Consider the following 284,452-nt stretch of genomic DNA (forward strand, 5'->3'; position numbering starts at 1 on the left):
GAGTGGGAATGGGGGAGTATAAGATCACCCAATATGCTGATGACGTCCTTTTCTTCTTGGCCAATCCAGAGGAGTTCGTTCCTCGATTGATTCAACAATTAATTTATTTGGCGGTTTTTTGAGCTACAGGATCAACTTGACAAAATCGAAAGCCATGCCGATGGGGCAATTAGTGGAGATGCCTGATCTGAAGGATGGAATGCAGTTCCCCTTTGGATGGTCATCAAAAGGTTTTATTTGTATTTGGGAATTTTTATTACCCCTGCCTTCCACCAGCTGTATAAAGGTAACTATGTACAACTGCTGGAGAGGATAAAACAGGATTTGCAGCGGTGGGAGGGATTACCGTTATCATGATTAGGCCAAATAGTCCTGATTAAAATGAATGCTGTTCCTTGCTTGTTGTAGCCCATGTGAGTGCTCCTTTTGTTGCTACCCAGATGAGTGTTATAGAGGCCCAATGGTTGGATAGGGTCCTTTATTTGGTGTTGCAGGCGCCCCTGAATTAAATTCACTAAATTGCAGCTTTCGCAGGGTGAGGGAGGGGTGGATCTTCTGCACTTGAAGAGATATCAGGTAAGTGCCCTGTTAGTATATGTTGGTGACTGGGTGCGGGGGAATTTGGAGTCGATTTGGCTTGATGTTGAAGCCTCGCAGTCGAGACGTCCCCTAGTTAATCTATTATTCATGGATAAGATGAAATCCGTGACCGAGCATTATAAGAGCCCAATCATTTTAAATACGGTGAGGCCTGGAGGATAATGAGGCAAGACGAGGGCAGTTGGTTTAAGACCTCGCCATTTACCCTGTTGGTGGGAGCCCAAGGATTTAAACCTGGGGCAATGGACTCCAGCTTTAAGTTGTGGGAGAATAAGGGAATCTCTTGAGTGGAAGATTTCTTCGAGGGGGATATCTTTATGTCATTTAGCCAACTAAGTCAGAAATATGGATTGTCTAATAGGGACCTTTTCCGGTACTTCCAGATAAGGGATTATATACAGAGGAGGAACACGCTCCTGGCCCAGTTTTACAAGTCAGATGTGGAGAAAAGGGTGCTCTAATGTATGGGTGTTCTTTCAGTTAGTACTTTTCAGTATGTAACAGAGTGCGAGCCATGCAATTGAAGATTTTACTCAGGGCTCATATGGCGTCAGAGAGGCTAGCTAAGTTCAAGAAAGGAGTGTCTCCAGGGTGTCCCAAGTGTAAAATTAATATAGCCACTCTCACACACTGCTACTGGTCATATTGGAAGAGCCAGAGATACTGGAGTGCTGTACCAAGGGAGTTGAAGGACATCCTGGAGATCGAAGTTAAAGTGGATCCGGTATTTCTTCTTCTGGGGTTGCCACATTTGCCCCCTCTGGGGGAACATGGGAAGAGATTGTGTAATATTCTTAACCCCTGTGCGAGGAAGAACATTTTAATGAATTGGACGTTGGAAAAACCCCCAGGTCTTATGGGATGGCGCAGGCTAGTGATGGAGCATCTCCCCCAAGACTACCTCACAAATATGGTGCACCACAAAATGGAGCAGTTTTACAAGATGTGGCAGCCCTTTCTAAATTATATTGACACAGACTTATTAGCAATATTAATTAGGGCCGTGGTATAGCCGTGGGAATCAGTCTGGGTGCCCATAGGGCCCTGGGAGGGGGAGGCTGGGGGAAAAGAATACGGGTACAATGACTCGTGCTCCCAGGGATGTGAAGGTGTGGTGAGTGAAACAGAATAAAGTAGTGAGATATAATTTAATTTAAGTTAATTTGAATTCAGTTTAATTTAACTTTGTTTGTAGTTTAGTTTAACTCAAGTAGATATGTTTGTTGTGATAGAATAGTAGGTAGTTCATTACTAATGGTATCGCGATATCACGTTGTTGTACTGCCTCTATCTATTTTTTGGTATTACTCTTTTTTGTAGATGTTTTGTAAAGTATTTTAAAAAGGTTTATAATAAAATATTTAAAGAAAGGAAGGGTATTCTGGGTGCAATGTCTTCTTGGATGAACCTTTTACTTTATTCAGAAGTGAATGAGTGCAGTAAATCACTCACCCTCTATTTTCCCTGTCTTTTCCTGTTATTATCTTGAAGACTTCAATCAGATCATTCTTTAACCTTCAAAATTCTAGAGACATCAGGCCTAATTTGTATATTCTCTTCTCATAACTTAGTCCCTGAAGTCTAAGTATCATTCTTGTAAACCCACATTGTACTCTGTCCAAGGCCAAGTGCCAGCAGCCTTTGTAGAGCCATTGGGAGAGATGATCATTGCAGGTGAGTGAAGGAGAACAGAGAGCTGGCCCAGGTAAGTTACAAAGAAAATAATTGAAGGGGCTGAGGGTTGGAGATAAAACTCTTCCACCATTTTGGGGTAGCATGGTGACTCAGTGTTTAGCATTGCTGCTGCACAGCACCAGGGTTCCATTCCAGCCTGTCTGGAGATTTTACATTCTCCCCGCGCCTGCGTGGGTTTCCTCCGGGTGCTCTGGTTTCCTCCCACAGCGCAAGGATGTGCAGGTTAGGTAGATTAGCCATGATAAATTGCCCATAGTGTTCAGGGATGTTCAGGGTAGGTGGGCTAGCCATGGGAAATGCAGGGTTACAGGGATTGGGTATGTGGGTCCATCTGGGTGGGATGCTTTTCAAATGGGCAGTACGGATTTGATGTGCTGAATGTCCTGCATCCACATTGTAGGGATTCTATGATTCTATCTTCCCTGTCCACAGCATGCTGTTTGGACCATCAAGCTTGCTAACAGAGAGATAGCTTTTCGTGTGATTCTTCACAGTTAGTATGCATTATATGTTTAAGAGACATGCTAGTGAAATCATTGTTGTATCCATACCAATTAAAGCCTTCAAGAAAGATCTTCCAGGCATGAAAAATGCCTATACCAACAATGTCTGACTGGAAGACAGATGCAAGTGTGAAGCCATTGTGGTAGTCTTTAGCTGCAGTCAGCAAAGTGCATCAGATCAAAAAGATGTGTAACAGATGCGGTTTGTCACTCCCAGCTAAACGCTGTCTGGCTTTTCTTCACACCAGGAGAAAGTGAGGACTGCAGATGCTGGAGTTCAGAGCTGAAAATGTGTTGCTGGAAAAGCGCAGCAGGTCAGGCAGCATCCAAGGAACAGGAGAATCGACGTTTCGGGCATGAGCCCTTCTTCAGGAATGAGGAAAGTGTGCCAAGCAGGCTAAGATAAAAGTTAGGGAGGAGGGACTTGGGGGAGGGGCGTTGGAAATGCGATAGGTGGAAGGAGGTTAAGGTGAGGGTGATAGGCAGGAGTGGGGGTGGGGGCGGAGAGGTCAGGAAGAAGATTGCAGGTTAAGAAGGTGGTGCTGAATTCGAGGGTTGGGACTGAGGCAAGGTGGGGAAATGAGGAAACTGGAGAAATCTGAGTTCATCCCTTGTGATTGGAGGGTTCCTAGGTGGAAGATGAGGCGCTCTTCCTCCAGCCGTCATGTTGCTATGGTCTGGCGATGGAGGAGTCCAAGGACCTGCATGTCCTTGGTGGAGTGGGAGGGGGAGTTGAAGTGTTGAGCCAGAGGGTGGTTGAGTTGGTTGGTCCGGGTGTCCCAGAGGTGTTCTCTGAAACATTCCGTAAGTAGGCAGCCTGTCTCCCCAATATAGAGGAGGCCACATCGGGTGCAGCGGATGCAGTAAATGATGTGTGTGGAGGTGCAGGTGAATTTGTGGCGGATATGGAAGGATCCCTTAGGGCCTTGGAGGGAAGTAAGGGGGGAGGTGTGAGTGCAAGTTTTGCATTTCTTGCGGTTGCAGGGGAAGGTGCTGGGAGTGGAGGTTGGGTTGGTGGGGGGTGTGGATCTGATGAGGGAGTCACGGAGGGAGTGGTCTTTTCGGAACGCTGATAGGGGAGGGGAGGGAAATATATCCCCAGTGGTGGGGTCCGTTTGGAAGTGGTGGAAATGACGACGGATGATACGATGTATATGGAGCTTGGTGGGGTGATAGGTGAGGACCAGTGGGGTTCTGTCCTGGTGGCGATTGGAGGGGCGGGGCTCAAGGGCGGAGGAGCAGGAAGTGGAGGAGATACAGTGGAGAGCATCGTCGACCACGCCTGGGGGGAATTGCGGTCTTTGAAGAAGGAGGCCATCTGAGTTGTTCAGTATTGGAACTGGTCCTCCTGGGAGCAGATGCGGCGGAGACGAAGGAATTGGGAATATGGGATGGCGTTTTTACAGGGAGCAGGGTGGGAGGAGGTGTAGTCTAGGTAGCTGTGGGAGTCAGTCGGTTTATAGTAAATGTCCGTGTTGATTCGGTCGCCCGAGATAGAAATGGAGAGGTCTCGAAAGGGGAGGGAGGAGTCTGAGACGGTCCAGGTAAATTTGAGGTCAGGGTGGAAGGTGTTAGTAAAGTGGATGAACTGTTCAACCTCCTCGTGGGATCACGAGGCGGCGCCGATACAGTCATCGATGTAGCAGAGGAAAAGGTGGGGGGTGGTGCCAGTGTAGCTGCGGAAGATGGACTGTTCCACATATCCTACGAACCAGCAAAGCATGTCACACCAAAGGATGTAAGGAATGCACGTGCAGGAAATTTGATTCCAAAACCAAGCCAGACCCAGAACTAAACACAGCTAACCAATAAGCTGATATAATTCCACAATGCTGACAGAAAGTGTCAAGAGTTTCATTTTTCTGAAACAAATGTTTCTCCTCCTTTATTCTTTCATATAAGATCTTTCTCTCTATGTTAATCCCAGGTATAGAGCGTGTATCTTAAGAGGAGAGATTGAGTAATTAGGGCCTGTACACATTGGAGTTTAGAAGAATTGAAACATAAGAATCTTGGCAGGGTTTGACAGCAACAGTGAGAGATTATTTCTACTTGTTGGAGGGCATAATCTCAGAATAAGGAGTCACCCAATTAGGACAGAGATAAGGAGGAATTTCTTCTCCCAGAGGGGAGTGAATCTTTAGTATTCTTTAGTGCTAGGTTTTTAGATAGTGTTAACATCACATCTCAATTTTTATATTCCATTCCTCTTGACCTAGGGACTAGTTAGCTTAGTTAGTTAGACAGCTAACAGGTGGATAAGATGAACACAAACAGCAAAGGGGTTGATCTTTTGCTTACTTTAGATTGCTTTGCAACTCAGCAAGGTGAATAAGGGTACCTCGAGGTTTTAGAGATTTTTGGAACTTGTATTTTTAAGCTAAAGGGTAAAACACGTAGTTAGTGAGGGAGACTTTTTAGGTTTCAGTTTCTGCTATGAGTGGGACAGTCCGATGAATTCCTTAGAATAGGATGCTTAGACCTTTGTCTGTGAGAAGGGAAAATATATAGTGAGCTAAATTACCTTAGAGAGTGAATTATTGGTGCCGACCACAGACCAGGAGTGTTGGGATCAAACCCTGAAGCAGTTATTTAAATGTGCATACAAAGAAAACTAAGTGTATCATTAGTTCCAGGAAGAAGCTATCTACAATTTCAGTCTAAACGTTGAAGCCACAAGTGACTTAAGCTTACCAAGGTGTTAAGTATGGTGACTCTGGTGTAAATATTATATAAGTGGTGTTTTGGGTACTATATAAAAGCTATTTTGTCCCTTCTCAATTTAGGATGGAGTACTTTGGGATTAAGAGGAACTTTGATTATCCAAAGGATGCGGGTGGGGAGAATTTTGTTCAGTTAATCAAATTCCAGATAATTGAATGCCAGATAACATAGTTTAGGTGAGCATCGGGACATAGCGATCTTGCCAGATAATCCAATATTTGGATAATCGAATGCTGGATAATCGAGGTTCCTTATACTTATGTGTATTTAAAAATCTTTGATTTCATATCATGAATAAATGGTTTGGTTTATTCTGTGTTATCTTCATTTCTTTTATTAATAAACCACTGTTTTATTGTTGAAACAATGCCTGTGGCATCACATGCTATATTTCAGCAAGGCACCTTTTTGTTAAAACTAAAACAAGTCAAAATATGATCCTGTCTGGGATCTGTGTTGTCCATTAATAACATCATCTGGGATCATAGCAGTACATGATGGCTTTTCTTTATGAGATGCTACTTTTAATGATTTTTGGACTTGAATTGTCAATCCTTCTGGTCTTGCGCATCCTCCTCCTTCCTCTATTAAAGCAATCAGAGAAGATTCTCAATCCTTATCACAAATCAGTAATGCAAAATCTATGGATGTGGGCATTGAGTACTTAGCTTTGCTGTAATGACCAATGACTGTGTTCACTCTTCCTTGGCAAGTATGACAAGTGATAATTGTTTATCTGTACAATTAGATGCATGTTTTATCTCAGCAACATAATAATACAACTGCCAAAATTCTTTGATAATTACAATATACATAGATGTTTCATAACAAAATAGTAAAGACTGGAAAAGAACTTAAGACTTTGAGCAGCTTCAGATTTAAGTTGCCCAAACCATCCTTTCAGTTGCACTATAATGCCCATGAAGTGCATCTTAATATGTTAAAGGTGCTGGATAAATGCAAGTTACTGGTAATCCCATCATATAGAATTCAAATAACTTACAGTCAGAAGAACACGTCCCAAATCTAATTTGGCTCATCACTTAACACTTTTAAAAATTTCATTAGACCGAACACAGAACACTCTTATATACATAGGGAATGATCCACAAATAAATGGATATATGGAATAAGTTAACAGATCAGTGAAACATATACAGTGAGTCTCTGAAATAAATGCTTGACAAAGGAATAGGCTACTTAAGCAAATGGAACATCAGTACAGGATTTGTTTTTATGCCTTCCAGTTTTCCAGAATGTTGAATGAACTGCTAATACCTGCTACTGCCTCCTACCTAATACTCCTCATCTCTACTTCCAGTGCAGCACATCATCTGAACCCTGCATGAGGACTACATTACATAACTGAGATCTAACTGTAGCAGTTAGATTTCAATATAACTAAACTGGTGAATACAAATAAAATGCTGGTGTCATTTGATGTTGACTGTATGGTCTATAGGTATGGACCATGAAAAAAAATGATAGGTAACAGTAATTTGCAAGACAATAGTAGGGGAGAAGGTTGGGAGAACTAGCAGGAAAATAGCAACATAATGAATAACCAAATAAGCATTTTTGACAAACAGACCATATAATGATTAAGTGTCACCAGACCCGAAATGTTAACTCTGCTTTCACTTCCCAGATGCTGCCAGACCTACTGAGTTTCTCCAGCAATTTCTGTCTTTGTTTCAGGTGGTATACTTAAGTAGACCACAATAGTTTAGATGGGAACAAAAGACAAATTGATGGGTTACTGAAGAAGGAGCGATTCCAGGGAAACGTTGCAAAGGTGAAATTAAGATTGATCAAAAAGGACAATCTCCTTCAATAAAGTATGATTTTTCCTTTCCTAACATTTTCTGTTTCAATGACTGGTTTGTAGTGAAAGCAAACAAGAGATATCAAAATAATCATACTGTATACACAATATTTAAGGTATTTACATTGATGCACATATATATACACACACATAAAATACTACAGTTGTAAAATAACTGAGTGCCTGAGATTGTTACCCAATCTCCTGAGTTAGAATGGAAAGGCCTGCTCACTCAGACTGGATTGTGTTTGGTATTGGATAAGTCCTTCCTGAAGTCTTTTCCAGCCATGCCTACTTTGCAGCTAAAGATCTGTGGAAGTTTATGGACTTTAATTATCCTTTGTGTTTAATGCATCCAATACCTAAAACAAGGCCAAACTGTCAATACATCTTGGTTTAAAGGCAAAAGCCCTTCATCAGGCTGGGCTTTTGCTCGAAACATCGATTTTCCTGCTGGATGCTGCCTGCCTGGTGTGCTTTTCTACCACCACACTCTTGAATACATCTTGGTTTGTTAAGAATACATTCACTTGTTTAATCCCTTCATTAAATCATTAATCATTTCATTAAAATTTTCATTACTGCAGCAAGTGATTTTTTTTTTCTTTAGTCCATTAGATTTGTCACAGCTTTTATCAGTTTTGAAATAAAGGAAAATTCCTAGAGTTGGAATCAGATGTTACCAAATAATTTAAAAGTACTTCAGTTGTTCCAAATGTACCAAAATTATCCATTTCACAAGGTCGTCAGTGGGATTAAGTTAATTCAGTCTTAATTTTTGGTTTGACATGCTATACAGTTTTCTTTCTAACAATTGTTCACAGTTGCATGGTGACCTTGACTTTAAGCAAAGTAGCAAAGGACAGTGACCAGTCTGTGCATTAAGGATTGTCATGATAGAATCTTCAGATCATTGAAAGCATCTCCATTTGAATCAATGGACAGTGTGTCATGGTATCATTTTCTTGCTGTCCTTCAGGTATCCATTCTAACTTGCAATGGTCCTGGGACCAGGGCATGTGAGTTTGTTCCCACAGTTGGCACTCCTTAATCACATTGTCCAGACTGTTCTTAATTGTTGACTGATAGCTGGTGGCTTTCCACCCAGATTTAACATTGGCCGGTACCCCAATCTCTTGAAGGAACTCAGGAAGTTGCGATGGTAAACTGTAGATTGGCATTATGTTAAATATATCTGGTATATCTTCCTTTTTCTGCAAATCTTCAAAATATGCAACAACGTACTTCCCAAACACATTTCCTTTTATGATATCAGGAAGAACACAGTTCAAGGAAGCCATAAATCCATCGTATGGATCATACATGGTTTTGGTGCCTTCAGAGGACTGGAACCATTCATTATATTTCATACTGGCACCATTGGAGAAGAGGATAAGAATCTTCCCACCTTCTTCTGTAACTTTATTTTTCTGGGAATGGAACCATGGCAGGGGACCTTGGTCAACCAGTTCTCTACGTTTCCATAGATCCACAGCGACTTGAAGTTTAAGTTCACACAGGACATATGCAAGAGTGCTGACCAACTTTTCAAACAGATTGTAATCCAGCGAATATAGAAGAAGAACCTTCCCATTTGTCGAACAATCTGAAGAAAAACCAAAAATATCATAATAAAAGCTGTAACATGAAAATAAAAGAACAGCGTTAAGCATAATGCATCAGCAAACCTTTGATCTCCCATAACAAATAAGGGATTATTATAGATAAAAGGTTTTACCAGAGTGTAAAATATTAGTTCTGAAGAAGAGTCACATCTGGTTCAAAATATTACGGCCAAAATTTCATTTGCCTTCTTAATTACTTGCTGCATCTGCATGCTAATGTTTTGTGTTTCATGCACAAGAACACCCAGATCTCTCTCAATTGCACTTTTTTGGAGTTTCTCTCCATTTAAACAATAGTCTGATCTTTGATTCTTCCTATCACAGTGCATGATCTTGACCATTACCCCTGTTGGCTCTGCTAGGATTACAGTTTATTGACAAAGCAATTGCTTAAGGCAGGATTTCCACATGAAAGGGCTGCCAAAGATCCACTCCAGGCCATTAACTCCGCATTACATGGTTTCGAAGCAGCTATCAGGATGGGCCATTCCCACCAGATCTTTGTAATCTGGGGCAGGCATTCAAGTGTCCATTAAATAAAATGTTATAATTCTACAAATTCAAAATGTAGGTTTTCTCTTGTTAAGGGAAGATACATATGGAACATTCTCCAAATGGAAGCAAAAGAGTGAAATTTTATCATAAAATTAACGGGGTGAATGCAATGGATTTCTGGAAAATAAATGGAGGAAAATGGGTGATACTTCTATATTGCTGCTGGGGATACTGCTAATCTCTGAACACTGCGATCAGATAGATGATCAATGGTCTTTTGAGTTCAATTTATCGCTGTATTCCTGATTATAAGCCATATTTGCAATGAGGCTCATTTACACTTCCTTAAAGTTACCCATGTAGGAACCACAAAGAAACATGTTCAAACCTTGTGCCTTTTCTAATTACCAGAGAGCTTTAGAACTAGAATGGTGGCATGGTGGCTCTGTGGTTAGCACTGCTGCTTTGTAGTGCCAGAGACCTGGGTTCGATTCCAGCCTTGGGTGACTGTGTGGAGTTTGCACATTCTCCCTGTGACTGTGTGAGTTTCCTTCAGGTGCTGTGGTTTCCTCCCAAAGGATATGCAGGTTAGGAGGATTGGCCATGGGAAATTGCTGTGTAGTGTCCAAGGATATGAGGGCTAGGTGGGTTAGCCTTGGTAAATGTGGGATTATGGATTAGGGTAGGGGGCTTGACCAGGGTAAGATGCTCTTCAGAGGGTCAGTGCAGACCTGTTGGGGGCAGAATGGCCTTTCTGTGCACAATAGGGATTCTATGATTCTGTAAGCCTATAGTTCCCCAATGCTTTCTCCATGGCAACACCTCTGTCAATCAGAGTCAACTTACTGACCATGCAGGATTCGCTTCTCCTGTAGTACATTGCGGCTTTTTTGAAATTTGGCATTATTGCATTTGCTCTGAGTAGCACAAGATGAGTAACTTTCACAACAAATCTCTCCTGTCAGCAGTATTCAAGATTTGTACAACAAGGGACTGTCACTAATACTTGCCCTCTACAAACACGAGGACATGTAGAATGTATTCAAATACCACATAACCTGTTTCAACTCCAGGCTAGGAAATAAAAATAGCTTTCTCTGTTACCCTTTCTAAATGTTTACCTGCAACTGTTGCAGTGGGTTTAAATTTGATCACCTTTACGCAACCTGGAGAAACAAAGCAAAATTTGGTTTAAGATACCACTCAAGAAATTAACAACAAATACTACAATTATTGTTAAAAATCACACAACACCAGGTTTTAAAAATCACATAACACCAGGTTATAGTCCAATAGGTTTAATTGGAAGCACACTAGCTTTCGGAGCGTCGCTCCTTCATCAGCTCTGAAAGTTAGTGCTTCCAATTAAACCTGTTGGACTATAACCTGGTGTTGTGTGATTTTTAACTTTGTACACCCCAGTCCAACACCAGCATCTCCAAATCATGACTACAATTATTGTAGCATCTTTTGTAAAATCAAAACATTCCAAAGTACTTTGCAGCTAATTCAGTACTTCACTGTTTCAATGTAAGAAATGTGATTGTCAATTTGAAGCAAGTTAGGTCATACAAAGCTGACAAAATTAAATAACCAAGTAATTCCAATTGCTTTGGTTGAGGGATCAATATTGATTGGGAGATCAAAGAGAACTTCCATGCTCATACTCAAAAGTATCCATGTCCATTAGAAAGTTCACAGGGGTTCTTCTTTTAACATCTAATCTGAAAGATGTTATGTATGACAATGTGGAGCACTCTCAGAGCTAGAGTATCAGTCGAGATTATTGTGCTCAATTTTCTTGGGTGGTGCTTGACCCTACAACCAACTGAGTCATGACTAGTATTTTCAATCACAGAAGTGCACAATGCAGGCATATCTGTGTGACCAATAATTTTCGAGTAGCAAAATCTGAACCAGAAACAGTAGAGTCATAGAGATGTACAGCATGGAAACAGACCCTTCAGTCCAACCCGTCCATGCCGACCAGATATCCCAACCCAATCTAGTCCCACCTGCCAGCACCCGGCCCATATCCCTCCAAACCCTTCCTATTCAAATACCCATCCAAATGCTTCTTAAATGTTGCAATTGTACCAGCCTCCACCACTTCCTCTAGCAGCTCATTCCATACATGTACCACCCTCTATGTGAAAACGTTGCCCCATAGGTCTCTATTATATCTTTCCCCTCTCACCCTAAACCTATGCCCTCTAGTTCTGGACTCCCAAACCCCAGGGAAAAGACTTTGCCTATTTACACTTTGCCCCTCATAATTTCGTAAACCTCTATAAAGTCACCCCTCAGCCTCCGACACTTTTACTTTTAAAAGGGAGAAAGACAGACAATAGGCAGCACATGGTCAGTGAAGGAGAGAGAAAGAGAGAGAAAGGAACCCACACTGCTAACTGACACACGGTGAATCTGCACAGTTACCACCTTTACTGTTTGAATTCATGTATCACTGGATATCAGAGTGCATCTAGGAAAACTTAACAAACACCGAAATTCACAACTGATCTTGGAGGAACCTGTTTGGGAGAGGTCACAGCACAGAAACAGCTAAGTGAATAGCTTTACGTGTAGCCTTGCTGTAAATCTACAATAGTGAGTAGAATGGGTTCTTTCGTGATTATAGGTTTTATTGAGATCTGTCTCTTGATTAAATTTCAAAAAATATAAGCCATAAGTATTAAGTTAGTCTGGAACAATAAGACAGTGCTATTTTCTGGGTCTGCAGGTTGGAAGGAGCAAAAATGGCCTTTAGTAGAGTGATATGCTCTTACAGTCATAGAGTCATAGAGATGTACAGCATGGAAACAGATCCTTCGGTCTGACCTGTCCATGCCGACCAGATATCCCAACCCAATCTAGTCCCACCTGCCAGCACCCGGCCCATATCCCTCCAAACCCTTCCTATTCATATACCCATCCAAATGCCTCTTAAATGTTGCAATTATACCAGCCTCCACCACATCCTCCGGCAGCTCATTCCATACACGTACCATCCACTGCGTGAAAATGTTGCCCCTTAGGTCTCTTTTATATCTTTCCCCTCTCACCCTAAACCTATGCCCTCTAGTTCTGGCCTCCCCGACCCCAGGGAAAAGACTTTGCCTATTTATCCTATCCATGCCCCTCATAATTTTGTAAACCTCTATAAGGTCACTCCTCAGCCTCCGATGCTCCAGGGAAAACAGCCCCAGCCTGTTCAGCCTCTCCCTGTAGCTCAGATCCTCCAATCCTGGCAACATCCTTGTAAATCTTTTCTGAACTCTTTCAAGTTTCACCAACATCTTTCTGATAGGAAGGAGACCAGAATTGCACACAATATTCCAACAGTGGCCTAACCAATGTCCTGTACAGCCGCAACATGACCTCCCGACTCCTGTACTCAATACTCTGACCAATAAAGGAAAGCATACCAAACGCCTTCTTCACTATTCTATCTACCTGCGACTCCACTTTCAAGGAGCTATAAACCTGCTCTCCAAGGTCTCTTTGTTCAGCAACACTCCCTAGGTCCTTACCATTAAGTGTATAAATCCTGCTAAGATTTGCTTTCCCAAAATGCAGCACCTCACATTTATCTGAATTAAACTCCATCTGCCACTTTTCAGCCCATTGGCCCATCTGGTCCAGATCCTGTTGTAATCTGAGGTAACCCTCTTTGCTGTCCACTACACCTCCAATTTTGGTGTTATCTGCAAACTTACTAACTGTACCTCTTATGTTCGCATCCAAATCATTTATGTAAATGACAAAAGGTGGAGGACCCAGCACCGATCCTTGTGGCACACCACTGGTCACAGGCCTCCAGTCTGTTCTTGTTGGATGTGGGAGTTTTGAGAGAGTTTACGTGCTACTGAGGATTATATCTGCAACAAATGCCAGTGGTTGCGAATCCTATCAGGTCTAATTTCCTAGGATGATGACGTCAGCTTATACGAGGGACGTAACTATAAGTTGAGTGGTGATAGATTTAAGACAAATGTCAGAGGCAGGTTCTTTACTCAAAGAGTGGTAACGGTGTGGAATGCCCTATCTGGCAATGTAGTTAACTCAGCCACATTAGGGAGATTTAAACAATCCTTGGATAAGCACATGGATGATGATGGGTTAGTGTAGGGGGGCGAGCTAGAAAAGTTCACGGGTCGGCGCAACATCAAGAGCCAAAGGGCCTGTTCTGCACTGTATTATTCTATGTTCTATGTTCTAATGAATCAATTGGAGCAACAGTTGGAGGCAATGAGGAGTTTACAAGAGTAAGGGGGTATGATGGATGGCAACTGTAGGAAGGGAGAAAAGCCGCAGATACAGTCACATAGATGGGTTAACTTCAGGAAAGGTAAAAGAAGTAGGCAGGAGACTTCTGTGGCTATCCCCATTTCAAACAAGTATGCTGTTTTGGAAAATGTAGGGCATGATGGATTCTCAGGGGAATGTAGCACAAACAGCTAACTTTCTGTATCAAGACAAGCTCTAATGCAATGAAGGATACATCGGGTTCCAAGCAATCGATTGAACTAGGGGACTCTCTAGTCAGAGGCACAGACAGACGTTTCTGCGCGCCAGCAGTGAAAAACCAGAATGGTGTGTTGCCTCCCTGGTGCTAGGATCAAGGATATCTCAGAGAGGGTGCAGAATGTTCTCAAAGAAGAGAGGGACCAACAGGAGGTCATTGTACACATTGGAACCAATGACATAGGAAGGGAAAAGGATGAGATTCTGAAGGGAGTATATAGAGAGTTAGGCAGGAATTTAAAAAGGAGGTCCTCGAGAGTAGTCGTATCTGGATTACTCCCAGTGCTACGAGCTAGTGAGGGTCGGAATAGGAGGATAGACCAGATGAATGTGTGACTGAGGAGCTGGTGTATGGGAGAAGAATTTACATTTTTGGATCATTGGAATCTCTACTGGGGTAGAAGTGACCTGTACAAGAAGATTGGATTGCACCTAAATTGGGAGGGGGCTAATATGCTGGCAGGGAAATTTGCTAGAGCTGCTCAAGAGGACTTAAACTAGTAAGTTGGGAGGGTGGGACCCAGGGAGATAGTGAGGAAAGAGATCAATTTGAGACTGGTACAGTTGAGAAAAGAAGTGAGTTAAACAGTCAGGGCAGGCAGGGACAAAGCAGCGAATAAGGTAGGACTGATGAATTAAACTGCATTTATTTCAATACAAGAGGCCTAACAGGGAGGGCAGATGAACTCAGGGCATGGTTAGGAACATGGGATTGGGATATCATAGCAATTACAGAAACATAGCTCAGGGATGGGCAGGACTGGCAACTTAATGTTCCAGGATACAAATGCTACAGGAAGGATAGAAAGGGAGGCAAGAGAGGAGGGGGAGTGGCGTTTTTGATAAGGGATAGCATTACACTGTACTGAGGGAGGGTATTCCCGGATATACTTGCGCAAAACTGAGAAATAGGAAAGGGATGATCACCTTATTGGAATTGTATTATAGAGTGGGAAAATTGAGAAACAAACTTGTAAGAAGATCACAGTTTTCCATGCTAATTTGCTCATAGTATTAAGTGCATTAGTCAGAGGGAAATGGGTCTGGGTGGGTTACTCTTTGGAGGGTTGGTGTGGACTTGTTGGTGATGATCTAACCTAATCTAATCTAATCTATTCTAATCTGTAAGAATAATAGGATGGTTATGGTAGGAGATTTTAACTTTCCAAACAGACTGGGACTGCTATAGTGTTAAGGATTTAGATTGAGAGGAATTTGTTAAGTGTGTACAAGAAAACTTTCTGAGTCAGTATGTGGATGTACCTACTTGAGAAAGTGCAAAACTTGACCTACTCTTGGGAAATAAGGCAGGGCAGGTGACTGAGGTGTCAGTGGGGGAGCATTTTGGGGGCCAGCGACCATAATTGTATTAGATTTAAAATAGTGATGGAAAAGGATAGACCAGATCTGAAAGTTGAAGTTCTAAATTGGAGGAAGGATAATTTTGACAGTATTACACAAGAACTTTCAAAAGCTGATTGGGGGCAGATGTTCGCAGGTAAAGGGACAACTGGAAAATGGGAAGCCTTCAGAAATGAGATAATGAGAGTCCAGAGAGTATATTCCTGTTAGGGTGAAAGGAAAGGCTGGTAGGTATAGGGAATGATGGATGACTAAAGAAATTGAGCGTTTGGTTAAGAAAATGAAGGATACATATGTCAGGTATAGACAGGATAGGTCAAGCGAATCCTTAGAAGAGTATCAAGGCAGTAAGGGTATACTTAAGAGGGAAATCAGCAGGACAAAAAGGGGATATGAGTTAGCCTTGGCAAATAGGGTTAAGGAGAATGCAAAGGATTTTTACAAATTACAATAAGGACAAAAGGAAGAGAACAGGGCCCCTCAAAGATCAGCAAGGCAGCCTTTGTGTGGAGCCACAGGAGATGGGGAGATACTAAATGAGTATTTTGCAACACTATTTATGATAGAAAAGGACATGGAAGATATAGAATGGAGGGAAATAGATGATGACATCTTGAAAAATATCCATATTACAGAGGAGGAAGTACTGGAAGTCTTGAAATGCATAAAGCTGTCTCAATCCCCAGGACTTGATCAGGTGTACCCTAGAACTCTGTGAGATGCTAGGGAAGTGATTGCTGCGCCCCTTGCTGAGATATTTGTATCATTGATAGTCACAGGTGAGGTGCCGGAAGACTGGAGGTTGGCTAATGTGGTGCCACTGTTTAAGAAGGGTGGTAAGGACAAGCCAGGGAACCATAAACCAGTCAGCCTGACGTCAGTGGTGGGCAAATTGTTGGAGGGAATCCTGAGGGACAGGATTTACACATATTTGGAAAGGCAAGGACTGATTAGGGATAGCCAACATGGCTTTGTGCGTGAGAAATCATGTCTTACGAAGTTGATTGATGAGGGCAAAGCAGTGGACGTGATCTACATGGATTTCAGTAAGGCGTTCGACAAGTTTCCCAGTGAGAGACTGGTTAGCAAGGTTAGATCTCATGGAATACAGGGAGAACTAGCCATTTGGATACAGAGCTGGCTCGAAGGTAGAAGACAGAGGTGGTGATGGACGGTTGTTTTTCAGACTGGAGGCCTGTGACCAGTGGAGTGCCACAAGGATCGGTACTGGGTCCACTACTTTCGGTCATTATATAAATGATTTAGGTGTGAACACAGGAGATGTAGTTAGCAAGTTTGCAGATTACATCAAAATTGGAGGTGTAGTGGACAGCAAAGAAGGTTACCTCAGATTACAATTGGATCTTGATCAGATGGGCCAATGGGCTGAGGAGTGGCAGATGGAGTTTAATTTCGATAAATGCAAGGTGCTGCACTTTGGGAAAGCAAATCTTAGCAGGACTTATGCACTTAATGGTAAGGTCCTGAGAGGTGTTGCTGAACAAAGAGACCTTGGAGTGCAGGCTCAAAGATCCTTGAAAGTGGAGTCGTAGGTAGATAGCATAGTGATGGCAGCATTTGATATGTTTTCCTTTAATGGTCAGAGTATTGAGTACAGGAGTTGGGAAATCATTGTGCAGCTGTACAGGACATTAGTTAGACTACATTTGCAATATTGTGTGCAATTCTAGTCTCCTTTCTATCAGAAGGATGTTATGAAACTTGAAACCGTTCAGAAAAGATTTACAAGAATGTTGCTAGGGTTGGAGGATTTGAGCTATAGGGGGAGGTTGAACAGGCTGGGGCTGTTTTCCCAGGAGTGTCGAAGGCTGAGGGGTGACCTCATAGAGGTTTATAAAATCATGAGAGGCAAGGATAGGGTAAATAGACAGAGTATTTTCTCCAGGGGTGTGGGAGTCCAAAACTAGAGGGCATAGGTTTAGGGTCAGAGGGGAAAGATGTAAAAGAGACTTAAGGAGCAACGTTTTCACGCAGAGGGTGGTACGTGTATGGAATGAGCTGCCAGAGGAAGTTGTGGAGTTTGGTACAATTGCAACATTTAACAGGCATCTGGATGTGAATATGAATAGGAAGGGTTAGAGCGATATGGGTGAAGTGCTGGCAAATGGGACTAGATTGGGTTGGGATATCTGGTCTGCATGGATTAGTTAGACTGAAGGGTCTGTTTCTATTCTGTACATCTCTATGACTCTATGGTGGAATATAAAAGTTCCAAATGTGATATATTTCATATGTAAGCAATCTTCCATAACATGTGGTGAGTCAAAACCATATGTAATTTTTAGGTGATCCAATATTAGAGGTTGGGAATGATTATTTACAGGCGCACTGATATAATTAAATCCTCATTTTAAAATCATACATTCTGTCCTTACTTTCCATTAGCATTTCTAATTCCTTTTATGTCCACACTTATAACAGAAACTAATTACACTGCAATAATCCTCCCTCCAATGGTGCCTCTGGAGTCCCACAGGCTGCTGTGTGTAATCAAGAGGGTGATATGTTTACATAAGCTATTTCCATAGAAATAACACAGGAAATTATTGCGAGAAAAGATGACTGGAAGTGTATACAGATGGAAAACTTCACATACAGATTTGACTTATCAGACCTTTGGAATGTCTCAAAACAATTCAGACAAGTATTTTAAGTAACAAAGAACTTCAGAATCTGGAAATCAGAAACAAAACAGAATTTGCTGGAGAAATTCAGCAGATCTGGCAGCATCTGTGGAGAGATTCTAAAGTATGAAGAAGAGTCACATTGCTTTCATTCAATATTAACTATGTCATTTGAACAAGTATAAAATGGCAAGTCAGTTTTTTTAAAGTGATCTTTGTTGTGGGATGAGGGTTAGTAAGGACACTTGCAAAACTCCCTTTTCAAATTAGCACAATGGCAATTTCGATGCCCATATGAACAGATAGAAAGGATTTCAACTTATAACCCATGCAAATATGCAGACCTCTTCAGTATCAGTCTCTATTAGGTGCTTACATCTTGGTCTGGGACTCAAACCTGGAGTTGAAAGTACTGCCAGGAAACAATGGAGTCTAGTTATGATTGACATTTATACTTTAAAACTATCAGCCCTCGTGTATAGATGCTAAGGATTATAGAAAGCCTGTTCCTTACCTTTCAGTATCTGAGTCTTGATGGTAATCGTAAAAATCACGATTGTAACAAGTATTAAAAATGGTACCAGTAATGGAGTCCATCGAGCTCTGGCGTCTGCAATATAAACATGGCATCAGCAAGTCTTCTAGAGATTGGTAGAGTCGAGAGTATGGTGCTGGAAACAGAACAGCAGGTCAGGCAGCATCCAAGGAGCAGGAGAATCAACATTTCAGGCATAAGCCCTTCATCAGGAATGAGGCTTATTCCAAAAACATTGATTCTCCTGCTCCTTGGATGCTGCCTGACCTGCTGTGCTTTTCCAGCACCACACTCTTGACTCTAATCTCCAGCATCTGCAGTCCTTACTTTCTTGTAGAGATTGGTAGAGATTGATACTGATAACAATACAGACTAGGTCATAGTGAGCTCTTTCAACACCCCCCCACCCCCCCATTATACAGGAAATGAGCAACACTTTCAATTTGATAAAGGCTAAATGCACTGATTATATATGCTGAAGCAACAAATTAATGAGGCATTAACTGTAAGGCAGAGAAATTTAGAAATACAAATACTGGTTTGGTATACAGATGCCTAATAGAGCAGCACTGAACATACATATCCTCACATTATGCTACATTAGAGATCAGTCAGGACAGCAATACATCAGGATTACCATCAGTGCCATTTTTAAAGTCCTATTCCTGAATTCTAGCTGATGAAATTTACTGAAAAGTATACACGTGTGAAGAGCAATTGGGAACAAGATCGCCCCTGACTGTAAATCTTTATGTTGGCATATTAATATTTGGTTTCAAAAGAAAGGTACTGAAAGACTGTTGGAATCCACGAAATTCTATTCTACAGCTCCAGCACAGCAGCAGAAGCAAAGAACCAAAATTGTGAGAGAATTAGGGCAAAATTAAGGGGAGGCGACCACCTAGTGGTATTATTACTGGACTATTAATCCAGACTCAGGTCTCTGGATTCTGAACACCCAAGTTCGAATTCTGCCATGGAATTAGAATTCAATAAAAATCTGGAATTAAGAATCTATCGATGGTCACAAATTCACCGTCGATTTTCAGGAAAAACTCATCTGGTTCACTAATGTCCTTTCAGGAAGGAAACTGCCATCCTTACCTGGTCTGGACCTACATCTCCAAATCCACAGCAATGTGTTGATTCTGAACTGCTCTTTGGGCAATAAATGCTGGCCTAGCCAGTGACACCCTCTTTTCATGAATGAATGAAAATAGGACTATCTCTGAAAAGTGACTTGGATTGAATTTGAAAGGGGAAGGAAAGCAGATCCTTAATTAATGCATCCAAATTTGATCACTTTTTCATTTAATACATCCTTGTCTGGCCCTGTTTGCATACCACAGAGACTTTTTTACCTGAAGCCTTATTCATGCTAGAATGTCTGCTATGATATTTTCATACACATTAATGCCCATTTAGTGTGAATGTTTCTAATGTAGACTAATTGTGTACGTACTCTATATCTCTGCAGGGCTGGCTTTCAAGATTTGGTCACTATGTATGAACAAACTGTTGCTGTTAGTAAAAATAGTTAAATTTGTTCACTGTAATAAAATCTTGTTGGGTTGTTAATAAATTATATAATACTTACATATATCAAAGGGACAAATGGTGATTCTGGGTGAGAACTGCACATCTGATCTCCAGACCTGAAAGATAGAAGGACTCTGTTAGACGAGGTGGCCATTTTCAGTTGATATCAATTGTCTTGACAAGCTATTCTCTACCACACATTTTGCCATGTCTTTTGTGAGGCATCCAGTTAACACTCTTCAGAAGAGAGCAGAAAGATCCCTGGTGGCATAAATTTTCCACCACCCAACACTGGCAAAAGACAGCAAACCATCTGGTTGTCTATTTGTGTTGTAGAGTCATACAACAGGGAAACAGACCCTTTGGTCCAACTAGCCTGTGCCAAACATATTCCTAAAGTAAATTTGTCCCACCTGCCTGCGCTTGGACCATATCCCTCCAAACATTTCTGATTCATGAACTTGTTCAAATGTCTTTTAAAAGTTGTAACTGTACCTGCATCCACCACTTTCTCTGGCAGTTCATTTCGCCCATGAACCATTCTGTGTAAAAAAAGTTGCCTCTTGCATCCTTTTTAAATCTTTCTCTACTCACCTTCAAAATATGCCCTCTTGTTTTTGAACTCCCTCATCCTAGGGAAAAGACCAGTGTCATTCACCTTATCTATGCTCCTCACAATTTTATGAACCTCCATATAGTCACTCTTCATCCTCCTATGTTGCAGCGAGAAAAGGTCCAGCCTATTTTTATATCTCAAAGCTTCCATTCTGGCAACATCCTGGTAAATATTTTCTGAACCCTATCCTGTTTAATAATAATCTTTCTGTGGCACGGTGACCAGAACTGCACAGAGTACTCCAGAAGAGGCTTCACCAATATCCTGTATAAACTTAACATGACTCCCAACTCCTATACTAAAAGATCTGAGCAATGAAGGCAAGCATGCTAAACACCTTCTTAACTACCCTGTCTACCTGTGATACAAATTTCAAGGAAATATATGCCTGAATCTCCAGGTCTCCCTGTTCTACAACATTACCTAGGGCTGTAGCATTAATTGTATAAGTCCTGTCTTTGTTTGTATTACCCTATCTGTGTCCAAAATTTGTGGTTCCCTTTGTCTAGTTAACACTTCAAAAGTAATCCATTGTTTGTCAGGTGCTTTTGGAACAACGTGATGGAATGATGAGGATCTGTATAAATGTAGGTTCTTTCTATGCTGGAATATTGACAGAATTAACCTTTCATAGTGAGCAGTTGATTTAATAATTTCAATGAAGAAACAATAATAGTTTATTCAAACTATTGTTGTTTGACATTTTTAAATGTCATCATTTAGATCTGTATTTGAACATTTAAAAGGGCAGTTTTTAAAAATATTTATTCTTGAAATGTGAGCATCACCAGCAAGGCCAATATTTATTGCTGAAAAATAATTGCCCTTGACAAGATGATAATGATTCAATTTCTTGAATGACTGTGATCCATCTGGTGCAGGTACATCCACAGCGCTGTTCAGGAGGAAGTTTCAGTTTGGACATAATGACAATGAAAGAATAGCAATACAGTTCCAATTCTAGATGTTGTGTTGGAGGGGAACCCTTGAGGTACTGGCACTTTGATATGTTTTGCTCCCTTTGTTTTTTTAAGTGGTAGAAGTTGCATATTTGGAAAGTGCTATCAAAGGAGCCTTACCAAGTTCCTGCAGTGCATCTTACAGCCAGTAAAATGGCAGCTCCACCTCATGTAAATATATTGCAAACTGTTTATCCTCAACTTTGACTCAATATTTGACTTATCTGAGTCAGACAATATTGGGTTCAAATGCAACTCCAGAAAACACTTAATCCAGACTTAAACATCAGTCCAGTACTGTGTTAGTTCAGTGGTTCTTTATCTCTTTCTCCCTCCATTACCTTCACTTTCCTCAATTTATGGCAGCTTACTCCCCTTATGCTCCATATGGCCAGATTTCCTGACAAGAAAGGTGATGTCTTGGAAAATATGGTTGCAATTAAGTACTGCTATTGAGTTTGTTACAAAACTGATATTTTCTAATGTTTGCCAAATTCATTCTTAGAGGAAAGCAGCATTGATGTGACACATCAGATTCTTCTTAACATAGTGGGACAAAGGTCTGACCAAGGGCAGGAATTTACCTAACAAGAAACAAAGAAGTGTGGATGCTGGAAATATGAAACAAAAACCAGGAATTGCTGGAGAAACTCAGCAGGTCTGGTAGCATCTATGGAGTGAAAGCAGAGTCAACATTTTGGGTCCAGTGACCCTTCTCCAGTTCTGACCCAAAATCTTGATTCTGCTTTCTGTCCACAGATGATACAGTTTCTCCTGCAATTTCTATTTTTGTTTCAGAAATTTCACCTATGGTTGAGATTTTATGCAAATATATCACTTTTTATTGTAACTTGCTTTCTCGATTGACTGGAATGATGCTGCAAACTTATAGAATCATAGGATCCCAAATGTGTGGAAGCAGGCCGTTCAGCCCATTGAGTTGGCACAGCCCCTTCAAACAGCATTCCACCCTGCTCCAACGCATCCCTGTAACCCTGCAATTCCCATGCCCAAGCTACACATCCCTGGACACTATGGGTAATTTAGCATGGCCAATCCACCTAACCTGCACATCTTGAACTTTGGAAGGAAACCATAATTCTCAGAGGAAGCTCACACAGACATGGGGGAGAACATGCAAACTCCATACAGACAGTCACCCAAGGTTGGAATCAAACCTGGGTCCTTGGCATTGAGACGCAGCAGTGCAAACCACTAAGCCAATTCCTGAATGAGCAGAATTGTATTAACATTAAATATTTCAGGCTCATTTCTGCAATGCACAAAGAACAGCCAGTTAACAGGTCAACCTTGTTTCTGTTGCCAATTAAGGAAGGTAGATGGGTTCCCGAAGTGGAAGATCCAATAGTATAGGACATCAGCAGCTCTGGACATTGTGTGTGTACGCTCAAAATAGAGACTATACCTGTTCTTTCAGTTTTAAAGATTACAAAGACCCAGGGGGTTTGGAGTGGCCAGTGTGAGAGGAAACCGCCCCCCCCCCCCCCCCCCCCCCCCCCCCACTTCAAAGGATTTGGCTGAGGTTGCGTGCTTTTTATTCTTGTTGCACAATGATTGAGTCATTCAGAGGAGACACCAGTGTCTCTCCCATCATGTTCAAGGTGCTGCAAGATTTTGGGCTTAGCATTCAGGTGGAGCTGCCTTTTTACTGTCTCCAAGATGGTTCGAAGAATGCTGCATTACCTGGAACATTCGAAGCTCCTGATCCAATAAAGAAACAGGAAATTATATTTTCCACAGTGCAGATCTTGTCTTGCAATGCGGAATAAACAGCATTTTTATTACTTTTTTACCTTCCCATGGTGCTGAGGTGTTGATGCTCAGACACCAGTAAAGCTCTGGCACATCATCAGTCTTCCTGTGTGAGCCTTTCAGTGGCTACTGGGAGGTGAAAAACATCACAGACAAGACCATTCCTGTCCTCAGCCAATTCACTTGGGATGGAAAACACCAAACACGGGCTCATTTTCTGAGATCCCTACTGCTTCTCAGATTCAAAATTGCTGAGGCCAAATGTGGTACTCCAATCATCAGATTCGTTACTGAGTGGGAATCAAATTAAGGGATCTTTCTAATCTGTAAGATACACTTCTGAACCAGGCAGCCCATTTATCCTCAAAGTCACTTTTAGAACCATTTAAGAAAACATTGAGTGAGTAATGTTACTAACCTGAAAGCAGTCCTGTGAAATAAGATTTAGTTGCTTCTTTTGCTCATTAATCTGTGTTAGTCATGAAAGAAAATTGAAATTAGTAACAGTCATAAACACAAGTTGTATTGAATGCAAGTATCTAATTTTTCATAATTAGTCGGTTCTGAATAAAGGAACGTCTTTCACTTACCACATACCAAATGTTCTGCAGCAACTAATACTACAACAGGTTAAGCCATTGTAATGGCTCATCAATCAATAGCTTTTGTAATAATGATTTTTCTTTTGGCTAAAGATAAGGCAAATTACAGCTGAGGAATGGAATCAGTTTTCCACTTTGGATATCTGTTCAGCATCATGAGCTCCCAACAGATAGTATGGTCACATAGGATACAGCTACCATCAATTAAACAGAATCCCTACAGTGTGGAAAGAGGTCATTTGGCCTTTCAAATCTGCACTGACACTCCAAACAGCATCCCACCCAGACTCAGCCCCTACCCTATCCCATAATCCTACATTTATAATTGCTCGGCATTCTGGCTCATAATTTGCCAAAATAGTTATCAATATGGGAGAAAGTGAACACTGCAGATGCTAGCTTATGCTTGACACGTCAACTCTCCTGCTCCTTTGATGCTGCCTGACCAGCTGTGCTTTTCCAGCACCACACTCTTCGACAGTTACCAATATGGTCACACTGAATGCAAGTAGAAATTTATCACCAAATTCCATGTACTTCTGTACTCTGCCTCACATTAAGAGGTAGCTCAGAGCTGATGAGCCCATTTCAACTGAAACCCTTTTGAGAGCTTAGAAATTGTGAGCCAGATTTAAACTCAGATCACACACTATTTGTAAATGAAGTGAAAATGCATTTCCCTTTCCCTATGACAAGGTAAAACAAATAAACCAGTCAGAATCAATTTCTGATATTTTCTAATGGAATCAGTAAGTGAGAGATTCTCTTTGGCTTTGTAGAATCCCATTGTGTTCTAGTTAAGCTCCTGAGCAGTCCTTACTGTTTGGCCAGTCTTTTTTTCTGATAAGTGTTCATGCAATGTCCCCAGGTTGCATGGGTATGCATCTCCACAGATGAAAAAATAAAGATATGTAACTGCACTAAGCAAAGGAACACAAAGCACAATCCACTAGTTTAAAGTAAGACACTGGAATGGACCGGCTCATATGTCCTCCCCACATAATGATTCTCTTTGTAGGAGTGGCTTTGTGGCCCAGCAAATCAAAGAACAAAGAACAAAGAAAATTTACAGCCCAGGGATAGGCCCTTCAGCCCTCCAAGCCTGAGCCGATCCAAATGTACTGTCTAAACCTGCCGGTCAATTCCTAAGCATCTGTATCCCTCTACTCCCCACCTACTCATGCATTTATCCAGACGCATCTTAAATGAATCTACCGTGCCTGCCTCTACCACCTCTGCTAGCAACGCGTTCCAAACACCCACCACCCTCTGTGTGAAGTACTTGCCGCGTGTATGCCCCTTAAACTTTCCACCTCTCACTTGAAAGCGTGACCTCTCGTTATTGAATCCTTCACCCTGGGAAAAAGCTTGGCTCTATCCACCCTGTCTATACCTTTCATGATTTTATAAACCTCAATCAAGTCCCCCCCTCAATCTCCTTTTTTCTAATGAAAATAAACCTAACTACTCATACTTTCTTCATAGCTAGCACCTTCCATACCAGAAAATATCCTCGTAAACCTTCTTTGCACACTCTCCATCACTTTTGAACGGCCTTGGATAGCAGGTTAGCTTACAACTGCCTTGGTTCATTTGCTCAAGGTGACATGAGCAGGCTTCTGACCAGTGGGTGCACTACATTTGATAACCAAAGGGGCTCTGAATTTCGAAGAATAAGAGATGATGTCACTCAAACATGCAAAATTCTGAGAGGGATTGATCAGGTAAATTCTGACAGGCTGGTTGGGAAATGAAGAAATCAAAGAACATTGTTTTATGATAAAGGGGCTTATCATTTAGACAAAAACAGGGTGAAATGTATTCAATCAATGGGTTCGGAATCTTTGGAATTCTCTTGCCCACAATGTTAGATGAGTGAATTGACGAGAATTTTTTTTTTATAAAAGCATTCATGGGATGAGGGAATTGCTGGCTAGGCCAGCATTTATTACCCATTCCAAAATGGAGGTAAGGGCAATGAATAGCCATGATCAAACTGAATGGCTACATTGAGAGATTGGGGTTGAGAGTGTGGTGCTGGAAAAGCACAGCATGTCAGGCAGCATCTGAGGAGCAGAAGAATCGACGTTTCGGGCAAAAGCCCGAATTCCTGATGAAGGGCTTTTGCCTGAAACGTCGATTCTACTGCTCCTCAGGTGCTGCCTGATCTGCTGTACTTTTCCAGCACCACACTCTCAACTCTAATCTCCAGCATCTGCAGTCCTCACTTTCGCATACTTTGAGAGACTGTATGGTCGGCTCTTGTCCCTTTTTTCTTATGTTCTCTGCTAACTATTTCAGGCCTAAACACTCTGTCTTAAGTTAGTCTGGTCTAATGCAACAAGCATTCTACTTTCATTGACACCACTAGTCTAATTGATGAACTACCATCACATTGAAGTATTTGTCTATTACAAATTTAACTTACGACTTCCATGTTCTGCAGGAAATGATCACACTTGTTTCCTTTCACGGTGCAGATCGAGAAGTTCATTTCATTTATTGCATGAAGTATAGTCAAGGTGACATTTCTGTGCTTCACTTCAGACTTCACCTTCCATAGGAGTGAATGACCTAAACAAACAAAGCAATCATAGAACACACACACGACCAAATGGCCTTAGGGATTGCCTAACAAGAAGAAAATCTATTTCTATTCCTTTCCCATAAGATGTAACAGCAGAAATTAGGCCATTCAGCCCATCGAGTCTGCTCCACCATTCAATCAAGGCTGTTAAGTTTCTCAACCTCACTCTCCCGCTTTCTCCCTGTAATCTTGAATCCCTTTATACTCAAGAACCTACCTACCTCGGTCAAAAATATACTCAATGACTTGGCCTCCACACCCTTCTGTGACAATGAGTTCCATAGATTCGCCATTCTCTGGCTGAAGAAGTTTCTCCATATCTCTGTTTTGAAAGGTCTTCCCTTTACTCTAAGGCTGAGTGCATGGGTCCTAGTCTCTCCTACCAATGGAAACACCTTCCCAATATTTACTCTGTCCACACCATTCAATATTCTGTATGTTTCAATTAGATTCCCACATCATTCTTCTCAACTCCATTGAGTATAGATCCAGAGTCCTCAAACATTCCTCATATGTTAAGCTTTTCATTCCAGGGATCTTTCTTGTGAAACTCTGAACACAGTCCAGGGCCAGTACATCCTTTTTGAGATTGTGGGGCCTATAACTGCACACAATACTCCAAATGTGGTCTGCCCAGAGCCTTATAGAGCCTCGGATGTTCTTATCTAGTTCCTCCTTTTAGTTTTGTAGTAGTTGTGTCCAAGTACAGCGTTTTGGGGGAGGGGGGGGGCGGGGGAGTTGAGGATGGTTGCTTAAGGACAATGTGTCCGGTGTTGGGTGCCCAGGTTAGAAACTCAACAAGGCACGTGTCCCACTCTCTAAATCAAGCCTTGTAATTGCATATTACCTTTAAATGTAGCAAAAGATCTCAAGACATTTTTACAAAAACATTATCAAGATACATTTAACACTAAAGCACACAAAGTGATATTAGGGCAGATAACGAAAAGCTTGGTCAAGAAGGTAGTTGTAAGGAGGGTTAAATTATTAGGATGGTTTAAGGGAGAAAGGGGTTTAGCGAAGTTTAGCAAGAGAATTTAAAACTCTTTGCCCATCTCACTGAAGGAGCAATTGTCAATGGTGGGTGACCATTGAGCAGAATTGAGAATGATCTGGAGTTCAGGATTGGACACACACACACACAGGTATCTCATGTAGAGCAAGAGATAGGGAGGGGTGTGACCATAGAAGAATTTTAAAGTTGAGGCGCTGTTCAATTTGTAGATAATATAGATCAGCAAACACAGAGGGTATTGGTATATGGGAACTGTAATGGGTCAGAATCAGCAGGCAGCAGTAAAGGTCAGCTCAAACTTATGGAGAGTGAAAGATGAGAGACTAGAGCAGGAGCACGCAGGAAGTCAAGTCGAGAGGTAACAAGAACACGAAGGAGGCTTTCAGCAGCAAATATGCTGAACCAGAGTAGGAGTCAATAAATGTATTGTCCTTTGTAAATTCAGACCTTGAGAAGTGCTATAAAAACAGTTAGAAGACATAATGGCACGGTGGCTCAGTGGTTAGCACTGCTGCCTCACAGTGCCAGGGATCCGGGTTTAATTCCAGCCTCAGGCAACTGTCTGTGTGGAGTTTGCACATTCTCCCTGTGTTTGTGTAGTTTCGTCCTGGTGCTCTGGTTTCTTCCCATAGTCCAACGATGTCAGTTTGGGTGAATTGGCCGTGCTAAATTGCCCATAGTGTCCAGGGATGTGTAGGTTACGTGCATTAGTCAGGGATAAATGTAGGGGAATGGGTCTGCATAGGTCACTCTTTGGAGTGTAGGTGTGGACTTACAGAGTCATAGAGATGTACAGAATGGAAACAGACTCTTCAGTCCAACTCGTCCATACTGGCCAGATATCCCACCCCAATCCAATCCCACCTACCAGCACCTGGCCCATATCCCTCCAAACCCTTCCTATTTATATACTCATCCAGATGCCTTTTAAATGTTGCAATTGTACTAGCCTCCACCACATCCTCTGGCAGCTCATTCCATACACATACCAGTTTCTGCATGAAAAAGTTGCCCCTTAGGTCTCTTTTATATCTTTCTCCTCTCACCCTGAACCTATGCCCTCTAGTTTAGATTAGATTTAGATTACTTAAGTGTGGAAACAGGCCCTTCGGCCCAACAAGTCCACACCAACCCACCAAAGCGCAACCCACCCAGACCCATTCCCCTACATTTACCCCTTCACCTAACACTACGGGTAATTTTAGCATGGCCAATTCACCTAACCGGCACATTTTTGGACAGTGGGAGGAAACCGGAGCACCCGGAGGAAACCCATGCAGACAATGTGCAAACTCCACACAGACAGTTGCCTGAGGCGGGAATTGAACCCGCATCTTCTTGGGCCAAATGGCCTGTTTCCCCACTGTAGCGATTCTATTCTATAAAAAGCCTGTCAATAAACCGAAAACTATCAGGTAAATTCTACTCACCAGAATCAAAAGGGCAACTAAAATTGACATGATCTCCGGAGATAATCTAAGTAAAGAAAAAACAGGTTTAGAAAAGAAAAACGGCATCATAACAGGCAATTTAGAAACATTAACCCACAAGCCAAAAGCAGCAAGTAAACGCATTGTTTTAGTTTCTGTGACTATCACTTATTTGGCTTAATGATAGTTAACAGTAGCCTTTGGGAGTTAAGAGAGTGAATATGTAACATTTGGTCCCTCTCACTATTAAGATTAACACTGGCTCAGAGTCCCACATTCCTGCAGAAACTCATTGTTTTAAACATTGTATCATATTTGCGTAAAAAGAATGTGAAATGCACAGCTGTGAGCATCAATTGAGGCATTCAAAAGAGCAGTGGACTGTTATTTAAATAGAAAAATGTGCAGGATTACAGGGAAAAGGCAGGAAATTGGGAAAAACACTCAAATGTTCAGGGAGCTGGCACATACTTGATAGACTGAATGGGCTCCTTCTGCACTGTAAGAATTCTGTGATTCCCTGAATATCTTGTTGAAGGGGTGATGTTCTGCCATTAAAATGCAACCAACAAAAACTTGCGTTTATATAATGGTTCCAACATGGTAAAACATTCCAAGATGCTTCACATCAGTGTTTTCAAACAAATGTTGACACTAAGGGACTATGAGGACCGATGACCAAACATTTTATCCATAACAATTATCTTAAAGGTAGAGAGGGAAGTAGACAGGTGAGGAGGCGCAGGAAGACAATTTAAGAATTTAAACATAGAAAGCTGAAGGCATGATGCAAATGGTGCAGCTACTAAAATGGGAATGCAAACGAGACCAGAATTGGAGGAACATAGGAATCTCAATATACTTCACGGAATTCGGGATAGATAAATACATAGAGTCATAGAGATATACAGTATGGAAACAGACCCCTCGGTCTAACTCGTCCAAGCTGACCAAATATCCTATATTATTGTAATCCCATTTGCCAGCAATTGACCTATATCCCTCCCAACCCTTCCTATTCATATATCCATCCACATGACTTTGTAATGTTCTAATTGTATCAACCTCCACCACTCCTGCTGGCAGTTCATTGCATACACACACCACCCTCTGCGTGAAAAAGTTGCCCCTGAGGTCCCTTTTATATCTTTCCCCTCTCACCCTAAACCTATGTTCTCTAGTTCTGGATTCCCCCAACCCAGGGAAAAGATCCTGTCGGTTTACCTTATCCGTGCCCCTCATGATTTTATAGACTTCTATAAGGTCATCCGTCAGCCTCCATGCTCCCGGGAAAATAGCCCCAGCCTACACAACCTCCCCTTATAGCTCAAACCCTCCAACCCTGGCAACATATTTGTAACTCTTTTCTGAACCCTCTCAAGTTTCACAATATCCTTCCGATGGGAAGGAGGCCAGAACTGCATGCAATATTCCAACAGTGGCCTAACCAATGTTCTGTACAGCCGCAACATGCTGTCCCACCCCCTATACTCAATGCTCTGACCAATAAAGGAAAGCACACTAAACATATTCTTCGCTATCCTATGTACCAGAGATTCCACTTTCAAGAAACTATGAACCTGCACTCCAAGGTCTCTTTTTTCAGCAACACTCCCTAGGGCCTTACCATTAACTGTATAAGTCCTGCCCTGATTTGCCTTTGCAGCACCTCACATTTATCTAAATTAAAATCCATCTGCCACTCCTCGACCAATTGGTCCATCTGATTGAGATCCCGTTGTGCTCTTGGAGGTAACCTTCTTCATTGTCCATTACACCTCCAATTTTGGTGTCATCTGCAAACTTACTAACCATACCGCCTATGTTACATCCAAATCACTTACATAATTTTATAACAAAAATGGGAATGTTGAAATGGAAACTTCAGTGAATAAGAATCAATGCAGCTCAGTGAACACAGAGATGGATGATGGAAATTTAACAGTGTGTAGTGTTTTACTTCTGACACAAAATCGAAACTTTATTGGTAGATTAGTTAGGTTCTAATAAGGAGAGAACAATGGAGGTGCAATTTCATGTGCAAAAATGTGAAAGGTAGGAAGGGAAAGAATATATTTAATCCATAAGGAGTGCTGAAGTACCAAAGGATAAAAAGATGCAGTAGATGAAGAAGCCACATAAATAAAAATGTCTGAAACGAAAACAGAAATTGCTAGAAAATCTCAGCAAGTCTGGCAGCACTAGTGGAGAGAAATCAGAGTTAATATTTCGGGTCCTGTGATCCATCTTCAGAACTAAAATTATCTAACTCATTGTAGCATCGATAAATACCTTGATGCAGAGAGAGGGGTGTGGATCCACACTTTGGAATTCACTCAGTTTCTGTTTGGAAGAGAAAATGAAAAAGCTGAGAATAATACTCTTTTGACAGAGAACAGCATTTAAAGATTCAAAGACTTGTATTCAGGTTTAGATTTGTGTGTGTTTACTTATACTCATTCCAGCAATAAATATTCTGAGAAATACCAATGTTAGCACAGACTATGACACAGCCACTACCAATACAGAAGCAGCGATATTGACACAGACATTAGCATCAAGATTATCAGCTATATTGATATTAGTTAGCAACAGATTGTCTCTATAATCCTCTGCACTGCAGTACTGCCTCAGTTTTGACATTATTATGAATAGATTTCAATCATAGAATCCCTATCATGCGGAAGCAGACCATTTGGCCTTCCAAAGAGCATCGCACCCAGACTTATTGCCCTTACCCTATCCCTGTAACCCTGCATGTCCCAAGGCTGATCCATCTAGCCTGCACACCAGTGGGCACTATGGGCAATTTACCATTGCCAATCCAGCTAACCTGCACATCTTTGGCTTGGGGGAGGAAACTAGAGCACCTGGTGGATGCCCACATAGACATGGGGCAGGGGTGATGTGTAAAAGGAATATACAAACTCCACACAGACAGTCTCCTGAGGCTGGAATCAAACCTGACTCCCTGATGCTGTGAGACAGCTGTGCTAACCGCAGAGCTACTGTGCCACCCTTCAGTTGATTCAGTGGGTGCTGCATGGCAGTGCATTCCCTCCCCATAAGAACATCATAACAAGGAGGAGTTGGCCCCTGGACCCCATTCAATAAAACTGTGGCTGATCTGATTGTGAGCTTAGCTTCACTTTCCAGCCTCCCCTGCCAGAAAAATCGTCATTGAAAAATCTAACTGAACCTTGAATATATTAATTGGCCTAGCCTCCATTGGTCTCTCTAGAAATGATGAACAAACCTCAGAGAAGAGAAGTTCTACTCATCTCTGTCAGATAATAAAACCCCTTATTTTTAAATTGCCTTCTAGGGCGCAACCACAAAATATCTGTCAGCATCTTGTAGCAGCTTGTTGGTCTAGGGGTATGATTCTCACTTTGGGTGCAAGAGGTCCCAGGTTCAAATCCTAGACAAGTTCTGATCTTGAGAGCAGCCCGGTGGCTCAGTGGTTAGCGCTGCTGCCTCACAACACCAGCGACCCAGGTTCGATTCCAGCCTTGGGTAATTGTCTGTGTGGAGTTTGCACATTCTCCCTGCATCTGCATGGGTTTCCTCCGCGTGCCCCAGTTTCCTCCCACAGTCAAAAGATGTGCAGGTCAGGTGAATTGACTATTCTAAATTGCCCATAGAGTTAGGTGCTTTAGTCAGAGGGTAAGGGGTCTGGGTGGGTTCCTCTTCAGAGGGTCAGTGTGGACTTGTTGCGCTGAAGGGCTTGTTCCCACACTGTAAGTAATCTAATCTATCCTCTTCAGCCTGCCTCAGGGTCTTACATTTTTCCAAACTCCAATGAGTTTGGAAAACCTGTCCAACCTTTCCTCAGAAAATTGAAGAATTAACCAGAAAATATATAACCTGTGATCAGATTGTTTCTATAATACGCTGGAATATAGGCCTTCAGAGCATGATTAGGGCTTTCAGCTCCTTCAGCCTGCCCTGCCAATCAATTAGGGGAGAAAGTGAGGACTGCAGATTCGGGAGATCAGAGCTGAAAATGTGTTGCTGGGAAAGCGCAGCAGGTCAAGCAGCATCCAAGGTGCAGGAGAATCGATGTTTCGGGCATGAGCCCTTCTCCTGCTCCTTGGATGCTGCCTGACCTGCTGCGCTTTTCCAGCAACACATTTTCAGCTGCCAATCAATTAGGCAATGGCTAATCTGGTTATGGTCTCAACTACACTTTCCTGTCTTCCCTCATAGTCCGAGACTCCCTCTTCTATCAAAATTCTGTCCAATTCTGCTGTGAATAAATTTAACAAGACAGCTTCCATTACTTTCTGGGCATGAGAATTCCAGTGATAAAATCCCTCAAAGAAAATAAAATCTTATTGCCTCTTACAGTTGAAGAAATGAGATATTACAACATGTTAGGGCTATCACAAACAAATGTATCATTTTTAAATATGACATTTTCCCCTGTATTTTTGTTTAGACTGTAACAGATGTCACAATCTGGTGAACCTTCCCAGCACAGAACACCCACTGTATCTATAGAATCTCAATGAGAAAGGAAATTCTTGTGAATGGTGAGTTGAAGTGCTGATGTGCGTCTGCTTATTAGTCCACAAATATTCTGTCTAAATTCAGAGAGTGGCTTCACGAAACTCTTAAAGGATTAAAATGCCTCTGCTCCTAGGTTGTCAGGTTTAGTCCATGAATAATGCATGGAAGAACCAGGAAAGGCTCCTGGCCCAGATTCCATGCTGAAAATCTGCAAGATAAGGCAATGTAGTACAAGCTCATAATCCATAGATCTCAATTAATAATCAAGAGGATATATCACTTGGAGAACTTGAAGTGTGGAATTCAAAACATCATTGTTGCTACCAGCAACATCATTGGATTGTCATAAAAAGACTCAAAAAGGTTCTGTCACATATTTAAGTTCGGAAAGTTGCTATTTTTACGCAATCAATTCTATTTGTTTACCAGTCCCACGCCCATGAAGTTGACCCCTAACTCCCTGATAAAGTGATAAGTCAAACCATTCACCTGCAACTTCAGCAAGGGAACATCTGGCAATGTATGCAGGTCACCAGTCCCTACTCAGGACAACTAAGGATAAACAAGACATCCTATCATTTCTGGCCTGACATTGAACTTAAAAAAATAAAGTGCAATATCTCAGTGTTGACTGTCATAGTCACAACTCTTCAGATGAGGTCCTTAACAGGAAAGGAAGGAAGAGCAGAAGACTATGAAATGAAGAGATTTAAAGCATTAGTGTACATAATAAAATGACAAACTAAAGAATGAAAATTGGAAATAAAGAGAAGTACTGGAAGTACACAACAGGATACAACAGGAGTTGACCTAGGCAATGACCTAGTGATATTATCGCTGGAATATTAATCCAAAGACCCAGCCAATGTTCTGGGGTCCCAGATTCAAACCCTTCAATGGCAGATAGTGTAATTGGAATTTAATAAAAATTAAGAGTCTAATAATGACTATGAATCCATTACTGATTCTGAGGAAAAAACCCACATGGTTCACTAATATCCTTTAGTGGTAGAAATAGCCATCCTTATCTGGTCTGGCCTACACGTGACTTCAGATCCACAGCAATGTGGTTGACTCTGAACTGCTCTTTGCGTAATTAGGGATGGGCAATAAATGCTAGCTAGCCAGTGACTCCTTCATCCAGGGAATGCATGTCTACATTTTGGAGGGGAATCTTTCATCTGGGCCTGGGATATTTGAGCATTACATTTGTTTTCCAACTCTACATTTTATTCAGCTGAAGTGAACTCAGATAAACATACCCCGTGAACAACCATCAGCATAATCCCATATGCTACTTCCCAGTGATATGAACTCCACCTTGAAATGCAATACTCCGAGACTGTTCTTAGAATTATGTTAATGATCTATGAAAAGACTTACATTAATTTGAATTGTCTGCCTGGAATGAGGGATCTCATGACACAGTGCAGCACTATCTCCAGTCTTTGAACACAGGGAAATCTCCCCCACAATACTGCATGGTGATGAGAATGTCCACTGAAGTGCTTTCCCTTTGTATTCCACTGCCAGGCCGCTCAGCTTCCAAATGTTTTCTTGAAATTGCTTATCTAAAATAAATTAATACATTTAACAGAAATCAAAATGTGCTCTGCACATGTTTGAAATGTTTGTTGAGAGGGAGCACTACACAAATGTAAACTAGATAAATCCTTTTCAATATGGACAGATTAAGGTAATACCAAATGAAAATATTCCTATTTATTAATAGGAACTGAATGGTTCAATGGATTAGACACAATCACAAGAATTAGGAGTGAGGGCAGGCCATTCAGCTGCAAAGAGGTACAGAACTGAACCTCAGCACTGACTAGACTGGGCGATACACAAAGGTGATATTAGGATTTTCTTGGATCAATCCATAACGAATACCAAATAATTTATTGGCTTGTCATTCACTTCCTGAATCTGCTTGGCTTTTACCCCATGATCCCATGAATCAGGAAAGTAGTGAAATATTAGCCATTGTCTTTTAAAAACATACACACTAAAAAATATCACTGATCGACAGGAAAACTGGACAGCAGGCTGCAATGTGGTTCAGTGGTCAGTATTGCTGCCCCCCAGCACCAGGGACCCAGGTTCGATTCCACCCTCAGGTGACTGCTTGTGTGCAGTATGCACATTCTCCCAGTGTCTGCCTGGGTTCCACTGGGTGCTCTGGTTCCCTCCCACACTCTAAAGATGTGCAGGTTAGGTGGATTGGCCATGCTAAATTGCCCATTGTGTCCAGGGATGTGCAGGCTAGGTGGAATAGCATTGGAAATGCAGGGATGGGGTGGGTTTGGGTAGGATCGCTGTGGACTCGATGGGCTAAATGGCCTGCTTCCGCACTGTAGGGATTCTATGATTGATCTAACAAGCAGCCAATCCACTGCAGCCTTCAACTAGTGATTTTTATCCCCAGATAATCTATGCGATTGAGATATTACAACTATATTCAGTCTGTATCAGTCACAGTGAAACACAGTAATTTGTGTTTATTGTAACAAATTATATTTGTGTTTCAGAAAAGTTACTAAAACCCTCTTCTTTCCATGTTAAATATCACATAGCTAATTGTTTATATAAACAAAACACAATGGAGACAGAATTGTTGAAGAAATAAAATAGGTCTTCACTTTAAATATACAATAACCTAAACAAAGCCACAAAAGTCAGAGCACTCAAACTCACACTGAGAAAAGGGACATTTTTCAGCACGTATGGCATCTTCGATTTTTGCTGACCACGCCTATTAAAACCAGAGGAATGTGTAAGCAGAGTCAGTCTGAACCATAGCAGTCATTTCTAACTAGCCTGCAGCCCACTGCAAGCAGGAAACTGAATTTTAATCCATTAGGATATAACAAGTTCCATCCCCCAGCCCCCCATCTCAAATAAATAAAACAAAACTTCAATGACAACATGTAATCAGAACAATCTTACAAAGAAAACACAGCCAGCTGAAACATATCTCAGCACATTATACTTGAAAAGTAGCAGTTAGATTACACATGGAGTCATACACACCCCATGAAAATACCAATCTCAATCACACAACAAACTTTTATAAATAAATGTTATTGATCAGTGGTATCAAGGTGCCTATTGAATGTAAATAGGATTTACACAAACGTGTTTTCTTTAACAAAAATATTATTGGATATTGATTTAAACTTTTCCTTATGGTATAAACCAACTGTGACTTCAGAAATAATACAGAGAGGGACTTCAGAGAGAAAATTGAATTTCCCTCTCGTTTACAAATTAACATCAGTGGAAACTCTGCCCTCTATACAGGACACTGCTCCTAAACTACTGAAATAGCCTTCCTCAGGTTCTTATCGACTATTGAGAGCAGCGCTCCTCAATGGGTTAACGTGAAAGGAGAAAGATGGCTGCTGCTTTTAAAAGAAACCAAAAAAAGGGAGATGTTACTGAATTTCAAGAACGCCTCAAGGAGAAGCATTCTGAAGGGGTTGGTGGGAGAGGGAGCATCAACAAGAGAGGCTCCTGAGTCTCAATTCAACTCCTTGAGAGGGTTGCCAGTTGCAACTTCAAGAGTGATCTGAACTCACTAGATGGCCCACCACATGGGAGTTCTGCTGGTCTTCAAGGACAATTTATTAAAGCTACTTAAGGGTAAGTCCCTTCAGATTTCTCAAGCTATACAGCAACCACCCAGACATAGAACAAATACAGGCCATATATAATATTCAGGAATAGAGCCCCTCACACATTTTAGTTTTCACATTTCAGATAGAATGATATGATAGACACGTACCTGCACGCACAAGCAAGGGACGATGTCTGAAAAGTTGAGGCGTACTTCAGTCATTTTCTGGATGAACAATAAAGAAGAACCATCACTCCATATATTTATAAACAAGTCACCTTTCACCATCATTGAAGCACAAATAACAGGCCAACCAATTCTATAGGCATGAAATTTGTCTTGGGCTCTAATATTAAGTCAGTGACAGCACATTGGCTGTCTATTTTACAACCTGCCTGAATATCTTTTCCACTGAAATAATCTGAAAATGGTGTAAAAGGGGTAACCAATTCATTATAATCTGTTGTTGTGAATCATCAAGTTTCACCCTCAGCCTCTCTTATTTCCTACTTACATTGTTACAACTTTAAGTCTCCAAATTGCTCTTCAGTCAAATCCATTTGTCAAAGGTGTAAAATTCCTTTGGTTCAAGGTTTCCAAATAGTGGACTGATGACCAAGGCTTGACCAAGCAAATGACCACATTTGAGCATCTGGTAAGAATATGAATTAAACTTTGGAGCGCTGCATTACAGTGCTAGTAGACTGGGAGATAACAATATTTAGGGCACCTTGTGTTTTTCAGTTGTTAAACTGAAACCTCAGATTGCTCGGGGAAAGAAACCAAAGCGAGTTTTTAATCAGACTGTTGCTATGTTCTTTAAACTCCAGCCAGACCTTCTGGATTGAACTTTTGAGAAAACCTTATAAATCCAGCCTGCGACGTTTTATAATATAAAAGTCAATGGATAGTGATTAAGCAAATCCTATCACTCCAATCTGCAAAGTGGAAAGAATAATATGTTTCTCATTTTTTTCAGGGGACACAGGGTGGGGAGAAAGAGTAATGGAGTCAGGCATTTTTAGATGCCTGTCATGGTAGTCACAAACCCACTCACTATGATTTGGAGTTAAGGTTAACTGGCTAGCAGGAGATACACTTTGAAATGAAATCAATCAGTCCAAATACCATACTGATAGCTATTTCAGCCCAAGCTGCAGCCAAGAACATAGTACCCATGACTGTGCTTGTTCTTCAAATATAGATTAAGTTTTTATCATGTTTTCTCTCTTCATCGTCTGACTTTTACCTTGGTTTACATTCCCCAGTCGTGGGCTAACAGTGACCTCTTGCTTAGTGCCATTCTATGATGTCTTGTAAGAGATATCCACTGTGTGTGGAATTACAGACAGTATTCACATGATAGTGAAATGTAATAAAATTGTTGAACTTCCAGGAGCTTACAGATTTACACAGCCATGTCAATAACAGAATTTCTAATACCACTTACCAAGTTGTCAATAACCAGGGGGTTGATGCTGTCGAAAGGTGGTACCACATTATACTTGAACAACATGTAGGAATTCTCTGGTATGTTAATAACAGCCACCTGTGTCTCATCTTCAAGTGTAGTATTTATATTTGGAACTGTAGTACAAGAGATTGACATGAGGAATCTTATCTAAGCTAAAACGTGTTAGATTGGCAATTACCCTTAGTCAAAGAAGCATTAGGATTAGTGAAAACTGAACCTGGCATCTGAAGGTTTGGTGTAAAGTCATGTCTCTCAGTTATATCACATCATTAATTGTAATTTCAATGTTCTTCTCTGTCATTATTTCAGGACATTTTAAGCAAGAATCTATTGAGGAACTATTGACAAGAAAAGCTCCAAGTATTCTGTCCACTCTTCTAATAGTACTTTAAGGCAAGATTGCAGATATCATGTGAAAGATTTTTACACTTGAATGCTTTGAAGCTCCTGTGGATTTAAAAATACTGAGAATCTCAAACTTCAGAAACAAACTTGCCAAAATTCACAATTGTAAGTTTTGAGTTTGATTAACCTGACACAGTTAAAAATCATGTAATTCCCTTCTCCAGATCTTTCTGAATCTTGCAACTTGGATATCCCAGATTTCCTTCACCTTCATCTTCAGGAACTGCATCTTCAACTGGCCCCAGTCCTCTGATTCTCTACCTCTCCTACCTCCTTCTAGGCTCTCCTCAAAGGCACCCCTTTGAGTAAGCTTTTGGTCATCTATTCTATTGGGTCCCAATACTTCTGAGCGAATGGTGCTATATAAATGGGAGATAGCACTGTTGCACGACCTTCTACAGTTACCAGAAATAATTTTGTTTGTTAGTAAGTTCATTATCATTCTACAGATTTGTTATGAGATTCATTATGAGCTGTGCAGATGTTTATGTAGTCTAACACAGGAAATCATAAAATCCCTACAGTGTAGAAGCAGGCCATTCAGCCATCGAGTCCACACTGACCCTCCAAAGAGCATCCCACCCCCACCCACCTCCCTACCCCATTACGCTACATTTTCCATTGCTAATTATCCCTTAGCTTGCACATTACTGGATACTATGTGCAATTTAGCATGGTTAATTCACCTAACCTGCACCTCTTCGATCATTTACAAATTTCTATTTGCTGTCCGTTTCATAGACAGCATGGAAATGGACTCTTCCACCCAACTTAGGAGCTTCCTTCGCCACTTCTACGTCATTGACGTGAAGAAATAATAAATTTTAAAAGTGCACGTAGTATATAAATAGTAAATGTCAAATTCTGTTTTCTCACCTTTGCACCACGTTATGTTCTCCAGAAAGTCTTCCAAGGTACAATCTGCAAAACAAAACCACAACAGACCCGTTAGGAATTCCATATCAACACATTCAATTTGTACAGTAGTGAAGCAACACAGGGATAACTATTTCCCAATACTGTGATGTTTTAGCTGGAGATTATAAGAATCGTACAATCACGGAACAGATACTATATGGAAAGCATGGACAGCCATTCAGCCTCCCTCCTTCTAAAGCAACTCAGCTAGTCCTTCGCCTGCAACCAGAAAAGATGCAAAACCTGCTGGTACACCACCCCGTTCACCTCCAACAAGGGCTCCAAACAGTCCTTCCATTTAAGACAGAAGGTCACCTGTCTCCCTTACAACTGTGTTTACTGCATCAGGTGCTCCCAGTGTGGTCTTCTCTACATTGGGGAGATCAAGCGTAAACGTAGGGAACAGTTCACCGAGCATCTCAGCTAGGCCCGCAGGGGCCAACCGAACCTCCCATTTCAACTCGTCTTCCCAATCCCTTTCCGACCATCCTTGGCCACCTCTATTGCCACAACAAACCAAACCAAAAATTGGAGGAACAACACCTCATCTTCCACAGCCTAGAGGGCTCACATTGAGTTCCACAATTTCAAATAACCTCCCTTCCCACCTACTGGATTCATTCCTCCCATTGACCAACCAGGTCGTACCCTCTGCCTGTCTTCACCTATCCCTACTCCACCACCCTGCCCCGTCATTCCCTTTATCTGCAGCTCCCCCATGACCCACCCCCAGTCCTGAAGAAGGGTTATACCTGAAACATCGACGTCTCCACTTCCTGATACTGCCTGGCTTGCTGTGCTCTTCCAGCCTCCTGACTGTCTACTTTGGATTCCAGAATCTGCAGTTTTTTTGTCTCTAATCAAATCCTTCACTCCAGCTTGTTCCTTGTAGCACACTGCAAAGTCTTTTTCTTCCGTTGTTAATCCAATTTTCTTCTGGAAGCCTTTCACCGCATTCTCAGCTATTTCAGATCCTAACCACTCATTACAAAAATAGGTTTCTTTGTGTCAACCTTGTCTCTTTTTGATGTGGAGGTGCCAGTGTTGAATGGGGTGGAGAAGGTCAGAAGTCACATGACATCAGATGATAGTGCAATAGGTTTATTGTAATCACAAGCTTTCGGAGCGCTACTCCTTTGCCAGGCGAAATGACTTCACCTGACGCAGGAGCAGCGCTCCGAAAACTTGTGATTTTAAATAAACCTGTTGGACTATAACCTGGCGTTGTGCGACTTCTGAATTTATTTCTTTTTGCCATTCACCATAAGATCATTGTCCTCTGGTTCTCAACCTTGCAGCCATTATGAACAACCTCTCCCTATCTGTCTGCACCTGTCATGATTTTGAATGTCTCAATCAATTCTCCTCTCAACCTTCTTTTCTCAGTTTCTCCAATCTCTTCACATGTCTGGAAATATTCATTCCTGGAACCATTCTCATAAACCTTTGCTGCATTCTCTCTAAAGCCGTCACGTCCTTCCTGAAGCATGCCTTGCCTTGCCCTTGGCATGGATGTTCACCCAAAAAACATTTTGCCACAGATTAGATTAGATTCCCTACAGTGTGGATACACGCCCTTCAGCCCAACAAGTCCACACCGACCCTCCAAAGAGTTACCCACCCAGACCCATTTCCCTCTGACTAATGCACCTATTACTATGGGCAATTTAGTGAGGCCAATTCACCTGACCTGCACATCTTTGGACTGTGGGAGGAAACCCACACAGACACAGAGAGAACATGCAAACTCCACACAGACAGTAACCTGAGGCAGGAATCGAACCCAGGTCCCTAGTGCTGTGAGGCAGCAGTGCTAACCACTGAGTCACCGTGCGACCCCAGGTAAGTGAGTAACTTTTATTCTGCTCTAGGTTAGAAATACGGATTTAGAGCTAGATCATAGGGATTCAGAACGGCAGATATCCTGCTCCTCCTGGTCAGTGCACTACTTTGATTGCATGAGTGAACCTCCTTCCCAAGTAAAGTGATCACCTCAAAGCTGACCCCACTCACTCATTACAGTATCCTGTAGCACGAGGAGAGGCTCTGAAAATTTGAGGATCAACCCACCTTCAACTTCATGAGTCTGCTGCAAATCCTTCTGGTTTGCACGTTTTGGGAAGGCTTTAATTAAAACGTTGCTGCTCACATATGCTCGAAAGCATCTCAACTCCACGGTACCCTATTAAGAAAAGTAAAGAAAAATGCTTTACATGTAGGCTTTTCTCTGTAGGCTATTGTGGCTACAATGCCACCTTTATTCAAATGTTGTGTTAGCTTACTCAGTTTTCTATAAGCCAGCAGATGGTGTAACTGAGGTACGTTTCTTTTGTGTCATATACATCACAGAGAGAAGTCTGTTCCCTCCCCCATAACCTGGAAACTTCCCATGTCTGTTAGTATATGAGGTAGACCAAATGTGTGCTTATGTTTTGGTCATAACTTGTTTTTCCTTAGAAATAAGTTGCCATTCTACATCAAGCAGAGTATTCAGTATTCCAGGAAGCCTGTACTTCCAGAATTCCTGAACGTAACATTTCCTCTGTGGTCCAAAGTCCCATTCCAGTAAATCTTGCTGCCCACGATGCCACCTTCAGCTGAAAGAGCTGACAGATTCGGGCAAAACCTGATCTACAACTGCGGCAGAGCCACTGCATGGTTGTAATAGAAACTGTTCAGTTTCAAAGTGTCCCTCACTTCTGATAGCAATGTTTTCTGTTATTCCATTCTTTTCCACCCTGTAGCACATATGCCATACAGCTGTCGTCTGTTCCTCCATTCGGTATAGTTGAGAAGACAAAACAGACCTAAGCGAATGTAAGAATTTAATATCTCAGTTCAGGCTGAGATTGGCAGCTCAAATTTTTCGCGGAGGAGGCTGTCTACACCACACAGAATCTGAGAACAGTAGAGCACAGGAGGAGGCTATTCAGCCCCACCAAGGTTATACTAGGTCAATTCAGGGCAGGAGCAAATTAATCCAAATGTGATAGCCAGATGAATCCATTTAGTCCTGGCTCCTGGTCTTTTCCTCTACCCATACAAATTATGACTCCTTTCGTATTTAAAAGCCACATTTAATCTTTAGCCACTGTCTTACCAGGCAGCACATTCTACATCCTAAATACTCCTTTCAAGAAACATTCCTCCTCATGTTTGTAAAACTTACAACAACACATTTCCAAAATAAAAACAAGTTGTTCACTTCTTAATGTGGACTTGTTTTATAACGAAATGAAGAAGTGTTGATTGGCTTCTTTGGAAATAAAAATGGGAAAATTTTGGGATTGTTCAGCATTTGTGAACAGAAGCAGAGATCATGTACCCGCTCTGTGACCCTTCATCAGAACCGGAACAATTAGAACTCATGGATTTGTGGTAAATATGGAGCAGAGGGAGGCAGGAGGAACAAAAGCAAAAGTCTGTGACAGATAGGGGAGACAGGGGAGATTGGTTACAAAAGGGACGATGGTGCAAGGCAGTAGGAAATGTTAGTGGAACAAGCAAGGAAACAAAATATAGATCTAGAACAGGAGTACATGACAGATTCAGCATTATCAGCAATATGTTAGTTTAAAACAATAAGGTTAGAAGTTGCAGGAAGAAATTATTGAACACAATTTTGATTTTGGAAGGCTCCAAAGCACCTAATTGGAAAGGTAAAGTGCTGTTCTTTGACCTTACATTAGACATCATTGGCAGAAGTGTCAGAGTAGGAGAGAAGCAGAAAATAGAAATAACAGGCAACTTGGTGGCCCAGGTCACAGAGGTGGTGCATAGATGCATGCCTGTTCTATGTGTTAATGTTAACTAACGGAGTCCCGTTCTTTCACATTTGGTCTAATATTATATTTGTTGGCATGTGAGCAAGATGTGCGGAGTTCCAACTCTTCTCTTCACACTTGCCTTTGGAGATGTGTTGAGTTCATGATCAGTGGGATGGAATCGAACCTTCAGCCGTGCGCATCTGTTTATCCCATTCGTTGAGTGATATGCAGAAAGATATATCAACTCAAAACCTGAAAGGAAAAGAAGGCTTTTTATTTCCAAAAGTCTGCCCACATTCACAAGGTCATCCTGGTCAATACTGCCATTTGGTCTCATTTGCCAGCATTTGGTCCATATCCCTCTAATCACTGCCTATTCATATACCCATCCAGATGCCTTTTAAATGCTGTAATTGTACCAGCCTCCACCACTTCCTCTGGCAACACATTCCATATATGCACCAACCTCTGCATGAAAAAGTTGCCCCTTAGGTCCCTCTTAAACCTTTCCCCTCTCACCTTAAACCTATGCCCTCTAGTTTTGGACTCCCCCAACCCAGGGAAACGACCTTGTCTATTTACCCTATCTATGCCCTTCATCATTTTATACCCCTCTAAAACATCACCCCTTAGCCTCCAATGCTCCAGGGAAAATAGCCCCAGTCTATTCAGCCTCTCCCTATAGTTCAAAACCTCCAAACCTGGCAACATCCTTGTAAATCTTTTCTGAACCTTTCAAGTTTCACAACATTCTTCTCAAAGCAGGGGGAATTGCATGCAGTATTCCAATAGTGAGCCAACCAATGTCCTATACAGCCACATCAATGACCTCCCAACTCCCATACTCAATGCTCTGACCAATACAAACAATCATCTAGGTGTTGGGTTTCCAATTTAAAAATCAAGCCCAGTTAGTCTGGATTTCTGGTCATTGACTAGCACATTGTGTAGGTGATAATTCTTGAATATTAATTACAGTTACCTTCATTATATTCTTCGTCCTCAATTTCTTCATCTGCATTGTTTTTACTGGACTTGCTTCCACTTCCACCCCGACTCCATTTACTCTCCCCTCCTGGTCCAAATTGGGAAAGTTACAATCATTAGCCTGCCCTACCTTTTTTTAAGATAATTTCATAGTACATTTGTGTGCAATCTATAGATGCCTCCAGCACAATTCAAAGCACTTTAATTAAGAGTTTTTTGGATTGCAGTCAATGTTGCTGCGTAGCAAAGTGGATCAGCTGTTTGCACACAGGAAAGTTTCAGGAACAACAGTCAGTTAAGCTGTTTTTTTCTCACTATTGCTTTTGAGAGAGGAAAGTTGGCCATGCCTGCCCTGTCTGTGGAAGAGGATCTTGCACAATCATTTGAGCAGTGCCTTCAATACTGCATTGAACTGAACTGCCAGCATAGATTATAGGAACGAATGAGTGTTAAACACTGAGGGAAGAGTTCTCTCTACCACACCAAGGTGATACTACATTCACTAGGTTGCAGGGTAATATTTGTTCCGTGAGAGAGAATCACAAATTGACCCCTTTCCAGCCATCTTTTGAATGTGGAACAGGAACTCTGGGAGGTCAATTTCTAGGAATGAGTGTGCGTACTCAGTCTCCTCCAGAACATTAATAATTAGTGCCAGATTCAACAGAACCTCTGCAGCACAATCTCCACGTTGTCTGAGCAAACGGTTTCTGCACCAGAAACTGCAGCAAAGTGGAGAGTATGCTTGCAGAAGTTAGCCGATTTACAATTCCCCTATGATAATGAATAATGATCCAGCTAAATGCATGGTCTGTCCAGTGGAAGGCCAGAAAAAGTGGCCTTCTTGGGCCATAGTGTTAGCTGTATTAGTCAGAGGGAAATGGGTCTGGGTGGGTTACTCTTCGGAGGGTCGGTGTGGACTGGTTGGGCCGAAGGGCCTGTTTCCACACTGTAGGGAATCTAGTCTAATGTAAAGTATAACACCTGGGTGTAAATAGGGTGCCACAGGGTGCACATTGATTTTATCTTCACTACCTCTTGAGTGATTAGAACAGATGCATTTCATGAAAATTACATTAACACGTGCAGGAGAAGGGAATGGAAAGGTTATGCTGATGGGGTCAGATGAAGAAGGACGGAAGAAGGTTTCTGCAGAGCATAAACAATGGCTCAGACCTGTTGGGCTGAATGGCCTGTTTCTGTCCTATCATTGCAATGTGGCACTGTCCCATTTCTTTCAGATAAACTAAGTTCAAATAATTTCCATTGCCTTTTCCCCACCTGCTTTCTAAAGAGTAATGGTTTATTTTCTTGTGAACTGACATCTGGCTGCAGAAGACTGAACAATTAGAGCAATCTATTAGTACAATGTTTTTTCTAAGGTGCTCCTTCATTGCTAAGTGTCGGCGATGATTACTAACAAGGTACAGCTCCTAGCAATGGAGACTTTTTATTGCACATGAGAAAAATAAACTTTTAACCAACTGGCCCTTCCCGATAGAGTACAATAAATATTTGTGTACAATCAATACCTAGTCTAATCAAACTGTATTTATTCATCTGATAAAGAAAAAAGGGATTGAAATGTAAACATAATGTATCTACTAAAAGTACTTCCTTAGACTTTCAATGTCAGTCAATAATTGCTCACATGTAGCTCTTTCACAGACATTAGTCATAACCTTGAATTTTCTGAATTTTTGAACAGTTTGAGATTATTAATATTCTTCAGCCTTACCTGCCAGTGACACAGTCAGCTGGACACGTATACATGGGCTACATTTCTCTTTGCAGTACAGTATAGTGGAGGTTGTTAAGTTATTTAGGAGGAGTCTGTTCACAGGCATAGCTTCATTAATTTCTTCACAGCCACAGTCTGTCAAAAAGAGTTATGAAACAGCAAGGAAGGCTAGTTACATCGCACATAAAGTCAGAAAGTACAAGGGTCACTGGGCAAAGACAAAATAATTGCCAACACAGATCAGGTGTTAACATTAAATCACAAACATTAAATTTTGCAACAGCGGGAATGATAGCATAATTGCCCCATAATCCTCAGTATGAACTTTGAAATCACAATGAATCCAAAGGTGTAGAGTCAGAGAGGTCTCAACACACTAAAAGGCCCTTTGGCCCATCAAATCTGCGCCTGTCAAAAATAAACATCTAACTCTTTTAATCTTATTGTCCACCACTTTAGCTCATAGCCTTGTATACCTTGGCATCACAAGTGCACATCTAAATACTTCTTAAATGTTAGGAGGGCTTCCACCTCTATCACCCTCACAGGGAGTGATAAATTCCACAGTATCTCATCATCTTAGGGCAGATTGATAGTCTGAAATTTCTTAATGCTAGTTTAAGAACTGCTGAAAATATGAAGCCATCAACTGGGTTGTGCTGAGCTTTCAAACTTATTTTACACTTAGGATAACTAGTCAAGCTGAGAAACTTAATTTTGTTTTGGATATATGATTTGGAGGTGCTGGTATTGGACTGGGGTGGACAAAGTTACAAATCACATAACACCAGGTTACAGTCAAACAGGTTTATTTGGAAACACTAGGTTTCAAGGCGCTGCCTCTTCATCAGGTGGTTGTGGAACAGGACTATAAGACACAGAATTTATAGCAAAAGGGTTACGCTGTCATGGAACTGTAACTATATATTAAACAAGTTTAGATTAAGATTTTCATTGTTTAGAATGGGATATGCTAGTTTCAGTTCTTTAATATGTAAATTGCAGAACTCCTTTTAAGTTACATTCTCAAGATAAAGTGGTCAACCACCTGATGAAGGAACAGTGCTTCCAATTAAACCTGTTGGACGATAACCTGGTGTTGTGTGATTTGTAGCTTTGTACACCCCAGTCCAACACTGGCATCTCCAAATCATTCTCAAGATAGCTTCAGCACTTCTAACAATAGGTGACATCTCAGCTCAGACAATGCATTAAAGATGTGAGGTTAAAGTCTGTCTGTGCCCCAATGTTGAGTCATATAAGTTTATGGGGTCAATTTGTATTTGCAGAATTACATTTTATTTTGCTCAAAAACTGCATAAATCCAGGTAAGATTCTATAAGTCCCACATTAGAAATAGAACCAGTCTGACTCAACATTGGGACACATTGAGAAACTTCACACCTTTAATGCTTTGTCTGAGCTAAGATGGCACGTATTGTTAGAAATGCTGAAGCTATCTTGAGAATGTGACTTAAAAGGAGTTCTGGGATTTACACATTTAAGAACCGAAACTAGCATATTCCATTCTAAAAGATGAAAGACTAAATCTCATTTTGTTTAAAATGCCATTACAGCTCCATGACACTGTAACCCTTTTGCTATAACTTCTGTGTCTTATAGTCCTGTTCCACAACCACCTGATGAAGAGGCAGTGCCTTGAAAGCTAGTGATTCCAAATAAACCTGTTGGACTATATCCTGGTGTTTTAGATATAGCTAAACATGTCTGTATCTGCTCAATATTATTGTATGATGCATTAGAATCTAAGACAATGGAAAGTAAATAGAAAGGCAACACAGAGTTGGGTGGAATTTTGTGCACTTCCCCAGGATGAGTTTGGAGGCAGCAGTGGCAATTAATCAGACTGTGGGGGTGCCAGGTGGGTCTCTGCTTTGCCACCAATTGAGGCCCTCGAGGGGGTAGTTAATGATATTCAATCACCAAGGGCAGTCACCACACGGGTACCCCTATCCATTCCCACCTCTCTCACTTCCCCACTATCGGAGTTCCTCAGTGATCCCAAGTCTCTCCTTGGTTGCACTGTCTACAGCTGCCAAATGATCCCACTAACACTGTAGAGAATGGACAGCTACTGGTTTCTGATTGCCCAACAGCTCTCAGGGTGCAGGGAGTTTCCATCATTGGGATCATTAGTCACAAAAAGAGAACTACAATTCCTTGAGCTTGCACTTAGGGGAAAGAAACTAGAAATCTGGTAGTGATTGGTAAAACAGAGGGTAACAGAGCAAGAGAGAGACCAAGAAGGAAATGCATAGACAGTTATAGAGTCATACAGAAGTTCCCCAAACTAAACTAGTCCGACTTGCCTACATTTGGCCCATATCCCTTATAACTTTCCTATTCATGTACCTGTCCAAATGTCTTTTAAATGTTGTAACTGTACCTGCACCTACTACTACCTCTTGAAGAAATAAAGTTCAATGCAAGCTGGAGGAATAACGTTTTGTAATGCTCAGGCAATTTAAAGCCTCTAGTACTCGACATTAAATTCGCAATTTCACAGCATGATCTGTCCTGCACTTTTCTTACATTCCCCCACTACTCTCCTAGCCATGTCTTTTTGTGTCTTGTTGACTATTTTTTTCCTTTTCATCCCATCATTGACCCCATTTCACATCTTTATTCCTCCTTTATCACCACTAGCACCACTTTTGCCTTTTTCTCTGGGCATTCTCACAATCTATTCTCTTCATTCTCCCTCTGTCAGCAGCATATACATCACCATTCCCAAAGTTTGAACTATGAAGAAGAGTCATACCGGACACGAAATGTTAAACTCTGTTCCTCTTGCCACAGATGTTGGCAAATCTACTGAGCTTCTGCAGCAATTTCTGCTCTTAGTTTATACTAGAAGACATTAGTTGCAATGAAATACCATGAATTAGATAGCCATGATTGCTAATGTTATAAAATGTGACATCTGAAGTCTTCTGTCCAGATTTTACTCTAAGTGTGCTCAATGTGCATCATCACCTCAGTCGCTTATGTGAATTAACAGGAGATTGCCATTGTTAAATTCAACATGAATTTCCCTTTGACCTGCCAGCATGGGAAAGTCTGTGAAGTGGGCAGATCTCATTGTTGTAATTGTTGGAAGAGTGGGGCTTTTGCTGATTATTAATCAAGTGTAACATAAAAAGGCAAGATGCAATTTACAGCTAAACAATTGGCATTTGATGCCAACAAACTTATAATTATACTTACACTTGGCTTCACATGAAAAGACCTGCAAAGAAATGAGAGAAAAAAAATGTCAAAATTGAAAATTATTAAAATCACTGTTTAATTCTATCTTCCCAGTTAGTTGAGAGATTTGCCAATAAAGAGTAAAGGGTAGCTGCTCCACCATTTAATGAGGAGTATCAGAAATGTCAATATATGGTTTGCACTTTTCCTGATGTAATTGGTGATAAAATGAAGTGCAAAGTTTGAAAATTACTCCTTTCCAACAGTGACAGTCTACAAAAGCTAATAACTTGCACCTACAGTAGTGCCTGAAATGTGGCCACGTGTCCAAACAACCATCTTGAGGATAAATTCTCAGTCTGAGAGAGAATGAAAACAGGGTCATAAAAAAGAAAAGAGGTTGCTTTTATATAGCTTCTTTTAACACCCAGGATGTCTCAAAGTACTTTACAGAAGGATGTATTTTTGTAGTGTCCTTACTTAATAACGGAGGAAATGCAGCAGCTCATTCACACTCAGCAAGCTCCCATAAACCAATATGCAATAATGACCTACTTTTGAGATGTTGTTTGAGGGATAAATATTGACCAGCCCACTGGCAATAACTCCTCTGCCATTTTTTTGTGATTATAGTACAATGGGGTTTTTTACCTACTACTTAAAACACAGTTAAAAATCACACAACACCAGGTTATAGTCCAACAGGTTTAATTGGAAGCACACTAGCTTTCGGAGCGACGCTCCTTCATCAGGTGATTGTCGCTCTGAAAGCTAGTGTGCTTCCAATTAAACCTGTTGGACTATAACCTGGTGTTGTGTGATTTTTAACTTTGTACACCCCAGTCCAACACCGGCATCTCCAAATCATAATTAAAACACAGTCAGGGCCTTAGTTCATCACGTTCTGGATACCAATGGTCTTAAAAGCAGCTGCAAACTGATGAGATTGATTGGAAATACAGAAAGGATCCAGGATCAGTCAAAACATTACAGCAACCATTGCATGATGATTGGTTCATGACTAGATTTCTAATAACTGCAGGAAGACTGTAGAGCAGGGGATTATCAGACACATTCTGGTTGAGCTAGATGCCATTCTTTACATTCCAAGCACTCTAGGCACCTCCCATTCCTGCAGTGAGAATCTGTCGAGTCACTCAGTTCCTTTCTCCAAACCTGCTGCATGTTCACTCTCCATCTGTTTTGTTGGATTGAAGCCATTAATATTTCTGTATCAGCAATGGCCTCTTACTGTCCTCAGTTACTTCCCCCTTTTACTAACTTTCATTTCAGTCACACGAGGTATAGCTCACAGGCCCAGTTTAAGACCGTAAGACACAGCAGCAGATGAAGATCATTCAGACCCAATGAGTCTGCTCCACCAGTTAATGACATCATGTTTGCTCGCTGAGCTGGAAGGTTCATTTTCAGACGTTTTGTCACATAATAGGTGACATCATCAGTGAGCCTCTGATGAAGCACTGGTATTAGTGACCCGCTTTCTCTTTATGTGTTTAGGTTTCCTTGGACTGGTGGCGTCATTTCCTGTGGTGATGTCATTTCCTGTTCTTTTTTCTCAGAGGGTGGTAAATGGGATCCAAGTCAATGTGTTTGTTGATATCAAACCTTCTCATAACTTGCTAATGAGACCATGGTATATTTGATAACTTTCAACAACTCAACTTTCCATGGTTCAGTGGTTAGCACTGCTGCTTCACAGCATCAGGGACCTGGGTTTGATTCCACCCTTGGGTGACTGTCTGTGTGGAGTTTTCACATTCTCTCTTTGTCTGCATGGGTTTCCTCTGGGTGCTTCGGTTTCCTCACACAGTCTGAATATGTGCAAGTTAGGTGAGTTGGCCATGTTATATTTCCCATAATGTTCAGGGGTGTGTAGGTTTAGGTGCAATTGTCAGGGGAAATGTAAAGTAACAGGGTAGGGGAATGGGTCTGAGTGGTGTAATCTTTGGAGGATTGGTGTGGATTTGTTGGGCCAAATGGCCTGTTTCCATACCAAAGGGATTCTATGATATCCCTCGATTCCCATACTTATCAAAAATCTGTCTATCTCAGTCTTGAACATACTTGAGGTCTCGGCACTATAAGACCATAAGACCTAGAGTGGAAGTAAGGACATTCGGCCTATCGAGTCCACTCCGCCGTTTAATCATGGCTGATGGGCATTTCAACTCCACTTACCCGCATTCTCCCCGTAGCCCTTAATTTCTTGTGACATCAAGAATTTATCAATCTCTGCCTTGAAGACATTTAGCCTCCACTGCATTCCGCGGCAATGAATTCCACAGGCGCACCACTCTCTGGCTGAAGAAATGTCTCCGCATATCTGTTCTGAATTGACCCCCTCTAATTCTAAGGCTGTGCCCACAGGTCCTAGTCTCCTCGCCTAACGGAAACAATTTCTTAGCGTCCACCCTTTCCAAGCCATCTTGTAAGTTTCTATTAGATCTCCCCTTAACCTTCTAAACTCCAATGAGTACAATCCCAGGATCCTCAGCCATTCCTCATAAGTTAGACCTACTATTCCAGGGATCATCCGTGTGAATCTCCGCCGGACACCCTCCAATGCCAGTATGTCCCTCCTGAGGTGTGGGGACCAAAAATGGACACAGTACTCCAAATGGGGCCTAACCAGAGCTTTATAAAGTCTCAGTAGCACATTGCTGCTTTTATATTTCAACCCTCTTGAGATAAATGACAACATTGCATTCGCTTTCTTAATCACGGATTCAACCTGCATGTTTACCTTTAGAGAATCCTCGACTAGCACGCCCAGATCCCTTTGTACTTTGGCTTTATGAATTTTCTCACCATTTAAAAGTAGTCCATGCTTGTATTATTTTTTCCAAAGTGCAAGACGTCACATTTGCTCACATTGAATTCCATCAGCCATTTCCTGGATCACTCTCCCAAACTGTCTAGATCCTTCTCCAGCCTCCCCACTTCCTGCGTGTCCACCTAACTTGGTATCATCGGCAAACTTCGCTAGAATGCCCCCAGTCCCTTCATCCAGATCATTAATATATAACGCGAACAGCTGCGGCCCCAACACTGAACCCTGTGGGACACTGCTTGTCACTGGCTGCCATTCCGAAAAAGAACCTCTTATCCCAACTCTCTGCCTTCTGTCAGACAGCCAATCCTCAATCCATGCCAGTAGTACACCTCGAACACCATGGGCCCTCACCTTGCTCAGCACTGGGTTTCCCTGGTCCAACCTACTTGTCACTTCTTCAAAGAATTCTAACAGGTTTTCAGGCACGACCTCCCCTTACTAAATCCATGTTGACTTGTTCTAATCCGACCCTGCTCTTCCAAGAATTTAGAAACCTCATCCTTAACGATGGATTCTAGAATTTTACCAACAACTTTTATAAAGTCTGGTTCATTACATAGCACTAGGTCCAAAATAGCCTGCTCCCTTGTGGGCTCCATGACAAGCTCTTCCTAAAAGCCATTCTGTAAGCATTCCAAGAATTCCCTTTCTTTGGATCCACTGGCAACATTATTTATCCAGTCCACCTGCATATTGAAGTCTCCCATGATCACCGTGACCTTGCCTTTCTGACATGCCTTTTCTATTTCCCAGTACATGTTGCGTCTCTGGTCCTGACCACTGTTAGGAGGTCTGTATATAACTCCCATTATGTTTTTTTTGCCTTTGTGGTTCCTCAATTCCACCCACACAGACTCCGCATCATCCGACTCTATGTCATTCAGTGCCATAGATTTAATTTTGTTCTTAACTAACAAGGCCACCCCACCCCCTCTGCCCACCTCCCTGTCTTTTCGATAAGTTGTAAATCCTTGGATGTTTAACTGCCAGTCCTGAACCCCCTGCAACCATGTCTCTGTGATACCTACCACATCATAATCATTCACGATGATCTGTGCCGTTAGTTCATCTGCTTTGTTACGAATGCTACGAGCATTCAGGTAAAGTGTCTTAATGCTAACATTCTTATCATTAGAGATATTGGAAGTCATAAGATGTCCTAAGTTATCCTTCCTTTTTGTTGCATTCCTAGTCTGCCTCAAGCTTAAATCCACCTGCATACATGCTATCCTCTTGCTTATCTTTCCATTTAACTCCATACTCCCTGTCGCTTTCACTTTCCCTTCCTCCCAACTCAGAAGTTTAAAGTCCTACTGACCACCCTATTTATCCTCTTTGCTAGAACATTGGTACCAGATCGGTTCAGGTGGAGACTGTCCCAATGGTACAGATTATCCCGGTTCCAAAACTGACGCCAATGCCCCATGAAATGGAATCCCTCTTTCCCACACCAATCCCTTAGCCACATGTTTACTTCCATAATTTTCTTATCCCTATGCCAATTGGCACGTGGCTCGGGCAGTAATCCGGAGAGTATGACACTTGAGGACCAGTACTTCAATTTCCTTCCTAGTGCTCGATAATCCCCAAACAGGTCCTCCACCCTAGCTTTGCTTATGTTGTTAGTCCCAACGTGGACTACAACAACTGGATCCTCTCCCTCTCGCTCCAATATCCTTTCAAGCCGGTCGGATATGTCCCGCACCCTGGCAGCGGGCAGGCAACACACTTTCCAAGACTCCCGATCCGGCTTGCATAGGATACTATCTGTCCCCCTAATTATAGAATCCCCTATAACAACTACTTGTCTTTTTGCTTCCCCCTCTTGAATGGCCTTCTGCATCATGGTGCCGTGGTCAGCTGGCTTATCCTGTCCAGAGCCCTTTTTCTCATCCATATAGGGAGCAAGAATCTCATACCTGTTGGACAAGGTCAAGGGCTGAGGCTCCTGCCCTCCTGAACTCCGGTTCCCCCTACCTGCCTCACTTACAGTCACACTCTGATGTCCCTGATCACTAACTGAATGTGAATTACTTAATCTCCCAGGTGTGACTGCCTCCTGAAACAAAATGTCCAGGTAACTCTCCCCCTCCCGGATGTGCCGCAGTGTTTGAAGCTCAGATTCCAGATCATCAATTCTGAGCCGGAGTTCTTCCAGCAACCAACACTTGCTGCAGATGTGGTCACTGCCATTCACAATGGGATCAGCCAGCTCCCACATCATACAGCTACAGCACATCACCTGCCCAGCCATCTCTGCTTAGTTAATTACTTTATTACTTTGTATAAGTTTGAGTTAAAATACTTTCTGATACCTCTCTGCTATAGTCTTTTTCTAAAAACCAATTAATAGATAAACCATAAAAAGTAAATTCTTAACCAATCACCGATAAAGAAATAGAAAATCCTTACCTTAACAAAGCAGAGTCCTATTTTTGGTTAGAGGAGGAGGGGGGAGAGGTGGGAGACACAACATGTGTAGTGTCTTGGGTTCAGCCACTGCCCAGATATATTACCGGCAGTCCCCTGGTTGTCGCTCCCACCTTTCCTACTTATTAACTAGGTTAGAGGAGGAGGGTGGGTGGGAGACACTACAGTAGTAGAGTCTCGGGTTTAGCTACCTTGCTGATATCTATGATCACTGCTTTCCTTCCCGGCTGCCCCTCCGGTCCACGTCACTTCCTCCGCTGCTCCCGCCCCTTCTGTGAAAGAGAAAAACACCGCTGCCCACTACCGGTAAGTAATTTTAATAAAAACTGCCTTACCTTATCTGCAGTTCATCCGAGTTCATCCTAACTCCGCTGCTGCTCGTACTATAAACTTTTGCAGTGAAAAATTTCACAGATTGGCTACCTTCCAAGAAAAGAAATCCTCCTCCTCATTGGTCTTTAGTGAGTGACCCCTTATTCTGAGATTTAGCCGTCTGGTCCTAGACTTACTCACAATGGCAAACAATTTCTCTTGTCTACCTCTCAAACCCCAAAGAATATTATATTTTCGATAAGCTCTCCTCTCATTCTTCAAAAAACCAAACCCACTTGATCTCTCTTTATAAGAAACCTCTTCCATTCCTGGTGTTAACCTTGTGAACCTTCTCCAGACTGCCTCCAATGCCAGGATATCTTTCCTTACTGTTCATGATATCTTACCAAAATTTTTCACAGTATCCCAGCTGTGGTCTGACTAGTTCCTTGTACAGTTTTTGCAAGATCTCCTTATTTTCATGCTCCATCCCCTTTGAAACTTAAATTCAATTTGTCTTCAATATTACTTCCTGAACTTGGCTGATGGATTTTTGTGATTCATACATGAGGACCCTAAAATATTCCTGTGCTGCACCTTTCTGCAGTCTTTCACCATTTAACTAATATTCAGCCCTTCTATTCTTCCTGCAAAAGTGCATCACTTCATATTTTCTCACATTATATTCCATCTGCTAAGTTTTTGCCCATTCACATAACCTAGATATATTCCCTCAGCAGACTGTTTTTCTCATCCTCATTATTTACCTTCCCACCTGGTTTTGTGTCATCTGCAAACCCAGAGTTAGTAAGTTCACTTCGCTCATTGAGTTGTGAATATATATTTTAAAATAACTGCGGATCCAAGCAATGATCCTTATGTACCTCCACTAGTTGCATGTTGCCATCCTGAAAAAGCCTCCTTTACTCCAACTCTGTTTTCTAATAGTTAGCCAATCATCTATCCATACTTATGTAGTACCCACAACATCACATGCTCTTATTGCATTCGGTAGCCGTATGTGTGGTAGCTTATTGAACCTCTTTTATGGAAATCCAAATTTATTACATGTACTTTAGTCACTAAACTTCAATCTCCCAACTTCTAATCAATATTTTGTAATCAGCCTTCCCAATCTGCAGCCAGTCATTTGCAATAGTCATTACAAACAATGTACAGTCCCTAAGTTGTCATGTACACACTCTTCAATCTCAATTCTGCAGTTACCTCATTCTAATACCCTGTATTTTGTAGTCAGCAGGTTTCAATCTTCAGGCACCACGCTCACCAAAATCCTCCATACTTCTATCTGACAGTTTCATGTCGAAGGCTGCACTCAGTGCACAACCACCTGTGTGAAAGCAGTCTATCAATGCCATTCTGCAGTCACTGCACAAATGGCAGTTGTCTGTCATTATGCATGGACAGTCTGCACTAAGCACACAAGTTTAATCCTTGTTTAGGGAGAAGCTTCTTTTACCTGCTCAACAAGAGGAAGGGAGGTATTTTCTCCTTACCACTGCCCAACATCCAAAATGTTAACAGCTAGAAAAGCACAACACAGACCATTGCAATAATCACACATTTCCCACCACCAATTTCACATATTCATTCGTAGGATGGAGGCACCGTTGGATAGGTGGTGGTGAGCTGTCTTCTTAAACAATTTCCTTCCTTGAGGTATAGAGACACCCACAGTGTTGTTAAGGAGGGAATTCAAGGAAATTAACCCAGTGACAGTGAAAGAACAACTACAGAGTTCCAAATTAGAATGGCATGTGACTTTAGGTGGGGGGATTGGTGTTTCCATGAATTTACTGCCCTTGTCCTTCTAGATGGCAGCAGCTGCAGATTTGGAAGCTGCCATTGAAGGACTCCTTGTTACTCCAGTGTAGATTTTAGATGGTACACACTACTGTCACCCTGCATTGTGGTTGAAGGAATGTGAAACATTCCACCACACTCCTGACTTGGGCCTTATAGATGATGGATTAGTGGTGCTGGAAGTGCGACAGGCTTTGGGGAGTTGTGGTACTATTCATAGCCTCTAATCTGCTCTTTCAGCCACAGTATTTATATGGTTAGTCTAGTTTAGTTACTGGTCAATGGTAACCCCAAAGATGTTGTTAGTGGGGCTTTTAGCAATGATGATGTAAGGGTCGGATTCTCTCTTATTGGAGACAGTCATTTGTGTGGCATGACTGCTACTTGTTAGTTATTAACCCTGGATATTGCCCAGGGCTTGCTACATATGGACATGGATTGCTTCGGTATCTGAAGAGATGCAAATTGTGCTAAACATTGGGCAATCATTGGTGTACATCCCTATTCTGACCTTAGCATGGAGAGAAGGTCATTGACGTTGAGCCTGGAACACTACCCTGAGGAACTACTGCTGTGATATCCTGAGATGTTTGATCTTCAACAACCACAGCTATCTTCCTCTGTACTCAGTATGAGTCCAACCAGTGGAGAGATTTCCTCTTGACTTCCAATAATCTCTGTTTTGCGAGAGCTCTTTGATGTCATACACAGATGATGTTAAGGACAGTCACTCTCTCCTCAGCTCTGGAGTTAAACTCCTTTGCCCATGTTTGGAACATGGCTGTAATGAGGTCAGGAGCTGAGTGGACATGGAGGAACCCAAACTGAGGATCAGTGAGCAGTTATTCCTTTGCAAGTGCCAGTATTCAGGGCTGAGTATTTCACAGCAGTAGGAGGAACTGCGGCCAACGGGGGGTGGGGAGCAGAACATAGCAAGAGATGTGAGAATCTTGATAGAGAAGCCATGGGGAGAATGACCACCTGGGGTTAGACCTTTGAAGATGGTAGAATAAAATGAGGACTGCTGGGGTCAGAGTCAAAAAGTGTGGTGCTCGAAAAGCACAGCCGGACAGGCAGCATCCAAGGGGCAGGAGAGTCAACGTTTCGAGCATAAGCTCTTCATCAGGAATGTGAGAGCATTCTCCCCCAACTTCATGTGAGGTTTGAGCAGGTTGACGTGAGAGAATGCTCCTCACCCCTCAATTCTTCCCATAAGCTTCAAAACTGAGGTTGGCTAAGGATAGGACATTGTGGCTAATAATTAGCCATGCAATTGAGGACCTCAATTGGGATGAGAATGGCTGGGCTGCCCTAGGTCTTGCCCGACCCAGTAACATTTCAAAAACATCCAGGTTAGGGGAGAGAGAGAGTGATGGCAGGAAGGCCATCAGGTATTTTACAGGATGTCCGGCCTACAAACCTAGGAGACATAAAATCTTCCACCAAGTGCTCCTTTGATACTGACGCTCCAGAGCCTTGGAATTTGCTAAGCCCCTGCTGTTTCCCCACTCCCTTTGCCTGTCTGAGCTGAAAATTGAGAACAAGCTCAGATGGAGGAAGTTGACACTGAATGATGATCATGAAACAGCCAAGAAGCCTGTTTTTCAGGCTGGGCAGGAAATGGAGAAATGTTCTTATCTAACAGTAAGAAATGAAAAAGATGTTTGAAAATAGCAGGGACTTTCTGATGTGGCGGAATTCAATGTTCAGTATTCAGTGTGGGATTTAATTCCACTTTTAGAGAGAGATACAGTAATACAGTACTTGTGTATAAACCTGGCAAAGTTTATACACAAGTACTTACCTGCTTAATCATCAGTGCGATGTTCTTAGGTAGGTACATATTTGTTTATTTTAAATGAGCACATGCCTAAAATAATAAACAGAGGAATGCAGTAACAATGCATTAAGAATTCTGAGGTGAAGACTACTGTTCTTAATCTAAATACCTTTGATATAATATTACCATCTCTGCATTGTTCAGTGGTTGAGCTGTGACCAGCTTTTCAGCCTCATTTTAAAAGCTGTACAAACCATAACACAGTGGAATGCGTAATCCTTGACTATCATAACCTCACATTATACGCTTAAAGGGATGTGTTTATGTTGGTATTCAAAGGGATTAACCATGGATACAGTTACCTCCAATAGTGTAGGAAAGAGTGGTGAGAGTAGGAAAGTATGGGTTTTTGGCCCTAAATTATGCCAGGGGAATACAAAGTACTTGGAGATACCTCTTTCGTTGGTTCTAATTTACATCAACCAATTGGATTTTTAAGTACAAAGTGGCCAAACATGCTAATGTGAACAATCTAGGAAAAGCAGGTGAAGCTGTGGAGCTAGGGCTCTTGTAGTACAGTGGTAGTGTCCCTACCTCTAAGCTAGAAGATTTAGGTTCATAGTACCACCTACTCGAGAGGTGCATTATCTCTGAACAGGTTGATTAGGAAAACGCAATGAATTTTGGGAATTTGCACAGAAGCTACAAAATCATTTTTGCTGAAAATGGGCAGGTCAGTGACAAGTGAAATTTAATATGACAATACAGTACATTGAAGAAACAAAAAACCAGCTTCCTAAATGCTATAATGCAAGCCTTTCCAGATTATTTGACTAAGGCACAGAGCTATGTGTTCATTCATGCCTCACATGAACAATTACATGACCTTATCAATTATTGTTGGCTTGTGTGATATTGTTACTGTTCCTAGGACACATGGCAACATTCCAAAACCTACACTAAATCATGCTGGAAAATCACCAGGACTTTAATAACAAATACGGCTGAATCTTAGTTTTTTGAAAAGCTTAGCTGTGAGAGTTGTGTCACATTTTCTAAGAAGGTTTTTCACATAACGCCGAACAAGTATCTTACCAAACTCACCTCAATAATTACCTATCCCACCCCCAATTCTTGACCCCTTACCTCATGCTGTTCCTGAAGAAAGTCACCACTCAGTGAATATCTGCCAAAAGATCAGTGTCTCTACCACTCACACCATCTTTAAGAAGTTGCTGTGTACCCAGACAAATGTTGATAGTCCAGTATTGTACCTCACGGCTGCCATTGTCTCGCCCAGGTCTCTGTTTAATCACCAGGCCACACACTGTACAAGTCATTAGATTCCATCTAAATCACCCTCTCCAAGTCACTGCTGCTCTGTCCCAATACCTACTGTAGACTGGGATCTTATCATAGTCCAGTAGAAGCACATCACATACAGGCAAGTAAGTGGAAAATTCCAAACATGAGTTTTCTCTTTATAACCATCAAAAGGGAACATAAAGAAAACTAATGGAGGCTGATGTGTGCCTGCCCAATTGTCTGCTGCACCTAGCTCTCATCTGCTGGAAGCATCTGCCTGGCTTGTTCTGCCTGACTCAGCTAAATTCTGTCAGGCACAAGGAGAGCTTCCTCCTCCCCAGTGTCCTCATCTTCCTCCATGGAATAGTTCCCTATCCCACAGTTTGTCAGGGTCCAGCACATTGCCTGCTCCAATTATTGAGACTATAGTACATTGGGATGATGAGGCAGCCTCTGTCTGGACTACACTGGCCTCCCTTTCCTCGGGCCCTGCTCCAGTATAATCCTGTCACAGTGTCCTGGGACTTAGGGAGCCTGTGTTGGCAATTCACCTTACTCATAAGGTCATAAAACTCTGGGCCTCCTGTGGACCCTACACCATGCACACAGGTTCTGTGGCTATCCTCTGTCTGCGTTGGGTGCTCCTCATCCTCTGCAGTAGCCTGCTGCTGCACCTGAGCTTACCGTCAGCTCTGATCCTCCTGCATCAGCCTACGCCTTCTTGGGAAGGCAACCACCATGACAGAAATGCCACATGCAGCAGGGCACCAAGACTGTTAGTGGGAACACAAGGGGCGAGAGAGGTTCTTGGACCTCTGATCAGTCAGTGGTAGCATACATTTTCATGCTTTCGCCCTTCAAACTGATACTGACATCACCCGTCCAGATGTTGCTACAGCATTCCCAGTTGCTGTTAGCATCTATAAAATGAAAAGTAATGACAAGGATTGCAGCTTGCTGTGAACAGTGTCAACACCAGACCCCAGATGATCTCCAGGTGCCTTTTCCAATGCCCCCATTGTACCTCGCACCAGCTGACAGCCCATTTATACCCATCCTGCAATGTGGAGACACAACTTATTCAACTTCACCACCCTGACTCCTTCAACCCTGGCATTACACCTTAATAATGTCTAGCCTGTTCATCTGTGTTCCCACTGCAGAGACCACTGGAGTGGTCACTGCCACTGATCCTCAATCCATAGCCTACCATGCCCATCAATGTTCTTTTGTGTACCTCCCATATTCCTGCAGATGCTCCTGCCATTGAGTCTCTACCTGGCTAAATGCCTCTATTTTACACCTCCCCCGCCCCAACAGCCCTTTCGTTATCAAAAGAAATACAGCACTGGTTCTTCAAACAAGTATCATTACCTTGAGCCCATCTTCTGCTTTCTCCTCCATACTCCTACAAATTATTGCTATCCAAATGATCCTCCCATGCTCCTCATGAAGACCTGAATTGAACCTTCACCACATTTCCAGGCAGTGCATTCCATACTCTAACGACTCGCTGTGTGAAAGAGATTTTTCTCACATCACCCTTCCTTTATTTGCATATTTTTAAGTCTATTCCCTCTCTCGACTTGATGTTTAATGAGTGGGAACAGCTATTCCTAATTTACTTTTTTCCAGCCTGCTCACAACCTCCATCAAATCTTCTCTCAGTCTGCTTCTGCCAAGGGAGAACAGTCCCAACTTCTTCATACTATCCTCACAACTGAAGTTTCTCATTCCCAGAACCATTCTTGGAAATGCCTCAAAAGGGCATCTCATCCACTTCTCCTCAACTCCCACCATAGTCCACATCTCCTAGACCTCTATAAGGTCCCATCCATAGCCCTTTCTTGCACAGATGCTCTGAAATAAAACAATTCACTAAAGGTGATTGGTGCTAAGTCAATCAAATTAAGACTGCAGCTTTACACTAGTTAACAATTAGCACTAAGCAGACAAATCCATCTGTTCAGATCCTTTGATTGCTTTTTGTTTGAGGTAGCTCTCACAAATGATAGAAGAGGAGCTATGCTCTGCCAGATGACGGATAATTGGAAATCACATTGATTTTCTTCACTGTGCAAAGGAACAGCTAAATCAAATCTGCGACTGCACAGTAACTGTATCATTCACCCACAGGTTTCAAACTTTTTGAAATACAGACCGATCTTTAAGAAGTCAATCTGCAAAACAAATAGACTTTATCCATGTGATTGGGAAACCTTAACACACATCTAAATGCATGGTTGTGAGTATCGATGACACAACCGATCTTTGCTAGAGTTATTCTGCGACAACAAATTGCTAAATCAGTATCTCAGTAATGTACACTATGTGTTTCCAGTGCTTGGGTGTGCTTGGAGGTTGCTCACGCAGAAGCATAAATTGGTTAGCCATTAACTGCATCATTTTGTTTTGACTCAACTGCTTCATACTGTTAAAAAAAAGCCATAGCCCAAACTGATGTGGAAAGAAGGCCATGTTGAAGACAGCATCTTTTTCAAAATAAAATCTGCTTTAAAGCCAAGAAAGACAATATATTGAAAATGATGAATTGCTGATTGTAGTATGTAGTTGCATATGATGCGATGGTTTTGCCTACTGACATTGATAGACAGAAAAATGTTGGTAATACCTCTGCAATTTTCTGATAAATTGCATACTTCATGAGGTCCCATTGGTGGTCCAGGGCCTCAAAGTACCACCTCAAGTCTTTTCTGTTTTAAAATATTGATTGGCATTCAAAGTATTGGATGAATCCCCTTGCATATGGAGAGTACTGGAAATATAATTATCATTAATAGTATTCACAGCATTGTTTTTTAAAAATTTATTCACAGGATGTTGGCTTCACTGGCTTAAGCCAGCAATTATTGCCCAGAGAGCAGTTAAGACTCAACCGCATTGCTGGGGTCTAGAGTCACATGTAGATCCATTGCCAAAACAAACCATAGCTCCTATTGGAGGAACAACACCTTATCCTCTTCCTGGGCACCCGACAGCCTGGCGGACTCAACATTGAGTTCTTCAATTTTAAATAACCTCCCTCCCCAACCCCCGACTCCCTTCTCAGCACCCCCATCCCCTTCCACTGCTCCCTGCCACCAACTGGATTCATTCCTCCCGATGACCAACCAGGTCGTACACTCTACCTGTCTTCACCTATCCTCACTTCACCACTAAAAGGTGTGCCCCCGCCACCCCCTTTGTCTGCAGCTACCCCCACAACCATCCCCAGTCTTGAAGAAGGATTACTCCTGAAACATTGACTTCTGTCCCTCCTGATACTGCCTGGCTTGCTGTGTTCTTCCAGCCTCCTGTCTGTCTACTTTGGATTCCAGCATCTGCAGTTTTTTTTGTCTCAAACCCATGAGGATGGCAGTTTCCTTCCCTAAAGGATATTAGTGAACCAGATGGGTTCTTCTGAAAATCAACAACATATTCCTAATTCCATTTTTTTAAATTCAAGTTCCAAATCTGCCATGGTGGGATTCAAACCTGAATCCCCAGAGCAATGGCTGAGCTTCTAGATTATCAGTCCAGAGACAACACCACGAGGCTATTATTAAACAGCATGTCAATCTTTCAAGGTTCTAGGATGTGGGGAATTGTACCTGGAAGACATGCCACTTCTCCACTTTTTTTTCTGTAGCAGTCACATGGATTACATGGCTAAAGCTGTGAGCAATGTCTGGTTGGAATTATATTCAGCTTCAGGTACAGTCTCAAATATGGAGGTTCCCATCACTGAAAGGGTTAATGAATAAAGTATTTTCAAAAGCTTTGCCAAAAACAACTCTGTTTCAAAGTCCAAACAACATCTATCTTAGTCACCACCAGTACATTACACCCATGTTATTTAATGCCACCCAATGAAATATTCAACTCTGACTCAGTTGAATTTATTCTCTTCCAGCCAGTCCAAAGTCCCTTTGCTTTTTAATATGGATTTTTCTCTCCTTTTGCGGTTCCCCATACCATTCTCTTATTTGTCCATAGTTATCTCTAACTGATTGAAAGGTGGTGCAGTAGAACAGTTAAATTGGTTATCCAAGCATTCTCTACTTCCCTGTCAGGGGTGATTTTTTTAATAGATATTTTTATTGAAAATTTAACATATTTTTACAAGTTTACAAATTAAAAAAATGAAAATATAAACATTGATAAATAATTAAATCTTAAATAAATAATAACCAAAATTTATCAAACAAAAAAAAGATACCAAGAAAAAAAACAAAACTCAACTAACTACTAATCTAACCTACAACTAACCAGAGTGTAGGGGGTGATTCTTGATGTTCACTTGATAAACTTTCTCTGATGATTAACAGTAGCAAAAGGAGGAGAGGAGTCATTTTGATTTCAGGCAATATTCATTATTGAGTACTCAATATTATCATACTCAATACTAAAAGTTTACATCTCTTCAAATTATCATATGCTTTCATGATCCTGCCATGTGTATGGAAATCTTTTGCATAAACAATTGTCTGAAAACTAGCTACCATTGGGTACTCATCCTTGAAGTTAATGCTTAATTCCACCGACCAATTACGTCTGTATTGTTCATGTTTGTACACATACATCAGTGTCATAGGAACAATTTGTCTACAATATAATTCAAACAGCTCCACCCTATTTATTTTTAATTCTTGAAATCCTTGCATACAGAAACACCTTTGATCATCTTCAGTGATTACAATTGTCAGATACATTTCAAACTACCATTCAGATATTCCCCAAAACTCATTAATTCACAATGCCTTCTGGTTATGAAGAAGCAATTCTATTTTAACATCAAAATCCCCAATGGCTTTTCCCTTTCCTATCTCTATAATCTCCTATTGTTCTCTGAGATAACTGCATTTCTCTAAATGGGGGACCATTCAGTTGCCAGACCCTCCCAGCACCTTTGTGTAAGAGAGGTCTTTGGTTTTGTTGGGACAATTTAAGTTCAATATCTTATTTGTTTGTTTGAAATGCAACTGTGCAGTACTGAACTGCTTTTTGTGTCAATATATACAAAGAGATTTTTATGAATAAATATATTTTTGAAATAAAGAAAATGCAGACTGTGTTCAATCACAAGATAATACGTTATTTCTGGAAGATTACCTCATTGGATGGAATTTCCCTTGGTGGTGGGTGGGATCCAGGAGTGCAGGTGAGTGGTAGGAAGTAATTGGGAAATCACAAACCAAAACTTTCTGTATTTGTTCACACATATTGTCAATATTAATTAATTTTAAATGTACTGATAATTTCATTAGCATACACTGAACATGAAGCTCAGTGACAGTCTGGTTTGAGAATCTAAGGAAAACATGGGACTCAAATTTATTTTTCTTTTAGTTATTTGTTCCTGGGATGTGTGTGTCTCTAGCTGGGTCAGCATTTATAATCCCTCAAGAGGTTGGTGCTTTCTTAGCTGCAGCCTGTGTGTTGAAGGCATTTCCACAGTGTTGTTAGCAAAGGGATTTTGCCTATGGTGACAAAGGAATGGTGACTTGGAGAAGAGCCTATAAGTGGTGTTCCTATGAAACTGTTGCCTTTCTCCTTCTAGACTTTGGAGATTTTCTTTATTTGGGAAAATTAAAACATAAGCAAATGAGCCATTGTAAATGCATAAAGTTTCAAAACATTCAACTGCGAAAACTTCTCTATTCTTCAGCTGAGCTGTAAAATGGCACTTTTTTTAATTCACGAAGAAGCATCAGAAAAATGACTTATTCCCAGCGAAACCTTCATGTTTTAAAACTGCGGGCATGCAGGAAATTCACATGTACTGCTTTTTTAGCTTGACATATTCATAGCCATTGTATTGAGGCGAGATGCAATCACTGGCAGGAATTCTAGTATAGACACAATGCGCCAAATTACTCCCTCTGAACCATAACTAGTCTGTGATTCTGTGAACTAATACACCCTCCGAGGTAACTGCATTGTTCTAAATCTGACCTCTTGTGCTTGCACAATCATAACTGCTTCATCACTGCTGGCTTTGCTGTCAGATGTCTGGCCCTAAGCTCTGGAATTCCTGCTTTTAACCTCTGTGCCTCCAGCTCACTTTTCTTTTTTAAGATACCTCCTGAAAGCTACAACTTGGAACTTGGTCAACTGAAACTATCCTTTGGTGGCTTATTTTATAGTGTTCTTGTGAAGACTCTTGAGGTATTTTGTTGCATTAAAGGTGCTATATAAATGAAAGGTGTTGTTATTGCAGAACAATATTAGGCAGTTGAGATTGTGTAACAAAACTGCAGTGTTTTAGCCCGAACCATAACAGCGAATGAAAGAGCTTATCAAAGCACTCAGATCCTATCTATGCATCACATCTTTTAATATCCCTCATACATGATCATTTCAACTAAAATTAACACCCCTTGAGTGAATTCATACTTTGGTCTGTTCTTCCATTGCAGTGGGCTTTAGTGGGCATATTGACAGAGCTAGTCTCTAGTAATTAATTTATGAATTTATTTTCTTGAGAAACCATTCCTCCTGCTTTCTCATCACTGTGTGTTAAAACTGGTAACTAGATGGAACAACAGGATGCTTGTTTGATGCAACAGGCTCTGACTTTTCATTTAATGTGAACAGGAAATATTGCAAAATTATTCTTCAGATAGCTTAACATTTTCCACTGAGAAGTAATATCGATATTACAGATGCATTCTGCTCCAAAATGTATTGTGTAAGATTTCTGAGTATATTAACTCGCAAGTACGTACATTCCTGGATATGTTGCATAATAGTAGCCTGTTTCACTGAAATTTAATACTGTTGTATAAACTTGTTGATTTCCTTTCGTAGTCAGTACTCAGTGAGTGGGAGGGGCTGTATGAGGTGAAAGTAAGAATCATTTGATCCAGGTAAAAGGGGAAGGAATGGGAAAGGGACAGGATGATGGGAAAGAGGTGGATGGAGACATCAGGGGGAAAAATTGAGAGGGGAAATCATTGAGAGGGTGGAGGGAGAAGGAAAGAGAGAGAAAGACAGGAAACTCTTTAAAGGAGGTCTATCATGGATGGGACGAATGTCCATCAATCTCTGATTTTTTTCCTCCAATCACCTTTTCCTTTATAAATTCCCATTTTCCTTCTGAGTCGGGTGTCCAGTTGCTCTTGACTCAGGAGAGAATTGGCACTTTTAACATGGGTTTTCCTACGGGCATAGCCTGGCATTGAGGTTTTCAATGCACATTGAGATGCAACAGTATAACTCAGTCAATATTTTTAATATACTGCAAAGGAAAATAAGAAATAAGAAAGGCCTGTCATCCCATTGGGTTCCTCTTTCTAGCCTACCCTACAAAGTGCACCACTCGACTCCACTTATTCAATCTTCCAAAGGAGGTAAAACAAGAACAAAGGAATCTAACATTAGGAATCACATTACATCTTACTCAAGTCATTCCATTGGTGACTTTCCCAGGATCTCGATAGGATTGGGAAAATGAGCTCGAAATTTCCTTGGTGCTGCTGGAGTGCCGCAGGAATGTTGTTTATCTTTATAAATAGTTCCCACTGCTCTTCTGGAAAAGGGGCAATGGGCTGGGAAGGGGGAGGCTGAGGAAATGCTTGTCCATTGTGTCAGGTCTTTGGGTTTTCTCAGGAGGCACTTTCATGAATTCAGCCTCACCAGTCACTCTTGCAAGCAGGAGTAAACAACTATGAGATTCAGGATTCAAAAGAGAGAATTCTGATTCTGCATGCCACAGTCACTGGAATGCGTCACAAGCTGCCAATGTCAATGTCAAAAAGTAGAATTAATATGTGCTCTTCAACTGAGACTGACACTCTAAAACAGTGAATAGTTTTATTAAGGTAAAGGAATAACACAGTGAATCAGACTTCTTACTATCCTCATCAATACACTGTGAAACAACCATCAATTAAAACTTGCCTTACCCCCAGGATGGAAAGGGGCAAACTCAAAACTATTCGGGCAATCTTTTCTGGGATTCTTCTGGTGTGTTACAGTAACTTTGACATGGGAGCTATTAGTTTTGTGACTGTGCAAGTAATTGAGAGGCCCAGGTCATGTTCTGGGGGCCAGGTTTGAATTCCACCTCAGCAGGTAACACTTGAATTCTATAGATATCTGGAATTAAAAGTCTAACCATGGCATTGTTCATTGTCATGAAAACACCTCTGTCATCACTAAGACCTTTAGGGAAACTACCATCCTTCTCTCATCTTGCCAATATGTGACTCCAGACCATCCCATTCTCAATAATGGGGGAGCCCAGCACATCAGGGTAAAAGATCAGACTGAAGCATTCTCAGCAATCTTCAGTGAGAAGTTCTGACTGGAAGGTTTGTTATAACTTCCTCCACACGACCCAGCATTGCATTTCAGTCTTCAGCCAATTCTATTCACTCCACATGATATCCAGGAGCACTGGATACTGCAAAGGCTATGGACCCTAAGAATATTCTGACTATAGTACTGAAGATTTGTGCTCTATAACTTGCTGTAATCTTAGCCAAGCTGATCGAGTACAGCTACAACATTGGCATCTATCTGACAACATGGAAAATTGTCCTGTACACAAAAAGCAGGACAAATTCAACCAGGCTCAATCAGTCTATTCTTGATCATCAATAAAGGGGTCATCAACTGAACTATCAAGCAGCAGTTGCTCATCAATATCCTGCTCAGTTCTGTCAGGGTCAGTAAGCTCCTGACCTCAGTACAGCCTTGGTCCAAAGTAAACAAAAAAGTTGATTTCCAGACGTGAAGGTGGAGTGACTGCCCTTGACATCAAGGGCACATTTGACCAAGTGTGGTATCAAGGAGCCCTAGCAAAACTGGAATCAATGGGAACCATGGAGAAGAATCTCTGTTGCTTAGAGTCAAATTGGGCACATAGGAAGATGGTTGTGGTTATTGGAGGTCAGTCAGTTCATCTCCAGGACATCTCTGCAGGAGTTCCTCAGGAAAGTGTCCGAGGCCCAAACATCTTCAGCTGCTTCATCAATGACCTTCCCCTGATCAGGTCAGAAGTGAGGACATTTGCTGATGATTGAACCATGTTCAGCACCATATGTGACTCCTCACATACTGAAGCAGTCCATATACAAATGCAACAAGGCCTGGACAGGATCTAGGTTTGGGCTGACAAGCGGCAAGAAATGTTCGTGTCACATGAGTGCCAACAAAATAGAATCTAACTATCAGTTCTTGACAGTTAGTGGCATAACGATCATTGAATTCCAATATAAATAAATACCTTGGGGATTATCATTGACCAGAAACTAAACTAGACCAGTCATACAAGTAATTTGGCTATAACAGCAGGTCAGAGGCTAGGAATTTTTGGGAGTTACCTCCTGACTCCCAAAGCCTGTATACCATCCACAAGGCACAAGTCAGGAGTGTGATGAAATACTCCCCACTTGCCTGAATGAGTGCAGCACCAATAACACTCAAGAAGCTTGACACCACCCAGGGCAAGCAGCTCACTTAATTGACACCACATCCACAAATATGCAATGCTACTACACATCAGGGATGAAGGCAGCAGTATGCACTAATTGTAAGATGCCCTGTTTAAATTCATCAAGGCTTCTTAGGCAGCACCTTCCAAACACACGACCAGTTCCCTCTAAAAGGACACGGGCAGCAGATACATAGGAAGGCCACCATCTGCAAATTCCCTTCTAAGCCAGTCACCATCCAACTTGGAAATATTTCACCATTCCTTCACTGTTGTGGTTCAAAGTCCTGGAATTCCCTCCCTAATGACATTGTTGGTCAAACAGCAACACATGAACTGCAGTCCAGCCAGTGATGCCCACATCCCATGCAAGATCCAAAAACCTTGGTTCCACCTGTTGCACTGTTAAAGTGGAAAAAGCTCTGAGAAGCTTTCTGTCTGGGAGCCATAAGTCACATATGAACTAAATCAATGAAGCATATGTAGTCATTGGTGAGTCACTGTCACTCAGTCGTCTATCAAAAAGAAAAATAAGGAATCAATTAACATCTCCCTTTCTCAAAGGTCTCACAATACAGCTGTCATTCAAACCCACAATGTCACAATGGGCCCTGCTTCTCCGATCTGTCCAAGCACAGGTTGCAATCACCTCTGCACCCAAGTCTGATACCTAAGGTCAGTAACTCATTTCTCGATGCAAATCATGAAATAATTACCAATGGCAATGAAGCACAATTACAGTATTTGAAAATAGTTATCACATTAGACATTCCATTGTGCTCTCCTTAACAGTCTTCGAAAACACACTGCAGCCTGTTCAACTGAAAAGTGAGCTGTTTGAGAAACACTTTTTTTTTCTCTTTGTATTTTAACCTTTCACGTACTGATTCCACAGTGGAGATTCTCCACCATAAGTTTATGAAAACCATAAATTTGGTTATCTATAAAGACAATTATTTTCATTGTCTTCAGCTGCCTTTTTTAACCCTTGTAAGAGACTTAACCACCATACAATGTCCCATTGGTCACCCTACATGTAAAAACTATGGCAGCAACCATTGATTTCAATTGAATGGAACTTCAGTTCACTGCACTGGTGACATTTTGGTTACCAAAACCACTCCCTCTCCCCCTCCCTCAGTGTGACAGATCTTATTGGTAGTACCAAATTTAAGAACATTTTCCCCTTAATGGAAAGCATGAGCTTGGCTCAACAGCAAGCACTCTCACCTCAGTGTCAGAAAGCAATAGTTTAAAATCCCAATTATCTTGTCCTTCAGCACAACTCTGAGGAAATGCAAAACTGTGGGAGTGCCTATCCACCAACAGTTGTGAAGGATTTCATGCAAGAATCTTTTTTCAACCAACACCATCAATAACCCAGATTCAAGTCCTACCCGCTATGAGAAATTGTGGACTGGCTGCTGGCGATCAGAGTTGAGAGTGTAGTGTGGGAAAAGCACAGCAGGTCAGGCAGCATCCTAGGAGCAGGAGAATCGACGTTTAGGGCATAAGCACTCCTGCTCCTGTTGCTTGACCTGCTGTGCTTTTCCAGCACCACACTCTCGGCTCAAGTCCTACCTGATTTAGAGATATGCGATAACACCTCTGAACAGGTTAATTAGAAAACATCTAACTTCTTTGCTACCACATTTAGATTAGATTACTCACAGTGTGGAAACAGGCCCTTCGGCCCAGCAAGTCCACATTGACCCTCCGAAGAGCAACCCACCCAGACCCATTCCCCTACATTTACCCCTTCATCTAACACTACGGGCAATTTAGCATGGCCAATTCACCTAACCTGCACCTATCCATATTGAAACAATAACTAGACAAGTAAACAGTGGGATGGGGTACTTTCCTCTTTCCTGAATGAGTGAGGTCCAACTACACTGCACAGGCTCAACAGTATCTAAAACAAAACTAACATCTTGATCAATACCTCATCAATGAACGTTACCATTCTCTTCCACTGTCATTGGCATACAGTATCAGCAGTGTAAACCATCTTTCAGATGTAAATTGAAGCAACTCACCAAGACACATTTCAAAACTCCTTCAAACACACACACTCTGTATCATATAGAGGAACAAGGGAAACACATACATGGGAATGCCACATTTGCAAGTTATCCATCATTGGCTGGGACATAACTTTCTGACTTCCCTTACTAACAATACTGATGGCGCACTGGCACCAAATAGGCATCAGTAAAAGGCAACTCTTTGCAATGTTCTGCAATGTTCATATCTCAACAAGCAATAAAATAAACTTCAAAGTAATGTGTGCTGTTCAAAGTTCTTTGAGATCTGATAAGATGCCATATTTAAAAGCAATTTCTTTCATTAAGATTGAAATATTATTAAACTGCTCACTGATGCTAACAGCAAGTAATATCAAACTATCCTCCCCCAGTTTTCTAATACACTAATCACAAGTGCTTGATGGTTCATCTGTGATGCAAAGTTTGAAATATTTTGTATGGTGTGCTGTTTTAGAAGGGAATAAATTCCGTCAATGTTTAGTTTTTCTTAAACCTCGCAAGTCTTAGGTTATTTAGTTCTATTAATATCGTTCAGGTTAAATATCTTATACATATCCATGTTATTAGATTAGATTAGATTACTTACAGTGTGGAAACAGGCCCTTCGGCCCAACAAGTCCACACCGACCCTCTGAAGAGCAACCCACCCAGACCCATTCCCCTACATTTACCCCTTCACCTAACACTACAGGCAATTTAGCATGGCTAATTCACCTAACCTGCACATTTTTTTTGGACTATGTTGGACTTGTTATATGGGGCTTTCAGCATTATAACAACCCAATAACCTAACTCACCTCCAATCTTCACTCAGATTAGAAAACAAAGGTTAGGAATACTGCAGCAAGTAATTCACTCCCTGAATCCTCACAGCCTCCACCATCTACAAGGCACAGGTGAGAAATGTGATGGAGTATGACCCACTTGCCTGGATGAGTACAACTCCAATAACACTCAAGAAGCTTGATATTATCCAGCACAAACCATTCCACTTGAATGGCATCACAACCACAAGCATCCACTCCCTTCACCACCAATGGTCTGTAGCAGCAGTATGTACTATCTGCAAGATGCACCTCAGAAATTCACCAGAGATCCTTAGACAGCAGCTTCCAAACGCACAGTCACTTCCATCTAGAAGGACAAGGGCAGTAAACACATGGGAACACCACGACCTGCATGTTGCCCTCTGAAGCATTCACCAATATATCACCATTCCTTTACTGTCGCTGGGTCAAAATCCTGGAATTCCCTCCTTAAAATGTGTTGTAGATCTACCTAGAGCACACTGACTGCAGCAGTTCAAGAAGGCAGCTTACTGCCATCTTTGAAGGCAACTCAAGATGGGTAACAAATGTTATTTCAGCCAGTGACACCCAAGTCCCACAAGTGAATTAAAAAAGCCAAGGCCCCATCTGCTTACTCAGGCTGATGTAAAGAGATCACATGGTATAATTCAAAGACTATTAGTGGGGGTTCTCCCCAGTTTCCTTTCCAATATTTGTCCCCCAGTCCCACCACAGAAACTGAGTGTCTGGTTATTGTTGTAATGGAATTTTGTTCTGCCTTATTTCCTGCATTGTGTCAATGATTACACTTCAAAGGAACTTCATTGGCTGTAATTCATTTTGAGACATTCAGAGGTTATGGATGATGCTCTGTAATGGCAAATCTTCTCGAGTTCATTTCTCCATTCAGGATAATTACTTACAACAAAGCTTCTGCTGTACAATCAACTCCTTAGGATTTGCGGCATAGTTAACAAAATGTTCTGATTTACTGATTTTCAACTTTGGAATATGCTGTAAGTTGTAGGATGCACCATACTCTTGACTACATTACACACAAACTGTCTGAAGTTTTAAGGCAACAAGTGAACATTGTATGCACCATCTCAATTGAAGATGTATTGTGGACTTATAACACAGTCCAGTATGTATTAGTTATAACTTAATCAAATAAGGATTTTTCATCTTTGCGCATTTGTAATGTTTTCTCAGTTTTTGTCAGACCTGATATTCAGGAAATCAACAAAAACAGAGCAGCCAAGGGTGAAAAGACAATAAAGATTGCACTGTCTGATTGAAGAGGCAATGATGCTGGAATTGTCTAATTGCAAGTAGACAAAAAGAAATTAAGGGTTGGTTGATGCTGCTGCTCTGTGTTAACTGATCCCCCATGACAATGCATAAACAACATTGAGAATATGTATGGGATGTAGAAGCAGGATTGGTGTATAATTGAACTGGGAAGAACAGGGAAGGAATAGAGGTCAGACGAGAGGAAGGAGAAGGATGCATAGAGGAGGACAAGGAAAGAAAGTCAGTAGTTGAAGAGCCATGACAATCTCTCACAATTTCCATCAACTGAGTATTTGCAAAAGTGATTGTCCTTTTGCGGCTTGACTTTTTCCTCTCTCATAACTCCATATTGGGAGCTCTGTGTAAAATCTGTTATGTTTTTATCACTGAGTTGTAACATTCCTCTATACTCTATGTAACCACACTGTGTCTCTGAAGTATAATATTGCTGTATTCCTGGGTAATTAAAGGTATTTCACACAGTACTAAGCTCTCAGCCAGGCACACCTTAATAGCAATAACTACATCATACCTCAAAATACCTGCAGGGCAATTCTGATATGCTCTTATTTTATCATGACTAATGTGAAGTAATCAAGACGCAATTCCAGTTACTGAGCAGGTAGGAAACAAGCAACCAACGCATTTAGAAAGACTAATTTTCCTCAACTTAATTCTGCCAGCAATGTTACTGTCTCTCCTATACATCATATCCTTTTAAAATATGTTTACATTATAAATAGGTTGCAACATTTTTTTGAAGAAATAAAGAAAAATCATAGAATCCCTATAGTGTGGTAGCAGGTCATTCAGCCCATCCAGCCCACACTGACTCTCCAAAGAGCATTCTAGGTGAAAGTGGGTACTGCAGAAGCTGGAGAACCCTGCATTTCCCATGGCTAATCTACCTAGCCTGCACATCCCTGAATACTATGGTCAATTTTACCGCTGCTAGTCCACCTAACCTGCACATCTTTAGACTGTGGGAGGAAACCTACGCAGAAACAGGGAGAATGCGCAAATTCTACAGAGATAAACACCCAAGGCTGGCATTGAATCTAGGACCCTAGCACTGTGAGGCAGCAGTGCTCACTACTGAGCCACTGTGCAGGTCCCAATAAATGTATTTAAAGTATGTTAGAGCTCATAATATTTCGAACAGCGCACAGTACAGAACAGCCACTCGACCCAAATAATCTCGCCATTCCCCCAGGTCTAGACGCTATGCGCATATCCTGGAGAAGTACAGAGGAATCTCATGTCTCAATTAAATTGGATTCTTCACTGTCCCAGAGTGCCCATGATGTTCCCTAGTGGGCACCAGAGCATTTAACTTCAATATTACTGTTCCTTCACCATTACTGGAACAAAATGTCCTTCCTTACAGCACTGTGTGTATGTCCACATCATATGTCCCTCAGTTCACAAAGATAACTAACTACCGCCTTCTAAAGAGCATTCCGCAGACTCTGGGGAGTTTGAAGTGTCAGGGAACAGGAGAGTCTGCAGCTGGCTGTAACTAATTCACTTTAAAGATCCACTCTGCTTCTGTAAAAACTAAATGGCTCCCATCCGTGACTGCGGACATCGATACTGCCGGGGAGTAATAATGAAACACAGAGAGAGAGAGAAATCCCAGCGACAATCAATAACTGTGGAGGGGGATTCATGGCAAAGAGGTGAGCAGGAATTAAGGTTCACAATAAGGTCTGAGTCTCACCTCATGGGGGCAACTGACTTCCAGTGAAGGTTCATCGGAGGTAGCCAGGCAGAGAGCTCCAGGTAGCAGCAGGAACAGCCAGAGCTCAGGCTGCATCTCGCTGAACGAGGGAGGGAGAATGAAACTCGCTTCACTTTCGACTGGATGACCCGAGAGCTGGCAATCGCGAATCCCATCTCACCAAAAGCCAGCTCCCATCTCTCTCTCTCACTCACTCACTCACTCACTCACAGTCTCTCTCACACACACACAGCATCCGAGCTTTGGCAGATCGCAGCCACACAACGTTACAGCTGCTCCTTTTCTTGTTGCAAGTCAGGATCCTGTGAAACTCCCAGCCCTTCTGCTCTTTGACTGTAACAGGTGTCAGTGCTTCCTGCAAGGGGCCGGCCCTCCCATTCCACTGGGTCCCTGCAGCCTCCAAAACTCACGTTCGGCTGAACAAACGGGGAGCAAAAGGACAACTTCAGAGTCCAATTTCCTGTCCAGGATACTGAATTATAGTACAGAGTGCGTGTTTCAAGAGGAACCTTAGAGGAGGTCCCACACTTTATCCTCACAGCCAATGAAGCAGTGAGGCGGTCTTATTCCTCCCACGGTTCATGTCCTCAATAAAGTGTTTAAAAGATTACATACTGGAAGAGGAATGGTGTACTGGCTGCAATCGTAGGTCAGTGTTCCTTTTCTTTGTAAATATATTTATTAGCAACTTTTTTAACTTTACAAATATATAAAATTATTGAAACAACAATCAACCACAAATATCAGTATAATAAAAAGAAAAAAACACAAATAATACAACTACTGAAAATGTGTTGCTGGAAAAGCGCAGCAGGTCAGGCAGCGTCCAAGGAACAGGAGAATCGACGTTTCGGGCATAAGCCCTTCGTCAGGAATTCCTGAAGAAGGGCTCATGCCCGAAACGTCGATTCTCCTGTTCCTTGGATGCTGCCTGACCTGCTGCGCTTTTCCAGCAACACATTTTCAGCTCTGATCTCCAGCATCTGCAGCCCTCACTTTCTCCTACAATACGACTACTATCTACTAACTATTAACCTACTCTATAATACAAAGCAAACCCTAACACTGTGCAAAGCAACACCAAAAAAAGAAAGAAAAGCAAAAAAACAAAAAAACCCCACAAAATACAGAACAGCCATGCTGGGCGCAAAGCTCCCAACAAAGGAACGGGAGCATTGTATACATGCCCGTATTAACTCGGGAGACCCCTCCAGGGCCCAGGGCTTGACAAATCTAATCATCCTGGTTAAACAAACGTCCTAGTTAAGATAACTGACAAATCTATATCCAAATAACTCAAGTAGGGCTGCCATGTCTTATAAAAATTGTCTGTTGTGTGGTACACCATGTTTGTAAAAAGGTCCAAGGGAATGTGCTCCATAGTTAATTTCTGCCATCCCAGCAAGCCCGGTGGGTTCTCAGGCACCCATTTCATCAGAATATTCTTCCGTGCACAGTTTGCAAGAATATTAAATAGTTTCTTCCCATGTCCGTCTAAAGATGGTAAATTCGGTCGACCTAAGAGGAGAGATATCGGGTCTACTTTGACTTCAGTCCTCAATACCCTCCCTATCTCTCCTGCCACAGCGCTCCAGTAAACACAGAGCCTGTGGCATGTCCATAAGCAATGGGTCAGAGTACCTACACTTATTTTACATTTGGGGCACACTGAAGATACCCCTTTTTTAAACTTCGCCAGATGGTCTGGTGCCAGATAAGCCCTGTGCAGAACTTTTAACTGCGTAGCACATGTCCTAATACAGATTGAGATCTTTCGAGCATTCTCCCATATGTTCTCCCATGTTTCAGAAGAGATCTCCACTCCCAGCTCTTGCTCCCAGACCTCATATAAGCGGTTAATATCCTGCCAGGCCCTGCCACCCAGCAGACGATAGAGGGCACTAACCGAAAGGGTGCTTGTGGACCGTAGCAACAATCTCTCTGTATCGGGCTTATAGGGCTCAGTGAGAAGCTTCTGGATGAAATCCCTAACCTGAAAAACATGGAAAAGATCTCTGCTGGGCAACCCGTATTTGCGGCTCAGTTGCTCAAAAGACCTCTCCCTCAAACAAGTCTCCCAAACTAGAAACTCCTCTCGCTGCCCATAGTTTGAACCCTGAGTCCATCATCTCTAGTTGGAACCCTGGCATGCCAACTATAGGTGTAAGTGGCAAAGTTGTGGATAAACAACCCTGACTCTGACATATCGCCCTCCATGCATTGACTGTACTAATGACAATGGGGTTCCGGCAGTGGTCCATTCTGTCCTCATCTTATCCATGAACAATAGGTTAATAAGAGGGCACTTTGCCTGGGAGGCCTCAATATTCAGTCATATTAAGTTTGGATCGTTACCTACCCAATCGCAGACAAAGGACAGCAGGGAACTCAATTGATACCTCCTGATGTCTGGGAAATCAACTCCTCCCCCTCCTTGAGGCAACTGCAATTTAGTAAGTTTAATGAGGGGCCGCCCTCGATGCCAGACAAAGGAACCAAACCACCCCATAAGCTTCCACAGCGTTGACCTGGGAAACATTATAGGGAGCATACACATGGGATAAAGCAAATGAGGAAGAACATTCAGCTTAATGAGAGATATTTGGCCCAGCCATGAAATTGGAAGAGCCTCCCATCTCTGGAGATCTCGCCTAATATTGTCGAGCAAGTGAGCAAAGTTAGTCCGAAATAACAGATCAAACTTGGGGGTAATAAAAATGCCTAGGTACTGGAACCCTGCCCGTGACCACTTAAAAGGGAACTTAGGGCCACCTTCAACTTTTGGCACATCCTTAAGGTTCCTCAAAGGCATAGCCTCCGATTTTGCAAAGTTAATCTTATATCCTGAAACAGCCCCAAATGAATTGATACATTGTATCAAATGGGGTATGGAGGTCATTGGGTTTGATAAAAACAGAAGGACATCATCCGTGTACAGTGTAATCTTGTGTTCCCTCGATCCCACTTTCGGAGCGGTTATGTGGACATTCTGACGAATGGCCTCTGCCAGTGGCTCTATCACCAACATATACAACAACGGTGAGAGGGGGCAGCCTTGCCAACTACCCCTACCAATCGTAAAATGCCCAGACTTCACCCCGTTGGTGATGACCGCAGCCAGAGGGTGGCGATATAAAGCCTCCACCCAATGAGCAAAGATTCCAACCAACCCGAACTGTTCTAAGACATAAAAAAGATACGAAAGCTGCACCTGATGTGGCCTCCTCTATATTGGGGAGACAGGCCACCTACTTGCGGAACGTTTCAGAGAACACCTCTGGGACACCCGGACCAACCAACCCAACTGCCCTGTGGCTCAACACTTCAACTCCCCCGCCCACTCCACCAAGGACCTTGGACTCCTCCATCGCCAGACCATAGCAACACGATGGCTGGAGGAAGAGCGCCTCATCTTCCGCCTAGAAACCCTCCAACCATAAGGGATGAACTCAGATTTCTCCAGTTTTCTCATTACCCCTCCACCCACCTTGTCTCAGTCCCAACCCTCAAACTCAGCACCACCTTCCTAACCTGCAATCTTCTTCCTGACCTCTCCGCTCCCACCCCCACTCTGGCCTATCACCCTCACCTTAACCTCCTTCCACCTATCGCATTTCCAACCCCCCTCCCCCAAGTTCCTCCTCCCTACCTTTTATCTTAGCCTGCTTGGCACATTCTCCTCATTCCTGAAGAAGGGCTCATGCCCGAAACGTCGATTCTCCTGCTCCTTGGATGCTGCCTGACATGCTGCACTTTTCCAGCAACACATTTTCAGCTCTGATCTCCAGCATCTGCAGTCCTCACTTTCTCCCATAAAAAAGATGCGGCCATTCCACCCGGTCAAATGCTTTCTCTGCATCTAAGGAAATCACCAACCCCTGAAGCAATCGTTGCTGACAAGCTTGGACCACATTCAGCAACCTTCTAATATTATTAGAGGACCTACGGCCCCTTATAAAGCCTGTCTGGTCCTCTTTAATAATATGGGGCAACACCCTTTCCAATCTCAGCACCAGGATCTTGGTCAGAATCTTGAAATCTGAATTTAATAGAGAGATGGGCCTGTATGAGGCACGATCCTCAGGAACCTTCCCCTTCTTAAGAATTAGGGGAATATTAGCTTCTCTCAAAGATGGTGGTAGGCGTTCATGCATGTAGGAGTGATTGTACATCTCCAACATCGGCCCTGATAGAATCCTTATAAACTCCTTATAAAACTCACCCAGAAGACCATCAGGGCCAGGGGCTTTCCCACTCTGAAGTTGCATAGCTGCCTCCCGTATTTCCTGTACTGTCAAGAGAGCAATAAGCAGAGAGGCCTGTTCCAAGGTTACCCCTGGGAGGTCCAGGTTCTTAAAAGAGGACTCCATTTTAGCCCTCCTGTCTTCACAACCTTCAGACTGATACAATTCAGAGTAAAAGCTCCGAAAAGCCTCATTAATCTTTTTAACATCGTATGTAAGGACCCCGGCGCTGTATCTGATTGCAGTAATGGATTGGGGAGCACGCTTTTTCCTAGTCAGGTATGCTAAATACTTCCCTGGCCTATCCCCATATTCAAACAGCCTCTGTCTAGCAAAAGCAAGATCTTTCTTTGTGTTTTGTGTCAGTATTGAATTCAAGGCAGCCCGAAGGGCCGAGATCCTCTGTAGCTTAGTCACCGAAGGCCGCGCAAAATGTGCTGCCTCCGCGGCTTTCAACCACGTCTCAAGTAGACGCTGCTGTTCCTCCTTCTGTCGTTTCCGGCTAGCCAAATAGGAAATAGCTAATCCCCTCACAAAGGCCTTCGCAGTCTTTCAGAGCATAGACAGACTACTAGCCGTGCCTGAGTTGATAGTCAATAATTCCTGAAACTCCCTAAAAAGTATTCCACAAATTTGGAATCCTTAAGGAGAAAAGGGTCCAAACGCCAGTGCTGCAAACCTAACCCTTCACTCTTGGCCTTAACCTCCAAATAAACTGCTGCATGATCAGAGATAGCTATATTCCCAATTTTACAACCCATAATTGAATCCACAAGGGCCAAAGGAGCCAGAAAGAGGACAATCCTTGTGTGACATTTATGTGGGTTTGAAAGAAAGGTGAAATCCCTGCCGGTAGGGTGAAGACATCTCCAAATATCCACCAGCCCCAACTCCTCGCATAAGTCAACTACCTGCTTGGCCTGCGAAGGAATAGTTGGGGGCCCAAAAGGCATCCTGTCCACTGTCGGATTCAAAAGACAGTTAAAATCCCCCCCTATAATAATGTGCCGTGTTCCAAAAGCACTCAACTTATAGAAAGCACTAATCAAAAATTTGAGGGGATGCGCTGGAGGACAGTAGACATTTAAAATGCCATATTCCTCCCCATGTATCAGGGCTTTAAGTATCACAAACTGCCCTGATCTTTCACCTGCTCTAATAATGTGAACGGAAGATTGTTCTGGATAAGTACCGCCACTCCCCTACTTATAGTAGTAAAGGATGGAAAGAATACCCTGTCATAACCCCCCTGTTGTAATTTCAGGTGTTTCCCATCATTAAGATGGGTTTCCTGCAACAAAGCGATATCAACTCTTTCCCTCTTAAGGCTAGAAAGCATTTTTTTCCTTTTAATAGGCGAATGAATTCCCTTAATGTTCCAGGTGCACCATTTAATAAGACACTTAGCCATATCCCCTTTCGGACACCCTTGAACCCCTCTGAGGGAGAACCCTGCTTACAAAGCGCCGAGCATAAGTAAATAAAGACTCATAGAATTGAAAAACCTATATATACAAAAGCTACTCTATCACAACTAGAAACAACTATTACTACCAAAAAACTACAAAGAAAATCAACTATAGCACCTTGAATGGAAGACTCTTCCCCCTGCCCATAGGGGGCACTCACCCTACCCATCCTCTCTTTCACAGCTCCTTCAAACCTGGACTGTGCCCCAGCCTTAGGCCAGAAAAAAAAACAAGGAGATGATCCTTAAATCAAAAGACAAAGTCAGGATGAATACTCCACCCATCCCTGGCTTCATGACACACCTACTTGTGACTAAAAGAGAAACAGAACAAATAAACAAAAAGGAGAGAGAGGAACAAAGAACATCCACAAAATTTCTCATCAGAACACCCAGTTATTAAAAAAAAGGAACAACTTATTCCAAAGTCTTTTCCCCCTCTTTCCAAAAAGGAAGTTATTTAGGAGAAGGAAAGGAATAAAAAAAAAGGGAAAACATGGGGAAAAATAGAAAAGAGAACAAACATTAACCACATTCTTCAGGCCAATCCGTCTATTTTAAACTGTCCACAAAGGTTTTAGCCTTATCCACCGAATCAAATGTATAAACTGGCTGAAGCGAAGTACTGCAGGGTATCTCATGGATGCCCAGGTTCCTCAGCCTCTTTTTAACTTCATCGAAGGACTTCCTCTTTTGGATTACAGCTGCTGAAAAATCCTGGAAAAACATGATTTTTGACCCCTTTTACAGCAGCGCCTGTGGATCTTTTCCCAGGGACTTGGAAGCTTCTATGACTTTTTGCTTGTCCTTATATGATCGGAAGTGGACTCGGATTGGGCGAAGACGCTGCACCGGCCCTGGCCTGTGCACTGTAACCCGATAAGCCCTTTCAATCTGAAGCCTGCTGGACTCGACGTGAAGGCCCAAAAACTTCGGCAGCCAGTTTTCAAAGAAGCTGACTGGCTTCTCACCTTCCTCACCTTCAGGGAGCCCGACAATTTAGAGATTTATCCTCCGACCTCGATTTTCGAGGTCGTCGATATGGTTTCGCAAGGCCAGCACCTCTCGCTCTGGATCTGACTGGATGAGGACTCCATCGCAGCTTCCGAGGCCTGAGTTTGACCCTCCACCTCCTCCAGCCTCTCCCCGAGGCCCTGAATTTCCTGCTCGTGCTTCTGCAGCATGGATGTGATAGGTTGGACCTGGGCACGGATCTCCCCACGGATCTCCTCAATCGCAGCTGCAACTTTCAAGGTCAGTCTCTCCATTGCCGCAGCCAATTCCTCTGAGTCTGTCAGTTCCCTGGGCGGTTCAGGAGGGGCTGCTGCTGCTGCAGTCTCTGGTGTGGTAGGTGCTACAGGGGAGTGTCCTCCCTGCTGCTGTTTGCTTATTCCTTTTCCCTTTGGCATCCTTTCCACTCCCAAATATTAACAAATATGTGTTCTGTAAGGTTTTAAACTAATATTTCCACCACATAAGTTGGCCAGGGATGGCAAAAAACACCGGTATGCCTTGGCTGTTAGGCAGAGCTGTCCACAGCAGTTCTACAGAATCGCCGCCATCTTGCTGAGTCCCCCATGTTCCTTTTTTTAAGAGTCTACACGCTGAACTGGTTTAAAAGCAAAATGCTGGAAATCTGAAACAAGCCCTGAAAATGCTGGAAAAACTCAGCAGGTCTGGCAGGAACTGAGGGAGAGTTAGATTCCAAATGTTATCTGTTTCTTCTCCACAGATGCTGCCAGACCTGCTAAGTTTCTCCAGCAATTTTCTGCCTTTGCAGTTGAATTTGTTTGTCAGTTTTTCTTTCATTTATTCTTTCACAGAATGTGGGCAGTGCACCAGGGTTTATTACCCACCCCCAATTGCTCTGGAGAAGGTGGTAGTTATCTTTGTGAACCTCAGTACACAGGATGTTGACATACCCACAGTGCTATTAGGAAGTAGATTTTGGCCCAATGACAGTGAATGAACAGTAATATAGTTTTGAGTCAGGATAGTTTGCAGGCTTGGAAGGAACTTGCATGTGTGAGTGTTAACATATATCTATTACCCTGGCCCAAGTGGCAGAGACTGTGAGTTTGAAAGGTGCTGTTGAAGGAGACTTGGTGAGCTTTTGCAATGCATTTTGAAGGTGATTCACATTGGTAGAGGAGGAAATGAATGTTTAAGAGAACGGATGTGGAGCCATTCAGACAGGCTGCTTTGTCCTGGATGGTGTCAAGCTTCTTAAATTTTACTGGAGCTGCATTCATCCAGGCAACTGGGGAGTATAACATCACACTGCTGATTATCAAGAGTTTTCATGTTTTTAACTTAATTTTTAATCTTGATACCAATTTGTCCATGTATACTACACTTCAACTGTACCTTTATGCTGCAAGTATATTCTTAAACTAAAATACAATTCTTATTTTTCATGATTATGACTTGTGTTACGACATGGGGTAAACCCTCCTGCTTAATTTAAAACCAGCAACACAGAAATGATTTATCCTGTGCAGTAATCTGTAAAACTTTGAGTGGCCAAGAACTATTTAAATTAAAAATTAACAACTTTATTTCTTAAAGTATAACAAAGAATAATCAATTAACAACTATGTACAAGTCCTTACTCTAATCTATCTTTTACCTTCCCTCTATAATACTAGTCCGATAAAACTCCCAATTAAGATTTACAAAACAACAATTCTTGTCTCAAAACCAGGCAGCATTCGGTTCTTCTATTTGGATTTTCCTGTGCCTTCTTTTCTTCTTCTTAGGGATTTCTGCAACACAGGTAAGTGATTAGAAAGGTACTGTTAAGAGAGCTTTTTTTCAAGCAGTCTTGAAATTGATAGATTCTTGTTGTCTAGAGGAATTAAGGGCTACGGGGAGAACGCTGGTAAGTGGAGCTGAAATGCGCATCAGCCATGATTGAATGGCGGAGTGGACTCGATGGGCCGAATGGCCTTACTTCCACTCCTATGTCTTATGGTCTTATGGTCTTACAGTCTGTTACATGCTGGGCTTGGCAGTTCTCTTCCCAACTGTTCAATTTTCCCCCAGAGCATCGGATTGTGCCATTGGCTTTTAAGATTGTCAATATACTCAGTTCAAACTTGATTGGAGTTTTGTATTTTCGGGGTTTAGTTTAAACTGATTGGCTGAATTCGAATTTGTTTTTGTCCCTAGGCAATGAGCTAGCTGAGTTGTTCGACCCAGTGTTACATTGTTGCCTTATTGAGAACACTTGATGCTGTGTCCGGTAGTTCTGCTGCTTTTAACTCTCTTAAAGTACACCCACAACTTCATAATACCTGCCCCCTTAAGAAAAAAATGAACCACCATACCAAAAAAAGGCTTCATTTTTTCTCTACTTTTTAAACACATTACCCTAATATACAGATAACTTTAATATAAGTTTACCTTAACTTCTTCCCATATACCTAAAGACAGATCTCATCTAAACTCTATCAGTTAAATCTGTAATACGCATCTGCGATTACATTCTTCTGACCCGCATTATGTACGATTTTTAAATTAAAAGTCTGAACATAAGACTCCAATGAAACAGCCTCATATTGTTATCTTTAAAACGTTCCCAGAATGTAAGCGGACTGTGGTTAGCGTACACAACTGTCTCCGACACATTGTTCGTGACATACACATTAAAATGTAGTAAGTCCAGTACCAAACTCAATAGTTTCCTTTTTGATTGTAGAGTATTTCATCTGGTGGATTTGATCTTCTTTGAAAAGTAACCAACTGGCAGTTCAATCCAATCCTCATCTTCCTGTAGGAGTACAGCTCCAACTCCACTGTCACTAGCATTGATGGTAACTTTAAAAGGCTTTGAAAAGTTTGGTGCAGCTAAAACTGATTTGGTGGTTAATATCAATTTCAAATGGTCGAATGCCTCCCGGCATGGTTCTGCCCACCGAAACTTTGTGTTCTTCTTCAGCAAATTGGTTAATGGTGCCACTACACTGCTGAGGTTTGAAACAAACTTCCGAAGTGAAGCACCTCTTTCTTCAAGGTTGGTCGTGTAAATTCCTTGATGTTCTTCGTCTTTGCATTCCGTGGGGTCAACTTTCCATGACCGATGTTATGTACCAAGAACGTAATCTCTGCTTTTGCGAATTCCGTTTTATTTAAGTTTATCACCAGTTTTGCGTCTTGTTGTCTGTAGCATCTCTAAGACAAGTCGAGGAAAGCTTGTTGTAACCCCACCCATTAAGCACTACCCAGCATTACATTGAAATTCTGTCCATGGATATTTTCCTTTGCTAAATTACACTAACAGAATACCTAATGGATAAACTACACGATTTACAACGCGCACATTTTACAGATAGTGACACTTAAGAGAAACATTGCTCATGCTCAACTGTGAAGCTGTTCTGTGGGCTTGATAGAAAGCAGACGTGTTCAAAGGGACTAAATCGCTGCCTAAAGCAGATCTCCTGTAAGTAATCATGATCAAAAAGGCAGATGCTGAAGCAGATTGCATCTCTTGAAGATCAATTTCATTACTCGCATGATCCAGGTTAATAGTATTACGATCGGTTTAGCCTGCAAAGTAAAAAAACTATTAATAAAAAGTAAATAAATAAAAATGTAAATAAATAAATAAAGCTAATAAAATTACACCCACGTCTTCATAACAATGGTCTCTAGGTACTGTCACTATTTTATTAAAACAAAAGTTCCACATTCCACTAGCAGTAGATGAGATAAATGATCATTTAATCTCAAGAGGGCAAGGAGACATCCTAAGTATTTTTTTAATATGTCATATCATCTTCGTATTTTTGTAAATCAATTTGTGCCAGATGTTTTTAATGCTATCATGAGCATGGTGACTGCTTCCAGAAAGTTCCAACAATTGCCAGGAGTAAAGCAAACCCTGGAATCTGGCAATCCTTTCATTCTAATGAACATTACAGCCAAGCTAATGCAAAGGACTTGTGGACCAGATATTCACCTCAGCTAGATCTGAACAAATGAACCATCAAAACCTATTATGACCTGACACACAAATTATTCCAGTTACCTACTACAAAATACAGTGGTCTACTTCATTGGCTGAATACCTCCAAAGCCTCAGTCAAATGATTGTAATGGCTGGTTTGTATGAATCACTTTCAAGCAAACTTTAAATTTTTTATAGTTTGTTTTGAAACCAGAACAGAAAATACCATTGATTAGCAAAACACCTGTTTCTGATCTCAATATGTTGCGTTTTATAAAGTTTTATAAAGTTGTAGCCAGGTTTCCTTGCTTCTATGTTCTACACCCTGGATAATGAAGGCAAGCATCCCTCATACCTTCTTCACCATCCTGTCTACCTGTGCCAACACCTTCAGGGATCTATGGACTTGTAGACCACCGTCTATTTATTCCTCAGTACTTCCTAAGGACCTACTTAGTATTTACTGTGCAAATCCGTCCCTTATTGGACCTCCCTAAATGTATCACCTCACACATATTAGGATTAAAGGTATAAGTTTGTTCGCTGAGCTGGTAGGCTTGTTTTCAGACGTTTCGTCATCATGCTAGGTTACATCATCAGTGAGCCTCTGATGAAGAGCTAACGTTCTGTCCCATGTGTTATTTAGTTGTCTTAGTCTGTTGTGGAGGGTGATATCACTTCCAATTCTTTTTCTGAGAGGTTGGTAAATGGGGTCCAAATCGATATGTTTGTTAATGGAGATCCGGTTTGAATGTCAGGCCTCTAGGAATTCCCATGTGTGTCTTTGTTTAGCCTGTCCCAGGATGGATGTATTGTCCCAGTTGAATTGGTGTCCCTTTTCATCAGTGTGTAAGGCTATTAGTGATAGTTGGTCATGTCTTTTGGTGACTATTTGATGCTTGTGTATCCTGGTGGCTACTTTCCTGTCCATTTGTCCAATGTAATGTTTGTTGCCGTCCTTGCAGGACATTCGTTTTGGTGGTTGTTGGTACGGGGTCCTTTAACTTCATCAGGAGTTGTTTGTGTGGTGGAAGGTTTGTGGGCTACCATGATGTCTAGGGGCTGGAGTAAGTCTCATTGTTATCTCCGAAATGTCTTTAATATATGGCAGGGTGGCTAGGCATCAAATCTACCAGCTCAGTGAGCAAACTTACAACCTGATCCACAACCTGAGCTACAAATCTTCTGAAAAATCACAGTCAGGATTAAATTCCATCTGCCATTGCTTTGCCCAATTTATCAGCTGATCAATATCAGTCTCTAGCCTGACATCATCCTGCTCACAATCAACACCACCACTAATTTTCATGTCATCTGCAAACTTACTAGTTATACTTTCTGCAATCACATCTAAGTTGTTACTGTACATAATAAAGTGTAAGGGTCTGATCCTGTGGTACTAGACCAATTGCATCCAATGGCTTCCAATTGCATCCCTCCCTTTGCCTCCCATTTGAAAGCCACTTTTGGATCCAGTTTGCCAACTTGAATTGGATCTTATGGGCTCTTACCTTTTGGACCTGCCTTCCATGTTGGGCCTTGTCAACAACCTTACTGAAGTCTGCATCAGTTAAAAAAACCACATCAACTAGGCGACTGTCAACAACATATTTAGTCAACTTTTCAAAAAATTCAATCACATTAGTCAGACAAGATCTCCTTCTAACAAATTTGAGCTATCCTTGTCTTTCCAAGTGTTGATTGATTCAATCACTCTGAATTATTTTCCAATAATTTCCCGCACGTTGACGTCAGACTAACTGGTCTGTAATTACCTGGTCTATCCATCTGTCCTTCTTGAACAAGACGAACCACATTAGCTAGCCTCCAGTCAGCTAGCACTTCGCATGTGGCTAGCGGAATATTAAAAATCTCCACCAGCGCCCCAGCAATCTCCTGCCTTGCCTCCCAAAGCAGCCTGGGATACATCTCATCGGCCCTGGGAATTTATGCACCTTTACCTCGCCTGAGTATCTATTACCTCCTCATTAATCTTAACATATTCTAGAACCTCACCACCCCAACTGAAATCCCTGGATCCAATGTCTTTTTTCCTCTGTGAATACAAATGAGGAGTATTCATTTAAGATTTCACCCCTGGGGTAGACAGGATGCCAAAGGGCCTGGCAGGTACTCCTGCACATAAGCAGTTGGTGGATTTGTGTGAGGAGTTGGATATTGTGGATGTGTAGAGGCGTCTCCACCCTAACGGAAGAGACTTTACTTTTTACTCCGACCCACACAAGTGCCACATGCAAATTGATATGTTTTTTATGCCATCGGTTTGTTTGGGTAAAACATCGATTTGCAAAATTGGGAATATAACTATCTCGGACCATGTGCCAGTGTATTTAGATGTTAAAATCAAAGGTGGTGGAATAGATGAACGGCGCTGGCACATGGAACCATTCCTGTTAAGGGATAGCAAATTTATTGAGTACATTACAAGAGAGTTCAGGGCCTTCTGGGATATCAACATTGCTACGGCCAGTAATCCAGCAATACTTTGGGAGGCCACTAAGGCATATTTACGAGGCCTGATTATTTCGTATTCAGCAACTAGGAGGAAGCGGAGGGAGGAGCAGCAATGGATGCTAGAGACCCGGCTGCAGATGGCTGAGGAAGTATGTTATAATAGGCTCTCTGTGGTCAAGCTGCAGCAGGTTACGGCCCTCCGGGTGGCTCTCAACTCATTGTATACACAGGTGACAAAAAATGAGGTCTCCTTCGCGAAACAAAGATTTTGAGTTTGGAGATAAGCCAGGTAGATATCTGGCTAGAAAGAAAAATGCTTCCCAATCTATTATGTCTGTTAGAGAGAAGGCTGGCATGGTTATCCGTGAGTTGAAGAAGATCAATGTTAGATATAGGGAATTTATAATTTTTGCAGAATTATATTCATTGGAGGGCGGCGAACATGATGCAGCGAGAATGCAGTCCTTTTTTGAGAACCTAGACCTCCCCAGTATAAACACAGAACAGGTTTCCCTGTTGAACGTGCCTATGATGGTACAGGAAATGCAGGAAGCAATGGAGCATCTCCAGGGTGGCAAAGCACCGGGGCCAGATGGATTCCCAAGTGAATTCTTTAAGGAATTTATAAATATGTTGGTGGAGCCACTTTTGGGAATGTTTAGCTATTCATATGCACAGGATTGTCTGCCACTCTCTCTTAGGGAGGCCAATATCTCCCTCTTTTTAAAGAAGGGGAAAGACCCAAAGAATGTGTTTCATACAGACCAATTTCGTGTTGAATATAGGCTTTAAAATTCTGTCAATGGTGCTGGCTCGGAGGTTGGTAAAGGTATTGCCCCATGTTGTACAAGATCAGAAGGGTTTTGTTAAGGGCCATAGCTTCTCCAACAATATCAGGAGGGTACTGAACACAGTGCAGGTATGCCAGCAAAGATTGATGCCGGGTTTGGTGGTCTCCCTACACACAGAAAAGGCATTTGACCGGATAGGATGGTCATACCTGTTTGGGGTCCTAGAGAGCTTTGGTGTGGGGGGGACCTTTTCCAGATGGGTGGTTTTATTGCAGTGGGGCACCTGCTGCTCAGAAGGGAAGGGGGAAGAGGAGCAGAGCAGTAGTCATTGGGGACTCAATAGTTAGGGGGACAGATAGGAGGTTCTGTGGGGACGAGAGAGACTCACAGTTGGTGTGTTGCCTCTTGGGTGTCAGGGTCCGTGATGTCTCTGACTGTGTTTTTGGGATCCTTCAGGGGGACAGAAAGCAGCCCCAAGTCGTGGTCCACATTGGCACCAACGACATAGGTCGGAAGAGAGATGGGGACTTGAGGCAGAAATTCAGGGAGCTAGGATAGAAGCTTAGAGCTAGGACAAACAGAGTTGTTTTCTCTGGTTTGCTGCCCGTGCCACGTGCTAGTGAGATGAGAAATAGGGAGAGAAAGGAGTTGGCTACAGGGATGGTGCAGGAGGGAGGGGTTTGGGTTTTTGGATAATTGGGGCTCTTTCTGGGGTAGGTGGGACCTCTACAAGCAGGATGGTCTTCATCTAAAGCAGAGGGGTACCAATATCCTGGGTGGGAAATTCGATAAAGCTATAAGGTGGATTTAAATTAATACAGCAGGGGGGTGGGAACCAAAATTGTAGGACAGGTACAGAAGAGGATGAGAGTAGGGAGTTCCCAAATCAAGTATTTGACACTGGCAAGCGAGAACCTGGTTTGAAGTGTGTGTACTTCAACGCAAGGAGCATCCGAAATAAAGCGGGTAAACTGGCAGCGTGGGTTGGTACCTGTGGCCATTACGGAGACATGGATAGAACAGGGACAGGGATGGCTGTTGCAGGTTCCGGGATTCAGATGTTTCAGTAAGAACAGAGAAGATGGTAAAAGAGGGGGAGGTGTGGCATTGTTGATCAGGGACAATATTACAGTTGTAGAAAGGATGTTTGAGGACTCGTTAACTGAGGTAGTATGGGCTGAGGTTAGAAACAGGAAAGGAGAAGTCACCATGCTGGGAGTTTTCTATTGGCCTCCGAATAGTCCCAGAGATGTAGAGAAAAGAATAGCAAAGATGATTCTCGATAGGAGTGAGAGAGGCAGGGTAGTTGTTATGGGGAACTTCAACTATCCAAATATTGACGGGGATCACTACAGTATGAGTACTATAGATGGGTCAGCTTTTGTCCAGTGTGTGCAGGAGGGCTTCCTGACACAGTATGTAGACAGGCCTACAAGGGGCGAAGTCACTTTAGATTTAGTACTGGGTAACGAGCCTGGCCAGGTGTTAGATTTGGAAGTAGGTGAGCACTTTGGAGACAGCGATCACAATTCTGTCAGGTTTAGTGATTGAAGGGGATAGGTGTACTCCACCGAGCAAGAGTTACAGCTGGGGGAAGGGAAATTACGGCACAATTAGGAAAGATTTAGGAAGCGTAGAATGGGGAACGAAACTGCAGGGGATGAGCACATTAAAAATGTGGAGCTTATTCAAGGAAAAGCTCCTGTGTGTCCAAGATAAGTATGTACCTGTCAGGCAGGGAGGAAGATGTAGAATGCGTGAGCCGTGGTTTACTAAGGAAGTGGAATCGCTGGTCAAGAAGAAGAAGAAGGCTTATGCTAGGACAAAACGTGAAAACTCAGTTAGGGCGCTTGAGGGTTACAAGGAAGTCAGGAAAGACCTAAAAAGAGAGCTCAGAAGAGCCAGGAGGAGACATGAGTAGTTATTGGCGGATAGGATCAGGGATAACCCTAAGGCTTTCCATAGGTATGTCAGGAATAAAAGAATGATGAGAGTTAAATTAGGGCCAATCAAGGATAATAGTGGGAAGTTGTGTGTGGAGTCAGAGGAGATAGGGGAAGCACTAAATAAATATTTTTCGACAGTGTTCACTATAGAAAATGAAAATGTTGGCAAGGAAGATACAGAGATATTTGCATCTAGACTAGAAGAAATTGAGGTTCACAAGGAAGAGGCCTTAGATATACTGCAGAATGTGAAAATAGACAGGTCCCCTGGGCCGGATGGGATCTATCCTAGGATCCTCTGGGAAGCAAGGTTGCCGAGCCTTTGGCATTGATCTTCAAATCATCAATGTCTACAGGAATAGTGCCTGAGGACTGGAGGATAGCAAATGTGGTTCTCTTGTTCAAAAAGGGTAGTAGAGACAACCCTGGTAATTACAGACCAGTGAGTCTCACTTCAGTTGTTGGTAAAGTGTTGGAAAAGGTTATAAGAGATAGGATTTATAACCATCTAGAAAATAATAATCTGATCAGAGACAGTCAGCACGGTTTTGTGAAGGGTAGGTCATGCCTAACGAATCTTATTGAGTTTTTTGACAAAGTGACCAAACAAGTGGATGAGAGTAAACCGGTTGATGTGGTGTATATGGATTTCAGCAAGGCGTTCGATAAGGTTCCCCACAGTAGGCTATTATACAAAATGCGGAGGAATGGGATTGTAGGAGACATAGCAGTTTGGATCAGTAATTGGCTTGCTGAAAGAAAACAGAGGGTTGTAGTTGATGGAACATGTTCATCTTGGTGTCCAGTTACTAGCGGCGTACCACAAGGGTTGATGTTGGGTCCACTGCTGTTCGTCATTTTTATAAATGACCTGGATGAGGGCTTAGAAGGGTGGGTCAGTAAATTTGCGGATGACACAAAGGTCGGTGGAGTTGTGGATAGCGACGAAGGATGTAGTAGGTTGCAGAGAGACATAGATAGGATGCAGAGCTGGGCTGAGAGGTGGCAAATGGAATTTAATGTGGACAAGTGTGAGGTGATACACTTTGGACAGAGTAATAAGAATAAAAAATACTGGGCTAATGGTAAGATTCTTGGGAGTGCAGATGAGCAGAGAAATCTCGGTGTCCATGTACACAGATCCCTGAAAGTTGCCACCCAGATTGACAGGGTTGTTAAGAAGGCATACAGTGTTTTGACCTCTATTAATAGAGGGATTGAGTTCCGGAACCAGGAGGTTATGCTGCAGCTGTACAAAGCTCTGGTACGGCCACACTTGGAGTATTGTGTACAGTTATGGTCACCGCATTATAAGAAAGATGTGGAAGCTTTGGATAGGGTGCAGAGGAGATTTACTAGGATGTTGCCTGGTATGGAAAGAATGTCTTACAAGGAAAGGCTGAGGGCCTTGAGGCTGTTCTCGTTAGAGAGAAGGTTGAGAGGTGACTTAATAGAGACATACAAGATAATCAGAGGGTTAGATAGGGTGGACAGGGAAAGCCTTTTTCCAAGTATGGGGATGGCAAACACGAGGGGACACAACTTTAAAGTGAGGGGAGATAGGTATAAGACAGATGTCAGAGGTAGTTTCTTTACTCAGAGAGTAGTAAGGGTGGAATGCTTTGCCTGCAACAGTAGTAGATTCGCCAAGTTTAAGTGCATTTAAGTCGTCATTGGACAGGCATATGGACGTACATGGAATAGTGTAAGTGGGATGGGTTTCAGATTAGTATGACAGGGCGGCGCAACGTCAAGGGCCGAAGGGCCTGTACTGCGCTGTAGTGTTCTATGTTCTATGTTCTATGATCCTAAGGCAGCAGTCATCACAAACGGCACTAAGTTGGATAACTTTGATATTGGGAGGGGTAGTCAACAGGGGTGTCCCTTTTCACTGCTGCTATTTATCTTGGCAATTGAGCCGTTAGCTGAGGCTATCAGGATGGATCCTGAAATAGTGGCATCAAGGGGTGGAAATGGGGGAGCATAAGATCACCCTGTACGCTGATTATATCCTTTTGTTCTTGGCCAATCCAGAGTAGTACGTTCTACGATTGATTCAAAAAATTAATTTATTTGGCAGTTTTTCGGGCTACAGGATCAACTTCAGAAAATCGGAAGCCATGCCGGTGGGGGGATTAGTGGAGGTGCCTGATCTGAAGGATGGAATGCTGTTCCTGTTTAGATGGTCATCAAAAGGCTTTTGGTATTTGGGAATTTTTATTACCCCTGCCTTCCACCAGCTGTATAAAGGTAACTGTGTACAACTGCTGGAGAGGATAAAGCAGGATTTGCAGCGGTGGGAGGGATACCGTTATCATGTTTAGGCCGAATAGCCCTGATCAAAATGAATGTTCTTCCTTGCCTGTTGTACCCCATGAGAGTGCTCCTGTTGTTGCTATGGAATATTACAGAGGCTCAATGGTTGGCTAGGTTCTTTTATTTGGTGTCGCAGGCGCCCCCTAATTAAATTTACCACATTGCAGCTCCCGCAGGGTGAGGGAGGGGTGGACCTTCTGGACTTGAAGACATATCAAATAAGCCCCCTGTTAGCATATGTTGGTGACTGGGTACGGGAGGATTCGGAGTCGATTTGGTTTGATGTTGAAGCCTCGCAGTCAAGGTGTCCCCTAGTTAATCTATTATTTATGAGTAAGATGAAATCTGTGACCAAGCAGTGTAAGAGTCCAATCGTTTTAAATATAGAGAAAACGCGGAGGATAATGAGACAAGACGAGGGCAGTTGGTTTAGGACTTCGCCACTTACCCCGTTGATGGGAGATTGGTGACGATTCGCCACGGCAGATTCGCCACCGATGATTAGCCATTGCCAGTTCTCCAGCAGCGTTTCTCCACTGGGGTCCTTTGACCTCTGCAGACTATTCGCCATGTATATATGTATTGATTGTTTTCCATCCCGCCTGTTCTTTCATACTTCTCAGTCCCCTTTATTTATACAAATATATACTACATATTGATAAAAAAAGTAAAATAAATATCATTTTATTGATTTATATATAAAAATGAGTTACAAACTTTAACCAGAAAAAGGAAATATATTTTTTAAATCTTCATAATGGCAGTAAAATCTCACATTAATACTAAACAATGAAATTTCAGTTCATTTGTTAGTTATGCGCTATTTATCTAAGATATTCCAAACAATCTCTTTCACTGTATTCAAGAGCAATTTTTTTTATTCTATTGTTTGCGGCTCGATTTTTTTTAGCTTTATTTGTGGTGGGTAACCCGCTATCAGCTGTTCCATATATAAATCTCGCCCCTTTTGCACTTTCATTAACATTCCAATAAATTTCCATATCGTTGGGTGGTGAGCTCAGAGTACAAAAGCAATTCTCCGATGAACGGCTTCAGCATGATTATTTGTGCGATCTTCATCGTTTATTGCTGTCTCATAGACTGACAACCTATCATGGGGAAACAAAGGTACTCTTCGGCTAGTGCCACGTTTATTGTAGAGTCCAATATAATTAAATTCAAACCAATCTAGTATTGTTTGTAGTTCTTGAGGCAAAACATCTGCGAGTGCTTCAAAATATACGACTTATTTGTGGTGGCGAATTGTCTTCAGTGGCCAATGGGCAGGGGCTAAGTGTCCTCAGCGATCAAAGGCTAATCCTTGGCGGTGAATCTGCTGTGGGGAATGGTCCCATCCCGTTTGGTGGGAGTCCAAGCATTTAAACCTGGGGCAATGGACTCTGGCTTTAAGTTATAGAGAATAAGGGAATCTCTTGTCTGGGAGATTTATTAGGGGGAGGTCTTGATGTCATTTAGCCAGCTAAGTTAGAAATATGGATTGTCTAATAGGGACCTTTTCTAGTACATTCAGATAAGGGGTTATATACAGAGGAAGACCACGCTCCTGGCTCAGTTTTACAAGTCAGATGTGGAGAAAAGATTGCTCCAGTGTATGGATGCTCTTTCAGTTAGTACTTTGCATCATTTACAGAAGGAAGGTGCCTCAGGGGACATGGAGAGACTCTGTAGGACGTGGAATCAAGAGGCAGGAGAGGATATCTCATTGGAGGTATGGGAAGATATATGGGAAAATGTAAGGAAAATTTCAATATGTAACAAAGTGCAGGCCATGCAATTGAAGATTTTACACAGGACTCATATGGCGCCAGAAAGGCTAGCTAAGTTCAAGAGAGGAGCGTCTCCAGGGTGTCCCAAGTGTAAAATTAATACAGCCACTCTCACACACAGCTACTGGTCATGTTGTAAGATCCAGAGATACTGGAATGCCATAGTAAGGGAGCTGAAGGAAATCCTGGGAATTAAAGTCAAGGTGGACCCAGTATTTCTTCTTCTGGGTTGCCAATCTTGCCCTCTCTAGGGGAATACGGGAAGAGATTGTGTAACATTTTTATCCACTGTGCGAGGAAGAACATGTTAATGAATTGGATGTTGGAAAACCCCCAGGTCTTATGGGGTGGCGCAGACTGGTGATGGAGCATCTCCCCCAAGACTACCTCACAAATATGGTGCACCACAAAACAGAGAAGTTTTACAAGATGTGGCAGCCCTTTCTAAATTATACTGACTCAGACTTATCACAATATTACTTAGGGCTGTGATACAGCCGTGGGAATCAGTTTGGGCGCCTAAGGGGCCCTGAGAGGTGGAAGCTGGGGGAAAAATATACGGGCACAATGACTGGTGCTCCCAGGAATGGGATCTTCAGTGGAGGTGTGATGAGTTAAATAGAATAAAGTAGTGTGATATAATTTAATTTAAGTTAATTTGAATTCAGCTTAATTTAGTATTCATTTAATTTGATTGTAGTTAGTTTAAGTAGATATGTTTGCTCTGGTAGAATAGTATGTAATTTATTATTAATAGTATTGTGATATGACATTGTTATACTACCTCTATCTTTTTATATTTGGTACTGTTTTTTATACACAGTTGTTTTGTAAAAGATTTGAAAAAGTTTTTGATAGAAGTATTTATTAAAAGATTTCACTCACGTCCTCAGGCTGCACACATGGGTTGCCCCTTTGTCTCTAATAGACCCCAGCAATTCTTTCCCCAGTAATCCTTTTACTCTTAACATGGTGCTTTCATTAGACCCATCTGCCAAAGTTATTTTGTGGCCCTTCTGATTTCTCAGTGATTGTAACTATATCATATTTCCACATGCTGATCAATGTTCTAAGTTCATTCGCCTAATCAGTCAAGCGCCTTGCATTAAAATAGATACAATTTCACTTTCTGGACCTCCCACGTGCCTTATCATGTCCAAGTTTTCTCTGTCTACCAGACTGTCCTAATATTCCTTCTGTATCTGATGTGACCTACTCTGTGCCCCATTCCCCTGCCAAGCTAGTTTAAAACCTCCCCAACAGCATGGGCAAACTCCCCAGCAAGGATATTGGATCCATTCCGGTTCAGGTGCAGCACATCAAGCTTACAAATGTAAATATTCATCAATTCCATTCACTTCCACAATTTCCATCTGGAGTAAGTCAACGAAAAACCCTCAAGAGGTGATGGCGTAGTTATAACATCAGTGGGCTAGTAATCAGGTTAATGCTCTGCGCAACACACGTTGAAATCCTACTGAGGCATTGATGGCATTTAAATTTAATTAATTAAATGAATAAATCTGGAATATAAGGTTAGTCTCAGAGATGGTGAACATAACAAATTAAGATGAATTGTTATTTTAAAAAAAAAGCCATTTGGTCCACTCATCCTTCCACTCATTCACAGATCTGTTAGAGAAGGAAATTTGTCATCCTTACCTGAATTGGTCTCTATCTGGCTCCAGTCCCATGGCTGTGTGGTTGAATATCAACTACCCTTTAAAACAGCCAGGCAAGTCACTCAGTTCAAGGGCAGTTGGGGATGGGTAGCAAACTCTAGCCTTGCTCATGAACCCCACATCCCATGAAAGAGTTTTTAAACGTGCAGAGTCACTGTCAGCAACATCTACATATCCATGTTAGAAAATGCAGATGTCTGTATAATTTGGATTGCTTAAAGATTGAGATGGCCATCAAACCTTCTTTGTTATACAATGTCAGTGTGCAGCAGTAGAACTGATATACATGTCTATGGGCGTTTGAATTTATAAACAAATGACGTTAAGTAACTATCATTGATTATAGGCAGCTTACTAAGTGATTGAGTACTTCAATTGATTCTGACACCTCCAGCAACATGCTGCAACAGTCAAAATATAAGACAGTAGTCAAATAACAGCAATTCAGGAAATGTGCAGTCATCATTGATTTTCATGGGGAGGGAACAATGAATTGTACAAAACAAATAAATCAAACAATCAGGTGAAGTCTGATATGAAGAGAACTTTATTAAATTACAAAAAAATTTAGAGGCACGTGGATGAAAACAGGAGGTTTTATATTAATGCTTCTGAAATTAATGTAAAATGCTTGCTGTACTGTAACAAAGTGGGAAAGAATAAGACATGCTGTAACTGAACAAATTTAATCTGATAGCAGAATAAATAATAATGTAGTTAATCTTCCTGGTCTCATTAGATAAAGAGAAAATTAATCCTGAGACTAACAAGAATGTTACAATGTATGGCTTGAAGAGGGATGAATGGCAAAGTTGGAGAATGACTGAGCAAAGATTTTATTCAATAATCTCTGTATAACAATGATTATTTTGTGCATTTACTATATTGTACAGATATCATATATTTAGTTTCTACATGTGTAAACTACTAAACTCAGCCAGTGAAGCTTATCAGCATGATTCATCTATTATTGGAAGTATTGTGAGATCAAATGACATTGTTGCCAGGAGATGTGGAAGAGAGTGTGATTAAAGTTTACTTTATTATTATAGCAAAGCAAATGTTGTTCAGTCCTAATATTTCTGTAATACGAGCATGATAGGTTGAAAGGATAGTATAGATTTAGGTTTTGTGAGATCCACACAAAAGACAGATGGTGCTTTAATCGATTATGTTTGTTTAGTCCTGGCAGCTTGAATTATGTCAGCTCTTTTACACTGGTACTCTCCTTCATGGCTGTTTTGCTACCACAGCTTTCTTTGAAATCTTCCTGCTACATCTCTCACTGTCACCTGTATCTACCACCATCGGTGTCCTTAGTCTGATTACCAGGTATGCTTCATATAAATTGATTTACAAGTAGGAGACCTGATCCAGACTCTACATCACTTTGGTATGGCTAGATATACATTACCACAATTAATGGATTTCAGTGGAATTTCACTTGAACTGTCTGATTCCAGGTAGTAATAGCCTCAGATGTTCGGACTTCAACAAATTTGTAAAAATCATTCCCACCTTTCCCCCATCCCGCCAAGGAGACAATGGTTTACTGCTTTCTTGCTGGAGTGTTAATCCAGAGATTCTGCTAATGTTCGGGACCTAGGTTCAAATCCTGCTATGGCAGATGGTGGAATTTGAATTCAATAAACAACAAGACTGGAATTAAGAGTCTAATTATGAATCCGTTGTCGAGTGTTGGGAAAAATCCATTGGGTTCACTAATGCCCTTTAGGGAAGGGAAACTGCCATCCATACCTGGTCTGACCTATGTGTGACTCCAGACCTACAGCAATGTGGTTGACTCTCAATGGCCCTCTGGGCAATAAAATACTGGCATAGCCAGTGACGCTTTCATCCCGTGAATGAATTTAAAACAACACCCAATCTAGGTGTTTGTACCCATAGGCAATGTTCAGAATTCGGAGTGTTAGTTGTGGCTAAGTCCCTGGACACTTGCTTCTCACTTAGAAGGATGTGTGCTCAGTTCTTACTCGAGTAATGTATGCTGTCATCTTAATGCAGTGCTGAGATATTGCGCCAGTGTTGGAAGTTTGAATGAGATGCAAACCAAGTCCTTACACATCAAGGTAAAAATTCCTATAGGACAAAGTGAGGACTGCAGATGCTGGAGATCAGAGCTGAAAATGTGTTGCTGGAAAAGGAATCCTGAAGAAGGGCTTATGCCCGAAACGTCGATTCTCCTGCTCCTTGGATGCTGCCTGACCTGCTGCGCTTTTCCAGCAACACATTTTCAGCTTAAAATTCCTATAGCCTATTTGGCAGTTTCTCCTTAAGCTAGCACCAAAATAGACCATCCAGTCAATTATATAATTGCTGTTTGTGAGAGCTTGATGTGCCCAACTTAATCATTTGAATCTACAATGAAAAATACTGTGTATTTGGAAAGTACTGGATGGTGTCAAGCTTTTGGAGCGTTGGAGCTGCACTCATCCATGTAAGTGGGGAGCATTCCATCATACTTCTAACTTGTGCCTTATGGATGGTGGACAGGCTTTGGGGAGCCAGTAGGTGATTTACCTTCACAGTATTCCTAGCCTCTGACCTGCTTCTGTAGCCACTGCATTTATGTGGGGAGTCCATTTATGTCTGATCAATGATAACTCCCAGGATGTTGACAGTGGAGGAATTCAGTGATGGTAAGGGACAGTGGTTAGACCTAAAACACTATTCTGAGGAATACCTGCAGAGATAGCCTGGATCTGAGATGACCATCTTCCTATGTGTCAGATATGACTCGAACCACTGGAGAGCTTCCCCCCAAAGCCCCCTAACTGATTCCAATTTTGCTTGGGCTCAGTGACGTCACACTCGGTTAAATGTAGTCTTGATGTCAAGAACTGTCACTCTCACCTCACCTCTGGAACTCAGCTCTTTTGTCCATGTTTGAACCAAGGTCGTATTAAGGTCAGGAGCTCAGTGGCTCTGGTGGAGCCCAAACTGAGCGTCACTGAGCAGGTTATTGCTGAGCAGGTGCTGCTTGAGAGCACTGTTGATCGCACCTACCATCACTTTAGTGACGATCAAGAGTAGACTGATGGGGCGGTAATTGGCCCGGATGGATTTGTCCTGCTTTTTACGTACAAAACAGCCATGTAGGAGAGTATCAGTGTAAAAGAGATGATATAAATTGGGCAATTTTCCACATTGTCGGGTAGATGTCAGTGTCTTAACTATACTAGAACAACTTGGTTAGGGGAGCAGCAAGTTCTGGAGCACAAGTCTTCAGTATTATTGCCAGAATGTTGTCGGGGCCATAGCCTTTGAAGTATCCAGTGCCTCCAACCATTTCTTGATGTTATGTGGAGTAAATCAAATTGGTTGAAGATTGGTATCTGTGATGTGGGGACCAGTGAGCAGGCCGAGATGGATCATCCACATGGCACGACTGGCTGAAGATTGTTATGAAAGTTTCAGCATTATCTTTTGCACTGATGTGCCAGGCTCTTCCATCATTGAGGATGGGGATAATTGTGGAGCCTCCTCCGCCAGGGAGTTGTTTAATTATCCACCACCATTCACGACTGGATGTAGCAGGACTGCAGAGCTTAGATTTGATGCATTGGTTGTGGGATCACTTAGCTCTATCACTTGCTGCTTATGCTGTTTGGCATGCAAGTTGTCCTGTTTGGCGGCTTCACCAGATTGGCACCTCATTTTCAGGTATGCCTGGTGCTGCTCCTGTCATGCCCTCCAGGTGATAATGGTTAAATAGGGAATATGTGAGGCCATAAGGTTACAGATTATGCTGGAGTACAATTCTGCTGCTATTAATGGCTCATTGTGCCTCATTTGAATTGTGGAGAGAATCACCAGCCTCAGATTCAGAGTCGGGGTTCAACACACAGAGTACAAGGAAATACTAGAGCTCTGGGGAGAGAAAGACACCAACAGTACAGTGGTCAGCTGCAATTCTTCTCTCAACCTGGAGCACGTGTCGAGAGACTTTCATACGTTTTGTAATAATAGGTCAGTGATGATGTTATTGTCTTTGTAACATGGTTTGTTTATGGTAAACATTGCAGTAACATTAATAGTTTCAGTGTAGTCATTGTCAGTTCCAGCGCAGCCTTTGTTAATTTCAGCACGGTCATTGTCAGTTTCAATGTCTGCACGGAAGTCCATTGCTCTTCCTGAGAAGGATGATTACTGCAGTCCTGGCTATTGGCACTCTGTATTGAGTCAGTATCAAGTTGTTAGCTTTCCATCAAAGGTGTTGGTTGGACCTAGACACATAGAGTCATAGAGTCATAGAGATGTACAGCACGGAAACAGAACCTTCAGTCCAACTCGTCCATGCCGACCAGATATCCTAACCCAATCTAGTCCCATCTGCCAGCACCCAGCCCATATCCCTCCAAACCCTTCCTATTCATATATTGAAATGTTGCAATTATACCAGACTCCACCACTTCTCTGGCAGCTCATGCCATATACATACCACACTCTGCTTGAAAAAGGTAGCCCCTTAGGTCTCTTTTATATCTTTCCCCTCTCACCCTAAACCTATGCCCTCTAGTTCTGGACTCACCCATCCCAAGGAAAAGACCTTGTCTATTTATCCTATCCATGCCCCACATGATTTTGTAAACCTCTATAAGGTCACCCCTCAGCCTCTGATGCTCCAGGGAAAACAGCCCCATCCTATTCAACCTCTCCCTGTAGCTCAAATCTTCCAACCCTGGCAACATCCTTGTAAATCTTTTCTGAACCCTTTCAAGTTTCACAACATCTTTCCAATAGGAAGACCAGAATTGCATGCAATATTCCAACAGTGGCCTAACCAATGTCCTGTACAGCCGCAACATGACCTCCCAACTCCTGTACTCAATACTCTGACCAATAAAGGAAAGCATACCAAACGCCTCTTTCACTATCCTATCTACCTGCGACTCCACTTTCAAGGAGCTATGAACCTGCACTCCAAGGTTTCTTTGCTCAGCAACAATCCCTAGGACCTTACCATTAAGTGTATAAGTCCTGCTAAGATTTGCTTTCCCAAAATGCAGCACTGCTCTTCATCTAAATTAAACTCCATCTGCCACTTCTCAGCCCATTAGTCCATCTGATCAAGATCCCGTTGTAATCTGAGGTAACCTTCTTCGCTGTCCACTACACCTCCAATTTTGATGTCATCAGCAAACTTACTAACTATACCTCTTATGCTCACATTCAAATCATTTATATAAATGATGAAAAGCAGTGGACCCAGCACCCATCCTTGTGGCACTCCACTAGTCACAGGCCTCCAGTCTGAAAAACAATCCACCACTCTCTGTCTTCTCCCTTTGAGCCAGTTCTGTATCCAAATGTCTAGTTCTCCCTGTATTCCATGAGATCAAATCTTACTCACCAGTCTGCCATGGGGAACTTGCCGAACACCTTACTGAAGTCCGTATAGATCACATCCTGAGGGATTCCCTCCAACAACTTTCCCACCACCGATGTCAGGCTCACTGGTCTATGGTACCCTGGCTTGTCCTTACCACCTTTCTTAAACAGTGGCACCACATTAGCCAACCTCCAGTCTTCTGGCACCTCACCTGTGACTATCAATGATACAAATAACTCAGTAAGAGGCTCAGCAATCACTTCCCTAGCTTCCCACAGAGTTCTAGGGTACACCTGATCAGGTCCTGGGGACTTATCCACTTTTATGCATTTCAAGACATCCAGCACTTCCTCCTCTGTAATATGGACACTTTTCAAGATGTCACCATCTATTTCCCTACATTCTATATCTTCCATGTTTTTTTGCACAGTAAATACTGATGCAAAATATCATTTAGTATCTGTCCCATCTCTTGCGGCTCCACACAAAGGCCGCCTTGCTGATCTTGTGAGGGGCCCTATTCTCTCCCTAGTTACCCTTTTATCCTTCATGTATTTGTAAAAAACCTTTGGATTCTCCTTAACTCTATTTGCCAAGGCTATCTCATGTCCCCTTTTTGCCCTCCTGATTTCCCTCTTAAGTGTACTCCTACTTCCTTTATACTCTTCTAAGGATTCACTCGATCTATCCTGTCTATACCAGACATATGCTTCCTTCTTTTTCTTAACCAAACCCTCAATTTCTTTAGTCATCCATCATTCCCTATACCTACCAGCCTTCCCTTTCACCCTAACAGGAATATACTTTTGCACGACTCTCATTATCTCATTTCTGAAGGCTTCCCATTTTCCAGCTGTCACTTTACCTGCGAACACCTGCCCCCAATCAGCTTTTGAAAGTTCTTGCCTAATACCATCAAAATTGCCATCTCTCCAATTTAGAACTTCAACTTTTACATCTGGTCTATCTTTTTCCATCACTATTTTAAAACTAATAGAATTATGGTCACTGGCCCCAAAGTGCTCCCCCACTGACACCACAGTCACCTGCCCTGCCTTATTTCCCAAGAGTAGGTCAAGTTTTGCACCTTCTCTAGTGAGTACATCCACATACTGAATCAGAAAATTGTCTTGTACACACTTAACAAATTCCTCTCCATCTAAACCCTTAACACTATGGCAGTCCAAGACTATGTCTGGAAAGTTAAAATCCCCTACCATAACCACTCTATTATTCTTACAAATAACTGAGACCTCCTTACAATTTGTTTCTCAATTTCTCTCTGACGATTAGGGGTCTATAATACAATCCCAATAAGGTGATCATCCTTTTCTGATTTCTCAATTTCATCCAAATAATTTCCCTGGATGGATTTCCAGGAATATCATCCCTCAGTACAGTGTAATGCTATCCCTTATCAAAAATGCCACTTCCCCTCCTCTCTTGCCACCCTTTCTATCCTTCCTGCAACATTTGTATCCTGGAACATTAAGCTGCCAGTCCTGCCCATCCCTGAGCCATGTTTCTGTAATTGCTATGATATCCCAGTCCCATGTTCCTAACCATGTCGTGAGTTCATCTGCCTTCCCCGTTAGGTCCTTTGCATTGAACTAAATGCAGTTAGATTTATGTGTTCCTATCTTGTTCTCTGCTTTGTTCCTGCCTGCCCTGTTTGACTCGCTTCTGTTCTCAACTGTACCAGTCTCAGATTGATCTCTTTCCTCACTATCTCCCTGGGTCCCAACCCTCCACATTACTAGTTTAAATCCTTCCGAGCAGATCTAGCAAATCTCCTTGCCAGTATATTAGTCCCCTTCCAATTTAGGTGCAATCCGTCCTTCTTATACAGGTCACTTCTACCTCAAAAGGGATTCCAATGATCCAAAAATGTGAATCCTTCTCCCATACACCAGCTCCTCAGCCATGCATTCATCTGCTCTATCCTCCTATCCCTGCCCTTTCTCCCTCATAGCACTAGGAGTAATCCAGATATTACTACTCTCAAGGACCTCCTTTTTAAATTCCTGCCTAACTCTCTGTAATCTCCCTTCAGAATCTCAACCTTTTCCCTTCCTACATCGTTGGTACCAATGTGTACAATGAACTCCTGCTGGGCCGTCTCTCCCTGGAGAACATTCTGCATCCTCTGGGAGACATCTTTGATCCTGGTACCAGGGAAGCAACACCATTCTGATTTCTCGCTGCTGGCCACAGAAACGTCTGTCTGCACCTCAGAATAGAGAGTCCCCTAACACAATCGAACGCTTGGAACCTGACGTACCCTCATTGCATTACAGCCAGTCTCGATACCAGAAACTTGGCTGCTCATGCTACGTTCCCCTGAGAATCCAACACCCCCTATGTTTTCCAAAACAGCATACCTGTTTGAAATGGGAATAGCCAAAGAAGACTCCTGCACTACCTGCCTACCTCTCTTACCTTTCCTGGAGTTAACCCATCTATGTTACTGTATCTGAGACTTTCCTCCCTTCCCAAAACTGCCATGCATCACAACCCTTTGGTCTTGTAAATTCCTCATTGCCTCTCCATCCGATCAATTCTTTCTGATAGGATTCGCAACCAATGGCATTTATTGCAGATATAATCCTCAGTAACCCGTAAACTCTCCCTAAACTCCCACATCCGACAAGAAGAGCATATCACTCTACTTGAGGCCATTTTTACTTCTTTCAACACTTCAGCGGACGGTGTATGCTACTCATGTGTATTCTCTCCCCCACCCGCCTTAAACTAATCAACTAGGTTTTGAGTGCATTGTGCTGGCACTCTGGTGGCCCCAGGCAGTGTCTGTATTTGCTCTGTAGTCTCTTTCCATGTTGTGGTTCAGCAGCCATCTTGTGTGTCATGTGGCCAACTGATGGCTTAGTGGCCATCTTGTGTGTTTGTGTGCCTAGTATCATCCTGCCCCATGCCATCTCTCACTTCAGAAGTCTGTCCCATTGAGCACAGTGACAGTGCTACACGACACGATTGAGGTTATTCTCAATGTGAAGGCTGGAATGCTGCTGCTGTACATGGTAATTTACAATAACTAACATTATTTTGCAATCTAAGTTGGAAAGTAGAGATGACTTTGCCTTCTCCTTAACCAGTTTGACTTGAACCAAAACTCAATGTGGCATCAGCCACATGATAAATACCGGTGACAGTAATGGAATACACTATCCAAAAATCATAGCAGTCATGAAGATTGAGAAACAGACCTGAATATGCCTAGAAAGAGAACTTTAAAAAGAAACATATTTCCAGAAAATCATCCATACAGCTTTTATGAATGGCCAGAAAAGACAGCTGCCACAAAGAAAATATTCCGGAACAGAAAAGAATCCATCAGAAATAACTGGAGAGAAGTTTGCTTTTTAGACCTAGTAATAGGGAAACTAACGTTTAAAGATCTGTAAGGCGGTAAAAGCTCAACAGCAAGTCAGGGGATAAATCAAGATTAACTACACGTGAAAAGATGCTGATTACCAAACTCCCGAAGCAGTTTCACTCCGTTAGAAGAAGATGGATTAAAAGAAAACAATTTCACCCAAAAAACTAGGCCAAGTATCACAATTAAAGACTCCGAACAGTAATTGAATAAATAGTTTAAAAACTGTTCAATAACAATGTTAACAAGTTAAAACCATTTTTCAAAAACAGTAAACCACTTGAAAAAAATGCAGAATGAGAGTCATTTATGAGAATTAGAAGTTTCAAAGCCTTACAGTGAAATTAATGAAATCTTCTTGTTTTTATATTTTATCTGTGAAAAGCAAGATTTATTCAGTAACTGTGAAGCTTTATTAACTTTAAATCACTATTTTCAACACAAATATTAAATTTTAAAAACTGAAAAAGAGCACAAATTGGTTCACGTGTTCTGGCTCAGATAGATTTACAACCTACCCTCTTTTATCTCCATGGTGCTATGGGTCAGAGTGGCTCTGGGCAGAGATTTCGTAAAAAGGATGAGATTAAGTGACACTATTTGTTGTCCCGGTTGAAATCATTAATTTAGCATGGATTAGGAACTGACTTTGTGTTTACCTGATTTGATTACTGCGCCATTTAACATCCAAACAATTAAATCTTTGTAATCACATAGCTGCTGTTGTTTCTCTCTTCTCAATTTGCTGAAACAAAGTTGCAGGGATAAGGAGAATGGGCAGGAAAGCAAGTGTGGATACGTTGCTGTTATAGAGGGTTAGCACAGACACAATAGAATGAATGGCTTCCTTCTGTGCTCTAACTGTTCTATTGTTCTTTGAGTAACAAACAAATGTATATTAGCAACAGCATCTCATATTGTGCTGCTATTTATAAAACAACTGTTTAATTCCTTTTAGATTAGATTTTTAGATTACATTACAGTGTGGAAACAGGCCCTTCGGCCCAACAAGTCCACACCGACCCGCTGAAGCGCAATCCACCCATTCCCCTACATTTACCCCTTACCTAACACTACGGGCAATTTACCATGGCCAATTCACCTGACCTGCACATCTTTGGACTGTGGGAGGAAACCGGAGCACCCGGAGGAAACCCACACAGACACAGGGAGAACGTGCAAACTCCACACAGTCAGTCGCCTGAGGCGGGAGTTGAACCCGGGTCTCCGGCGCTGTGAGGCAGCAGTGCTAACCACTGTGCCACCGTGCCGCCCCTACTTTGTTTCAGCAAATTGAGAAGAGAGAAACAACAGCAGCTATGTGATTACAAAGATTTAATTGTTTGGATGTTAAATGGCGCAGTAATCAAATCAGGTAAACACAAAGTCAGTTCCTAATCCATGCTAAATTAATGATTTCAACCGGGACAACAAATAGTGTCACTTAATCTCATCCTTTTTACGAAATCTCTGCCCAGAGCCACTCTGACCCATAGCACCATGGAGATAAAAGAGGGTAGGTTGTAAATCTATCTGAGCCAGAACACGTGAACCAATTTGTGCTCTTTTTCAGTTTTTAAAATTTAATATTTGTGTTGAAAATAGTGATTTAAAGTTAATAAAGCTTCACAGTTACTGAATAAATCTTGCTTTTCACAGATAAAATATAAAAACAAGAAGATTTCATTAATTTCACTGTAAGGCTTTGAAACTTCTAATTCTCATACATGACTCTCATTCTGCATTTTTTTCAAGTGGTTTACTGTTTTTGAAAAATGGTTTTAACTTGTTAACATTGTTATTGAACAGTTTTTAAACTATTTATTCAATTACTGTTCGGAGTCTTTAATTGTGATACTTGGCCTAGTTTTTTGGGTGAAATTGTTTTCTTTTAATCCATCTTCTTCTAACGGAGTGAAACTGCTTCGGGAGTTTGGTAATCAGCATCTTTTCACGTGTAGTTAATCTTGATTTATCCCCTGACTTGCTGTTGAGCTTTTACCGCCTTACAGATCTTTAAACGTTAGTTTCCCTATTACTAGGTCTAAAAAGCAAACTTCTCTCCAGTTATTTCTGATGGATTCTTTTCTGTTCCGGAATATTTTCTTTGTGGCAGCTGTCTTTTCTGGCCATTCATAAAAGCTGTATGGATGATTTTCTGGAAATATGTTTCTTTTTAAAGTTCTCTTTCTAGGCATATTCAGGTCTGTTTCTCAATCTTCATGACTGCTATGATTTTTGGATAGTGTATTCCATTACTGTCACCGGCATTTATCATGTGGCTGATGCCACATTGAGTTTTGGTTCAAGTCAAACTGGTTAAGGAGAAGGCAAAGTCATCTCTACTTTCCAACTTAGATTGCAAAATAATGTTAGTTATTGTAAATTACCATGTACAGCAGCAGCATTCCAGCCTTCACATTTTATTTTACCCTATGTCAAAATTATGTGTTGATTGCACAGTAATGGTGCAATTCATAGCTTCACTGGCTGAATAAAATACTTGGAAGTAACAAGCAATATTAGGGTAAAGTTGAACACATCAAAAATTACAGGCAACCACGAGTCAGCAGTTCCACCCTTCATGCCGAAGGCAAATTCCATAACATTGTCGAGAAAAGGCAGGAATATCCGATTTTTTTTTCTGATTATATATCTCTGATTTTCTGGTTCAAGTGTAGAAAGGCTTTATGACTGTTCTTGTAGTTTATCTAACAAACTTAGAGTTGAATATTTTCCCCAATTGGAGAAAAGCACCTAATCCAACTTTTTGAAATAATGAGGGACACAGGTTTAGGTGAAGTTTTCTGCATAACCTGTACTATAATTACAAAACTAATTATATTCATTGAGATTTGTTGCTTATTCCTGGCAACAGTGAAGAAAGTGTGACATAATTCCAAGTCAGCTTGATTTTGAGTTAGAGAGAACTTGCCAGTGTTCTTGTTCCATACATCTGCTGCCCTTACATTTCTTGGTAAGTGCTGTCAATAGACCCTTGGTGAATTGCTGAGTGTATGGTACAGATGGTACACACTGCGGCCACTTTATTGGTGGAAGAAGAATTGAGGTAGAAAGTGGAACATGATTCACTCATGAAAGGACTGATTTTGACCATGTGGTATCCCCACAGAGCAGAAAGAGGCCATTCGGCCCGTTTACATCAAACCTGCACCAACCCTGCAAACAGCCTTCCACCCAGACCCAGTCCCCACCCCATTCCCCATGGCTAACCTACCCAGCCTGCACACCCTTGGACATTATGGGCAATTTCCCACAGCCAACTTACCTAACCTGCACATCTTTGAATCTTTTAACTATGGGAGGAAACCAGGTCACCTGGTGGAAATCCACACAGATACAGGGAACACCAGGAGGCAGGCATCTAAGATGGAATTAAATCCAGGTCCCTGGCACTGTGAGACAGCAATGCCACCAACTGAGCCACCTTGCCACCCCAGTTACTGTTTGGAAACAAATGGAGAATAGTCCATCATGATCGTGGCTTGGGCCTTATAGATTGTGGATGGCTTTTGGGAGTGAGGAGAGAAATTAGCTCTGACTTGTTCTCTTAACCAAAGTAGCTCTACAATTAGCTCAGTTAGTTTCCAGGTCACTGAACAGTTCTAGCTTGTTGGAGATGATCATTGCCCAATACTTTTGTGGCATGAATGTCACTTGCCAATTATTACCCCAAGCCTGGATAGGAACAGATCTTAGTGCTTAATCAATGGACTTACAAATGGCTTTCAGACTTCACAGTCATGTTCGAATGTCCCCATTCTTGACTTTATGTTGGAGGGAAGGCCACTGTCAAAGCAGCTGAAGCTGGGGGACTAGCCTGAGGAGCTCCTTCAATGACATCCTAGGACTGAGATGATTTGCCTCTAACAACCACAAACAGCTGCCGCTGTGCTAGTTATAACTAGAGTTCTCTCCCATTTGTCATCAACTTCACTTTTGCTGGGCTTATTGATGTCACACTTGGTCAAATGCTGTTTCAAAGTGAAGAGCAAACCCAACATCTGGAATTTAACTTTTTTTTAAATCCTGTTCAGGCCTCAAGACCTGAGGTCAGGAGTTCAGCAGCCCTGGCAAAACTCAAACTGAGGAGAAAGTGAGGTCTGCAGATGCTGGAGATCAGAGCTGAAAATGTGTTGCTGGGAAAGCGCAGCAGGTCAGGCAGCATCCAGGGATCAGGAGAATCGACGTTTCGGGCATAAGCCCTTCTTCAGGAATGAGGAAAGTTTGTCCAGCAGGCTAAGATAAAAGGTAGGGAGGAGGGACGTCGGAAATGCGATAGGTGGAAAGAGGTCAAGGTGAGGGTGATAGGTCAGACTGGGGTGGGGGGCGGAGAGGTCAGGAAGAAGATTGCAGGTTAGGAAGGCGGTGCTGAGTTCGATGGATTTGACTGAGACAAGGTGGGGGGAGGGGAAATGAGGAAACTGGTGAAATCCGAGTTCATCCCTTGTGGTTGAAGGGTTCCTAGGCGGAAGATGAGGCGCTCTTCCTCCAACCATTGTGTTGTTGTGGTCTGGCGATGGAGGAGTCCAAAGACCTGCATATCCTTGGTGGAGTGGGAGGGGGAGTTGAAGTGTTGGGCCACAGGGTGGTTGCGTTGGTTGGTCCGGGTGTCCCAGAGGTGTTCTCTGAAATGCTCCGCAAGTAGGCGGCCTGTCTCCCCAATATAGAGGAGGCCACATCGGGTGCAGAGGATGCAATAGATGATGTGTGTGGAGGTGCAGGTGAATCTGTGGCGGATATGGAAGTTTCCTTTGGGGCCTTGGAGGTCTATTACAAACCGACCGACTCCCACAGCTACCTGGACTACACCTCCTCCCACCCTGCCCCCTGTAAAAACGCCATCCCATTCTCCCAATTCCTTCGTCTCCGCTGCATCTGCTCCCAGGAGGACCAGTTCCAAAAACGTACAACCCAGATGGCCTCCTTCTTCAAGGACCGCAATTTCCCTCCAGACGTGGTCGACGATGCCCTCCACCGCATCTCTTCCACTTCCCGCTCCTCCGCCCTTGAGCCCCGCCCCTCCAACCGCCACCAGGACAGAACCCCACTGGTCCTCACCTACCACCCCACCAATCTCCATGTTCAGCGCATCATCCGCCGTCATTTCCGCTACCTCCAAACGGACCCCACCACCAAGGATATATTTCCCTCCCCTCCCCTATCAGCATTCCGTAAAGACCACTCCCTCGTCAGATCCACACCCCCCACCAACCCAACCTCCACTCCCGGCATCTTCCCCTGCAACCGCAGGAGGTGCAAGACTTGCGCCCACACCTACCCCCTCACCTCCCTCCAAGGCCCCAAAGGAAACTTCCATATCCGCCACAGATTCACCTGCACCTCCACACACATCATCTATTGCATCCTCTGCACCCGATGTGGCCTCCTCTATGTTGGGGAGACAGGCCGCCTACTTGCGGAGCGTTTCAGAGAACACCTCTGGGACACCCGGACCAACCAACCCAACCACCCTGTGGCCCAACACTTCAACTCCCCCTCCCACTCCACCAAGGATATGCAGGTCTTTGGACTCCTCCATCGCCAGACCACAACAACACGACGGTTGGAGGAAGAGCGCCTCATCTTCCGCCTAGGAACCCTCCAACCACAAGGGATGAACTCGGATTTCACCAGTTTCCTCATTTCCCCTCCCCCCACCTTGTCTCAGTCAAATCCATCGAACTCAGCACCGCCTTCCTAACCTGCAATCTTCTTCCTGACCTCTCCGCCCCCACCCCAGTCTGACCTATCACCCTCACCTTGACCTCTTTCCACCCATCGCATTTCCAACGCCCCTCCTTCAAGTCCCTCCTCCCTACCTTTTATCTTAGCCTGCTGGACAAACTTTCCTCATTCCTGAAGAAGGGCTTATGCCCGAAACGTCGATTCTCCTGTTCCCTGGATGCTGCCTGACCTGCTGCGCTTTTCCAGCAACACATTTTCAGCTCAAAACTCAAACTGAGCCCTGGCGAACAGATCTGTATAACACAATAGCACTGTCAATGGCACCTTCGTCATTTTGCTGACGATCAAAAGTCAACTTATGAGCAGTTATTGCCTACATTACAGTGTTTCTTCTATTGTGCAGAGGGCAATTTTCCACAATGTCAGCTAGATCCCAATACTTTAGTTGCATTAGAACAACTAATCTACTAGATACAGGCCCCAGTCCATTCAACCATGTCTCAATATCATGCAGAATGAATTGAACTGGCTGAAATTTTATGCCACTTTCTTGGAACATAATAATAGCATCTTATCTGCTTCTTTTCCATTCCACAAATTACAGCTAGACATGTCTGTGCACAGTCAATGCACAAACATATATACTACCATTCAAGGAGAGCAAACAAACTGACTACCCTCAAAACAATCTCATTCATGCGCAGCTGAACTTATTCTGCTTTCCCTCAAGTTAAAGAAATTGTTACCTTTAAGACAAATTCTTAAATAATCATCCTTTGCGTCAGAATATTGGTAACTCTTCGCAAATGTTGAACCATTTAAATCCTTGTGTAACAAATGCTGCAGAATAATAGGGGAAAATACTCAGTGTACAAGTTCCGAGAAAAATAATAAGGGAAGGATAAACTGATAAATCGAGCAGATGGTATTTATCGTGCCCTTTGGTACAATCCATTGATGATCCACCATCGATGGGAGAGCTGTAACAAGCAGACAAACGTATGCGAAACATCCAAGCTAAAATCTTCAAAACTGACGGGTCTTTGCTGCTATCAGGGTGCGATGCATGCATCCAGCAGAAATGGGAGAGAAAAAAAAGATTTATCTATATCCCCCATCCCTGCAGCAATTTCATGAATTAAAAAATTCTGACTAACTTGAAGACAGACAATTAAATCATGCTGTGGAAAACTATTGAGGGTGTTTTGCCTCACTCTCCCTAATCACCCGAGGGGCAATTTTTAAAAAAATACGGAGTGTGTGGAATGTATTGCCAGGGGAAGAGGTAGATGCAGGTACGGTTGCAACATTTTAAAGACATTTAGGTAAGTTCATAAATAGGAAAGGTTTGGAAGGCTATGGGCCAAATGCAGGCAGGTGGGACAGGTTCAGTTTGGGAATATGGTTGGTGTGGACTAGTTTGGCCACAGGGTATGTTTCCATGCTGTATGATTTTGACTCCATGACCTATTTCCTGTGACTGAGGATGTCTTCCCAGAGAGACAGCACCGTTTTAGAATTTCCAGAGCAACCTTTGACATGGTTTTTGTCACCAGACAAACCTAAGTGAAATGTCAAGAGTACCACCAGGAACTCTTCACAGTATTTAAGCCCTTTGTCTCAGTACCTGTAAATTTCTTTCATTGCAAAGTCACTTGTCTTTCTTTCCAGTGCTCAGCTTAAGGATAAAGTGCTGTGGACACTGGAAATCTAAAATAATCTGAGAATGCTAGAGAAATTCAATAGATCTGACAGCAAAACTCTGAAGAGCAGCCATACTGATCTCATACATTAATTCTCTTTCTCTGCAAATGCTGCCAAACGTCCTGACTTCCTCCAGCATTTTATGTTTGTATAGTGCACAGCTTACGACCTTCTTATGACTAGTTTAAAAAAAACATAATCCTTATAATGATAATGACAAAATAAATTGTGCTTTGAATACAAATGAGTTAAGTTATTCTGCTCACTACCTGACTTTCTTTTGTACAGATCCATTTCTCAATACATAAAGATCAGAAAGGAACAGGACAGTGCAAAACTAAAACACGGATTAATTAGCAGCTATGTTGTGCTCAGCACATATCAGTTCATGGTTAAGAATGAAGCAACAGGAAACCTGGCTCATGTTCAAATTGGTGTTTTGACACCAATATGAAGGGAAAGGGTTAGTGATGGGGTTTTTTTTAAAGAAAAACAAAACTGGTTTTTGAAGCCAAGTGTCATTTCCAGTGGAATTCTTATTTTCCATCTTAAATAAAGCTCCAGGTTACAGCACGATCCAAAATTCCTCCATTTATACCGTCCAATGGATCCAAATGGCTCCTTTGACTCCTTAGCAGGCAGTTAATGGTGCCAGTTAATCCAAATTCCAGTCTGACTCAAGACTGGGATGCAGACAGACTCTGACCTCACACCTTTAATGCACTGTCTGAGCTGAGATGTCACCTTTTGTTAGAAAACCTTAAGTCATCTTGAGAGTGTGACTTAAAAGAAGTTCTGGAATTTACATACTAATGAACCAAAACTTGTAACCTGTGCTAAGAGATGAAAGACTTAACAACAATCGAGGTTTGTTTCATATCTCCTTTTATTTGCAGAACACTATAATCGTTTGTTATAAATTCTGTGTCTTATGGTCCTGCTTCACAACCACCTGATGAAGGAGCGGTGCTCCTAAAGCTAGTGCTTCCAAATAATCCTGTCGAACCATAACCTGGCGTTGTGTGATTTTTAACTTTGTCCACCCCAGTCCAACACCGACTCCCCCACATCAAGTTTGTGTTTGGCATTCTAACATTGTTCACTCAAAAAGCCACAAAATAAAATGTCAGGAAGATGACGTGGTGATGGCGAGAGGTCTGGCTATTAAAACAAGAGGAACAGAATCAAATAGTGGTGTGACATAAAGAGAATGGTAAGACTTTGAATTTCCTCTTTGCCTCTTCACAAGATTATATCCTGGAACTGCTGCCAAGGTCATTCAGCCCATTAAACCTGCACTGCCACTCAATAAGATCATGGCTGATAGAACACTTCAATGTCTTTTACTCACTTCATTCCTATAAAGCTGTACATCACTGGTAATCAATCTCTACCTCAAACCTACTCAGTGAACTGCCATAGCCTTCTGTGGTTGATAATTCCAAAGATTCACATCCCTCTGAGCTTTAAAAAAAATAAGGTTCTCATCCCTTAGGTTCTTGGTTCCCCATCCTGGGGAAACACCTTACTTGGGATAGGCAGGGCAAATGCAAGTAAGTTTCGATGACATTCCCTCTTGTTCTTAAAAATTTTCCAGGATTACCAGTTTGCCCAATCCTTTTTGTTCACTGATACTCTGACAGTGATTGCCAACTGAATCTCCAATTTATTATCTGTGTGTGTGAAAAGCTTCAGGATTAAGTTTTGGATTCACTCTGAGTCAGAGCCGTAGATAAAAATTGCACATTGCCACAGTGTCTTGCAATCTCAAGCTACGGATCATGACAGTTGAGGTTCCAAATTTCTCACAATATGGCCACAGGAATTTTTCCCGCTCTTATCACCTGCCATCAACACATACTGGAAGGATTGGCAAGTCATGATACTCAATGGGATTGGCTACATTGTGCATCTTTCTTCACTATCAAGGCCTAGAATGGAATTTGAACATAGACATTCTTGGGGGTGGTTGGGGGGAGGGGTGTGTGTTGGTGGTCTTTTTCTCCACCTGTTTCCCTTGTCTTGTTTCCATCTCTGAGTGAGGGACAGGTTCCTCCTTTAACTGCAACAAATGGGTGACAGTTTTTCAACTGTGGCCTTCACAAAATGCTAATGCCTTGAATCCAGGCTGGTCCACATGAGAATGTTCAGTCCCACCAGCACACCTGAGTACAGCTGGCTTTTTAAGCCCTGTCCGTGTTTATTCTTCAAAAGAGAAAAACTCACAATGTGACTCCGGGTTGAGACATAATCTTCAGTAGTAGCTTGCTCTCAGCCCTATGTTATCTTTGCAGACATACCAAATCTTAGATCCAGTCTATTTGATGTAGCTCTTCCCCCTTTGAAGGGCTGTTAATTGAAGTCTCCTTTGAATGAATCGTCAAGACGTTCTGTTCGTCCTTCTCTCGCCAGTCAGCCAATCAAATTTACATCCACAGGCTATATCAGATCTCTTAAGAAACATATATTGAAATTACAAATTAAAAATATCTGCAGTACTTCAGAATTTTGACCTGAGGTCAGGACATTGGAACAAATGCTCTGAAATAAGTGGTGCTTAGCACCATGGTGTAAAGACAACAACAACAGAAATTGCCAGAAAAACTCAGCAGGTCTGGCAGCAGCTATGGGAGAAATCAGAATTAGCGTTTCAGATCCAGTGACCCTTCCTCAGAACCCCTCCATCAACATCAGCAAAAGGATGAAGTTGGCAATTGACTTCAGGAGGCGGAGTGGAGGGCACACCCCTGTCTGCATCAGTGGAGTTGAGGTGGAGATGCTCGAGAATGTCACGTTCCTGGAAGGGATGATCACCGATCTGTCCTGGTCCACTCACGTCGACACGACGGTCAGGAAAGCACAATGCCTCTACTTCCTCAGGAGGCTAAGGAAATCCAGTATGTCCACAAACACTCATACCAATTACTCCTCTCCATCTCCCTCTTCCATCCAAAACAGAAGGATTACTTCTTTTCCCTCAAATATATTAATCTCACATTGTGAAGCTGACTTCAAACAATAATTCATGTGAAAACTATTCACAGATCACAATTATTACATTGACACATGACTGAGCACCTTTACATTCGAAACACCAGTTCCTTGGGTTAAATTCTTTATGGACTCCAGTGTCTTCTTTCTGAATTTAATCCTTCTCAAAACAGCACATTTACACTGCTTGTGGTATCTTGCTTCCAATGCACTTATCACTGTTCTGTCTGCAGCATGTCATTCATTACTGCCGCATTCCAGAAGCAGAAGGTTCAGAACAAAAAGTAAAATGAAGCAGGCCCAATTCTCCCATTTAACCAAAGGGGTCTATCATCCTGCTCTCACTTGTTACCTTTTAAAACAGGTCAGGTCCCATCCAAACTCAGTCGGAGCAGTCACTCTCCTCACAGCAGAGAAGGCCATGTCTCTGTAACTTTGTGAACTGCTCGATCTGATTTCGCAGTGTCTGCATTTTTTCAGACCGCAGGATTTTATGCACCAGAAACTTCGCACCCAACTCCAGGCCGCATGGAAATTTGGAAGCAGATTGCAGGGCATGCACCAGACTAGAGAAATCCTTCAGCATTCGGTACTTGGGGATCTTGGTAAATATTGCAGGAATGTTCTCTTTGTTGCACAGTCCATCAAAATAAATAATACTGTAATCTTTAATCCTCCTGTTTCGCAAAATGTCATTGTAAACACAAGCCATCGCGGTACTGAAAAGGTCATGTAAGTCATTGTGGTTCATTTTTCTTCCTGAGTCCAGCATACTCCATTGGTTGTACATTTCTTGGCTTTTTTTTGACCAAATGATTATTATCTTTCCTCCTTCACGTTCCACAAGTTCCCTTTTGCTATAAAGCCAAGAGACGATACCAATCTCCGCTACCCTGCCAGTATCCCATAGATCCAGGATGATGTTACAGCGCAATTCAGTCTTCAGAACATCTGCAAAAGCACAGATCAGCTTCTTCTGGTCTTCAGAATCTGGGGAGTACATCATCAGGACAGTTCTACTCCAAAGTGGGGCTGAAAAGATAAAAGAACAGAGGGGATTTAGCATCATATTCATCCATTATAAAAAATATCACTATCGTGCCTGGAAATGAGTGACGTTCAATAATGGCTCCCCAGGCATCTGAATTCATTCTGAACTTTGTTTTCTTATAGTTACATTTAATTTGAGAGATTTGATATCAAATGCTGACAGACAGTAAAACAATCAGCACTCAAATGAATTTTGGCTCTTGTCAACATACACTGATTCCAGCGATGGCTGCTGGAATTTAATTGTAGCTGATGTTCCTTAGAGGAGCACAATATTTAATTGCCCTTCCTTTCCCAGAAACAGCCAATGGCTTGCATGGATGTGAGAGGAGTTTTGCTGCGCAGTTATCAACCACCATTGCAGAAGGATACAAGAATAGGCAGGAATCAAAGGTGAGAAATTTATGTCAATTATGTAAGATGGTTGGGGATTGCTGAGAGTGTATCACTCTACACTGAAAGCTTTTGTATGGTTATTTTCAAGTGCACAGAAGTTAGACCAATGAGACTTCTTGTCTGTGGCATCAATAGAATTGACAGCAAAACAATTTAATGTGTTATGACATCAAACAACCCCATCCTAAATGAGGATTTTGCTTTTTCCTTACACAGAAAGTTACGGTGTTTTGGAATGCACTCATTGAAAAGGATGGTAGAAGCAGGTACAGTAACAACTTCCAAAAAAAAAATTTAGATTCAGACTTGAAAATGAGAAATTAGCAGTGCCATGGGAAAGAGGAGAATTGGAGTGATTTGAATCATTCTTTTAATGAACCAGCATTGACATGATGGGCCTAATGTCCTCCCACTGTGCTGCATGACTGTTGTTATATTTTTATGTTACCTGATACAACTTTAGTTGCAAACTTCCAGACCATATAAACAAGCATTGGCATAACAGCTAACAATACCAAGGTACTCAAGAGCCCCAGCCCAAGCCGATTACGCGAGTCTGTAAAACAACAAGCAAAAACAAAGCGAACATTTCAGATAACAAGTGGGAACAGAATATCTAATAGACTGCATGTAACAGGAATAGTAATCCTTCCAGAAAGTCAAATATGCACTGTTTACATTTACAGGAACTCGAAGGCAGACTATAAAAGATGCTCAGAACATGTCAAACATCCATTACAATGCTTTTAAAATGTGATGAAATAAACCACTGTACTTACACTGTGGACAAAGCAACTGCTTCCCAGAGAAGACCACATCAGAACGCCACACCTAGGAGGGGGACATTAAAAAGATGAAGGGCTTTTGCATGAAACGTCGATTCTCCTGCTTCACGGATGCTGCCTGACCTGCTGTGCTTTTCCAGACTACTCTAAACTTGATTCTAATCTCCAGCATCTGCAGTACCCACTTTCACCTGGCCGACATTAAAAAGATGTTGACCAACTTCTCTAATCTGCTTCTTATTTGACTAAGCTAATGAACAACTTTCTTCTGATCTCACTGCCACCTCTTGCCATTATTTTTAGTTTTTGAAGTTCATGGAGGATCCATAAGTATCCAAAATTGTACTCCAATTCAGCAAGGTGAATTAGTCAAAGGGAAATGTATCTGGGTGGGTTGCTCTTCGGAGGGTCGGTATAGACTTGTTGGGTTGAAGGGCCTGTTTCCACACTAAGTAATCTAATCTTATTCAGGATTTCACCACGGCTTCTGCAAGGACAATTTACTGACTCTGTTGAGTCAAGTTCATGCATTATGAACGTCTCTTTACTAAGATTTTTTAAGCTGTTTGCTTCTCTCTCCTGGGATAATGGGAAAGGCATTGATGAAAGTGAAATAGAGAAACTTTTCATGTTTACCTTATTCACGAGTTGAATTGAATTGAATTGATTGTCACGTGTACCAAGGCACAGTGAAAAGCTTTGTCACTATTCAAGCCACTGTTCAAGAGCAGAATACAGACTTAACAGGGCTCCTGTGGTGCAGTGGTCGTTTCCCTACCTGCAGGTCAGGAGGCATGGGTTCAAGTCCCACTTGCTCTAGAGGTGTATCATAACATATCCGAACAGGCCAATTACAAACATCTACAGGATTTCCCACACTCAAGCTGATATTTACAATAAAATATTGAGAAATCTCCCCCTCCTTGAAGATAATCAATGAGTTACTTACCCTTACACAGAATTTGTGACTTTCTACAGGCAAGACCATAAGGAGCTTCTGGGTGCTGAACTCAGTCTGAGAAGAAACATTCATTGAGATTACACAGGACATACAGCACAAACCGGCCATTGGGCCCAAGCAATCCCTGCCAACGTTTATGGACCACTCAAATCTCTTTCCATCTTTCCTAAGCTAAATCCGTGATCATAACCATCTCTCTCATATACTGTGAACATGTACTCTACATTCCTACCACTCTTTGGATATTATTTCTTCTAAATTCCCTGTTGGATTTCTTGGGGGATCATCTTTTACTGATAGTCCTTAATGCTCCTCTCCTCAATAGAAAACACTGTCTCGCAAAACCTTTCACTATTTTCAACCCTTCTTTTGGGTCACTCTTCAGCTTTCATTTCTCAATAGAGTGAGTAGACCCAGTCTGTCAATCCTTCCCTGAAGTGCATAACCATTTATTCTTGGAATCATCCTTATAAATCTTCTCTGCATCATCTACAATGCCTCTTTTCTAAAAGCTGCTATGGTACCTAGACCTGAACATCGTACTCTATAGGTGGTCTAACTAAAGAGAGGTTTATTACAATGCTGCAATTTAAAAAAAAACTCCCTTTCTCTAGAAATAGAATTTTGGTCTAAAGTTTGCTCTTTTTAAAACCTTACACAAGTAAATTAGGGCGGCACGGTGGCTCAGTGGTTAGCACTGCTGCCTCACAGCACCAGGGTCTCAGGTTCGATTCCAGACTTGGGCAAAGGTCTGTGTGGAGTTTGCACATTCTCCCAGTGTCTGCGTGGGTTTCCTTCGGGTGCTCCGGGTTTCCTCCCACAGTCCAAAGATGTGCAGGTCAGGTGAATTGGCCATGCTAAACTGCCCATAATGTTAGGTACATTAGTCAGAGGGAAATGGGACTGGGTGGGTTGCTCTTTGGAGGGTCGGTGTGGACTTGTTGGGCCTTGTCTAATCTAAATAAAAACAAGTTAAAAACAGGTCAACAGAGAATGGGGCTCCTGCTGCCTGTCTGCTATAAAAATCTTGATTAAATAACTGTGTTAACCTTCAACCCCTTTCATAATGAATCAGAGCTGGCAACCATAATGCAATGGGCAGAAAATGTGAAACAGAATAATCACACTAATGGAGTAGAAACCTATCGAAGGTTGGAGTCAAGGAACATTTATGAGGTAAAGTATACATCATCTTATCACCAAATCTGTACTTGATCCAACACCAGTGGGGGAAAATCAATACATCAACAATTCTGTTCATGCTGTGACTGCTAGGGATGAATACACACATTTTCAGGAAATATTAGAAAAAGAGAAAGAGATCAGGACATTCTCGTACATAGATCTTTAAATGGTATCTGTGCAATGAAATGTCGAGACAGCAATATCAAAGAGTGTTGGCTTGTACTTTCAAAACAACTGACGACAAATTTGAAGCATACTACAGCCAGTTCTGCTGTAACATGGTAGTTCGTTCTCATGCAACCCTGTGTTATAAGAAAATTACATAATAGCAGCACCCTTTAAACTAATCGGGCCGGATCCACATTATAATCAATACATTCTTTAGGAACAGTGTCCCCAACATGTCAATCATGTTAAAGTGAATTCACATTAATGAAACACACATTGTGGCAAATCGACCTGTATCTTGCCTCAGTTAGAATATTTTACACTTGTGTATAGTGTTGGTCAGGCCTCAGTTATAATAATGTTTTATATATTAGTAAGGATAATGCAAAGAATCATCACAAGACAACCCCAAGTCACCAGGATGGACAGAAAGTTCAACTCAACCCTTTAGAGACAAGCAGGTAATAAAGCTGATTAGATCAAGGCTTAGAGGATGATCAAGACTAAACAATTTGTCCCATATCTGTGGAAGACCAGATCTTGGCTGGATGTCAGGAGATGATCCTTTTCCCAGTAAGTATGAGAGCTCTGGAACAAGCTGCGACTAATTGCGTGCACAATGATTCTTCATGTTTGTGTAAGAATTTTTGTCTGAGGTGGTTGTTCCCTTGTATGACCTGTAGATACTGACTACCATAATAACTAATCCCGTGGACCAGCTTTGGTTGCCTTAAAGAGTCAAAGAAGAATTGTTAAAATTGTGTCCCCTCAAATTGTCCCACAATTTTGGAGAAGATAGGACCGTATGTATTGTGATACACAACACATTGGACAGATCAGATGATCTAGAAGATTCTCGCTGTCAATTGTCTTGGGTTCACAAGCTACAAGAAGATATTAACGGTCTCTGAGCTGTCTGCAGGGAAATACAGTTTCTTCTGAAAGTCAGTCCAGTCATCTACATTTATAGCCACAGCTTAAAAACAAACAAATTATGTTGTATTAGCTAACAGGGCTCTAATACGTATAATCCACAGCTTGTAAAGTTGAGATATCGCACACAGTTCTAACCTGGGTCACGTTGTGAATTAGTGTTTGATTTTTGCATTCATCCTCTTCCGTCTTGCATAGCACAGCACTGAACGATGCTGGGATGTGTGAAGCAAAGGACAGCAAGAGTTGGTTTGATTCTGTCACCATCGTCACATTCCAGTCAGCATCTGAAAATGAGGTAGTCTTCAGGATGTTAGTTAACAAATTTAGATGCGGTCAGTAATGAAGAGTATTGAAAAAACAATACAGTCCCAACTTCATAAAATTACAGATTTGCGTTAATTCACCAAAGGAGTTCAACTGCATTAGATTATCAAAAACACAACATCAATCCAATTTATTGCTGCTCTTCTTTTGTGGGCATTAGTGTAACTGATCACCCCCTCCGTGCCAGCCCCCAACCTAACAGTCCCCCTTCTTCACCCGAACAACATCATTCCCAAAACGAAGATTGCTTCAGTTTGCCTGGAATGGAGAGAAACAAAACTAAAATGGCCAAGTCACTAATCCGGAGAAATTCTGCCTCCAAAATCTTGCACTGAACAAGAATTTCTCTTGCCACCTGACCCAGGCTAAGCTCACCTCTTGCCATATCACCCAGATTGAGAGCAAGACTGAAGGGGAAGTCAGGCTTGCATTGACATAGTGCTTTTCACAACTAGGTCTATATTTAAAATGCAGTCACTGGTGTAACTGTAGGAAACATGGAGTCAATTTGCACAAAGCAAGTTCCCAGAGACAGCAACGTCATCATGTGATGTTGAATAATGGACAGGCATTGCACAAGTTCCTGGGGATAACTCCCCTGCTTTTCTTCAAAACAGTGACATATAAACTTTGTTATCTGAGGAGACAAATGGAAACTTGGTTTCATACCTGATCTAAAAAAAGCAGCACCTCTGACAGTTCAGCACTCCCTCAGTACTGCCCTGGGGGTCAGTCTCAGGGGGTTTTGTGCTCAAATCCTACATCGGAGGCAGACATTCCTGGGAAATTTGTTGTATTTATTCCCATTCTCCTCCTGTTACTGAAGTACATGCCGTTGATCCCCCCCTAAGCACTGAGGTACAACACTCGTTTTAGAAGCAGTGAACCCTGCCGTCAGAAACATTGTTTATTGATCTAACATACCTCGTCTGTTTCGGCATTCAATGTGGCTGCTGTTTTTATATTTAAACTGCAAACACAAAAAGATGTTATTGGCAACATGTCAAAAATGCTGCTATAACTAGCACACTTTCTACACTCGTGAGTCATTTCCATAGACAATCTCAGATTATAAGCTAAATTCATGGGGCCAGTAACAACTTGCTGCAGATAGCTATCTCAGTAACTATTAGTGGAACATAACTCCACATAATCGTGCCAGTTTTGTCCTCTTTATCAACCCTTCTATCTGTTTCAGGTAAATTCAGTATCAGGAAAATCTCTTGAAACCTTCATGGGCTTTTACTTCCTCGTTGTAAGCAAATGTATGCCTATGGGGAGTTTGGCATCTACTGTGTTTCATGGGTCCTGTCTGCAGTTCTGGTTAACCTCATGACCTGCAGCAGGGTTTTCCCAGCAGGCTGTTGATTCCTAACTTCAGGCCCCACACTGAGGGAAATGGTCACACTGAGATATTTCCCCCTCCCCCACCCACTCAGTGCTGTCAATTCATAGTCAGAGGTCAGGCTCATCATAACGAAGGACAGCAGATTCAGGCTTTCAGAAACAGAAGGCTAACTGGGGACTGCCCAGGGAGCAGCATTTCGCAATGGTAGGCAAATCTAAGGGAGAAGGTGGTTAAAAACAGAAGCACCTTCTCTCCAACTTGTTGGAAGTTTTAAAAACTTCCAAACTGTTCCGTGCAGCCAAGCCCACCATTGTGATGGTACATTTCTAATGGGCAGCCAGGCGGGCAAAGCCTCTTGGCCAGCCTGGCTCACTGCCCGCTACACCCCTTCACCACTGATGCCAGCTAAACTGGCCCCCGCCAGTAAGTTGTAGCAAGCCTTCTTTAATTGGCCTCAACTGGCTCTGAACAAACCAGGTCACGTATCCATTGTGTACAGGAAGATACCTTGCCAGAAACTCCCCCACAAATGGGGGCTGGTGCCAGGAAACCAAGACCCGGACGGCCCTTAAACCAGACTTTCGCTCAGTCCTGGTGTGAGATCTCACCAAGCCATCTCCAATTGTGACAAGGTTTCTTTGTTCTGGTAACTCCCAAAAAGAGTTAAGTATTATTTGCATTTTCCAGATCTTGCTAAACCAGCGTGCCAGCTCCGTGTTTCCAGCTAGAAAGCATCCAAATTCCTCGGAACTTCAACATTCTCAGGTTCATCGCTGGGTCAAATTGAGCAGAGAGTTTCTGACCAGCCTCAAAGACCTCGTAGGAAGAGGAATGGAGGGAGTAGAGTGGGGTAGCCGAATTTGTGATGGGGCCACAACTATAGCATCCATCTTTGTCATGTTTAGTCAGAGGAAATTTATGCTCATGCAGCACAGAACACGAGATAAGTAACATGCCAAATTGGAGAAAGTGCAGGAATCAGGAAATGTAGTGGTGAGTTGGAGGATTCACGATGAAACAGGAAGCACTGTAAATGAAATGAGACTATCAATTACCTTAAAGCACATCTGTGAATGTCTGTCAACACTCTCAAACACGTAGACCTGCAGAGTAGAGGAAAATAAAGCATCAGTGAATACTAGATCCTCCTGTTTATAAACTACTCCAACAAGGAATTCTCGGAGATCTGCTATCTTAGTCTGCATTTTCAGGAAAATCTACAACAGTGTGCAACACGTGGAAGGTCAACACCAAACTAAGCCTGTTTATTCTGTTATACATTATGCACACATATACACACCATTAGTGAGTTAGTTACAGTATGCCATGTTTGACTGTCTATGCCATCTCTCAAATTGGCTGTAGCTCACCTTACAGGCACTCTGTGACAACCATCATTCAACTTCAATTAGATCGACCTGTCTGTTGCCCTCCACTTTACCCCTGACACTTTTCAGCTCTGACCAAATGGTCAAAATACAACAAGTACTTTTCTCTGTCACTTTTTCCGTGCTCTGGCAAATTCAAGAACCTTGGAGTACAGGTTCATAGTTCCTTGAAAGTGAAGTCCCGGGTGGACAGGATAGTGAAAAAGGCATTTCGTATGCTTGCCTTCATTGGTCAAAGCAATGAGTACAGGAGTTGGGAGGTCAGTGGTGTGGCTGGATAGGACATTGGTCAGTCCACGGGGAGAATGTGCCATCGCCCAAGGTGGAAATCGAACCTGGGTCCTTGATGCTGTGGGGCAACAGTGCTAACCACTAACCCACTGAGCCACACTTAATGGGCTGATTTCCTGTATGGAATGAACTGCCAGAGGAACTGATGGAGGCTGGTACAATCACAACATTTAATAGGGATCTGGATGGGGAAATGATTAGAAAGAGCTTAGAGGGATATGATCCAAATGCTGGCAATGGGACTGGATTAATTTAGGATACCTGGTTAACATGGACAAGTTGGACCGAAGGGTGTGTTTCCATGCTGTACATCTCTATGACTCTATAACCCCTAGCTGGTTGAAGGAGCTGGCCTGTGAAGATTTTCTATATACTCTGTAGCATCCAAAGTTTCTCCTGTATTCCTGGATTTGATTCAATGGCAACTTCCCAAGAAGTGGACACATTTTCTCTGTGTCTACCCCATCAACTCCTTTCAATATCAAAAGCAAACCTCCCATCCAGTGACCCCAGCATTCTCTTTGCTGGAGAGAAGTGTCCAGGCCTGTTCACTTCTCCCCAGTACACAGTGCTTCCCAAACATTTTCCCACTGCGGCTCCATATAGAGTCTTGATCATTGTCAGGGCTCTTCAGTGAAGACTAGTGTTGGGAAATGGGACTGTGACAATATCAACATCCTAGGAATTACTATTGACCTCAGAGTCATAGAGATGTACAGCATGGAAATAGACCGTTCTGTCCAACTCGTCCATGCCGACCAGATAACCCAACCCAATATAGTCCCACCTGCCAGCACCCGGCCCATATCCCTCCAAACCCTTCCTATTCATATACCCATCCAGATGCCTTTTAAATGATGTAATTGTACCAGCCTCCACCACTTCTTCAGGCAGCTCATTCCATACACTGAACTGGACCAGCCATACAAACTGAGAGCTTACACAGCTGAAGAATACTGGAGCAAGTATTTTATCTCCTGGCTCCCTTCAGCCTATCATCTACAAGGCACAAGTCAGGAGTGTCACTGAATAATCTCCACTTGCCTGGGTGAATACAGCCCCAATAACACTCCAGAATCCTGACACCATTCATAACAAAGCAACCTGCTTGATTGGCACTACATCAACAAACACTCCCTCCACCACCAATGCTCAGTGCACACTGCTGCTACTATCTGCACGATGCACTGCAGAAATTCACCAAACATCCAAGTCCATTGCCATTTCCATCTAGAAGGACATGGTCCGTACATACATGGGAACACCACCGCCTGCATGTTCCCCTCCAAACCTTCAAATGTTTCATCGTTTCTTCATTGTTGCTGGGTCAAAATCCTGGAATTCCCTCCCTAAGGGCATTGTGGGTGTGTCTACAGCATATGACTATGGTAGTTCAAAAGACAACTCACCATCACCATCTCAAGGTCAACTAGAAACAGGCATGAGTGAATTTAGAAAAAAAACAAGGGCTTCATAAAGTATAAAGCACAGGTATTATAGCTTGGTCAGAGCCCCATAGAACCTATTCCTGCTTTGGAGGGCAGGACCCCAGCCTTCGGCCAATGGCCCCACTTGGGGTCCTGGGAAGCTCTGCTCTAATACACTGCATCGTCTCAATTCACCAGCCCTGACGGTCTCTTTTGTCAACATCCTCACATACATTGTATGACACAGGAATAAGAACTGTGTGTGCTACAGAAACTTATAAAACAGCAAGGAAGATTTGCCAGAGTTCATACTGTTTATAATACGCAATCAATAACATGAGAGAATGCCAGCGGTGAAGAGTGACCATTTCGAATAAGATGAGAAACGAATGGGATGTCTCAGGGTCACATTTCTAGGAATGTCAATATGATTCAATCCCAACCTCTTACTCAAGAGGGAGCCTGTACACAGCTTATCAAAGGTCTCCAAGCAGAAATATACTTTCAATAATTGCCCAATGAATTCCACATTGAAGACATTAGTGAGCTAGGGGAGGGGAAGGAAGAGTTGGATTTACACTGAGAGGGGTCATTCATTCATTAATCAGCCCACTCCTTCATGTCATGTCACACCAGCTTTCCCAGGAAATTGTCCTTTTGATGGATTTCCAGGCCCTTATAAAGGCCAGAAAAGTTTATTAGAGAAAGGAAACTCACTAAAGAGGGAATCAGCAGGTCTCCCAAAAGGAATGAAGAACAATTTGTCATGAGACCCCATGAAGCCCATCATTGCTGTGGTTGCATCAGGAAGATCTCTCCCTGCTTTACACCAACTATTTAAGGAAAACGAAAGGTTGCGTGCTTTCTCAGGTTTGATGACTGTCTAGTTGGCAGCAGAATACATACTGCAACCACACATTTCCAACTTAAAATGGCAATCGATACCTGTTGGAATGGGTCAATAGCCTGGAACCCAAAGATATATTCAAAATGAAGGTCATCATGTCATTAGGATCGGCAGGCAGGTGGAGCCACTAACCCTATTTTTAAACATCTTTACAGCACTTCTTCACTAAATAAATGAAGTATAAAATTAGAAAAAAAGTTTTCTACAAATATAAGAAACATTGCTCTCCAAGAAGCTGTCCTCTAATCAGTAATCAGATTTGTCTTCCTTCCTTCAGGAGAGGGACTATCCTGTATTGGAGGCAGTTCAGAGAATCTTCACTCAGTTGATTCTGGGATGAAGGGGCTGTTTTATGTTGCAAAGTTCAGGCTGGGTCTGCAGTTTAGAAAAACAAGAGTGATCTTATTGAAAGACGGGATTCTGAGGGGCGTGTTCCATAATGGCATAGGTTCCAAACCGCACAGGCCTGTGTTGTTAAGACATGATATTCTCACGACATGTGACATTCAGTTTAAAACAAATACCTACCTAATGTTTAGTCACACTCCCTCTGTGGAATGGAATCAGTGTCATCAGTCAAGTATGTACAATATATAGTAAGATAAAAATTAGTAGCAGCAGTCGGCCATTTGGCCCCTGAGCCTGGTTCACACTCAATAGGATCACAGCTAAGTAACAGCAGTCAGCACAGAACCCAGAGTATGTGTTCAATTGATGATAATCCAATTAGATTCCCTACAATATGGAAACAGGCCATTTGGCCCAACAAGTCCACACCGACCCTCCGAAGAGTAACCCACCCAGACCCATTCCCCTACAAGGTATTTACCCCTGACTAATGCACCTAACACTATGGGCAATTTAGCATGACCAACTCACCTGACCTGCACATCTTTGGATTGTGGGAGGAAACCGGAGGACCCAGAGGAAACCCAAACAGACACGGGAAGAATGTGCAAACCACACAGAGACAGTCGGCCGAGGTGGGAATTAAACCCGACTGAGCCACTGTGCCGTCCCATATTGTAGCCTTATAGACAGTGTTGTAAATATCTTCCTAGATATCTGACTTAACAGAACCTGACTGATTATCTGTGTTATGTGGGCTAACATGTATAAAACCAGAAATGACATCAACCCAGCAGAACAGATGCTGATAGGATGGGGCACATTTTCAAAACAAAAATGGATCTCCCATTTAAGATGGAGGGGAATCAGAATTTTTCCCTCAGACAATCATTAATCTTTGGAATTTGCTGTGCCAGAGAGTTTGGAAACTCAGTGTATTCAAGGCTAGATTAGACAGATACGAAAACAGAAGTTGCTGGAAAAGCACAGCAGGTCTGGCAGCACCTGTGAAGAGAAATCAGAGTTAACATTTTGGGGCCAGTGACCCTTGCTTAGAACCCGACGTGAAACATTAACTCAGATTCCTCTTCACAGACCCTGCCAGACCTGCTGAGCTTTACCAGCAACTTCTGTTTTTGTTTCTGACTTACAACATCCATAGTGTTTTAGCTTTGGATTAGACAGATATTTACACTGAGGGGGAGTCAAGACTTATGGGTGACACACAGGAAAGTGGAGCTGAGGCAGTGTTCAAAGCCATAATCTTATTAAATAGCAGAGCAGCATCAAGAAACTGAATAGCCAACTCTTTTTCTTGTTCCTTACATTCTTAGACAATACAAACTACAGCCCACATCACAATACTGCAGAAAAACCTGCAGAACCCTATCTGAGTGCAGAGAGAGAGAGACAAGGAGAGGGCCGAACAGCACAAAATTTTCCAGCGCTATGTTCTTACTTCAGATTTCCAGCAACCTTTCACAAGCCTAAGTTAATTAGGCTTTAAAATAGAAAGCAGCAAAATCTTTTAAAATATGGTGAATGAACAAAAACCAAAGATCTGTCACGTTTAAGTCAATTATAATGATGTTTCTTTGCTTTGCACTATTCAGTGAAAGCCATTGGGATGGATGAGCCAAGTCAATTTGATGACTGTGCTGCCTTGTATTGTGAAACTACCTGTGGATTAAAACAAAAGCAACTCAACATGCCTAATCAAGAATTAACTTCTACGGCTGGAAGATTATTGATGTGAAAGATATGAATTTCTGGGTTCTGCTATTCTGGGTTCTGCTATTACATGACGAGATGGTGCACAGCATGAATTACTGACAGTGAATGGAATACACTCAGGTTGCATGAGGAGTGATTGCTGGTCTTATGCAAGGATTAGATCTGACTGTATGATAACTTGATGAGATAATATATTGCATGAGAAGAGATGCAAAGTTTCATTATCTTGCTACCTCTTGCAGTCTGTGGCAAGATAAAACCACAGTAAGATGCTTCTGCAATACTTTCCTCGCCTCAGAAGACACGAAATATTCTTTAGGAACACAAGAACAAGAATCACAGAGGCTCAGTGGTTTGTACTGCTGCCTCACAGCAGCAGGGACACAAGTTCAATTCCAGACTTGGGTGATTATCTGTGTAGAATTTGCACATTCTCTCTGGATGCTCTGGTTTCCTCCCACAGTCTAAAGATACACAGGTTAGGTGGTTGGCCATGTTAAATTTCCCCTAAGCAAGGTGGGTTAGCCATGGGAAATGCAGGGATAGAGGGTGGGTCTGGATGGGATGCTCTTTGGAAAGTTGGTACAGACTTGGGCTGAATGGCCTGTTTCCACGCTGTGGGGACTCGAAGATGAATATCACTGATACCATGGAGTTCAAGGAATCATCCAAGGCTGACTTGAATTTATATAAAACCTTTCTCTAACTATTGATTATGCTGCTCACCAAATATCAATCCACTTCCTCTTAAAAATGTACCGACGGACTCTGAATTAAAAACCTTCTTTTGGAAATTATTCCAGCGACTCACTATCATACATGAAATTAAATGTTTTCTAAACTCTAACCTATTTGATGCTTTGACTTCTGCCCCCACCTATCTACACCTCACTTTCATGATTAGTATCAATTTTCTATTTTTAGGATGAAGATCTGCTACACTAGAACTTTTCAATTGCATTCTGAAAGCAGCAGAGTACAACACTGGTAAGAAGACAACAAACTGCTATTTCAATTGGAGTTCTGGGTAAGTGGCTCATTAATAAACATCTAAGTAAGTTTACAGACTGGTGCACTCCAGTGCAATGCGATTAGATGGCACTTTGAACAGGTTATTCAGTTGAGAAGTTTACAAACAAGGGTCATAAATAATTCCACAAGACCCCTCATATTTGCACTTGAACCAGAATGAAAGAAAACAAATGATGCAGTCTGGGTCCTGGCTCGATTTGAGCTCTTTCTCCACGTGAAGATTTTCCATGCTGCAGAACATTTAAACTGAAGATTCATTAGTAGTGAACCTATTATTCATGTTCATCTGACTATCTCTTATCGTAATGACAATTATGGCAATTTTAATAACTCAGCTGACTGAATTATAAAAATTGCACACTAACCTTCTTCAGTCTTATATCTGTTTCTATGTAGCACATTCTATTTCATATAGATTAAACTCATTGTATATTTTTGTTTTGAGCGTCAACTGTGCAAAAGGCTATGCTACTGGTAGAGAGATAAATCACATGTATTGTGAAAGCACTAGCACAGTGCGCTCTATTGCATATCCCTTGACATTAAAATTATTCCTTAATCTCAGAGACTCACTGTCATTGAGCGAACATTCACCCAGCAATTGGTAGCACAGTTGGACTGTCACTTACAGACTTTGAGATCTTAGCAGCCGACTCCTCAAACTCTTCACAGATTCCATTTGATTTCCAGCAGAGGACCACACTCGGTTTAATGTGACATTTCCCAGTGAGACGAACCGCCATGCTGTTACGATGATGAATCAGATCAGAGAAATTGCTCGACCTCCACAGATCAGGACCAACTGTTCAGAAAGATTATGGAGCAAACTTCAGACTTCGCAATAAAGTAAGGAGAAACAAAGTGATTGCTTTTGGTTTCTATGGAGTACATTGCACACAACTGTTCCAAATTCTTCATGTAGCAAAACAAAAGCAGGCCAATCACCTCATTGTGCCTTTGCTAGCTTTCTTAAAGAACTATCCAAGCCCAGTACAACCTCGATTATCCAAACATCAATTATGCAAATTTCGGATTATCCGAACAAGATCTCAAGGTCCCGTAAAAACGGCATTAGGCAACTCAGCATTCAGTTATCAGTTAAATGGCATTATGGCGTGCATTGCCAGATAACTGAGAAATGTTCAATAACTGACACTCATCAAATTCTCTTCAACCTGCTCCACGCAGGACAACCTGCTTTTCCCAGAGGGTGGAACTCAATCACTAGGGGTCACGAGTTCAAAGTGAGAGGGAAAGGTTTAGGGGGGATATGTGTGGAAAGTTCTTTTACACAGAGGATGGTGGGGGCCTGGAATGCATCGTCAGCAGAGGTGGTAGAGGTGGGAACGATCGTGTCATTTAAGATGTATCTATTCAGAGAATAGAAATAGAATAGAATAAAAATGGAATAGAATAAGAATAGAATTATGAATACAATTAAGAATAGAATAGAATTGAATTGAATTTATTGTCAGGAGCAAAGGGATCCAGATCTTTAAAAATAGGCAGCAGGTTTAGATAGAGGATCTGGATCAATGCAGGCTTGGAGGGCTGAAGGGCCTGCTCCTGTGCTGTAATTTTCTTTGTCCTACACACAATGTTCCCAGATTCTGAAGTTTAAAATAATTGTATGAAAAAAAACTCTGCAAGATAGTGAAAAATAAAGTTAACATTTTAAATCCAATATGCTTCTTCTTTGGAACAGAAGTGAGGGAGAAATGTGATGGGGTTTATGTCGTGATGGGATGGGGTGAGCATCAGGCAGAAGAAAAAGACAGATTCAGAGAGATCGAAGATGTCATGGACAAAAGGATGAGTAACAATGGCAGCAGTAAAGGGACAAAACATGGGTCCAATGTGGGTTAAATTGTATAGTTCAGTTCCAAAAGAAGTCATATTTAACTTGAAACCATTGCATGTTTGCACATGAAGAAATTTTCCCAAGCTCATTTGACAGCACCTTCCAAATCATGACTGCTTCCGTCTGGAGAGAGAAGGGCACAGATACATGGGAACACCACCACCAGCAATTTCCCCTCCGGGCTATTCTGGATTTCATATTGTCTAATGAGGTGCGATAATTAATGAATGATCTCAGTAAAGGATCCTCTAGCGAAGAGTGATCACACCAATGCTTGAACTGCAAATTCAGGAGGAGGATGAGAAACTGGAGCCCTAGACTAGCTTTCTAGATTTAAACAAATGTAATTACATAGCCATGAAGACAGACCTGGCTCTAGTGGACTAGGCATGAAGACTAAAAAGGTAGGATTGTTGTTGAACAGTAGCAAATGTTTAAGGAGATACTAAATTGCTGCCAAATAAAATGTATTCTCAAAAGAGAAGAAAGACTGTAAGAGGGGAAAAACATTTATAGCTAAGCAACAAACTTAAAGATAATATAAAAACAAAAATTAAAGCATACTGTATTGCAAAGCTGAACAGAAGGCTGGAAGATTGAGAACCTTTTAAAGAATAAAGAGTTACTAAAAAAAAGCACAAAAAGAGCAAAGATAAATTGCGCAACAAAAATGGATAGGAAAGCTTCTAAATATATAAAAAGGAAGGGAGTAGCTAAAGTGAATGGTGGTACCTTGGAGGATGAGACTGGAGAGTTAATAATGGGAACACAGAAATAGTAGAAAATCGGAATCAATATTTTGCTTTAGTTTTCACAGTGGAAGACACTATCCCAATAGTCACAGGTATTTTGATTTTTTAAACACACCAAGGTCTCTCTGTCCTTCAGCACTCTCTAGGTAGCTACCATTCATTGCATATATATATCTTTCCATTATAGGACCTCTCACTTATCAGAATTAAATTCCACCTGCCAATTACTCTACCCAATTTACCAACTGATCAATTTCAGACTGTAGCATGAGACCATCCTTCTCACTATCAACACCAGCACCAATTTTCATGTCATTTGCAAACTTACTAAATATACCTTATATATTCACAGTAACGAAGGGCTGATGCCCAAAATGTCACCTCTCCTGCTTCTTGGATGCTGCTTGACCTGCTGTGCTTTTTCAGCACCACCCTTTTCAACTCTTCTACCTTCACATCCATGTTGTTACATAACAAACAACAACAAGGATCCCAGCACCGATCCCGATGGTATACCACTGGTAACATGCTTCCAACCACAAAAACAAGCCTCCACCTGCACCATTTGCCTCCTATTTGAAAGCCAATTTTGGATCCAGTTTACTAACTTGCCTTGGACCCCATGGACTCTTATCTTTTGGACCCACTTTTTATGTGGGACCTTGTCAAAGGCCTTACTGAAGTCCATGTAAACCACATCAACTATACCACCCTCATCAAAAATGCAGTCACTTTTCAAAAAGTTCAATTATATTAATCAGACAGGATCTCCCTCCAGTAAATCCATGTTAAATACCCTTGATCAATCCCTGCCTTCCCAAGGGTTGACTAATCCTGTCCCTCAGAATTCTTTTCCAATAATTCCTCACACTGACATCAGTCTAACTGGTCTGTAATTACCTGGTCTATTTCTGCTGCCCTTCTTGAATAAAAAAACCCACATTAGAGAGTAGCTAATCATTTGGCACTTCATCTGTGGCCAGCAAAGCTTTCAAAATATTCACCACAGGTCCCCAGCAATCTCCTCACTTACCTCCCATGGGTTACATCTCATTCAACCCTGGGGATTTAAGCACTTTTCACTCACTAAAATATCTATTAACTCGTCCCTCTCAATTTTAACATGTTCTGGAACTTCACCACCCCAAATGAAATCCCAAGATACAATGTCTTTCTCATCTGTGAATACAGATGAGATCTTAAATGAGTAATTCTCGTTAACATCCTCTGGCTCCATGCAAAGGTTGTCCCTTTGGTCTCTAGTAAGCCCCATTCTTACCATGAATCCTCTCACTCTTAATTTGCTGAGAGTCATACAGTACACAAACAGGCTGTTCGGTCTGAGTCCCCAATGCTGACAACGTTTCCCCAGACTGAACTAATACCATTTGCTGCACTTGGCCCATATCCCTCTAAACCTTTCCTTTTTGTGAACTTATCCAAATGTCTTTTAAATGTTGTGACTATACTTGCATCTCCCACTTCCTCTGACAGTTCATTCTACATAACGAACCACCCTCTGCATGAGAAAATTGCCCCTTAGGTCCCTTTCAAATTTTTCTCTTCTCGTCTTATAATTCCTGAACCCGAGAGAACAGACCTTTGCTACTCAACTTATCTGTATCCTTCATGATTTATAAATCTCTATAAAGTGACCCCTTAACCTCCTCCATTCCAGTGAAAAAAAGACCCAGCGGGTTTTCCTTTCTGCCAAAGATAGCCCATCTTTGCTCCTGTCACTTCTTTTTTTAAAATTAATTCTCCACACTCTCTACACCATTCAAGAGCCTCCCCTGTTTTAATGCACTGTACTTAACATAAGCTCCACTATTAACAGTTTTCTCAAACAGTTGTGAATCTATGGAATTTATTACCCCAGAGAGTCTGGTGGGGATGCTGGGACATGGAGTGAATTCGAGGAGGAGATGTTTAGATAGATAGATGTTTAATCAGTAATGGTTTGAATGGTCATGGAGAGCAGCAGAAGAATGGAGTTGAGGCAGAGAAGAAATCAGCCACGGTTGTCTCAAATGGCACAGTAGACTTGAGGGGCTGAATTGCCTATCCCTGCTTCTGGTTCTTATGCTCTTGAACAACTCATCATCCTGATTTGGAAAAGTCCATGTTCGGTCAGTTGCAATGAGTCAAAGTCCCAGAACTCCCTCCCCAGTGGCATTGTGGGTCTACAACAATGGACTACAACGGTTCCAGGGCAACTGGGAATGGGCAATAAATGTCATGTCCAGCCAGTGATGCACACATCCCATGTCGCACAAGTGAATTTTAAAATAAACTGTTTCTCTCTTCACAGACGCTGTCAGATCTCTGAACTTCTGCAGCTTTTTTGTTTGTATTAAAGATTTCAAACATCCACAGTATCTTGCTTTTATTTTAGTACCAGGTTCTCATGTCCATTCTCATAACTAAACTCTCCTCTACTACTTCCTTTCCAAGGACTTGACATCCTTCCTAAAAATAAGCAGCTCAGATCGGACACTAACACATGCTGGAGCTTCAGATCGATGGAGGTCAAATACAATATCAAATTAATTTATATTTACCTCAAATAAATGTAACCATAATCAATATATTTTGAAGGTGAAGTTCAAATATTCCAAATGTAAGTTCATCGACATAATGGTAAAATAAAACAACTGGTTTGAATTTACTAATTAAATATGACCAGGATTCATCAAAATAGCCACATCGATGACAATACTCTTGCAGGATTGCCAGTGAATATTTAACAGTACATCCATTATTTTTTCATTCAATTGGTACACCCATATTTCACAATTAATGATCCAGAGTGTTCAACCGTACATTTGCACACATTAAATTTAATTTGCCATTCCTTGTTCCAGCAAGCAAACATGCTGACATGTATTTAAATCTCTTCTACTCAAGCAATACTCCTCAGAGAATGTCTGTTTTTTTGGTTCTTCTCTCCCACAGCTTCCTTTCTCAATTTGAATCACTGTCTATGACTAACTTTCTTTTTTTTTTATTAGTGTAAGCACATCCGCAAAGCATTTGATTATCTTTGTGTCATACTCACAGGCTTCCAGGGTATTGGTGAACGGACAAATTGTTGTCCGACTGCTATCAGGACCAGGGTAAAATACCTAAAAGAAATGAAGTCAGTCAACACTTTTCATTAAACTTTCTCCACTGATAAAAGATATCATGGAACAGGAGATACATTCCTTATTCAAGCAATCAAACATGCCAACATATATTTAAACTGTCATTCCCATTCATTCCAATATGAATTTCACTGGATAGATGTTGAGTGAGTGAGCACCAGGGCTCAAAGTACAGGGAGGCAGTGGGCAAACTTGTCCCTACAAGCCCTCGAATGCAAGGGAAAATTCAATCATTGCACCAACCAGAGACAAGTCATCCCATGGACGTGCGAGGCATGGTCCTCCAATCAGAATCCTGTCACTCTCCCAGCTCCTCCAATGACATGTTGCCTCACTCCTGCTCTAGGAGAAAGTGAGGACTGCAGATGCTGGAGATCAGAGCTGAAAAATGTGTTGCTGGAAAAGTGCAGCAGGTCAGGCAGCATCAAAGGAGCAGGAGAATCGATGTTTCGGGATTCCTGAAGAAGGGCTTATGCCTGAAACGTCGATTCTCCTGCTTCTTTGATGCTGCCTGACCTGCTGCGCTTTTCCAGCAACACATTTTTCACTCCTGCTCTAGCTGCCCCTCAAGAGACAGAATCTGTGATTGGAGGCACAGAAGGGACAGAACATGGGATTGGAGAGATCATTCTGGCACCAGTGCTGCTAACTGAAGTACCATTTATCAGGGTCAAAACCATTTCGGGTCATCCTTCATTCACACTGTAGGAGGGTGGAGTGTGCCCATTGGGGTTCTGGCCCTTGTTTCAGCCAGGAGAGATGGCATCCCAAGGCTTGGCTGGATGGAGCCATCGTATAATTGGGAGATGCCTAGCAACAAATGGAGAGCAACCTGCCCACCACATTAGATTAGATTACTTTAGATTAGATTACATTACAGCGTGGAAACAGGCCCTTCGGCCCAACAAGTCCACACCGACCCGCCGAAGCGCAACCCACCCATGCCCCTACATTTACCCTTTACCTAACACTACGGGCAATTTAGCATGGCCAATTCACCTGACCTGCACATCTTTGGACTGTGGGAGGAAACCAGAGCACCCGGAGGAAACCCACGCAGACACGGGGAAAACATGCAAACTCCACACAGTCAGTCGCCTGAGGTGGGAATTGAACCCGGGTCTCAGGCGCTGTAAGGAAGTAGTGCTAACCACTGTGCCACCGTGCTGCCCACATGTTCTGACTGGCCTCCCGGTTTGGGAGGTCAAGGAGTTGTGATGTCTCAAGGGTGATGCCACAGGGCCTGGGGAGAAAAAAAAAAACAGCAGGCCGGAAGCAACCCCTGTTTTGGAGATTTCTGCAAACGCCAAAGTTAAAAGGTACTGCAAACATTCCATGTACTTCTTAAAAAAAAACTTCAAATTACCAATACTTCATCCCTGCCAACTGACACAGCAGATTCAATTTCAGGACGTGGGTCAGTCGCAGCTGGACACTTCACTTGGGAGCAAAGTATTAGTACAAACTGACTTACGATGATTCAAGGGCAATATCTTGGTCTAAGAGCTTGAATGCCTGAGCTTTAATGCAGGAAAATGGAAATTTTATGCTGATCAAATTAATAAATAATGAAACAACAACTGCGGTATCTGAAGGGTGCACATGAAAGCAGAAAAAATATTTCTTCCTGGTTAAAAAAAAAGTCTAGATTCATGAAAGGCTGCAAACACTTGAAGGTTAATATAAAGCATCGGAAGTGGTGGTGAGTTGTGGGGTCTGCTCGAGCACATAGCTGGCAGTCGGGCACAGATAGGATGCCTATCATATACCTTCCTGATTCTTCTGGTCCAAGAACATGCATGAAGAACAAGAATCGAAGTTAGAAAACTGCTACCTAATCCTTCCTCCCTTCCTATGCTTCTTTCATTAATGACATTGCTTGGCCAATTTAAAACAAAAGGAATAAATCCTAAATGTAGTCAAATCCTGCTCGGTGTGCTTTCATAATCAGGGCATTGCCATTCCATTACTTTGGATCTTTCTTTATTTAAAAAAGAAACTTGTCTGCGCAGTAGAGAAGAATCCTGAACTGATCAAGGCAGGCAACTCAGAGTCTGCAGGGTATTTGCTATAATGAAGAATCCAAAGAAAAAGGCTTAACTGAAGTTTAGCTTTAACCACCATTACCTGGACACAGAGGCAAGGAAGCAGGTATTCATAGGAGAGAGAGAATGTGCTGTTAATCTGCAATGACACATACAAAGCAATTCAAAAAATTAGAACTCATTCAGAACAGCCTAGTCGTTTTTTTGTCCATCTCTATTTGTCCCTTGATCAGAACCATTCAGAGGGTAGTTCAGAGTCAACCACATTGTTCTAGTTCTGGAGTCACATGCAGGCCAGACCAGGTAAGGATGACAGATTTCCTCCCTAAAAGGGCATCGGCGAAGCAATGGTTTAGTTTTTAATGATAATTATCATTGGTTACATGGTCACCATTAGAGTAGAGTTTTGATTCCAGATTTTACCATCTGTCAAAGTGGAATTCAGACACATGATCAAAGAACATTTAGCTGGGCTTTTGGATTACGAGTCCAGTGACATGACCACTGTGGCATCTCCCCAGATAAAAAAAACTGAAATAATCCTGAGTATTAAATGGCCAGAGGATAAGCTTTAGCATAGTCTTCAACTTGGTCTAGTAAGTGCACTAATGGACTTCTGCAATACAACATTTTGCCCAAAATGAGAAAGGACAAAACATAAAGCCTACAGCACCAAAAGCTATCAATAGGCTAAATGTTTTCTGAGACATATCAATGTTACACATCCATAGGGATCAACCACAAGTTACATACTGACCATGGGTTTTGAAAATAACTCCCTGACCTTGTAAGATTTTTGCTTCTGATATTCCTGTTTCTAGCAACACCTTTTAATTCACTCTCAGGACATGGGCATTGCTGGCTGCAACAGTCATTTTGCCCATCCCTAGAGAAGGTGGTGGGGTAAGCTGCATTCTTGAACTGCTGCAGACCACATCAATGATGCACAAAACAGCAACGGCTTAAGAAAGTTCACAAAATAAATAAATATTTCTGCCACGACATCCATATTCTCAGAATGTCCCAAAGCACTTTATAGACAATGGTGTACTTATGAAAATGTAGTCACTTCCATCCCACCTTATCCTAGGTGTCCCCTTATGTGCATTTTCTAAAATCTGAAATCGGTAATAAATGCTGGCCTTGCCAGCAATGCCCCCACCCAGGGGTATTGCTGTGATGCGGCCACGTCCCATCACCCTAAACGTTGCATTGTACATCAAGTTTTTGTAAGATTGTGTTAAGACAATCCAGTGACAGAACCCTTATTACCTCACAATAGGTCTATCCTGTGTCAGCTTCTTACCAATAGAACGGAGATATTCTTGAGCTCACGACACACCAGGCCCCGCTTATAACACAGCATGGCTTTCAAAACACGGCCTGGGGGGCCAGTAACTAGAATTTGCTTCTTCTTAAGGATAACAGAGTAATTCATCTGTGGACCTACAGAGAAACAGCAGAATGATTAAATATTATTTGTATGAACAATGTGATATGGATGTCATTAATGAACGAAAACTAATCCATTGTGAAGACAGTTGTGAGTTTCAGTGTGTATTATATAGCCTGCTTAGGCTACCCAGATTAACTTTCTCGTTACTGATTCATACAATGTTCCTATTGGTTCTAAGGCCAGCACTTCTTACCCAACCACCCCTATGGCAGAAATGTCAAATCACCCACATGAACACAACTAAGGGGCTAAGAGAGCTCCTGTGGTGCAGTGGAAGTGCCTCTACCTCTGGGCCATGAAGCCTGGGTTTAAGTCCCACCTCCTCCTCGGGTGATTAATTCACTGTCACATCTCTTCCAGGTTGCCCAACTTGGGGAAGTTCTGCTCTTCTCTCCGACAGGATTTCCACTGGAATTTTTCCGCACATTCCCTTTCAGTGCTTTCTGTCTCCCTCCTAGTGTCAGCACCCTCCAAGACCCAAAGTGCTTGCTAAAGCTCACTTGCACAGTTCCATCTCTCTCCTCAGTGCCTGTCTCTGGCTCTGTCTTACCCTGCACCAATTCCAACTAACATTCCAATCTTCACGCTTCAAACCCACCCATGATTATAGGTACAAAAATAGAAGTTGCTGTCAAAGCTCAGCAGGTCTGAGTTTAGAACTGAATTCTAGGGAAGGGTCACTGGACCCAAAATGTTAACTCTGATTTGTCTCCGTGAAAGCTGCCAGACCTGCTGGGTTTCTTCAGCATTCTTTGTTTTCAGTACATATCAACACCTATTAAAGTATGCAGGACATGGGGGAGATACTAAATGAGTATTTTGCATCAGTGATTACTATGGAAAAGTACATGGAAGATATCAAATGTAGGGAAATAGATGGTGACATCTTGAAAAGTGTCCATATTACAGAGGAGGAAGTGCTGGATGTCTTGAAATACATAAAAGTAGATAAATCCACAGGAACTGATCAGGTGTACCCGAGAACTCTGTGGGAAACTAGGTAAGCCTGATGTCAGTGGTGGGCAAGTTGTTGGAGGGAATCCTGAAGGACAGGATGTACACGTATTTGGAAAGGCAAGGACCGATAGTCAACATGGGATAGTCAACATGGCTTTGTGTGTGGGAAATCATGTCTCACAAACTTGACTGAGTTCTTTGAAAAAGTAACAAAGAGGATTGATGAGGGCAGAGCAGTAGACGTGATCTATATGGACTTCAGTAAAGCATTCGACAAGGTTCCCCAAGGTTTGACAAGGGAGACTGGTTAGCAAGGTTAGATCTCATGGAATACTGGGAGAACTAGCTATTTGGATACAGAACTGGCTCGAAGGTAGAAGACAGAGGGTGGTGGTAGAGGGTTGCTTTTCAACTGGAGGTCTGTGACCAACGGAGTGCCACAGAGATCGGTGCTGGGTCCACTGCTTTTCATCATTTATATAAATGATTTGGATGTGAGCATAAGAGGTATAGTTAGTAAGTTTGCAGATGACACCAAAATTGGAGGTGTAGTGGACAACGAAGAAGGTTTCCTCAGTTCCAACAGGATCTTGACCAGATGGGCCAATGGGCTGAGAAGTGGCAGATGGAGTTAATTCAGATAAATGCGAGGTGCTGTATTTTGGGAAAGCAAATCAGAGCAGGACTTATACACTTAACGATAAGGTCCTAGGGAGTATTGCTGAACAAAGAGACCTTGGAGTACAGCTTCATAGTTCCTTGAAAGTGGAGTTGCAGGTAGATAGGATAATGAAGAAGGCGTTTGGCATGCTTTCCTTTATTGGTCAGAGTCTTGAGTCCAGGAGTTGGGAGGTCATGTTGTGGCTGTTTAGGACATTGGTTAGGCCACTTTTGGAATATTGCGTGCAATTCTGGTCTCTTTCCTATCAGAAGGATGTTGTGAAACTTGAAAGGGTTCAGAAAAGATTTACAAGGATGTTGTCAGGGTTGGAGGATTTGAGCTACAGGGAGAGGCTGAATAGGCTAGGGCTGTTTTCCCTGGAGCATCGGAGGCTGAGGGGTGGCCTTATAGAGGTTTATAAAATCATGAGGGGCATGGATAGTGTAAATAGACAAAGTCTTTACCTTGGTTGAAGGAGTCCAGAACTACAGGGCGGAGGTTTAAGATGAGAGGAGAAAGATATAAGAGAGACCGAAGGGGCAACTTTTTCATGCAGAGGGTGGTATGTGTATGGAATGAGCTGCCAGAGGAAGTGGTGGAGGCTGGTACAATCGCAACATTTAAAAGGCATCTGGATGGGTATATGAATAGGAAGGGTTTGGAGGGATGTGGGCCAGGTGCTAGCAGGTGGGACTAAATTAGGTTGGGATATCTGGTTGGCATAGACAAGTTGGACCAAAGGGTCTGTTTCTGTGCTGTACATCTCGAAGACTCTATGACTCTAAGTTAGTAGCCCAAGTGTGAGAGTCACTGAAACAGGTCACCATAAATCTGAAGACATCAACTGCAACATGAAGGTCAGTGATATCATTGTTGCCTGACTATGTAGCATTGAGTTATGATTCATACCAGTTTCATAATCCTCCACGTTGTATTCTTCAGTTAACTGGTGTCCATAATCTGGGATTGTCTTAACTCCAACTTCCACTTTCGACCCAGCATCTGACTCAAAGCATTCATATATGAAGTTAGCCTGTACATATTTAAAAGAAAAGTATCTGTTTTGAATGTGATCAGATGTCGATTAAAAGCAAATTACAGTGTCTATTAAGAAAGACTTTCAGCTCCTTCCTCTGTATATCGGTGCTGCTGTTCAGACTGAGTTACAGATCACACTATAACACAGAGAGATCTATAGCAGGGTATGAACCAAACTGTTAGGCCAAAATTGTGTTTCCTTGTGAGCCTCTGTTATTTCTCCACGTTCAGAGGAAGCATGCTTTCATCAAATTTCCTTGCGATTGGGAGTGCTACTGCTGCTGGGCCTACATTCCTTACTAACAATCTCCAAAATGCCAGAGGTGTCCACCCAGCAAAGATGTCAGACTGTCCGTTTTTCAGATCCCTCCATGAATGTGTCCCCTACCCATCCCTAATCAAATTTAGCTCCATAATCCTCAGAGATCTCCACTACCCAAAATACGGGCCTCATGCATTCCTAATTATAATCATAAAAGCAAATTACTGCGGATGCTGGAATCTGAAACCAAAAGAGAAAATACTGGAAATTCTCAGCAGGTCTGGCAGCATCTGTAAGGAGAGAAAAGAGTTGACGTTTCGAGTCTTACTGTCCCTTTGTCAAAGCTTTGACAAAGGGTCAGTTAGACTCGAAACATCAGCTCTTTTCTCTCCTTACAGATACTGCCAGACCTGCTGAGATTTTCCAGTATTTTCTCTTTTGGTTCCTAATTATAATCACTTCACTATTAAAGTCCATGCCTTCAGTTTCTCAGGCACTGGAATTCCGTGCCTACACCTTTTGACTAAACTTTTCTCTTTTAAGATACTCATTAAAAGTTTCAACTAAGTCCCAACTAAGCCTCTTTTAAAGACGAAGCAAGATTTAGAATACTGTGGTCCCATCCCCACCAATCCCTTGCATCACAGACCTTGCAAATGGCAGACAGACCCCACAAGGCCATACAATGTCAGACATAAGGATGGGGCCCAGCAAAACCATATCCTGATTTGAGATTACGGCAGCCAAAGTCCACCAGAAGAGCCAGGCAATATTGGGGAACCCTCATGGGGCTCTCAAAAGTACAAGTCATGACGTTCCCCTCCCGGTTTGAGACCTTGGGTCGACAGGATTTCGAAACCCCAATACAGCGCTTTATCAGCATGTGATATAGAGCAGATGGTTCAGAAAGCTAATTAAATGCAATCTCACAAGGAAAAACAAGCATTCAAATTCCAGAAATGAAGCCATTTCCTGATTTAGAATGCGTGTTCACACATATAAGGGAAAACTGAAGGTTTTTTTTGTCTCTTGTTTTGATTTAATAGTTGCGCATGGACAGTTTAAGATTCAGGTTCCTGTAACAGACTTTGTGTGGTAAAAGCTGCAAGTTTTTGATAGCTATAATTCAAATTTAGGCACTGGCACATGAGAGTTTCCTTTTACTTCAATGGTAGCCATGAAGTGGAGGTGCAGATGTTGGACTGGGAGGGACAAAGTCAGAAGTCACATGACACCAGGTTATAGTCCAACTGGTTTATTTGAAATCACAAGTTTTCAGAGCACTGCCTCTTCATCAGATGAAGTGAAAACTTGTGATTTCAAATGAACCTGTTAGACTATAACCTGGCGTCGTCTGACTCAGTGGGAGGAGAGAATAGACAAAACCACATTGACATGAAACAGTTGTAGGTACTTGCAGTGGCAAGAAATGCAAGATAAATAAGGAAAACATAGTATGATTGAAAGATGTCAACAAAGGGCACTCTTAGTTTTAAGAGTTGCAGTATTTTTATTGTCTTACAGAAATGAGTTGAATAAAAGGATCTGCATTGTACCGCCTGAGAAGCTAATGAAAGAAGATTCAATTGTAACTTTTAAAATGGAAATATTCCCTGAAGGGTTTATGGGGAACCCTCAAGTTAGTATGACTAACAGATAGCTCTTTCAAAAGATGTAGTACCAACATTACAGGCCAAACAGCTGCCTTCTGTGCTAAAAAATTCCTGGCTCCACATACCACATATACTGTATAGGTCGATCTTGTGTATTAGTAAACCCCTTTATTTTGGCCAAAAGGTCTGGTATTTTTCATATACCTCATGTATAAGTTGACCCTAGTTTTTCAGAGATGTCTTCCTGCCCATATATGCAGCCTTAAAGGGCATGATTTGCACATTTTTTGATTCAAATGCAATACCTGCATCATCACATGCTACGCATACAACATATATTTGTGCAACGTGATTTTCAAATCTTTAAATTGAATGTTACACACGCACTGTACATATTTGTAATATTTACATACATTTGAGCTGTGCTTGCAAATATGTACAGTACCTTATGGTAGCCCTCAACCTTGTCTTCCCTGTGTTGCCTCAGTTTCTTAGAAGTAGGTGTCGTATACAGTTGTGCTCTGAACTTAATGTAAAACTCCCCCAAATTTTTCTAACAAAATGGCATCACAAGTATACAGCATAGTTTAAACTAAAGGTTATTGAAGTTGCAGAGAACAACAACAATAACGCAGCTGCAAGGGAGTTCTGTGTTTCTGAAAAAACGTGTTCGAGATTGGAGGAAAAAAGCAACACAGTTAAAGGCTATACCAAAACAGAAGTATGCCAACTGAGGAAAGCTAAACAAGTGGCCACAAATAAGAGAAAAGATTGCTGACTGGGTGACTCAGTGTCAGCAGAACAAAAGCATAGTGACTCAACAATGTAAAGAATACACTCCAAAAACCAAGCAAAAACAAGCTGGATTCAGTGATCTCAAAGCCAGGGCTGGATGGTGCAGTAGGTTTATGAAAAGTTATGATTTAATGCTTGGATAGAAAACCAAGATTTCCCAACATCTACCAGCAATTAATGTCAAGTTAATTGGGTTCCATAACTTTGTCATCAGAAGTCGGAAGAAAAACAGGCACAGGCTCTCAAGCGTTGGCAATATGGACGAAACCCAAGAAACTTTGATATGCTAGGGAACAGAAATATGGACACGATTGGAAGAAAAACAGTTTAGTTTAAGACTACTAGCCATGAAAGGAGTCGACTCACTGTGGTATTTGCTTGTATGGCAGATGGAACCAAGTTAAAGCCTATGGTGATTTTTAAGCTGAAAACTCTGCCCAAACAGAAATGTCTGAACGGCATTGTTGTCCTCATTCATGAAAAAAAAAAGGGGGATGGATGAAGGTGGATGCAAGAGTTGGATTGGGAAGGTCCGAAATATGCGACCACATGGACTTAGGAAGGAAAAAAGCTTACTGGCTTGGGATGTGTTCAGATCGCACAGAGTGAGAAGTGTTATCAGTGAACTTCGAGCCAACAATGCTGACATTACAATGATTCCTGGAGGCCTTATGTGCATGGTGCAGCCACTTGGATGTTAGCAGCAATAAACCTTTTAAGGACTTAGTACGGAAGAAATGGGACAACTGGATGCAAGAAGAAAGAAAAGCTTCACAAAGGGTGGCAACACGCGTGCTCCATTACTTGCAACTGTGTGTGAGTGAATTGTTGAGTCCTGGAAGGAGATGAAAACGGAAACTATTGTGAAAGCCTTCACAAAAAAAAAGTGGAATTTCTAATGCTTTAGATGGTATGGAGGAGGAATATTTATGGTCAGATGGAAGTGATGGCAAATCAATTGATGATCTCCTTGAGAGTGCAGATGAAGATAATCCATATGATATGCTTGACCCAGAAGACTGGAATGAATTATTCAGTGGTGCAACTGATGAGGATAGGGAATTTTAAGGATCTAATGGGCTTTTGCATGTACCAGTAATTTTTGTTTTGAGTAACTATCTCATAATACTTGTGATATACAGTAAGAAGAGCTTTTTGCTGTGAATCTGTTTTTTTTTATGTAAAGTGTCTATCATATTATTAACAGTTTCATGCGGTCATTTCTAAATAAAACATTATGTCTATTTTTTTCTTTTGTTTTTACTGCTTCTCTGTTTTTATTTTATGAATTGTGAGTTGCACAAATATCCCCAGTAGATGGCCTGACGGCCCATTGGTATGCCTATTAACTTTTGTACATATGTGTAGGCCTACATGCAATTTACAGTACTGGTAACTAGAATATGGTATGACAGTACCATTTTACCATAGCAGGCAGAATGGAGACAGTTATTTTGGAGATAAATATTCAATAATGGCCATAATTATTTTTCCTTTTGTTATTATTTTATATAGAGACCTGGCTCTGGTTTGTCCATTTTTTGACTCATGCCAAGCATGAATCTCATCCCCTCGAAAACAATACTTTGTGTATAAGTCAACTCCCTAATTTCAGCTTTAGAAACGGTCTTCAAAACTCGACCTATATAGGAGTATATACGGTACCTTTTACAACCTGCTTCTGTTAGCCTTTTATAAACAAAATTTGCTTGATATTTTGAACTGAACAGAAAGGGTCTGATGTGATTCGCCATCACTAAAGACTGCCCTGAAATCTTACTCAGACAAATGATATTTCCAGTCATTAAAAGCAGTGACCTGCCTGAGTTTCCTCAGTATAGTACCGAATGGTTACTTCTCAAGCTCAGGACAGTGGATGGGAATTAGAATGCACCATTGAGAGTTTTGTAATATACAAGTCAAAGTAATTTCAAGTAGTAACATTAGAATACACCCAAAAGAAGCATTAACCTGACATGGAATGCTTTTGGCATGATCTGCTCTATGCCTACTTTCAAATAAGTTTGAAAGGCATACAGTATCCCAGTTAAACTTAAACAGGTCGACAGCAGACAATGAGGACAAATTGAGACAAAACGTGTTGATGGGTTGAGATGATGAAGTAAAGTGAGAGGAGGCTTGGGCTGAGCAGAAAACACCAGTTATTGGACCAAGTAGTTATTTCTTACTGTAAACTCTTTATAATAACAGAGAATGAGGACTCACTGTGTTAATAGGTGGCATGTAGTTTTTCCACCGGACTTGAATCTCACTGTTTCTGTTGCTTTTACATTCAAAAAAGTGAATTTGCACTCCGTCAATGGTCACCGGCACTGAAGGAGAGATAGAAATTAAAGTAGGGCAAGGAATCATGGAATCCCTACAGTGTGGAAGTAGGGCATTCGGTCCATTGAGTCCACACAGACCCTCTGAAGAACAACTCACCCAGATACCCCTCCTCCTGCATTTCCCATGGTTCATCCACCTAGCCTGTACATCCCTGGACATAATAGGTAATTTAGCATGGCCAATCCACCTGACCTGCACATCTTTGGATTGTAGGAGAAAACCAGAACACACAGAGGAAAGCCACGCAGACACAGGGAGAATGTGCAAACTCCACACAGACAGTTGCCCGAGGCTGGAAGCAAACCCAGTTCCTGAATCAGTCCTTACTTCAACACCCACACACCAGGCCTTGTTATCACATGCTTTCTATTACACACCACCCACTATTAGCCTCTAATGGTCCCAATTAATAGATATTCATTTTCCTCAGCTGATTACCTACTCCTTGTCTGTTCAACAATTCTTCTCTCCCTTCGGGCTTTATCTCCATCTATTGCTTGCTCCTTACCTCCTCCTCTCATCCTTTTTCCTAGCTACCAGCAGTCTGAGGAAGGGTCACTGGAGCTGAAACATTAACTCTGATTTCTTTCCACAAATGCTGCCAGACCTGCAGAGCTTTCCCAACAATTTCTGCTTTTGAACATCTGCAGTTCTTTCAGTTTTTAAGAAATCAGTTCTACATCCAATACTCAAACTGAAAGTCTATCGGCAAAGGAAGTTAGAGTCATAGCCATAGAGACATATAGCACGGAAACAAACCCTTTGGTCCACCTCGTCCTTACTGCCCAGATATCCTAACCTAATCTAGTCCCATTTGCCAGCACTTGGTCCATATCTCTCTCAACCCTTCCTATTCGTATACCCATCCAGATTCCATTTAAAGGTTGCAATTGTACCAGTCTCCACCACTTCCTCTGGCAGCTCATTCCATACGCGCACAACCCTCTGCGTGAAAAAGTTGCCTTTTATATCTTTACCCTCTCACCCTGAATCTATGTCCTCTAAGTTCTGGACTCCCCCACCCCACGGAAAAAAAACCTTGTCGTTTTATCCTATCCATGCCCCTCATGATTTTATAAACCTCTATAAAGTCACCCCTCAACGTCTGACACTACAGGGAAAACATTCCCAGTCTATTCAGCCTCTCCCTGTAGCTCAAATCCTCCAACCCTGGCAACATCCTTGTAAATCTTTTCTGAACCCTTTCAAGTTTCACAACATCCTTCCGATCGGAAGGAGACCAGAATTGCACGCAATATTCAAAAAATGGCCTAACCAATGTCCTGTACAGCCGCAACATGACCTCCAACTCCTATATTCAATACTCTGAACAATAAAGGAAAGCATACCAAACACCTTCTTCACTATCCTATCTACCTGCGACTCCACTTTCAAGAAGCTATGAACACGTACTCCAAGGTCTCTTTGTTCAGCAACACTCCCTTGGACCTTAACAAAGACCAACAGGTTCAACTCTCACACAGTTTATAATAAATGATTTATTTTGTTTTATTAAACAACCAAATTCCAGCCAGATCTAAACTCTGGAGGAAACACGTGGATTGGACACAGCATGAATAATCATTACATTCAATTGTAAATCTTGGAACAAGCCTCATGGCAAACTTACACCTGCCTCAAAGTTGGGAAACTTGTTCGATTCATACTCAGATTTTAGATACTCTGGGCCAATTATGACCATAGCTACCTGGTGGAACCTTGCTGAGTGGTCAGTTACAATCACCCAAAGCAATCTAGTTAACCTGGAGCTATTCAGAGCCAGTCGTCTGCATTTAAAGATGTACAAGGATGTTGCCAGGGTTGAAGGGTTCGAGCTATAGGGAGAGGCTTAATAGGCTGAGACTATTTTCCCTGGAGCATCAGAGGCTGAGGGGTGACATTATAGAGGTTCATAAAATCATGAGGAGCATGGATAGGTTAAATAGGCAAGGTATTTTCCCTGGTATGAGGGAGTCTAGAACTAGAGGGCACAGATTTAAGGTGAGAGGGGAAAGCTTAAAAGGGACCTAAGGGGCAACATTTTTATGCAGAGGGTGGTGCATGTATGTAATGAGCTGCCAGAGGAAGTGGTGGAGACTGGTACAATTGCAACATTTAAAAGGCATCTGGATGAGTATACGAATATGAAGGGTTTCGAGGGATACGGGCCAAGTGCTGGCAAATGCAACTCGATTAGTTTAGGATACCTGGTCGGCATGGATGAGTTGTACCAAAGCTTATTTTTTATATGGAAACATTTCTCCCATTATACCTAGTATCAGAAGGAAATCCGAGGCATTCCTGACTTTGGGGATATTTTCCACCCCTGCCCCAGTCTCACCCAAAATTCGTATTGCCAGTTCCATCACTGATCCCTCTAGACTTCAGGAGGTGGGAAGTTGACTAGTGGGATTTAGCTGACGCCCAGGGGTTAACAGATCTTAGGCCTCACTTCTTGAGCAATGGGTAGAGTTTCTATCCTGTCCATCGAGAATCGGCTTGGATTTAGAAATTGGACAGCGATGTATACTCCAGCTTTGACCTTGGGTGGAGCTATTATTCCAACTGCTTTACAGGACGTGCTTACATCTCACTGACACAACTCTGTTCATAGGCTCTTCCTGTGATTTTTGAATTCTATTTCTCATCTGGATCCCATAAAAGGCCATTTGAATATCCACAGTGATCATCTTTCAACAGCATCATAGCGAACAGTTCAAATCCCAGACACACCAGAGGGTATACTCCAATGGATTCCCAGTCCTACCTGAGTTGTTCATTCTGATGTGCACTCGGACACATGGGATGCATCGAGATAACTGACAGAACAAGATGGTGGATATTTCAAGGCTGGAGAGGTTCAGGCTGAATCCAACAGGTGTTTCCACTCGCTCCGGGTATGTATAAGCCTCTGTGGGAAACATTAATGAACACATTTCAGAGACCCAAGAGAAAGCTTAGAGGATCATCAACAGGAGACTACAGGCTTTCTTCCTCTCAGACTGATGGCATTGAAGAAGTCAACAATTGTATGTCCAAAGCATCTTAAACGTTACTCCTGAGGAGTCAACAATATTGTTTTGGGTCTTGAGTGACATGTAGGCTAAACCAAGAAAGGACAGCAGATTTTATTCCTTAAGGGACATCGTACAACCCATCTGATTCACCAATCAACAATACCTGGCATCGTCTCCATTACAGACACCAGCTTTATAATACAAATCCATTAACTGAATTTAAATTCCACCATCTTCTGGGATAGGATGTCCCCAGAGCATTCTAAGACAATGCTGCATTTTATCAAAATGAGTAGCAGTGTGCCCTGGTCAATATTTATCTCTCAATCAATATAATACAATAGCTTATCTGATTATGAAGACCTTGTCGTTTGATAGAGCTTGCTGTGTGGATTTGCTTGCTGTTTCTCCTACATTACAACACCACTGCTTGGAAAATGCTTTGAGAGTCCACTGATTGTATAAAGCACTAAGTGCTACCCACTTATTTTGATCCCACACAGTTCGACATCCTGCCATTGTGGTGACCACACAACAAAGGTCCCGATCCGTTTTTCTCTTTGGCTTTGCGATTTCCATCACGTTGTCATGGCGTTAACATAGAGGGATAACCTGATGAGCCAGTATACAGTTTCTGTTCTTGCACCCGTGTCTTCTATTTGAGACAACCTACACAATCATCTTCAGAGTTTAATGTCCAAAATATAAAACAGTAAGAATTTAGCAGGACGATGGTGTATAGTGGTGAGCATAGCTGCCTTCCAAGCGGTTGACCCAGGTTCAATTCCCGGCCATCGCAGTGTTGCAGTTTTGAGGTGGCATGGTGGCTCAGTGGTTAGCACTGCTGCCTCACAGCACCAGGGCCCTAGGTTTGATTTCAGCCTCGGGTGACTGTCTGTGTGGAGTTTGCACATTGTCCCCGTGTCTGCGTGGGTTTCCTCTGGGTGCTCCGGTTTCCTCTCTCAGTGGAGAAAGTGAGGACTGCAGATGCTGGAGATCAGAGCTGAAAATGTGTTGCTGGTCAAAGGTATGCAGGTCATGTGAATTGGCCATGTTAAATTGTCCATTCTGTTAGGTGCATTAGTCAGAGGGAAGTGGGTCTGGGTGAGTTATTCTTCGGAGGGTCGGTGTGAACTTGTTGGGCTGAAGGGCCCATTTCCACACTGTAGGGAATCTAATCAATTGAGAGAATAAAAAGGACAAGTCCCTTTCAGACTGAGGAACTGCAGTTTAATGAAGCACATTATTTGGTTATTGTTGTCAATATCATGGTTAACCACAGCCAGAAAATAAAATTGGACTTATAAGAACTTGAAACCAAATATAAGTCATTGAAGGAACTTAATGAAGGGAGAGAATGCAAACGACAGTCAAGCTGAATTCAGTCAAATATAATACTGATGGGGTCGGATAAAGATTACTGAAAATATTAAAGAGTGAGTGTAGAGAATGGAATGTGAACACGGGAAAGATACAACTCGCAAAAGAAAAATCCAGAATTGAAGATGGAGCTTGTTAGTTGATTTAGCGATACAGTTAAAACTGACCCAAACATAGCATTAACATAAGATGCTTGTGGAGAAAGCTGAAAATTGATGTCCCCAACTTTACCCCTTGCAATGCCTGCTTTTTGCAGTCTAAAATCAAGCCTAACCTTGTCTACAACTGGGCTTGTGGAGAAGGCTCAAATCACAGACACTTCCAATCTGGACTCACTGGCATAAGCACCTTCCTAGAACCTATTCAAGAAAACAATCCGCAGATACCTTTATTAAAGACAAAATGGCCTTCCTTACAAGTACACACCAGATAAAACTTACCATGCCATGGGCCAAGATACAGTCAACAGTAAAATCGGAGCCCCTTCTTTTTGCCGTAGACTTGTCCAAAACCAAAAGCCATGCCTTCTTACTCGTTGGCAACTTCAAAAAGCCAAGGTCCTCAAACCTTCACCAGTCAGCAACATATGGCACCAATGATTTTCACTTCATGAGTTCAGCAACTGGATCACCATGTTCAGTTCCAGAAATGTAGGATCCTATTATTCTCAGATCATTGCTCAGCCCGTCTTCATGTCCAAACATGATAACTGTTCTTTCTCTCACCCAATTCATCTTTCAACTACTCAGCCAATGGACCAATAAATTTAAAATGCTTTTATCTAAACAGCTAGCTGCTTATCCATAAGTAGATTGCTTGCCTGGAAACTGTAGAAAATGTAGACTTATTTCAAGCCATGAACATCCTGAAGAGAGCCTTTGACATGGTAAAGCAGAATTGCTTCATGCCTACAATTCTTTTCAGCAGATCATGATGTCGTGTGAGATGATGCTGATGCTACACTTCTCTCAAAAATTAGGATTAAACAAAAAGGAAGAATTTCTGACTGCTGATGCTGATGATGCTGCTGAACTCTGTGCTGCACCAGCAGATGACAATCAGCGAGCCTGCTAATTTTCTTCTTGTTCTCCATGGACCTCCAAGGTCCCCTGTGTGGCAGTGACCTCCAGAATCAGAAGTCAATATGTAAAAATGTGTCAGAATGCCAAGCATGCACACGCAAACCAACTGCACGCGTGCACATCTTAGAGGGAACGTGGATGACAGTACTGTTGTGGAAGCAGTTACAAAGGGAGCAACTTCAGAGAAGCAGCTGAGGAAGATGAGGTGCAGACAGAAGCTCAACCACCCACGTTACCAGAGCTCAAGAAGATGGGCTATTTTCAATAGGCCACCAATATAAACGAGAAAGTATTCGAGTCACTGGCTCAGCTTTCCAGTTGTGTGGAGAAAAAACAAGTGTCAAGGATAAAGCATCTGTCTATGAAAACTATTTTTAAAAACCAACTGATGATTCACTATGGTCACCAATCTTTCAAACTGCATATTCTATTGCCCATATTTTGATTCTGGGCAGTTTTACAAATAAAAACAAGTTTTAGGATTTTGAAGATCATTTTTGCTCTCTTTTTAAAATTGGGTAATCGGTGGTGCATACAGATATTAAAAAAATACAGGCAACACGCAATACATATGAGTACATACAATAAGAACAACACATTGCCTGCCATCTTGATATCAGGAATGCCAAAAGTTTACATGGGCCAAGAGGTTTTGAAATACATCGTCTGTAAATAATTTTAAGTGTTTTTCTTAGGGCTTCTCAGTTTAAAAATCACTTAAGATTATAATGGAAAGAAAAAAGGGAATAAAAGACTCCACACAGAAAATAATGCGCTGTCAGAATTGCAAAAATTAACAATTTCATTTCCCAGAGAAATAATATTATGTAGTTGTGAAATAAGAGTTGGCCATGAACTTGTCTTTACCTTTATTGACCATGAGAGGGCGACAACAACCAACTGTTTTATATAATTTTCCAATGAACCTGTTAAGATGATGCAGCCCCTCTAGCCTGCTCTGCAAGTTGGATCATGAGTGATTCAATACTCCTCCACAGTCACTTTCCTGCCCTTTCCCCATCATACATGATTCCCTGACTGACCAAGATGAGACCATAAGGAATAGGAATGTGCCATTCGGACACTTGAGCCTATTCTAGAATGCTATGGCAACCAAAGCGACAGCTTCCTGCAGGAAATGTATGCGGTCAGAGATGTTACTACACATCTCTGGACCGTGTGGGTCTTGAACCCAGGGTCACTGCACCACAAAAGCCCTTTTAAAGCTTACTGCAGCTGGGGTTTCAAAGCAGTTTCCTACTCACGGCCTGAGTCTGCTTAACTTCTGTGATCAGACATTTTCAGACTTGCAAGGCCATTGGTTTCAACCATTTTTGAGGCCAAATAGAGCAAGGAGAGTGAAAACCAGCATAAAAACGCAGGTAAAAGATCCATAGAAGAACCCCCAGTTGTGTAATATGGCCCATCAACACATTATTCAAAACAAAGAGAAAAGATATTTACTATCTCTTATAACCTTTAAGGCACACAGAACCACGACAGGTCTTCAGAACTAACTCAGGGAACGAGCCAAAAAGCTAAACTTCAGAGCTATCAGGCATTAGTCATGAAACTAGGAGAGCTTCCATTGTCTGCATTCACATTATTTCCATTTTCAATTATCAGACAGATTTTTTTTGAAAAAGCAGAAGCTGGCATTTCAGGCTTGGAGAGCAGTAGAAGTCACGATTGACGTCATTTGTATGAAGGTAAGAGGAAGGTATACTTAACAGAGACATTCATTCAAAACGCTGCCAATAGAAAACATGTGGATTAATTGAGTCTCTATTGATTTCCATTATTGATAGGGAAGAGAAAACAGTGCTCCTCTCCATTGTGACAGATACCACTGTAAATGTACAAAAGAGATAACTTAGATTTCTATAGCACCTTTCATGATCTCTAGGCTTCCTAAAACGCTTTCCAACCAATGACATACTTTGAAGTGTGGTCACTTTGATGACTCAGCTAGCTTCCACAGCAGCAGAGAGCTAATGACTAGAGGCTTCATTTTTAATATTTTCAATTCAACCTGTTCAGCAATGTTATTACTTACATGTGGAGCAGGTGGGTCTTGAACCCAGGCCTCACTGATGTGGTTACAGACTGAATTAACAGAAAAAGGGTCAGACTGCACAATGTAATTGGCAGCTTTGCAGCCGTCTGCACTAACCTGAACAAGACAGTGGATTGGACCCAATGGGAATTAATCCACATGATTTTGAAGCACGCATCAAACTACCCAGAAATCTCAATGAATGAGAAGTGATTGCGAGTGCGGCACTTTGCTACTCACTCACCATCTTCGATTTTACAGAAACCTCTGTCGATTCTCAAATCACAGGCAATTCTCTGCTCAACGTGGCAACAGTCCATATCACATTGATTGGAGCCTGGCCTGACTAGAGTTAACTCTTTCTGCATGTCCAGCAGGAGAGGGGTTCCTCAGAGAACACAACACCCCGTTTTCCATGTGGCTTCAAAGCCTATGTGAAGCCAAACGAGCACGCTCGACTTCATTCTCTTGTGAGACCACGGAGAAGGTTCCACTGGGAATACAAGGGGCTGGATTTTCCAAGGACAGTCTGCCCCTTTGTACCTCATGAAGGCAGGGAGCACTGTATTTCTGACAGGAGACACCAATCAGAGCTCCTTCAGAAACATGGCACAGTGCTTCCATTCGGACACTTCCCTCAGTGCATGACAAAGTCCATGCATCAGCTGATCAGCTGGCACAGAGCTTCCCAGCAGGATGTGGGTGGGAAACCAGGTGGGTAGAAACTGGGGTGGGGTCAGTTGGGCAGCACTGCTGAACTCCATAACCTGCTCCTCTCGCCTTGATAACCCAGAATCGCTTATTTGTTATGACACAGGAGACAATTCAGCCCATCGTACCTGCACTAGCTCTTCAAATATCCATCAGTACCTAGCGCCAATTTATTGCCTTCACCCCACCCCCCAATATCCCTGCGCACCGTTTCTATCAAGTAATCATCCAACGTCCTTCATCCGCCTCTACCACGTTTTCCAGGCAGTGCATTTCAGACCTTAACTACTCAGTGCGTGAAAAGAGGTTTTTTCTCACATCACCATTGCTTCTTTTGCACATCACGTTAAGCCCATCTCCTCTCATTCTTGCCCTTTTCACAAAGAGGAACAGCTTCTCCGGAGCTACTCCATTCAGCCCGTTCATAATTTAAAAACCGATATCAAATCTCCTCTCAGCCTTTGCTGTCCAATTTCAAAAATAGGAAATACTGTCAGTCAGTCCCTTGACAGCATTTCTTCAGGTCTATCTGTACTTCCAGAAACTTGGACAGCGAACTTCACACATCAGTTGCCCTTGGCATAATCCCTATTCTGATGCCCTGGAAAAATTTGTTAACTAATATACAGAACTAAACAATAAAACAATTCAGAGCTGTAGGAAGTGTCAGGGTCAGTTGATTTGCTCAACAAAGCACAACAGTACAAACAATTTACATCGGTATAGCTAAGCCTCCTGTCTAGCATGTCACCGCAACGGAGCCAAAATAACTGCTACAGTTTCCATAAATGTTTAACCCTGGAGTATTTTATTAACAGAGAATATCTAAACATTAACCAATACTTCATCAAGTCATACTTGTGTGTAACTTTAGGAATCGAGTAGAGTTAATTGTCAACAGACCATTTAACCACACTGTTCTAGCTAGCTGCATAATAAGGAAAGTAGAGAGCTTTCAACCAAACAAGAGGGTATAAGGATTCATGCTTAGGAAAAAGTAATAAATCAAGGGATGAAGTTAGGGCAGGACAGCAAAATACTAAAGTGGAAAATGAAAATCAGAGAAGGGACAGAGAAGAATATAAACTAAAGATGTAGCAGCAGTCAAGACTAAATGGTATAAAGTGAAAAACGGACAACTCCACAACGACAAGGACGGATTCCAAATTTCGAGGAGTAGGAGTTATTCGAGAAGAATAGGAAGCTAAGTAAAAGTGGAGGGGTAGCTCTATTAATCAAAGATGGTATTGGTGAAATAGTTAGAGATGACTTCAGTTCAAGAAATCAGATTGTACAATCAGTTTGGGTGGAGTTGAGAAACAGTAGCGTGAAAACATCATTTGTGGGGAGGTTCTACAGGCAACCTCTCAGTAACTATGGTACAGGAAATATGATACAAGAAGAAATATTGGATGCTTTGTGATAAAAGAATGGTAATAATTAGTGGATGATTTGAATCTCCATATGAATTGTAAAATTCAAATTGGTAATTGTAACCTGGATGAGGCGTTCATAGAACACTCTAAAATAGTTTTGGAGTAGCATGTTTTGGAACTGACCAGAGAGCAGATTATTTGAGACTTGCTCTTGTGTAATATGACAGGATTAATTAATAACCTCAGAGTAAAGGCACACCCGGGTACCAGTAATTGTATTATGATCCAAGTTAAAAATCCAATTTGAAAGTGAAAGGTGGCTGTAAACATCATATTTTAATCCTAAATGAGAGCAACTCTGTGGGTATGAAAGCTAAGCCAGACAAAGTGAACTGAGATTTTGGACTGGCAGACAGATCAGTAAAGAAGCAGCGGCAGATTCTTAAAGGGATATTTCAGAATAAACACGTTCCCAGTATAAAGGAAAAATCCAAGCAAGGATCCACAATCGGCTTCTGCTAGGAGTCCAGATGACGGCTGAGCCCAAGGATGTGCCGTTGATTTGTTCATATATTTGATTGTTGAATGTGAAGTGTGTTGTGAGGCACAGGTCCAGTAGTTTGAGTATGCCGTCTTTGTTGATAGGTTCAATGTCCTGTTGTCTGTTCTGTATGTCCAGCAGGTTGGCTATTGTTTCTCTGGCGAGGGTTTTGTCCATAGAGGTGAACCATGCCATTACAATGAATGAGACCATGGTTTCTTCCTTGCCTATGTATATATTTCTCATGATGTCCAAGAATTCCTGTGTTGACTGTATAGAGTGTCTGGATCCACTGATCAGGTGTTTCAGTTTCTGCTGTAGTTCTTTAGCCAGTTTGTGTGATGGTGTCCCTGGTAGTGATACTATGGGTCTGAGTGGGATGTCTGGTTTGTGCACTTTAGGTAGTCCATAGAATCTGGGGGTGTTGTTGCTTTCAGGTTTCTATCTTTGTAGGTCAAACCTGGTTATCTGTCCGTTTCTTTGTAGGTTCCTCAGTGTGTTGTTTATCCTATTGGTGAGCTGTGGGGTGGGGTCAAACTCCCACTTTTGGTAGGTGTTGGTATCTGCAAGTAGTTGTTGCGCTTTTTGGATGTAGTCTGCTTTATCCCAAATTCAACCCAAACTCTGGGTCAGATAATGTGGATGACACCTTTGTAATCATCAAAAACACAGAAATAGAGAACTCACACCGGATCATCAGCGCCACACTCACAGAAATCTGATTCACTAGAGAGGAAGAAAAGGACAACCAACTCCCATTCCTGGTCATGATGGTACAGAGAACACCTAACGGAGAATTCACCTCAAAGGTATACAGGAAAGCCACACACACAGACCAAGTCCTAAACTACGAAAGCAACCACCCCAACACACACAAAAGTAGTTGCATCAAGACACTATTCAAAAGGGCCACAACACACTGCAGTACACCAGAACTGCAAAAAGAGGAAGAAGAACACCTATACAATGTATTCACCAAAAACGGATACCCGCGCAATTTCATCAACAGATGCCTAAGGGAAAGACTATGGAATGAGGACATGCCGCAACCCAAAGGACTAGCCACACTACCATACATCAAGAGCATTTCCGAACTGACAGCCAGACTACTGCGACCACTAGGACTCATAACAGCACACAAACCAACAACCACTCTCAGACAACAACTCACCAGAATGAAGGACCCAATACCCAGCATGAGCAAAACCAATGTGGTGTACAAAATCCCATGCAAGACATTACATAGGACAAACAGGAAGACAGCTAACGATCCGCATCCATGAACACCAACTAGCCATGAAATGACACGACCAGCTACCCTTAGTAGCCACACATGCAGATGACAAGCAACATGAATTCGACTGGGACAACACTACTATTATAGGACAAGCCAAACAGAGAACAGCCAGGGAATTCTTAGAGGCATGGCACTCATCCACAGATTCAGATTCAATCAATAAGCACATCAACCTAGACCCAATATACTGCAACGGACAGCTGGAACTGACAACCGGAAGCGGCAGATTCAAACCACTACAAATGCCGGAGGAAAGATCACAGAAGCGCTTCACAGGAGGCTCCCAAGCACTGAGGATGTCACCTAGACAGGGGACGAAACGTCTGCAACAGAAATTCCCAGCTCGGCGAACAGAACCACAACAACGAGCATCCGAACTACAAATCTTCTCCCAAACTTTGAAGGTTACCTTTCATGAGGTGTATAAATACAAATACTCCCTGCCTCAGAAGGTAGTGGAAGTGGGGCTATTGATTATATTTAAGACAGATATGAAAATATTCTTTAGCCAAGGGAATCAAGAGTTTTTGGGGAGAGATGGAAATGCGGGATTCAGGAAAGGGCTAAATGTTGAACTTCTACCCTGAATTCAGATATAGATATATAGATATACTCACAGGTATAACTCTTGAATACAGTTCACTGACTTCTGATTTTTTTAAAAATTCCACCCGATGCCTTATTCCCTCCCAACATGTACCTTCATTTTTGCTTCCATTCTGTAAAGTTCTTCAAATATATGTTTGCCTACAAAATCCCAGAGAAGTGTTGGCCCAGAAAGACTAAATGCCACACTTCACTACCTATTGCCAAAAGTAAACTGAACTATATAATGTACTGGAAACCATAATCTAACAACAACAAAATTAAAATGATTTATTATCCATGGAGCATCAGTCCCAGGTTTTTGGCTGCAATATAATTCTACAAAGCCCAGCCTACATTTTGATGAACTGCACTGTCATGACATTACAGGTTTGACAAGGAATGCATTTACATGCATACTTAGAGAAGACAGGGAATAAGCAAGTGCAAACATTTTTAACATTTATCAAATTCTTTTGACCTTTCTCATAAGAACAAAAAAATTTAATTGGAAAACAAACAATTAGGCAAAGATAAAATAGAAAAATACCTACCTATATCAAGGGGTTGCTGTGGAAAAAGAGCAGAAATATTTGTTTTAGTCACTTCACCACCATATTTCACATTTCAAATTTCAAATAAAGGTAACCGATATTGATAATGAAGCTAAAAACGAAAAGAACTGAAAAATCAGAAACAAAAACAACGTTTCTTGATATTGAAGATATTTTGTCAATTATGTCACATTTATAAATGTATCAGTACGTATGTGCATTGGAAAATGTAAAATGGAGTAAAGCTTATTACCTTTTCATTCAATATAATCCTTATTCAAGCGTAAAATAAGGTATTCTGCACACCTTATTACAGGAGACCCATGCAGTTAGAGTGAATGGTTTTACGTTATGAAGCACATTCCTGTACCTTTAATATGACGTTTCAAAACATTAACTTTAGAATCCTCGTAGTTCTGGCAAATGCAGAACTAAAACAAAAAATTTCCTGATCTAAGCCCCCATTTGTAAGGTTGTACTTGACCACTATGACTGGTTCCTAAATGTTACCGAGTTGAGAAGGTTTAATAAGAATCACTCAAATTGTAATACACTGCACACGGTCTCTTGTCAAACAGGATTTGTGATTTGCAGAATTATTTCCTGAAAAAAAGATTTTGTTTTCTCTCTGCCAGAACTACAAACACAAAACAAACCCAGAAGGCAGCCTACGTCCCAGCAAACTAATGAAACTTAGTGGAAAAGGTGTAGTTGCTTGGGCGGGACAACATTGTTTTTTTTCTCTCTGTTATTGTCACTGCATTCAACTAGATTTCCAATACTCATTGAAATGCTTTGATCATGCACACGTTAGACAAATTAGTGAAGTGTTCATGAATCAATGTCTTTTTTTTAAGATTAGATTAGATTACTTACGGTGTGGAAACAGGCCCTTCGGCCTAACAAGTCCACACCGTCCCGCCGAAGCACAACCCACCCATACCCCTACATTTACCCCTTACCTAACACTACGGGCAATTTAGCATGGCCAATTCACCTGACCTGCACATCTTTGGACTGTGGGAGGAAACCGGAGCACCCGGAGGAAACCCACGCAGACACGGGGAGAACGTGCAAACTCCACACAGTCAGTCGCCTGAGGCGGGAATTGAACCTGGGTCTCTGGCGCTGTGAGGCAGCAGTGCTAACCACTGTCTTCAAGAGACTAAGTAAAAGGAAGAAAAATATGAAAAGTTGGGAGAAAATGAAGAACACAGGTGACTCAGCCACCTGAGATGGTGATTAATTGAATTATATGCAACAGGCAGGAATGCGAAAAGCTCATACAAACCATTGACATTGAGTTACTCAGTTGTATCGAACAAAATTAGACAGACCATCCAGCATCAGCAAAAGACACTGGGAATTACAGAGGCACTCACAGCCTTGTTGACCTCCAAAGCCCTCTGTACTAACAACTGGGGGCTTGTGTCAAAAATTGGGAGACTTGGCCAAAAGATTTGTCAAGCTACAACTTGACAGTCATTGTCTGTAAGGTATGATTCATGGAAATTGCCCCAGAGATGGAAGTGCAGTGGTGTGCTTTTGGGAGGGACTTCCCCGGAAGTACTCAACATTGACTCCAGACTCCATGAAGACTCATGGAACCAGGTCAAATGAGGAAACATCCTGCTGAATACAACCTACCTGGTACTAACATTCTTCCCTTCCTTAAAATGCAAAAGGATGGTAAGTCAATTTTCCCTAATGTTGAACATCAATGGAAGCAGCATTGATGACAACAAGGGCAGAGAAGGTAGTCTGGATGGGGACTTCAATGTCCATCACTAGGAGCAGCTCAGCAATATAACTACAGACTGCACTAGCAGAGTGCTAACAACTGGCTTTGATTTTTATGTCATCATTGTCTACAGGTACGGTGCCAGAAGACTGGAGGATAGCAAATGTTGTCCCCTTGTTAAAAAAGGAGAGTAGAGACAACCCTGGTACTTTTAGACCAGTGATCCTTACTTCGGTTGTGGGTAAAGTGCTGGAAAAGATTATAAGAGGTAGGATTTATAATCGTCTAGCGAGAAATAGGCGGAATACGGATAGTCAACATGGTTTTGTGAACAGGTGGTCATGCCTCACAAACCTTACTGAGTTCTTTGAGATGGTGATCAAACAGGTGAATGAGGGTAAAGCAGTTGATGTGGTGTATATGGATTTGATAAGGGTGCCACAGTAGGCTATTTCTCAAAATATGGACACATGGGATTGAGGATGATTCAGCGGTCTGGATCAGAAGTTGGCTATCTGAAAGAAGACAAAGGGTGGTGGTTGATGGGAAATGTTCATCCTGGAGTTCAGTTACTAGTGGTTTACCACAAGGATCTATTTTGGGGGCCACTGCTGTTTGTTATTTACATAAATGACCTAGATAAGGGCATAGAAGGATGAGCTAGCAAATTTGCACATGACACCAAGGTCGGTGGATTTGTGGATAGTGCCGAAATATGTTGCAGGTTACAGAAGAACATAGATAAGCTGCAGAGCTAGGCTGAGAGGTGGAGTTTAATACAGAAAAGTGTGAGGTGATTCACTTTGGAAGAAGGCGTACGATGTGTTAGCTTTTATTGGTAGAGGGACAGAGTTTCAGAGCCAGGAGGTCATGCTCTTTTCCAGAGATGCAATTCACACACATCAACTTCTGCCATCAGTTAAAAGCTTATTAAAGCCAGGTGACCCCCTTTGAGTCAAAAGAGACCCCGAACATCCCCTTTATACAGGTCAGTTGGTAATACTCACAGATTTGCTGGCTACCCACCAACACCCCCCCTCACCCCCACCACCACCACCATCATAACTACATGTTACCCCAGGCACAATGGTAGGATGAGATCATTCTCTGAGATAATGCAAATGTAAATGCCCTAATCCTGGGAATCGTTTTACATACGATTTCCTGACTTAGTGATTCGCCAAGACAATATAGGTGTGATATGTCCTAGCTTTGTGGGATGGCTATGAAAGTACTTCTGAATGAAAGGGACTAAATTAGAGTTGAATTTGATAATAGTAGGGGAGTAGTAGCAAATGACTGTCTAAATGGAGTGGGAATCGTCCGCATTTCTGCATGAATGTCGTCTCCATCCACTTCGAGAATGTTTAGTCAGTGCAGTTTAACACTTTAATATTACATTAATGTCCAGAGAGATGGTCCAATTTAACCTTTTAACATTACAGCCACTGTACAAAACTCAGGTGTGGCTGCACTTGGAGTATTGCGGAGAGTTCTGGTCACCACGTTACAGGAAGAATGTGGAAGCTTTGGAAAGATTGCAGAGGAGAATTACTAGGATGTTGCCTGGTATGGAAGGAAGAGTCGAGTGTGTGGTGCTGGAAAATCTCAACAGGTCAGGCAGCATGCGAGAAGCAGGAGAATCGACGTTTCAGGCATAGCCCTTCATCAGGAATGCCACCGTCATCCCTGATGAAGGGCATATGCTTGAAACATCAATTCTCCTGCTCCACGGATGCTGACTGACCTGCTGTGCTTTTCCAGCACCACACTCTCAATCTGATCTCCAGCATCACTTTCTACTGGTATGGAAGGAAGGTCTTATGAAGAAAGCCTGAGAGACTGGAGATTGTTTTCGTTAGATAGAAGTTTGAGAGGTGAATTAAGACATATAAAATAATCAGAGGATTAGATAGGATGGACAGTGAGAGCCTTTTTCTTCGGATCGTGATGGCTAGCACAAGGGGACATAGATTTAAACTGAGACGGCACAGACAGACACGGCATAGAGGTAGCACAGTGGTTAGTACTGCTGCCTCACAGCGCCAGAGACCTGGGTTCGATTCCCGCCTCAGGCAACTGTCTGTGTGGAGTTTGCACATTCTCCCAGTGTCTGCGTGAGTTTCCTCCGGATATTCCGGTTTCCTCCCACAGTCCAAAAATGTGCAGTTAGATGAACTGGCCGTGCTAAATTACCCGTAGTGTTAGGTGAAGGGGTAAATGTAGGAGAATGGGTCTGGGTGGGTTGCTCTTCGGAGGATCAGTGTGGACTTGTTGGCCCGAAGGACCTGTTTCCACACTGTAGGGAATCTAATCTAATAGGGCAGTACGGTGACTCAGGGCAGCTCAGTGACTCAGTGTTTATCACTGCTGCCTCACAGCACCAGGAACCTGGGTTCGATTGCAGCCTCAGGCAACTGTCTGTGTGGAGTTTGCACATTCTCCCTGTGTCTGTGTGGGTTTCCTCTGGGTGCTCCGGTTTCCTCCCACAGTCCAAAGATGTGTAAGTCAAGTGAATTGGCCATGGTAAACTGCCCATAGTGCTAGGTGCATTAGTCAGAGGGAAATGGGACTGGGTGGGTTGCTCTTCGGAGGGTCGGTGTGGACTGGTTGGGCCTTGTCTAATCTAAATAGAAACAAGTTAAAAACAGGTCAACAGAGAATGGGGCTCCTGCTGCCTGTCCGCTATAAAAGTCTTGATTAAATAACTGTGTTAACCTTCAACCCCTTTCATAATGAATCAGAGCTGGCAACCATAATGCAATGGGCAGAAAATGTGAAACAGAACAATCACACTAATGGAGTAGAAACTTATCGAAGGTTGGAGTCAAGGGTCAGTGTGGACTTGTTGGGCCATAGGGCCTGTTTCCACACTGTAGGGAATCTAATCTAATTAAACATTGAAAAGATGTCAGAGGTAGGTTCTTTACTCAGAGAGTAGTAGGGGCATGGAATGTTCTGCCTGCAACAGTAGTAGACTCGCTAATTTTAAGGGCATTTAAATGGTTTTGGATAAACATATGGATGAAAATGGAATAGTGTAGGATAGATAGGCTTCAGATTGGTTCCACAGTTCGGCGCAACATCGAGGGCAAAGGGCCTGCATTGCTCTGTAATGTCCTATGTTCTATGCTAAAGGACAAAGCTGCTGATCAACAAGAGGGAACTTCAGCCTTACCAATCTACCTGTAACAAATGTATCTGTCTATCACACAAACCACATGGGCTATCAGCAGCCGAATTGTATTCAACCACAATCTGCAATCTAAGATTCAGCATATGCCTCAATCTCCCATTCACACCAAGCCAGGGATCAACTCTGGTTCACAGAAGCATGCATGAGGGCACGCCAGGAGCAGCACAAGGTATACGCAAAACGAGACATCAACCTGAAGTTACACAACAGCCAAATAATGCCAGCAGCAATTGATAGGCAGAGCTAAATGATCGCATAATCAATGGATTAGATTTAACCTCTGCAAAAAGGGAAGAGTAACAATGAATTTTACATAATTGTGCCAATAGTTGCTATTCACTGATCAAACAGATTCACACACCTTTGAATTAGGTCCCCGTAATTCTTAAACACCAAAAACGACATTAGCTACAAAATGGAATTGGTACACATCATTGAACAGTATGGTGTTGGGATTGTAAATGTCTGGATACTTTCTCAGGCATGCCATTATTGCCCAGGGTATAGCAGGCCTACAGAGAGGGGGATTTTGGATTGAAAATACTTATCAGGGAGGCACTGGATTAGATTCAAAAGCTGGGCACCTGAAAGAAACTGATCAGTTTTCATGGGATCGACGAGCTGTCAACACCCTCTAAAACAGGGAGCTTGTCTTTCAAGGCACAAACTCAGTCTTCAGTAGCTGCTTGTGTACTTCATATCAGGATCAGTAAATACCTCCCAGTATGGAGCAGCAGGTAACAGGTTTGCACATGAGTACACAATTCAGATACATTAACACACTGTCAGAAAAGAAGTCTCCAATAGCAGCGTCTAGCTTTATCTAATGACAGGTGATGTATGAATCCTGCAAATAGTTGCCTTCTGATCTATACTGCCTATGGCAGGAGGGTGCGGCAGAAACCGATGGGTGTCACGCAGAGTTAGAAATGGCAAGAGGGCCTTAATTATGCCTCTTGGATCTTCAACCTCCAGAACCAGATCTGCTCAAAACCTGCAAAGGACAGTGCGGCAGCACTAAGTTGACAGCATTATCCACCCAGCTGATTTTGGATCTGCTATTATTTTGTTTTCCATTGCAAAGGGAGAAGTAGCAACACAAAGATCACAAGTAACTCAAAGTAAGAAAAGGACCTGCAGGTTAAAACATTACCACCATTATAATATATAACATAGGCTCTCAGTTAGCTACTGAGTAACAGATTGATTAGACTGTTTATTACTAGGCCGAATAGTGTTGAGTTTTTAATTACTGGAACATAATCATTGTGGTTAAAGTTAGTCTGCTCTTTACTGTAAGCTGAGCTCAGGGAATATGAAGAGTTTTGTCACTCAGTAACCGCAGTCAAAAATCAGGTCAGTTTAAACTTCAGCAAATCACTTTCTGATACGTTTATCAGAAAGTAAAGATTGGGTGACATGACGCTGATCTGGTTGGCGAAGGGTAATATTAAGAAATATGGCATAAAGGGTATGAAGAAACCTAGAGCATCACAGAATTAGAGCACAGCAAGATGCCTTTCAGCTGTGTGTGTGTATGCAGGCTCTACACATGAACTACTCCCCCACCCCGCCCCACCCCCAATCGTTTTCACATAACCCTGCAAACTTTCTCATTTCAATTAGTTATCGAAGTCCCTTTTTAACAAAAACTTAAATGAATTTGCCATCACCACAATGCATTCCTGGAATGCCTGGAAACTTAGAGAGTAGCCTGGTGCAAGGCAAATGATGAAGAGAACTTCATGAAGGAACTGTTGGGGGTGGATGCCAACCTTATGCCCAGAATGGAAGAATTTAAAATGGCAGAGGGCATGAACATGTCAGGATTGCTTGGGCACCATTTTGACCACCCTGTCCATCCCATTCCGTCGTGAAAAAATGGCCCCAATCATGTTTATATTTTAGAAGGAAACACGTCATTAAGGTATTCACCAACTTCTCATTACCTGTAGGGGTTAGCAACTTGGTCACCAAAAATACAAATCCTGGTCCTATCCAACTCTCCTCTGTACCACCATAGACCACATGCTCAGACTGGACAAGTAAACCAGAATAAATTAAAATGGAATTGTTGGCACTGATACTTCATGACATGACTCAGGAGTACGCAGGTCTGTGGGCAGTCAATTCAGCAGATAATGAGGACTGAGTGGAAAAGGCAATTCATGTTTTCTTTTCATATTGTCTGACGCTCACTGTAATTTTCCTCTTGTTTTTTTAAGCCAACATTTGTGGAAATCTGAAAGACAACTAAGATTAGTGAAGGAATGATGGAGAAGAGATCAGGCATAATTCCTGTTGACTCAAGTACGGAGTTTATGTCATGAGTCAACAGGAAGAAATGCCTGTATCTTACATTTCTGATTTGCCAAAATAAAGCAATTCAGATGAACGGACTTCTCTGAACCAATCTTTAGAGAGGAGTTTGCTATCTGTGGTTTAATTTAAAAAAGGTGCTGAACACATTTTAAAGGAACGTAAGCACTTTGAAACAAGTTTCAACTGTTTTTCAATTTTTTAAAAAATGTTTTCAATTACTAGCAAGCCTTAATGCACAAATTTGCAATGAATTCAGCGTCAGGCAAGCTTAAATCCAACAGAAGTTCCAGTGTGCTCTTTGCCGATATAGAAGGGGACATGGAAGGATAATGCAGTGATCTATAAGGTAGTCTAAAGCAAATTCAGAACTGACTCAAAATGAATTCCAAATGAACAGCTTTGAAAACCAGGGGCAGAAATTTAACAGTCCAGAATAGAAGAGATGAGTTTAGGCGTAAAGTAAAAGTAGATCTGAAGTTTGGCTGTTTGCTGGAATCAGCCCAATCAATACTGTACCTGGAAGAGAAATTAACATAGCTGTGCGAGTCTGTATGTCTAATTGATTTAAACATTCTGTTGCACGTAACTTTTCCAAAACAGATTTTCTGGAGCATGGGCAATTCGCCAGGGAAGGAGATTGATGTGCACTTCATGGTGTCATTAAAGTTCAGATTGTTTAATGTCAGTAAAGTCCAAGTGCTTATAAGTGCTTTGTCACATCTTCGCCTGCCCTGTACATCAACCATTCTCCTTCTGAATGATGGCCCCCAGTGTTTAACAGCCAACCAGAGTATGAAGAGCAGTGGATCCTCAGCAGCGTCTGATGCATTTCCTACACTCTGCCCTCAAACATTCCTCCTCCCTCCCTGAATGAGATGGTTCCCCTTCTATTAAATTTCGAGCCCCTTCCCTCCGCCTTCAAAAGGATCATCATCTGCCATTTCCACCACCAAACACATCTACCTCCCCTTTCCCTTGCCTTGTCAGTACCCTGCAAGGACCATTCTCACTGCAACACCCTAGTCCACTCCTCCATCATTCCTACCAATTCCTCACTTCCCCATGCCACCTTCTCGTACAATCACATAAGATTTAACACTTGCCTGTTTACCTCCTATCAGCTTACTGTCCCCAAAGCCCCAAACATACCTTCCAGGTGAAGTAATAATTTACTTGCACTTCTTTCAATCCAGTTCACTATATTCGCTGCTCACAATACAGTCTCTGTACATTGGCAAGACCGAACACAGACTAGCTGACTGCTTTGTAGAAAATCTCCACTCTCTTTGTAAGTATGATCCAAACCTTCTAGTTGCTTGCCATTTCAATACAACGTCTTGCTGTCATGCTAGTATCTCTGCCCCAGGCCTGCTAGTGTTCCAGCAAAATCAAGGCTTAGGCACTTCACAGCCTTCAGGACTCAACATCAAGTACAATAACTTCAGACCAAGAACATGCACCTCTATTCCAACTGTATCCCCTTCCCTCCTGTCATCTTGCTCACATGCTTTTGCTCTTACAAAGTCCCTATGGTGTGGAAGCAGGACACTTGGCCCATCGAGTCCACGTGAATCCTCTGAAGAGCATCCCACCCAGACCCACCAGCCCAACCCTATCCCTGTAACCTTGCATTTCCTAGGACCCATCCACCCAATCTGCACACCATTGGACTGTGGGAGGAAGCCAGAGCACCTGGAGGAAACCCACGCAGACATGGGGAGAATGTGGGCGGCACGGTGGCACAGTGGTTAGCACTGCTGCCTCACAGCGCCTGAGACCTGGGTTCAATTCCCGCCTCAGGCAACTGACTGTGTGGAGTTTGCACGTTCTCCCCGTGTCTGTGTGGGTTTCCTCCGGGTGCTCCGGTTTCCTCCCACAGTCCAAAGATGTGCAGGTCAGGTGAATTGGCTATGCTAAGTTGCCCGTAGTGTTAGGTAAGGGGTAAATGTAGGGCATGGGTGGGTTGCGCTTCAGCGGGTCGGTGTGGACTTGTTGGGCCGAAGGGCCTGTTTCCACGCTGTAATGTAATCTAATCTAATGTGCAAACTCCACACAGACAATCACCTGAGGGTGGCATTGAACCTAGGTCCCTGGCGCTGTGAGGCAGCAGTGCTAACCACAGAGTCACCGTGCCGTCAATCTGGGCTGACCTTCTTTCCACCGTTTGCACTGGATTACCACCACCTATTTTGCATTCATAACTCCCCCCCCACTAGTCTTAACATAACTCCATAAACCTATAAATTAATCCCCAGGCCTTGATTCTTTCCCATTTCCTCACTGCCATAAGTAACCCAAATATGGACTTCAGTTTTATTTGTTAACCTTGGGGTTATGCTCATTCACTTATGATCCAGATGAACTCTCTAACTAGTCCATCTCAGTGCTCAGAATGCATGAAGTCCACGGAGAGACCATCTTCATCCTTTTCCAGTTACAGTGGAAGGAATGATGGGCCAGAGGCAGGAAAGGCATTTACAATAAGGCTGGGTGCAATCTCAGCAGCTGTCCCACTCCCATCAGCATTGGGTTCAGGGCTGGCAGGTCCACAGTCCACCCTGCCACACTAATGCCCATCTATGCCTTTAATGACCAGTCAAAGGATCTCAAGCCACCACTGCTGGGATCAATGGAGATAGAAAGAGTACAGACCATTTGTTGGTTGGCTATTGACCTAAGGGCACTTGCAAGGGAAAAAGGAGGTTCTAATGAGAGACAGTTCCTGCTGCAGGGAACTAATTCCAGATAAACTGTGTGCTACACTATAGGAAGGATGTCACATGGGCCATCCTCAGGGATAGGCCTCTCACAGGCTTTCCAGCCGCATGTGAGAACCATGCAACCAAAAGAAGATTCCACCCTAAGAGTCTCTGGAAGTCAAAAGAGAAGGAAATGGCTTGGTCCTGGGAAAATAATCTTGACCGTGCTCCATACTGATAGCTTAGTCACCAATTAATTAAAATCAACATGTTTCATTGAAGATGTAAGAAAGGAAAAGTCCATTCGGCCCAAGCAGTCCATGCTGGTGTTAATGATTCACTCAGACCATATAACAGACAGATCTATAATTCTGCCACCAGCCATGTGGCACACATCTGTGACAACATTCACTCAATCTCTTCAATTAAAATCCCTGCCTAACTTGGTCATCTCCCTTTCCTTTGCATGGTGTGCTCTCTGCTGAAAAAGGTGAGGAAACAAAACTAGAGACTGACTGGTCAGATTATTCACACAATGGGCACAGCTCAGCTGGTGAAGGAGACTCATTCTTGATGAAGGGCTCCTGCCTGAAACGTCAATTCTCCTGCTCCTCGGATGCTGCCTGACCTGCTGTGCTTTTCCAGCACCACTCTGATCTCGACTCTAATCTCCAGCATCTGCAGTCCTCACTTTTGCCAAGGAGACTATCAGCCAAGCACAGCAGATTGTGGACAAACTGAGTTGAATGGCAGGAGGAGGAGGTGGGGAATGGGGAGGGGGTGGTTAGGAAAGTGGCCCAGATAAAGCCACTGTCTGGGTGGGTGGTGGTGAATCTCAACAAGATACGAGAACTTCTGATGAAGTTAGTTGGCAAGACAAGATTAATGGTTGCTGGGTGGTGTTGCAGCACAGGATGTAGGTGAATCAACCAAAGTTCTCAATTTTCCTAACTTCTCATTTTACTGCTTTCCACACTATAAGCACAATCAGGGCACAACCAACCTTTTTGGTAGGAGACAGTGAGTTCTGCAGATGCTGGAAATTCCTGATGAAGTGCTTTGGCCCGAAACGTCAATTTTCCTGCTCCTCGAATGCTGCCTGATCTGCTGTACTTTTCCAGGAACACACTCTCAACTCTGACCTTCTTGGTGATCACCTCCTCATGGTGACAGCAACTGGTTCCTTCCTCCCATTGCTGGTGAATCTAGGTTCTCTCTAGTCCATACTGCTCCCAGTCCTTCCACAACCTTAACCATTCGCTCTCTCCATTACTGCACACAGCAGCAAGGGTGTGTATTATCACATGATGCACTGCAGTCACTCAAAATGTTCTTCTATCAGCACATCCCAAACCTCCAATCTCTACTGCCTAGAAGGGCAAGGGCAGCAGATGCATGGGAACACCATGCCACACATTGGAAACTAGTTAATATTTCTTCTCTTTTGCTAGGTCCTGGAAATGCTAGTAATACTCAGCAAGTCAGGTAGCATTGTGGAAAGACAGCTACTGTTTAAGGTCATGATGACCCTTCATCAGTTGTTATATATCTTTGATTCTCTGTCTCTGTTCTGCTGAATACTTCCAACACATTGTCAGAATTCCACTATCTGTACTGTTTTACTTTTGTCTCAGTTTAAATGAGTTAATTCACACAGTATTAACTTGTCTTTGATTAGACCAAAACAATTCTTCAAATCCTAAAAGTAGCAAGAATAGGTCACTTGCCCCAACAGGTCTGTGCCAACACTAATGTTGCAAGTGAGCCTCCATTCACCGTACTTCATCCATGCCTATCAGCACATTCCCTCATTACTTTCTGCTTCACGTACTTATCTGGCTTTGAGTCACTTGCTTGTTGCCAAATTCCTTTTGTGCAAAAGGAATTAAAAATCCTAAGGCTTTTATTTATTGGTGCCTTAAGGAATTAGATAGGTAGAATTTACAGCTCAAACACTGACACACAAGATTAATCAGGGTTTGAGATATTGGTTTGATTTCTTCTTACAGTGTGAGTGAGTGTCATTGGCAAGACCAGTGATTTCTCTTTGCTGAGTGAAGATGGTGGCGTAGTCCATGCACACAAAAGGGGCAGGAGTAGGCCATTCACCTCTTTGAACCTTCTTCACCATTCAATAATAGAGCACAGCTGACCTGACTGTAAGCTCAAATGCTCATTCCCATCTACTCCAATAACCTTTCATCCTCTGCTCTAAAAAAGGAAGTGGTGGAGGCTGGTATAATTGCAACATTTAAGAGGCATTTGGACAAGTATATGAATAGGAAGGGTTTGGAGGGATATGGGCCGGGTGCTGGCAGGTGAGACTAGATTGGGTTGGGATATCTGGTCGGCATGGATGGGTTGGACCGAAGGGTCTGTTTCCATGCTGTACATCTCTAATGACTCTACTCTACTTCTGCTATATGACATGTGCACCCACAGAACTATTAGGAAGGGATTTGCAAGATTTAGACCAACAGAAAAGGAATGGTAACATGGTGCCAAGTTAAGATGCCACGTACTGTTCTGTTTGATATGTATACATGCAAAGTTTCCCTTTGGGAAATAGTAGGGAAGGGTTAGAAGGATTAGAAGACAGATTGTAAAATTCACTTGAACTGCTCCTTCCACGGCCAAACAGTTCTGCAATGGGTTTCTGGGTCAGAAGCAGAAATTGATTCACTAAACCACAAGACCTTCTGATATGAGACCTATAAGGAACTTGCACGTGATTGTGTTCTCAGTCACCTACGGGATTGATAACAGAGCAATTTTGCTTTCACTTTGACTGAATCCCTTCTACTTTTCAACGGCACAAGTCACATTCTACACTCCCCACGTCAACAACAGCTAGGTGAAACGTACAAGATACAAGCAGCTTGCAACCATCTCCAGATGTTTTACTAGTCAACCTGTTCAGAGACGTTACTGTGCAACTTTGAAGCAGATGTGACTTGAACCTAGGCCACCTGCCTCAGAAGTAGGAACAGTACTACTGTGCCATAACATACCTTGCAACCGACTCTAGGAGAAAAACTGCTTTAGAAAAGTTTCCATTCCCCAGCGTTTTGCATGATTGACAGAAAACTGATGGCCCAGTGGTACTATCATTAGATTATTAAACCAGAAACTCAGCTAATGTTCTGGGGACCTGGATTCAAATCCCGCCATGGTTCATGGTGGAATTTGAATTCAATTAAAGAAAATCTGGAATTAAGAATCTACTGATGAAACTCTACTCTCTTGTCGGAAAAACCTTTCTAGTTCACTAATGCTCTTCAAGGAAGGACACCTGCCATCCTCACCTGGTCTCATGCGACTCCAGACCCATAGCGATGTGGTTGACTCTCAACTGCCCTCTGGGCATTAGGGATGGACAACAAATGCTGGGTGCAGCCTTTGATGAGCACATCCCATGAATGAATACATGAATACAAAAAACAAATTGGCTTTTCTCCATGCCAACGAAGACTAAGCTCTTGAGACATTCACTGCTTTGATTTCAGTTGGCGCAATTCATTTTAAATCCATGACCCTCTCTGACAAACTTGGTGTGACCTAAAGTCATTGAGCATCCCTCACTCTACTACAAAGCATGTGCTCCCACTCAGTAGTATCAATCACCACAACATCTCGTCAAAGAAATGAAAATGGATGGACCAACCAACAAAGACAGAAAATATAACAACAGGCACAGCCCTGACAACTCTGCAAAGTCCTCCTTACTAACATCTGGGGGTTGGTGCCAAAATTGGGAGAACCGTCTCACAGACTAGTCAAGAAACAGCCTGATATAGTCATACTCATGGAATCATACCTGGAAGATAATGTCCCAGACCACACCTGAATATGTGTTGTCCCATCAGCAGAACAGACTCAGAGGTAGCAGCACAGTGGTACACAGTCAGGAGGGAGTTGCCTTCAGAGTCCTCAACATTGATTCCAGACTCCATGAAGCTTTATGGCTTCAGGTTAAACAGGGCAAGGAAACCTCTTGCTGATTATCACTTGGAGGGAGCACTGAGGGTAGCAAGCGTACAGACTATACTCTGGTAGAGGGATTTCAGTATTCACCAAGAGTGGCTCGGCAGCAGCACTGGTCAGGTCCTAAAGGAAACAGCTGCCAGACTGGGTCTGCCCTTCTTGAAGAAGGGATATACCTAAAAGGTTGACTTCTCCATCTCCCGATGCTGCCTGGCTTGCTGTGCTTTTCCAGCCTCCTGCCTGTTTACTCTGGAATCCAACATCTTATTGTTGGTGAGGTAATTAACAAGAGGAAAATCATACTGGATCTCATCCTTACCAAAGATGCACATGTTCATGACAGTATTGGTAAGAGTGACCACCACATAGTCCTTGTGGAGACAAAGGCCTGGCCTATCAATGCGACATTTGACTGCACATGTCATCAAGGAGCCCTAACAAATCCAGAACCAATGGGTATTGAGTTGGTTGGAAACATACTTGGAGATAGAAAGATGGTTGCGGTTGTTGGAGGTCAGTCATCTCAACTCCAGGAGTACATCAGGGCAGTGTCCTGGCTTAACCATCTTCAGCTACTTCATCAATGTCCTTCCCTCCATTAAAAAGGTCTGAAGTGGGGATGTTAATCATTATTCACAACTCCTCAGACACTGAAGCAGTTCATGTTCAAATGCAACAAGATTGGACAAGATCCAGGCTTAGATTGACAAGTAACTTGTGCAACACACAAATGCCAGGTTATGATCATCACCAGCAAGAGACAAGCTAACCACCATCCCTTGACATTCAATAGTGTTACTATCACTGAATTCCCCACTAACAACATCTTGGGGCTTACTATTGGCGAGTCCAGTTGAGTTTCTGGTCACAAATTACAAAAGCATGTCAAAGGCTAGGAAAACTGCAGCAAGCAACTCATCTCCTGACTCCCAAAAGCCTGTCCACCATCTACAAGGCACAAGTCAGGAGCGTGATGGAATATTCTCCACCTGCCTGGATGGGTGTGGCTCCAACAATGCTCAAGAAGGTTGGCATCATCCAGAATAAAGCAGCCCCCCCGACTGGCACCATATCCACAAACATCCATTCCCTTGACCATCGACCACCTTTGGTAGCAGCAGTATCTACAAGATGCACTGCAGAAAGGTCCTAGAAGAGCACCTTCTCAATGGAATGCTCACCAATCCCATCTAGAAGGATAAGGGCAGCAGATACATGGGAATACCCCCACCTGCATTTCCTCTCCAAGCCACTCACCATCCTGACTTGGAAATATATTGCCATTCTTTCACTGTCACTGAGTCAAAAGTTGTGGAATTCCCTCCAATAGACAATAGGTGCAGGAGTAGGCCATTCTGCCCTTCGAGCCTGCACCACCATTCAACTTGATCATGGCTGATCATCCTTAATCAGTAACCTGTTCCTGCCTTATCTCCATAACCCTTGATTCCGCTATCCTTGAGAGCTCTATCCAACTCTTTCTTAAATGAATCCAGAGACTGGGCCTCCACTGCCCTCTGGGGCAGAGCATTCCACACAGCCACCACTCTCTGGGTGAAGAAGTTTCTCCTCATCTCTGTCCTAAATGGTCTACCCCATATTTTTAAGCTGTGTCCTCTGGTTCGGCACTCACCCATCAGCGGAAACATGTTTCCTGCCTCCAGAGTGTCCAATCCTTTAATAATCTTATATGTCTCAATCAGATCCCCTCTCAGTCTTCTAAACTCAAGGGTATACAAGCCCAGTCGCTCCAGTCTTTCAGCGTAAGGTAGTCTCGCCATTCCAGGAATTGACCTCGTGAACCTACGCTGCACTCCCTCAATAGCCAGAATGTCTTTCCTCAAACTTGGAGACCAGAACTGCACACAATACTCCAGGTGTGGTCTCACCAGGGCCCTGTACAGCTGCAGAAGAACGTCTTTGCTTCTATACTCAATCCCTTTTGTTATGAAGGCCAGCATGCTATTAGGCTTCTTCACTACCTGCTGTACCTGCATGTTTACCTTCATTGACTGGTGTACAAGAACACCCAGATCTCTTTGTACTGCCCCTTTACCTAAATTGATTCCATTTAGGTAGTAATCTGCCTTCCTGTTCTAGCCACCAAAGTGGATAACCATACATTTATCCACATTAAACTGCATCTGCCATGCATCTGACCACTCACCTAACCTGTTCAGGTCACCTTGTAATCTCCTAACATCATCCTCACATTTCACCCTGTCACCCAGCTTAGTATCATCAGCAAATTTGCTAATGTTATTACTAATACCATCTTCTACATCATTAATATATATTGTAAAAAGCTGCAATCCCAGCACTGATCCCTGCAGTACCCCACTGGTCACTGCCTGCCATTCCGAAATGGAGCCGTTTATCACTACTCTTTGTTTCCTGTCAGCCAACCAACTTTCAATCCAAGTTAGTACTTTGCACCCTAATTTTGCTCACTAACCTTCTATAAGGAACTTTATCAACAGCTTTCTGAAAGTCCAGGTACACTACATCTACTGATCTCCCTTGTCCATCTTCAGAGTTACATCCTCAAGAAATTCCAGAAGATTAGTAAAGCATGATTTCCCCTTCATAAATCCATGCTGACTCTGTCCTATCCTGTTACTACTATCCAGATGTGCCGTAATTTCATCCTTTATAATAGACTCCAGCATCTTTCCTACCACTGAGGTCAGACTAACTGGTCTATAATTTCCTGCTTTCTCTCTCCCACCTTTCTTAAAAAGTGGTACAACATTAGCCACCCTCCAATCTGCAGGAACTGATCCCGAATCTATCGAACTCTGGAAAATAATCACCAACGCATCCATGATTTCTCGAGTTACCTCCTTCAGTACGCAGGGATGTAGACCATCAGGCCCTGGGGACTTATCAGCCTTCAGACCTAACAGTTTCTCCAACACCAATTCCTGGCAAATATAAATTCCCTTCAGTTCAGCTCCTTCAGCCACTGTTACCTCAGGGAGATTGCTTGCGTCTTCCCCAGTGAACACAAATCTGAAGTACCAATTCAAGTCTTCTGCCACTTCTTTGTTCCCCATAATATATTCCCCCGTTTCTGTCTTCAAGGCCCAATTTTAGTCTTAACCATTTTTTGGCCTTTCACATACCTAAAAAAGCTTTTACTATCCTCCATTATATTTTTGGCCAGTTTACCTTCGTACCTCATTTTTCTCTGCGTATTTCCTTCTTAGTAATCCTCTGTTGTTCTTTAAAAGCTTCCCAGTCCTCCGCTTTCCCACTTATCTTTGCTATGTTATACTTTTTCTCTTTTAACTTAATATGTTTCTTAACTTCCCTCGTTAGCCACAGCTACCCATGCCTCCTCCTAGGATCTTTCTTCCTTTTTGGAATGAACTGATCCTGCATCTTCTGCATTATACACAGAAATATCTGCCATTGTTCCTCCACTGTCATCCCTGCTAAGGTATTGCACCATTGAACTTTGGCCAGCTCCTCCCTCATAGCTCCATAGTTCCCTTTATTCAACTGAAATATTGTCACTTCCGATTGTATCCTCTCCCTCTCGAATTGCAGATTGAAGCTTATTGTATTATGGTCACTACTTCCCAATGGCTCCTTCACTTCGAGGTCCCTGATCAATTCTGGTTTGTTGCACAATAACAGATCCAGAATTGCCTTCTCCCTGGTCGGCTTCAACATCAGCTGTTCTGAGAATCCATCTCGGAGGCACTCCACAAAGTCTCTTTCTTGAGGTCCAATACCATCCTGATTCTCCCAGTCTACCTGCATGTTGAAATTCCCCATAACAACTGTAGTGACATCTTTGCGACAGGCCAATTCAGATCCTGATTCAACTTTAATCTGACATCCAGGCTACTGTTTGGGGGCCTGTAGATAACTCCCATGAGGGTCTTTTTACCCTTAGAATTTCTCAGCTCTATCCATACTGACTCTACATCCCCTGATTCTAGGTCCCCCCGCGCAAGGGACTGAATATCATCCCTGACCAACATGGCCACTCCACCCCATCTGCCCGTCAGTCTGTCCTTACGATAGCACGTGTAGCCTTGAATATTCACGTCTCAGTTATCCCCACAATATCGTATCTGCCAATTTCCAAAAGAGCCTCAAGCTCATCCATCTTATTTCTAATGCTTCGTGCATTCATATATAGTATTTTTAATTTGTTACTGCTCTCACCCTTCCCATCAACTCCTATTTCACTCAACCTTACAGCATGATCCCTTTTTGAGTTTTCTGCTTCATTGAAACAGTTGTCTTTCTTGACTTCCCTTGTTCTAATTTTTCCTTCAATTTCCTTCTTAAAACATCCAGTTTGTCCCCTCCCCCCCACTACTTAGTTTAAACGTAGCAAACCTGCCTCCCAGAATGCTGGTCCCCAACCTATTAAGGTGCAAACCGTCTCTCTTGTATAATTTATGCTTACCACAAAACATACCCCAATGATCAAAGAATTTAAATCCTTGCTTCCTGCACTAGTTCCCCAGCCACACGTTCAAGTCCATTATTTCCCTGTTTCTGGCCTCACCAGCCCGAGGAACTGGAAGCAAACTGGAGATAACCACCCTGGACGTCCTGCTTTTCAGCCTTCTTTCTAGTTCTCCAAAGTCCCGCTGTAGTATGTTACTCCTCCGACATCATTGGTGCCGACATGTACCATCACCTCTGGCTCTTCACCTTCGTCCTTGAGGATTTCCTGCACTCTGTCTGTGATGTCTGTAACCCTGGCAGCAGGAAGGCAACACACCATCCTTAAGTCCCACCTGCTGCCACAAAAACCCCGGTCAGTTCCTCTCACTACGGAGTCCCCTATTACCACGGCTCTGTGCGATGTCCGACTCTTCCGCTCTGCCTCCACGCCAACTTTTGATTGACAGACCTGGCCGCCTCACGGACTGGCAGTGTCATCTGTCTCTACATAAGGGCAGTGTAGATCCACTCACAGCAAGTGGACTGCAGCGGTTCAAGGAGGAAGTGCACCATCTTCTCAAGGGCAACTAGGGATGGGCAATAAATGCTGGTCCAGGTATCATGAATGGATTAAAAAAACTGGCCTTCACAAACAGGAGACAAAGGATTGGGAGTGATGTTAAAAATAGCCCCAGGAGAATACTTTACAACAACAATTGATGCTTCCTTGGTGCTTTAATTCAAGTATTGGCACAAAGCCTGAACGTGCTTATGCATTCAAAGTTAGAGACAAAAAATACTGGAGATACTGGAATCCAAGATAGACAGCAGGAGGCTGGAAGAACACTGCAAGCCACGTAGCATCCGGAAGTGGAGAAGTCAATGTTTCAGCTGCAACCCTTAAAATACTGTGGAATAACTGAAATAAAGATGAAAAATGCTGGAAGTATCAGTACATCTGACTGCATCCAGAGGGGAGAAGAGATCTGGGTTAGATCATTGACTTTTCATTCCGGCCCACCTCCTTTTCTCTGATCTACATACCTCCTACTTGACATTTACTCCAAGTGAAATGGAAATAAAGCTACAAAACCAGCAGCAAAACTAAAACGTCATAAAGAAAATTCCAGCACTTTTACAAGTTTCGTCCTGCTCCCAATTTCCTGAATGCATCAAGAAAAGCTGGACTTTACATAAAATCTCCTCAGTTAATGTTTAACACTGTGATCACCTAATTACAACTTCAATTCCATCACTTTTCCAGCTCAAATCACATTCTTGTGCTTTGATATTGACGTTGTTGCATTCGATGGTCTCACTTTCTTAAGGAAGAATTGTTTCACCCAGGGAACAGTGGGTATCTGGAACTCACTGCCAGAAAGGGTGGTAAACAGAGGAGCCATCTGGGACCAGAGTGGACAGGTGCTTGGAGGTAGGTAGATATGATTGATAAGCAGTGCAGACATGAAGGACCAAAGGGCCTGTTTCCATGCTGTACAACTCACATTTTCCTGTAATATTAGACCTTGAAAACAGCTACCATCTAATCCTTTTTATTATGGTGATTCATTTAGAAAAGTAATAATATGTTGTTCAATAACTTGGTTGGAAAATGCTTTGTTCAGCATAAAACTGTAAATAAAGTTATTTCTGTCTGCAAATGAACTTTAACACAGGCTCAAGGAACAGCACTTCATCTTAAACACTGGCACTTTGCAGTCCTTTGAACTCAATATCGAGTCTGACAATTTTAGATCCCAACCTTTGCCTTTATCTTGTCATTTGTTTTGGTGTTTTGTTTGGTTGATTACTGTATTCAAATGGTTTTTAATGTAGCCATTCATACCTCTTTTGCATCTAACTTTTCTTATTTTACCATATCCATTACCAAACTCTTTAACATGTTGCATCAAGAAAATATTCATTGTTTAATCTCCCCTGCCTTCTATCTTATCACAGAACTTTCCACACCCTCTCCTCTCTTACACTGTCTTAAAAACATAGTTTTGTGGCTACTGAATTCTGCGCAATTAGCCCACCTCAATTCCCCAAAGCATGTCTACCATCTACAAGGTATTAATTAGGAATGTGGGATAGAATACTCTCCATTTGCCTGGATGGGTACCACTCCAACAATATACAAAAAGCTTAACAGCATACAGGACAAAGCACCTGTTTGACTGGCACCCCATCTATCATCTTCAACATTCACTTCCTTTCCATTGGTGCTCAATGGTAATACTGTATACCATCTACAAGATGCACTGCAACAACTCACCAAGGCTCCTTCAACAGCACCTTCTATGCCACAACTTCTGCCATCTAGAAGGACAGGACAGCAGCTACATGGGAACATGAGATGTACAATAAATGCTGGTCCAGCCCAAAATGTTTCATTAGTGTGGAGACACATCACAGGCTCAGTTCACCAACTCTGGGCCACAGCAGTGACTCTTGGCCACAAACAGATTTAATCACCATTGCTCAGACAACACGGTCAGAAATCAAATCTGTATTAAAATAATTTAAGTTTCAGCTTTGAGGTCACCTTATGCCATAAATCGACTGATATTGTAGATGAAAGGCAATCAATTTTGATAAGTAGATTAAAACTCTTCACCTGCCCGCTTGCAAAAGAATAACATAACACCCCACCACACCTCTACATGTTTGGGAAATGCATGTTCATGCTCCTGTCCAGATTGTGCCAGTTCTTCCATATTTCAATAAGAGCAAGTTCAGTATTTTTGGGGGTGAGGTTCCCTAAACAAGATTAGCAAAATATCCTTATATTTGTGCTGCATTTTTCATTACTTGATTAGATAATGGGCATTTTCTGTGGCGTTCCTTAATTCTACACCTTAGATTCAGAAAGTACAACCTCTAATATTGTTGAACCACATTGTACGGTCTTGTGTTTATTTACACCCACATGTGCAATGTTACAACAGGACTGTTAGCTCTTGCACTTGTCAGTGGATGATACTAAAGTGTAAACATCATAAAGTGCTAGTCAAGAGCAATTTTGTAACTTTCCATTGGATTAGAAAAACATACAGTACTGTTTCTCAAATCCACATCAATTTCTGCAGCCCCCAGTTGCTAAAACAGCTCTTGCTTTCATTTCATCTCCCTCCCATTGGTTTACACAGGGGACTTCTCCTTATCCATTGAATATACACAAGGAATTATGGGGTATTCCTTTAATGTATACAGACAACCAGGGCTCTTGTGATGCATAGGTAGTGTCCATAACTCTGAGCCAGGAGGCCTGGGTTCAAGTCCCACCTGCACCAGAGGTATCACATTTCTGTACAAGTTGATTAAAACAGTTACAATAATCATCCATTTAATGTGGATCAGTGGTGCTGGAAGAGCACAGCAATTCAGGCAGCATCCGAAAAGCTTCGAAATCGACGTTTCGGGCAAAAGCCCTTCATCATCCATTTAATGTGCACAGGCGTCATTTTTTAGCCCTTTAAATAGTGTACTTCCTCAGGTGTACTTTTAAGTATATGCAGAAGGTTGAATTGAATTTGTCGTCACGTGTCGAGTATGCATTGTTGGAAAAGCACAGCAGGTCAGGCAGCATCCGAGGGGCAAGAGAATCGACGTTTCAGGCATAAGCCCTTCATCAGGAATCAGCCCTTCCTAATGAAGGGCTCTTGCCCGAAACATCAATTCTCCTGCTCCTTGGATGCTGCCTGATCTGCTGTGCTTTTCCCAACACACTCTGGACTCTGATCTCCAGCATCTGCAGACCTCACTTTCTCCGTGTTGTCACGTGTACTGAGGCACAGTGAAAAACTTTGTTTTGTGAGCAATGAAGGCAGATCACAGAGTTAAGTAGCATAGATCAGTAAATGATAGGTAACAGCAGCAAAAATAAACACACAGGCACAGGTGAACGTTAAGAGTTTGAGAGTCCGGTATATTCAGAACAGACATTTAGCCCACTATGATAGAAATGTGATCCAACTTAGAATATACAAGCTACGAATCTTCAGTCTCAGATCATTGTTCCCTAGTTGTAGAACTGTACAGTCTTGCATATACTATCTACAAAAATACATCAGTCAGGATAGGCATACCTCTGTATAGGAAGGCACAGTGAGTGTTACCTATTTATAAGCATTTCATGTGGCAGTAATTTAAACCTGACTCAATATTTTCTAGTAAGTAAAAATGATTAATGTGGTGTGGTCGGTATTGACATGGTGGGCCGAAGGGCCTGTTTCTTTGCTGTGGACTAACTCTTGTTAGTTTGTTTGAAGCATCCTTGCCCTCCCCAACCCCCACAGTAAAGCGGTAGGAGTTACCTGCTGTCCTCCTGAGTCGCCGTAAGCAGTCCGCCTGGTAATTTTCCTCACCTCACAGTGGCCCCTGTACAGGACCGAGCTGACCAAACACAGTGAAAACAGGCGCCTGCAAACAGAACCCATTGAAACTCCGCCGAAAAGGATTTACAGGCAAAGGGCTCTCACGTTCAGCCACAGAATCACAGCAGACGAACAGGACAAAGGCGCTCAACCTGTGGCTGAGGAACTCGTGAGTCGTTCTGACGCTGTTGGAAACAATCTCATCTCAAACTCTGAAAGCGGAGGAACCTGAACACTGTACATTCAGAATCCCGACACACACCCTCGCTCAAGATTTCTTAAAGGGGCAGTGCCCGTGTCAGCTTTGTATCTGAGTGCTCTGAAAAGCAAGAGGATCAGCCTGCAGGGGACTCCTCTGACTAACAACATGCAAACTTACACAGGGGCCTGACAAATTATAGGTGGCCAAAAGTAATCGCTCAGGCATTTGGTCCTGTAACTACATTCTAGGATGTAGGTTTGCTCGCTGAGCTGGAAGGTTCATTTCCAGACGTTTCGTCACCCTACTAGGTAATATCTTCACTGAACGTGTGGAAATGAACCTTCCAACTCAGCGAGCAAACCTACATCCAAAACCTCAACCTGAGCTACAAATCTTCTCAAAACTCACTACTACACTATAGTGCAGGGCTATGAGTTCAAGTTACTTTGATTTTTTTTCCATGGAGGGGAAGGTGGTTTGGACTTACCTTCTAGACAAGTTTTTTTATTAATCCCTCTTTAGTCATAGTTTCCCTTCTTTACACTACCTGTTTACGTGAGTCACTATACTAGACTGGTTGCATACCACAATCTCTGTTGCAAGTTGTCAAAAATCATGAAAAATACTCATCTCTAACTGGCTGATAAAAAGGAACCAGGGAACCCACAGAACAAAACAGAGAACAGTTCTCCCTTCTGTTTTTACCCTTGCTGTACCTGGAAATGATGCTGCCTGGCACTTCTCTGCCCAAGAGAACACACTGCAGAAGTGAAGGGGAATGTATGTATGTTTGTGTGTATACCACCCAGAATGGGATGTAGTGCAGGGGGTTCAAACAAACATGCAACACTGTTTAGAAGCTCTTTGTACCCATGAGAAGGAAAGGCTCCACTTCACAGCCATGGGTATCAAAGGATGTAAGGGTCAGAATCCAATTAAAACAAAAAATTGCAAAGAACAGTACAGATCCCACAGAATGGGACAGATACAAATACCAACAAAGGGCCACAAAGGAACAGTTACAAAGGATTGGGACAGGAAACTTGCCAGGGACATAAAAGACAATAAAAAGAGATTTATAGTTATAAAGTGAAAGCGGCTGGGTAAAAGTACTATTGAAGGCTGAGTGAGGATGTTGTCAATGACCATGGGGAAACGGCATCGTGCTGAACAATTATCTTGCTTCAGTATTCACAGCAGAAAACAAGGATAGCTTGCTAGAACTCCCAAAGAATCAGGGACACGGTCTAAGTATATTTAGCTTAAGTAAATCATCAATATTGGGGAAATGAATGGGACCTGAAGAATTACAAGTTCCCAGGACCTGACGGTTTCCATACATGGGTGTTAAAGAGGTTAGGAGAGCACATTGCTAATGCACGTTACGCCCTAACCATAACCTTACAGAGTTCCCTGGATTCAGGAGTTGGATCTCTGGATTGGAAAGTTGGCCATGTCACACCACTTATTAAGAAGGGTGACAGAAGGAAACGACGGAATTACGGACCAGTTAACCTGACATATGTAGTGGGGAAATTGTTGGAGACTAGGATCAATGGTGGGGTAACTGATCACATTGAAAATTTTCAGTTAATCAAGGAGAGTCTTCATGGATTCACGAATGTAAGGCATGAATGGCAAACCTCCTACAGTTTTTTGAAGAAGTGAAAAGTGGTGGACAGAGGTAAGTTGATGGATATGGACTTCCAGACCGAGACTATTAGCTAAGGTGGAAGCCCACAGAATTGTGGGTAAACTACTGACATGGATAGAAAATTGTTTCAAGTGAAAGGAAACAGATTTGGAATAATGGGTAAGTATTTCAATTAGCAGATGTGTTTAGTGATGTCCCACAGGGATCGGTGTTGAGACCTCAATTAATCACAATATTCATTAACAACTTGGATAATGGCATAAAAAGTCAGAAGTCCAAATTTTGCTATGGCACAAAATTAGGCAGCATTGCAGACAATGTTGGCATTAGCATAAAATTACAAGATATTGATAGATTAGGTGAATGGGCAGATGAAATCTAATGTAATTAAGTGAGAGGTTATCCATTTTGGACCGATAAAGGATAGAACAGGGTAAATACAATGGGTGTCCAACGAGATTTGGGGGCTCAGATGCATAGAATAGTCACAAAAGTATTTAGAATGATGGCCTTCATATTTAAAGGGCTGGTGTATAGGCATATAGGCATTATCCTGCAGTTATACAAAACCCTAACTAGACCCCAGTTAGAGTGCACATGAGCAGATCTGAGCACCACCAGCTTTGGATGGATGGTTTGACCCAGCAGAGAGATCAATGCAAGTTTACAGGATTGATAGCTCAGTTCTGAGGAAGGGTCACTCAACCTGAAACATTAACACCGACTTTTTTTTCCCACAGTTGCTGAGCTTTTCCATTCCCAGCAACTTCTGTTTTTGTAACGAGGATGATACCTGGACTTCAGGGGTTTAAGTTATGAGGAGAATTTAGACAAATTAGACATTTATTCTTTAGAAGGTCTAATCAAGATCTTCTTGATATTAACAGAGAATGACATGGTAATTAAAGATAAACTATTTAAACTGGTTGACGTTTCTAGAACCGGGGCATAGTCTGACAATTAGGGCCAGGTTGTTCAGGAGAGATGTTAGAAAGCAGTCCTACGTGCAAAGAATATTGGAGGTTTAGAACTCTCCTCCTCAAATGGCAGACAGTGCTAATTCAATTTTAAATCTGAGGTAGATACATTTTTATGAAGTGAGGGATATAGACCCAAGGCTAGCATATGGATTTAGGCTACAGATCAGCCATGATCTGATTGAATGGTGGACCTGGTTTGAGGGACTGAATGGCCTACTCCAGTCTCTATGTTGATGTTGGGTGCAGCTGGTACTCTCCCCACCTGCTAATGGTGTGGGGTCATAGTCAGTCAGCTGAAACTGTCTGCCAGTCACTTGGGTGAGGATGCAGCTACACTGGTTGCAGTCCAAGCGCAATTCACATCTTTCAGGAGGAGTGGCAGATGGAGTTGAATTTAGATAAACCTTAGGAAAAGTGTTTTGACTCTGACGTTGCATTTTGATAGAGCAAATCAGGGCAGGACTTATACATTTAATGGTAGGGTCCTGGGGAATGTTGCCAAACAAGAAGCTCTTGTGGTGCAGGTTCAGAGTTACGTGAAGATGGAGTCACAGGTAAATAGGATACTGAAGAAGGCATTTGCTTTGCTTGCCTTTATTGCTTTGAATAGAGCAGTCATGTAGCAGCTGTACAGGGCATTGTTTAGGCTAATTGAATTGAATTGAATTTATTGTCACGTGTACCGAGGCACAGTGAAAAGCTTTGTCTTGTGAACAATACAGGCAGATCACAGAGTTAAGTAGCATAGATAGTAAATAATAGGTAAACAGTGGTAAACACAAGAACACAGGTACAGGCAAATGCTAAACGTTTGTGAGTCTATTCAGCATTCTAACAACAGTAGGATAGAAACAAAACCGGCTGGTGCATGTGTTCAGGCTTCTATACCTTCTCACCGATGGTAGTGGTTGCAGAAAAACATGCCAGGGTGGGATGGATCTTTGAGAATGCTGGTGGCCTTTCCTCGACAGCGGGCCTGGTAGGTGGATTCTATAGATGGGAGATTGGCCTTTGTGATTGTCCGGGCGGAGTTCACCACTCCCTGAAACCATCTCCAATCTTGAATGGTTCAGTTGCCATACTAGATAATGATACGTCCAGATAGAATGCTCTCGATGGCGCACTTATAAAAGTTGGCAAGGATATTCACCGTCATTCCAAATTTCCTCAGCTGCCTGAGGAACAAGAGACATTGTTGGGCCTTTGTAACCAGTGCATCCACATGAAGAAGCCATTGTTGTGGATGACCTCTCCCTGGAGCTTGACACTCTCCATTCGTTCTACCTCTGTGCTGTTAATAAGTAAGGGGGCATGAGTAACATCCCGCCGAAAGTCAATAATGAGTTCTTTGGTTTTGCCAGCATTGAGAGCTAGGTTGTTCTCAGTGCATCATTTTTCCAGGTCTTCCACCTCACATCTGTAGTCTGTTTTGTCGCCATCTGAGATTCGACCGGCTATGATGGTGTCAAACTTGTAAATGGCATTAGTCTGGTATTTAGCGACGCAGCCATGGGTATACAGTGAGTACAGTAGGGGGCTGAGTATGCACCCCTGGGGGGTCCAGTGTTGAGTGTTAGTGAGGATGAAATATTGTCCCCAATCTTCACTGATTGTGGCCTGTGGGTCAGGAAACTGAGGATCCAGTTGAAGAGAGTGGGGCTTAGTCCAAGATCACTAAGTTTAATAATCAGTCTCGAGGGAATAATAGTGTTGAAGGCTGAACTGTAGTCAATGAGTAGGATACTGCATTCAATTCTGGTCTCCTTGCTATAGAAAAGATGTTATTAAACTTGAAAGGGTGCAGACAAGATTGACAAAGATGTTGCTGGGGTTGGAGATTTTGATCTGTAGGGAGAGGCTGAATAGGCTGGGGCCCTTTTCCCTGGAACATCAAAGACTGAGGGGTGACATTATGGATGTTTATAAAATCAAGGGGGGCATGAATATTCAGCCAAAGTATTTTTCCCAAGGTAGGGGAGTCCAAAACTAGTGGGCATTGGTTTAAGGTGAAAGGGGAAAGATATAAAAGCGGCATTATTTTCACACAGAGGGATGAGATGCCAGAGAAAGTGGTGGAGGCTGGTACAATTACAACATTTAAAAGGTGGCTGGATGGATACGTGAATACGAAGGGTTTTGAGGGATGTGGGCCAAATGCTGGCAAATGGGATTAGATTAATTTAGTAAATCTGGTCAGCATGGAAGAGTTGGACCGATGGGTCTGTTTCCATGCTGTATATCTCTATGACTCTACGATACGTAAGGAGACAAGTTGGTCTAAGCACTTTCAGAACACTGGAGTGAGTAAAAACAAAACATGACCTAAAAAACACCCAACTTTCAAATCTCATGGATAGCAATGAGCCACAAACCACAACAGAAACGCCTCAATGAGTGATTCTGAAACAATCAGGTTTGCATAGGTGACAGAAAATCAGGTCACAGACCAAAGTGACAGCAATGCTGAAAAAGCACCAACAACCCTCAAAAGCTTAACAGGAACATGTGAAAATCTTGTCATATACGTGACATCTGAGCTCTGAATAAATGTGAGTATGTGTGCAAAGGTAACCTTTCAGGGGGAGGAGGGTATATAATGTCACTATGCTAGACACTCAAGACAACGCTGGTGGTATATAAGTACATTTAATTAATCTGGAATTAAACGTGAGTCTCAGGAATGGTTCCAAAACCATAGGAACACAGGAGTAGGCCATTTGTCCTCTTGCGTTTGCTCCACTATTCACCTGACAAAGGAGCAACTCTCAGAAAGCTTGTGATTTTAAATAAACCTGGTGGACTATAACCCCTGGTGTCAGGAGAAAGTGAGGTTTGTGGATGCTGGAGAGTCAGATTCGAAAAGGATGATGCTGGAAAAGCACACTAGGTCAGGCAGCAAGTGAGTCAACGTTTCAGGCATAAGCCTTCTTCAACTATAATCTGGTGTCATGTGACTTCCGATTTTGACCACTACTCACTGGGGTACCTGCTGCCATTGTTCTCACTGGAAGAGAATCCCACAAACATGCCTCAGAAAAAAAAACGTTTGCCTCATCTACCTTAAGATGATTGCTGCTTATTTTTAAACTGTATGCTCTAATTTTAGTCAACTCCTTAAGAGGAAAGATCTTCATGGGATCCACCTAATCAATCTTCCTCAGGATCTTTTACATTTTAATGTGATCACTTTTCATTTTTCTAAAATCAATGGATGTACCTTAACATACTTTCATAAAGTAAGCCGTTCTCCATAAAATAAGCCCTTAATCCCAGGAATGAGGGAGTGAACCTACTTTTAATTGCCACAGTTATACCACTTTCAAACAAGGTGACAAAAACCATACGTAGTATTCAATATGTGCTCTCATCAATGCCCTGTGTAGCTTCAGTAAATCTTCCCTACTTATATTTTACATTCCCCTTGAAATAAATAACATCTCATGTTGCTTTTCTGATCACTTGCTGTACCAGCATACTAACATTTGCATTGTTGTGTACCAGAACACCCCCAACTCTGTCTGTAACACTAGGGTTCTGCAGTCTCTCTTTGTCAGTAAAAATAATTTAGTCAGGAGAGTGTTAGACTGAAGATCTAAAAGTCCCTGGTTCAATCCTGGGTTAAGGCAGCAGAATAAGCAGTACCTTACTGTGTTTAGAATTGAGATGAGGAGAAATGTCTTCAGCCAGAGAGTGGTTAGTCTGTGGAACTCATTGCCACAGAGGGCTATGGAGGCTGAGTCATTGAGTGTATTTAAGACAGAGGTAGATAGGTTCTTAGTTGGTGAGGGGTTCAAGGGTTGTGTGGAGAAGGCAAGAGAGTGGGGTTGAGAAGCATATCAACCATGATCAAATGGTGGAGCACACTTAATGGGCTGAATTCTCCTCCTAAGTCTTTCCCCATTTAAACAGTATTTGCTTTTCTATCCTTCCTGCCAAAGAGGACAAGTTGATATTTTCCTATCGTGTACCATCTGTCAAAATTCTGTCCAATTGCTCAAGCTATCTATATTTGATTGACTATCTTGTCATAAAAAATGATGAAAAAGAAATTGACTCCATTTGAGGAGGGAAATCTTTAATCTTTACCATTTGGCTTACATGTGAATCCAGATCCACAGTATTGTGATTGACTCCAAGCTACCCTCTGAAATGGCCTAATTGTACCAAAACTTAGGACTCTTCCCAAGAATGTTTTTGCACAGAGTGTATCAAAGTTTTCATCAGGTGATCTGAATTGGGCACCAATGATTGGTGCTTTGTTTAAATTAAATGATCTTGTTGGAATAACTGGATAGAGGTAAAAAGAACTGTCATTATGGTGTTGGGTAACTGATTAATGAGTTGAAGAATTGAGTAAAAGATTAGTGTGTTGCTGCAGCCTGACTATAACATTAACGAATTAAATTACCCATCAGTGTGCATCTTAACCAATTAAAGCCCCATGGGCCAGTGAACAGAGTAAGCAGAATTCTAGACCTCATACCATCATGTGAAGACCAGAACCTGCAATGTTTGTGAATCAGCTCATTATCTTCAGCCAGTGTAGCTGTCTGCCTGGTCCAGTCACTCTCTGTTCCTCTGGATACAACTTTATTGAGAAGAGTATGGAGTTTTTGAATTCCTCAAAAAGAATTAGTTCATGGAGGCCTTTGTCAGAGGTTTCAGCCTTAAATTCATGTACCCACTGGTCAAAAACAAGCTGCTAGAACCTTTCAAATTCCATGTGAGTCTAGTCAGGCAGTTTCCTGATGTTGTTGCAGGTGCACTAAGGCTATGCGATTAAAATAGCCATTTTTTTAAAACTTAGTAGTATTTGCTTCAAGCAAGTGTAAATAAACTTTATACTTTGTCTCCGAAAGCCTACTCTGCAAATGTCTCCGCTATAGAGAGCAGGTCACCGAGTATATTCATGAAAGCGATTGAGAAATACTTAGATATTAACGCCATCAAGGAATAAAGAGAAAAAGTGGGATGTATATTTTTATTCACTTGTGGTACTGCCTGGGGCATCAGTTATTGTCCATCCCTAGTTGCCCTTGAGATGGTGGTAGTGAGCTGCCACCTTGAGTTGTAGGTGGATCTATAATGCACTAGGGAGACAATTCCAGGATTTTGACACAGTGACAGTGAAGGAACAGCGACAAATCAGGGTAGAGTATGGCTTGGAGAGGAATTTGCAGATGGTAGTGTTCCCATATATCTGCTGCCCTTGTCCTTCTAAATGGAAATAGTCATGGGCTTGGAAGGTGTCTGAGCATCTTTGATGAATTTCTGCAGTGCATTTTCTGGATAAGACACATTGCTACTACTGAGCATCAGTGGTGGAGTGATTGAATGTTTGTGGATATGGTGCGAACAAGTCAGCTGCTTTGTCCTGGATGCTGTCAAAGTTCTTGAGTGTTGTTGAAATTGTATTCATCCAGGCAAGTGGGGAGTATTCCATCACAATCCTGACTTGTGCTTTTGTACATAATGGTTAAGCTTTGGAGGGTCAAGAGGTGTATTATCCACTGTCATATTCTTAGCCTCTGAACCAAAGAGTTGTCTTTGAGATAGAGGAGCAGCCATGACTATATTGAATGATGGAGCAGTTTCAAAGGGCCATATGGCCTCTTCCTGCTCTTGATCTCTATGGCTATGCAGTATTGTTGGACTGGCCACTTTAACTGCTATGTTACAAACTCCATCCTTAAGCCTGAACTAGGGGTATCTCCCTGGGATGCAGAATGGTTGCAATTCCTCAGTTCAAGCTGTCTTAGTTCAAACTCCATTTTCCTGCTATTTCTCCTGAAATTCTCTCACTTCCCTCCTTGTTCTTTCTTTCCTTTCCGATTTCTCCCTCCCTCTTTCCTTTTCCTCTCTACCTTTGTCTTTCTTTTTCGTGACATTTCCACTGCTCCAATTTTAATTTTCCTACCACTATTCCCTTTCATCATCCTTTAGCCAACCCTTTTAAAATTTTGGGTTTTTGTGCTTTCGGGCTAAAGTCTGAATCCTCAGTTCTTCATACAGCCTTTTAACTGATCGAGGGACATAACTTTTAAATCCTCAAAAGTAGTTTCCATAATTCTGCTTGGAGCAAGTTGACATCAATTTCTATACTGTTGAAATGCAAACTCAAGAATGACGTATTGTATTTTTCAAATTTTAAATGTTACAATTTCCCCACTCTAAGTTTTGTCAAATCTCAAATAAGCCCTCAGTTTATGACCTGGGAGAGATTCTCCAGGTTGTTACATATCCAGACAGAATAACTCAAACTATTCAAGTTCCTCAATGAGGAGGGAGAAACTGATTCCTTTTCTTCATTCACATACATTCTTTTTAGTCCCAACAAGGTTAATTTAAGAGACATTTCTTCCTTGTGATTGCCTTTTTCCCAGACCAAATCAATTTATATTTTAAAAGGAGCCAATTTAACCATGTTTCCTTGGCTCAACAAAAGAGTGAGCGTATTAGTTGCTAAATACAAGAAGTAATAGCATAACACAACACACACACACACATCGATTAGGAATAAGAAATGAGTCAAAAATAAAGTAAAAACACATTTGAATCAGTTTCTTTGAACAATTCTTGAAAGTAAATCATGGAACGTTGATAGTTGAAGTTGATTACAGTTGAAATCTTTGTTGTTTCTATTGGCAGCTGGCTGGTAGCAGTCAGGAGTAGAGTCCATCTTAGCTGGTTCCATCTAATTGGCTTGCTGGCTAGTTGGCTTCTCACACTCAGCAAAGGAATCCTTTTACCTGCAACATAGAGGTGACTAGTGGCCAATTCTTTGACTGTGACCTTCACTGCTTACTAACACTTGAATCCAAACTTATGGCAGCCATGGTTCACTAGCACACACAGACCATGGTTACAGTTAGTTTTTAATCCTTTTTTGTATATTTCTGAAAGGGCTAATCATAAAAAAAGTCTGCAATAGGTGGTTTTCTGCTGCAGAGGGGCAAAATAATCATCCCCCCGACCCCATTTTATCTTCCTCTGTTGAGGTTTTCCTGACACTTTGCAGGAGTGAGATTCCATGTGTCCCAAACGGGACTTTATCAGACTGCAACTGAATTTGCATGCATAGTTTGTATTTTGTGTCTAGTAGTACTCTTTGGACAAATCATATTTTGTCATGCCATTCAGAACTTACACCATCAGATAATCATCGTTAGGACATATGTGCGGACAAAATGGAGGAGTAGGTCACTCAGCTACCTCATAGGAGCATGGCTGACCTGATTACTCCAGATTCCTGCTAACACCCAAAATTCTTTTATGCCCTTGCTCAACAAGAATTAACCTCTTCTATAAAATATTCCAGGACATTAATTCCCAAAACATATGACTTTCTTTGGGAGAAATTCTGCTCATTTCTATCTTAAGTGGGTCACCCTTTATTTATTAACAGTGACCCCTAGTTCTATTCTCCCACATGAAGCAACATCCTGTCCATTTGCCCCTGTCAACATCCTTTCAGATCTTCGATTGCTCAACAGCTGATTGCATGTTACTTTTCTCTTCATTTCAAGGTGGCTGACTCATTTCATGCTGTCTCATATTGAACAGACCAATGGAAAGCAAACCAGGCTCATTGTAGTAGCTGACTGGCATTATGGGTAGAGTTATGGGATTTCCAACTCCTAGAGATTAGAGATACAGTACTATTTGTGCACAACTGGGCAGCAAAACAATGCAAATTGTCCAGCTGGTATCTGATAGCAACATACCATGCCAATACTTCCTGTCAAAATAACCCTGTCAAAATCTTAGATTTAAGAGAACATCTTACACAACCTTCTCAAGGGCAGTTAGAGATGGATAATAAATGCTGGCCTAGTCAGCAATGACCAGATCCTAAGAGCAACTAAAAAAAACCTCAATGCTGGGTGGGAGCTAAAGTGAAAGCTTTTGTGTATGGGAGGGAATTAGATGGGAAGTAATGTTACTGTATTGGAGGAAGTAAGTGACTCTGTGAAAGGGAGCTAATTGTTGGGTGAGAATTTGGAGGAAGTAATGGTCGGGTTAGTGTGATGAATATGGGTAAAGTCAAACATCAGATTTTTACATTTTTGTTACAAAACTTTTAAAATCAAAATCAAGTTTAAAATTTAAATTACTACATTACATTTTATATTTTCTGAGGGATGGTATACTCAGCACCTTTAGAAATGTATGTGCAAACAAGCACAATAAGGTGCAACATTGGTGAGGAATCTTGGTACTGTTAAGTCATGGAATCATTGTCTTACGCAGCATGGAAACAGACCCTTTGGTCCAACTTGTCCATGTCGATCAGATATCCCAAACTGATCTAGTCCTATTTGCCAGCATTTGGTTCATATCCCTCTAAACCCTTCCTATTTATGTACCCATCCAAAAACCTTTTAACTGTTAAAATTATACCAACCTACACCACCTCTTCTAGCAGCTTTTTCTGTCCACGCACCACCCTCTGTACAAAAATATTATCCCTCAGGTCCCTCTTAAATCTTTCCCCTCTCACTTTAAACCTATGCCTTCCAGTTTTGGACTCTTCTCCTCTGGGAAAAAGACCTTGGCTATTCACCCTATCCATATGTTTATAAACCTCTATAAGGTCACCCGCTCAGCCTCTGATGTTCCAGCCCATTCAGACTCTCCTTATAGTTCAAGCTTTTCAATCCCAGCAACATGCTTGCAAATCTTTTCTGAACTCTTTCAAGTTGAACAATATCTTTGCAGCACGGTGACTCAGTGGTTAGCACTACTGCCTCACAGCAGCAGGGACCCAGGTTTCATTCCAGCCTTGGGCAACTGTCTGTACGGAGTTTACACATTCTCCCCATGTCTGCATGGGTTTCCTCCAGGTGCTCCGGTTTCCTCCCACAATCCAAAGATGTGTAGGTTAGGTGAGTTGGCCATGCTAAATTACCCATAGTGTTCAGGGATGTGTAGGTTAGGTGCATTAGTGCATTAGAAATTCAAGTAGTAGGGTAGGGGAATGAGTCTGAGTGGGATACTCTTCGGAGGGTCGGTGTGGACTTGTTAAGCCAAATGTAGGGATTCTATGATCTTTCCTATAGCAGGGAGACCAGAATTATTTGGGGCAGCATGGTGGCTTAGTGGTTAGCACTGCTGCCTCACAGCTCTTGGGTCCCTTGGGCAACGGTCTGTATTGCACATTCTCCCCGTGTCTGTGTGGGTTTCCTCCCACGATCCAAAGACATGCACATTAGGTGAGTTGGCCATGCTAAATTGCCCAAAGTTTTCAGGGATGTGTAGGTTAGGTGCATTAGTTGGGGGTAAATATTGGATAATTGGGAATGGGCCTGAACGAGTTACTTTCTGGAGTGTCAGTGTGGACTTGTTGAGCCGAAGGGCCTGTTTCCACACTGTGGGGATTCTATGATTCTAAATGCAGTATTCTAAAAGTGTCCTCACCAATACCTTGTACAGCCACAACATGACATCCCAACTCCTATACTCAATGCACTGACCAATGAAGGCAAGCGTACCAAGTCTTTTCTTCATGACCTGCGACGCCCACTGTCACTGCTGCAGACATCAGATTGGTCTTCCTGGGAGTCAACCCAAGAAAAGCAATGGGCCCAGACGGAGATGTCCACAGTGCACTTAGATACTGTGCAGGCCAACTGGCAGAGGTATTCGTTGACATCTTCAATCTCTCCCTCCTACAAGCCAATGTCCCCACCTGCTTCAAGAAGATCACCACCATCCCCGTACCTAAGAGAGCACATGCAATGTGCCTGAATGACAATCGCCCAGTGGCTCTGATCTCCATAACCATGAAGTGCTTCAAAAGGCTCTAAGTACCTAAGTACAGTGGAAAGCATCGTTTTGTGAGCAGTACAGGCAGATCATAGCAAAAAGGACATATAGATCATAAGGTGCTTAGATAGAACGAGGCACACAAGGTTACAGTTGCACAGGAGGTGCACAAAAGCAAGATCAGCATTGTTTGAAGATAAAGAGATCCATTCATCAGTCTAATAACAGCAGGGAAGAAGCTCTAGCCTCCAACCCTACCTCGATCCCTACAATTTGCCTATCGACAAAACAGGTCCACAGCAGACACCATTTCCCTAACCCTGCATTCACCCCTGGAACATCTGGATAACAAGGACATCTATGTTATCTCCGCCTTCAAAACTACTATTCTGTCCAGACTAATCTCAAAACTCCGAGACCTAGGAATCAGCTCTGCCCTCTGCAACTGGATCTTCAGCTCCCTAACTCACAGACCGCAATCAGTGAAGATAGGCAACAGAACCACCTCCATGATAACCTTCAACACCGGTCCCCCCACAAAGATGCATTCTCAGCCCCTTACTCTTCTCCCTGTACACCCACGACTGTGCAGCCAAATTCTGAATGAACACCATCTGCAAGTTTGCTGATGACACCACTGTAGTAGGACAGGTATCAAACAACGATGAATCAGAATACAGGAAGGAAATAGAGGGCTTGGTGATGTGGTGCAATGATAACAACGTGCCTCTCGATGTCTCCAAAACTAAAGCACTGATCATTGACTCTCAGGAAGAAAGGAGGAGGATACGCTCCTATCTACGTCAACGAAGCTGAGGTGGAGAGGGTCGTGAGTGTCAAGTTCCTAGGAGTGACAATAACTGACAATCTGTCCTGGACTTCCCATGTAGATGCAATGGTCAAGAAGGCACAACAATGCCTCTTCTTCCTCAGGATGCTCAGGAAATTCAGCATGACCATAAGGACCCTCACCAACTGTTACAGATGGACCATAGAAAGAATTCTATCTGGGTGCATAATGGCTTAGTACAGCAACTGCTCTGCCCAGGACCACAAGAAACTACAGAAAGTTGTATGCACAGCCCAGACCATCACGGAAGATTACTTTCCATCCATGGACTCCATTTACCCTTCTCATTGCTGCAGAAAAGCTTCACACATCATCAAAGACCCCTCCCACTCTGGCAATGCTGTCTTACAATCTCTTCCATCAGGCAGAAGATACAGAGGCTTGAACACATGCACCAGCAGGTTCAGGAACAGTTCTTCTCTGCTGTTATTAGACTGGTGAATGGACTTCTCTAACTTTAAATAATGCTGATCTTGCTAATGTTGATCTTGCTTTGTGCCCTCCTCTGCAGCTGTAACCTTGTATGCCTCACTCTGTCTAAGCACCCTATGATCTATATGCTTTTGTTTGCTATGATCTGCCTGTACTGCTCACAAAACACAGCTTTCCGCTATACTTAGGTACATGTGACTACAATCAAATCAAATCGACTTTCAAGGAACAATGCACCTGCACCCCTAGGTCTCTTTGTTCAGCAACACTCCCTAGAGTCCTAACATTAATTATATAAGTCCTGTCCTGGTTCACCTTACCAAAATGCAATACCTCACATTTATCCAAATTAAAAGCCACCTACGACTCCTCAGTCCATTGGCCCATCTGATAAACATTCTGTCATACTCTGTCCTAACTTTCCTCTCTACGCCACCAATTTTGGTGTCATCTGAAAACTTACTGACCATACCTCCTATATTCACATCCAATCATTTGTATAAATGATGAAAAGCAGTGGACTCTCTTTCTTAACCAGTACCCTGAACTTTCAGATAGGTTGGAAACCACTTCTGACAAGACATCAGTTTTACAACCCTGGAGCATTGGACAATGAATTAAATTATAAAATTCTGTGTCATCTTGCAAAGGGAATTTGGTTATGTAAGTGGAAATGATGACTGTTTTGTTTCGTGTGTGGGTTATGATAGAAACTGGCAGCATTTAGAAGAATGCATTAAGTTGTTGGAGAAGCATTTTGTAGCAAACTGATTTGTTGAAGTTTCCATCTCTGCATTTACCATGATACTTATCATAGAAATCTGGTTTAAATATGACACACAAGTTCACTTCCACCCAAGTTACAACCTACTTATCATCATAATAAACTTTCTTAAGTGACTGTGGTTTATCTCATTGTAAGAATCAACAAATCCAATTTATGCGCACATTAAGACAATTAAACTGATAAGTGTTAATGGAAGAGTTCAAACTTTTAAAGGAACAAACCAGGCAAACAAAGATGGGGTGTTTGTATTGATCAGCAATCACAAGTCAAGAGGAGCTTTGTTCTACCTTCATAATCTCAGGGGTTTTCCTCAGTCCTTGACAATCTACACTCATGGCTAAACTTCACTAGAATCAACAAAGTGTCTTTTTTGTTGAGTTTCATGGCAGACTCCTCTTCCAAGGCCGAGCAAGTTTCTTCTGCTATCATTCCAGACTTGCCTCATTAACTAGATAGCAAGCCCCTCTGCCAAGTCTGATTCTCCCACTTGCCACAGGAAGAAGTACTCAGCATGTTGACATATCCAGGTTCCCTAGTATTGCAGCCATATTTAAAGGACCATTCTGCACCCAGTCAAGCAACAATAGCCTTGAGTTGTGCTGCACCTTCGTATTTAGTGGTTCTGGACATGGTAAATGAGGGAAACATGGTGTTCCACTCTGTGGATGAACCCCTGGACATCCTGGTGGACAGGGTAGTGCAGAGCACTGCGCGTACCCATTCCCCAACTAGAATTCACAGAGGATGCCAAGACATTGGACACTCCCTGCCTGCTTTGAAAATGAAGTTTAGGTCAATGAAGCTTTTTTACGATCCAGAGAAACAGTCAGCAATGCCACAGGAAGGTCAATGACCTTCTCAGCTTTGACATGATAAGTGCTAACATTTTCTCTCTGCCATCTCACACTCACTCTTCATCTGCCATTGTACCCATTTCCCACTACTTTTAAAGAAAAACCTCTTGGTGATGGGTGGGAGCTAAAGTGAAAGTATTTTTTTGTGAATAGGAAGGGAATTAGGTTGGAAGTATTGTTATTGTGTTGGAGGAAGTAAGTGGCTCTGTGAAACTGTTGGGTTATTTGGAGGAAGTAAGGGTCAAATCAGTGTGTTGAACATGGATAAAGTCAAACATTAAATTTTTCCATTTTTCAAAAAGCTTTGTAAAAATCAAAATGAGGTTTAAAAGCTCATATTTTATGTGTGAGTGTGTATGTGTGTCTGTGTTTTACCAGCTCTACTATTGCCTGCAATATCCTCCCTCAGTCATTCCCACCCACCCCAACCTTCCACCTAAGTCATCCTTCATGGCCTCTGTGCTGCGTATTCACTCATTTGGGGCACCTCACCACTTATCCCCACCTGAACCAACACTAACAGCTGTGCCATTTTCACCTAACTAAACACCCGCTTTCTCTCATTCCAAAAGAGAAAGAGCCAGGACCAATGAAGAAGTGACCTGACATTCTGCACCTCGTACCCCAACAGGAGAGGGTCTTGGCCCTTGCTAGCACAGACCCAGACAAGTTCTGTGGAGATGAGGATGCTCCCATATCCCAGTAACCAAATGTGATGCATTGTTCATTGCTGTGCTATTGTTCCACTGCCCACAGTGTGAATCTATTATCCTGCTACCACTTTAACTCATTGGTTGCAACACATTCGCTCTATTGTTTCCTGCAGAAATCCTGATCATCTCTGCAGAAATCCTGACCACCTCTGCCGTCAAGATGAGGGCACCACAAGACACCTGCACCTCTGAAGAAGAGAGCCTCAGGGGAAGTTTTGGCAAAGCTTGCTTCCTGCACTCCCCAAAAGTTGTGGTAGGGATCCAAGATGGCGGCGACCCAGTAAGACTGAGTCTATAGTGCTCCTCCCAAGACTTGGGCACAGTGGGTCACCTACCCCCTACCAAGCTCACCAAATCATTTATAAATCATTTATAATAGTTTAGTAACTGAATTAGTGGTGTAATATTATATTTAAGCAACTCTATCCTAAGTTAAAATGACTAAAGGGAAGGGAGCCCGCAGCTCTCAGCAAGCAGGAACCCCTCCCCCACACTCTCCAGCTGCAGCAGAGGCGTCCACAGCCGCCCCGGGGGACTTACCTACAGTAACAAGCCTTGCAGAAATGCTTTCCAAGCTTGACTCGAAGATTGATGCCTTTATCGTCGAATCCAGGAATCGTTGGGAGTCGCTCTCGGCCGCGCTGAAGAAGCACGACCGTGAAATTGAAGAAATTCAACGCCGAGTTGGAGGGGCGGAGCTAAAGGCCGCGACCTCGGAGACAACCGCTCAATCGGCCGTGGATCAGGTCCGGACTCTCGAGCAGCGAGTCCGGACCTTGGAAAATCATATTGACGACCTCGATAATCGAGGTCGTCGAAAAAATATTCGTTTGCTGGGCCTTCCCAAACGGGAAGAGGAAGGCCAGCTTACAGCATTCCTGGAGCAGTGGCTGCCACAACTTTTAAATCTGCAAGCTGGATCAGGCCAGGTAAGGGTGGAATGGGCCTACCGGGTAGCAATACGCGGGCCCGGCTCGAACCAGCGCCCACGCCCGGTCCTGTTCCGGCTGCAGAGCTACAGGGAGAGGCAGATACTCCTAGAAGCCTCTAGAAATCTCGGAAAAGACCCCCAAGCTATGATCTACAAAGGATCCAAGATCATGCTATTTCAGGACTTTTCCCCGGCTCTGGTTCGAAAGAGGAAGGCATTCGACGAGGCGAAAAAGCGTTTAAGGGACTTAAATGTACAGTACTCCTTACGCTACCCAGCGATGTTACGCTTTAACCATGAAGGATCTGTATATAACTTTGGATCACCAGAAAAGGCTAAGGAATTCTTGGTCTCTCTTAGATAAACTGTAGGACATAATGGATGTTGGTCTGCCTTCCCCCCCCGTTTTGGTTTATATCCCCTCCCTTTTTTTTTCTTACCTTATTGCTTAATATTATTATGGGGGGTGGGGAGAGGGATTTGATTTTCTCCCCCCCCCCCCCCCTTGGAGTTGTTTTCTGTTATTATTTTATGTATATATGAGGGGTGTATGTATATGTGTGTGTGTGTGTGTATGTATGTATATATATATATATATGTATGTGTATGTATATATATGTATATATAAGCTGGGGGATTTGGTTAATGTTGGTGGGGGGAGGTGGTTACCTTATTCGATTTTACCTCTGTCTTTAGGAGCGGGGTTGTTTTTCCCTTCGTTATTTTGTATTATCATATTTAATTATTATTTGTTGAACTGGTAATTTTATAGTTATATGTTTATATATGGTATTAACATTACCAAATATACCCAGGTGTTGGTAGGGGTGGGGGTGGGGTGCTCACTGTTAACTCTAGCTTTGTATTATATTTGAATTTTCCTCACTTTATTGAGGAGTGCCTGGGTCAAGGGTGGGGCATTGGTTGGGAGAGGATATGAGGGATTTTTGGAGAGGAAGTGATGCCCCCTGGGAACAAGGGGGAAAGTCTCCACTTAGATACGTTTTATATTTTTTTTATTTAGAAATAGTTTTTTACTGTATTGTTGTGGGTGTATTAAAGAGGGTTTATTTTTGTAAATTTTACATGTTCCATGCCCGGGATGTTCTGGATAGGGTTCCCCCTCCCGAGGGGTCTCGGATTGGCCCAGAGGATTATGGTTGATCAATCGGTTAAGTGGTGCACCTGGAATGTCAAAGGGAGTAATTCGCCACTTAAAAGGAAGAAAATATTATCAAATCTTAAGAAGGAAAGAGTTGATATAGCTCTCCTACAGGAGACGCATCTGTCAGATAAAGAACACTTGAAATTACGACAGGGCGGATTTGATCAGGCCTTTTTTTCTTCTTTTAGCTCAAAAAGCAGGGGAGTTGTTATTCTTGTTCGGAAGAATTTCCCTTTCAAAATCCTAAAGCAGATAAAAGACGAATCTGGACGATATATCTTGATTAAAGCTCTCATAAATGGAGAGGAATATGGGATTTTAAATTTGTACTGCCCCCCGGCACACCCCTTTAAATTTATAACGGAAGCCTTCTCAAAATTGATGGCTTTTGATGCCCGTCATATAATTATAGGGGGAGACTTTAATTGTATTATGGATCCGGAAATAGACAGGATTCCCAAGAGTACTGCAGGAGTATCTCCCAGATCTAGACAATTGATGGATCTGAACAAAGAATTAGGATTAGTAGATGTATGGAGATGTCTTCATCCACAGGGTAGAGATTTTTCTTTCTACTCTAATCCACATAAATGTCATACCAGAATTGATATGTTTTTTGCCCCCTCAATTTTTTTAAATTCCATATCATCCTGTAAAATAGGTAATATAGCAATTTCTGACCACGCTGCTGTATATATGGAAACTAAGGCGAAGAACAGTGGGACATCCCCTCGGCATTGGCGTATGGACCCCTTCTTAATGAAAGATAGTAAATTTGTAAAGTACTTCTCTCAAGAATTTAAAACTTTTTTAGAAATTAATTCAGGTACAGCTAGCAACCCGTCAATGATGTGGGAGACCATCAAAGCTTACACGCGAGGCTTGATCATCTCCTACTCAGCGACCCAGAAGAAATTAAAAGGAGAACAACAGCGTTTGCTTGAAACCCGCTTAAAAGCGGCTGAAACAGCATACATTGATAGACCCTCTATTATTAAATTGCAAAGGATTACAGCTCTTAGGACAGCTCTAAATACTACACTTACTCAAACGGCTAAGAGGGAAATATTATTTGCAAAGCAAAGATTATATGAATATGGCGACAAACCGGGTAGATACTTAGCATTTCTTGCAAAGAAAAAAAAGGCCCCTCAGACTATTATGTCTATCAAGGAAAGTACGGGTATTTTGACTCATGATCATAAAAAGATTAATGCGACCTTTAGAAAATTCTATTCTGAGTTATATAAATCACAGGATTGTGAAGATAGGGCGAAGAGGATGCAGTCATTTTTTAAAAATTTGAATTTTCCAGACCTAACTCCGGAACAAGTATCGGTCCTAAATGCTCCTCTTACACCCCAAGAAATAGTTGATGCAATTAGGCACCTTCAAAATGGTAAGACGCCGGGCCCAGATGGCTTTCAAGCTGAATTCTATAAAGAATTTACAGAAATACTGGTTGGTCCACTTATGGACATGTATAACTATGCATATAGTCAGGGCTGTCTCCCGCCTTCGCTGAAAGAGGCAAATATCTCTCTTATCCTCAAAAAAGGAAAGGACCCAGAAGATTGTACATCATACAGACCAATATCCTTGCTAAATGTAGATTTTAAAATCCTCTCTAAAACGTTAGCACTGAGATTAGAAAGGATACTGCCACATATTATAAAGGAGGATCAGACGGGGTTTATTAAGGGCCGTAGATCATCCAATAATGTTAGAAGGGCTCTGAATATGATTCAAGCTTGTCATCAGGGAAAGATACAAGGAGTAGTGGTTTCATTAGACGCGGAAAAGGCATTTGATAGGGTCGAATGGTCATATTTGTTTTACACATTGGAGAGGTTTGGTGTTGGACAGGTGTTTACCAAATGGATCTCAACATTGTATAGTGATCCCAAAGCAGTTGTGGTTACCAATGGATTAGGCTCGGATAGCTTCAGTGTGGGTAGGGGCTGCCGTCAGGGATGTCCCCTCTCACCATTGTTATTCACGCTAATAATTGAACCACTAGCAGAAGCTATACGAGCTGATCCTAATATAGTGGCCCCAAGGATTGGTACAGGTAAACATAAAATTACCCTTTATGCAGATGATGTTCTTCTATTCCTCAGTAACCCTTTGATGTCCATACCTCGCTTAATCCAAGTTATTAATACATTTAGTGCATTCTCAGGCTATAAAATTAATTTTTCAAAATCGGAGGCTATGCCAATGGGTGGCCTTGCTGTGATACCCTACTTAGCGGACGGTTCCCTTTTTCCCTTTCGCTGGTCCCTGGAGGGTTTCTTATATTTAGGCATTTTTATTACTCCAGTATTTGGTCAGTTGTATAAGGCTAATTTTGTGTATTTATTAGAAAGGATAAGGCAGGACCTCCAGCGATGGGGAGACCTGCCAATTTCCTGGCTGGGTAGAATAGCATTAATCAAAATGAATATCCTGCCCCGTCTCCTATATCCTATGAGAATGCTTCCGGTGATGCTGCCGAGGACAGCTTTATGTAAATTATACGGCTGGCTGAGTTCCTTTATCTGGAACCATAGGCGGCCCCTCATTAAGCTGAAGAAGCTACAGCTTCCACAGGCAAGGGGTGGATTGGACTTCCCAGACTTTAGGAAATATCAATTAAGTTCCCTATTAAGTTATATAGCTGATTGGGTCTTGTCTGATCCACAATCAATCTGGTTGGACATCGAGGCTTCTCAAGTAAAATACCCACTTATTAACCTTTTATTCTCAGACAAGAGGAAAATCATTACAGATCACTGTAAAAACCCTATAATACTGAATACAATCAAGGCTTGGAATATAATGCGGCAAAATGAGGGTAATTCACATAAAACATCCCCCTATGCACCGATAGTGGGAGCATGGGGATTCCAACCGGGGTTAACAGATGCCACTTTTAAACTCTGGAGAGCCAGGGGTATCTCATGTCTCGGGGATTTATTTAAAGATGGGGTCCTGATGTCTTTCGGACAGCTGCGTCAGAAATTTGGATTACCCAATGGAGACCTCTTTCGATACTTCCAAATTCGAGATTTTATACAGAAGAAGACTACGTTATTAGATAGTCTTTATAAATCCGATAGAGAATGTAGTGTCCTACGACCAGTGGGGGTATCTTCCGTCAGTAATATTTATCATTTGCTACATGATGAAGTATCGGGAGATATGGATAATCTGCTTAAAACATGGGATCAGGATCTGGGACTAGAAATCTCCACAGAAACGTGGAATGATATCTGGGAAAATGCTAGAAGAATTACTATTTGTAACAGAACCCAGGCTATCCAGCTGAAGATACTTCATAGGGCCCATATAGCACCGGTTCGATTGGCAAAATTTAAGGCAGGAGCATCTCCAATGTGTCCTAAATGCAAAATAGAGGTGGGCACTCTTGTACATTGCTTATGGACCTGTCATAAGATCCGTGGATATTGGACTAAAGTAGTAAGTACCCTGACAGAAATTTTAGGAACGGAAATAAAAGTGGACCCCGTATCTCTCCTCTTGGGCTTTTCGAACTTTCCCTCCCTGGACACGTACGGGAAGAGACTATTTTCTATTCTTTCTTTCTGTGCAAGGAAAAATATTTTGATGAACTGGGTGGCGGAGGGCCCCCCTGGACTTTCAAATTGGCACAGACTAATTATGGAATGTATTCCCCTTGACTTCCTTACAAATATGGTGCACCGAAAGACCGAATTATTTTATAAAATATGGCAGCCCTTTTTGAATTACATAAATACAGATATTTCGGCTATCCTAACAAGGGCTTTTATTTAATTGAGACTACGAACCTGGCTGGTCCGCGGCCCCTCGGGGGAGGAATCCCGCACGAATACGGGTTTTATCATATCTGATGTTAACACATCCCGAGCATGTAAGAGACTTAAATATACACCCTGGTTAGTTGTAGGTTAGATTAGTAGATAGTTGAGTTTTGTCTGTTTGTTTTTTTTTGTTGTTTTTTTTTTCGGTTTTTTTTTGTTGTTTTGTTTTTTTTTGTCAAATTTTGGTTATTGTATATTTGAGCTAATTGTATATCAATGTTTATATCTGAGAGTTTTGTTTATTTTTGTAAACTTGTAAAAATGTTAAATTTCTAATAAAAATATCTATAAAAATAAAAAAAAAAAAGTTGTGGTCTCTCCTCATGAGTAACTTGGCCAGACATCCACGAGCAACAAGATCTCCGAATGATATCTCAATAGCTCTCCAATTGTGTCCCTCGATTCCTTAGACTGGCTGCACCAGACCCAAACAGCTGACTGTAGAAGTTCAGGCCCTTCGATCCGGACTGCCTCAACCAGTTGACTAATCTTGCCCAAGACCCTGGACTGATATGAGGCCGTCCTTGACTTACTGTACCTGAAGGCTGTCTCCATGAACTTGTCTGATGACTCTGACACTTAGACTTCAAGATATGACTGCTTGAAGCAAATGTATACAGATTTTGCTGCTGGCAATTAGAGCATGTGTAACAGGGATGGAGAACAGTGCCAGACAGCAACATCTCCATCCTCTTTACTGATGACTGTTGGAAGCCATCACAAGCTTCCTGGCTTCAAGTCTGCCCGAAAAGGCAAGTCAAGAATAATTGAGGGGAGATTCAAGATGGCGGTGATCCAGTAGGTCTGCCCTGTTCAGCTCTACGCCAGAACCCAGACAAAGTGGTGCACTCACCCTCCCTTTATTACCCATTGTGGTAGAAACTCGGAGTTTTTGACCCCCAGATTTGCTGTGTGTTAGTTTAAGAGTGTTAGAAAAATTACTAAAGGGAAAGGACTGTGAGGATCACCACAAACAGGGCACTCCCCTGCAGCAATAGACAAGTCTGTGGCCATGGCACTGGTCTCTCCAAGCGCTCCTGGGGACTTATCTGCGGAGCAGAGCCTGGTCTCGGAGTTTGTGAAACTCCGAGAGAAGATCGATTCAGCAATGGAGGAGACCTGGACCAGGTCTGCTGCAGAAGCATAACCAGGAGATCCAGCGTCTCAGGCAGCACATCGTGGAGGTGGAGCAGCAGACCGTGGCCTCCGAAGCTGCAGCAGTCTCCTCGATAGGTTGGGTCCAGGCCCTGGAATGGCCTTGGTAGAGCAGGTTAACAACCTTGAAAATCGAGGTCGTCGGAAGAACATCCGCCTGGCCAGGCTTCCGGAACGGAAGGAAGAAGGCCAGCTTGTCAGCATCTTAGAGCAATGGCTCCAGCAGTTTTTGAAGCTGGAAGTCGAGGTAGGCCAAGTGCGGGTTGAGCGGGCCCATCAGGTCACAGTGCACAGGCCTGGGTCAGACCAGTGCCCCTGCCCTGGCCCTGGTGCAACCCCAGCAATACAGATATCAGCAAATGCTGCTGGAAGCCCCTAGAGCACTGGGGAAGGATCCACAGGTTCTGATGTACAAAGGATCATGAATTGTTTTTCCAAGACTTTTCTGCAGCCGTGATCCTCAGCAGGAAGGTCTTTGATGAGGTAAAAAGGTGAACTTGAATATCCAGTACTCGGTAAGATATCTGGCAATATTATGTTTCAGCCACAGAAAGTGTGCGTGTTTAATTTTGACTCACCGGAAAAGGCAAAAGGCTTCCTGGACACCTTAACATAGACTGGCTGTCTCGAATAATACGGACAGTATTGTTTACTTTATTTTTCTCCGCAGTTTACCTGGTATACCTGGTTGTCAGGGTTTTTTAAATATGTGGGTGTCCTAATTTTTTTTCTTTTTCTCTCTCTTCTCCCTGCTCTCTCCCCTCCCGTTACCCTTGGTTTTGTTTTTCTCATCATTTTCTTTTCATTTCTCTCTCTTAGTATGGGATGGGAGAGGCGGTGGGGGTTGGTTTTTTTTACCAGGAGCGCCTCGGGTTAAAGTATAGATGGAACATGTTGAGTGCCCACTTTTAATTTTCTTCTTATAAGATGTGTGTAACTTTTTCTTTCTTTGTGTTGTCTGGAGTGGGGGGGGGGGGGGTGCGGCACAGGGAGACATGGAGCGATTCGTCGGTCATATGAGTGAGTGCCCCCTTTGGGTAAGGCGGAAAGTCTCCTTTCATTTGTGTTATATGTTGGTTTGTTGTAGAAGTAGTTGTTAGAAGTTTTGATTTGGTAGTTTTGGTTGTTGTATTTTCAAATTTATACAAACTGTTTGCTGTTTTCACTCGGCGCTGAGTGGGGTTCTTCTTCCTCCCGGGGGGGAATTGGGGGGGGGAGGGAGTCACGGACTGTTTCGGACGGCCATGGCTAACCATTCATGTAAGGAATGTTAAGGGGAGTTATTCACCGATTAAGAGAAAAAAGATACTTTCAAGCCTTAGAAAAGAGAGGGTCGATGTAGCCTTGCTGCAAGAAACACATCCAACTGATAAGGTGCACTTGAAGTTACATCAGGGAGGGTTCAGACAGGTGTTTTTCTCATCCTTTAATTTGAAAGGTAGCTATTCTCATCCAGAAGAATCTTCCACTTAAACTGTTAGACCAAATTAAGGATGAATATGGGCGGTTTATGATTCTTAAAGCTTTAATACATGGAGACGAGTATGGGATTTTGAATGTATGTTGCCCCTTAGCAGATCCCCTCAAATGTTTAATGGATGCGTTTTCCTGGTTGAAGGCCCTTGGGGCGCGTCATACAATTGTCAGGGGAGAGTTTAATTGACTTATTGACTCTGAAGTGGACAGGATGTCTAGGGGTCTTGTGGGTATTTCCCCGCAATCTACGCAGTTGGTGGACCTGAATAGGGAGCTGGTGTTGGTGGTTATGTGGAGATGTCTTCACCCCAAAGGTAGGGATTTCACCTTTTTCTCTAACGCATGTAAGTGCTATATCAGGATTGACATGTTTTTTGCCCCGTCAACCTTCTTGAGTTTGGTGCTGTCTTGCAGAATTGGGAACATTGCCATTTCTGATCATGCAGCAGTGTACCTGGTGGTTAAGGCTGGTGGTAACGGGACAGGCATATGGCACTGGTACATGGATCCTTTCCTCCTGAAGGATAGCAAGTTTTTAAAAATATATTTTGGTTGAAAAAATAGATTTTTTAAAAATATTGCAACAAATACAAAACAATTCAAAACAGTACAAAAAAAACCAAGAAAAAAAGGTTAAAAAAACGCAACTCGCCCTCATATACAAATGTATAAATATGTATAGAAAAATATATAATGTTAAAAAACCCAACTAACTATTTAAATAAATAAATAATAACCAAGAACAAACTAATGAATAGTAATAACTCAACTCAGCCAAACAAGACACTCATACGTTCACAGTTCCTCCTCCCTGGATATTGGACTTGTAACGTTATGGCTATATAAAACCCATCATTAGTGTGGCAGATAAATCTGTGTCCAGGTATGACAAAAAGGGCTGGCATGTCTTATAAAAATTCTCAGTTTTGTGGTGTACCATACTTGTGAGAAAATCCAAGGGGATATGCTCTATAACTATCTTCCGCCTCAGGCCCGGCCTCAGATGCTCCTCCTCCTTTCTTCGGCATCTCTAGATGGCCGGAAACGCAGGTAAGTCAATTTTTCACAGTTTCCTGGGACTCCACGACCTTTCTAGAGTCCCAGGATATCGCGATGGTCCAGTTTGGGCAGGTTAGAAATTCGTCCCGCTTGTGCTGCGGTGCTGAGCTCTGCAACATGATCCTCCTGGATCGCGCCATCTTGGATCCCCACAATAGCAAGTTCACAGGAATTAAACATTTTTTGGGATATTAATTTGGGTACGGCCAGCAATCCGTTGGTGCTCTGGGAGTCTGCCAAGGTCTATGCAAGGGGTTTGACTATTCCTTACTCGGCGACACGGTAGCGGCAGAGGGAGAGCAGCAGCGTTTGCTCAAGGCTTGCCTGAAGGCAGCTAAGACAGCATACTTTGACAGACTGTCTTTAACTAAATTGCAGCAGATTACAGCCCTCAGGGCTACTTTGAATGCTGTGCTCACCCAGACAGCAAAGAGGGAAATCTCCTTTGCGAAACAGAGGTTAATCAAGTATGGTGATAAACTGAGTAGATATCTAGCTTACCTGGCCAGAAAGAAGAATGCTCCTAATCTATTACATCCATTCAAGACAGTGCTGGTACTCTCACTTGTGATTTCAAAAAGATTAATGCAGCATTTAGGAAGTTCTACTCTGAGCTGTGCCAGTCGGAAGGCTGTGAGGACAGATTGATGAAGATGGAGTGGCAGTGTTACTTAGTGACCCGAAAGCAGCGGTTCTCACTATTGGTATAATGTCGGATAATTTTAGTATCGGCAGAGGCAGCCGACAAGGGTGCCCTGTCTCGCCGCTACTATTTACATCGGTTATTGAGCCATCGGCAGAGGCCATCCGGAAGGACCCCGACAGAATTGCCCCGGAGGTAGGGTCAGGTGGGCATAAGTCACCCTTTATGCGAATGACATTCTTCTCTATTTAACTGATCAGATGATATCTGTGCCCTGTTTAATACCATTAATCTATTTGGTTCGTTCTTGGGGTATAAAGTTAATTTTATGAAGTCGGAGGCAAGGCCTGTGGGGGGGCTTTATTAGAATATCCGATCTTGGGGATGGAACCCATTTCCCTTTCAGGTGGTCACAGAGAGGTTTCCTGTATTTAGGCATTTTGATCACCCCAGACTTCGATCAATTATATAAAGTTAACTTTGTGCAGTTGCTAGATAAGACAGGACCTTCAGCACTGGGAGATCTTCCAATATCCTGGTTGGGTAGAATAGATCTGGTCAAAATGAATGTTCTTCCGCGTTTATTATATTCTATGCAATGCTCCCTTTGATGCTGCCTAGGCAAGCACTACGGAGGCTTGGCAGTTGGCGTGGATCTTTCACCTAGCGTCTTAACATCAGACGGCCACTTATTAAGCTGGATAATTTGCAGCTTCCACAGGGAATTTCCCAGATTTTAAGAAATATCAATTGAGTTCCCTACTATCCTATGTGGCTGACTGGGCTTGCCAGGATACGCAGTCAATCTGGGTGAACATCAAGGCCTCCAAGGCAAAATGCCCCCTCATCATTTTGTTGTTTATGGACAAGATGAGGACTGTCATGGACCATTGCAGAAACCCAATTGTCCTTAACACAGTTAAAGCATGGAGAATGATGCGACAGAGTGAGGGAAATTTACAAAAAAAACCTTCCCTTTTCACTCCCATAGTAGGAACATTAGGATTCTGGCCTTATCGATGGACTCCAGCTTTACGTTCTGGGAGTCTACAGGAATCTCCTGTTTGGGAGATTTACTTGATGGGCAGGTCCTGATGTCTTTTGTGCATCTGAACCTGAAATATGAACTATCTAGGAGGGACCTCTATCATTATTTTCAGATTAGGGACTTTATGCAGTGAAAGACTACATTAATGGTTAGTCCCCATAAGTCTGAGGTGAAGGGGAGAGTACTTCGTCCATGGGTACTCTCTCGTTCAGCACCCTCTATCATTTATTAGGAGGTAATGTCTTGAAGGACATTGAGCAGCTGTGCAGGATCTGGACTCAGGAATTGGGGGTGGAGATCTGGTCAGAGGCATGGGAGAGTGTAAGGAAGATTTTGATTTGCAATAGGGAGCGGGCTATGCAACTGAAAGTACTCCACAGGGCTCATTTAGCACCAAAGCGACCTGCGAAATTTAAAAAAGGAGCATCCCCAATGTGCCCCAAGTGTAAAACAGATGTTGGCACTCTTACTCATTGCTTGTGATCATGCCACAAGCTTCGTAGGCATTGGGGTACCAGAGCGAGTATTTTGGAAGGGGTATTGGGAACTGAGGTTAAGGTGGATCCAGTGTCCCTCCTCTTGGGTTTGCCAAATCTCCCTTCTTTGGACGCACATGGGAAGAAACTGCTTAATATTCTTTCATTCTGTGAGAGGAAGAACATTCTAATAAGCTGGGTGTCGGAGAATCCCCCAGGGATCTCGGGGTGGTTCAGATTAGTTATGGAACACATCCCCTTGGACTTCCTTACAAGTATGGTGGACTGGAAAACGGAACTGTTTTATAGAACGTGGCAGCCCTTTCTGAATTATATAGAAGCAGACTTGTCAGCTATGTTGGTCAGGGCCTTTGTGTAGTCACGAGGGCTATATCTGGTAGTTACCAGGGGGCCCCAAGGAGGAAGAATTCCAAACAAATACACGTTTGCCTACTGATGCTCCCGGTAGTGGGGAGCTTTGGTGGGATTGCACTAAGTGCGGTAACTTAACTGAATATAATCTAATTTACCTTGGTTCAACTTGGTTTAATTTTTTAAATTATTTATTGAATTATAGTTTTTGTAGGGATTTTTTTCTCTCGCCTCAGTATTGTGGAGTAGCGTAGTTGTTTGTTTACTGTTATTGTTGTTATATTATAAGATTGCAATTCTGTTTTGTAGTGATTTCGTAATTTTGTAAAAAAATGTTAAAATCTTTATCTCAATAAAAATATTTGCAAAAGAAAAGAATAATTGAGTATTGAGAGCTTGTTGGCTCTGGTGTAGGGGCCAAAGTGCCAAGAGTGAAGGTAGGGATTCAAGGTTTGTGTAAAGATTTGTAGCTCGGGTGCTGGTTGCAGTTGTTGTGGGTATGTTCACCGAGCTGGGAAGTGGTTTGGGTCAAAGAAAGGGGATGAAACATCTGCAAATCAACTTCCCAGCTCTGCAATCATACCACAACAACTGAAGTTAGGAATGCTGTGACCAATCCCATAGGTACAAGTTACTGAGCACCAACAGAGTGAGTGAGCAGCCTTGAGATTCCACCTAGTAAGATGGGTGCCTGTTCCTGTGCTCAATGTATCCTTGCAGTAACATTCCAATGAAAGGGTGACAGTGTACCATAAAATGCACCATGCAAGTGCAGAACCTGTATTACAACTGATTCGAAGATGTGCTATGATGTTGCAGAGAGGTTAGAACAAGTCAGATGCTAATGTCCATGGACATGGGGTGCAGTGTGATAGAGCATGTGGTCAAATGTTGTCACAATTACAATGAACTGGCCAATTTAGTTATTTAGGATTCATGGACAGTTTTATAAAGGGACAAAAACCATGACTTAAAATGACCACAGGCATCATTCAACCACATAGATTGTTGGCCTGTTTTGTGTGTGTGATGAATTGTTACCACCTATTACACAAAATCAAAATCCATACCACTGGGTCTCACTTGCATTTGACAAGAGAGGAAAGCTTTGTTGCTGGGAGACCATAATCACTTTCCTATTCATAACCTCAAATTGCTGCCTTTTTAAATCGCCGAAAAGCAATTACATACTTGTGTTTCTACATTTTTAGACTTGCCTTAAATTATCCTTCATTGACATTTTGCAATGATCCCTGCAAAAAGCTAATTATTTGAATTCAATTTAATTTTTTAGCCCCCAGTATTTATGGTCTGCATCATCTCAATCTGGGTCTGAAACTTTATCGATATAACTCTTAAGACACCCAAAGTAAGTATTATATTGTATTGCTGCTACTTTATACTATTTACAAGGCAGTATGCTCTGGAAGAACAGTGTGGGATGTGGGAATAAGACAGTACAGTTGAATCATTTGATTAATCTGATTATATCAGCATAGTTTTAAAATTTAATAAAAATTAGATTTCCATGATAGAGTATTTTTTCATTACTGATATTATTTACTTCAGTGTAACTTAAAAAAAATACGAGCAATATACCCAAAATGAATTTCTTTTGTGGGAAGTTCTATCTTGAAATAAAGTGAGAGTTAAGTGGTGGCCAATATTTTTGGTGGTTAGCATCACTTTAGGCTTGCATGTGCCTTATATTGTTCTTACTGGTGCTGGGAGTCAAGTAAGGAACGAGTCTTTCTTATGAAACATTAAAAAGTGGCACAATATGTGAGAGAGGATTCCAATGCACATTGAACCAGTGACATGAGTGAATCTGGTAGAAAGCAGAGGTCCTGTCGATGCACTTTCAATGAATCTACATATCGTTGGAGATTAAAGCCCTGAGGACTTGTATGCAATGCCACAAGAGGTTTAATGATCTCATATGGAAAGTCAAGGTCAGTGAAAGCATTTTCAAATGCCATATTATACCCACTGCATGACCAGCCTGAGGGACTATTCAATTCACACCACCCCCATCACTAAAGCCCTTATCTAACCATATATTGCTACACCACATCCTCACATCTAGTTTGGCTGCAAGCCTCACAGCCACATCTCATAGCTAGCACAGACTGTCAGCAATTCAATCATGACAGCCAGATCACCTAACAGATTGCACCCAACTTACTATCACGTGTCTCTTCCTTCCTCCAGCAGCATTTTTTCTTCTCTCTGTGGACTCAGTTCATTCTTGAAATAAGCTGTTACCCAAGGGGAATGCACATAGGTGTACCCATGTCTGGGTCAGCTGGGGGGGGGGGTTCTGCAAAACCTTAAAGGCAGCAAAGAAAAACTGACTTCAGCACCTACCACCCCAGTTTCTGGTCACCTTCCTATCAGAAAGATGTTGTGAAACTTGAAAGGGTTCAGAAAAGATTTACAAGGATGTTGCCAGGGTTGGAGGATTTGAGCTACAGGAAGAGGCTGGGGTTGTTTTCCCTGGAGCATCAGAGACTGAGGGGTGACCTTATAGAGGTTTACAAAATTATGAGGTGCATAGATAGGATAAATAGACAAAGTCTTTTCCCCGGGGTCGGGGAGTCCAGAACTAGAGGGCATAGGTTTAGGGTGAGAGGGGAAAGATATAAAAGAGACCTAAGGGGCAGCTTTTTCACACAGAGGGTATTAAGTGTATGGAATGAGCTACCAGAGGATGTGGTGGAGGCTGGTACAATAGCAACATTTAAGAGGCATTTGGATGGGTATATGAATAGGAAGGGTTTGGAGGGATATGGGCCGGGTGCTGGCAGGTGGGACGAGATTGGGTTGGGACATCTGGTCAGCATGGTCTGAATGGTCTATTTCAATGCTGTACATCTCTATGACTCTATGTTTCTAAAATCATAGCAACAGCCAGAAAAAATAAACCGGCAATCATTCTGTATGTGATTGATATTTTTTTGCTGGTGTGGGTGATCCTGCTGTGTCTACATCTGTGCAATGTTAAGAGTAGGTCTGGCTGGAATGTTGAGCTCCAAAATAACATTGCTGCCATCAAATCAGCATGCTGTGTTGACAGTTATAATATGCAGTATTATTGTTTGAGAGCTTTTATTCAAACTAGAAAGAATTCTGCATAGCTTTAGGTTTGATTGACATTTTTACTTTGTGTATTACAAATAGAGAGCGTGATTGGACTTTCATGATTGTGTCTGTGAGGTTTTGTACTGAGATGTCTTAAGTTTTTAATGTATGTATTTTTAAGGAAGGTTTGCAACCATAGAGTAGATCTCATGGTTATTGTATTTAAACAAAGGTAAAGAAAGTTGGGTTGCTCTCTTGCAATAAGGTGCCCAATGACACAAGGAGATATCGACAAATAAATTAATTTAGAGAGGAGCTCATAGAGTCATAGAGCGGTACAGCATGGAAACAAATCCTTCGGTCTAACTTGCCAAAAGATATCCTAAATGAATCTAGTTTCATTTGCTAGTATTTGTCCCATATCCCTCTAAACCCTACCTATTCATGTACCCATCAGTCAGAGAGATATTTTTCATCTACAGTAGAAGAGGTGTTCATAGCAGACTTCAAAGCAGTCAGATTTAGACTGAAGAGAAGTCCAGAGGTGGTTTAGAGCAAAACTTCAGAAACAGAAGGCTGTTGAAAACATGGGTTTGAGGAACACACGTTTAGAAGTAAATGAGTTGTGCTTTCAGCTTGTTTAAGAGAAAGATAAATTAATTAAGGGAAATATTATCAAGTAAATGCAGCAATTTGCCAAGAAGAAAACATTTATAGCCATTCCAACTGAACATGGAGCTTTAAAGTTGGAATAGCAAAGGCCTTTCTCTGAGGTTTGAATGTCTGTAAAGTTGCTGTTGAGATAAATAGGTGGAATCTTTATTTCTGTTATTTATCATGGCAATGTTATATGATGTGCCCGAGATTGTGTTTTCTTTTATATGTTCTTTTGTTATATGTATATTAGCAGTCTCTTGTGAATATGTTCAGTGACTGACCACCAGATTCTCCTGCTCTTCGGATGCTGCCTGACCTGCTGTGCTTTTCCAGCACCACACTCTCAACTCTGATCTCCAGCATCTGCAGTCCTCACTCTCTCCACCTGGAGCATGAAGGGCAGTTCTAGGACTCAAATATTGGTTGCTAATTAGCTGCATTTCTCATTCTGTAGTTTTTAAAATGGAAAACTATTGAGTAAATTACATAAGCAGAAACTAAAATGATACTTGTTACATCATTACAGCATTTGAAACTCAGTACTGAATTTATAAATAATATTGCATCTCGATTCCATGCAAATTACAAGAAGAGCTTGCAAATATGCGAATGCATAAAATATTGTTCCAAACCTTCACTTCCATGTACTGCAATTCTGCCAGTGACAATAGCTATGATAGAATTATTTTTGACTAGCAATATGTCAGAGCCTTATCTCAAACTAGCATGCGGTGTCTTTCTATCAAATTAGTACGAGAGAGAAGACTTCAAAAGAACAATGCTTTCCTTTTGAGAAGAGTTCAGGTCATGAGGCAAGAAACTTTAATTATAATTGTCTCAGCTCAGTCTGATAAGGTGACACACAAATTGTAGACTGGAACATCAGTGTACATCTCTCAGATAGCAGCAATGCCAATCAAGAAGCTGCCTGATTCAAGAGCACAGCACTGCTTCCTCATAAGTAATTGACAATGAAGCAGAAACAGTGCATCATTTAATAACACTGAAATGTTTTTGTGCCGACTTTTAAATCTCCCCAATGGAATGCTTAAGCATTTCCAAAATATAACTATTTACTGTGCTAGAGCTGTGGGGAAGTAATGAGGGAGTAAGACAAATAAACAGTTCTTTCAAAATGATAGCATGGACGCAATAGGTCAAATGATCTCCTTCTATGCAATACAATTCTGTAATTCCAATGTAGCTGGCTGTATAATTCAAGCACAATTGGAATCCAGCCTTGTGAATGGGAGTCCAAAATATTATTCACCTTATTGAATGTTGATCTTATTCACCTTCTATGCATATATTGATCCATCCCACACTGTCTGACTAAAAAGACACTATCCAAATTTATTATTGGTTGTAACTAATGCATGTCGTGACCAGTCTTAAGCTGCCACCACCATCCAGCAAGAATGTCGAAATGATAGCAAATGGAATTACAGAGCAAGAAGGTAAAGATAAATTGCACATTGATAAATGAACATGTGGAAGGAGACCACAGTTTTGAAGTCGGAAATTGTGTTTGTATGAAATGGCCAATTTACAATCACAAACTCCCATCATTCCTGCCTGGACTGAAGCAGACTAAGTGATTACACAATTGGAACACCAAATGATTGATTTTGAGTTTGGGGACAGTGATTCAGAGGATACAGTTCCTTTTCTATTGAGTGATTGTGATGTTGATCATCAATTTCATTGAGATGATCATTCAGAACCATAATCAGAAACTCATGGATCTCAGCAACATCACCGGAATCCTCCATTACCTCCTGCTCTGAGGGATGTGTTGTTATGTACTCTAACCTCCACATATCTTTGTTATTTAGGGTGATTTAATGTAAAATTAGGGTCTTCCATTTTACACATTGTTCTCTTCAGTAGTTTGGCATTTTGATTCTGTGAATGTTGACTACTCATTATGTGTCAAGCCTGTGGATGAGTTTACAGAGAAACCAAAACAAACAGTAAGCTTGGGGTAGCTGACATTTTAAAAGCATCTGTGAAAAATGGCTCTTACCAGAAACTGATGAGAGTCATCTCTCCATGTCTCCAAGATTCAAAATGAGGCACTGAATCTGAAAGACTATTATCGAGAATGCAGTTCATTGAGTCACACTTCCCTTTAAGAGTATTGATGTACATGTTCCATCAGAATACCAAACTGATTTTCCTTCAGAAACCACATCTAATACTTACCTCACATAACATAATGGAAATAAAACAACTTCTCAGACAGGTTGAGAAAAACCTGAGGAGGGGACAATATGTATACTGACCAATGCCAAGGTGTTCACTTCTAAGTGATAGCAAAAAGAACTTACAGTTGGGAAAAGAAAGCAGAGACACCAAACTTATTTGGGAGAGACATGCAAGAGGTGCAATACTGATAAAGATGGCTTGTTTAGTTGAGTGAGGGCTGTAGAGGGATTTAGAGATAATGTAACACTTTGGAGGAAAATAGATCCAGTATTGAATGAGGATGAGAGTCAACATTTGTCTAACACTTGGGGCCATGTCTTCTATTCTTTAACCTTAAGTTCTAGAGTTCCATTCCTAAATCTTTTTGCAAATCTACCACTCCTTCCTCCTTTAAGTCACTCCTTGAAACTTGTCTCTTAGCGCACTGAGCTTCATTGCTTAGACTATTGAGTGTTGGAGTTGGGATGTCTTGTTGAGATTGTACAGGACATTGGTGAAGCCTTTTCTGAGGTACTGCGTACAGTTCTGGTTTCCCTGTTATAGGAAGGATATTATTAAACTAGAGAGGGTTGAGAAAAGATTGACCAGGATGTTGCTGAGAATGGAAGGTTTTGAGATATAAAAATAGACTGGAAAGGCTGGGACTTTTTTCACTAGAGCATGGGAGGTTGAGGGCTGAGGTTATTAAGGTTATAAAATCATGAAGGGTATAGATACAATGAATGACAAGGGTCTTCCCCCTAGGGTAGGGAAGTTCAAAACTAGGGGACATATTTTTAAGGTGGGAGGAGAAGGATTTAAAAAGGAAATAAGGGGCAACTTTTTTGGCACAGAGTGCTTTGAGTGTGTGGAATGATCTGCCAGAGAAAGTGATGGATGCAGTTCGAGTTACAAAGGCATTGAATAAGTTCATAAATAGGAAATGTTTGGAGGGATATAGGCCAAGTACAGGCAAATGGGACTAGTTTAGTTGGGAATATGGTTGGCAAGAACCAAAGGGTCTGTTTCCATGCTGTATGACTTTTCGACTTTTTGGCTATGATTTTGACCACATGTACAAGTCACCCCTCACATACAAAACAGAGATTGCTGTTAAAGCTCAATAGGTCTGGCAGCACATGTGGAGAGAAATCAGATGTTAATGTTATGGGTCCAGTGACGTGAAATGATAACTGTGATTTGTCTCCACAGATCCTGCCAGACCTGTTGAACTTTTCCAGCAATTTCTGTTTTTGGTTCTGATTTCCATTTCAGTTTTTACTCCTCACATAGCTTAGTTTCAATTTTTGTGTATGAATGATCTGGTGAAGCATGAAGATTTTTGAAAGTAAATTGAGGACTAACGCAAATGCAAGTTGCTGACTTGATATTTGTTCTATACTCAGTTAGGCAAACAAACCATTGGTTAAGATCTGTCAGAGCACCTTTGTTTAAATAAGCTTGTAAAGAGACACCGGAGAGCTGTAGGTCTGTGAGTCTGACTTCAGTTGTGGGTAAATTGTTTGAGGTGATTATAAAAGATGGGATTTACGGACATTTAGAGAGGCATAAATTGATTAGGGATAGTCAGCACAGTTCTGTGTGAGGAAAATCATGTCTCACAAACTTCGTTGAATTGTTTGAGCAAGTTACCAAAAAGGCTGATAATGGCAGAGAAATAAATCATTATTTAGTTGGATTTTAGTAAAGCCTTTGACAAGGTTCCGCATGGTAGATTATTAATAAAGTTAGGTCACATGAGATTCAGGGTGAGCTTGCCAGTTGGATACGTAATTGACTTACGCAGGAGACAGAGAGTAATTGTGGAGAGTTGCTTTTTTGGACTGGAGGCCTGTGAACTGCGGTGCTCCACAGGGATCGGTTCTGAGTCCTCTTTTGTTTGTCATTTCGAAATGATTTGGATGAGAATATAGAAAGCATGGTTAGTAAGTTTGTGGATGACACCAAATTGGTGGCATAGTAGACAGTGAAGAAGATTTTCTAAGATTACAAAGTGATCTTGGTCAAATGGGTCAATGGGCTGAAAAATGGCAAATGAGGTTGTACATGTACATGTACTTGGAAAGGCAAGGACTGATTTGGGATAGTCAACATGGCTTTGTGCGTGGGAAATCATGTCTCACAAACTTGATTGAGTTTTTTGAAGAAGTAACAAAGAAGATTGATGAGGGCAGAGCAGTAGACTTCAGTAAGGCGTTCGACAAGGTTCCCCATGGGAGACTGATTAGCAAGGTTAGATCTCATGGAATACAGGGAGAAATAGCTATTTGGATACAGAACTGGCTCAAAGGTAGAAGACAGAGAGTAGTGGTTTTTCAGACTGGAGGCCTGTGACCAGCAGAGTGCCACAAGGATCGGTGCTGGGCCCTCTACTTTTTGTCATTTACATAAATGATTTGGATGCGAGCATAAGAGGTACAGTTAGTAAGTTTGCAGATGACACCAAAATTGGAGGTGTAGTGGACAGCGAAGAGGATTACCTCAGATTACAACAGGATCTGGACCAGATGGGCCAATGGGCTGAGAAGTGGCAGATGGAGTTTAATTCAGATAAATGCGAGGTGCTGCAGTTTGGGAAAGCAAATCTTAGCAGGACTTATACACTTAATGGTAAGGACCTAGGGAGTGTTGCTGAACAAAGAGACCTTGGAGTGCAGGTTCATAGCTCCTTGAAAGTGGTGTCGCAGATACACAGGATAGTGAAGAAGGCATTTGGTATGCTTTATTTTATTGGTCAGAGTATTGAGTACAGGAGTTGGGAGGTCATGTTGCGGCTGTACAGGACATTGGTTAGGCCACTGTTGGAATATTGCATGCAATTCTGGTCTCCTTCCTATCGGAAAAATGTTGTGAAACTTGAAAGGGTTCAGAAAAGATTTACAAGGATGTTGCCAGGGTTGGAGGATTTGAGCTATAGGGAGAGGCTGAACAAGCTGGGGTTGTTTCCCCTGGAGCGTCGGAGGCTGAGAGGTGACCTTATAGAGGTTTACAAAATTATGAGGGGCATGGATAGGATAAATAGACAAAGTCTTTTCCCTGGAGTCGTGGAGTCCAGAACTAGAGGGCATAGGTTTAGGGTGAGAGGGGAAAGATATAAAAGAGACCTAAGGGGCAATCTTTTCACGCAGAGGGTGGTACGTGTATGGAATGAGCTGCCAGAGGATGTGGTGGAGGCTGGTACAATAGCAACATTTAAGAGGCATTTGGATGGGTATATGAATAGGAAGGGTTTGGAGGGATATGGGCCGGGTGCTGGCAGGTGGGACTAGATTGGGTTGGGATATCTGGTTGGCGTGGACGGGTTAGACCGAAGGGTCTGTTTCCATGCTGTACACCTCTATGACTCTATAAGTTCAATCTGGATAAATGTGAGGTATGGCATTTTGGTACAACAAACAAGGGTAGGGTTTATACAATTAATGGTAGGGCTTTGGGTAGCATTGTAAAATAGAGCGACCTAGGGGTGAAGGTACATAATTCTTTAAAGTTTTTGTCACACTTAGATACACAGGATGGTTAAAGAGGCATTTGGCATGCTTTCCTTCATTGCTCAGCCCTTTGAGTATAGGAGTTGGGAAATCATCTTGAGGTTATACAGGGCATTGGTGAGGCCTCTTTTGGAAGACTGTGCCCAATTATTGGAAGGATATTATCAAGCTGGTGAGGGTTCAGAAGAGATTTACCAAGATGTTGACAGGTATGGAAGGTTTGAGTTATAAAGAAAGTTTGGGTAGGCTGGGACTTTTTTCACTGGAGCATAGAAAGTTGAGAGGCAACCTAATAGAAGTTTATAAAATATTGAGAGCTACAGAAAGAGTTGATGGTAGTTATCCTTGCCTTAAAATGGAAATTTCAAGACTAGGGGTATATGCTTAAGGTGAGAGGAGAGAGATTTAAAAAAGACATAAGAGACAATTTTTTGCACAGAGGGAGGTTTGAGTGTGGAATGAACTTCCTGAGGAAGTGGTGGATGGGGTACAATTACAACGTTTAAAAGACATTTGGATAGATAGACGGATGGGAAAGGTTTGGAGGGATATGAAAGTGGGGCTAATTTAGTTTGGCATTATGTTCAACATGGACTGGTTGGACTGATGGGGCTGTTTATGTGCTGTATGACTCTATGACTCTCAGGTGGACATATAACATTCTTTGGCACTATTTTTAAGACCTTTAAGGCAAAATTTCCCACTGTCCTGGCCAATGCTTGTTTATAGCTGTTGGCTGAAATTTTTTTAAATTTATTCATTTTTGTGCAATGTGGGCTTCACTGGCTGGCCAACATTTATTGTCCGTCCCTAGCTGCCCTTGAGAAGGTGGTGATGAGCTGCTTTCTTGAGCTGCTGCTGTCCACCTGCTGTGGGTTGACCCACAATGACCCACAATTAGGAAGGGAATTCCAGGATTTTGGCCCAGTGACAGTGAAGGAATGGTGATATACTTTCGAGTCAGAATGGTGAGTAGCTTGGAGAGGAACTTGAAGGTAGCGGTGTTCCCATATATCTGCATCCCTTCTCCTTCTCGGTGGAAGTTGTTGTGGATTTGGAAACTGCTGTCTGAGGATTTTTGGTGACTTTCTGTAGTGCATCTTGTAGATAGTATGCACTTCTGATACTGAGCCAAATGCACCAAATATTATTAAATTATTAACTTATTACATTGCTGTTTATGGAATCATCCTGTGTGCAAATTCTCTGTTATGTTTCATATAATACTGATTATGTGCAAAGAAAAATCTGTAATTGCCTGTCACATATCACTGAATTGCAAACAAGAAACTGATTTGAATTATCTACAGATAATGCTGTGATATCATATCTAATTAACTGAACTTAATCATAACCCACTTAAGATGCCCTGATAATTGTCTTTCCACAGTTTAACGTCACGGGGATATTTATCAACTCTTTGACTGACAGTGATACATATCTACTTCCTCTCTTTCTGACACGCAGAACCCACACATTTTGCAGAATAAATCAATTTGTCTTTTAAAAACTGTGGAGGTCATTCATAACTATTCCTCATGTTTTAAACTAAATTAAGCCTCAACCCATTTCTCACATCACATAATTTTGATCAACAAGGATTCTTCTAAATGTTTGCTCCAATACCTTTGGGGTATATGGAACACAGGAGGGTCAGTTATCTTTAATCTGTGATTTGATCTTTTGAAGCAGACTGAGAAAAAACCGAATTAACACAGGATTAGCAGTTCTAAGGTATTCACACTACAGGTTTAGTGAAGGTTCAAACAGAATTTTGATTCACACTAATGCTCGGATTTTACCTTGAATTGAGATCCGCAACCAAACATGACTCATAAGCAATGAAATTAACTGTTAGCGAAAAATGTGACTCTCCCTCTCTCATTCTCTCAACACTTAAGTACCTAATTTCTGATCAATAGATTTGCCCACATGTGGAATCTGGCCTTGCCAGGTTTTGTCTGGCTGAAAGTTGAAATGCAAGTCGAACTTGAAGCTCCAGTGTAAATAAACTCTCAATTTTTAAGAACTGTTTCCCAAGACGACGATGTCACTGACAAGGTTTACGTTTATTGCCATCCATAAATGATCTTGAGAAGGTGATGATGAGTGACTCTTTTGAACAGCTACAGTCCGTGCAGGAACACCCACAATGCTGCTTGTGTCTGGTTTTAGATTCAATGGCGGTGAAGAAATGGTGATTATTTTTAAGGCAGGATGGTGGGGGGCTTGGAGATGAACTTGCAGGTGATGGTGTTTGCATGTGACTGCTGCCCATTTAGGTGGCACAGGTTCACTGGCTTGGAATGTGTTGAAGAAGGAGCTTGGGGTGAGTATCTGCAGTGCATCTTGTAGGTAGTACACTTTTCTCACACTATGCTTTAGCATTGGAGGAGGGAATGTTTAATTTGGTAACTGGGATGCCTCTCAAGCAGGCTGCTTTCCTAGATGTTGTTGAGTTTTTACAATATTTTGAGCTGTGCTTATCCAGGCAAGTGGTGACTATTTTATCAAGTGCCTGACTTGTACTTTGTCGATGATATAGAGGTTTTGGGGGAGGGTCAGGAAGTGAGTTATTTCTTGCAGCTTTCCCACTCTCTGACCTGCTTTTGTACTCACTATATTTATATGACTGGTCTAGTTGAGTTCCTGGACTATGGTAACTCTCAGAATGTTAACAATAGAGAATGCAGCAATGGTAATGCCATTGAATGTCAAGAGCAGTCATTCTCACCTCTCTTCATATGTGCTACAATCCATAATGTCAATTGTTGACATGTTCTTATCTAATGCCTAACGAGCAATCACAAAACAAGCAGCATTGTGATGCCACAATGTCAAAACTGCCACTTGCACTGCATGTTACAGAGTCAATGTGTGATCGGTCACTAAGACATTAAGTTAAATGGCTCTTGTTGTATGATAGAAGATGAAAGAAAAGGTATCCACCCCAGTTCCAGCTATCCAAGTGACTATTCATGGTTACAAAAATTTGCCATCTGGGAAGTTGGCAAAAAAATATAAGGTCAAAATTCAAACTCCCTACAGCTCGTTCACCATACTGATAGGCGATACAAGAAGAATTAATCAAAGAACATTTTATTTGAAAGCAAGCAAAATTTGGAAAGTGAAGACGCCAGTGATCCAATGCTCAGCTCATAAGTGGAGATTCTGTTCCGTAGACCGCTGGCAAGTTACAATCCCACTGGAGGATTTTCTTCAGAAGTGTTTCTGTGCACCTGTGCGTTGCTTTTCTTAATTGATTTGAACTCATATTAATGTTCTATTTATTCCAGCTCCACCCTTCCTTATTCTGACTTCCTATCTCTCATGTGGCTAGTTTACATAGAGTCATTGAATCATACAGCACAGAAGCAGACTCTTTGGTCCGACCAGTCTATGATGAACTTAATCCCAAACTAAACTAGTCCCAGCTGCCTGCTCCTGGCCCATATCCTCCAAACCTTTCCTATTCATGTACTCATCTCAATGTCTTTTAAACATTGTAATTGTACCCACATCCACCACTTGCTCAGGAAGTGCATTCCACATGGGAACCATCTGTGTAAAAGTAACTACCCCTCATGTCTTTTTTTAAATCTCTCTCTCCTCTCCCCTTAAAAAATGTGCCCTCTAGTCTTGAAATGCCCCATCTTAGGGAAAAGAGACCTCCCATTATGCCTATCTATACCCCTCATGGTTTTATAAACTTCTATAAGGTCACCTCTCAACTTCCTATGCTCCAGTGAAAAAAGTCCCAGCCTATCCAACCTTTCCTTATAACTCAAACCTTCCATACCCAGCAACATCCTGGTAAACCTCTCCTGAACTCTCTCCAGCTTAATAATATCCTTCCTATAACTGAGCGACCAGAATTGGACACAGTATTCCAGAAGAGGCCTTACCAACAACTTGTACAACCTTAACATGACTTCCCATGGAGCAATGAGCTAACCCGATGCCAACTCATTCTGCCCAAATGATACACTTTCTGCTTGTGAGTAAGCTGGTATAACTGTAGTGCAATTCCATCATGTTTATTTATCTTATCAGTTCAATGGAAATATCAAGGCTGCTTTTTCCTCTCTGGCCTGTTGCTCTACTGATTCAGCTCCTTGTGCAGCTAAGTGTCACACAGTTTGGGATAGATTTTAGTTCGGGTCAAAATGAGGTTCTCCAGCCTCTTTAGCCATCCAGAGAAAGCTGCCAATATCTGTTATGCCTCCAAGTATGGCTTGTCCCTTGGGAGAAGACAATTTTGGGCCAACTGTCCACCACAGGCAGCAGAAGTCCTATGAGGTGTGTGTGTGTGTGTGTGTGTGTGGGGGGGGGGGGGGGGGGGGAGATGGCAAGTTTAGCTCCATTCCTCCCAATCGTTTGAAGAGCTGTCAGGCCCCGTAACCTTCACCTCAAACATGTCCTCACCCCCAACAAATCACCCTCGAGAGCCCATTATACCTTCTTTGTCAACTCATGCCCCATATGCAACCTCTCTGTCCTCTCTTACCTCTCACCTTCGTAGCCAATCACTCAGTTTGCACCAGTGGTACCATGTGGAGATAAAAAGAAATCCTTTAATATTCTGAAGTACAAGCTTTTGGAGTGCTGCTCCTTCATTAGGTAGCTAGCTCCCTGAGAAAGGAGCAGCGCTCTGTTAGCTTGTACTTCCAAGTAAACCTGTTGGACTATAACCTGGCATTGTGTGATTTTTACCTTTGTCCACCCCAGTCCAACACCGGCACCTCCGCATCATGTCTAATATTCTAATACAATTCCTACTTTGACATGTTCATAAATGAAATTTCCATTCAATTAAATCCATTCAAAGCCTAAAAGTCTCAAATGATTATTCCCTTAAAAACAATGTAAAAACTAACTTTTCAGACCCCTCATCAGAGGCAGAAAATTCCTTAAAGGCTTCTTTAAACTGTTAACCAAGCTATGAATTAGAACCCCCCCACCATGAGGTATTTAATCCTTTGAAATATTTGAAGCTCTGATGAATTGTAATGGTTCAAAGGAATTTCCATAAGTTAAATGAAATAATGATTACATAAAAAATGATGTGTCTGTTGATGATTACTACCAGAAAGCCAGGCAACAATTTAAAGATCATAGAATCATAGAACCCGATACAGAAGCAGGCCATTCAGCTCATCGAGTCCACACCGACCCTCCGAAGAGCATCCCACCCAGACCCACACCCAATACTCCATCCCTGTAACCCCACATTTCTCATAGCCAAACCACCTGCATGTCTTTGGACTATGGGTGGAAACTGGAGCACCCGGAGGAAACCCATGTAGATGCAGGGAGGACATGCAAACTCTACACAGGCAATCACCCAAGGCTGGAATCAGAGCCGGGTCACTGGCACTGTGAGGCAACAGTGCTAACCATTACCTGAGTATTATCCCAAGGTCCATTCTCCTAAATAAAGGAAGATTTGCATTTATGTAGCATCTTTCACAACACTGGGATATCTTAATGCACCTCATAGCAATCACCTTAAAAACATAGGAAATGAAATTTAGGGAAAATGCCAGAACTTTCAGTAAAATAAACTTCACAATCAGCCATGTGATACTAACATAATCTCTTTCTTGTGATGCTGGTTGTGACCAGATACCTGGGGCTAATTTTCCTACTCTTCTTTGAAGTAGTTCTGTGCTTACCTGAAAAATCATGACTTAGAGACATAGAGATGTACAGCATGGAAACAGACCCTTCGGTCCAACCCGTATATGCCAACCAGATATCCCAACCTAATCTAGTCCCACCTGCCAGCACCCAGCCCACATCCCTCCAAACCCTTCCTATTCATTTACCCATCCAAATGCCTCTTAAATGTTGCTATTGTACCAGCCTCCACCACATCCTCTGGCAGCTCATTCCAAACATGTACCACCCTCTGCGTGAAAAGGTTACCCCTTAGGTCTCTTTTATATCTTTCCCCTCTCACCCTAAACCTATGCCCTCTAGTTCTGGACTCCACGACCCCAGGGAAAAGACTTTGCCTACTTGTCCTATCCATGCCCCTCATAATTTTGTAAACCTCTATAAGGTCATCCCTCAGCCTCCGATGCTCCAGAGAAAACAATCCCAGCCTGTTCAGCCTCTCCCTGTAGCTCCCTCCAACCCTGGCAACATCCTTGTAAATCTTTTCTGAACCCTTTCAAATTTCACAACATCTTTCCGATAGGAAGGAAACCAGAATTGCATGCAATATTCCAACAGTGACCTAACCAGTGCCCTGTACAGCCACAACTTGACCTCCCAACTCCTGTTCTCAATACTTTGACCAATAAAGGAAAGCATACCAAATGCCTTCTTCACTATCCTATGTACCTGCGACTCCACTTTCAAGGAGCTATGAACCTGCACTCCAAGGTCTCTTTGTTCAGCAACACTCCCTAGGACCTTACCATTTAGTGTATAAGTCCTGCTAAGATTTGCTTTCCCAAAATGCAGCACCTCGCATTTATCTGAATTAAACTCCATCTGCCACTTCTCAGCCCATTGGCCCATCTGGTCCAGATCCTGTTGTAATCTGAGGTAATCCTCTTCGCTGTCCACTACATCTCCAATTTTGGTGTCATCTGCAAACTTACTAACTGTACCTCTTATGCTCGCATCCAAATCAACAATGTAGCACTCTGTCAGTACTGCACTGGAGAATCAGCCTTGGTTTATCTGCTTAAGTCTAAAATGGAACTGGAATCCACAGACTTCACCAGCTGATGGATCCCAGAAGATTCTCTGAACAATGTGTCATATGGTGAATATGGTGTTCCAATAAATAAATACAACAAATATTGGAACAAGACCATAACAGGAAGAGTTAAAACTCACACAACACCAAGTTATAGTCCAACAGGTTTATTTGGAATCACTAGCTTTTGGAGCACTGCTCCTTCATCACGTGGTTGTGGAGTATAAGATTGTAAAACACAGAATTTATAGCAAAGGTTTACAGTGTGATGTAACTCAAATAATATATTGAAAAAGACCTGGAAGACAGGAACTTTAGTAAACTATTATCAGCTTTTCAAAGTGTAAATGTTTGTCAGCTTTTATATTTGCAATAGTTTTTCGCATCTTTCTTCAGTGGCACATCAAGAGAGTAACATCAAGGAGTCTTTTCCCCATCAGAGATAAAAATTCTAATTTAGATGTAACATTGACATTGGTGGATCTCAAAAATCTTCCGACTGTTCAAAAAAAATTGGAAACAGAAGAAAAGATGCACCAGGAGGAACAAAATACTGCTAAAACATCAATAATAAAAAATATGGCAATATGGCTAGAGAAACCAGAGGGAGAAGTGAAGGTACAGAAGAAGGAGCCAAGCGCTGATAAACTACCAACACACATTGTTCTGATCAGAGAAGTCAAAAAAGTGACTCCAGAAACATCTGATAATGAAAGGCCAATTCTGTGTGTTAAGCCTCAGGCCCCTGAAACACCTCAAAGGATTGTTGAAGTAAAAACCCACAAACGTACTTGTAGAAGACGCACTGAAAAAGCCTGAAAGCAGATGTACAATTACTTCTAAAATACTACCTTCACATCATTGAGATAGTAACTAAGAACTACATTCAGTAAATGAGAAACTATTTCAGCTTATGTTCACCATTTACAGAAAAACCCTCCAGATAAAGACAAAAACAAATTAGAGACTTTGCAGACTTGGAACTTTATTATTCTTGAGATTAGCTTCCACCAAAAGACTTTTCTCTATAAGGACTACCCACAATTTAATTGAAAACCTTATGCATTTTACAGTTACTAAAGTAATCACTAACTGTCCTTCGTCCTCCCAAGATACCTCCTATTATTATTGAGATATCAGTATTTATGTGGTCAGGTAATTACTGCATTCACTACAGCTCCTACCAGTGGTAGAAGCAGAAGAGTAGATACTGGATAGATTAAGGCATCATTTCGTAGAAAATATTTCTTAATCACTGAATGAATCATTCAATACGTAAGCACTTTAATGATGATCAGATCTGAAACTATAGCCAGTGCCATTAAAACTTACAATCTTCGAAAATATTGTAGCTGTATTAATTATTGATTTCACTGTTCCAAACAAAATCACCAAGAAACCTCAGAATATAATATTGATATTGTTGATATTAGAATTTTCTGTTCCTTCACCTTCTCTCATTTTCTGAATCCACCATTTGCAGTTAGTCTTTGAAAGCTCACTGATATCTCTCAGGCTGATTCTAAGCTTGCCTATTGGGTTGCATCTAGGTGTGCAGTAAAAATGAGTGAGGCAACTTGCTTGTTCTCCTGCGGGTATTATCTCAACCTGTTCTCTGAGGGATAACCACCAGAAGACAGTATGGTCCTTCTTTAGATACATAGACTGTGCTGTGGTGACATTATTGGAATCTAGTGTAAACAGGAGGCCTGCAAAGGAGAACATTGTGGCTATATCCCAAAATGAGATTTAAGGAGACCTGAAAGGCAAGTTACTTCTCTTAGGTGTTCTGAGGCAAAAAGGTGTAACCCTCCAGTCCCCACAAGGAAATCATAGGCCTCCCCTGCCCTGTTGTTCCCTCCTCATCTAAAAATTGACACACTTTCCAGCCACTTAGTTCTGCAGTCTATTCCTGCCACTTGAATCACTCTCCCTCTTGACAGTATCACTGTGATACAGCAAACCAATAGGAAATCTACCATGTAGCCTTACATTGTTCAGCCTCAGCTGCTTTGCTAACTCCTCAGGTTTCACTCAGAGGACTCCTGGCTGCAAATTAAATTCAGGGCTCTCATTTTCCGCATTGATTTTTGGTAATTCTGCACAGAATTTAAATGTAACTAAGCATTCATTAGCAACTCAGTAGCAACAACACTTGCATTGAAATAGCACCTTTACTTGGAGGAGAGCCACTCAACGTGCTCCACAGAAGTGTAATCCCAAAAGATTTGGTGTTGAGTCTAAGAAGGTGATATTAAGAAATTTGAAAAAGAACTTGGTCTAATGGGGTAATAGGAAGAGAGGGAAACGGAGGTATTTAAATACACCATTGTATATAAAAGGAGATGGTGAGCCAGATGTTTAGGGAGAGGAGTTGTAGAATTAATCTTAAGGAATGGAGAAGGTGTAGATCATGAAAGGATTTAAACACTAGTATGAACCTTCTAAATTGTTAGTGGACAAGATATAGGTCAATGAGAATAGGCATGATGATTGAGCAGAACTTGACTTGGGACAGAATAAAGGCAACAGAAGTTTTGACAAGTTGAAGTTTATGCAATCATGAAGACAGTCAATGTTTTATAAAAACAGCGTTATATTTACAATGCATCGGCATCCTATTTTTGTTTATGTTTACATTATAACTAAATGCTTCACCTTCCTGAAGACCATCTCAATGCATTACATCCATTCAGAATTGAAATGTTTCACACTGCTGAGCAGCCTTCAAGTGAATAGTGCTAAGATACTTCTCATGGTTTTCTATGACTGGGATGATGCCAAGAGCACCGAAATAGTGATCTCGTGGCATTCTGTATAGCTGGATGAGTTGTGGTCACATAGCTCTGTGGAAAAGTGTGTGAAAAGCATATGCGATCACGGTGGTGCATAGACAACATGATGTGAGAAAGTAACAGTTTTCTGTTCACACTTGCATTTGTGTTTACAACCTTAATGACCACAAAAAAGACAACTTATTTTCACAAAATGCTTAACATCATTTAGGAGATTGCATATAGAAAAATGTAATGAACTCAACAGTTCTGTTGAGAACCTTGTTCATCAGTGACAGCCAGAATGCCTTTGCTATTGCCAATATTCTCCTGCTCAATCCAATGCTATTTGGCTCCTCCTGTACCAGTCATATCTTCTTTGCTTGTCAATAATAATCTCCCCTCAGTACTGAAATGTGAATGACCAGCACATTCCTACATCAAAGCAACAGTAAGCTTTCAGGTTAACAGAAAGAAAAGCTTGCATTATAACCACTTCGCATTACCAGTTCATTATTACTGCATAGCACAGGAAGATCCCACAAACAGCCCTAAGATAATGACAAACTAATCTATTTTGGTGTTCTTGGTTGGGCACCAAGGGAAGACATATCCTGTTCTATAAATAGGAATCTATTTAATTATAGTTTAATAACTCATTCAACAAGGTTCCCCATGGGAGACTGGTTAGCAAGGTTAGATATCATGGAATACAGGGAGAACTAGCCATTTGGATACAGAACTGGCTCAAAGGTAGAAGACAGAGGGTAGTGGTGGAGGGTTGTTTTTCAGACTGGAGGCCTGTGACCAGTGGAGTGCCACAAGGATCGGTGCTGGATCCTCCATTTTTTGTCATCTACATAAATGATTTGGATGCGAGCATAAGAGGTACAGTTAGTAGGTTTGCAGATGACACCAAAATTGGAAGTGTAGTGGACAGCGAAAAGGGTTACCTCAGATTACAACAGGATCTGGACCAGATGGGCCAATAGGCTGAGAAATGGCAGATGGAGTTTAATTCAGATAAATGTGAGGTGCTGCATTTTGGGAAAGTGAATCTTAGCAGGATTTATACACTTAATGGTAAGGTCCTAGGGCTGTTTTCCCTGGAGCGTTGGAGGCTGAGGGGTGATCTTATAGAGGTTTACAACTGATATTTCCTAATGCAGAAGTATACTCACAGAAGTGTGGTTGGGTAACCGTTCCAAGTATTTATCTCTGAGTATCAGATGTTATGAGTAATAATTTCCCTTTAATGAGGATAACAGTTTCCTGCAAGAATGGCCAAATTTCAATTTGAAAGGCAAACTAATAATTATCACTACAACTATATATGGGGCAACTTGTATAGTAGGCATGATGCTATTTTTAATTCAATACAGAAAAGGCCAATTAAGAATAACTAGCCATGGCATTACCATATAACATTTATTCTGTGAAGCAAAGTTCCTGAGTTACAAATGTTTATTTTTCTCACATGGTCACCATATCCAACTCATTTTGGAAAAGTTAGTAAACGGTACGTGTTCTGAAGAAAGCTGATACATTGACTTTATCAGCAGGTTCAAAGTTCTGTAAACATGACATTTGTCTAGTTATACCTTTTTTTGACTGCAGAGCAAAGCAATCTCTGGTTTTTCCACAATCTGTTATCTAAAGTCCCTGATGTTGATGATTGTTGACTATTTTATGCCAAGTCCATTTTCTATATCCAAGAGTTAGCTCATTCGTCTATTTGTCCAAAACAGCATGACAACCACCCAAATCAGATACCCATTTTTATGTTTGGATCCCAATAGTTGCTACATTCTCTGAAACTCAGTTCATAAAATATCATTGAAAGCATTTACAAGTGCTTCATGCACCTGTGGATCTCAATTCTAAAACCATCATCACCTGGAATTATTTCTTATCAACAAAGTGATAAGAATTATTTGTCAAATCAAGGTACCTTGAACACACATTGGGACATGGCCTAACTCAAACATAGATGATGACACTTAAAAAAAATTCAACAGGTCTGCTGTTCTTTACCTGAGTCATATGTCAGTGAAATATCTTTTTGCATCAACTCTGCAATTTTCTTCCTTCTTTGCTACCAGAAATGTTATCACACACAACAGAGTGCCTTCCCATCACCAAAATCATTGTTGCTTTTCTTTTTGCTTTTTTTTAACTAGTAACCACCACCAATCAAAACACCCATGTCTCCAATTGAGTATTTACGAACAAATTCGGTTATGGGCAATGGAAACCATTAAAAAGGTGACCTGCAATTTTATTATGGGAACATACAAGAGTAGACTACTTTGTCCCTCAGGACTGATTCGCCATTTGATAAAAGCATGGGTGATCTGGTTGTGGCCTCAACCCTGCTTTCCTGACTAGCTCCTATATCCTTTGGCTCCCTTATCAATCATCAATCTACCTAACTCAGTCTTAGAATAAAACTTAACAAACCTGACTCCACTGTCCACTAGGGAAGAGAATGGAGCAAGCTAGATGGTATCAACCTATACATGCCATAACATAGGTATCGGGGCTCTTATGGTGCAGTGGTAGTGACCCTACATCCAGGCCAGAGGGTCTGCATTCAACTCCTACCTATTCCAGAGTTTTGCCAGAACAGATTGATTAAAACAACTAAAATACTGCTCTGAAGAAGTCATACAGAATCTGAAATGTTAACTTTGTCTCTCCACAAATGCTGCTAGACATGTTGAATGTCTCCAGCATTCTCTGCGTTTGTTTCAGATTTTCAGCATCCACTGTACTTTTTTTTAAAAACCAGCACTGCTGCCTGGCTTGCCAACTGTTTTAATTAAGGGGAGACAGTGGTGTAGTGGCAGTGTCACTGGACCAGTAATCCCAGACCAGTGATCAGGGGCACTAAAACAGAAACTGCTGGAAAAGCTCAGCAGGTCTGGCAGCATCTGTGGAGAGAAATCAGAGTTAACGTTTCGGTTCAAATAACCCTTCCTCGGTGATCTGAGGACATGGGTTTGGATCCCACCACTGCAGGTGAATTCAATTTCTTTAAACATCTGGAATTACGAGTTAGTGAAATGGTGACAATGTGACCATTGCTGATTGTCATAGAAAATTCACAGATGTCCTTTAGGGAAGGAAACCTATGGTCTTACCTTGTCTGGCTTACATATGACTTTAGACCTACAGTGATGTGGTTGACTCTTTACTGGCCTCTGGACAATAAATGCTGGCCTAGCCAGTAACACTCACATTTCATACATATTTATATAAAAATAGTTAGGTTTAGTTGGATTGAACAAAAGCCCTAAGTTGCTGACAAATAATTTAATGAGCTAAATGGACATTGCAAACTTTGGAGCCAAAAGCTGGTTGAAATAGATGCAGGATTTTAACAGGAACTTGGAACTGTTCACTTTGCAGTGGAGGAAGTAAGATATGACTGGAAGCCTGCATCTTCTTGACTCACATCCACCTGACGTTGCACGACAGGTATAAGGTTCTCCATGTACATGTTACAATGAATATTTTCTGAGAAAATTATGACCTCATTCTGCCTGAGCTATAACTGTACGATTACAAAATCATGCCAACAATTTGCTACGTTATCCATCCAGCACCCTTCTAAAGTCCATCATTGCAACATCCTTTTGTTTCATGATTTCAAAGGTTTTGCATTTAGCAATCCATCAGAAATGTGACTCATTTTCAATGCCTTTGAGCAACTTGAAAGTGTATTCACTTGAAGTCTTTACTTACTGTATTTTCATATTGGTAAATATTTTACCTCAGTTAGTGGCCCCTTTTCTTAAAATTACATTATAGTTACCTCAAGATTTTAAGTTGCACAAACTATCTTTGTAGATCTTCGTGTTGATACTCTGTGTAAGGTTAACCAATGATGAAAAACTAATTGTCAAATGGGTGGTCCGTTGTCTGTGATAGGATCATTGTTAATGAAGGGGCAAAGTAACCAGATGATGGCTGTGCACTTGGAGAGCGCATAAAGAAAGGTCTCTGTTTAATGTTCTTATTAGGAGAGAATGTGGTATTAATCTAAAATTTGACTTGTCCCGGGTGAGTATAGTTTCGACTAAACTAAGCGTGTATCTTGTATTCAGGGAGAATTCCTGAGCTCAGATTTAGTGTCTATTTCCTAGTATAGGGAATCAATAAGCCGATAGGACGAGGGATTGGCAGGTTCACCATGTCATGTGTTATCTGGAGTTGCTGCTGGGATTCGGGCGGATGTAGTTGGTGGTGAGATTCTGGAGTTGGTTCAACAAAATCCTCACCTCTGGGGCCCAGTCCCGCTCACTGGAACCAGATAATGGCTGTGCACCATCGATTAATGGAGTTTTAATTAAACCGTTGAAATAAGGTCAATTTGACTAAAGTTATCACTTAAACAAATTAATGTTTTACAATGCAGATCCTCCAATCACTATCTGAATTTGACGACTGTTTCCTTTGGATCTATATGCGACGTCACACCCTCCTTTACACCACACTAGCTTCAACTTGATCGTTACTAATAATGTGACGGGGGGGGAGACGAACCCTTTTCCACTGTGTTCTATTGGTAAATAGAAACTAAAATGGAATATAGGGGAAAAGCCGTAATTTAATTTGGGCCTGGTTTATAATACTATTAGATCGTGTAAATTTAATGCAGAGGAGATGCTGGTAGCCTATGAGTTTATAATGATAAACCCATGAATATACGATTACTGAGAGCAGCCTTGGACTCTGTTTACCTCTGAGCATGTAAGTGGGGCAACTGTTGGCAAATTTTAGACTTTTTCTTTCCGGGACAATACAAATATAGCTGCTGCCTCATCACTTAAACTGTTAGGCAGTTTGGAAACCTGCATTGTTTTCTTTTTCCAACGTCTGAGTTCTAGCCGGGTTTGGGAAACCAACTAAAACGGAGTTCTCAGTCTAAGGACTGAGCTTTAATCCAGCGAGCTTTCTTTTTTTTAAAAAAAAACACTTGTGGAAGTGCCCTCCTAACACAAACTGTGCCAAATGTAAGCTGCTCTCTCTCAAAACTCCCCTGACCCAATAGAAAACGGTTTCACATTTCACATTAAGTTAAGCCCCATAGCTGCGCTGTCATTAAGAACCCTTGTATTACTTTTGCAACGTTCAGGTCTGCTCTGTTTACTTGGTGCAGAATACGTTGGTGCATGCTCTTGTTTGCTGTTACTTCTGTTTGCTAATTGTCTTGAAACCTCGTTTACCCATTGTTCCTATAGTCATTGAACTACATCTGATTTTTGGTTATTAAATTAGATTGGAAATGTGTTGCTGGAAAAGCGCAGCAGGTCAGGCAGCATCTAGGGAACAGGAGAATCGACGTTTTGGGCATTAGCCCTTCTTCAGGAATTGTAGAGGGAGAAAGAGAGCTTCTTCAAGGAAGGCATCCTTGTAAGAGGATTCGCAGTAGGTTGAAATCTTTGAGGAGAAAGTGAGGTCTGCAGATGCTGGAGATCAGAGATGGAAATGTGTTGCTGGAAAAGCGCATCTAGGGAACAGGAGAATCGACGTTTCGGGCATTAGCCCTTCTCCTATTAAATTAGATTACTTATTGTGGAAGCAGGCCCTTCGGCCCAACAAGTCCACACCGACTTGCCGAAGCACAACCCACCCAGACCCATTCCCCTACATTTACCCCTTCACTTAACACTACGGGCAATTTAGCATGGCCAATTCACCTAACCTGCACATTGTTTTAATTGTGGGAGGAAACCGGAGCACCTAGAGGAAACCCACGCAGTTACGGGGAGAATGTGTCAAACTCCACACACAGTTGCCTGAGGTGGGAATTGAACCCGGGTCTCTGGCGCTGTGAGGCAGCAGTGCTAACCACTGTGCCACCCATGTAATGTGTTTTGGTGATTTTTTTAAAAAAAAAATAAATTCACCACCATGTTTTCAAACCTTTCTGTAACCTCCTGCACACCTACAGGGTGCTATATTCCCTCCAATTCTGACCTCTGCATTTTACTCTTTCAATTTTAAGCTCTAGAATTCCCTCTTTATTTCCCCTTTCTCTGTTCCACCTCAATCTACCTCTGACCTACCCTGCTCTAATATGTCCTTCTGTTCAGTAATAAATTTAATTAATTTTGTATATGGGAATTTAACACCAATTCCTACTTGCCCTCTGAGCAGTTAAGAGTGGTACACATGGCTATGGTTTTCAATTCACATGTAGGTCAGACCATGTAACAATGGCTAATTTCCTTCATTGAAGAATACTAGTGAACCAGATGGGCCTTTGAATGATAAAGGCTATACAATCACTACTATGTCAACTTTGTAATTCAAGAACTTTATTGAATTCAAATTAGACCATTTGGCTTGGTAGGATTTGAATCGATGTCCACAGCTTAAGCTTGGGATTCTGTTATTAAGCTAGTGCCACCATATTCCCCCTCTCTCAAAAGTCCAATTGTTAAAGGGGTTATTGAAACAGAGTTTCAACTTTTTTAATTCACTTTGTGGGATGTGGGTGTTGCTGGCTGACCTGTCTCTAGCTGCCTTTTGAACCACTGCTGCAGTTCACCTGCTGTGGGTAGACCCACAATGCCCATTAGGGAGGGAATGACAGGATTTTGACCCAGTGACAGTGAAGGAATGCCGATCTATTTCCTAGTCAGCGTTGTCAGTGGCATGGAGGGAAACTTGTAGGTGGTGTTCCCATGTATCTGCTGCCCTTGTCCTTCTGGATGGAAGTGGTTGTTGGTTTAGAAGGTGCTGTCTGAGGATCTTTGAGTTTCTGCAGTGCATCTTGTAGATGGTACACGCTGCTGCTGCTACTACTGAGCGTCGGTGGTGGAGGGAGTAATTGTTTGTGCATGTAGTGCTAGTCAAGAAGACTGTTTTGTCCTGGACGGTGTAAAGCTTCTGGAGTAGTGTTGGAGCTGCACCTATCTAGGCAAGCAGGGAGTATTCCATCACATTCCTAACTTCTGCCTTGCAGATGGCAAAAGGGCTGTGGGGAATCAGGAAGTGAGTTTCTTGCTGCAGTATTCCTAACCTCTGACCTGCTCTTACAGCCAGTTCCTTTTTTTTTCAAAACTCTATTTTTGAATCTGTGAAGAAGGGTTTTTATTTTTTTTTTTAAAAAAGTCTCTTGACTTGATTCCATTTTGGACTGAACCCATTGAGAGATTTCTTTCCTGCTGAGAAGGTAATTAGATTCCCTTTTACTTCTGATCTTAAAGCTTCCAATGGCACTCAACGTCCCAAAGATTCAAACAGGGAATGGTTCAGTACTCGGTGAATTCATGCTGAGCAGTCATGTTGTCAGACAGACTTAGCTCACGGACTTCCTCTTTAACGAAAAAGTGCCTCCTTCTACAAGTCTAAGTAATTCAATGTTCTGATCTATGGTTAAGACAGGCTTGTGTTCAAAATCATGGAATCTTTTGGTTTATTTGCTCACTAAGTCCCTGGATCTCTCCCTTGCTGTTTCTTAATTAGATTAAAATTTGGTGGCCTGGTCCAGGATTAAAATGCTGTATGTAAACAAGATAAATTGCCCTGTGTTCATACACTTTTTTCTATTTTAGTCCTTGAGGTATTGAATAAAAATTCAGCTGGCTTTCTTTCATGTAGCCCTTATGGTCACATCAAATGTTTTTAATGTAAAAATCAACAGAAGGATGTGCCAAGTTCTCATTTGTTTGGAAATTCCCGTGGTGGAGAAGCAACTCTTCCTTTGCCACAGATAATGAAGGGTCAATAGTTTAAATGTCTGATATGCTTTTCCAAAAATTATTCCAAACTAAGTGAATTAACTTTGTTTGAAGACACTACGCAGTGCTTAAATATGGCTCAACACTCAATTGTCCCAATTTAAGGGAGTAAGGAAGGAGAAATGTTGAAATGTGATTGTAAACACCAGTTGATTGGCACACCCTCTGTGCCGCTGTGGAGCAATAACTGGATTGTTTGTAAAACTTTGACCCATATGTGTCATTTACCTACTTGGAATCTGAACTCATAAAAACTGGTCAGAATCTACAGAGAGTGAGAAAAGGCTGAGTGCACCCGAAGCTCTAAATTTATAAGATTTACTGAAAAGTGAGTACCTTATTTCTCTTGATTCTGCTTTCTCATTTTGAACTATTTATGTATTTTGCTCCATTTGAATTGATTGTTGTAGATTCATAAAGCTTTCCTTTTGATTTTAAATTTCAATCACTTCCCATACAGCATTGAGATTTTTCTGCTTCCCCACGATGGGATGTGGGGGTTCACTGGGAATGCCAGTGTTTGTTTCCCATTCCTAATTGCTGTGAACCGAGTAACCTCCTGAACTGCCCTCTGAAACAGAGTCAACCACATAGCTGTGGATCTAGTTACATGGAGGGCAGACTGACTAAAGACATATTCCCTTAACTCAAGGGCATTAGTGAGCTACATGAGGTTTTTGTCCTCTGTGTCTAAAAATACAGAATTGAAAGCTAATTGAAATTGAACTGATTTTAAACCATGTTCTTGTAATGTTAGTCTGGACCTTTATGAATTTCCAGTCTAGTGAGATTATTACTGAGCTAATATTTATTTTGCTTGTCCACATATGAAATAGTTCTATGAAACCATTTTCCTTAAAACATAGTAATAAAACTTGTCACTTTATACAAATTTCAGAGTTTCCCAGACTGTGTGGATCATGGTGACCAATAGGTTGCAAACTCGAAGGCAGCATTGGCTGCTGCAGAGCTGGAACACTGGTCAGCAGCAAGGCCCCTTGTGTCTTTGCTTTTCTGTTACATCCTCACATTTCTAATGGTCCCACAGTTTTCTCAGTTTTCAGTCCTGGTAGATGGTTACAGTGACAAAGGTTGGGAGGCAATGCTTTAGAGTGAAGTATGTATCTTGCTTATAAACAACATTTATTGCTTTGTTAATATGTCATCACAAGATGCAAGCTTTCCCCAAATTTTATAATGAATCAGAACTAGATTCTGTTGACCTAAAGACTGGATGGGCATTGGGAGTGTTTTTTAATCCCAATGTGGATGTCTATTTAAACTACAACATGCATTTACATATTGTCTACTTAAAATGTCCCAAGGAAGTTGAAAAGAGTCATCGTGAAACAGTTTTGATCAACCAACATAGGGAGATATTGGGGAAGATGAGCAAATATTTAGCCAAAGAAGTTTTATTTTGAAGGGAGGTTTTGAAGGTAGAAACAAAGGCTTAAGGAGGGAATTCCAAAGCTTGGTTCATTGCCAACTGAAAGCATTGCTAACAGTGCTGTGGTTCTGTTCGTCGAGCTGGAAATTTTTGTTGCAAACGTTTCGTCCCCTGGCTAGGCGACATCATCAGTGCTTGGGAGCCTCCTGCGAAGCGCTTCTTTGATGTTTCCTCCGGTGTTTATAGTGGTCTGTCCCTGCCGCTTCCGGTTGTCAGTTTCAGCTGTCCGCTGTAGTGGTTGGTATATTTGGTCCTAGAGGCATGGCATTCATCCACAAACTCCATCAACAAACACATCGACCTGGACCCAATATACCAACCACTACAGCGGACGTTTGCAACAAAAACTTCCAGCTTGGCGAACAGAACCACAGCAACGAGCACCTGAGCTACAAATCTTCGCACAAACTTTGAATTGCTACCAATGGTACACCAATAAACTTTAATGTCTAAAAGAAGAGTACGGATATGAGACTCATGGAGATGGAGAAGGTTAGAGATAGGAAGTAGTGAGACCATGGAGGGATTTCAAAAATGAAAATTTTAAAATCAAAAATGCTGATTTTGACCAGAAGACAATGTAAGTCAGGCAGCGCAATGGATGCAGACTTGGTGCAAATTAGAAAGGAAATATTTGAGGTTTGCTATTTCCTGAAGCTTTAGGATGAGAGAGGATGGCCAAGGGTTAAATGGAAAGACCAATTCTAGAAGTAGCAAGAGCATAGATGAAGGTTTTAGCTGAATTGGAATGAGACTCCCAAAAATGTGGAGTTGGGCAGTTTTAGTGAAGGTAAAACTGTGCTTAGAAACTTGGCTTTTGAAAGCCCTTATGATGGGGATCAAAATGGTGTTTCCCAATCCTGCAGAAAATTTCTGCTCCTCATACTGCAAGCTGTCAGATAATTGAATGGGAGAGCCTGGAATGGTGGTGGTGAGGTGAAATGTTTTATGGTCAGTACCTGTGAGGAAATATGTGTCCCTGGGGTGCTACTTGTAGGTGAAGACCAAGGATAGATCCTTTAGGGACGAGATTAGACCACAGCAATGGACAAGGGGATTCACCATCCTAAAGGACAGAAGCAAGCATGGGCCGTACCATCCAATGGTGCTGGGAAACGTAAGAGTTTGCTGTTCAATCCTGTCCAAGACTACATCTGAATCGAGGCAAAACAGAGGCTGTTACTTTTTCTTTTAAAACCATAAAAGATCTCCTCTGTGAGCTCACTGCTTTGGTACAGTGACAGAAACCTGATTATTGGGATTTGATCATGAAGGGGATGGTGAAAATGACATCCTTTAAAGAATCCAGGAAATTGGGTGATGGCAGGGAGGAATAGTTGTTTTCCAAAGTGAAATGGTGACCTGGTGGTTTTGAGGTGGTAATATTAAGGTTGTGGATATTCCTCTGAATTGTAACACTCCTACAACAATGCATTAACTTTCTGCACGTGTATGATTGTTGAAAACTGACTGGGACAAGGTGATAGTTGAGTTCAACACTTGGCACTTCACAACTTGAATCCAGGTAAACATTCACTAATCAATCTTTTAATCTTTTATTTTAAAAATTTGGCAGGTTCGACTTTTGTGAAAGCTGAAAATGGAATATGCAAAGAAATCTCTCAGCTTCTTCTCTTCCAGTTCGATCTCCAGGTAAGATCATCACTAATGCTATTCTTTAAGCATTGCTTTTCTCCCTGTCTCTTTGGATTGCGAACTGGCTTGTGGGGAATATTTGTGACCCTTCCATTTGTGGAACTACCAAGCCGCTTGGGGAAAATGATATGTTATTTAATTATTTGTTCAAGAGGTTGAATTACTGACCCTTCAGGATGGTGTCTGCATAAACTGTAAAATACTTCCAAAGTTCTTGCTGAACAAGATACCAGTCATGTTAGAGTATCCTGTGTACCTACTGACAGTGAGTATAGTTTGCAACATTAAGCCATTCCAATCTTCCCACAGTATAGGGAGGTGTTATGTTTCACTGTGGTAGTGCATTGGAAATCAAGCTCCATTGTCTGTGGAGTGATTGCAAATGTAAAGATTGTATAAAAATTCAATATTTCTATTAACATTGTATGATTTTCAGACTCTGGTTGACAGGATAGTCAACATTCCTATTATAATAAATAGTCTTTCTTGTTAATAAGTACATGGCGTAGCTTCAAGTAAATAATTATTCATTGTTTAACAACCCCCCCCCCCCCCACAAACAGTTTGTTCACAGGATCTGCTGAGATGGTTCTAGTGCTGAACAGAACACTATCTCTTAGTCTTCCTTTTCCAGATGCGTTCACTCATTTGCAGGAGCAGCAGGGTGGCTAATTCACACTTCTCAAAGTCTCTGGCTTATTAATGAATAAGTCACAGCTTACAGCAACTACTGAAGGGAGAAGAAAACTAGTTTTCTTCACACAATGGGTTTTGCTGCAGAACAAACAAGTTGCTGAGCTGGTGAAGATCTGATAGTTTCAAGCTATTCAGATGCCTGTTAACTGATCACGAGTCCAGATTGATCAGTTCATTATTGCCAGCTGAATCTCCACTTGTCCATATCTTTGGCTCCAAGTTTGGCTGCACCTTCTCCTTCCGCTTGAACCAGTAGCTGTGCAAACAGTGCTCACAATGAGTTTCTGGTTACTTACTTTCAAAACCTTGCAATAATCCTTCAGCAATACTTGGTATTTCAAACTATTTTCTCACTTCACTGCACAATCAAAAATACAAAATGAAAAGACCCTCTTTGCGGAGGAAATGTCACAAATGTGCATATATATGACGCCTACATTAATTCTGTCCTCTATGCTGACATTTTCCAACAAACCCTAACGTGTTTAAATGGTTAATTCTTACCTAGCATTTGGGTAAAATACAATTTCCTTTCTTGATCAGGTTGTCATTAACTTTATTATATTCTTGCAAGAAATTGAACAGTTTGGTTTGTTGAGCAGTGCTTTGGAGTTTTGTGCTTATCCTCCAGATTACTATCCTTAATAAGCACTAAATGATTGCAGCCATTCTCTATATATTTACTGTATGAATATTCTTGAATGTGTTACATCATGAACAATGATAATTTCAAGAAGCTGGTACCACAACAATGATCTCCCATACCTAATAGCACATGAAACCATATGGCATTCTCCCTCATTGCTTTCTTTCCATGTTACAGACACAATATTTAAATTTGTGCTTTTCCACAGTTAAGTCTAAATAACAGGTTTGAATCTTGCCTAGACTTTTTTTTGGTAGAAACAAAAATCATCTTTAAGTTGGCACCGTCGTTACACTTTTTCCTCTCAGCACCAGGGACCTGAGTTCAATTCCAGCCTTGGGTGGCTGTGTGGAGTTTGTACATTCTCAATGTCTACATGGATGCTCCAGTTTCTTCCAGCAGTCCAAAAATGTGCTAGTGGGGTTAACTGGCCATGCTAAATTGCCCTGTAGTGTTCAGTGATGTGCAGGCAAGGTGAGTTAACTATGGGCATAAGGTGGGATGCTCTTCAGAGGGTTGGTGCAGACTTGATGTGTCAAATGACCTATTACTCAGCTGTAGGGATTCTGCTTCTGAGTCATTGGCCTTATTCTAAATGATACTTCAACAGCTGACAAAGTGCTGATTGGTGCTCGTTTCTTCAATTTGAATGGTGTACCTTGAATGGGCCTACCAGAAAGATTTTAATTTTCCATAGAAGCGATGCCAAGGTCTGTCTCTTGGACCATACCAGAAATGGACAGGAAAGCAAGACTTCCTAACACAAACTTCAAACTGCTGTTGCCCTGGAAACAGACCATTTCATTACTGTCAAGATTTGTACATAATTAAGCACAACATGGCGTTGTTGCTTATTCCTTGGTAGTTAATCCAGGAGAATCTTCCTTTATGACAGGAATATTAATGAATAGGTTGTAAAGACATCTGCTTTTTTTTTTCTTCAAATAGGTGTGTTTCAGCTAGTGCATCAGCAACATCACAATTATTAAACGGTACTCCACAGCAAAGACCATTTCGGGTGTGCAACTGGGATCGGAGCCTCAAGAAGGGCATCATGGCGACAGGTCTTGGGGATTTAATGGACAAGGTGAACGTTAGTTTGTTAATCCACTTTTTTGTGACACTTGTTTTTTGGTGTGGGCCGGCAATATTCATTGAGACTTGCCCAAGTAAGTCTCAATTCTTCAGTTTACATTTTCGTTTCTGATCCATACCCCAACAAAGCGGATGCAATTTACTTATACCAACTTCTTAGCTGGTTGTTTGTGCCATTGAAAGCTGGTCTTGTCCTTTTGTGCCCCCCCCCCCCCAAAAAAAAGGTCTGGAAGTAGATTGGTTTAAAAAACATCCACATAAGTGGACCCTGAGTTGCCACACAGCTGTGGTGAAAGTGTTCCTGTACTTGTGTAAAATGAACAATTCTGGGATTTTGATTTGTAACAATAGATGGTGTTTAATTCTGAGGTAGTAATGTTCGTAGATACTGTAGCCAGGTGTGATATTGGACAGTGGTAGGAGAGCTCATCAAACCTTTATCCTAGATGGGATTAAACTGGTTGTGGAATAATCCCATGTATCCATTACTCCATTTTTTGATTTATCTGTGGATAGGGACTGTGAAGGTGGTAGGTGAAGTCTAATTCCTCTGCAGTTGTGTTGAAGCATGATGGTTTAGTTAACTTCCAGTTAATTTTTGACTGTCCTCCCTTCCTAACTCTCTGTCCAAAAACAGAATGTTGATGGTGGGAAACACCATGGTATTGTTAAAGTTCTGATTGTCATAAGCCCCATTCTTAATGGTTAGCACATCAGATAACATGTTATCTGCTGACTGCAGTCCAGATGTTGTCTAAATTCTGCCCTAAACTGGGTTTGAATGGAGCTAAAGAACAGTGTTCAGTCACTGACTGTTGCACTTAAGAACCTTCAATTTCTCAAAGGTTAATAAAATAATTGAGAATATTTGGTCCCCGAGGAACTTTTTTGATTGCAAGTATACGATTCTGCCAACCATCTTCTGACTGTTTGTTTGACTCTAGATACTTAAATATTTTCTATCGCCGTAATGCTGCTTGATGGGAGTGTTTGGTTGAAAATCACAGTAATGTCCAATAGTTGCATTTTCCAGGCATGAAACTAAGTGTTATGAAGTGGCTCTGGCCAAACCTGTTTCTTGTGGTGGTTGATTTGTACTGTTGCATTGAGAAGTTTGAGGTGGAAACTGTCCAGATTTAAATGTGTCTTGCTTTTTGCAATTAGGCTTACCTGGACACTTTCCAGGAGAATCCAGTGCAATTGTAGAACAGGCCATAAGATATGGTGACAACCACTTGAGATTTTCTTTTTCCACACAGTAAACTGTTAGGATCTGGAATAAAGTACCTGGCAGGTTTAGTTGAGGGAGTTGAATGAGAAACTGAAAAAGAACCTGTAGGGCTATGGGAATGGCAAAAGGGAAGAAACACTCACCTTTCGGAAATTCAACCCAATTTCCTATCTGTGCTTTAACTACTGTGTTAACTTTCTAGAACCAGAATAGAAGTGACCCTCATTTAAATGAATTGCATCTTGCCTCACAAAGCAAATTTTAGCAGGACTTATACACTTAATGGTAAGGTCCTAGGGAGTGTTGCTGAACAAAGAGAGCTTGGAGTGCAAGTTCATAGCTCCTTGAAAGTGGAGTCGCAGGTAGATAGGATAGTGAAGAAGGCATTTGGTATGCTTTCCTTTATTGGTCAGAGTATTGAGTACAGGAGTTGGAAGGTCATGTTGCAGCTGTACAGGACATTGGTTAGGCCACTGTTGGAATATTGCATGCAATTCTGTTCTCCTTCCTATTGGAAAGATGTTGTGAAACTTGAAAGGGTTCAGAAAAGATTTACAAGGATGTTGCCAGGGTTGGAGGATCTGAGCTACAGGGAGAGGCTGAACAGGCTGGGGTTGTTTTCCCTGGAGTGTCGGTGGCTGACCTTTTATAGAGGTTTACAAAATTGAGGGGCATGGTTAGGATAAATAGACAAGTCTTTTCCCTGGGGTCAGGGAGTCCAGAACTAGAGGGCATAGGTTTAGGGTGAGAGGGGAAAGATATGAGACCTAAGGGGCAACCTTTTCATGCAGAGGGTGGTGCATGTATGGAATGAGCTGCCAGAGGATGTGGTGGAGGCAGGTACAATTGCAACATTTAAAAGGCATTTGGATGGGTATATGAATAGGAAGGGTTTGGAGGGATATGGGCTGGGTGCTGGCAGGTGGGACTAGATTGGGTTGGGATATCTGATTGGCATGGACGGGTTGGACTGAAGGGTCTGTTTCCATGCTGTACATCTGACTTGAAGTGAAGCAAATTGGTGCCCATAGAATTTGACTGGAAGCCAAGTAACAAAACCCAAATGTGGCATAAAACTACACTGCAGATCTGTTGCAAACGTAACTAGTGATGCACAGTCAATTTTTGTATGGTTCTTTTGAATATTGATGTAAAAGTTTGCTAGTGATTCCCAAAACTCTGGGTGAACTTTTCACAATGACAGTTACCTTTGATCTAAAAGGCAATTGTTTTATCAGAATTTGAAGTACAACTATATCAAATTACAGTAAACCAACTGGGATTATTAGTCCTTAAGATCGTCCTTTTTTTTTGGGAGGGTGCCAGAGAAGATTCTTTTTCACAGCCAGCCTTTTGGTCTCTGAATATCAGTTTGACGGTTTTACCTTTCGAAACCAAAGCTAATTAATCTTGTGTGCAGTAATATTTTTATTATTACTTAATGTAATGTTAGGTTTCTTTAAATTGGGAAATAATTTGTGACCAAGCGTTTTTGCCATCTTTCCTGTTGTTGTCACTGCTATCTAAAACAATCTCCTGTGTTACAGGTTCAAGATTCGTTACATACAACATCTAGTGCCTCACTGCTACTGGAAGAAGATGGGACATGCATTGAAACAGAAGAATTCTTTCAGACTGTACTTGATAATACACTCTTGATGGTGCTTGAGAAAGGACAGAAATGGACACCATCAGAGGTGAGGACTGTATTGTGTTTACTTGGTGTAACATATTTGCATTCTCCAATCTTGTAGAAGTATGTCTTTACCTCAAATGCTCCTCCAACTTGTTACTGATTCAGTCTTCCACAAAGCACAGCTCCAGTCTCAACTAGTCTAGCAGTTTAATGTCCTTCCATGTTTTGTCATGGCTGGAACGGGAGAATATCGTTGTATAGACTACTGTTTTAAGTACATACGGTACCAGTCCACAAGGGAACAGTTACAATTTGATAATCTTGTAATAATTCTGGAGCTTCCTTTTCATAAACCTGCTGAGAATTGCAATTTGTTTTAAAACAGAACAGTGGCTTTCACCTTGGATTCACTGATAAATTACGCCGAAGAAAAGATGTTGCCAGAATAACCTTTGACCTCTACAAAGAAAATCCTCAGGATTTTATTGGCTGCCTAAGCATGAAAGCGACACTGTATGGTTCGTATTCCCTATCATATGATGTCCAATGTGTGGGAGCAAAGAAAATAATGAGGTAAGAAAAAGGAATTCCAAATTCAATCACTTGGTGAATGATTCTTGTGTCTCCCTTTTTTTTTTCTGTCAACTTTTTTTTTTGAGGGCAACAGATATCTTCTGTCTTTGCTTCCTTCACTTTTTTTCACCTGGCTAAATGATTTTTTTTTTTTAAATGCAACTTCCATCACTTGGTATATAATTCTCCCTTAATGAAACCTCCATATATTGGGTAGCTTTAGCTTAATCACCAAGTTATTGTCTGATGCTTCTCTATCATAATTGCTTTACTCTATATAATCTGAGACCTAGAAACAATTGATGAAAATTTAAATGATGACACAATGGTTGAGATGAATGGCCTGTTTCTTCGCTGTACACTTTGTCGTGACTGCAAAGTTACAACTTCTATTATAACATTACCTGCTTGTTCCTAATCCCCTGCCATCTCCCATAAATTTGGGGAGGTTTTCTTCACTCTAATCAGAAGCAAGAACTTCTTTTAGCTTCTACCTCACCCTACGTAATTTTTTTTTCACACTGAAAAAGCAGCTTTCTGTTTAACTACTGAGTGACCTTTTATTGGTCAGAATATTGAGTACAGGAGTTGGGAGGTCATATTGCAGCTGTACAGGACATTGGTTAGGCCACTGTTGGAATATCGCATGCAATTCTGGTCTGCTTCCGATCGGAAAGATGTTGTGAAACTTGAAAGGGTTCAGAAAAGATTTACAAGGCTGTTGCCAGGGTTGGAGGATTTGAGCTACAGGGAGAGGCTGAACAGGCTGGAGCTGTTTTCCCTGGAGTGTCGGAGGCTGAGGGGTGACCTTTTTATAGAGGTTTATAAACACATGAGGGGCGTGGATAGGGTAAATAGACAAGGTCTTTTTCCATGGGGTGGTGGAGACCAGAACTAGAGGCCATAGGTTTAGGGTGAGGGGAAAGATATAAAAGAGACCTAAGGGGCAACTTTCTTCATGCAGAGGGTGCTTTGTGTGTAGAATGAGCTGCCAGAGGAAGTGGTGGAGGATGGTACAATTGCAACATTTGGATGGGTGTATGAATAGGAAGGGTTTAGAGGGAAATGTGCTGGCAGGTGGGACAAGATTGGGTTGGGATATCTGGTCGGCATGGACAGGTTGGCTGAAGGGTCTGTTTCTGTGCTGTACGTGAGTCTATGACATTAAATGGAGACTTAGTTCCCAGAGTAATCCTTGCACTATTATCTGAATTTTATATAGTGCTGTCTACTTTCTAATGCCTCACTAATGTTTTTATTCCTGTTTAGGGAAGCCTTGCGTTTGACAATGTTCACAATGCAAGCTACAGGCCATGTGCTACTTGGAACTTCATATTATATGCAGCATCTACTGGATGAGGATGAAACACAGGCAGCAGTCAAACCTTTCTGTGCACTTGAATGAACTGTTTGTCATACCTACTTATTTTTCCTACAAATGAACTTTTAACCACATCTCGTGTTTGCTACACTTCTGTAGCAACAGCATGAAGTTGTCCTGAAAGTTTGTCATTGCAATGTGTTTATGGTCAATTTGTGCATGAGTAGATAATAACATCTGGGTTAATATGGTATAAAAGTAAAAAATGCTGTAAATTACTTGCATCTGCTACTTTCAGAGTATTTTACTCTAATGAACTCGAATGTAATTGCTTTATTGCAGCAAACCTGAACAAGAGACTATACTCATGCAGGATAATACTGTAGTGGTTGGAGAACAGCTCAAGTGTTGTGGAATAATTAATTGCAATACCGCAGGCTGCAATGTTCACCAAATAAAGCTACCACTTGTTTTCTGCAAGAAATAGATAGACCACCTAATGAGTGGGCTATTAATCACCTTCAGGGGCTAATTTTATTGTTATACCCTCTGTAAGCAGTGACATTTTAAAGTGCCCACTCCTTCTACAATGCCTATATCTATTGTAAAAGTAAATTTGTGTTGTTTAACGTGATAAATCATCTTGAGGATAGTCCAGCAAAACAGCACATCAGTAAAGCCTGCAGACCATATTAATTTTTTGTTCTTCCCTGTCCCCCACCTTTTTTTTTAAACCTGCAATGGCAATGATTCAGCCACACTCTAAAATAAGAATGGCTAAATGACTATTTATGACTAAATTACTTAATTTTTTCTTGACTGCAAAGTGGAGATATCACCAATTGACAGACTACAAGATTTATCCAAACTATTTTCCCCATAAGTCCTTTGAGGTTTATATTATAGAGATAACAGAAAACTAAGTATAAACTGGCTACATCAGGGACCTGTCTCCCTTTTGTTTTGAGGAAGTAATGCAATAAACATAAATAACCAGAAAGATTTGATTTTGGTGAAATGTGGCTGATCACTTTTTTAAGAGATTGCATGCATATTTGTTACCTTAGCACTAAAGCGCATGTATAAAATTGGCATAGTTGAAATGAAAATGCTTGTAATTGCAGGATATCATTAAACCAAATCCTGACTGTATTGTGACTTGCTGAAAATAACTCTTTGATTGGTATCCTGAGTATTTTGTGTTTACATCTGTAACTTGATTCTAATCCACTTGGTCTCCAAGGTTTGAGTTTTCCATTGTAGCATAATTTCTGGTTTTGGGAAACTGACAGCAAAGTAATCAACTTGGTGTCGTATTAATGTATCTGGAAATACACTGCTCAATACCAACATGCTGTGCTAGGATGTGTAGAAAATAAAAACATCTAGTTTCAGTAGGAAATCCTAAAATAGAGCATGTGACATTTTTCAATCCTTTATTTCATTTGGATCTGGACTTGAGTTGTTTATGACTCTGAATTACTTCAGAATTACTCGGTGTGAAACTTAGTAATGAACTCCCAAATGGAAATATCTAAATCTTGCATTATTTCTAGCACTGATACTTGGAACTTGGTACAGGTAAAGAATTCAACTTCTAGTTGTAAGCATTGCATTATTGCGTTTAAAGGTTTAACAGTTTATTTCAAATGGAGAACCCACACAATCTTACGAATCCCATTTAGTGTTTCACTAAGCAAACACATGGTTTTCGAGATATTTATTGAACGATGCCTTGGTTACCAGTCCTCCTGTGGTGCTCCCAGGTGTTGTGGCTTTGTTTCTCTCATGGAAGGGAATTGGTCAAGATCATGTCAATTAGGTTTATTCCTCCTTCCTTACAGAAAACACTGAAGTACAGTTCTAATTTATTCCTCATTGCCCAGTATTTGAGACAAACATCAGCAAGTTCATTCCTGGCCTGGCAAAGAGAACCCCAAATGCACCATGTCCAAATACTGTCAGTTTAGTAGCAGCCTTTTTTGTGGTGGAGGACAGTGAGAAGCACAGGTCAAATTTGACTACAGAACTTTTTGAATGCATTAAAAAGCAGAAGTTGAAATAGTGTGCCCTCTAGTGGAAGAATAACTAAATGCTTGGTTTGATGTGATGTGGAGATGCCCGAGTGGGACTGTTATCTAGATTAAACAATCTGATAAAAATGCCAAACTCTGAAGCAGTTAATAAGATCTGCATACTTAGTGGTGGTGGTGGGAAGAGGAGGAGGAGGAGAAGGAGAGAAAGAAAACACTTGTTTTCAAGGGGGAGGTCCTCTAGTAAAAGATCAAAGGGGTCAATATCCTGCTCTATCCCTTATGCTTCTGTAGCTCTTGAGCATGTTTATGATTGTCAGCACAATAAGTAAATCTCACAGCCCCAAATCTAAGTTGTTCCAGCACTTCAATCATTAATTATTAGCAGCAACCTGGAGCAAGGAAACAGGCAAACCTGATATTGCTACAATTTGGAACAATGGATGCAATTCACTTATTCAGAGGTGTAATAAAAATCACTTCATAGCCTGAAAGACAACTATTAATAACCTAGTAGTGTTCTAATTTTTCACTTGCAATCTTAGTCTTCATATATAGCAAATCAGCACAAATCTTTTATTTTTAACCTGCATTACAGCATCTGGGACTTGAACCTGGACTGTGTGGCCACTTAGGAATATTATCCAAGTAGCAATGGCTGATTTATCTGATACCACTCAGCCAACTGCATCTACTGATATGATTTCAAACTCCCATGTGATTTCCATTTATCTTGCATAAAGTTCCTCCAATGCAGATGCAAGTTAAATAAAGAGGTGTATGTGTGTCAATATTGAATTGTAATCTATCCCAAGAGACTTTCAGTTGAACAGTAGCTGAGGCTCTGTTGATTGGATTTTTCCCAGTCTTTTTAAAAGAGTTATATATTGCAGTCTGGTAAGTAGAGGATTGAAAATTTTTATCTAAAAGCTGGACAGCACGGTGGTTGGCACTGCTGCCTCACAGCGCCAGAGACCCGGGTTCAATTCCCACCTCAAGTGACTGGAGTTTGCACATCCTCTGTCTGCGTGGGTTTCCACCCACAGTCCAAAAAAATGTGCAGGTTAGGTGAATTAGCCATGCTAAATTGCCTGTAGTGTTAGGTGAAGGGGTAAATGTAGGGGAGGGTCAGTGTGGACTTGTTGGGCCGAAGGGCCTGTTTCCACACTAAGTAATCTAAAGAAATCTAATCTCTACAATATGGAAATAGAATCTTCCATCCACTTGTTTTCACCAACCAGATCTTCTAAATTAATCTAGTCCCATTTTCCAGCATTTGGCCCATATACTTTTAAAAGTCCAGATGCTTTTTAAAATGTTGTCATTGTATCTTACACTCTCTGTCTCTCTGCATGTCTGTGAGTCTCTCTCACACACACATATTGGTCAATGGGGTGAATTTAACATTTGCAGAAGTGTACTTGCAGATACATTCTATTTTGTTGTTATAAATTATGTCTTATGATCCTGCTCCACAGCTACCTGATGAAGGAGCAGTGCTCTGAAAGCTAGTCCTTTCAAATAAACCTGTTGGACTATAACCTGTTGTGTGATTTTTAACTTTGTCCACCCCAGTTCAACACCAGCACCTCCACATCATATCATTATAGAAACATAGTTACAAGGAGATCAAAGCTGGAAACTAAACATTTAGGGATATGTGGGAAGGATAGAGTGGTGGGGTAGCTTTGTTAGAGACAGAGTAAGTATGATAGCAAGAAATAATCTTGGATAGGGAGACACAATGAGTGGAAATAAGGGGAAGAAGACAGTTGTTGAAGTCTCCTGGAATTTAGAACCTATGAGAACTTGAATGTGGATGTTTGCTTGACAATAAGTATGTAGAATTGTCAGAAATTGGTTGAAAGGTAGAGAATTATGTAGTTAGAAAATTATATTTAATGCTGACACATTTTTAAAAAAAACTTCTATTTTGGATTCCTCTGCCAGCTCATTCCATACATGCACCACTTTCTGCGTGAAAAGATTTCTCCTCTGGTCCCTTTTAAATCTTATTCCCTCTCCTCTTGAACCTATACCTTCTAATTTTGGACTCTTCCCACCCCAGGGAAAAGACCTTGGCTATTCACCCTATCCATGCTCCTTGTGATTTTGTAAACCTCAATAAGGTCCCTCCTCCGTCTCTGACACTCCAGGGAAAATAGCCCCAGCCTCTCCCTATACAGAGACCAGAATTGCACAAATGGCCCAACTAATGTCCTTTTTAAAGTTGCGATATGACCTCCCAACTCTGACACTCTATGTGCTGACCAATAAAGAAAAGCATACCAAACATGCCTTCATTATCCTATCTACCTGTGACTCCACTTTCAAGGAATTATGAACCTGTACTCCAAGGTCTTTGTTCAGCAACACTTTCCAGGATTTTTTCATTAAGAGTATAAGTCCTGCCCTGATTTGCCTTTCTGAAATGCATCACCTCACATTTATGTAAATTAAACTCCAACTGTCATTCCTTGGTCAGTTGGCCAACCTGATCAAGGTCCTGTTGTACTCCGGTAACCACCTTTGCTGTCCACTACACCTCCACCTTTGGTGTCATTTGCAAACTTACTAACCATATCTTGTACAGTCACACCCAAATCATTTATAAAAATGATGATAAACAATGGACCTAGTACTGATCTTGTGGCAGGCTGCTAGTCATAGGCCTCCAGTCTGAAAAGCAACCCTCCACCACCACCCTCTTTTCTACGTTTGAAGTTCTCCCTGTATTCCATGTGATCTAATCTTGGTAACCAGTCTACCGTGAGGAACTTTGTCAAATGCCTTCCTGAAGTCCAGATAGATCACATTGACCACTCTGCCCTCATTAATCTTCTTCAAAAAACTCAATACATGTGAATCCTGTCCCTCAGGATTCCCTCCAACAAATTGCCCACCACCAATGTCAGGCTGAACATTCCCCAGCTTTTCCTTATCAACTTTCTTAAATACTGGGACCCCATTAGCAACCTCCAGTCTTCCAGCACCTCACCTGTGGTTACCAATAATACAAATATCTCAGCAAGGGGCCCAGCAATTACTTCCCTAGCTTCCCACAGAGTTCTAGGATAAATCTGATCAGGTCCGGGGGATTGCTCCATCTTTCTGCATTTTACAAAATCCAGTCCACTTTCTCCTCTGTAATATATACATTTTTCAAGTTGTTGCTACTTGTTTTCCCACATTCACTATCTTCCACATCCTCCTTCATAGTAAATACTAATGCAAAATATCTCCCCCATCTCCTGCGGTTCCACATATAGGTGGCCTTGCTGATTTTTAAAGTGCCCTATTCTCTTCTTGTTACTCTTTTGTCCTTGGATTCTCCTTAATCCTATTTGCAAAAGCTATTTCATGTCCCCTTTTTGGTTCCCTATTCCCCTCTTAAGTAGACTCCTACTGCCTTTATACTTTACTCAGGATTCAATCGATCCCTGCCGTCTATACCTGACGTGCTGCTTTCTTGTTCTTGACAGAAATCTCAATTTCTCCAGTCATCCAGCATTCCCTACACTTACCAGCCTTGCCCTTCACCCTAACAGAACATACTGTCTCAGGACTCTCATCTCATTTTTGAAGGCTTTCCATTTTCCAGCCATCCCTTTACCTGTGAATATCTGCCCTCAATCAACTTTTGAAAGTTCTTGCCTAATTGGCCTTCCTCCAGTTTAGAACTTCAACTTTAGATCCACCATTATTTTAAAAGTAATAGAATTGTTTAATAATTTCACAATCTTCATGAGCAATTAATACTCTAGGAGCTTATAGTAACTTATAAACTTAGTAACCATCACAGAAATCCATGACACATTCAATGGTAACCATGACCTGCCAGTGTCCAAGTACGACAGGTTAAGAATTCATTTCTTGACAGATTCGTAGAATAGCGTTGTCCAGAAGGAGATGATTCCGCTCATTGAGTCTGTCAGCTTTCAAACAGCAATTCAGTCGGTACCACACTCCTGTTCTTTCCCCACATCCCTGTTTTCAAATTTCAAATATTATCTAATTCATTTATGAAATGAACTATTGAATCTGCTTTCACCAAGATTGTCTTTGGCAGAGAAAACCAGGGCAATCAGCTTAAATCTGTTCCTGCTGGCATTTGATTCTTCATTCACTAGAAACAGTTTTTCTTTATTTATTCTACCTAAAACCCTCAATTTTAATTTTAAATTGCATCTCTGTCAAAATGTTAGCACAATCAGTTGGGGACGATTGTCCATTTACATTTTTTACAAAAAAAACTTCAATCTGGCTACTGTCAAATGAACTCTGCCTACACTTGGACATTTTATTTGGGTATAAATGTATTTGATTTTGCTGCTCGTCGGATGCTGCCTGAATTGCTGTGCTCTTCCAGCACCACTGATCCAGAACCTTTTTACGTAAAATATGTCAACCAGGATGTGCATGATATGTGGATGCAAGGGATAAAGTGAATTGCTCCCAGACTGGAACTGAATAGGTTCTTTATCTTTAGTATTTTTCTTCAGCAGTGAGATTTACAATCCTCTGGTGTGTACCGTTCACTGGTTCAGCATCACAGTCTGGTATGCCACCATGGCCTATTGCTTTTTAATCCAGGACTTGTTGTTTTGCTGGGGTGTGGAATTAGGCCATGTCCACCATGTCATGATTATTCATCCAAGCTTGGCTAATGAGTGTCAACAGGCTCCAGGACACCACTGCATACGTGATCATGGTTTTATTTTCCCACATCAAACACAGACCCATCATAAATTTGTGGTCAACACCTAACATGAGAAACCCTGGTTGTTTTCACTTCGCTGTTTCCAAAAACATTGAGGCATGGCAAACGAAGGGTATTTCTGAACAGAGATATATTTTGGTAAATATCATAGCAAATTTATAGAGTAATTCTTGATGATAACTGTTTCCAATGCTCTATGGAATGATGCCCTTTGGACCTATCAATATTTAGGTGCATTCCTTTGTATTACCCACAAGTGAGGAAACATCCTCTGATATTACAGGTTCTGAAACAGTGCTTCTAATTGGATTTTACTACAAAATAAACTTCATGGAAGCAGTGAATTTTCTCTATCACAGAGTACTGGCATGAACTATATGGAACACATTTCTTTATTTTCTTTTCTTTACATTTGCTTCAGGAAACTCACTAACTGTTAAGCCTAAGAGATCAAGAGTCCTAAGAAAGTAAGCTGGAGGAGCAGCCACAATCAGTGTCTCTAATTTCTTAGTTTCAAATGGTGGAATTGAAAGTTTGTGTAGGTGAAGGTGAAGAGGCATTTTCCACATCTGCTTCTGGTCAAAATGCAACTTCCGCAGCAAGGATTCATCCAAGACCTAATGAGTTAAGCAAAATGTCACCATAGTTTCAAACCCTACTGGTATCAGGACACACATACGAGACTAAATCCACTTATAGAGTTATAGAGATGTACAGCATGGAAACAGACCCTTCAGTCCAACCCAATCTAGTCCCACCTGCCAGCAACCGGCCCATACCCCTCCAAACCCTCAATATTCATATATCCATCCAAATGCCTCTTAAATGTTGAAATTGTACCAGCCTCCACCACTTCCTCTGGCAGCTCATTCCGTATTCGTACCACCCGCTGCGTGAAAGAGTTGCCCCTTAGGTCTCTTTTATATCTTTCCCCTCTCACCCTAAACCTATGTCCTCTAGTTCTGGACTCCCCGACCCCAGGGAAAAGACTTTGGCTATTATCTTATCCATGCCCCTCGAAATTTTGTAGACCTTTATAAGGTCACCCCTCAGCCTCCGACGCTCCAGGGAAAACAGCCCCAGCCTGTTCAGCCTCTCCCTATAGCTCAAATCCTCCAACCCTGGCAACATCCTTGTAAATCTTTCTGAACTCCATATGTTGAAAAGTTAAATGCATAATATATCTTGAACAGCTGCCTCACAGTGCCAGGCACCTGGGTTCAATTCCCACCTCAGGCGACTCTCTGTGTGGAGTTTGCACATTTTCCCCATGTCTGCGTGGGTTTCCTCCGGGTGCTCTGGTTTCCTCCCACAATCCAAAAATGTGCAGGTAAGGTGAATTGGCCTTGCTAAATTGCCCATAGTGTTACTTGAAGGGGTAAATGTAGGGGAATGAGTCTGGGTGGGTTGCGCTTCGGCGGGTCGGTGTGGACTTGTTGGGCCGAAGGGCCTGTTTCGACACTGTAAGTAATCTAATCTAATCTAATCTAAATCTGGAAATATGCGGATGTTAGCATGAATCAACGATTACCTGTGAGGCTGAAGCAATATCTGATGAGCTCATTTAATAGTGAGATTTGCAAAGAAATAAGACGAATGGTAATAGATTTTAAGATGACATGGACAAACTAGTGAAATGAACAAAAACATGCAAGTAAAATGAAGAAGTGTGAAGTAAAACATTTTCATGCGAAGAACACGGAGCTGCAACGTGAACTAAATTTATTTAAAGGAACAAACAGGTTCAATGAGTTCCAGAACATAGGGGCTCAGGCAGCTAAGGAGAAAGTGGAATGAGGTGCCAGAGATAATCATGGAGCAGTTAAAATCACAGTGCTCGTGAGGGCTAAATTAGAAGAGTAATGATATTTTCTACTGCAGTAGGGTGACAGGAAACCACAAAGACAGGGAGGGTTGTCGCATGGAAGGCTTTAAAAACAAGCATGAGAACTCTCAAATCCCTCACACACAGATTCTTCCCCAACTGCTAATAACACCTCAGCTAGTAATACCCACTTCACTCCTGCTCACCCTTAACAAGATCCAATCCTCTTTCAGCATGCCATTCTTATAATGATACTCTAATTTACCTGAATTCGAGGAATTGTTAATTCCACTGGGAGACAGAAGGGAATTCCCAGAACCTTCCCCAGCCTGGAAGAATACACATGATCCCCAAGAACCGCAGAGAGTTTGATAGTGAGGTGGACCTGTAACACACTTTCAAAGGCTGATGCGGGAGGAAAGTGAACAAACATTGGAAAATTGTAAATCTCGGATACAACCAGCCGACAGTAGTTTAATTAAAGAAAACCCAGACTACATTAACTCACTTGTGAGAGGTTGAAGCTGTACTAATGCACAGCCATTTGCAGTATCGAGAACCTTATACCTTGTAACAGCCTTCTTTGCTTCCTTCCGCTGAAAGTTTCCAGGTGTGGGATGAAACACTGGAACCACCTATATTAGCGTAACAAAACACGATAAAAGTAAAATCATTGTAAGCTTTAAAGGCCCAGGCAGGCAGTAAATATACAGATCTGATCCATATTTACCTCACCACGCGACTATCTGGAATATGTCATTCTCATTATTTCTAAAACCTAGAAATGTAGTCTGCATTATCAAAGGCAAAAGGGCATTAATTTGCTCCCTTTCTATTTTTCTCAGCCTCCCTCCACAGAAGAATCAGTAATCAAATGACCATTTCAAATGCTGATATTCTGTTAAGATTAGCAGTAAGAAATTTGTGGTTTAGATTTTTGTCCCTCTTCCTAGGGAACTTTCTCAACACTTAACTCACCTTCAACAGCACAGCCAACATTAGGATCTCCTAATAGACAGTCATACGAGGGAATCCACACATTGTGCATAAACAACACCCAGAACCTCGATTATCCAAATGAGACAGGCGGGGAGTATTTTGTTCAGATAATTGTTTGTTTGGATAACCGGAAACAAGCGGTAATTTGAGTGCAGGTTATCTGAATATTTCTTGGTTATCTGGCAATGCACGCCATAATGCCGTTTAATTGATAACTGAATGCTGAGTTGCCTAATGCCATTTTTAAAGGGACCTTGAGATCTTGGTCAGACAATCTGAAATTTGGATAATTGATGTTCAGATAATCGAGGTTCTACTGAACCTGTTTTGGTTTTCCAATTAATTGTCACTAACCATCATGCTTATTCTGATGGAGAAAGTGGAAGGAGATGCGTCAAATAGAACAATTACCAGCTCATGCTCGCCAATGTTCTGCTTTGTCAGAGCCACACTGATTTCTCCCTCTGCAGGTTCTGGGATGCCCACTGTCACAGCACTGTTACAGAAAAAAATATATAATAAATTCAAGAAATCAGAAGGAGATATGCACAGATCCCTGGAGTGATACAGTATGATTCACACCACATTCGTGTGTCATAAATTTATAATTTAAATCATTGAACCTGACACTGTAAGATAGAATAAATGTGTACACAAATACAGTAAAAAATAAACAATCAAAGAACTTTAGCAATTATTGACTTATTACACCTTCAGGGCATCTTCAAATAATGTTCATCCAGTGAAATACTTCTTAAATACTGTTGTTATGCAAGCAAGTTAAAAGATGCCAGAAATAACTGTGTTGAAAGCTAAGAAATAGAAGAAGATTAATTCATTCTTCCAGCTCCACTGTCACCTCATTTTCATAACAATGTTTTCTATTCTGCATTCCAGTCACTGATGAACATCCTCCTACTCTGCCTCCTGGGCATTCTCAAAGTTTTGCAATACCTCTTTGCTACATTCTAACATCTCCCCTGCTGCACGCCCAATCACCCTTATACATATCCACCCACAGTCATACCCTGCCATCACCCCTCAGCAACACTTGTACATCTGTTGCGTCATACAGCTGGCAGCAGGCCACCACATCAGCATTTATATATTTAAGACACAGATTTTTGAAAAAGAATAAAACTATCTTTGAAACAAAACAAAGTTGCGTTTGAAAGCGTAGCAAAAGTCCTTTAAATAGTTTCAATCAAGCCCATTTTAGATAAATGCGAGGTGCTGCATTTTGGGAAAGCAAATCTTAGCAGGACTTATACACTTAATGGTAAGGGTCGAGAGTGTGATGCCGGAAAAGCACAGCAGGTCAGGCAGCATCTGAGGAGCAGGAGAGTCGATGTTTCAGGCAAAAGCTCTTCATCAGGAATTTTTCTACACCATATCCACACACTTAAATGCTTTTTCTATACCTTGTCAGACATCAAAAACTGTAAGTACAACAAACTTTTATGTTCCAACCTCAATGATTGGGAGTTTCACACACTTATTGGTAAGGTCCTGGGGGTGTTGCTGAACAAAGAGACCTTGGAGTGCAGTTCATAACTCTTTGAAAGTAGAGTCGCAGGTAGATAGGATAGTGAACGTGGTGTTTGGTATGCTTTCCTTTAGTGGTCAGAGTACTGAGTACAGGAGTTGGGGGGTCATGTTGCGGCTGTACAAGATATTGGTTAGGCCACTTTTGGAATAGTGTGTGCAAATCTGGTCTCCCTCCTATAGGAAGGATGTTGTGAAACTTGAAAGAGTTCCGAAAAGATTTACAAGGATGTTGCTAGGGTTGGAGGATTTGAGCTATAGGAAGAGGTTGAATAAGCTAGGGCTGTTTTCCCTGGAGGATCAGAGGCTGAGGGATGACCTTATAGAGGTTTATAAACACATGAGGGGCATGGAGGGGGTAAATAGACAAGGTCTTTTCCCTGGGGTGATGGAGACCAGAACTAGAAGGCATAGGTTTAGGGTGAGAGGGGAAAGATATAAAAGAGACCTAAGGGGCAACGTTTTCATGCAGAGGGTGGTGTGTGTGTGGAATGAGCTGCAAGAGGAAGTGGTGGAGGCTAGTACAATTGCAACATTTAAAAGGTACCTGGATGGGAATATGAATAGGAAGGGTTTGGAGAGATATGGGCCAGGTGCTGGCAGGTGGGACTAGATTGGGTTGGGATATCTGGTTGGCATAGACGAGTTGGACCAAAGGGTCTGTTTCCGAACTGTACATCTCTATGACTTGTCTGCAGCAATATTCCTAAATCAAATTCAGTTGGTGACTGCGCTGTGCTCCCTAATATTCAGTTTGCACAACCCTGTCCTCATTGATAATCAGCCACTGTCAAGCCTGTTGTGCCCTGAGCTCATTAATAGTCAAAGAATAGCTGTCCAGTTACTCACAGAGCTCAGTAATGTTTAGTCACTAACAGCTGCAATACTGGTACCGAAGCATTACAAAACTCAGGTGAAAATTCAAGATAAAGTCTGTGCATTATGCTCATTTTTGGGTATATCTATATGCCAACTCATTTTTTTTTAAATTGAGTAGTTGAAAGGTAATAGATTCCCTAGATTAGATTCCCTACAGTCTGGAAACAGGCTCTTTGGCCCAACAAGTTCTCACCAAACCTCCGAAGAGCAACCGATCCAGATCCATTCCCCTACATTTACCCCTGACTAATGCACCTAACACCATGGGCAATTTATCATGGCCAATTTACCTAACTTGCACATCGTTGGGCTGTGGGAGGAAACCAGAGCACCCGGAGGAAATCCACGCAGACACGGGGAGAGTGTGCAAACCCCACACAGACAGTTGTCCGAGGTGGGAATTGAACCCGGATCCCTGGCGCTGTGAGGCAACACTGCTAACCACTGAACCACCGTGCCACCCCAAATATGTTTCTATTAAACGGTTATTGGAGAAATTGTTTATTTGATGAATAAGAATCCCAAGTTAGCACATGTAAATTTCTATCACTTAGTTACTTCAGTGTTGTATAATAATTCAAACATTACCAATAACTGGTGAGTGCCTCCTTCCTTCTCCGAGCTTGGATGAAGGCATTCTCAATGTACTTGGTAGTTTGGTGACAGGTGGAAAGCAGAACCAAGCCAGAATGGTCCCTGTGAAGAAACAGCACAATCAACAATGGTTTAGAGGGCATTATCAGTCACACGATGACTTACTCACATGTTTGCATATACAGATTACATAGCTGTACTATATGTGAGATTCCTATTAGTGACAGCTTTACATTTATGTGTTGATAGTGATAGTGCTCTAAATGTAAGAACTGATAATACTTTGAATTATGAGAACTGTCTGGAGTTACGTGTCTACATTTGTATTGTAAAGGTGGACTTGAAGCTAACCCCTTGATTATCACTGACATCTCTCTATGCATGCTGTTGTAAATCAGTATTTATCACATCACTACACTAGCAATTGCCTTACTCCCCTAATTATAGCTAGGCTCGGCTGTAATGCACTCTGCTTTCCCTAGAAATCCAGTGCTACTTCCAGCATGCCACTTAGGTATGGTACATGTATCAAACCTACTCCATCACACAAGGAGTCCAGCTCCACGTTTATCTGAGTCACTCTAGCCTATATTGTGGTCATATGTGTATCTATGCATGTACTCTGATTCTATTTGTGGGCTTGCATTACTCCAACGTGCATTTAATCCTGTAATTATACCGTTGTGGCGTAAATACTTCCTGCACAAAAATCAAATCCATCATGCTTTGTTCCTAGATGTTACTCCAAATTACATTCAGATCCAGTTTACAGTCCCAGTCTCTCAGCTTGTACTGAAGAACTGGCAGATTCCAACAGTTAAATCATTTACCTGTTACTTGCTTTTACAATATGGAGTTCTTTGGAAAGATGCAGTCGCTGTTGAAGTTCTGGAAGCAGTGAGGTAAAGGAGAGTTCCTTACCTGTTAAGGATAACAGAAAAAATGTTTTGTATTTTCAAAGCAACAATTCTCATTCAGTCAGCAGTAATCAAGCTGCTTTTGCAGGCTGGTTGGAATTGGTACGGCGCTAATATCTCATCATCCATCTCTGGTCCAGTTCTTCTCTTTCTACCCTGACTATTTATTCCTTTACGGAAATGGGGGAACTCACTGAGCCAAAGGTACAAGTTTGACTGTCAGGATTCACAATGTCTATAATTACAAACTGAAAGAAATTCAAGAGGTTTCTCTATGGTGCCCTTAAGGAGAGGTGATGTAGATCCCAGTTTTTGTGCCTATCCTGGGAGTGAGAGGATGGTCTGATTCCAGTTTACATGCAGTACCTCTTCAACAGAATTCTGACTGTTCCAATTTCTTTAGGGATCCAATCAGAAAAGCCTTCTGAATTTTCTACACAGAGGATTCCAGTTCTTTTCAAAACAGAAGCTAAAATTACACTTCTTTTCCAAGTAATTGTCATTGTATTTATGTATTCACAAAATTTCATTGAGCTTTTAATAAAATTTGTGATGTTTTGAGCAACTGAAATACTGAACTACTGATGTGAATAATCATCCAATCAAACTAGTGAACCAAATGTAAAACATGAAAAAAAGAACATAATCTGGATATTTTGGCTCAAAATGGCATTTCTGTAGTAGCACAGATGTGTGCTGTGTGCAATATCACTGCGTACTGATCGTCTGTTTGAAGTAACAAAAAAGATTGTGGGTCATAGCAAGCCGAGGGAAGGCAGCTAGCAATGATGTGCTCGAAAATAATGTGGTATTTCAAATATGTCTTTGCTACTCGTCAATTTCTCCTTCCTCTTTCTCCTGAAGGCATAAATGTCATTCCATGGTACCTTCAGTAACGCTTTCACCATAACGAAGGAACTCAGGAAATGTATCACGGAAAAAAAAGAGAGCCTATAAAGTGGCCAAGAGCACTGGAAAATCAGAAGATTGTTAAGGCTACAAAAACAAACTGAGGATAACAAAGCGAGAAAGGATCAAATATGAAGGTAAGCTAGCCAGTAATATTAGAAATGATAGTAAAAGTTTCTTTCAATACATGAAAAACAAATGAGAGGCAAAAGTAGAGATTGGGCCACTCCAAATTGATGCAGAAAGGCTAGTGATGGGAGGTAAGGAAATAGCTGAAGAACTTAATAAGTACTTTGTGTCAGTCTTCACAGTGGAAGACGTGAGTAATATCCCAACAATTAATGAGAGTCAGGGGGCAGAGTTGACTATGGTAAAGCAGAAAGTACTTGATAAGCTAAAAGATATAAAAACTGATAAATCTCCTAACCCAGATAGGTTACATCCTAGAGTTCTGAGGGAGGTGGCTGAAGAAATAGTGGAGGCTTTGGTTGTAATCTTTCAAAAGTCACTGGAGTCAGGGAAAGTCCCAGGTGACTGGAGAATTGCTGTTGTAATCCCATTGTTCAAAAAAGGATCAAGACAAACGATGGAAAATTATAGGCCAATTAGCCTAACCTCAGTTGTAGGTAAAGTTCTAGAATCCATCATTAAGGATGGGATTTCTAAGTTCTTGGAAGTGCAGGGTCGAATTAGAACAAGTCAACATGGATTTAGTAAGGGAAGGTAGTGCCTGACAAACCTGTTAGAATTCTTTGAAGAGGTAACAAGTAGGTTAGATCAGGGAAACCCTGTGGATGTTATTTACCTAGACTTCCAAAAGGCCTTTGATAAGGTGCCTCATGGGAGACTGCTGAGTAAGGTGAGGGCCCATGGTGTTCGAGGTGAGCTACTGGCATGGATTGAGGATTGGCTGACAGATGGCAGAGAGTTGGGATAAAATGTTCTTTTTTGGAATGGCAGCTGGTGACAAGTGGTGTCCCGCAGGGTTCAGTGTTGGGGCCCCAGCTGTTCTCTTTATATATTAATGATGTAGATGAAGAGACTGAGGGCATTCTGGTGAAGTTTACTGATGATGTGAAGTTAGGTGGTCAGGCAGGTAGTTCTGAGGAAGTGGGGAGGCTACAGAAAGATTTAGACAGTTTAGAAGAATGGTCCAAAAAAATGGCTGATGAAATTCAGTGTGAGCAAATGCGAGGTCTTGCACTTTGGAAATAAGAACACTGGCAAGGGCTGTTTTATAAATTGTGAGAAAATTCATAAAGCCAAAGTACAAAGGGATCTGGGAGTGCTAGTACAGGATTCTCTAAAAGCTGACTTGCAGGTTGAGTCCGTGGTTAAGAAAGCAAATGTAATGTTGTCATTTATTTCAAGAGGATTGGAATGTAAAAGCAGTGATGTGCTTCTGAGACTTTATAAAGCTCTAGTTAGGCCCCATTTAGATTATGGTGTCCAGTTTTGGGCCCCACACCTCAGGAAGGACATACTGGTGCTGGAGCTGTCCAGCAGAGATTCACAAGGATGCTCCCTAGAATGGTTGGCCTAACATATGATGAATAGCTGAGGATCCTGGGATTGTATTCGTTAGAGTTCAGAAGGTTGAGGGGGAGATATAATAGAAACTTACAAGATAATACATGGCTTAGAAAAGGTGGATGCTGAGAGATTGTTTCCATCAGGCAGGGATACTAGGACTCGTAGGTATAGCCTTAGAAATAGAGGGGGTCAATTTAGAACAGAAATGAGGAGATATTTCTTCAGCCAGAGAGTGGTGGGCCATGGAGCGCAGTGGAGGCAGGGACGTTGAATGTCTTCAAGGCAGAGATTGATAAATTCTTAATCTTGTAAGGAATTAAGGGATACGGGGAAAGTGTGGATAAGTGGCGTTGATATGCCCATCAGCCATGATTGAATGGCAGAGAGGACTCGATGGGCCAAATGGCCTTACTTCCACTCCTATTTCTCATGGTCACATGTTTGTTATTCATGTGTGACAGTGAGTGTTAAACGAAAGACTCACTGCTGAGGCTCTCCCTGTGCTTACCAAATGAATGAACATATACATTTTACATGTGTCAGTCTAGTTGAACTTACCCCTCTATCATTGTCTCTGTTGGCTAACATGGACCACTGACTCAGCGAACAATGCTACATGATTTTCATCAACTATTTGAACAGGCACTGAGCAGTCTAATCATTCAAACTTGCACGCTATCACACAGTAAGCATCCATTTCTGAACACTAATTATGTTGCCACTTTGCCACATAATGCTCAACTAAGAGGAAAGCTAAATAGATGTTTCCATGAATTCACCAAAGTCATTCTGGAACCAGCCACCAAAGCTGCATTAGAAAAGTTTGATGAAAGTTAAGACTCAACCCAGTTCTTCCTTCCTCCACAACAAAGCACTGAGCCTCTATTTAGTGCCACTGTATGACAACAATTTTGAAATTACTGTAAAGTTAAGAGTAGATCTGAAAGCATATCTTGCAATTTTCTGAATGAATTGTGCCACCACACTGGAGTGTAATTCTTAATTAAATAATGATTTGAGAAACGTGACAATTCATGAAAATGCACACCATTACCTGTGATGGGAAGTCCTGCTGGTTTATTGATACCAATCAAAGGATCTGGTAAAGAAGTTAAAAGAGGTTAGAAACCAATTTACTCTTAGAAAACAATTTATTCTGTCAATACATTCAAAGAAATGTTATAAGCCAGGGCTCTGCATGCAGTGATACAGAAACCATTGCTTTCATTGCTTAACAAATCTGTTCACATGGATTTGAAACATTGATCTGAAATTGGTTGAAGTGTGTTATAACAGTCATTAAGACTGCAAACTCTAAATGTTAATATGTCCCAAGTTCCTTAAAATGTGCCATATGACCAACAAAATGTACATCAAACCAACATTTCACCCAGGTGGTCTGGAACAGTGAAATCTCTTCAGTATTGACTAGTGTTAATTTTAATGTGACATTTCAACACTGCAAAGACAAATATTCATCACACAAAAATATACTATATGATTAACCCTTATTTCATATTGCCTATGTTCATAAGCTTAAGTTTTCCGGCGCTTAAGGAATCGGGTGGTAAATGTTTCCATACTGCACTTTAACTGCGGGGGTTCAAACGAGTCCTTCCAATCTCAGCAGTTTTTTTTATTTTTTGATTTATTCATGTCATGCGGATGTTGTTAGCGAGACCAGCATTCAATGCCCATCCCTGATTGCCCTTGAGGATGTAGTGGTAAGCTACTTTCTTGAACTGCCACCTTTTTCTTGAACTACCACATTGCTGTCAGGTAACATGTTCCACGACTTTGACACAGAAACATTAAATCAATTGTGAGATGAGTTCAAAATCGGTAGTGTTAGACTTGGATGGCAACTTGCAAGTGCTGGTGTTCTTATACATCAGCCAGTTTTGTCCTGTTCAAATAGAAGTTGTCACAAGAATTGGAGGTGCTTTCAAAGAAACCGCAGTCAGCTAGTTCAGTGCAACTTTTAGATGATACACACTGCGTGCCAGTGGTGGAGGGAGTGAATATTTAAGACAGTGGATAGGGTGACAGTCAAATGGATTACTTTGATGTGGAAGCTTTCGAAGGAGTTGCACAAATCCAGGCAAGTGGGGAGTATTCCAACCAACTCCTAATTTGTGCCTTCTAAGTGATGGAAAGGCATTGATGAGTCAGGAAATTATTTACACAGTATAGAATATCTGCCTTCTAAACTGCCATTGTGACACAGTAGTCCATGAAGATTTTGGTCAGGAAGGAAGCCAATCGGTGAGGAAGACAATCCATGACTGAGACAGGGTGAGTGAATACAGCTGGGAACTTGGTTCAAAGTGGGAATTTGGTGCACAGGTGGAAAGAGGTACTTTAAGTAAGGTTTACTGTAAGAAGTAAACTGTGCTAAATTTGGTAAATTGACTGAAAGTTATAAAATCTTAAATGGTCTTGACAAGGCAGAAAGGATGTTTATTCTTATATGTCAGTCTAGAACTAGGGGACACTAGTGGGAAACTGCATTGCACACAATTCCCAACCTAATATATCACAGCAAATTTACATATCACATCATGCACAAAGGCTGCACCGTTTCTGAAATAGGGTTCAAGGGTGGGGTGGGATGGGAAATGAGGAGGATGATCCCAGGTTCCTGCTTCCTCGCCCTACTTCTCCCAGATCGCATTCCCGTCCCCTTCTCTTGGGTCCCATCCACCCCCTCTCTCCTAGATCCTATTCTTCTCTCCCTCCACCTTTTGGGACTCACCTTCCTCCACCATTTAGGGTCCCAAGTGCGAAGTTAAACTGAACCATGATTCTCGAGCACTGGTGTCAGAAAACACAGCCATTGTAAAATTAGAGGTTGCCCTTTTAGTACAGATATTAGGATAATATTTTCCTCTCAGAGGATTATGTGACTTTGGAATTGAATGTCTCAGAAACGGTGGAGGTAGGGTCATATAGAGCAGAGATAGATTTTCTTAGGAATGAGGCTTGAAGACTGTCTGGGATAGCTGGGAACGTAAAATTCAGAACAGAAATGGAAGAGCATGATGTTACTGAATGGTGGAATTGGCCTGACGAGCCAAATGGCAAAAGGAAAATTGTCCTACATTGTTACAGAGATGGAATTTAAAAGTATGGAGGTTATGCTGCAGCTGTATCAGGTGCTGGTGAGACCACACCTGGGGTGCTGTGTAGAGCTTTGGTCTCTTTACTTGCAAAAAGAATGTACTGGCACTGCAGCGGTGCAGAGAAGATTTACTAGGTTGATTTCGCAGTTAAGCGGGTTGGCTTATGAGGAAATAAGAGACCTTGGAGTGCAGGTTCATAGCTCCTTGAAAGTGGAGTCGCAGGTAAATAGGATAGTGAAGAAAGCATTTGGTATGCTTTCCTTTATTGGTCAGAGTATTGAGTACAGGAGTTGGGAGGTCATGTTGTGGTTGTACAGGACATTGGTTAGGCCACTGTTGGAATACTGCGTGAAATTCTGATCTCCTTCCTATCGGAAAGATGTTGTGAAACTTGAAAGGGTTCAGAAAAGATTTACAAGGATGTTGCCAGGGTTGGAGGATCTGAGCTACAGGGAGAGGCTGAACAGGCTGGGGCTGTTTTCCCTGGAGGTCGGAGGCTGAGGGTTGACCTTATAGAGGTTTACAAAATTATGAGGGGCATGGAGAGGATAAATAGACAAAGTCTTTTCCCTGGGGTCGGGGAGTCCAGAACTAGAGGGCATAGGTTTAGGGAGAGAGGGGAAAGATATAAAAGAGACACAAGGGGCAACTTTTTCACGCAGAGGTTGGTACGTGTATGGAATGAGCTGCCAGAGGATATGGTGGAGGCTGGTACAATTTCAACATTTAAGAGGCATTTGGATGGGTATATGAATAGGAAGGATTTGGAGGGATATGGACCAGGTGCTGGCAGGTGGGACTAGATTGGGTTGGGATATGTGGTCGGCATGGACAGGTTGGACCGAAGGGTCTGTTTCCATGCTGTACATCTCTATGAGTCTAGAAATGATACTGTGCAAGCTATGCAGAGATGCATATTTATTAAGACAATGCAATGGAATGTTGAATATTAATAATGCGTGCCATACGTGCTACTCCCAGCAGAAGGCACTAACACCCCAATAAAGCAATCTTCAAAGTATCTGGCCCAAGCACCCAAAAGTAGTGTTAAAAGTGACTCACAACGTGGCATTTAACCACGGATCCAGAAGAGCTGAGACTACTAGGCACACCTTTGGGCACATTATTTGTCCCTAGATAAGGGTCCTAACCCATTTACAGCTGCATGGGGTGCTTCTACACCTTCTGTTTAACTTAAAGAAAATTGAGTTGACTTTAATGAAATTGACACTCACTTTCTTGGTATACCACACTGGTAGCTAGCATTTTCAAAAGGTCTTCTCTGGTCAGCTTTTCAAGCACTGGGACACCTGGATCTCGAAGGATACTAACAGCTTTGTCTTGTTTCAAACGCTGCCTGTGTTTTGGTATCTGCTTCTTGAGCTGTATATCAGAGCTAAAGAGGAAGTAGGAACATGCAATGAAAGATAAAACAATGGTCATCTTCTAGGTCCCAGGAGCAGCTATTCCTCTGGTATTCCCAGCTTAATTCTATCCATACTATTACTTTGGCTAATCCTGATTCTGCCCATCACTCTACTCACAACGCTGCCTGTACTTATTTTCATCAGCTCAAATTTACAGCATTCTCATTAGAAGAATGGCGTGTTCTTGTATCACGTTTTGGGGAAGCTGCCAAGAATGAATTCCCATCCTCGTTAAGAACCCATTTTACAACAGCAAACTTCCCATTGGCAGGTCCAACTACCCAATATCATTTGAGACAGGGTTTGAAACTTGGGTTTTGTTATTGTGAAAGTGAGGACTGCAGATGCTGGAGATCAGAGTCTAGATTAGAGTGGTGCTGGAAAAGCACAGCAGGTCAGGCAGCATCTGAGGAGCAGGAAAATCGACGTTTCGGACAAAAGCCCTTCATCAGGAATAAGGCTGGGAGAATCCGGGGGTGGGCTGCTGGAGAGAAGGTAGCTAAGAGTGCAATAGGTGGATGAAGGTGGGGTGAAAGTGATAGGTCAGAGAGGAGGATGGAGCGGATAGGTGGGAAGGAAGACTAGCTTCCCACCTATCCGCTCCACCTTCCTCTCCGACCTATCACCTTCATCCCCACCTCCATCCACCTATTGCATTCTTAGCTACCTTCTCTTTTGTCATTGTGAGATGACTATTAACCAGCATACATACCTTTCCTTTCACATTTCTATTGTTTAAAGTGACCTTTTGTGTAGATGCACTCAGAACATAGGAACATAAGAAATAGGAGCAGGAGTAGGCCATTTTGCCCATCGAGCCTGCTCTACTATTCAATAAGATCAGGCTAATCTTTTCATGGACTCAGATCCACTTGCCCGCCTGCTCACCATAACCTCAATTCCATCACTGTTCAAAATTCTATCTTTGCCTTAAAAACATTCAATGAGGTAGCCTCAACTGCTTCACTGGGCAGGGAATTCCACAGATTCACAACACTTTGCAAAAAGAGGTTTCTCTTCAACTCAGTCCTAAATCTGCTCTCCCTTAGTTTGAGGCGATGCCCCCTAGTTCTAGTTTCACCTACCAGTAGAAACAATCTCTCTGCATCTATCTTATCTATTCCCTTTGTAATGTTATACATTTCTATAAGATCCCCCCTCATTCTTCTAAATTCCAATGTGTATAGTCCCAGTCTACTCAATCTCTCCTCACAAGCCAACCCTCTCAAATCTGGAATCAACCTAGTGAACATCCTCTGCACCCCTCCAGTGCCAGGACATCCACAAGTAAGGAGACCAAAACTGTACATAGTACTCCAGGTGTGGCCTCACCAGCACCCTGTACAGCTGCTAACTTCCCTGTTTTTAAACTCCATCCCTCTAGCAATGAAGGACAATAGTCCATTTGCCTTCTTCATTACTTGCTGCACCTGCAAAACCAACATTTTGTGATGCATGCACAAGGACACCCAGATCCCTTTGCACAGCAACAATTTTTCACTATTTAAATAACTGTCTGTTTTGCTATTATTCCTACTAAAATAGATGACTTTGTACTCGATCAACTCTTCTCCACTCACTCAACCTATCTATATTCCTCTGCAGACTGTCAGTGTCCTCTGCACTCTTTGCTCTACTACCCATCTCAGTAATTACTGTGAACTTTGACACACTACACTTGGTATTCCAATCATCTATGTAAATTGTAAGCAGTTGCAGTCCTACCAGTGATCGCCAACCAGAAAAACACCCATTTATCTCTAATCCTTGCTTTCTGTTAGTTAACCTATCTTCTATTCATGCTAATCCATTACCCATAACATCGTGTACCTGTATCTTATGCAGCTGCCTTTTGTGGTTTATTCTTATTTGCGATTCACATATATTTGTGATTCTCTAACTGTGAATATTCTCACTGAAAACCACAATCATAGTTTTGCACTGATAATACGTTAAACACCTCAGTTTGCACGTCCTATTGAAGAATGGAACTATATTCAAAATTTATTAAGTACGGACTATCCCTTGATTAATTAAAATACTTCAGTTTGGGAAACAAAACAACTTTCCCCTTACCAGGATATCATACTGGAGAAATGCGACGCTGAGTCAGTCACGAGTCTTTGTATGCAGCAACAGGAGTGTCCATGCAGGATTGCTGGCTGAGTTGAACCTCGTGTCCATATTTGTTTCCATATGTGATTCATCCTAAAACAAAACCACAACTACATCAACATCTCAAGCACAAATGAAGGCCATACGATATTCTCAGAACCTTTCTGTTGACTCACACACAAAGCTCAAATCACCCAAAGTTATGTTTCCATCGACCTTAAAAAGGAGCATGGACAAATTGGATAACTCTACCTGAAGAATCATCATGTGTACAATGGGCTGAAAAGCCTCCTTCTGTGCTGCATCATTCTGAGATTTAGCATATGACTATATTCTACGTCCAAAGTGAGAGACTGAAAAACCTATGAATTCCAATAACGTTTTTTTAAATCAAATTCCAGTATAGAGAGGTCACCATTAACTCTATAACAACTCTACAAACAAAGAGGAGCTAATAATTGTACTAAGTTTGCATCATGCCTGTTGCAATTTCAAAAGCGATTACCACCCCTATCTTGCCCAGAGCAATCAAGGAAACTCAGGGTTTCAACAACAGTCCTGATGTAAAAGTACTATTCTTTCCATGGGTTGAGTCCACAATAAAGTAATTAAAAATGAAAACATGTTCTCAAAACTCGCTAAAACATGTACTGTAATATAGGAATGGTGTACTGAATTTAGTATGAATTTATTCCTCCTTTTAATGCACTGATCTGCCAGCTCTCTGTTACCTGCTAACTTGTTTGTTGACTTTTGTTATTACATGTTTCAATATTTTAACATGATTTTTATGTACATGAATATTACTATATATTACTTACAAATAAGTTACTATGCAATTCAGCCTTTGAGCTGCGATTGCTACCCAGCTCCTAATTGCCCGTGAATGGCTTGTTGGGCCAATTCAGAGAGCATCTACACATGTCCATGAGAACAGGTATGAACATGTGCACCTATTGGGTTTTTAATGATATTGATAATTGTCCATAGCCAACACAAAGCTGAGTGAGACGTGAGTTGCAAGGAAGATGCAGAGATGCTTCAGTGTGATTTGGACAAGTTCAGTGAGTGGGCAAATAAAGTACAATGTGGATAATGTGAGGTTATCCACTTAACTCGAAAATCAGGGAGACAGATTATTATCTGAATTGTAATAGATTGGAAAGGCGGAAATACATGTCCTTGAGTGTCCTTGTACATCAGTTGCTAAAAGTAAGCATGCAGTTACAACAGGTGGTGAAGACGGTAAGTGGTATGTTGGCCTTTATCATGTGAGGACTCGAGGATGTCTTGCTGTAATTGTACAGGGCTTTGGTGAGAACACACCTGGGGTACCGTGTGCAGCTTTGGTTTCCTTATCTGTGGAAGAAAATTCTTGCTACAAGGGGAATGCCATAAAGATTTACCAGACTGATTCCTGGGATGTTAGAACTGACATATTAGGAGAGATTGGATTGATGTGGACTATTTCCACTGGAGTGAGGGGTGATCTCATCAAAACCTATACAATTCTAAGAGAAAAAGCCAGGGTAAATACAGGAAGAAGATCCCAATGACCAGGGAGTCCAAAACCAGGGATCCCAGTCGAAGGATATGGAGTAAGCCACTGAGGATGAGGAGAAATTCTTGCACCCAAAGAGTGGTGAGTCAGTGGAATTCTCTGTCACAGAAAACAATGGAGGCCAAAGTATTAAATGTTTTCAAGGAGTTATGATTCTTGGAGCTAAAGAGACCAAAGGGTATGCAGAGATAGTACAAATAAAATACTGAGTTGAATGATCAGCCATGATTATATTGAATGACACAGCAAACATGAAAGGCCAAATGGCTTACTCCTGCTCTTCTGTTTCTATGGTCACCACTGACACCATTGTTAAGATTAGCTTTCAAATCCAGATGTCTCATTGAGATTTGAACACGCGATTAATCTAGGCCTCTGAATTACTAGTCTAGAGATACTACCATCACACAACTGTCTCCTCTAGGTTTCTTTAATTGCTTACGTAGATAATTATTATCAGATCACTACTAGCAGAAAATAGATTGCTGTAATCACCAGGCTTTACATCAGCAACTTGGTTGCAATATTGACTCCTGGACTGAGGTATCACTGGATGGACCAGCATTTATTGTCCTTCTTCAATGCCCTCAAGATGCTGGTGGTGAGCTGCTTTTTTTTTCTTTTTTTTAAGTCCAGAAGGGCTCTCAGACACAACTGAATACTTTTCTTTCCCACCACCAAATCACCATGACTTTTCTTTTGTTTTTAAACTATTAACCACTACCAGTCATCATTTGTGCAGTCACTTAGAAATTTACATGCAAAGCCCATTATGGACAATGTGAACCATCAAAAGTGAGGACGGGGCTGGGAGCAGAGGTAGGAAAAGAGCTTAATCAAAATGGAGTTGGATGGGGAGACACAGTGCTGTATCCCTCACGTACTCACCTCTCTGTAAAGGCATTGAGAATATTGATAGACACTGTGTGTTCCCTCTCCAAGGACACCTGAGAATGAATGTAACAACAAATTTACAAAAGTCCAAATCTGATGATAGTGGAATCCCATGTGAAGGTAGGGCTTTGTGATGACTGACCTGTTGAATGACTGGTGCCAAGAGACTGGCAAAAGGTCACATGGAGTCACAGTCATAGAGTTTTACAGCATGGAAACAGACCCTTTGGTCCAACTTGTCCATGTCGACACATATCCTAAATTAATGTAGTTCCATTTGCCAGCATTTGATCCATATCCCTCGAAATGCTTCCTATTCATGTACCCATCCAGATGCCTTTTAAGTGTTGTAATTGTACACTTGTCCACCTCTTCCTCTGGCAAGTCATCCATAAACACAACACCCTCTGCGTGAAAACGTTACCCCTTAGGTGCCCTTTTAAATCTTTCCCCTCTCACCTTAAAACGATGCCCTCTAGTTTTGGACTCCCCCCACCCCACCCCAAACCATGGGTAAAAGACCATGGCTACTCACCCTTTCAAGCCCCCTCATGATTTATAAACTTCTACATATGATGACATCTCACATATTGTGTCCAGTCAATGTTGGCAAAGCTCTTCCATCAAACAGAGGTTTCCAAATTGTAGGTCAGGGCCACAAATGGGGTTGTGAGTTCCGAAACAGCACTGACCACCACGAAACTGCAGTCAAGTTAATAACAGCTGTGTATCATCTTTAATTGACAGCTCCCCTCCATCCTGTACTTGCAGGCTCCCTCCATGCAGCCAGGCTCATTAAGGGATCATAACAATTTTAAGCCCCAAAATGGGGCCAGAGTGGGAAAAGGTCTGGGAGCACTACCGTAGATTGTCTGAAAAGTATCAGCAGCAATGGAGCCATTGGTGATGAAAAGTAGTAACCCTGTAGAAATCCCGCTCACCATCAGGATTTGGAAATACCTTGCCATTCCTTTAGTGTCACTAGATCAAAGTCCTGAAACTCTCTCCCAAATGCCATTGTGGCTATACCTACGGTAAATGAACTGCAGTGATTCAAAAAGGCAGCAATCCCCTTGATCATTTCTCAAGGGGCAATTTGAGATGGGTAATAAATGCTGGCCCAGTCTGTGACACCCACACCCCATAAGTGATCATTAAACAAATGTAGCTGTGGTGTGATTGGGGCTTTGGAAGCGCATATCCATTGCAATGTGATGCAACAGGAATTCACCAGAATAAGGGTAAAACACTTCTTTGCCTAGATCCAGAGTTATATTTGACCAAAAAGAAAGAAGCTGAAAACTGGCTCATCGTAATGATATTGTTTAAGGAAACTATCAGACATCAGATTACTTAACGAAACACAGGGGTTGTCCTGGTAAAGCCAGGATGTCTGGTCATCCTAGTCAATGAAAAGGTGGTTGGCAGGTGACCACTGAAGGTAGTGTAGACTTCAGAAGGTCATGGACACTGGCAGATGCAGTGAACAACTGAGAGGAAATACACTTTCCAAGTTAAACAAGTAGAAAAACGAATGGACGTAATATATCACAATGGAGAGGTGCTGACCTTAAAGGATGAGCACAGATTCAGTGATAAGAAGTGGAGAGAGCTGGATCACTGTTTGGAGCACAGGAAGGGGGTCAGGGTGAGGGGTAGGGGGGGGGGATGACTTTTGGAGTTGCTCCCGAGGCCGGCCCTCCTCCTGTGCGGCTCCAACCCTGAAAACCCCGTCTTTGGTTTCTCCGGGACTGTCTGAAATCAACAGGCGGATCCCGAACCTCCCCTGAAGGCGATAGCCCACCGGCCGACAGCGATCACCAGCCAATGCTCCCAACCCTCCCTCTACCCTGCCCGCTTCCGCTTCCACTTCCTCTGCGCCGGCCGGAAACACGAGCTTAGAAGATTGGTTCCACCCCGCCTCCCACCAAACACTTCCAGATGCAGTGACAGCAACTTAAAATTTACAGACTATTGACTTCATGTCAGTTAGCAAGTTCCTCTTTCTGCTCATTGCTATGCTGCAAGACTAATTGACCCAGCTATGCGGGTATTTTTAAAAGTGGCATGCAGAAAAATTGTTATATTTTGCAGACATTTAAGAATGGTGACTGTTAAAATGATAATTTGGCAAGTCCAGCATCTTGGGAACCACATCTTTCTTGAGATTTGGCCCAAAAATCAGTCTCAATTACAGTTCTTAACAAATCCTTTCATGGGGTATCCAATACTCCATAATTGATCCATCGGCTTTTGCCCGAAACGTCGATTTTACTGCTCCTCGGATGCTGCCTGAATTGCTGTGCTTTTCCAGCACCACTCTAATCTAGACTCTGGTTTCCAGCATCTGCAGTCATTGTTTTTACCTAGTTGATTTTAACCCTACTGCGAATCCTCTTGCAAGGATGCCTGCCTTGAAGAAGTTTTCCTCCTCTCTCTACAAGAATCTCAGGATGCTACTTTCTCCCCACACCCACCCTCCTCTCACTTATCTCTCCACCCTTCAGGCTCTCTGCCTGTATTCCTGATGAAGGGCTTTTGCCCAAAACGTCGATTTTACTGCTCCTCGGATGCTGCCTGAACTGCTGTGCTTTTCCGGCACCACTCTAATCTAGATCCCAATTGATCCATCAGTCAGTGTAGATTTTCTTTACGATGTGGAGGTGACCGTGTTGGACTGGAGTGGACAAAATTAAAAATCACACAACACCAGGTTATAGTCAATCAGGATTATTTGAAAATACAAGCAAGCAACCTGTTTAGACACATTGTGATACATCTGGGGCAGGTAGGAGTTGAACCTGGACCTTCTGGCATCGGTCAGTGTACACTTCCCAATTTTCTATCCTCTTAACATTCCCTATCTCATCCCCCTTTAATATGTTCAAACTAACCTTAATTCACATGGGACACTTTCTTCATAACCATCTCTTTCGTCCTCATCATGTCACAGGCCATCCAATGCATTATATTTCCCAAAATTTCCCTGATTCAGGAATTGTTCCATCAAACTGGAAAGTAGAAAGAATAACATATCTAGATGGAAGGGAGGCACTGGTCCCAAACTGTTGATTCTGCTTTCTCTCCACAGATGCATCCAATCCTTCAGAGTTTCTCAAGCAATTTATGTCTTTGTTCCAGAATTCCAGCATCCATAGTTCTTTTTTTTTGTTTAAAATTGATGTCTGGTTAACTGAAAGCCACTATTTGTGATTGAGGACTGGGATGATGGGTGCATAGGACTTGTTGCAACTTGGATATGGACAGCGGGACTTTTGATAATCATAAAGTAATGGATGATGGAAGAAGGGAATGCCAGCCCGGAATAATCCCATCTCGAGACAATAAAGACATGGAAGAGAGTTTCAGCAACAGATGAGCTGAGGCAGGATGGAGTCAGGCAATATTATGGAGGTTGAAAAAGATTAAATGATTAAGTGGATATGCTTTTGGAAAGCTCTTCTAGGGGTTGAATATAATATCAAAATTGTGTCAATAGATGGACGGGATTAGTGACCAGGGAGCTGTGTTTGTGGTAGGAACCAAAGACAATGACTTTGTTTAAATTTAGTTGGAGAACATTTCTATTACGCCAGTTAAAGCAAAATACTGCAGAAGACTTCTCTGAAGAATAATACCAGACATGAAACATTGAATCTCTCCACAGAAGCTGGAGGACTTGCTGAGTTTCTCCAACATTCTCTGTGTTTGTTTCTCCTATTCCAGTTTGGATGTTGGACAAGCAGTCTGACAGTTTAAAGAGGGTCGAGATAGCTATGAATCAAGAAAGGTACTGGTGAGGTCAAACTGAGTATCATCTTTTATGTGTACTGTTTTTAAGGTTATGCTGTCCAGAAGCAACAGGTTGACGAGAAGTGGAAAGTAAGAGAAAACGCTGTGGGAGAGAAACAGTTGTTTCTATGTATTACCTTGTGTCTTAATTCAGCTAATGCAGTATTATCTTGTAAATTTGCTGATGCAGGAACTAAAATTGGAGCAGATTTGAGTGCATAATCCTGCTACAATTCTGGAATCTATAGGGAGATCGGTGCAGTAGTGCGTTTGATATTTAATTCATAGATTCATATGTTGCAGAAACAGCCCTTCAGCTCATCAAGTCTGCACCAACATAACTACCACTAAACGTGCACTAATCTCAATTTCCTACACTTGTCCCATATCCCTGAATGTTATGATATTTCAAATGCTCATTCAAATATTTTTAAAGGTTGTAAGGTTTCTGGCTTCCACTACCTACCCAAGCAGTGCATTCCAGATTCCACAACCTGCTGAGTTAAAAAATAATTCCCAGATACCTTCTGAATCTCCTACCCTTTTCCCTAAAACTATGACCCCTCATGATTGACTTCTCAATCAAGGGAAACAGCAACTCTCTATTCACCATGTCCATACCCTTCATAATCTTATACACCTCCATCATATTCCCCCCTCAGTCTTCTCTGCTGTAAAGAAAACAAATTAATTAGACCAATAATCCAAAAACCTGAACTAATAATCATGGTTTGGAAGTTGAATTGTACCATGATAATTTGCAAATTTGTATTCAGTTTAAAATAAGAATGTTGGTTCACTAACATTCTTCACTGGTATACTCTCACCAATTATCCATCCTTTGAAGTATTGTAGCAAATTAAATATTTTTTCAGGAATGTTCATATTCCAAGATTGAATTCACAAAAAGATTTTCCCTTGTCTGTAAAACTCAATTTTCCTTTATTTTAAATGTATATTTATTGAATAACTTTTATTCTTTTTACAAAAAAACCCAAAAAGTTATACAAATACAGAAATACAGAAAAGTAGAAATAATATCACTTTCTTATATTACAGCAACATTAACAATAAACTACCTACTACTTTTCAAGATATAATCGTCTCATATTTACTTAACCAAATTAAAATAAACTCAAGGAAAATGAAATAGTATTAAATTACATTATGTTGTACTACATTACATTACTCCACTCTCCACACCTCCACCAAAGCTCCCGTCCATGGAAGCAATAGTTCTTATACCCGTATTTACTAGGCCTCTTCCCCCCGCTACCCCAAACCCCTGGGGTCCCCGGACCACCATATACAGCCCTCGTGGCTATATAAAGGCCCTAATCAGTACCACCAATAGGTCCATGTCTATGTAATTATGAAAGGGCCACCATCTTTTATAAAATTGTTCTGTTCCACGGCACACCATATTTGTCAGATAATCTGGGGGGACATGCTCCATCACAAGTCTGCGCCACTCTGCAAGACTAGGATGTTTTTCTAATTTCCCATTCATTAGAATGTTCTTCCTGGCACAGGAGAATGTTAAATAACTTTTTCCTGTGCTCACCCAGAGAGGGCAGATTCGGTAGTCCCAAATGAAGGGATACAGGATCCTCCTTAACTTCAATTCCCAGGATCTTCTCCAGCTCACTCACTATGGCACCCCAGTATCCGCAAATCTTGTAACAGGACCAAAAGCAATGTGTGAGGGTGTCTATGCTGATTTTACGTTTGGGGCATTTTGGAGAAGATCCTTTCTTAAACTTCGGTAACCTCTTTGGCGCCGTATGGGCTCTGTGAAGGATCTTTAGTTGCATTGCTTGTTCTTTATTGCATATTGAAATTTTCTTTACATTCCCCCATATATCCTCCCATGTTTCTGATGAGATTTCTTTCCCTAACTCCTGTTTCCAGATTCCATGGAGTCTCTCATTATCTCCCAATATGTTCCCTCTCTGCAGATGATACATGGTACTAACCAAGAGGGCACCCCACATTGGAGCACTCTTCTTTCTATACCCGACTTGTAGGACTGGGCTAAGAGCGTGGTCTTCTTCTGTATACAATCCCTAACCTGGAAGTATCGGTAAGGTCCCTATTAGGAATCCCATATTTCTAACTTAATTGGTTGAAAGACATCAAGACCTCTCCCTCGAATAAATCTCCAACACAGAAGATTCCCTTACCCTACCATGCTCTAGAGCCAGAGTCTATTGACCCCGGTCTAAATCCTTGGGCTCCTACTAATGGGGTAAATGGTGAAGTCTTAAGCAAATTGCCCTCACCCTGCCGCATTAACCTCCATGCTTTCACCATATTTATGATAATCAGTTTCTCACAGTGCTCAGCCACAGATCTCATCTTGTCCATAAACAGTAAATTGATGAGGGGATATCTCGCCTGCAAGGCCTCTACATCAAGCCGTATCGGCCTTGAGTTCTTATGCACACATTCAGTCACATATGACAGCAGGGTGCCTGTCTGGTATCTCTTCAGATCTGTGAGGTCCATCCCCTCCATATCCTGTGGAAGTTGCAACTTGGTAAATTTAATTAGGGGCTGCCTACGGCATCAACTAAACAATCCAAGAAAACTGTCAACCCTCCGCAGCATCTGTCTGGGTAATAACAACAGGAGCATCCTCATGGGATATAATAACCAAGCAAGAATATTCATTTTAATCAAGGCTATATGACCTAACCATGATATGGGTGGTCCCTCCCACCACTGCAAGTCCTGCTTTATTCTTTCAAACAACTGTATAAAGTTAGCTCTGTGCAGCTGACAGAAGGTAGGGGCAATAAAAATTTCCAGATAGAGAAAACCTTTCTGTAACCACTTAAAAGGAAACTCCATTCCGTCCTCCAGCTTCGGTACTCCCACCAATCCCTCCCCCCATAGGCATGACTTCCAACATTTCAAAATTTATCCTGTATCCCAAAAAACTGCCAAGTAATTTACTATTTTGTATTAGCCTGGGTACAGATTTTTCCAGGTTAGCCAAAAACAGAAGGACATCATCCACATAAAGAGTAATTTTGTGTTCCCCAAACCCCACCTTTGGTGCCATTATTTCAGGGTCCTTTCAGATGGCCTCCACCAACAGCTCAATTACCCAGGTAAATAGTAGTGGCAAAAGGGGACACCCCTGTCAGCTGCCTTTCCCCACATTAAAATTGCTTAATTTGACCCCATTTGTGATAACCACCGCCTTGGGGTCTCTATATAACTCTGCCACCCACCTGGCAAAGGCCCCTCCCAGACCAAAGCGATCTAAAACAACAAAAAAGATACGACCATTCCAATCAAAAGCCTTTTCTGCATCCAGAGAGACCACCAACTGACATATTTTCACTATGTTCAGTACCCTCCTGATATTGCTGGAGGAGCTACGGCCCTCTTTTATAATAACAGGCAACCCCTTTTCCATCCTCAGAGACAGCACGTTTGATAAAATTTTGAAGTCCACATTGAACAATGATATGGGTCTATATGATGCACAATCCTAAGAGAGGGTGGAAGGCAGTCCTGGCTATATGAATGACTATACATCTCCATAAGTGGCTCAGCTAATGTGTGTATAAACTCCTTGTAAAATTCACTTGAGAACCCGTCTAGACTGGGTGTCTTGCTACTTTCGAGCTGCCTCACCACCTCTTGCACTTCCTGCATCATCAGGCCTGCATTTAAAAAGGTAGACTGGATCTGTGTTTATACCGGTGGGGTCCAGATTTTCAAAAAAGAATTCCATTCTCACTACTCCATCCAGCCCTCCAACCAGTATAACTCTACACAGACTTCCCAAAATCTGGCATTAGTCTTTTTCAGCTTGCGAGTGATGTTGCCAGTTCTCTCCCTAATAGACACAATGGACTGCACAGCACTTTTTTCCTAGCCAGGTAAGCCAGGTATCTACCTGGCTTATCCCCATATTTGAACAGCCTTTGTTCTGCAAAGGAGACCTCTTTCTTTGCTGCTTGTGTGAGCACTGAGTCCAGAGAGCCATGACCTGCTGTAACTTAACCACAAATGTTCTGCTATAATATGCCGACTCGGCTGCCTTCAGCCATGCCTCAAGCATCAGCTGCTGCTGTTCTCTCTGCCTCCTTCTCATTGTTGAGTATGAAATAATCAGATCTCTTAAAAACGCTTTGGTGGTGTCCCAAAGTACTGATGGATTACTGGCCGTAACCCAATTGATATCCCAAAAAGCCCTGAACTCCCTTGTAATGTAATGTGCAAAGTTGCCATCCTTCAACAGAAACTGATCCATGTGCCAATGCTGTGTGTCTATTCCACTACCCTTGGTCTTAACATCCAAGTCTATTCTTGATAGTTTATAAACTGTGGTGAGTGACTCCGCACTGCTGGAAGGTTGGGCAAGAAGGTACCGATGGTGCATCCTTTGAGGTTCCCAATTGTTCCTTCATGGTAGAGATAGCCCTGGGGACTGCAACCTCCTTTTTATTATCCTGACTTGGGAATGAGACTTGGAGGCTGCAGAGAAAAGCAAAGATTTGTTGGTGTGCTGAGCCACCATCCTTACCCAAGGTTTAATTAAGAGAATGGCGCTCAATATTGCAATTGGGAATAGCAGATTGGAGGTTTTTTCCTCTGGAGGACTGCAGATATCTAATTTGACTTCATCTCAAGCTTACTCCCCTTGTTTCCCCAGACAGCTTGGTAGCCCGTTCCTCATGTGGGGTCAGGAACCTAGTGCTACTCCCAGTGTGGACAGATCTGTGCTTTATTTGTGCATGTTCTCTTGTAGGAAAAAAAATCATTTATATGAGTACATTGAGCATGATCCCTCTATTAATGGATTCTGATAGAGATGTTGATCCCTCATTAGTGTCTATGTGCGCTAGCAGGATGCAAAATCTGGTATGTGGTTAATCAGGTGTTAAAGATATCCGAATGAAAGTTGGTTCAGTTTCATCAAAGAACCATTGTTGGTGAGAGACAATATAGTATTGTATGATCTGAGTGCCTGAAAGTTGAGTAAAGTTTTTGACAAGGGACACTGATAAAGTAGAAGAACATAGGATCCTGAGTAACTTGGCAAGTTGGACCCAAAACTGACTTAGTGGCAGGAGACAGAGAGTGATGGTACAGAGGGTAATAAGTAAGTTTGCAGATAACACAAAGATTGGTTGGATGATTGACAGTGAGGAAGATGGTCTTAGGTTAACAGGAAGATGTAGATGGATTGGCCAGAAGGGCAGATCAGTGGTGGATGGAATTTAACCCTGAAAAATGAGAGCTTATGTTTTTGAAAGAAGTAACAATACAAGGGAGTACTCAATCAATGGCAGGACATTACAAAGCTCAGAGGGAAAAAGTGATTTTTTTGGCGGGGGGGAGTATGCATGTCCACAGAACTCTGAAGATAGTAGAACGAGTTTACAAAATGGTCAAAAAGGCACATGGGACACTTGCCTTTATCAGCCATGGCATAGGTTATACGGGGAGGGAGGTTATTTTGGAGCGGGACAAAACTTTAGCTAGGCCACATCCGGTGTAGTTCTGGTTGCCACACTATAGGAAGGATATGATTACACTAGAGGGGGTGCAGAGGAGATTCACCTGGACATTGTCCGGTTGGAGCAGTTTACCTGTAAAGATAGGTTGGATACATTCAGGTTGTTTCTCTTACAGCAGAGAAGGCTGAAGGGGAAACCTGATTGAGGACTATAAGATTATGGGGGGCAGAAGCAGGTGAAAAGGAGGCAGCAGTTCCCCTTACCTACAGGGTTAATAACAAGAAGACATAATTTTAAGTTGAAAGCCAGGAGGTTTAGAGGGGTTTTGAAGAAACTACTTTCACCCAGAGGGTGAGGGGATCTGGAATGCACTGCCTGGGAGGGTAGTAGAGATGAAAAACCTCACAACCTATAAAAGGTATTTCGATGAATGCTTAAAATGTCATTATCCCCATTCAAGGTAATGGGCTTAATGCTGGAAAGCATGTTTAGCTTACATTTAGAGTAGTTTGGTCAGTGCAGACTCAACAAACTGAAGGGCCTCTTCTGTACTCTATGATTCAATGACTCTATACAGTAAGAGGTACTTGACTCAAAGCCATCCTTTGTGGTTTCCTATGCAAGCTACCAGATGTATGTATTATCCCTGTCGTGATAAAGGCTGATTGTTCACAGGATCTGAGTATTGTAGCTCCTTTTATGTTTTAAGTGTGAGCCTTGATAGATACTTGAATATAGCATCACTATGGTGCAATTAAATAACAGCAATTGATTGCACATGAGCCATTTGATGGAGATGCCTGGGACCCATCCCACTGTGTGACATTCGTCTGCAGTAGCAATCTTGCAAGGCTAACTTGTACTTGGAGGTATGAAGCATTGGGTGGCAAGTGGTACACAGCTTGCAAGAGTACAGCATTTCATTCATCCTCTTGTGGCTGGTGCTCTTCAGCTGTCTACGGCTGTCAACCCATGTAGCTAACTCCTTTTCTCCGAACAGCATCTCTAAAGTGCGGTGTCACATTTTGCTGAGGCTCTAGCATTTTCAGGGTGAGTGAGGCTGCTGAGCAGAGGTCAAGTATTGTTTCTGTGTTGCAGGCAGTGAAGTACTGACTGGATGCACTTAAATACAGTGCCTAGATGGTAGAGACCAGAGAGGGAGAGGGCAGACCTTCCTGACCACCTGTCCATAAAATTTGGTATTTCACCAATTCATGCACAAGTAATGATCTGAGGTCATAATTGAGCGATTGACTTAGAGCTACAGAACACCTCCACTAGGAGTAGAAGTGCCCCCTACTTTTAGGCCCATTTATATACTTAATCTCAAAAAAAAATCAGCAACTGTTTTGAAAAGGCAAATACATTTATGGAAAATTATTGTGTTTTTTAAACAAAAACCTGCACAAAATTTACAATCTGTGTCTGTGCTTCTTGCTGTTTGTCTCACCTTCCCTCCCTGGAAATAAAATATTCAATCATCTTTTATCTACTCTTTCATTTTTCTGCACAGCCTGCTCAGTGATAGAAATAGAGACATCAGAACAGTTGGCCTCCTGACAACTCATTTAGATGTGATTTACGGTTGATAAGGAGAATGAAAGCAACCGAAAATTAGGAAAATTAGACTTGCCTGGTCTATACTGAAGAATGTTGGAATTCAAACGAGCAGCATCATTCATGCATTTGAGTAATGATAATCTCTGACCTCTAATGGTCTGAGTTAGTCAGACTGGTTGATCAACCATAACATTGTTCACAGGCAGTCAAGGTTAAATATAGTGGTCAAATAAAATGGAGTAAGGGTAAAGGGCATTATTGGACCAGGATTTTTCGATTTAATTCATGTTCATTTTGAATCCATA

The 284,452-nt window shown here is 41.9% G+C and overlaps 4 protein-coding genes and 1 long non-coding RNA gene across 9 annotated transcripts; 2 read left to right on the plus strand and 3 right to left on the minus strand.

Moving 5' to 3' along the window:
• Positions 1-6,250: 6,250 nt before the first annotated feature.
• On the minus strand, positions 6,251-75,961 carry LOC122558892 (interleukin-17 receptor C-like). 2 transcript variants are annotated; one of them, XM_043707807.2, is made up of 19 exons: positions 75,481-75,961; positions 49,706-49,727; positions 46,475-46,612; positions 44,732-44,824; positions 43,889-44,001; positions 42,053-42,164; positions 39,941-39,985; positions 38,636-38,772; positions 37,354-37,410; positions 36,264-36,321; positions 34,950-35,137; positions 31,347-31,397; positions 29,055-29,100; positions 26,451-26,596; positions 23,839-23,889; positions 20,131-20,188; positions 18,513-18,608; positions 10,589-10,633; positions 6,251-8,953 (listed from the first exon to the last, which is right to left on the minus strand). In XM_043707807.2, exons 1-19 carry the CDS (start codon positions 75,574-75,576, stop codon positions 8,253-8,255), a joined length of 2,253 nt encoding a protein of 750 aa, XP_043563742.2. In that variant the 5' UTR covers positions 75,577-75,961; the 3' UTR covers positions 6,251-8,252. The 2 variants fall into 2 exon arrangements, with proteins under 2 accessions (XP_043563742.2, XP_043563743.2); XM_043707808.2 differs by lacking the exon at positions 75,481-75,961 and adding an exon at positions 54,954-55,127.
• A 7,906-nt stretch (positions 75,962-83,867) lies between these two features.
• LOC148147931 (uncharacterized) lies at positions 83,868-117,822 on the plus strand. Its single transcript, XR_015759368.1, has 3 exons — positions 83,868-83,989; positions 116,793-116,917; positions 117,661-117,822. It is a non-coding gene; the product is annotated as an uncharacterized LOC148147931 (long non-coding RNA).
• On the minus strand, positions 114,197-183,073 carry LOC122558893 (interleukin-17 receptor E-like). The gene is made up of 16 exons (XM_043707809.2): positions 182,798-183,073; positions 160,127-160,142; positions 150,295-150,438; positions 147,405-147,511; positions 142,380-142,503; positions 139,703-139,842; positions 138,479-138,535; positions 136,264-136,330; positions 131,222-131,394; positions 124,521-124,568; positions 123,042-123,087; positions 121,929-122,077; positions 119,493-119,558; positions 118,538-118,589; positions 118,207-118,314; positions 114,197-117,344 (listed from the first exon to the last, which is right to left on the minus strand). The coding sequence occupies exons 1-16, from the start codon at positions 182,918-182,920 to the stop codon at positions 116,695-116,697; spliced, it is 2,070 nt and encodes a 689-aa protein (XP_043563744.2). The 5' UTR covers positions 182,921-183,073; the 3' UTR covers positions 114,197-116,694.
• A 54,266-nt stretch (positions 183,074-237,339) lies between these two features.
• On the plus strand, positions 237,340-251,816 carry cidec (cell death inducing DFFA like effector c). Of its 2 annotated transcripts, none has more exons than XM_043707816.2 (6): positions 237,340-237,370; positions 240,965-241,041; positions 243,335-243,473; positions 246,260-246,409; positions 246,734-246,921; positions 248,191-251,816. In XM_043707816.2, the coding sequence occupies exons 2-6, from the start codon at positions 240,989-240,991 to the stop codon at positions 248,324-248,326; spliced, it is 666 nt and encodes a 221-aa protein (XP_043563751.2). In that variant the 5' UTR covers positions 237,340-237,370; positions 240,965-240,988; the 3' UTR covers positions 248,327-251,816. The 2 variants fall into 2 exon arrangements, with proteins under 2 accessions (XP_043563751.2, XP_043563749.2); XM_043707814.2 differs by lacking the exon at positions 237,340-237,370 and adding an exon at positions 238,154-238,266.
• A 3,557-nt stretch (positions 251,817-255,373) lies between these two features.
• Positions 255,374-275,146, minus strand: LOC122558895 (mitochondrial mRNA pseudouridine synthase RPUSD3-like). 3 transcript variants are annotated; one of them, XM_087994166.1, is made up of 11 exons: positions 274,885-275,146; positions 273,310-273,368; positions 270,822-270,953; positions 268,554-268,714; positions 265,251-265,295; positions 261,668-261,758; positions 260,832-260,939; positions 258,231-258,315; positions 257,329-257,455; positions 257,086-257,225; positions 255,374-255,612 (listed from the first exon to the last, which is right to left on the minus strand). In XM_087994166.1, exons 3-11 carry the CDS (start codon positions 270,950-270,952, stop codon positions 255,388-255,390), a joined length of 1,113 nt encoding a protein of 370 aa, XP_087850292.1. In that variant the 5' UTR covers position 270,953; positions 273,310-273,368; positions 274,885-275,146; the 3' UTR covers positions 255,374-255,387. The 3 variants fall into 3 exon arrangements, with proteins under 3 accessions (XP_087850292.1, XP_087850291.1, XP_087850293.1); XM_087994165.1 differs by lacking the exon at positions 273,310-273,368 and having other exon boundaries at positions 274,885-275,145; XM_087994167.1 differs by lacking the exons at positions 273,310-273,368; positions 274,885-275,146 and adding an exon at positions 273,851-274,006.
• Between the last annotated feature and the right edge of the window lie 9,306 nt (positions 275,147-284,452).

The sequence above is a fragment of the Chiloscyllium plagiosum genome, unplaced genomic scaffold (assembly GCF_037043375.1).
Source record: "Chiloscyllium plagiosum isolate Xiang-an unplaced genomic scaffold, Cpla_swu_hap1 HiC_scaffold_14, whole genome shotgun sequence".
Taxonomy (NCBI): domain Eukaryota; kingdom Metazoa; phylum Chordata; class Chondrichthyes; order Orectolobiformes; family Hemiscylliidae; genus Chiloscyllium; species Chiloscyllium plagiosum.

Bases quoted from the DNA above. Each gene is read 5' to 3' on its own strand.
- LOC122558892 (XM_043707807.2), bottom strand. From the start codon at position 75,576: ATGCAGCCTGAGCTCTGGCTGTTCCTGCTGCTACCTGGAGCTCTCTGC. The intron at 44,002-44,731 runs GTAACTGTAATT...TTTTCCTTTCAG, and splicing joins GGACGAAGAATATAATGAAG to GTTTTGAGTTGATATATCTT. The intron at 10,634-18,512 runs GTAAGGAACAGG...TTGTTTCTCCAG, and splicing joins CAAGACTCAGATACTGAAAG to GTTGCGTAAAGGTGATCAAA.
- LOC122558893 (XM_043707809.2), bottom strand. From the start codon at position 182,920: ATGGGTTCTGTTTGCAGGCGCCTGTTTTCACTGTGTTTGGTCAGCTCG. The intron at 122,078-123,041 runs GTATGTTAGATC...CCTCATTTTCAG, and splicing joins TGAATGCCGAAACAGACGAG to ATGCTGACTGGAATGTGACG. The intron at 118,315-118,537 runs GTAAGTACAGTG...GTTGTTTTACAG, and splicing joins GCAGTTGCTTTGTCCACAGT to ACTCGCGTAATCGGCTTGGG.
- cidec (XM_043707816.2), top strand. From the start codon at position 240,989: ATGGAATATGCAAAGAAATCTCTCAGCTTCTTCTCTTCCAGTTCGATC. The intron at 243,474-246,259 runs GTGAACGTTAGT...CCTGTGTTACAG, and splicing joins TTGGGGATTTAATGGACAAG to GTTCAAGATTCGTTACATAC. The intron at 246,410-246,733 runs GTGAGGACTGTA...GTTTTAAAACAG, and splicing joins AGAAATGGACACCATCAGAG to AACAGTGGCTTTCACCTTGG.
- LOC122558895 (XM_087994166.1), bottom strand. From the start codon at position 270,952: ATGAATCACATATGGAAACAAATATGGACACGAGGTTCAACTCAGCCA. The intron at 260,940-261,667 runs GTAAATGATTTA...GTTTCTTCACAG, and splicing joins ATTGTAAAAGCAAGTAACAG to GGACCATTCTGGCTTGGTTC. The intron at 258,316-260,831 runs GTAATGTTTGAA...TTTCTGTAACAG, and splicing joins GAGGCACTCACCAGTTATTG to TGCTGTGACAGTGGGCATCC.